The 252,432-nt window shown below is 41.3% G+C and overlaps 1 protein-coding gene and 1 long non-coding RNA gene across 6 annotated transcripts; one reads left to right on the forward strand and one right to left on the reverse strand.

Annotated features, from left to right (window-relative positions):
* Positions 1 to 24,067: 24,067 nt before the first annotated feature.
* LOC133654080 (dedicator of cytokinesis protein 9-like) lies at positions 24,068 to 225,863 on the forward strand. Of its 5 annotated transcripts, none has more exons than XM_062054078.1 (52): positions 24,068 to 24,223; positions 71,397 to 71,513; positions 86,599 to 86,688; positions 87,054 to 87,136; positions 93,245 to 93,314; positions 93,562 to 93,657; positions 98,637 to 98,771; positions 100,708 to 100,882; positions 126,810 to 126,865; positions 142,480 to 142,554; positions 142,630 to 142,770; positions 142,858 to 143,205; positions 143,291 to 143,373; positions 146,609 to 146,731; positions 146,811 to 146,890; positions 146,982 to 147,169; positions 150,188 to 150,253; positions 151,174 to 151,266; positions 151,429 to 151,540; positions 155,682 to 155,800; positions 155,913 to 155,999; positions 156,117 to 156,206; positions 156,393 to 156,508; positions 156,593 to 156,662; positions 157,152 to 157,277; positions 157,395 to 157,466; positions 157,550 to 157,696; positions 157,805 to 157,888; positions 159,081 to 159,192; positions 159,295 to 159,473; positions 169,649 to 169,756; positions 169,821 to 169,920; positions 170,819 to 170,952; positions 175,654 to 175,768; positions 176,509 to 176,575; positions 176,667 to 176,714; positions 176,994 to 177,130; positions 185,745 to 185,860; positions 196,982 to 197,119; positions 198,614 to 198,796; positions 198,857 to 198,970; positions 201,701 to 201,916; positions 206,743 to 206,800; positions 206,913 to 207,019; positions 207,296 to 207,418; positions 210,212 to 210,325; positions 210,553 to 210,699; positions 211,639 to 211,849; positions 218,147 to 218,337; positions 218,412 to 218,512; positions 218,617 to 218,755; positions 224,298 to 225,863. In XM_062054078.1, exons 1-52 carry the CDS (start codon positions 24,068 to 24,070, stop codon positions 224,403 to 224,405), a joined length of 6,264 nt encoding a protein of 2,087 aa, XP_061910062.1. In that variant the 3' UTR covers positions 224,406 to 225,863. The 5 variants fall into 5 exon arrangements, with proteins under 5 accessions (XP_061910062.1, XP_061910067.1, XP_061910065.1 ...); XM_062054083.1 differs by having other exon boundaries at positions 197,057 to 197,119; XM_062054081.1 differs by having other exon boundaries at positions 177,063 to 177,130.
* LOC133654085 (uncharacterized) lies at positions 170,602 to 188,168 on the reverse strand. Its single transcript, XR_009826829.1, has 3 exons — positions 188,042 to 188,168; positions 175,208 to 175,326; positions 170,602 to 170,907 (listed from the first exon to the last, which is right to left on the reverse strand). It is a non-coding gene; the product is annotated as an uncharacterized LOC133654085 (long non-coding RNA).
* Positions 225,864 to 252,432: the final 26,569 nt, after the last annotated feature.

Consider the following 252,432-nt stretch of genomic DNA (forward strand, 5'->3'; position numbering starts at 1 on the left):
TGCGTCGCTATGGAAACAGAAATCAATGCGCGGAAGAAATCTGACCCAGAAATGATTAAAAGGATCAAAATACAGTTAATATTGAACATATTACATACAGAATCTTTCTGAACATGTCTGTTACTACATTGTATATAGACTTGGTGTGTGTATACAAAACGTTAATGGAGGGTTTTGAAGTTGTCTTAGTGGGCTTTGAAGGCTACAACGGTGACTTCCATTAGCCCAGGGGTCGGCAACCCAAAATATCGAAAGAGCCATATTTGATCGAGGATCGAGGGAGGCAGTCCAATTTCCGGGTGGAGGTCGAGGTGCAGCGCTTGAACACACGGATCAAGGCGGGCATACAGGAGTTAACGACGTTCCGGCGTAGGTCCCAAGGAGTGACTGGTTCTTATGCTGTCCTCCTGATTACTGCCAGGTGTGCTGATGACTAACTGCCTGCAGCTGCGGCAAGGCGTGATGGACTCGGCGCGTGCGGGGGCGTGTCCTGGCATGCTGCCAGACAAAGACTGTGATCTTGCTGCAGGAGAAACTTGGGTCCGAATCCGCGCCGCAACAATATTGGACGAAAAATAAAAAATAAAAATCTGTCTGGAGCCACAAAAAATGAAAAGCCTTTTATAAGTGTTATAATGAAGGCAACACATGATGTAAGTGTCTATATTAGCTTTATTTGTGTTATGTTTGCAGGAGGAGTTGACGGCAAAGACCACAAGAGGACAATATTGCTGTATGTTTTATTATATATATATATATGCAAACCCCGTTTCCATATGAGTTGGGAAATTGTGTTAGATGTAAATATAAACGGAATACAGTGATTTGCAAATCCTTTTCAACCCATATTCAATTGAATGCACTACAAGACAAGATATTTGATGTTCAAACTCATAAACCTTATTTTTTTTGCAAATAATAATTAACTTAGAATTTCATGCCTGCAACACGTGCCAAAGTAGTTGGGAAAGGGCATGTTCACCACTGTGTTACATGGCCTTTCCTTTTAACAAAACTCAGTAAACGTTTGGGAAGTGAGGAGACACATTTTTTAAGCTTCTCAGGTGGAATTCTTTCCCATTCTTGCTTGATGTACAGCTTAAGTTGTTCAACAGTCCGGGGGTCTCCATTGTGGTATTTTAGTGTGTATGGTGTAAGACTATGTGTAGGAATTAATTGCTGAGTGTTTACCAGAAGTGTTGACTTGAGAGGAGGAACAAGACATGAAGGCAATCCGTGGGGGCAGGCAGATGGTCAGGGCGAATGGCGAGGCGTAAGACGTCCGTGTCCAAGCGGGGGTCGAGGATCGAAGAGGCAGTCCGGCAAGCAGAGAAAACTATGACTGACGAGACGCACAGCTCGTCGACGTGGGGACGAAGGCAGAGGTACACGACAGAAGATTAAGTTCCGGCGAGGATCCTTGTCTCCACTGGTCTTTATTCAGCTCGCCATCATCAGTCCCAGGTGTGCTGATTGCCAGCGATTGATTGCAGCTGTTCGCTGCCGCCAGTGCAGCGCACAGATGAATATGCTCTGACGCGCGCCCGGACCGTGACAGTAACCCCCTCGTATGGACAGCTTCCAGATGCCCTATGACCTGCAAGAGAAGAACAAAAGACAAGGGAGGGTGGAAGGGTGAACTGGTGGTGGGTTGCCAGCCCACATGTCCCCGAATCCACCGGGCACAAGTCTGGTGGCGGCGGCGAGCAGAATGCCGCTGCGGCCGGCGAGGCGGGCAACCAAGGAACGGCCACTTTTGTGGCCGTCGGGCAGGCAGATGCAAGTGGTGCAACAAGCATCCATACAATGGCCGCAGAGGGCCGCAGAGGGCCCCGCGTGCGAGCGCCTGATGGCCGCCTGTGCGGCCGGCCAGCCGGAGGTCGCGGGGGCGTTGAAACTGGAGACGAGGAGGACAATGTCGTCGGAGCCGGAGACGAGGAGGACAATGTCGTCGGAGCCGGAGACGAGGAGGACGATGTCGTCGGAGCCGTAGATGAGGAGGACGATGTTGTCGGAGCCAGAGATGTGGAGGACGATGTCGTCGGAGCCGGAGACGTGGCAGCTGGCCAAGGAGTTGGTCAAGGTGCTGAAGCATGGGCCAGCCGTGGAGCAGAAGCGGGCGCTGGCCGTGGAGCAGAAACGGGCACTGGCCGAGATGCTGAAGCTGGCGTTGCTGGCCGTGGTGCTGAAGCCGGCGCTGGCCGGGGTTCTGGTAGCCGTGGTGCTGACGCTGGGGCCAGCCTCGGAGCTGGTACTGACTCGGAGGGCCAGCCTCGGAGCTGGTGCTGACGCTGACTTGGGGGCCAGCCTCGGAGCTGGTGCTGACTCGGGGGAAACCTGGGAGCTGGTGCTGGTACTGGGACCAGCCTGGTTGGTGGATGCGGCCAGGCAAACTGAAAGACAGCTGGTAGTGGTTTTGCTGGCCGCAACTGTGCTACCTCACCAGTACAGCCGTTAGTACTATTCCCCCCCTCTGACAGCGAATGCCAGATGCTTCTTGCCAACTGAGGAACAGTCACTGAGGGTGGGAGGCGGACGGTCAGGTGGCGGGTGAATTCTCCCATCCCTACAGCACTGCTAAACAGTCCATGATACTGATGAGGTGGGCTAAAAAAATTGTCCAAGGCGGAGAGCGAAGCAAAATACTTTGTGAGTGGGGCCAAAAGTCACTGGGGGCGGGGCTAAAGTCACAGGGAACGGGGCTAGAGAAAAAACAAACCAAAAAAACAAACAAAAAAAACCCCAAAACTGTGCCCTCTGATCCTTATTTACGTTTGTATATACATATACACATACATACACATACACATATGCATATATACATAAATATATACATATACATACATACATATACACATTTATAAACACACACATACCTATACCCATACATGCACATACATATACATACATACACATACATACACACACACACACACACACACACACACACACACACACACACACACACACACACACACACACACACACACACACACACACACACACACACACACACACACACACACACACACACACACACACACACACAAGCCCGCCCCAGACGACGGTAGGACACCGGGCGTGAAGGGCGGCGCGGCAGGGCGCAAGAGTATCCCAAACCCACACCCGACAAGCTAACCAACACGACAATATACGAATATGAAGCCGGCAAGTTTGTCAGTTGTTCGTCTGATGTTGCCACAAGTTCGTCAGATGTTCATCTGATGTTGCCACAAGTCACAACATCAGCCACCCCCCTGCACCGGACCCAGCAGCCACGGGCGCCCACACCACAAACAAATGGCAGCAAAAACAGCAGCTGCAATACCCCCAGACAGCCAGCACCACTCGATCAAATCAAAGCGATCGAAAAAACTGCAACCGGCAACCACACACCAACAGGGTCACGGAGACCAGCCGGCGCCATCCCACCAGTCAGTCCAAACGCCAACATGCAAACAAGAGACATCAACACCTCCCCCACCAAAAAACCCCAGACCTCCAACCCAAACCCGCATAAACACACCACCGCCCAAACAACCGAGACACAGCATCTAGACCTGACAAGGGGGCCGCGCCGCCACCGCATCAAATCACCAACACAGACCCCACAGCGCAAGGGCCACACGGGCACGGACCGCACCCAACAGGAAGCGAAACCCGCGTGACGCCACACACAAAAAAAAAAATTTAATTTTTAAAAATAATAATAAAAACATTTTTTTTAATAATAATATTAATAATAAATAAATAAATACAAAAATTACAAAATAAATGAATAAAAGCCTCACACCCTCAGCGAGGTCTCTGCCCGAGAATGGCAGGCCACCAGACCGAGTCATATGACTTCATTCACCACCTCTGAGTGTGGGGGCAGGAAAGAGAGAGAGAGCAGGCTGGATGACACCAGCAAGCAGATAGTGTGTTGAGAACGTTGCCATGAATATTGCTTGTTTATAATGTCTTGCCGTTTGTTTGTATTCATATCTAGAAACCATGAGTTAAGTTATCTGGGTTCAGGCATGGTCACTCATCCAATATTTGATTACTAACTTCGTCAGTGTTTCCAAGTAACATCAACACGAGGTAAAATGTTTTGTCATCTCCTTCCAGTTAGCAAAATGCCACCACAAAAAAAAAAAATGAAACAGCAGCAAGATTTACTCTGTTATTTTAAAACTCCAACTCTCCCATGGAGGGGGAAGGAATTGTTGATATCAGACCATTTGACTCAGCGGTCATCGAATCAGACTCCTCCGAATTAAATGGACGAATATTTGACTATTTGAAGACAGCCTTACAGCACTTTGACAAACTCACAGAACAGTGATACTGTTCATTTACTGGAAAAGCACACTACCATGCTAATAGCTGGTTAGCTAGCTAACATGATTGCATGAGACATTAACGTATTTCCCCATTAAGAATCAACATACCATATCTAGGATGTACCGATACCAATCAACATTTTTGACCTCCAATACCAATCTGATTTTGAGTCCTGATCCGATACTTTGACAAGGGATTTTAGAATTTAAAATGTTTATAGCAAGTGCAGTAACTAAAGTGAACACAATAACAATTTTTTTTATAATGCTGATCTTATCCAATTTTGAATTTGCAAGTATTTTTGTAAATCAGATGATTTACATGTTAGTGCACATGATCAATCAATCAATCAATCAATCAAAGTTTATTTATATAGCCCTAAATCACAAGTGTCTCAAAGGGCTGCACAAGCCACAACGACATCCTCGGCTCAGATCCCACATCAGGGCAAGGACAAACTCAACCCAATGGGCTACAATGAAAAACCTTGGAGGGGACCGCAGATTTGGGGACCGACCGCAAATGTCGTCTCCACGAAGGAGAGGGGGGCAGAGCAGAAAAGAGACGGCAGATCAACTGGTCTAAAAGGGTGGTCTATTTAAAGGCTAGAGTATGCAAATTAGTTTTAAGATGGGACTTAAATGCTTCTACTGAGGTAGCATCTCTAACTGTTACCAGGAGGGCATTCCAGATTACTGGAGCCCGAATAGAAAACGCTCTATAGCCTGCAGACTTTTTTTGGGCTCTGGGAATCACTAATAAGCCGGAGTTCTTTGAATGCAGATTTCTGGCCAGAACATATGGTACAATACAATCAGCAAGATAGGATGGAGCTAGACCGTTTAGTATTTTATACATAAGTAGTAAAACCCTAAAGTCGCATCTTAAGTGCACAGGAAGTCAGTGCAGGGGAGCCAGTATAGGCGTAATATGTTTAAACTGTCTTGTACTTGACAGAGACCACAGGACTTAATGACTACAGGCCGGTGTTGCTGACGTCCGCGGTCATGAAGTCCTTTGAGCGCTTGGTCCTGCCCCACCTCAAGGACATCACCGCCCCCCTCCTGGACCCAATGCAGTTCACCTACAGAGCCAGTGGATGATGCAGTGAACCTGGCCCTCCACTTCATCCTGGAGCATCTGGACTCCCCAGGAACCTACGCCAGGATCCTGTTTGTGGACTTCAGCTCTGCCTTCAACACTATCCTCCCTGGACTGCTATGAGACAAGCTTTGCCAGCTCAGCATGCCCGACTCTCTCTGCAGTTGGATCAATGACTTCTTGACAGACTGAAGACAGCACGTGCGGCTGGGGAAGATTGTCTCGGACAGTCGAACCACGAACATTGGTACTCCTTAGGGCTGTGTACTCTCCCCCTGGCTCTTCTCCTTGTATACAAACTGCTGCACCTCCACTCACCAGTCCGTAAAGCTGCTCAAGTTTGCGGACGACACTACCCTAATCGGGCTCATCTCGGATGGCGATGAGTCCGCCTACAGGAGAGAGGTGGACCGGCTGGCGTCTTGGTTCAGCCTCAACAACCTGGAGCTGAATGCCCAGAAAACAGTGGAGATGATCATGGACTTCCCCACCATCCCCCTCACCCTGATTGACTCTCCCACCCCCGTCTGCATTGTGGACTCCTTCGGTTTCTTGGGCACCACCGTCACCCAGGATCTCAAGTGGGAGCCTACCATTAGCTCCCTCATCAAGAAGGCCCAGCAGAGGATGTACTTCCTGCGGCAGCTGAGGAAACTTATGGTGCCGACCGAGATGCTGGTGCAGTTTTACTCAGCCATCATCGAGTCCATCCTCACCTCCTCCATCACTGTGTGGTTCCCCGGCTCCAGAGTCTAGGATAAGCATCGACTGCAGCGCATCGTACGTGCTGCTGAGAAGGTGATTGGCTGCAAGCTCCCATCCCTCCAGGACCTGTTCCCCTCCAGGACCAAGAAGCGTGGGTCGGATCACAGCTGACTCTTCTCACCCTGGTCACAAACTATTCTTCCCTCTCCCCTCAGGCAGGAGACTACGGTCCATCCAGACCCACACCTCCCGCCACCTGTACAGTTTTTTCCCCTCGGCCATAAGGCACATGAATAATAACAAGATCTGATAGCTCAGGCACAGCTCATTTTATTACCTATTCTGTGTTATATGTGTTTTATGTTGAACCATTGCACCAAGAAAAATTCCTAGTTTGTTAACCCGTTCTCAAACAATGGCAATAAAAACTGTTCTGATTCTGATTCTGATTCAAAAGTCTAGCAGCTGCATTTTGTACCAATCTTTTAATGCTAGACATAAGGAGGCCCCTATTACCTAAACAAAACAAAAACTATGGCTCCCATTTCCATTATTTGAGTTTTGTCCTCTAAGCCTTCCTGTATTCCGAGACTTTACTCCATGATTTTGTAAGCAACAACAAAAATGACCAAAACATTTTTTTTTAAATTATTGCACATATGTTAAAAGTTGCAATTTTAGCTTTGTGCTTTTGCAGTCAACATTCAACTTTTTCCTCCTTATATTATGCTTTTTGAGATATTTTCCCCTAATGTTATGTTTTTTTATTTATTTTTAGATTGTATCACAGGGATATAAAAAAATAAGCTGCAGGCTGCAAATGGCCCCCGGACCACACATTGAACACCCCTGACTATTGATAGTCAATAGCTTCCTTATTAAGGTTTTTGGGTCAAACCAAAGCCAGAATGCCAATAAAGAACAAGTGTAAAAACTGAGCCAGCATTTGATCCTTTGTTTGTAGAGGCTGGGATACAAACTGTGTAGAATTTGTAAGCTTAAATAAAACATCAAATAGCATAAGTTAGTACAATATATCATGATTTAACAGCTTTTGTACAGTAGTGGCACTGGCATCACAGTTGAATGAAATATTGCAGCTTAAGAGTGGTGTGCATCCAATGTTACCCCAAAGGCGTTGTAATATGATTCTAACTGTATTTATCCCACTTCCTTGTGGTCTACATAATATGTAGTAGTGCTGCTTTGGCCAAATTTGTGCCTACATTTTGCTTTACAAACCATTTTTACGTCACTTTCTGGCTTTCTCTTGAAAAAAATGCAAATGCAAATTAACTCCTGTGAATTTGTGCTTGTGTGTGTATGTGTGTGAGTGTGTGGAGTGACAATAGATGGGGATAATATCCCTGGGCCACATTTAATAATGCATAGGGAGGTGGTAGTTGTTCACTATTGTTTAACCTTGTCTGTCAGTGGGTGTCAACTACAAAACCCAAAACCAGTGAAGTTGGCACGTTGTGTAATTCGTAAATAAAAACAGAATACAATGATTCGCAAATCCTTTTCAACTTACATTCAATTGAATAGACTACAAAGATTTGCAGATTTGCAAATAATCATGAACTTAGAATTTAATGGCCGCAACACATTGAAAAAAGTTGGCACAGGGGCATTTTTACCACTGTGTTACATGTCCTTTCCATTTAACAACACTCAGTAAACGTTTGGGAACTGAGTAGACCAATTTTTTAAGTGGAATTATTTCCCATTCTTGCTTGACGTACAGCTTAAGTTGTTCAACAGTCCGGGGTCTCCGTTGTGGTATTTTAGGCTTCATGTTGCGCCACACATTTTCAATGGGAGACAGGTCTAGACTACAGGCAGGCCAGTCTAGTACACACACTCTTTTACTATGAAGCCACACTATTGTAACACGTGGCTTGGCATTGTCTTGCTGAAATAAGCAGGGGCATCCATGGCTGGCAGCATTTTTTGCTCCAAAACTTGTATGTACCTTTCAGCATTATTGGTGCCTTCACAGATGTGTAAGTTACCCATGCCTTGGGCACCCCCATACCATCATAGATGCTGGCTTTTGAACTTTGTGCCTATAACAATCTGGATGGTTCTTTTCCTCTGTGTTCCGGAGGACACAACATCCACAGTTTCCAAAAACAATTTGAAATGTGGACTCGTCAGACCACAGAACACTTTTCCACTTTGCATCAGTCAATCTTAGATGAGCTTGGGCCCAGCGAAGCCAGCGACGCTTCTGGGTGTTGTTGATAAATGGCTTTGGCTTTACGTAGTACAGTTTTAACTGGCACTTACAGATGTAGCGACAAACTGTAGTTACTAACAGTGGTTTTCTGAAGTGTTCCTGAACCCATGTGGTGATATCCTTTACAAACTGATGTTGGTTTTTGATGCAGTGCCGCCTGAGGGTTTGAAGGTCACAGGCATTCAATGTTAGTTTTCAGCCTTGCTGCTTACGTGCAGTGATATCTCCAGAGTCTCTGAACCTTTTGATGATATTACGGACTGTATATGGTGAAATCCCTAAATTCTCTTCAATAGCTGGTTGAGAAATGTTGTTCTTAAACATTTTGCTCACGCATTTGTTCACAAAGTGGTGACCCTCACCCCATCCTTGTTTGTGAGTGACTGAACATTTCATGGAAGCTGCTTTTATACCCAATCATGGCACCCACCTGTTCCCAATTAGCCTGTTAACCTGTGGGATGTTCCAAATAAGTGTTTGATGAGTATCCCTCAACTTTTTGAAACATGTTGCAAGCATCAAATTCCAAATGAGCTAATATTTGCAAAAAATAACAAAGCTTTTCAGTTCGAACGTTATCTTGTCTTTGCAGTCTATTCAATTAAATATAGGTTGAAAAGGATTTGCAAATCATTGTATTCTGTTTTTTATTTACAATTTACACAACGTGCCAACTTCACTGGTTTTGGGTTTTGTATAAGCTCCCAATGTTCCATCAATTATGCCAAGAGTAGAAATTCCAAAGTCAGCCTTTCCCATCTCATTACAGTATGTTAGGACTGGAGTGTGCATCGGTGCATTGATTGTGAGCCCAATCCCCCCACATATCCCGGTATGTGCAAGTGTACACCCATGCATACATGCATACATAAACAGTGATTGTGCCCCCTCCAAGCTGTCAACCTAAGGATTTGGTTGGTTTAAGTTCATTTGGAACATGCATGCAGTCCCAACATGATACATCATACAATTTAAATATTTTCATTTTTTCTTCTCTACATGTCAGAAAGAAGCAAAGCACAATTACTGACAGATAACACCACTTCCCATTCTCATGTCGTAACACAATTTACATGAATACAATACAACAGTTCTCTTGGTAAACAGTTGAGTCAGTTATGATTCCCATAATGAGATTTATAATATCTCATTTTCAATAAGGCTCAAGACATTTATAAAAATTCTTCTTCCTTGAGAAAACACTGATGTTACACTTGTAGTGATATCTACACTCTTTATGATACAACCCAAACGGTTTATTATTCAAATTTAGACCATGAGAGACAACAATGCACAAGTAATTTTACTTTTAGTGCTTCGAGTATATTCAAACACAGGTAGGCTATACTCACACTGAAGTGGAGTCATTGATGTGGTAATTCTACTTTTATCAACCCTTTTATGCAGGAGTCATTGTAACCTACTCAAGGATTTTCCCAAAGTGTTTTATACCACTCTTTAAGCATAAAAAAATATGTTTTCTTGAAGGAGTGGGTGAAATGTCCATTAGGGTGGACAACATGTGCACAGAGGTTTAATTGTTAACTCTAACCCATTATTATGAAATACATTTTTAAGAAAAAATATGATATGTGAACGCAACATCTTTTAATGCTCTTTACAATGTATTGAGTCTGTTGACATGTGATTACTGTACATTTATCCTAGACACATGTAGTGTTTCCTAGCCTCATTATGGTCTCAGTGCATCACAATTTTTAAACTACCTTATGTGGAATACAGTATTTAGTATTTTTTTAAATTTTATTAATTTAACAGCGATTTGTGATGAAAATAAAAATTCCTTATCTCCCCCCAATTTCCCGGGAAATTTCGCATATTTCGAAATGCAAATGTTGAAGGTATGCCATCAAGGTATGCCCCCAATGCAGTGGTTCTCAAACTTTTTTTGTCATCCCCCACTTTGGACAAGGGGGAGTTTTCAAGCCCCACCTGCCCCCATCACCCCAACAGAACGCTAATGCCAAGCTTAACATTTTCAAATTTATTGAACATCAAGTAACATCAAGTTGTATACATTCAAACTCAATAACATAAAATAACATCAAGTTCAATAATAAATGAAATAACTGTGCAGCTGTGGTAAAACTTGCATCAAGTTCAATAATAAATAAAATAACTTGCAACAAGTTCAATAATAAATAAAACAAAAGTGTTATAACTTGCAACAAGTTCAATAATAAATCAAAAAAAGTGTCATAACTTGCATCAAGTTAAATAATAAATCAAATAAAAGTGTTATAACTTGCATCGAGTTCAATAATAAATCAAATAAAAGTGTTATAACTTGCATCAAGTTCAATAATAAATCAAATAAAAGTGCCACTTTGCAATCTTTGCAAAAAGAAAAAGGAGGAGTGTGGGAGAGGGTTGTGATCAGCGCACTGTTGGAGTAAAGGTCAGCGCCCCTGTCCATCAGACAGGGGCGTGGCATGTGCTGACTGAGAGACACGGCTGGCAGATGATTAGTTTGCGCAGGTGGTACGTGTTAGACTGATCATCTGTTGTCTTTAACAGTGAGCGGCCGGGTGCAGGAGAGGAGGAAGGATCGAAGAGACTGAAAAGTCAATTATGTATATATATTGAAAACAAAAAAAGAGAACATTATTAAACCCTGTCAACTCTGCGCAACTGTTTCCAGCGTGATTCTGTGGGACTGTGGGTAGAGAAGCTTACATTTGGCGCCCAATCACAAAAAAAAAAAGAAAAAAAAAAGGAACAATGTTGACACCCAGCCCGATAGAGGCATTGGGGCAGCTGTTGGCGGAAGTGTCCACGGCCAATCACTGGCAGATGGAAGCCATGCAGGGACAAATCGCCCAGCAGAGCCAAATCCTGCGAGCCTTGACAGAGAGGACCGGAGCAGGGGCACCCGCGGCAGCAAAACCATCATTGGCGGCCGTAGGGATGCACAGAATGGCGGAGACAGAGGACCCGCAGACTTTTTTGGACATGTTCGAGGCCACTGCGGGAGCATGCGCGTGGCCCGAGGAAGAATGGGCAGTGCGGCTGCTACCGCTGCTGGCGGGAGAAGTTCAGCGGGCGGCACTCAGCCTACCACCAGATTCCCGGGTGAGGTACCGGGACGTGAGACGTGCGGTACTAGACCGGACGGGTCCAGTACCGCACAGGCGCCGGTTCCGGGCAATGCGGCTCGGCCCGGAGGAGCGGCCTTTCGCCCTGGGCCAGCAACTAAGAGATGCGGCGACGAGATGGCTGCAACCCGGGCAAATCCAGGAAGTACTGGAACAAATCATTCTGGAGCAATTTATGGAGGCGATCCCGGCGCGGACCTCGTCGTGGGTCCGTTATCACCGTCCTCAGGACTTGGCAGCAGCGGTGGCGTTAGCGGAGGACCATCTGGCGGTGCACCGCGAAAAAAAAAGGAGGAGAAGACCGCGGAGGCGGTGGAGCGTCCAGTTCTAGCGCCGCGCAGGATGCACGCGCCGCCGGCCGAGGGAACCCAGCAGTGGCCTAGGCTACGGAATAATCAGACTGTTTTTTCTCCTCCTCAGACCCCGGCCGCTACTGACGCTGTATTCCCCCGCAAATGGCTCCTCGAGTGCCTGGGCAGGCGTGCTGGAGGTGCGGGTGGCTCGGACACCTGCAGCGGGAATGTCCGAGCATGGAGGTGGGACAGGGGATCCGGGTCGTCGACCCTGCGGCGCCCTCCCCCGGGCCAGGAGAGACGTACTACCGGTAAGGATACAAGGGAGTACACACCGGGCGATGGTGGATTCTGGCTGAGAGCAGTCCATGATCCACCAGAATCTGGTTCGACCCGGGGCGTTGAGAAAGGTTACACGGGTGCGGGTTAAATGTGTGCATGGGGATATTCACGAGTACCCTATCGTGCCGGTGGAAATTTTTTTCAAGGAGGAAAAACATAGTGTTAAGGTGGCTGTAAGTTCGCGCCTGGCGCACCCCTTAATCTTGGGAACCAATTGGGTGGGATTTAACGGGTTAATAAAGCAGTGCGCAGGGGTGCGTTCGCGACCGGTAGGAAAAGGGGATAGCCGCGCTGTTCTCATCGGCGACGCGAGATTTTCCGACGCTGCCGGGGGGGAGGGGGAAGGGGAGCCGGCGGGGGCTTCGCAGGAGGTTTCCCCGGTTCCCCAATGGCGCCCCATGGATGATTTTCCACTCGAGCAGTCTCGGGATGAAACTCTGCGCGCGACCTGGGACCAAGTGATAACAATTGATGGGCAGCGGGTTCGCCCGGGGATAGCGCGGGATTTCCTTCACTTTGCATTGATTAGGGACAGATTATACAGAGTGAGTCGTGACACTCAGACAGGGGAGGAAATCACCCAATTGTTGGTTCCAAAAAGCCGTTGGGAAATTATTTTCCAGGCGGAACATTTTAACCCGATGGCCGGTCACATGGGGTATGATAAAACACTCAATCGGATAATGGTCCGGTTCTATTGGCCAGGCATTCGGGCAGATGCACGCCGCTGGTGCGCGGCTTACCCGGACTGTCAACTAGTCAACCCCGCGGCCACCCCTAGAGCCCCTTTGCGGCCATTACCACTCATAGAGGTCCCATTTGAACGAATTGGCATGGACCTCGTCGGACCATTTCACCAGAGCACCCAGGGATATCGCTTTGCGCTAGTCCTGGTGGATTACGCAACGCGCTATCCCGAAGCAGTGCCGCTGCGCTCCATCTCTGCAAAGAGTGTCGCGCAGGCACTGTTTCAAGTTATCTCCCGAGTTGGAATCCCGAAAGAGATTCTGACTGACCAGGGCACGTCCTTTATGTCACGCACGTTAAAGGAGCTGTACGGATTATTGGGGATCAAATCCATTCGGACCAGCGTTTACCACCCACAGACTGATGGGCTGGTAGAGCGGTCGAATAGAACCTTGAAATCCATGATCCGGAAGTTCGTACACAAGGACAAACCAAGTTGGCATAAATGGTTGGATCCCCTGTTATTTGCAGTGCGGGAGGTTCCTCAGGCCTCAACAGGATTTTCTCCATTTGAGCTGTTGTTCGGCAGGAAGCCGCGAGGGGTACTGGACCTAGTTAAAGAAAGCTGGGAGGAAGATCCAAGCCCCAGTAAAAACGAAATTCAGTACGTCATGGACCTGAGAGCAAAACTCCACACATTGGGGCACTTGTCACGTGAGAATTTTCTCCAAGCCCAAGAACGTGAGCAGCGCCTGTATAACAGGGGGACACAACTCAGACAATTTTCACCGGGAGAGAAAGTACTTGTATTACTCCCAACATCCAGCTCCAAATTACTCGCCAAGTGGCAAGGACCGTTTGTGGTCACACGACGAGTAGGTGACATGGATTACGAGGTTCGGCGGTCTGACCGGGGCGGGGCGACACAAATATACCACCTCAACCTACTAAAAGGTTGGAGGGAAGCGGAGCCTGTCTCCATGGTGACGGCGATAGCGGAGAGCGAGGAGCTGGGGCCGGAGGTTCCCCCCTCCCCCTGGCCCTTCCCTCTCCGCTGTGATAATCATCTGACGCCGTCACAGAAAGCAGATGTGGCCAATTTGCAGCAACATTTTGCTGAAGTGTTCTCCCCCCTGCCAGGCCGCACGAACCTCACCCAGCATCATATAGAGACCAACCCAGGCGTGACGGTGAGATCTCTGCCCTATAGGCTGCCCGAACACAAGCGCAAAGTAGTTCGGGAGGAATTAAAAGCAATGCTGGAATTGGGGGTAATAGAGGAGTCACACAGTGCATGGTGCAGCCCCATAGTTCTGGTAGGGAAGAAAGATGGGTCTGTGCGGTTCTGGGTGGACTACCGCAAGGTAAATGCTGTGTCACGTTTTGACGCCTACCCGGTGCCCCGGGTCGACGAGCTCCTGGACCGGTTAGGCACTGCTCGTTTTTTCACGACACTGGATTTGACTAAGGGCTACTGGCAGATTCCCTTATCTCCAGAGTCTAAGGAAAAAACGGCATTCTCCACTCCGGAAGGTTTATACCAATTCGTGACCCTTCCGTTCGGCTTGTTCGGTGCGCCTGCCACATTTCAGAGACTCATGGACATATATGCATATGCCGCGTCCCCACGCGCCATATGCTGCCGCCTATCTGGATGATGTCATCATCCAGGGGAACAACTGGGCGGAGCATGTGCAGAGGGTGGGAGCGGTACTCGAGTCCCTGAGGCGGGCGGGGCTCACCGCCAACCCGGCGAAGTGCGCGGTTGGCCGGAGGGAGGTACAGTATCTGGGGTACCACTTGGGGGAAGGTCAGGTGCGGCCTCAGATAGACAAAACCGCAGCAGTTGCGGCCTGCCCGACCCCGAAGACGAAAAAGGAGGTGAGGCAGTTTTTAGGGCTGGTGGGCTACTACCGGAGGTTCATTCCCCGGTTTGCGGACCTGACCAGCCCACTAACTGACCTCACCCGAAAAGGTGCTCCAGATCTGGTCCAGTGGACGGAGCAGTGCCAGCAGGCATTCGAGAAGGTGAGGAAAGCACTTTGCGAGGAGCCGGTACTGCACATGCCTGATTTTTACCTCCCATTTTTTTTGCAGGTGGACGCGTCGGGCAGAGGGCTGGGAGCTGTTTTATCCCAGCAGAAGGAGGGCAACGACCGCCCGTGCTGTACATCAGCAGGAAACTATCGGAACGAGAAAGCCGGTACAGCACGGTGGAGAGGGAGTGCCTCGCCATCCGGTGGGCGGTCGGTGCCCTCCGGTACTACCTGCTGGGATGCCCGTTCAGCCTCTGCTCGGACCACAGGCCTCTCCAGTGGCTCCACCGCATGAAAGATGCCAATGCGCGGATCACCCGTTGGTATCTCGCTTTACAACCCTACCATTTCAGAGTGATCCATAGGCCGGGGGCGCAGATGGCCGTGGCGGACTTCCTCGGGGGGGGAGTAGGCGCGGCCGGACGATGTCCCGGCCTAAGTCTGGCGGTGGAGGTATGTGGGAGAGGGTTGTGATCCGCGCACTGTTGGAGTAAAGGTCAGCGCCCATGTCCATCAGACAGGGGCGTGGCATGTGCTGACTGAGAGACACGGCTGGCAGATGATTAGTTTGCGCAGGTGGTACGTGTTAGACTGATCATCTGTTGTCTTTAACAGTGAGCGGCCGGGTGCAGGAGAGGAGGAAGGATCGAAGAGACTGAAAAGTCAATTATGTATATATATTGAAAACAAAAAAAGAGAACATTATTAAACCCTGTCAACTCTGCGCAACTGTTTCCAGCGTGATTCTGTGGGACTGTGAGTAGAGAACCTTACAAGGAGCTATGCATTTGGCAAGACAGGGCAAGTGAACATGAGTTTTACAGTACTCCAGCATTAGTGGCTGCAATGAGCCTGTTTTGCACCGCACAGCTTTTCAAATGGGGGTTGCAGGCTTGACACTGCCACTCTTAAGTCATGCTCAATGTTCAGCTGAGACCTGTACTTCGTTTTGAGTGAAGCAACAGCTGAAAAGCCTATCTCACACAGAAAAGATGTGGCTAAGGGGAGAACAATGGACACAGCTCTCTGCCCGATGAGTGGATGATTAGCGCGGATGGGTAGGAACCCATCCGCGCGAAAGTTTGTTCCGCTTAGCCCCGCCCCCATTAGTTACTGTTGCTATGTCTGTCAAGCTTTCGCTCCTACCTAGAAATTTAAAGCCTACAGGAAAAATAAGTAATATACATTTATTTATATAGCAGATTTCACAGACAGAATCACAAAGTGATTTACAGTGTGTATAGAAAATTAAAGCATAGTAAAAAAAAAAATCTAAAAATATAATAAAAAAATAAAAAAATTAAAGTGAAATTTCCTCCCGTTCCTCGCGCCCCACCTGTCATGTCTCTATTCCCCACCAGTGGGGCGCGCCCCACACTTTGAGAAACGCTGCCCCAATGCAATGCAGTATATGTTTGAGTTGTTGTTTGGTTAAAACGACACCATCTTGTGGTCAGATTGAGTTATTGCAAGTACCCTGTTTATTATTAGTAATGTATAATTGTCTTAAATGGGAAAAGAAGTCAAACAGTTTATATTATATATATATATATATATATATATATATATATATATATATATATATATATATATATATATATATATATATATATATATATATATATATATATATATATATATATTTATATTTATATATATATATATATATATATATATATATATATATATATATATATATATTTATATATATATATATATATATATATTAGGGCTGTCAAGTGATTGCATTTTTAAATCAGACTATCCATCCATCCATTTTCTACCGCTTATTCCCTTAGGGGTCGCGGGGGGCGCTGGAGCCTATCTCAGCTGCAATCGGGCGGAAGGCGGGGTACACCCTGGACAAGTCGCCACCTCATCACAGGGCCAACACAGATAGACAGACAACATTCACACTCACATTCACACACTAGGGCCAATTTTGTGTTGCCAATCAACCTATCCCCAGGTGCATGTCTTATCACATTCTAATTCTGTGATTAATCATTGGTTATTATTTACTTGCATGAATAAAATGTTCTTAAAAAAATACCCTAATATTTGGATACAAATGCAATTTTGTATTCAGAATGTCATACGGGAACATTTTCTAAATGTTATACTACACTGCAAGTCATTGATTTGCTCAATACTTGGTGACAGTAAGTACAGTAAGAATTATATGCACATTTTTGTTTTTTTTGTATTAAATTGAAATAGTTCCTGCTTAACTTAATAAAAATACACATATTTCTTTAACAGGGGTATGTCCCGATTGACCTAAAACAGAATACATTTAGTGTGCTGCTTTATGATGTAGCAGGTCTCCAACTTTCATCACTTTGAAAAATACAGTGACAAAAAGAGAGGGGAGATATATTTTTTTCACTAATATGACAACAACAGTTCAATTGTGCTTTTTTTAAGGAGGATCTCCTCTCAGTGAGGTTATTGTCTTTATGCTACGTTGTGTAATTTATCATTGAATAAAAGCATCACACACACTCATAGCTCATTAAAGTGGAATAAATGACACGCCACTAATAGATTTAACTTGCCTCATGTCTCTCTTCTCTTACCGAAGGGTGCATACTGAATGTATGATACTTGTGCAACCTCGAGCCAACTGCACTCAGTAACGAAACAAACACACTCACATACAAACGTAAATATTGCGCTCATTGTACCCATAGGCAGCAGAACACTTGTAATTTTACTTTTATACACTAACTTTAGTTATCTGATGCACGGACAAGATGCCTGCTCGGTGCGTGTTGGCGACTGGGGGGAAACTGCCGAGTCAAAACTGCCGTGTGAAGTCACGATTTACCATTTTCCTTTACAGGGCGCACCGGGAACATGAAAAAAAAAAATTGGCTCTGCTGGCCACTTACTTAAAAAAGTGCGGCCCTTGACAGCTCGGAATGCGTACTTTTGTTTGTAAATATGGGACGATTTTTTTTCAAGGGACGTTTGGCAAACCTATTTTAGTAGCATTCATTTTCTAGGTGAGATCAAAATGAAGTACACCTACATCGCAGACACTAATACACACTGTCAAACTAACCATCACAGACACTCCTGTGACCTTCAAGAAAGATGCGGGTGCTGATATGAGTGTGATGTCAGATGTAACTTACCGCAAGCTAAAACACCTGCCCCAGTTAGCAAGCGATGGCATGGACTTTGACAGCCCAGGGGGAAAACTTGATGTCCTAGGACAGTTCACAGCTTTAACAAAATACAAAGGTCAGCGTTCAGTGTCCATTTATTTACACATATACACACACATAAAAGTCTGATCTACAAAATGTGCAGGCAGTATACCCCTTCCCCTTCGAGCTGTCCTGCATGAACTGACATAATTTTTTCCAATCATTTTGGAACTTGCAAGCGTACTTCTTCTTCTTACTCGTCGTCGCCATGTCTCTTCTTCGTTCTTCTGCTTCGTCGCTGTTATGTTTTTGGACATTACTACTTGCCGTAGTTTTGAAGCAATGCATGATGGGAATCCGGATGTTGTGTGTCAGTGTATTAACGTGCCGGCTGGAATAAACACACGCTGAAAAATAGCTCCGTGCCTGCCTACTTTATGGGTTATAGATAAACCTATGGATAACGGACACATGTATAATAGTCTCCTTTTCAGGTGAGAGAGGACGCTAAAGGCAGTGCCTTTAAGGCACGCCCCCAATATTGTTGTCCGGGTGGAAATCGGGAGAAATTCGGGAGAATGGTTGCCCCGGTAGATTTTCGGGAAGGGCACTGAAATTCGGGAGTCTCCCGGGAAAATCGGGAGGGTTGGCAAGTATGGCGATACAGGTTCATCATACATGTGGTCCAAACAAACAGCTGCAGCAACCTCTTAGGCCGAGCTGTCGCAGTGGCTATGGGACTGGTGAAAAGAGTGGATGAAGTCCAAAGCACGTTTGATACAGATGTGGGCCTCTTGAAGATAAAGCCCGTTAAAATATGTCTGCAAGATGATGCTGTACCGTACAGCGTGAGCACTGCCAGGAAAGCATCCGCACCCATGCTCCCCAAAGTTAAAGCTGAACTTGAGAGAATGGTGAAGTGTGGCGTCATTGAGGAAGTAACAGAACCAACGAAGTGGTGCGGCCTGATGGTCCCGGTCCCTAAACGAACAGCTGATGTGAGAATCTGTGTCGATTTAAAGAAACTGAACATGGCAGTTAAAAGGGAGCGGTACGTCCAACACAGGCCAGAGCATACCACCAATGGCCAAAGCCTGTCAACCTCAAAATGACTTCTGTTGTACAGAGATCAAATTGTTATCCCGCACAGTGATCACCGTTTACATGATGGGCACCAGGACATCACTAAGTGTCGTGACAGGGTGCGAATGAGTGTGTGGTTGCCAAGATTAGAGAAGGAGATACAAGAACTGGTAACAAAGTGCCCTGAAAGCGTGCAAATCAGACCGACACAGAGGAAGAAGCCTCCGATGACAACACTGCTGCCTCAAAGGATGTGGCAGAGGGTCGGAACCGACGTCTGTGAGTATGAAAAGAAAAACTACCTGATTGTCATAGACTATTTTTATCGCTTTTTGGAAATAGCACACTTACCCAACATGACCAGTGGGACCACCTGTGCGCGTCTGAAGAACATCTTCGCCAGGTGGGGATGCCCAGATGAGCTACACACAGACAACGGATGTCAATTTGCTAGTAAGGAATTTCAAAACTTTTCTGTTGCTTATGACTTTAAACACACTACCTCCAGCCCTTACTACCCCCAATCCAACGGTGAGGCTGAAAGGGCAGTTCAGACGGCGAAAAGGATTATTCGCCAGGCCGACCCGTTCCTGGCTTTTATGAGCTACAGAGCCACACCGCGACAAGTCACAGGTGCCAGCCCTGCACAGCTCATGTTGGGCCGCCAGATTAAGACAACTGTGCCCACGGTTGACAAAGTCCTCGCCCTAAGGTGGCCTGACTCCACAAAGGTGCATAGAGCTGACGCCAAGGCGAAGGGGAACTACAGATGCACTTACAACAGGCGCCACGGTGTCAGACCACTCCCACCTCTCAGAAGAGGAGAGAGAGTAGTGGTGAAACTCGATGGGGAGTCAAAATGGGGGACAACAGGGACAGTCCAACAACCACACACAACACCAAGGTCTTACCTGATTCAGACGGACCGTGGAACACTGCGGATGAACAGGCGCCACCTGCGCCCAACCTTCCTTCCTATTCAACAGCCAGACGAGACAGAGAGCACACAAGCGAGTGAAAATCCATCACCCCACACTCCCCCGCCCCGCCCCCACCTGTCCAAGAACTCCAAATTAACATATGAAATATCAATATTATATTATAAATAGTTTGTGTATGAAATTTAATGTGTACTCTGTAATACAAGTATGTTATTAGTGGCATGATTGTAAGAGGTTTTCCATAAAATAATTTGGACACGTTGGGAGGGCTGGATAAAAAAGTGTAGCAGACCTTTTATGGCCCGTAGGCCATAGTTTGCGTTTGAGTGCCAAAAACCTGCAAAAATTTGAGTGCATGTACAAACCCCGTTTCCATATGAGTTGGGAAATTGTGTTAGATGTAAATATAAACGGAATACAATGATTTGCAAATCATTTTCAACCCATATTCAGTGGAATATGCTACAAAGACAACATATTTGATGTTCCAAACTTTTTTTTTTTTGCAAATAATCATTAACTTTAGAATTTGATGCCAGCAACATGTGACAAAGAAGTTGGTAAAGGTGGCAATAAATACTGATAAAGTTGAGGAATGCTCATCAAACACTTATTTGGAACATCCCACAGGTGAACAGAATTCTGACAAATCGAATGGAAAATACACTTAATAGCAACCAACCCAGAGAACAAGCAGGGTTTAGGAGTGGTTTTTCTACCATGGACCATATTCATACATTGAATCAGATCAAAGAAAAATGCCAAGAATACAACAAACCACTTTGTATGGCCTTCATAGACTATGAAAAAGCATTTGATTCGTTGGAGACACAGTCGGTTCTAAAAGCTCTGCAAGATCAAGGAATTCATCATAAGTACATTAACTTACTCAAGGACATCTACACAAACTGCACTACCACAGTTACGCTGCACAAACCAAGCGAGAAAATCCACATAAAGAAGGGTGTCCGACAAGGCGATACAATTTCGCCTAAACTGTTTACAGCTTGTTTGGAAGGCATATTTCGCTCTCTGGAGTGGGAGGATAAAGGAGTTGATATCAACGGAGACAAATTTAATCATCTGAGATTTGCAGATGACATTGTTGTCTTGGGAGAGCAAATCAGTGAAGTGGAAGATATGCTTAAAGACCTTGCAAATGCCAGCAAATGTTGTGGATTGAAAATGAATATGAAAAAAACAAAAGTTATGGCAAATTCCATGGTACCTCATGGACCTGTGACTGTTAATGGAAATGAAATTGATGAAGTTAATGAATATATCTATCTGGGGCAGAGATTTAGCCTGAAAGAAAAGAGTCAAGAACAGGAGATAGGGAGGAGAATCAGATTGGGCTGGTGCCAATATGGAAAACTGAGCAACATCATGAGAGGAGAAATACCGTTAAGCCTAAAAAGAAAGGTCTTTAATCAATGCGTGTTACCAACCATGACATATGGAGCTGAAACCTGGGCATTGTCAAATAAAATGGAAAAGAAAATAGCAGCAGCACAACACAACATGGAAAGAAATATGCTCGGAATCACATATAAAGACAGAAAAACAAATGAATGGGTGAGAAAACAAACGCAAGTCCAAGACATTATGAGAACTATCAAATTCAGTAAGTGGAAGTGGGCTGGACATATCAGTAGAACAGATAATAGATGGACTTCCCTAATGACATCATGGAGACCCATGGATGGGAGCAGAAATAGAGGAAGACCAAGAGTGAGATGGCGAGATGAGATAGACAAATATTGGGGAACAGTGCAGTGGCAGGGAGCAGCTAGAGATCGTTCACTATGGCAGAAACATGCTGAGGCTTTCGTCCAGCAGTGGACTGACAATGGCTGATGATGATGATGATGACAGGTGAACAGGCAAATTGGGAAGTTGGGAATTTCATGGAAGTAGATTCCATGAAATGCTCAGTCATTCACAAACAAGGATGGGGCGAGGGTCACCACTTTGTCAACAAATGCGTGAGCAAATTGTTGAACAGTTTAAGAAAAACCTTTCTCAACCAGCTATTGTAAGGACTTTAGGGATTTCACCATCTACGGTCTGTAATATCATCAAAGGGTTCAGAGAATCTGGAGAAATCACTGCACGTAAGCAGCTAAGCCCGTAACCTTCGATCCCTCAGGCTGTACTGCATCAACAAGCGACATCAGTGTGTAAAGGATATCACCACATGGGCTCAGGAACACTTCAGAAACTCACTGTCAGTAACTACAGTTGGTCGCTACATCTCTAAGTGCAAGTTAAAACTCTCCTATGCAAGGCGAAAACCGTTTATCAACAACACCAAGAAACGCCGTCGGCTTTGCTGGGCCTGAGCTCATCTAAGATGGACTGATACAAAGTGGAAAAGTGTCCACATTTTAAATTGTTTTTGGAAACTGTGGACGTCGTGTCCTCCGGACCAAAGAGGAAAAGAACCATCTGGATTGTTATAGGCGCAAAGTGTAAAAGCCAGCATCTGTGATGGTATGGGGGTGTATTAGTGCCCAAGGCATACACATCTGTGAAGGCGCCATTAATGCTGAAAGGTACATACAGGTTTTGGAGCAACATATGTTGCCATCCAAGCAACGTTACCATGGACGCCTCTGCTTATTTCAGCAAGACAATGCCAAGCCACGTGTTACATCAACGTGGCTTCATAGTAAAAGAGTGCAGGTACTAGACTGGCCTGCTTGTAGTCCAGACCTGTCTCCCATTGAAAATGTGTGGCACATTATGAAGCCTAAAATACCACAACGGAGACCCCCGGACTGTTGAACAACTTAAGCTGTACATCAAGCAAGAATGGGAAAGAATTCCACCTGAGAAGTTTAAATAATGTGTCTCCTCAGTTCCCAAACGTTTACTGAGTGTTGTTAAAAGGAAAGGCCATGTAACACAGTGGTGAACATGCCCTTTCCCAACTACTTTGGCACGTGTTGCAGCCATGAAATTCTAAGTTAATTATTATTTGCAAAAAAAAAAAAAGTTTATGAGTTTGAACATCAAATATCTTGTCTTTGTAGTGCATTCAATTGAATATGGGTTGAAAAGGATTTGCAAATCATTGTATTCCGTTTATATTTACATCTAACACAATTTCCCAACTCATATGGAAACGGGGTTTGTATTACGTATAATTGTCTTGAGAAGTTGTAGGTGAGGTATGCAGATTTTCAATGTTTCATTTAAAAGACTTCCAATTTGTTAGAATTGGGTTGGATCAGTAGAGAGGTTGCAATGTTGTTCTCGACCGGTCGGATGCTCAGGGCATTGTGAGCACATGCGTCGTCATGGTAAAGCTGCCACGAGTTGTCCTGCCACAACTCTTGCCTCTTCTCCTGCACTGAACAAAGCCAACACCACATTATATCTTTGTAGATGTGCTGGTTGATACTCTGGGCTTGTGGGAAGAACTCACAGTGGGCAATGTTACTCATTTCCAAAAATGCCATCAATAGTCCTCAAACTTTCCTGGCACAACTATACACAATAAATATGTTTTCTGTTCAATAACTCAACTTATTGTTTTACTCCGAGTGCTTGACATTGATATCAGTCTTTCAAGGGACCAGAAGCCTGACTCACCGAATGGCAATGTATGTCATCTAAAGTGAAATCATTTCTTTTTATGCCATCCATTGCGTGTATATGATATCAGGACGATTATATCATCCCTTGTAGTTCCACAGAGTGTGACATAATGCATGCAAAGTCAGAACGAGGAAGGAGTCAGAGGAAGCATCCCCGTTAGCAGACTTTATCTGTGTATCCTCATCCATCCCTGGCTGAGGGAGGGAAGAAGAAGGAAGTCGACGCCCAACTCAGCTTAGTAGCTGACCATCACCTCTCTCTCTCGGAACTCTTCCCTCAATCTCCTCTGCAGTATGACTCAGTAGGAGCTCGTAGCCTGGCAGCACTCATGCCTGGATTGTGAGCATTGTTCATAGTTCCAAGTGATTCTGATCTTCAGACATTCTGACTGTGACACATTTGGAAAGGATTACTAGGTAGTAGTGCATGGCATCATGGGATGCACCACCAGTGTGGTTCTGTTGAAGGGGCTGCGCTTCATTCTCAATAGGAACTGTGCTTCCATGAAGGCGGAGGTGCAACTGAGGGCACCTGAAGAGGAAGAGGGAACTCAGCTAGAGTGTCAACTTTGGATGCAGACGACAGCTCTGGTAAACTCACTTTCTTCTGTCACTGCTGCATAGGCTATGTTTAAGAGTAACTATAAACCAATGCGACCCAACATGTTACCATCTATATTTGGTTATGCTTCTCTTTTAATCTTGTTTTGGGCACTGCAACACAGTCCCACCGTAAGAAAAGTGCCCTCCCCAAATTTGAGATTTTTAGAATTGTGTTTCCCACATTTACACATTTTGCTAGCAAACATAAAACACCGGGGTCCAAACTTGTGATTTACATAACTGAGGCTCTCCTTAAAGGCCTACTGAAATGAATTTGTTTTATTCAAACGGGGATAGCAGATCCATTCTATGTGTCATACTTGATCATTTTGCGATATTGCCATATTTTTGCTGAAAGGATTTAGTAGAGAACAACGACGATAAAGTTTGCAACTTTTGGTGGCTGATAAAAAAAAGCCTTGCCTATACCGGAAGTAGCGTGACGTCACAGGAGGAGGGGCTCCTCACATTTTCCCATTGTTTACAATGCAGCGAGACAGATTTGGACCGAGAAAGCGACGATTACCCCATTAATTTGAGCGAGGATGAAAGATTTGTGGATGAGGAAAGTGAGAGTGAAGGACTACAGTGCAGTGCAGGACATATCTTTTTTCGCTCTGACCGTAACTTAGGTACAAGGGTTCATTGGATTCCACACTTTCTCCTTTTTCTATTGTGGATCACGGATTTGTATTTTAAACCACCTCGGATACTATATCCTCTTGAAAATGAGAGTCGAGAACGCGAAATGGACATTCACAGTGACTTTTATCTCCACGACAATACATCGGTGAAGCTCTTTAGCTACTGAGCTAACGTGATAGCATCGGGCTCAAATGCAGACAGAAACAAAATAAATAAACCCCTGACTTGAAGGATAGACAGAAGATCAACAATACTATTAAACCATGGACATGTAAATACACGGTTAATAATTTCCAGCTTGGCGAAGCTTAACAATGCTGTTGCTAACGACGCCATTGAAGCTAACTTAGCTACGGGACGGCGGCGGCGGCGGGCGTTGTAGCTTTCGACGACACCCCGGCCGCCATCAGAGTCGGCAAGAAACATATATTTCCCCAAAGTTACATACGTGACATGCACATAGCGACACGCACGTACGGGCAAGCGATCAAATGTTTGGAAGCCAAAGCTGTACTAACGGTAGCACGTCTGCTATCCATCTCAAAGTCCTCCTGGTTGTGTTGCTGTAGTTCGCCGCTAATACACCGATCGCACCTACAGCTTTCTTCTTTGCAGTCTCCATTGTTCATTAAACAAATTGCAATATATTCACCAACACAGATGTCCAGAATACTGTGGAATTTTGGGATGAAAACAGAGCGTTTTGTATTGGATTCAATGGGTCCGAATACTTCCGTATCAACCATTGACGTCATCATATACAGACGTTTTCAATCGGAAGTGTGGCGGGAAATTTAAAATTGCACTTTATAAGTTAACCCGGCCGTATTGGCATGTGTTGCAATGTTAAGATTTCATCATTGATACATAAACTATCAGACTGCGTGGTCGGTAGTAGTGGGTTTCAGTAGGCCTTTAAGCCCTCGCTTTTTTTAGCTGTTACGAATGCTTTTAATAATGTGATTTATGTTACTAAAATGTTGCTAAAACTTGTTTACTTCAGATGCAGTCAGTAGTCATTTGTTCAACTTCTTTAGTTATATTAGTAGTGTTCCTCAAGGTTCCATTTTAGGTCCTCTCTCTTTCATCATTTGGGCTATTCAACTGGTGAATTTGATTAAAAAAACTTGTGAGAGGCTCACATTTTGCAGCAGATTCTTAAAAATACTCAAACTAAATAGACCACAGTCACATTTCTACTATAGAGGAATATACAGAGAAGTCTGGCCCCCGGTTCTTGGCTTTCTGGAAAGGTGGCAATTTAGTTGAATGTTCCTGATTTCATTCATGTGGTAATTAGACCTTAAAGAAACAGCTGAAGAATTATTGTGATTCTATATTATTTATAACATGAAAAAAAATATCCCCGATATTAAATATGCTACTTTCAGGCTCTAAAATGGTAAAGCATCAAGGTGCTAGCGTACCATCTTGCTCCTCGCCCTGCAAACCCTTCCGCTGACCTATACGTTCACATTCAGAGGTCTGATTGGTCACCTTTTTCTAAAGAGGGTCCCTGAGCACAGAAGACCTGGCGTTATGCTTAAAATGCACAAATTATTGTATGGGAAATATTAACAGTGATTAAACATTTGCATGCAAACTGTTGGTTATAGTGTAGCCTTCTGGCGTCCCATGGCCCAAACGGCCAAATAGCATTGAAAATTCACCTGTCTTCGGTCGCGGTTCGTTCAGAGGGTCCACAACCCATCTTCATAAACTTTTTGAGCAACAAGTACTGTAATTTAAAAGTATACAATTAGTTCCAATACCAACATCGGTCAGAATGCTGCAGTCGTCATTGCTCACTACTACACATAAAGGTAAATAGTCAACAACTGCTGTGGTTGCTCTCTCAGGAAACAAAACACTCCCTCCAAGATCCAAGCCACACATTCATGAACACAACTAGATCATGACGCCCTCAGAAAACCGTGGGTAGTACGGTACCGACCATAGATATCTATATAGAGATGCCCTTGTGATTGAATCACAAGGCTGTCGTTGTTTTTCTGGGCTAGAAGGTGGTAGCTGTCAGCAATTGACTACGCTACACATCACAGGACAGCTTTGGTAGTATCTGTCAGACTACAGATCCTGCTATATAGACCAGAGCATTTTCTACCAGACCAGCAAAGTGTGAAGATAACTGTTGTCACACACAATGGCCGAAAGGTTGGCAAATGGAGATGGGTGTTTTTTTCTGCAGTTTCAGCAAAGGACATCACTACTGCTCACAGGGACATCGTGTAATCTTAGGCTGCCACACTGCCGGTCTCACTACACCAAATCAGACAGCGGAAATGGTTTCGAACAGGCGGGCAGCTGGATTGTTGTTGTGGTTTTGGAAAACAGAAACAATACAGAATTACACCCAAGACATGGTGTAATTTATTAACTATAATACATTTCCAGAATGTATTATAGTTGAAATATCATCAACCATACCTGACGCTCTGATTTAATTTAATAGGAATTCCAAGGGATACTGGATGAACCTGTAGGTGAGCACATAGCGATGAACTTGGAGCAGTTCCGGGATCATTAGCATTCTCTCTAGGTCGTCCTCAGACGAGCCTTCCATCGTTGCTTCCAGTCATCCCGATTCTCCATACATTCGGCCAGTTCCTTGGTACTCTGAGCTCCTGCATCCTTCTTGAGTATGTCCACGTATGTTAGTGTGGGACGTCCTCTTGACCGATGCCCATGTGTTGGTTCCCACAGCACCAATTTGCTGGCTGGCAGCTCCTGATGCTTTTGGCAGTGTCCTGCTAGTCTCATTCTCCTTACAGCAATCTTCTCGCTCACCCTTGGTATTCCCTTGTAGAGGATTCTGTTGGTTACGTGCGCACTCTTGTTGATGTTATGCACTGCACGCAGCATCCTGGTGTAGCAACCATCCAGAGACCTCTCCAGGGTTGGCTTCAGGGTCCAGCATTTGCTGCCATAGAGGAAAACGGACTCAACTGTCGCGTAGAAGAAGTTGAGTTTGATTTGGCGGGGGAGGTTGGAGTTCCATACACTGGTCATGCCGTTCAGGGCCCTCTATGAAAGTGCTTTCCTCACTTTTAAATCTTGCTCAGTTGAGTTGACCCATCCGCCCAGGTATTTGTGTGTCCATATTAATGTCAAATCCGATCACGGACAATTACCTACACAATAAAAACATTGCATTAGTTTGATCATAGTGAAACAAGAACCTACAAAAAAGCACCATGTAATGTCGTTCGGTCAAAGCAGTTCAATGAATTTAAACTATTACATCAACATCCAGTAATGTGTAACCAACAATTGTTGAGTGCCTATCACAGGGATGAAAACTCACAAAGAATGAAAAGCAACCAGGGCGCACAGATAATTAGTTCGCATTAATGTTTTTAGGAATGGGATCTGTATTTTGTGTAGCTTATATATTACATTTAGGACAATGGAACAATGCAATTGCAGAAATCAGAAGCTCATGCGAGAACATACACTGAATACAAGATCAATCCAACAAGAACAAAACTTAATGTTGAAAAACATTTAAAGGACATCATTATACAAACACACTTACCATCCATAACATTGATGTTGTGTAATACACAACATTTAGAAACATCCAGGTCCTGCAATACACTGCAAACAAGACAAGCACAAGAGAAGAGTGAAAAACATTGAACTGAGCATCATTTCATTAAACATGTTATAATGACACTTGTGTCATGTGTGATTTAATTTAAACAATTCAAGGCGGCACCTATTCATGTATGATATCTATGGTATCGACGCCCTAGCTGCATAAGGAAGTATTTAGTGTTCATCATTGTTAATCATCATCACTATTAGAAGTTGTCTGCTGCTTTTTGTCCATAGTGCGGCCAGAGGGCCATTTTCAGCTGTCTTTTTTTATAGGGATTTTCTTAACAGAGAGTGAATTTATCATCTATGAGAAACTTTTCTTACCTGTTGGTACCTGATGTTGTGTATTTGGGATCCGCATAAATCCCGGTAATTTAAAATCAAACTGTGGAGGCATCTCGGAGATATTTATAAGACAATCTTGCCTTCTTTCATAGTTCCTCCAAACGAGCCTTTTCGAATTCGCCCCATTTGTGATGTCCCACGAGTGACGTCTGTGAATTATCCATATATGGTAGGAATGGAGCCGTGTAAATAAGACTGCCCATAAAACGGGACAGTTCGTGGCAGCCAATTGTCTCCACGAGTCTATCTTTGCTCAACCTACAATCGGGCTGAGTCCATATGGCGAATATGAACTTTTTTGTCTCCCCTCCAGAACGATCATTTGTAAATTGAGCTCTTTGCACTTCTCGTTGCGAGATTAATTTATCATGATTCTTTTTCCTTGTACTTTGTGAACACTTTGTGTAGTTTGAACAGTCTCTTAAACGGAATCATATTGGTGCTTTTTTGATTTCCTTGCTTAATCCGTTCCATAATTTAATTCCACATACTGATGTGCTAAAGGTCTTTAATGTTGTACGTGCATACAGATGTTTTAAAATAGATTTTCCTCTAAGGTTATATTTCCCCTCTTTTGTTGAGAAGAATTGTTGTACATTTTTGGGTAACAGGTTATAGTTTGCTTTCTACATAATTTTAGCTGTTTGCAAATGCACCAAGTCGTTGAATTTCAATATTTTAGATTCGATAAATAATGTGTTTGTATGTTCTCTATATCCAACATTATGTAATATTCTAATTGCAATTGATCTTTTTTGTAACACCTTTGGGGCGGTATAGCTCGGTTGGTAGAGTGGCCGTGCCATCAACCTGAGGGTTGCAGGTTCGATCCCAGCTTCCGCCATCCTAGTCACTGCTGTTGTGTCCTTGGGCAAGACACTTTACCCACCTGCTCCCAGTGCTACCCACACTGGTTCAAATGTAACTTAGATATTGGGTTTTCACTATGTAAAGCGCTTTGAGTCACTAGAGAAAAGCGCTATATAAATATAATTCACTTCACTTCACTTCACCTTTAATAAATGCAATTTGTAGTTGTTTCCTCAGATTTCTACACAATAACTCAGATATGGTAACACTAGCGAGCAGTAAAGAATATGAAGTGATTTTTGGTCCAGAACATATTTTGCTTTATTCTTTATTGACATGTTTATTGCTACTTTGTGGTATTTTTTTACATGAGGTTTCCAGTTCATTTTATCATCTATTATTACACCCAAAAAAGTATTTTCTTTCACTCTTTCAATATCTACTCCGTCTATATGTATTTGTGTTTGACTTTCCCTTCTACTGTTACCGAATAGCATTATTTTTGTTTTACTGAAACTAAAAGATTGTCTGTTTTTGTCAAACCATCTTTTTAATTTGTTCATTTATTCTGTTATTATTTGTATTAGCTTCTGTGTGTTCTCTCCTGAACAAAACGCAGTCGCATCATCTGCAAATAATACTAACTCTAAATCCTTTGTAACTTTACAAATGTTGTTTATATAAAGATTGAACAATTCTGGTCCCAGTACTGATCCCAGAGGCACGCCACAAGATATATTCAGCTCTGTAGACGTTTGTTCTCCTATCTTAACGTATTGCTTCAGTATTGATAGAGATACTTTCTTTTGTAATTGTGCCTTTCATTTGTTGATAATTGTAATAATCAAAATAATACAAAATACACATTTGTTGATAATTGTAATAATCAAAATAATACAAAATACATTTAAGCAAACAAAAACAATATTTTTTGTATTAGCAAACTCTTTTTGTGAACAATTTAACAATACAGTGCTCTTCCAAAAAGTCAAACAAAGACTGAAAATAAAGTTTTCCCAGAAGAATTAATAATAAATCCAATTAATCCATTCAAGACATTCAAAAATATTAACTACATTACATGTTATACAGAATAATTATAGTTCAAAGTAAAATATATATAAATGAACTTTTAACATTACTTTTACCTTTATTGAAGCCTTTTGTGTTGGCGAAGGGGACCAGGGGATAGAGGTACCTTCACACTTTGCTACAAGTTCTTTCTTGAATTCAGTAGTGTTTCCTACATTTTTTTAATTTTTTAAGTAAATAAGTAAAAATAATAAGATAAGAATTTTAAAAAATACATCAGTAAATAAGTACAAGCAAATATTGAAATAAATCCACAGAAAACTGGTGCAGCAATACACAAAAGCAAAATAAATACCTAGCAATCAACCACAATTCAACCACCTCTCAACCGGGGCCAAACTTGAGATCAGTCTCCTTTACATATCTTAGTAAACCACAGCGTACTTCCCAAAACTTCACAGAACAACCATTCAATGTCAGCCTAATCTTTTCCAGTTTGAGAAAATACAGAACATCTTTATTAATCCACTGGGTATGGCAGGGAGACACGGTTGCCTTCCAATTTAACACAATGAGTCTATTAGCCAATAAAGTAGTGAATGCTACAATATTCCTTTGGGATCAGTCTGCTTAGAGGATTCAGATAAATAATTTCGCCAATTACCAAAGACAAAGTATTAAACATTTCCATCCAATAGCTGCACAGGGATGGACAAAGCCAAAACATATGTATTAAATTAGCTGGAGACTGTTGACACCAATCACATAATACCGATATTCCGTAGCTTACCACCACCAGGTGTGAATGAATGATGGGTTTTTAACATGTAAAGCGACTTTGGGTACTTAGAAAAGCGCTATATAAATCTCAGGTATTATTATTATTATATAGCCAATCGGGCCTTGATATAATAAGTACGATGTATTAGCTTACAGTGGATGAGGCTGTCTTGCACAAATAGAATACTTTTTAACTCTACTTAAAATCCCTGACCAGCTCTCCTCAGATAGTGTCAGTCCTAAGTCACCCTACCAAGAAGATTTAATTGAAATCAGAGACTCAGGGCGTAAAAGATAATTTTGCTTATAAATACGTGTTAGATATCTGTAGATATCTGAAAATGTTGGTGAGGGAGTGTAGAGTTATTACAAAAATTGCTGAAAAGAGGCAAGAGTGTTGTCAATGTATAAATCTTTAATGCTGTTGATCCCCTGACTTGACCATCTTAAAAAGGCACTATCGACAAGAGAGAAAGGAGAAGCAGTGATAGGTGCAAGGCTGGAAATAGTCTGCAAGCCAAAATAGCACTTAAACTGAATCAAGATCCTAAATTAGGTTTTTATGATTGGACTTTTTGTAAAAGTGAATGTTGATGAGTGAATGGGAGAGTGAACCAGAGCCCTAAGAGATACTGGTTTGGTTGAGTTTGCCTCTACAGAAGATGATCAAATGCCTTATATTGGAACCAATTATTTAAGAATTATTTTGTTGGTCGCCAAGTAGTAAAACCTAAAATTTGGTAGTGCTGATCCTCCCGACGATTCAGGTCTGTGCAAGTATTGCTTACGGAACCTGCAAGTCTTTTTATTCCAAATGAAGTCAAAAATCTAATCTAATCTAATTTACGAAATTAAATTGAGGGAGAAAAAGTGGTATACACTGGAACAAAAAGGAAAATTGCAGAAGTACATTCATTTGAACAGAGATGACAAGAGCCACTGTATATAAATGAAGAAGGACCAGCGATCAAAATCTCCCTGAATTCTGCACAATAATCGAACAACGTTGGTTTTATAAAGTTTTGCAAGCTTATGTGTGACCTGGACACCCAAGTATTTTAAACTTTGAGAGGCAATTTCAAAGGAAAAACATGTGCAGAGGATATTTATTAACAGCAGAATTTGTAGGAAATATTTCACTTTTCCGCAAGTTCCGTTTGTAACCTGACAAATGTCTAAAAGCTTGGAGAGTACTTAAGGCAGCCAGGACCGAGGCAGAGAAGTCTGAGACATATAAAAGGAGGTCATCTGCATAGAGAGACCTTCACCTGCACATTGTGTCGACATATGCCCGTAATTAGCGGGTTTGATATAAAGCGCTATTGACAGAGGCTCAATGGCGAGAGCAAAAAGCAATGGGCTCATGGGGTAGCCCTGCCGGACGGAACGGTAAGGGCAAAAATATTCAGATTGAATACTGTTTGTCCTGACCGAGGCCTCAGGAGCCGAATATAGGAGCTTAATCCATTAAATAAAACTGTTACCACAGCCGAATCTCACCAGGATATAACATAGATAATTCCATTCCACTCAGTCAAATGCCTTTTCAGCATCCATAGATATCACTGCCTCTTCAGTGTTAAGAAAAGGCACATCATACAACATATTGAAAAGACGTTGAAGATTAGAAAAGGAGTGTTTATTGCCTGACACGTGACTTCTTCCCGCAAATGAAAACCAGTGGTGGTCAACCAAGCTAAAATCGCTGTTGTACAGCAAGCAGCGCGCAAACTATCCAAGTACAAAAAAGGCTTAAATCTTCCTGCAAACAGCAGATACGAGAAAAAAAATCTAACTATGCAATGGAATAGATGCTTATATCCATCCATCCATCCATCCATTTCTATCACTTAAACTTTATCAGCATTTTTTTTTTTGTCAAATGATATCAAGGATTATACGTCGTATACATTCCCAGACATATCGAACTCTTGTGCTCCAGATGCCATTACAAAACAGATGTAAACTTGGAAAAGCATGGAGGTCTACAATTTCTTTGTGTGTGGCTGGGTAAAGTAAATTGGTATCAAAACTTTCTCGGGTAAATATGCATCGTTTTTGCTCGGGTAAGGTTGCATGTCATGATTTAACTTTGCGTCCACTGAGGTATGTTGAGGTTGCAGGCGCTGTTTACGAGTAGCATGTTTTCCCCGTCTTTATCAAAATATAAAACTATAGATGTCAACATTTATGATTGTTGCCTTTGGTAAAGCTTAACTCTTTTAGGTTTTGCTGACATATGCTTTCTTTGATTTAGACTCGCTGAGTTGGTGCTGGGCAGCACGATGGCACAGGTGTTAGTGCATGTGCCTCACAATACGAAGGTCCTGAGTTGTCCTGGGTTCAATCCCGGGCTCGGGATCTTTCTGTGTGGAGTTTGCATGTTCTCCCCGTGACTGCGTGGGTTCCCTCCGGGTACTCCGGCTTCCTCCCACCGCCAAAAACATGCACCAGGGGATAGGTTGATTGGCAACACTAAATTGGCCCTAGTGTGTGAATGTGAGTGTGAATGTTGTCTGTTTATCTGTGTTGGCCCTGCGATGAGGTGGCGCCTTCCGCCCGAATGCAGCTGATATAGGCTCCAGCGACCCCGAACGGGACAAGCGGTAGAAAATGGATAGATGGATGGATGAGTTGGTGCTTTTCGAAACACTTATAGCAAACATGTGTTTAATAAATACAAATAATATCAAGATAATACTTAAATGGGAAATATCAAACATTAAAAGTATATCAAACAAACCTTTAACGGAGTGATCACTGCAAACTCATGCTTTCTTCGACTCTGCTCCCTTGCACTGGGATGTGAGCTGCATGATTTTCTCGTTGTTTTGTAAAATCTTGCACTCTTCCTCCCTTTTTAATTACCTCTCTGGGAACTCTGAAGAAACGTTTATCCTTTTTGCGATTTGAATGATTCATACAGACAAAAACAACACTGGCATAGGGCATTTTTTCCCTGAAAGAGGCTAAATGGCGCCTTGTATCCATTAAAACAGAGCTAGGTTGACCACCACGCATATTCTTTTGGCGGGACGTGAGTCGAACGTGAAGTCAGTAACATCCCAGCAATATTCCAAATGAACCCAGTTTGATCTGCATTAATAATAGAAGGGAGAATAGAACTTAGACGTAAAGCCAGCAGTTTGGATAATAATTTAAAGTCCACATCTAACAAGCTAATAGGACTATACAAAGTGCAAGACAAAGGGTCCTTGCCTTTTTCAAAAGTAGGAACACTGACGCTTGATTGAGCGTTTGCGGGATGTGGCCAGATTCAAACGATGTCCAAAATTAAGGGGGCTAACTTATGCCAACAATTTTTGAAAAATTACAGAGGATAACCATCTGGTCCCGGGGATTTTCCTTTTTGTAGCGATAGTACAGTAATTGCTCTCTCTAACTCTACCACAGCAAACTGATCAACCGAGGGGATGTCCAAATTGGCAAAAAAAAAAAAAAGCTCAGGAGAACAATAAGAACATGAGTAGACGTCTTGAATACATTATTGATCTTAAAGGCCTACTACCGACCACGCAGTCTGATAGTTTATACATCAATGATGAAATCTTATCATTGCAACACATGCCAATACGGCCGGGTTAACTTATAAAGTGCAATTTTAAATTTCCTGCTAAACTTCCGGTTGAAAACGTCTATGTATGATGACGTATGTGCGTGACGTCAATCGTTGAACCGGAAGTATTGGTACACCATTGAATCCAATACAAAAAGCTCTGTTTTCATCTCAAAATTCCACAGTATTCTGGACATCTGTGTTGGTGAATCTTTTGCAATTTGTTTAATGAACAATGAAGACTGCAAAGAAGAAAGTTGTAGGTGGGATCGGTGTATTAGCGGCGGACTACAGCAACACAACCAGGAGGACTTTGAGATGGATAGCAGACGCGCTAGCCGCCGACCTCACCTTGACTTCCTCCGTCTCCGGGACGCCGACCGCATCTATGATCGTCGCTCCGTCGATCGCTGGAACGCAGGTGAGCACGGGTGTTGATGAGCAGATGAGGGCTGGCTGGCGTAGGTGGATAGCTAATGTTTTTAGCATAGCTCTGTGAGGTCCCGTTGCTAAGTTAGCTTCAATGGCGTCGTTAGCAACAGCATTGTTAAGCTTCGCCAGCCTGGAAAGCATTAACCGTGTATTTACATGTCCATGGTTTAATAGTATTGTTGATTTTCTGTCTATCCTTCCAGTCAGGGGTTTATTTCTTTTGTTTCTATCTGCATTTAAGCCCGATGTGCTATCACGTTAGCTCCGTAGCTAAAGAGCTTCGCCGATGTATTGTCGTGGAGATAAAAGTCACTGTGAATGTCCATTTTGTGTTCTCGACTCTCATTTTCAAGAGGATATAGTATCCGAGGTGGTTTAAAATACAAATCCGTGATCCACAATAGAAAAAGGAGAAACTGTGGAATCCAATGAACCCTTGTACCTAAGTTACGGTCAGAGCGAAAAAAGATACGTCCTGCACTACACTCTAGTACTTCACTCTCACGTTCCTCATCCACGAATCTTTCATCCTCGCTCAAATTATTGGGGTAATTGTCGCTTTCTCGGTCCGGATCGCTCTCGCTGCATTGTAAACAATGGGAAAATGTGAGGAGCCTTTCAACCTGTGACGTCACGCTACTTCCGGTACAGCAAGGCTTTTTTTTATCAGCGACCAAAAGTTGCGAACTTTATCGTCGATGTTCTCTACTAAATCCTTTCAGCAAAAATATGGCAATATTGCGAAGTGATCAAGTATGACACATAGAATGGATCTGCTATCCCCGTTTAAATAAAAAAAAAATCATCTCAGTAGGCCTTTAAGATCATCCGTAACTATAACTGAAATGGATTGAATCTGCAGAATATAATGGGATGCTGTTATCTGGCGTAGTCAATGAGCTAATAAACCAGCTTTGTTCATAAAACTGAGATCGCGTACGGAGCATTTGTTCAGTAGCATGGTCTGTCACAAGGGCATTTATTTCTGTCTGTAGAGAGAGCCTTTTCTTATAAGTGTCTGGGTTTTGAGAGGTAGAGTACAAGTTATCTAACAGAGGCAGGCTCACTTAACTTGCTCGTTAGCTTGCTAGTTAGCTCGGCTTGCTAGCTGCTAACAAAGAACTACGGCTGTTGAAGAAAATAATTGCAGTGTTCGAAAGAACGATAGTAAAGAGGAATTTTCTCGCTGAAAAACCCAGTGATCAAGTGAGCAGTGGAGGTCAGGCCGGTGAGCGAGCAGCACCGGCGACGGGCTACGGCAGAGAAGCTAGCGAGAAATAAGCTAACAACAGAGAATCCTGGCGCAAGCTGCAGAGCAGTGGAGGCGGCGTTGGAGAGACTTGCGAGAGGTCTGCTAGCAACAGAGGGTCCCGGCAAGCGAGTGATGGGTAAAGGCGAAGCCGGTGTGCGACCAGCAGCGGCGGAGACGAAGGGCCGGCTAGCAGCAGAGGGACCCGGCAAGGGAGTGAGCGGTGGAGGTGAAACCGGTGTGCGATCAGCAGCGGCAGAGATGAGGCTAGCCAGAGGGTCCCTGTGAGCAGTAGCGGAGATCCACCAGAACCATCTGCAAAACTGCGGTACGTAGCCAGAATCAACATAGCGCCAAAGAAAGCGCTTGAAAACCAAGAAAATTAAAAGAGCATTGGAGTTTTTAACAGCGGAGGTGTGAATAATTAAACAAAGTCAGGTAACAATCATGCAGCTAGTGGAGGAGGTAAAGTTACTTCGAGTTCAAAACGATGAAAAGGACAGACAAATACATGCGCTAACAGACAGAGTAGAGGAACTAGAGCAATATTTTAGAATAAATGATGTAATCGTGACAGGGCTCAACATCAAGCCCCACATCTATGCTAGGGCGGTGGCCTCCGACGGTTGGGGGGAGCCTGCAGTCCAGGGGAGTGGAACCTAACATCGACAACATTGAAGCCTGCCATCCATTCCGCAGAAAAAAAAGACTGATCCTCACCAGCAATAATTTTGAGATTGAGACTGCATTATTAAAACAGAAAAGGGAACTAAGAGGAACAAATGTGTATATAAATGAACATTTAACAAAAACCAACACAGAAATTGCCAGGGAAGCACGGAACCTAGAAAAACAAGGTAAAATACAACAAACATGGACAGCAAACTGCAAAATATTTATCCAATTAAACGGACCACTGGAAGAAGCTAAAGTAATAGTCATCACGAAAATAGAAGAGCTGGAAAAATATCATTGATAAATACACCATGACACATACAGGCAACATTCAATCAGACATTGATTTGAAAACCTTTGGCGGTTTAGACTATGAAAGTATGGGAGAATAGATATCCAGACTCACATTTCTTTTCACACATCAATAATCGTTTATATTATACAGAGGAACAGTACAAATTACCAACAGTAATACCAGCACAAAACTGTCATTTATTTATATCAACTCCAGAAGCATATATGCAAATTACAAAAATATAAAGCATTTTTTAAAACAAATCAACAAATCCTTCAAAGTGATCACCGTATCAGAGACGTGGATGGATGTTAAGAAAGGAATAGATTTGGAACTGGAAGGATATGAACTAAACTACATAAACAGATTAAACAAGAATGGAGGTGGAGTTGCAGTTTATGTGATGAAGGACTTGCACTATAAAGTGATAAAAAACATGTAATTTTCCATTGATTATATTTTTTAATGTTGAACCATTGAAATATGTCACGAAAAGAGCAAACATTTGTTGATCATGTGTATGTACGAGCACCTCAGTCAAGCATTGAAAGGTTTGACGAATGGATCAAGGCAACCTTCACTGATATCAGTCAAAAAGTAATTTTTATATATGTGGTGACTTCAACAGTGACCTTTTAAACCCTAACAAGCAAAATACTATTGATGATTTCCAGTGTTGGGACTAAGGCGTTACAAAGTAACGCGTTACTGTAACGCCGTTAGTTTCGGCGGTAACTAGTAATCCATACTTGCCAACCCTCCCATTTTTAGCGGGAGACTCCCGGTATTCAGCCTCCCGGCAGAAATTTTCTCCCGACAAACTCCCGGTATTCAGCCGGAGCTGGAGGCCACACCCCCTCCAGCTCAATGCGGACCTGAGTGGGGACAGTCTGTTCTCACGTCCGCTTTCCCACAATATAAACAGCTTGCCTGCCCAATGATGTCATAACATCTACGGCTTTTAGAGAGTAGAGTGCAAAACTGCGCACACAACAAGGAGAAGAAGCAGAACAACGAGGAAGTTACAGACTTGGCAACGCCGTCGACGAGCAAGATGAAGAAATACGCTTGCAAGTTCCAAAACGAATGGAAACAAGAATTTCAGTTCATCCAGGACAGTTCGAAGGGGAAGGGGTATGTAATTATGTTGCTTGTACATTTTGTAAACCAGACTTCTCCATTGAAAACGGTGGCCGAGTCATGAACGGAGGAGAAGTTAAACAGGACAATACTGCCATCTACTGGATAGCCCCCAGAACACTGAAATTCAAGTATTTATTTTATTTATATGTATAATAAAATAAATATATATACATATATATATATATATAGCTAGAATTCACTGAAAGTCAAGTATTTCATACATACATATCATATATATATATATATATATATATATATATATATATATATATATATATATATATATATATATATATATATATATATATATATATATATACACACACATATATATATATATATATATACATATATATATATATATATATATATATATATATATATATATATATATATATATATATATATATATATATATATATATATATATATATATATATATATATATATATATATATCAGTGGCGTGCAGTCACTAGAGGCAGGGGAGGCACGGCCTCACCTGCCATCATGGAAAGAAAAAAAAAGTAAAAAGAAAAAAAATTAATTAAATTGTTATATGTATCCAGTGATTATACTAAAGTTATTTTCCATTTAACTTCACCAGTTTTAGATTATTTTTATTTTTATTTTCACATTTGCCGTTCAAATACTGAGAAGAGACGGTGCGGTGATCAGCAGCCAGTTGAGGCACTTGTGCCTCACCTTGGATTGCGACTCGGCTAACTGCTGGCCTGCTGTGCAGTGACACCGTATTGCTATATGAATTATATTATACCTTTCCATAGTTTAGTTAACTGAGGTATATAATGTACAGTGTATTTTGTCAACAACTGTATGTGTGTAACGTATTTCTTGTGCTGAGCGATCATAAAACTGGAGGCTCGTCTCATAACCCCGCCTCTTGTGCCAAGCATCTCCGCCGCAGAATGCACCTCCCGACGGGAGCGCCGCGGCCACACCAACCAAAGCCCACACCCAAACCCTCCACGTGCAAGACCGAAACCACCCAAAAAAAGTCACTTAACAAGAAGCCAAAAAGCGCAAAAACAACAATGCTCGCGCGGCGCGCCGGAGGAGCCGTGAACAGGGACACAACATTAGGTACACCTGCAGACTGCTGCGCGGATTTCATATTTCATTCATTCACTACTCTTCCAACACGAACACCACTGCTCCCGCACTTATAAGTAAAGGTAAGACCATAATAACGTTTTTTTTTATTAAATGTGCTTTTTTGTGTGCTACAGTTTGTAAGTGTAAAGTTAAAGTACCAATGATTGTCACACACACACTAAACTGTAAAAAAAAAAAAAAGTTGAGAAAACGCACATTTTCAAGGCAACATGATGCAACAAGATTTTTGCGTTTTCTCAACTTTTGACTACTGCTGGCCAGACACTGTTTTGGTAGTTAAACATAGTAAAACCTTATTTCAGAGTCTGCATGACTAACTTAAAAACTATGATTAGTTTTTACAGTGTACCAAAACAGTGTCTGGTTAGCAGTAGTCAAAAGTTGAGAAAACGCAAAAATCTTGTTGCATCATGTTGCCTTGAAAATGTGCGTTTTCTCAAATGTCTTTTTTTTTACAGTGTAGGTGTGGTGAAATTTGTCCTCTGCATTTGACCCATCCCCTTGTTCACCCCCTGGGAGGTGAGGGGAGCAGTGGGCAGCAGCGGCGCCGTGCCTGGGAATAATTTTTGGTGATTTAACCCCCAATTCCAACCCTTGATGCTGAGTGCCAAGCAGGGAAGAATGCTGGTATGAGCTTTTAAACATAACCCGTTAACTGCTGCCAATCAAATGGTGAATAAGATACTCTTTAGGGTTTATATGTTTGTAAATCTGACTGTGATGAAGTCAGTGCCTCACCTGACATGAACCTCACCGCACGCCACTGATATATATGAAATACTTGAGTATATATATATACATATATATATATACATATATATATATATATATATATATATATGTATATATATACATATATATATACATATATATATATATATATATATATATATATATATATGAAATACTTGAGTTGGTGAATTCTAGCTGTAAATATACTCCCCTATTAATCACGCCCTTAACCACGCCCCTGCCCCACCTCAACCGCGCCCCCCACCCCCACCTCCCGGTATCGGAGGTCTCAAGGTTGGCAAGTATGTAGTAATCTAACGCGTTATTTTTTATATTCAGTAACTCAGTCACCGTTACTACATGATGCGTTACTGCGTTATTTTACGTTACTTTTTATGTAGTATAAAGTGTTTTATCGGACCGCTGCAGTGTCATCGTTCTGATTCTTCTTGTGTCACAAGACAAGGACGTGCGCTCTGTGTGTGTCTGGGTGTGAGTGTGAGTGTGGGGAGGGGGGGGGGGGGGGGGGGGGGCGTGTCTGATCATGGCGGAGCCAGAAGTCAAGTTTGTTAACATGGAGATATTTTCACTACTTTTCTTTTGTCGAGCACAAAGAAAATAACATTTTAGTTAAATGTAAATTGTGCTTTGGATCAAAGATCCCATCTACTTCCCAAAACAGCAATTAAAATCTGCTGAAACAAGCTACATAAGCAACATGCTTTGACGAAGCTAGTAAAGAGAGACAGAGACTCCAATGCCACTTTCCCTCCAGCACCACCATTTAAGGATTAACTCTGCCTCTGCTCATCATTCAGCACTGAAGGTACACACTCTGTCAATCATTGTTCCCTCTAATTGTTCATGTGTGTGAGCAAACGCAAAAACTCCCTGAGCATTCAGTGGAGCCCATGTGAGCAACATCAGACGTGCACACTGTGGCTACAATAAAATATATTTTTATTAGTATTTATTTAATATACTAACAGCATTTCATGATTAATATTTATAAATGAAGATTCCTAATAAATGACACTAGAATAAGATCACATTTGATTAGTAAATCATTGTGTAACGACCTGGAATGACACTTTATGTGTGGTGTTGGAGTTGTCCGACTTTTTGTGTGGCTGTAAACGCATTACTGGCTAAGTGCCATATGTGCATGTGTTGGCGCAAGTGAGAAAGAGCGAGCGGCTGCTGTTGATATAAGAAAGTTGGTTTTGGTCTGGTTTGTACTGCAGAAAATGACCACTTTTGCTAGATATAATTTTTTTTACTAATGTTTTGGTGATGTGCTTATGGCCGATTCATGTCCTCAAAGCGTCTTGACAGACGTTACAATATTTGAACAATGATGACGAAAACTGTTTTCTCTGTCGTGTCCGTGTGTCGAAAATTGTTATGCGCTTATTTTTTTATTAGATTTTGTGCGTGGCATAGATTTGCCGTGCGCAGAGGACACTTGAGCAGTGCGCAATTGCACAGGCGCGCACCTTAGAGGGAACATTGCTGTCAATTCTCTTATATACTCTTTCATTCTAGACTTCTAGAGTGTTTGATTATCACATTACTCTAAATGTATAGACTATAAAGTTCACAAATATAAAGAGGGGTCCTAGTGGGCCAGGCCAATCTTTCCTTATCTCTAAACTAAAAATGGGGAAATGTGTAGAGTGTTCTGGGCTTCAGACATGATTTTGTGTCAGAATTCCTTGAGGAAAAAATGCCTGGTTTGGCTTTGTGTATGTAGTGTAAACCTTCCTTGGTTTACAGCTATGTTGTTATTATGCTGTTTGTTACTTATGTATGTTATGTTGCAGCTATTTAAAATAGTTTTGTCAATTTGTTCTGGCGACAAATTGTCTCTTGGAAACATATCTTTGTCTTTGTGTGTTGTATGTAGACCACATTGCTTAGCAGAGTTCAGTGATGCAAATGCATGTCAAGTTGATCAACACATTGCATTATTATCCAGTGTAATAACAGTACTGAAATGAAGGCTAAAAGGGCATTAATGGGAGCTTAAAAAAAAAAAAAGAAGAAAAAAAAGAAGTAACTAAATAGTTACTTTTCACAGTAACGCATTACTTTTTGGTGTAAGTAACTGAGTTAGTAACTGAGTTACTTTTTAAATAAAGTAACTAGTAACTGTAACTAGTTACTGGTTTTCAGTAACCAACCCAACACTGATGATTTCATAGATATGTTGTGTTACGGTGCGGATGTTCTCCCGAAATGTGTTTGTCATTCTTGTTTGGTGTGGATTCACAGTGTGGCGTATATTTCTAACAGTGTTAAAGTTGTTTATACGGCCACCCTCGGTGTAACCTGTATCGCTGTTGATTAAGTATGCGTTGCATTCACGTGTGTGTGCGTACAGAAGCCGCACATATCTTGTGACTGGGCCGGCACGTTGTTAGAATGGATGAAAAGCGGACGTGAAGACAGCTCGTAGAGGACGTTAAAGGCAGTGCCTTTGAGGCACGCCCCCAAGACTGTGGTCCGGGTGGACTACGAGATATAATGACTGATGAACACCTTCGTTCGATAATGAAGGTTGCCTCAGCTCAAAGCCTGAGCCCCGACATTAATGAACTACCATCCAAGAAAAGTTGCCAGCTATCTGGCTTGGGCACATCAGATTAGATCAGTGTGTTGCAAACTGAGCAGTTTAAAGTCCTGAATGGTTGGTTTATTCATTGTTATTTTATTTTCAAATTTATTAGCCTGTGGAAAAACTTAATGTTGATATTTACCTCAAAAGGCTGCAAATAGTAAAGAGGCATTACATTTTTATTTAAATTGTATTTGATATGTGTTGCGTCGGACCAGTTCTTCCTCCCAAGGAATCTAAGTTACTGGTCAATCCCAAGTTCTTTAGATGACATATATGCTGAGTAAGAAGGACCGTCAAGACAGTTTTGGAATATTGTAGTTTTATTCCAAAGCTTTGGGAGGTCAACTGAATCAATACATTCGTATCGGCTGCTCGAGTTGATCTGGCATTCCAAAGGAAAAGACAACTCATTTCACACAAAGAAAGCCCCCCCCCCCCCTCTCAACACTGACAAGAGAGACTAGGGGGTTTTCTTCACATTCCGATAGTTTACGACCCTTAACCAGGCATCTGAAATGTCTAAAGAAATTGGTAGAATACACAGAGGAAAAATACTAGGCGCTACTCTAACATGGCTATCTAAAGAGAAATAACTCTTAATCATATTTGCCTCCTTTCCACAATCCCCCATCAGATCTTCTCCAAAATATCTCTCCTACGAGAGCAGCACTTCTAAAGCACGCCCTACAATAAATTAGATGCTGTTTTGGTTTTCGAGCAAGCTATCGATAAACAATCAAACCATAGTTACATGGGAGAGAGAAGGAGGGAGTCAATGTCGTCATTGTCAGGGAAGGAAACTAACAGTCCCCGAAAGTCACCACTATGCTTGACCCCCTTCAGTGACATAGCAAACCCAGAAACAGGGTGGGGTTGACCTTCGACAGCTTTAACAATGATGCCGGTGCATAGAGACCTAGCACAAGGGGCCCCTTCTGTGGCAGGTTCCTCAGCAGGAGTGCAGAGGGAGAGGTGGTACCAGGTGTCCCCTTTACCAGCTAGTCGAAGGGCGTGGGACCAGTCCACCTGGGCTCCGTCCACTTGCGCTTGATGACTTTGACCCTGACCCTCTCAGCGGGCGGAAGGAAATCTGGAGTTGCGGGCTGTCATCCTCGAATCTGAACAGAGGAACTGGCACACAAATTCTGCATTTTGTGAAAATACCATTTTAGCTTTATGCTGATTCCTCCTTCCAAGGTAGCTGCTGGTCCTGGGAAGGGCTGACCTGTATGCAGTTCATAGAGTGAAAAATTCAAAGGGCGGAAAAACAGTTTTATTTACGGACATTCGAATGATCATTAACGCTAATGGCAACATGTCAATCCAATTCAATTTGGTCTGTGCACAGATTTTAGCCAATTTGTTTTGATACTTTGGTTCATTCTCTCGACCTTACCTTGGGACTGAGGATGGTAAACCGAGCCAAATCTGTGTTCTAGTCCGAGAGCCTTTTCGACCAAGGCTAAGTGAGTATTTTTTTAAATGGGTGCCGTTGTCTGACATAATCTTTTTGGGGAAACCATGTCGGGGTATTTGGTCATTCACAAGCCATTTAATTACTGATTTTGCATCTTCCTTTGAGGTTGGGGTTGCTTCCGGCCAACCACTATAATTGTCAACGCAAGTTAGCAAGTACCTTTTCCCTTGTACCGGATTGATCATATCAATGAAATCAAAAACTTGACGCGCTCAAACTCGACACGATCCACCCTCACCTCCTCCCCCTTCTGTTTCTGAAAAAGGGACTATGTTAGTAGTACTATCACTTTCAGAAACATCCAAGAAAAAGGGCAGCTGATAGTCAAGCACAGCAAGAGCAGAGGCGGAGGACAGGTCATGTTTGAGGTCAATGAAAGCCTTTTCAGCCTCTGTGGACTACTGGAGAGTGGCATTAGGGTAGGGGACCCCTTAGCGATATCGACCCTACATTTTATGCATATTATTCAATATGGTGAAAGCCACAAAATATGCTTATATATATATTGACACAAATATTAGAAAAACACTAACCTTATGGCGGATGCTTTTGCAATAGTTATTTGATATTTTACAACACCTAGTAGCCACAATAATTTATTAAGTCAAACTCCTGTTGTAGAAAGTTGAATGATGCGGACACGTTTGTTACTGAATACTTTCTATCAGACTTCTGTCTTGGCGACTTTGTGTATGTAATAAGCAACTATAGTTATTTGATATGCTTAAATGTGTTGTTTTAGCTCAGCTGTTGTGTAGCTGCTAGCTCCTCGTAGCCTACAGCCGGGGTGTCCAAAGTGCAGCCCATAGCTATGTGTTTAACAGACAACTAAAACAATTGAAAATGTGGTATTTGCGTGTCGGTTCAATCAGCGGCAGCTACGCCCTGTTTCGTCATTGGCCCTAAGTCTTTGGTTTCGTAGGCGGGACAGAGGGCAAGGGAACAATGTGGGACAGCAATTGTGTCCATCTTATACCATGCTAGTTGTTGCAAAGATAAGTCAATATGAGCAGCCACACCTTGAGTTCCAACATAGTATGAGTCGTCTAACTGGTGATCATAACATGTGGCGGGTCGGGTGGCGGTACACACGGACGCAGCTCAGTCAGCCAGGGCTTTCACTGATAGAACAGTTGGAGCAGTCCTTGTCCTTCACTCGTTCCTAGGAGGAGGTGTACCCAGTAGATGTCAGCCATTTCTGGTGCTTCAGGCTGTGGTATGAGCTCATGCTCATGGAGGAGCCTTCGTAGTGGTGTCGCAACTTGGTGGTTGTGCCGTCAGGTAACACCAGGAAGGTTCCTTCTGTGCGATATTGAATGTCAGGGTACAGTTTGTAAAGCAGGTCATTACCAAGCAGGCAAGGTGTGTGCAGGTCGACCACGAAGGGGTGCTTCAATGAGTGTCCAGCAATCTGAACCGGAAGTGGTTTGGTGACAGGTATCATTCTTGTGATCCCAGCGAAGCCTTCGACCTTCAAAAAGGAAGCACACAGTTTCTTTGGAACCACCGCATTCAGAAATGAGTGTGTGGCACCAGTGTCAATCATGAACTGATAACATTGTCCAATGACACTTATGTCCATGGGGGGCCTGTCTGTATTTCCTGCTGGGCTCCTGCTGTGGGAAGCTTCAGAAGACCCCCCCCCCCTGGTCCGCGTCGCCACCCAGGAAGTAGGCGGAAGCGCCAGGCGCTAGGGCGGACCTTGGGGCGTGATATTGTTGCTGTCGTGGCTGCTGTTGGGAGGAGCTCTGCTGTGGGCGCCCTCTGCCACAGCTTTGTGTTCGTCTGGCGGCATAACGGAACCTTTCCTGTTCGGAAATGTTCGGACAGTCTCCAGCCCAGTGACCAGGCTGGTCACAGATGAAACAGTTACCTCCCTGGAATGACTTTAGAGCGTTGCATCCTTTGCCACGCCTGTATGTATGTTATTTATGTACGTCTTTGTTATTTTACTTTTTACATCCTGTTGGGCAAACAACGTCTACACCAGGCAGGATCTCATAGAAGTCGGATCTCCCGGAGAAAGCGCCGTCACGGCCGAGTTTATCCGTGTAAACAACATCCCGGAAGAAATTGCGAGACAACCCGGATCTCCATGGTACATCATACCCCGAACAAAGCGCCGTAGGCGGCGTAGAGAACGTAAACAGAAACGAGGCTGCAGAGCTGGTCTGCTGGAGAGGCTAAGACAACGACCGAACAGACCACCACTGCCGAGTATATTTCTCACAAATGCAAGATCACTTGCAAACAAGATGGACGAACTGAGGCTACAGGTAGCAACGAACACCACCGTGAGGAAGAGCTGCGTGCTAATAGTCACGGAAACCTGGCTCCATTCATCCATCCCGGACCTAGCTATCGAGCTAACAGGCTACACTCTACACCGCCTGGACAGGACAAAAGAGGCTACAGGGAAATCGCGTGGAGGAGGACTATTAATATTCACAAAGGACACATGGGGAACACACACAAGCATTGTGAGTAGCCACTGTTCCCCTAATCTAGAATATCTGACTATTAAATGTCGACCCTTTTACCTGCCGAGGGAATACAATGCTGTGTTGCTAACCGCAGTGTACATAGCGCCAGATGCTAATGCTAGCACGGCGCTAGGTCAGCTGCATGATACAATCAACCAGCAACAAAACATGTATCCGGAGGCTGCTCATATCATCGCAGGAGACTTTAACCATGCTAATCTGAAGGTAGTGCTCCCCAAACTACACCAGCATTTAAAATGTGCCACAAGAGGCAAAAACACACTGGACAAGGTTTACTCCAATATTAAACTGGGCTACAGAGCTAAACCTTTAGCACACATGGGCCAGTCAGACCACACATCCCTGCTACTCATCCCAGCATACACCCCCACCCGGATAAGTGCTCCCACCACAACAAAGACCATCAATACCTGTCCTGAAGGTGCCACTGAAAAGCTGCAAGACTGCTTTGACACCACTGCGTGGGAGGTCTTTGTAGACGAGGACCTGGAGAAATACACATCAGGAGTACTGGGCTACATAAAACACTGCACAGACTCTGTTACTGTGGATAAGCGCGTCCGAGTCTATTCCAACACAAAGCCATGGATGACGAGAGAGGTGCAGAGGCTGCTGAGGGAGAGGGACACCGTGTTCAGATCTGGCGACGGGGAGCTCTACAGCACTGCCAGAGCCAGCCTGAAGCGTGGTATCAGGGAGGCTAAGGAGGACTACAAAACGAAGATTGAGGACTGCTTCCAAAGCAATGACTCCAGGAGGGTATGGCAGAGGGTCCAGCACATGACCAACTACAGGCCCAGCAACCTCCCGGCCGGCAGGGGAGACCCCCGGCTGGCAGAGGAGCTGAACTCCTTCTATGCCCGCTTTGAGGTAACACCATCGGAAGCAGTCACACTTCACTCAGTAGCAACACCTCACCCAACAGCCACACCTCAATCGGCAGACCACAGCAGCCTCACCCTTTCAGTGACGGAGCACGAAGTCAGACGCACACTGAAAGCCGTGAACCCGAGGAAGGCTGCGGGACCGGACGGCGTCTCCGGACGGGTGCTGGGAGACTGCGCTGATCAGCTGGCTGGTGTCCTCACCGACATCTTCAACGCTCCCTGTCCCAGGCCACCGTCCCATCCTGCCTGAAAACCTCCACCATCATCCCGGTCCTCAAAAAGAAAAACACTGTCAGCTGTCTGAACGACTACCGGCCAGTGGCACTCACTTCCATCACAATGAAGTGTTTAGAGAAACTGGTCCGGACCCACATCCTCTCATCCCTACCGCCCGCATTGGACCCCCATCAGTTTGCCTACCGAGCCAACAGGTCTACGGAGGACGCCATCGCTACGGCTCTCCACTCCGCCATGTCCCACATGGAGGGGGGGGGAGCTATGTACGGCTGCTCTTTGTAGACTTCAGCTCTGCATTTAATACCATCTTACCTGACAGACTGGTGACCAAGCTAGCAGACCTCGGAATATCCAACCCCACCTGTCTCTGGATTAAAGACTTCCTGACTGACCGCCATCAGAGGGTGAGGATGGGTACCCACACCTCCACAGCCCTCAGCCTCAGCACCGGCTCACCTCAGGGCTGCGTGCTGAGCCCCCTGCTCTACTCACTTTACACCCACGACTTCACAGCCACCCACCCCGGCAACCACTTCATAAAGTTTGCCGATGACACAACGGTGGTGGGCTGCATCTCTGGGGTCGACGAGACGGCATACCGAGACGAGGTGGAGCAGCTGGCAATGTTGAGCAGGGTGAACAACCTGAAGCTGAACCAGCTCAAGACCCAGGAAGTGATCTTGGACAGCAGGAGGAGAAAAACTACCATACAGCCCCTGTACATCGACGCGGGCTGTGTTGAAAGAGTCTCATCCCTACGCTTCCTGGGAGTTCACCTGGATGAGGACCTGTCCTGGAGGACAAACACCACGGCCATCGTCAAGAGGGCACAGCAGAGGCTCTACTTCTTGAGAGTACTCAGGAATCTCCACCTGAGACAGGATCTGCTGGTGTCCTTCTACCGCTGTTCTGTGGAGAGCATCCTCACATACTGCATCTGCGTATGGTTCTGCAGCTGCACAGCAGCAGAGAGGAAAGCTCTCCAGAGGGTCGTCAACTCGGCCCAAAAAATCATCGGGTGCCCCCTCCCCTCCCTGGAAGAACTGTATAACTCCCGCTGCCTGAAGAAGGCAGCCAACATACTCAAGGACCCGTCCCACCCTGGCAACAGCCACTTCGATCGGCTGCCTTCTGGCAGACGTTTCAGAACCATGCGAACCCGCACAAATAGACTCAGGAACAGTTTCTACCCCCGGGCCATAACTGCACTAAACGCAGCTAAATTGTAAAAAAAAACAAAAAACAAAAACTCCCTCACGTGCAACATGAGGAAGCCACCGGTTATTCACGATCCGGGACTGTGCAATCAGCGATTACATGCCAACTGGACAATATTTATCATATTTATTCACACAATTAATCCACAATAAAAAGCCGGCACAGCATAGGAGGTAGGAAATGCTGACTCCCACCCCCTTAGCACACTGGGATTCAGCATTACTCCTCTCTAGTCACTTTATACTTTTTACTGTCTCGTTTTCTTTTACATTGCCTCTTAGAGTGGTCTTAGGCCACATTGTATATTGCATATTGTGTATATTGTGTTGTTTTTGTATATTGTGTGGTTTCTTCTTTTAAAAAAAAATGCAAAGCACCTCAGGGAAGCAATCTAAATTTCGTTGGACCTGTACCTGTACATGCACAATGACAATAAAGATCATTCATTCATTCATTCATTCATTCATTCATTCATTCATTCATTCATTCATGACGTTTTGGCTGCAAATCGGAGCCTGTCTTGTTTAGAGAAGTTGGGACAGTCACGTTTCCAGTGACCAGAGGTGGGGTAGAGTAGCCAGAAATTGTATTAAAGTAAGAGTACTGTTACTTTAGAGATTTATTACTCAAGTGAAAGTAAGGAGTAGTCACCCAAATATTTACTTGAGTAAAAGTAAAAAGTATGTTGTGAAAAAATTACTCAAGTACTGAGTAACTTTTGAGTAACCTGTTCGTTTAATGATGACGGCAACAAATAATGCACAAAAACATAAAAATAGCAATGAGCAAATTCAGAGCCAGGAATATCTCTTAAGCAACTAAAACAATAATATATATTAAATAATAATACATTAAAATAAAAAAAATTAAGGCAAATTGAGCCACAATAACTTAACAGCACCATAGGCTCAGTAGGCATTCATTGATTGATTGATTGAAACTTGTATTAGTAGATTGCACATTACAGTACATATGCCGTACAATTGACCACTAAATGGTAACACCCCAATAAGTTTTTCAACGTTAATCAATTACTTAATAAATGACCAAGTCGAGGTGATCTACCTCATATATACACACACACACACACACACATATCATATATATACCTGTATATACACATTTATATATACAGTATATAATTTACATTTATTTATTTTGCCGTTTTTGTTCACATGTTAAAGGTGTTTTAATGAATATACATGCATGTTTAACATATAGATTCCTTTCTTTCATGAAGATGTAGTGGATTGTCCGAAGCTTAAGCAGGCAACAAAAGTAGTTTAGTACAACAAATTTATTTACCCATTATCAGAAGTGCAGGTTGAATTGAGTTGGCCGTGCAGACAGACCACATGTACTCCAGAGCAAACAAGACACACACAAGCCAAAATCACTCTCTAGTCCCGGTCTTCTGCCATTTTTTATGTCTCTTGTGCGTCACTGTTTTCTATCTCGTGCGTCACTTTTTTTTATCTAGTGCATCATGATTGTTTTGTTTTGGTTTGTCTGTTCCAAAACAACCTTGTATCTCTTAGTCATATTTGGAAAATCTAAACATTCTGTAGACAGGTTGGCATAACTCCATATTCACCTTTGTCCCACAACTGGTCCATTCAATGGCACAAAATAGAAGAGAATTGAAAATGAGCGGACATTCTTAAAAGACAAGAAATATAGGTCAAAAGGTCAGAAATTGTACGACAAAGACAAGAATATAAGTTGGTGTATTACCTGATTCTGATGACTTGCATTGATTGGAATCAGACAGTAGTGCTGATAACGTCCATGTTTTCAAATGGGGGAGAAAAAAAGTTCCTCTTTTCTGTCTAATACCACGTGAAAGTGGTTGGTTTTTGGCATCTTATTTGTCCAGCTTCCATATTCGTTTTTATAGACTTTACAAGAAATACATTGGTGGCAAACTCCGTAGCTTGCTAGCTTGTTTGCGCTGGCTTTCGGAGACTCTTATTTTGTTAGTGCAGGCGCGATGGAGCGGCACTTTTATTGTGAAGACAGGAACTGTGCAGTCAGTCTTTAGGCTTTTGACGGGAAGTATGGTTGCAATAAAAAAAGTGTCTTTTTTCCTTCACACTTTTGATTGAAACTTTTATTGGTAGATTGCACAGTACAGTACATATTCCGTACAATTGACCACTAAATGGTACCACCTGAATAAGTTTTTCAACTTGTTTAAGTCGGGGTCCACGTGTGACGGTCATGTGACCGCCTGGCTCTGTTTGATTGGTCAAACGTCACCAGTGACTGCATCTGATTGGTGAAACGGAGTCAAACGTCACCAGTGACTGCATCTGATGGGTGAAACGCAGGCATGCATAGATCCTACTTTGAAGGTCAGTCTGACAAACCAAAACAAACAAAGCGTGCATTAAAAGATCGATAAAAATCAGTAGCGAGTAGCGAGCTGAATGTAGATAAATGGAGCGGAGTAAAAGTAGCGTTTCTTCTCTATAAATATACTCAAGTAAAAGTAAAAGTATGTTGCATTAAAACTACTCTTAGAAGTACAATTTATCCCAAAAGTTACTCAAGTAGATGTAACGGAGTAAATGTAGCGCGTTACTACCCACCTCTGGTCCCCCCATCGTCGTCACTTCGTGACATTGCTGGTTTACGAGCAGACGAACATGTGCGGCAACGCACAATCACGGAGTACTTACAAGCAGACACAGTGTGTAGACAGAAAAGGGAGAATGGACGTATTTTGACCTAAAAACTAAAGATAAAGGTGAAGTTATAACCCATCTTCCCTCTAAGGTGCGCGCCTGCGCAATTGCGCACTGCTCACGCGTCCTCTGCGCACAGCAAATCTATGCCGCGCACAAAATCAAATCCCACTCTAAACAAAATAAACAGATCATTTGTTTTGTATGATTTTGCAATGCAACTGTGAGTAACAGGTGACGAAAGGCGGCCACAACAGTTAAAACAATGTTTGTCAACACTGTTAAATTATTGTAACGTCTGTTGAGACACTTTAAGGAGGACAGGAATTCTATCGGTCCCTTTATTTAGCAAAATTGTTTGTCGGCCATAACCACACCAAAAAATGTGTAAAATACTTCTATATAGCAAAACTAGTCATTGTCTACCGTACAAACCAAGCCAAAAGCAACTCTTTGTCATCTGTTATATCAACAGCAGCCGCTTGCTCTCTCTCTCACTTGCACCAACACATACACTATGGCAATTAGCCACTGGTGCGTTAATGGCCACACAAAAAGTTGGACAACTCCAACACCTAAACAAAGTGTAAATTCCAAGTCGTTATACTATGACTCCTCAATCAGATGTGTGCTTATTCCACTGTCATTTATTAAGAATGTACATTTTTGGATATTAATCATGAAATGATGTCTAGTAGATTACAGAATTGCTAATACAAATATTTATTTTACAGACAGAAAGTTAATAAACACTTCATCTCATGCAACATGTGAATGTTTTAGAGGAAATAAATGTGATCTCTGAAAGGGGTTCACAATCTTTCCAAAGCAGGATCCCCACCCAGGCATAAAATACTTTAGTGCATAGCTGATTAAAAAAAAACAATATCTAAGTGGGCCAAATCACATATATTAGAAAATAATCTCTTGAAATTGACTACTGTCACTCGATTATAATAATAAGACATGTAAATTGTTATTTTAGGTTTGAGACAAATGTGCTGCTGGTATGGCCACAGTGTGATGTCTGTATTCCACTGAATGCTCAGGGTGTTTGTGCGTTTGCTCACACACATGAAAAATTAGAGGGAACATTGGTTATAACACTGAAACGCCCTCAGGAAGAGGTGCTTTAAGACATGGCTAGCTAGCTAGCGGCTAAAGTCCATCCGCAGTCGGCAGTGTTCTTAGCTACTTCTAAATCACAAATGCTCACCTCCATGGTGACAAATAAAGTAAGTTTCTTACAAGTATCATCCCTGCAGGATGAGGAATAGCTAAACAGGCTTCACTACACACCATAGCTCACCTGCGTGACAATGTAAACAAACGCAATGGGTGGATCTACACCTGACATCCACTGTAATGATACCAAATACAGGAGCGTATCTAGTCGATACTACTATGATAACATCGATATTTTTTAGCATCATAAAATCTTTTTTCGTTTAAAAAAAAATTTATATTATGTTTATAAACTCAGGAAATACGTTTCTGGACACATGAGGACTTTGGATAAGGACTTTGAATATGACCAACGTATGATCCTGTAACGACTTGGTATCGGATTGCTACCCAAATTTGTGGTATCATCCAAAACTAATGTAAGCATCCAAACAACAGAAGAATAAGTGATTATTACATTTTACAGAAGTGTAGATAGAACATGTTGAAAGAGAAAGAAAGCAGATTAACAGTAAATGAACAAATAGATTAATAACTCATTTTCTACCACTTGTCCTTAATAATTTTGACAAAATAATAGAATATAAATGACACAACATGTTACTGCATACATCAGCAGACTAATTAGGAGCCTTTGTTTGCTTACTTATTACTAAAAGACAAGTTGTCTTGTATGTTCACTATTTTATTTAAGGACAAACTTGCAATAAGAAACGTGTTTAATGTACCCTAAAATAAAGCCAATAATGCAATTTTTTGTGGTCCCCTTTATTTAGAAAAGTATCGAAAAGTATCGAAAAGTATCGAAATACATTTTGGTACCGGCGAGACAACACTAATACAAAGAAATACTTAGTAGTCATTTTGACAGAACACACAATCTCTACCATCTGAATAAAGTAAAACTTAATCAATAAAAAGGACAAGTTCTCTCACTCCAAAATGGCGGTGGCAGGCTTGTATGTTAGCATGCCTCCTAGACCGAATCTGGGCCAACTCCTATTTTAATGCTTTTGTCGACAAAGTCCGCCGCCTCTGTCGGATCATTGAATCTGTGAATTTGGCCGTTGGATAAAGTAAAGTAAAACACTTTTTTTCCCCCCAGATTTTATTGTAATCAGACCATATTTTCGGCATATTAGATGGAATCTTTATCTGGCATGTTTGGACTGTAGTCTGCAGTCTTCTTCAGAAGGGTCACCTGACCACTGACCAGTCGAAACATGTCAGGTAAAAATTCAATCTAATATACCAAAAATATGGTCTGATTACAAGAACAATTTTAAAAGGTACATGAATAAGAAGACATAATGAACCTTTTTGAGTAAAGTAAAAGAAGTTCTACACGACAGTTGAGTCAGAGATATGGTAGAGTTGACAACTAAAGTTAACAAAAGTGCCAATAAAACATAAAAAGGTCAGATTTCCACGAAGCTCCCGCTAAGCACGTCCTGCACAGTCATGGCCACAACAAAAACCTTTAAAAGTGTTTTTTTTTACCTTGTTTATGTGCTGGCTTTTACAACTTTCTTTGGACCCAGGGTGGCATATTGTGCAGTCTTCCCAAGCAAAGTCACCGACTTTTTTCGGCACTCGATTCCTCAGAATGATATGTGAACAAACTTAAATAAAATTCCAGACGAGAACTTTTAGCACCGCTGACATCATCAGGACCCCTGGTATTCCCCTCTCACGTTGTATCGTTTAACATGACCCACATGTTCTTCATTCATGACCTGCCGTTCCAGCAGAGAATGTTTTGATTTCTCCTTCTCCTGGGTGTGTGTAGTGATGGTCGGCTATGAAACATGACGTCAACCCTTCTCTAAAGTGTGTTTTTGGGCAAGACATGCTCAACATCATCGATGTGTGCGCGAGTAACCCTGACAGACCCTTGGGAAGGGTGTGGACAGCTAACACTTCCTAATGGCTTCCAGCTGTGCAAGAATCTTGCTGCATTCTAGATGTTTTCACAGAGCACATGCACAGACTTGTACTCAAAAACTAAAGTGAACCCCACTCATTAACACGAAAAGGTAGCAGTATCAGCTGTTGGATACTCAAAAACTAAAGTGAACCCCACTCATTAACACGGAAGGTAGCAGTATCAGCTGTCACATACTCAAAAACTAAAGTGAACCCCACTCATTAACACGAAAAGGTAGCAGTATCAGCTGTCGGATACTCAAAAACTAAAGTGAACCCAACTCATTAACATGAAAAGGTAGCAGTATCAGCTGTCGGATACTCAAAAACTAAAGTGAACCCCACTCATTAAAACGGAAAGTAGCAGTATCAGCTGTCGGATACTCAAAAACTTAAGTGAACCCCACTCATTAACACGAAAAGGTAGCAGTATCCGCTGTCGGATACTCAAAAACTACAGTGAACCCCACTCATTAACACGGAAGGTAGCAGTATCAGCTGTCAGATACTCAAAAACTAAAGTGAACCCCACTCATTAACATGAAAAGGTAGCAGTATCAGCTGTCGGATACTCAAAAACTAAAGTGAACCCCACTCATTAACACGGAAAGTAGCAGTATCAGCTGTCGGATACTCAAAAACTAAAGTGAACCCCACTCATTACCACGAAAAGGTAGCAGTATCAGCTGTCGGATACTCAAAAACTAAAGTGAACCCCACTCATTAACACGAAAAAGTAGCAGTATCAGCTGTCGGATACTCAAAAACTAAAATGAACCCCACTCATTAACACGAAAAAGTAGCAGTATCAGCTGTCGGATACTCAAAAACTAAAGTGAACCCCACTCATTAACACGAAAAGGTAGCAGTATCAGCTGTCGGCTACTCAAAAACTAAAGTGAACCCCACTCATTAACACGAAAAGGTAGCAGTATCAAATGTCGGATACACAAAAACTAAAGTGAACCCCACTCATTAACACGAAAAAGTAGCAGTATCAGCTGTCGGATACTCAAAAATTAAAGTGAACCCCACTCATTAACACGAAAAAGTAGCAGTATCAGCTGTCGGATACTCAAAAACTAAAGTGAACCCCACTCATTAACACGAAAAGGTAGCAGTATCAGCTGTCGGATACTCAAAAACTAAAGTGAACCCCACTCATTAGCACGGGAAGGTAGCAGTATCAGCTGTCGGATACTCAAAAACTAAAGTGAACCCCACTCATTAACACGGAAAGTAGCAGTATCAGCTGTCGGATACTAAAAACTAAAGTGAACCCCACTCATTAGCACGGGAAGGTAGCAGTATCAGCTGTCGGATACTCAAAAACTAAAGTGAACCCCACTCATTAACACGGAAAGTATCAGTATCAGCTGTCGGATACTCAAAAACTAAAGTGAACCCCACTCATTAACACGAAAAGGTAGCAGTATCAGCTGTCGGATACTCAAAAACTAAAGTGAACCCCACTCATTAACACGAAAAGGTAGCAGTATCAGCTGTCGGCTACTCAAAAACTAAAGTGAACCCCACTCATTAACACGAAAAAGTAGCAGTATCAGCTGTCGGATACTCAAAAACTAAAGTGAACCCCACTCATTAACACGAAAAAGTAGCAGTATCAGCTGTCGGATACTCAAAAACTAAAGTGAACCCCACTCATTAACACGAAAAGGTAGCAGTATCAGCTGTCGGATACTCAAAAACTAAAGTGAACCCCACTCATTAGCACGGGAAGGTAGCAGTATCAGCTGTCGGAGGTTTGATAGGAATAAAAGCGGTCCTGAGATGTGGCTAAATTAAGCCTCTGTGCAGTACAGGCCTTTTGACAATGGGGCTATTATCACACTGAACTGGTAACGCCATCACTGACGCCTCAATAAGACCACAGAGAAACTAACATGACTCTTTCATTGATATGATTACCTAGGGTGGACTCACACTCCACCATTTCCACCGTGCTGGACTCCCTCACTCTCTTGCATGTCCTCACGCTTTGTCTTATCACTTTTGTTCTGTTTTACTACAATTGTCCTGACAATGTAGATTGTTATTTTAAGCCCTTCTGATTTTTCATTTTGTGCAATGTGGCCGCTGTCATGAACTACTTGCAAGAGGAGAGATCGTGTTGATTAGCTGACACATCTTTATCACGCACAAAGAACATGGGTGATACGAAAACTACAACGTCAACCCTTATGACCATGTCGAAGAGGTCTTGAGTAAAATACCGACCCCCCCAATGGCTCTTGGTGCTGTGTCTAGAGCAGGGGTGTCAAACTCATTTTAGCTCAGGAGCCGCATGGAGGAAAATCTGTGCACACGCGGGCCGGACTATTTAAATCATGGCATTAAAAATAAAAAATAAAGACAACTTCAGATTGTTTTCTTTGTCTTACTTTGGCCAAAAATAGAACAAACACATTCTGAAAATATTACAATAAAAATATAGAAAAAAATACCGGCAGCGGTAAAGTTTTGATTGGAGATGTCCGATAATGGCTTTTTTGCCGATATCCGATATTCCGATATTGTCCAACTCTTAATTACCGATTCCGATATCAACCGATACCGATATATACAGTCGTGAAATTAACACATTATTATGCCTAATTTTGTTGTGATGACCCGCTGGATGCATTAAACAATGTAACAAGGTTTTCCAAAATAAATCAACTCAAGTTATGGAAAAAAATGCCAACATGGCACTGCCATATTTATTATTGAAGTCACAAAGAGAGCATGAGGAGGTTGAGGTGGGGGGTGGGGAGTGGGGGTAGAAGGTAGCGGGGGGGGGGGGTATATTGTAGCTTCCCGGAAGAGTTAGTGCTGTGAGGGGTTCTGGGTATTTGTTCTGTTGCGTTTATGTTGTGTTACGGTGCGCATGTTCTCCCGAAATGTGTTTGTCATTCTTGTTTGGTGTGGGCTCACAGTGGGGCGCATATTTGTAACAGTGTTAAAGTTGTTTATACGGCTACCCTCAGTGTGAACTGTATGGCTGTTGACCAAGTATGCATGGCATTCCCTTGTGTGTGTTAAAAGCCGTAGATATTATGTGACTGGGCCGGCATGCAAAGGAAGTGCCTTTAAGGTTTATTGGCGCTCTGTACTTCTCCCTACGTTCGTGTACACAGAGGCGTTTTAAAAAGTCATAAATTTTACCTTTTGAAACCGATACCGATAATTTTGAAACCGATACTGATCATTTCCGATATTACATTTTAAAGCATTTATCGGCCGATAATAGCGGCAGTCCGATATTATCGGACATCCCTAGTTTTGATCCATGAGGGAAAGAAGAAAGTGAATAAATGTTTATAACTGAATACATTTACATATGCATAAAAATTTGTTTTCTTTAGTTTTTTTTTTAAAATGAATTAAGTAACGTTTATGACTACCTTTTTCCAAAACACAATATAGAATGTGAGATACAACAGGATAATGCATACATTTATCATTTGTTTTCAAAAAGTGGGACCCCAAAAATTTACTGGGGGACCCCATTTTTATGACTTGATGGGTTCCCTGGGACCCCATTTTGAAAATTCCTAGCGCCAACACTGATGAAGTATTGGTGGTTGCAAAACAGCAGCAGGCGGCTGTGGTCTGCGGGCCGGTTCTAATACTAATCAAATATCATCCCGGGGGCCATACATAATTAATTCGCGGGCCGGATCTGGCCCGCGGGCCTTGACTTTGACATCCCAGGTCTAGAGCATGCATGTTTTACGAATGGTGAGCTACTCCCACTTGCACACATCTCACACTGTAATGTAATCTCACACACACACACACACACACACACACACACACACACACACACACACACACACACACACACACACACACACACACACACACACACACACACACACACACACACACACACACACACACACACACACACACACACACACACACACACCAGCATCACAGCTGCAAAGGTGGGTGGGGCCAGGAGAGGGTGGGGCGAGGAGAGAGGCTTTTGCAACTGAGCACAGAAGAAAACATTCAGTGGAGCATTCTCAGTCCTTCCGAACAGCGCAAGTCCATTCTCGCACAATGATAACTGGTGGCACCTGATCACAGGTACCATGAGCGCCATACAAGGCCGGGCAGGAAAAGCCCCTAAACGGGAGCTGGTGATAGAGTCACCGCAGCAGTACAAGTGTTTGGCTGAGATTGAGGCCGAAGTGGAGGCTGGGTCACTGGTGGCATTGGTGAGTCTGCGCTGTTCTTCTATTGTCTTTATTGGGTGACTTCTAAAAACTTAACGTGGGGATCAGCAACTCGCGGCTCTTGAGCCGCATGTGGCTCTTTAGTGCTGCCCTAGTGGCTCCCTGGAGCATTTAAAAAAAAGGATTGAACATGGAAAAAGATGGGGAAAATATTTTTTTTGTTTTAGTATGTTTTTTGTTTGAGGACAAACATGACACAAACCTTCCCAATTGTTAGAAAGCCCGCTGTTTAATATGTTTGTGTGTATGCTTCACTGATGAGAGTATTTGGTGAACATCGTTTTGTACTACTAATTTCGGCAGTTCTTGAACTCACCATAGTGTGGACCGTGAAGCAACCGTTTTTTTTTTTACATGTAAAATCTTCCACTCCTTTGTCTAATTTTGTCCACCAAAACTTTTATGCTGTGCGTAAATGCACAAAGGTGCCTTTTGTAGATGTTATTGACTTGTTGGAGTGCTATTCAGGCATATTTGGTCAGTGCATGACTGCAAGCCAATCAATGCTAACATGCTATTTAGGCAAGTTGTATGTACATATTGCATCATCATGTCTAATTTGTAGGTATATTTGAGCTCATTTAATATCCTTTACTTTTATCTTCTTTGTATATAATTTAGATTTGCATGTCTCATGACACATTATCTTTATGTAGTATTGGCTGCATTTCTGATAGTTGTTTGTGTGCCATGTTGTTCCAGACCACAGCAAACGTTACCTAGCTTGCCAAAGATTGTAATAAATCTATTAAAAGAAGACAGCCTGTCGTTTCCTTTAACTTGGACACACACATCTATACCTTTGGTCATTAAAAGAACCCTAACCATTTCCAGGAGTTATCTCACCTTCTAAGTAGTTAAAAAGTTAAGTTAAAAGTTAAAGTTTAACTTTAACTTAACCTTCTCAGTAGCCTCTGATTTACTAATGGTTTCTAATGTTGTAAAAATGTGTAGAATAAATATTACATTTCAACATTTCTGTCAACGAAGATTTGCGTCAGCCTGCGACACATAGTAATTTTGATAGTAGGCTTTTATAGCTGATATAGACACTTATGTCATGTGTTGTCTTCATCATAACACTTATATAAGACTTTAAATTTTTTACGGCTCCAGACAGATTTGTTTTTTGTATTTTTGGTCCAATATAGCTCTTTCAAGATTTTGGGTTGCCAACCATTGACTTAAAAGAATGTGATCTGATGTTGATTGCTATTGATGCCGATGGAAATTGGAAATCGAAACTCCAGGGTACGCCTACACATGGGGTTTTACTGTTGATCCTTTTTTCGTAAATTGTGCTCCATTTGTGCAGTAACCCTTCTTGTGTTAAGGAGTGTTGATGTTTGACATAGTGGCTGCAAGCTTGACATACCTTTACTGTATTGGTACTACACAATAACAATTGATAACTGTATCAACAATAGCCTATTTCAGGGGCCTCAAACTCACAGTCCAGACCATGTATTGTGGCCCCCGCAGATCATCAAAATTGGGTATGGATTTAGCCCAGGCACACTATTTGTTTCATATAATATGACAACAAAGTACAATCACGGTGCAAACACAAAGATGACACCACAACATGTGACAAGTAAATATTTATAAAGCAACTACTACTACAATGAGGAACAACCATGTTAACTCTAAACATCTAACTTAGAGGGGTCATATTATGATGTTATTTTCTATAATTAAAACACTTCCTTGTGGTCTACATATCATGTAATGTTGGTTGTTCTGTCAAAATTTCCCATTGGTTATGTTTCATAAACCACCTTCAAGTCGCTTTCTGACTGTTTTTTCAATCTAAGTCCGCCGTTTTGTGGGCGGTCTTATTTACGTGGTCCACGCCAGCCATGTTGTAGTTTTTAGCGCTTTTATATCGAGTTTACTGACAGATATAAGTTACAACTATACGCTACTTTGTATTAGAAATGGCAACAGCGCAGGACGCATGTGCATGTACGAGCCAGTCTGCCCCTCAACAAGAGGATAGAGGAAAAAAAAGGAACTTATTGACTACAACATTGGGCTACTATGGCGGACTCGCGCAAAGGACTTAGGGCAAATTTCTACTATATATGGAGATGTCCGCTGATGTCACAACAGGGACGAACTTTACAAATTGGGCAAAATCCAAACGGCTCATTTAGCGGAAGTATGAAGATTGTTTTATAAATATTTCCGCCATGCCTCCATGGTTTGATTTAACATTTTGGGATTATGGCAGATCCCAAATACACAAAAACAGGTACGGTTCTGTCTTATTTGTTGAATTTATTAATAATATATGTAAAACCAGTGTTTAAGTTCACTTTGGAATTCAACAGTGAGGTGCACTTCCTCCTTTAGACAGCAGGAGGCAGCATTGCCTAGTTTACAGTAATGTCCATGATAGCAGGGCACAACAAGGAGTTCCTTTCAAGTAGACTTTAAGCTCGTTCAGTGACGATCGCAAACGTTTTCATCTGCTCGAATCTCATGCCAAACAAAGTATCATCGGTATGTATTGTTGAGTAGTATGCTAATATTTGATTGAGTTGTATTATTTGTTGGTTGTGATGTAATTTGGGACGTTTTATGGCCAAAAGTCAGTCATGCTAATTTTCGGAATTCATACAGTGAAGTGAATGTTAGCATAGTAAGCTAGTTTGCTATAAAGCACTTATATTACATATTTTGTGGCATTTCTTTGTCCATTTAAGTTCAATACACAGCATAATGCACGTTTTATCGTAATGGGATTGTGTGTGTGTAATAAGGCTGTGTGTGCATGTCTGTAATGTAAGCATCCTTTCTGCTTGTATGCTTTCAGTTTTACCCTTTTTAGGGTCAATAAACCTGTGGACAAGAAGACGTTTTTCAGAGTGTTTGATCAAGAAAAGGTGTTAGGGTAAAGCCAAGATATTTCTACATATCGAGGGCGGCACAGGTACCAATAGGTAAGAAAAGTGGGTTTTGCATAATAGGTCCCCTTTATGCAAGTTTTTGCACCTTTTTGTAAGTAGTTGCTGAAAGTGCATGTTTAGAGTTAACCTAATTGTTGTTTATTATCCTCCACTAGTAGTATTAGTAGCAGTTATCTAGCTGTGTGTTAGGTTGCTGTGTAATGGCACATGAGTCTGACTGTTCTGACGAGTAATCATATCATGTAATTTTCATCTGTTGAAAAGCTCATTGTGAGTCCCCTTTTTGGCTTCTGTATAACCAATTAAGAGCAATTTCCCTTTAGGCAAGCTGAAGTACTTCGGACTGTCTCTTGGGTGACTCCAGAGCGCCACAGTATTATATATATACATATATATATATATATATATATATATATATATATATATATATATATATATATATATATATATATATATATATATATATATATATATATATATACACATGTTTTTTATATTACATAACCGACCATAGTAAGTCTCATGATGGTTTCTGGTGTTATTGACAAGTACTTGGTTGAAATATGATTCTGAAGGGAGTACTTAATGCGACCCAGCCCCACCCAGACAGATTGAGTTGGAGACCCCTGCCTATTTGGTGTGAGGGAACACTCAGCAGTGTCTTAAAGTATTAAAGTAGGTATGTAATGTAACTTTCAAAATGTGTAATATCATGCCAATAATCTATCTAATCGAATAAAAAACAAAATACCTTTAATTTTATACCTGACACGGTTTCCTAACTTTTATCTCAAGATATTATGCTCTCTGTTGTATCTGCATTATAACGTTAATTTGGCCCGGATAAAAATACATACAACCAGCGATCATGCCTTTTTTAAGGGAATCCGCAGTACACTCTCAAACAAACATGCACACACAGTGACTTATTTTTCACTGCGCGCAGTAGGGTGGAACGGTTCACACAATTCAGGGTTCGGATCTTATCACGGTTTATTGTGACGGTTTTCGGTTTGGTTCAGTGTACATTGTTGTTCTTTTTAACACCACACAATACCATGCATTTACTGTATACCCCAATAATCAACCATTACCATTTTAAAAAAATCCATTATGTCATGCATAGTTACAGATTTGCCAACTTTTGGTATTTGCAATCCAGTAGATCTCCTTCCCTGCACTTTTGTCAAAGCTCGATACTTAGCATCAACTTCAATAATGTTTGGAAAAGTTCTGAGCTGTAGAGATTCAAAGGAAAGACTGCAGCGTTGCACGTGTCTTATGTGAGATTTTAAAAATAATATGCACAGCATTGCACATCTAATATATCATTATATTGATGGATAAATGTGTTATGTGCCACAAAATGCGCGAAACACCCGGTGAATGTGTTTTTATTTGAACAGACGGCCATCCAGTTTTTACCGCTTGTCCCTCTTGGGGTCACGAGGGGGCTGGAGCCTATCCCAGCTGCACTCGGGCAAAAGGCATGGTACAACCTGGAAAAGTCGCCACCTAATCGCAGGGCCTACATAGACAGACAAAAAAACATCCACAGTCACAATCACACACTAGGGATATATTTAAAAAAAAAAACTTTAGTCGGGTAGATGGAATTGTTTTTTAACACCGGCGTGGTGTAAATGTGCACTTAAAAATGCTTTAGAATGGTATATTGCAAAAAAGGGAGAGTTATTGAAAGTGTCCTGAGTCCTGACTGGTGATTGGATGAGTGGGGGGAAGAACGAAGGGAACGTATGCACTTGAAGGGCCCAATTCACCCATGTGCTTGAATAAAAAAAGCTGCACAATTGGACAGGTTCTGGCCAACTTGGCAAATCTGGCGACTTTCCAAATCCTCTTGGCGACTTTCTTTGTAAACAGCTTGAGCGACAAATCCAGCAACTTTTTCCGGTGTTATTGGGGACTCTTTTGTCTTGGAGACTTTGAGGTGAAGGCGCACTGCACTTACTGACCTCAACGATAAGTGGTGGGTGCTGCCGTGACCCCCCCCCCCCCCCCCCCCCCACTCATATATACATATGTATTTATATTTAAATATATATATATACACATATATGTACATATAAACAGTACATGTATATATATACATACATATATGCACATATTTATATATACATATCTGGTGTGAGAATGAGTGTGAATGTTTTTTTTTTTGTCCTGACCAGCTACTCAGGCAAACCATATTGTTGATGTAGATGCCTATATTTGCTGTACAGATTTACTTCACAAAAGAGAAGTGTGGGATACTTCTCTTGTTGCCTTATTTGTATCAGACTTTATTAAATTATTTTTATTAATGTTTGGCGCAGCTGGACCGGAGCAGGAGGGGATAGAAAAAGAAAAAAAAGGAAGACAGAGGGGGAAATTGCGGGGACAAGAGGGGAATAAGACAGAGACAACAACAACAACAAGCACAACAATAACAACCACAACAACAGCACAGCATCAGCAAATATGATATGTACAAATATGATATGAAAAGTGATAGTAAAGAAGCAGTTAGTGAGAGTAAATATTAATAACAGACAGGACAATGAACATTATTACACTACAAATTGATTAATACAAATACCAATACAAACAGCACTATTGATAAAGAATAATAATAACAATTACCTCTATTATCAACAAAACAATTGTTTCAAATGCAACAGTACTTATATGTATCCATCCATCCATTTTCTTCCGCTTGTCCCTTTTGGGGTCGCGGGGGGTCGCTGGAGCCTATCTCAGCTGCATTCGGGCGGAAGGCGGGGTACACCCTGGACAAGTCGCCAACTCATCGCAGGGCCAACACAGATAGACAGACAACATTCACACTCACATTCACACACTAGGGCCAATTTACTGTTGCCAATCAACTTATCCCCAGGTGCATGTCTTTGGAGGTGGGAGGAAGCCGGAGTACCCGGAGGGAACCCACGCAGTCACGGGGAGAACATGCAAACTCCACACAGAAAGATCCCGAGCCCGGGATTGAACCCAGGACTGCTCAGGACCTTCGTATTGTGAGGCAGATGCACTAACCCCTCTACCACCGTGCTGCCCTACTTATATGTATTGATAACTTAAAATACAAAATAAAGCAGATAAATGGAGGGGAAGAAAGTGAACTGTATTAACCTTGTAGATTGTTATAGTAATTATAAGTTAAGCTTTGTCAGTGTGCTGTGTGTTACCCAGTTTCCCTTAGGGGAACAACATTAATATATGATTTATGAAACGTGATTATATGCATGAGTGTATGTATGCATATGTGCTTGTATATGTACAGTACGTGTGTATGTATGTTTATAAAGTAAATGTGTGTGTGGATGTATGTACCGTGAGTGTGTATGTACGTACTGTATTTGTGTATGTATGTGGGAGTGTAGGTACCTATGTATGTGGGTAAGTACCAATGTGTGCGCGTATGTACGTATTAATGACTGTATATACGTATGTGTGTATATATATATACGTCATCATCATGGCGCCGATGAAGGCTGCCTCGGTGCTCTCGTGCGCTCTGTTTTGTTTGTTTTTGTACATAAATTGTGTTTCCGGGTGCTCTTACACCCGTGAAGAGCTACTGAACATCAGATCCATCATCCCTATGGACTTGTTACCAGTCATCTTAGCGTCAGCTGCGGATTTGGTCCATTCTGTGATCAAAAGAGGGAAACCGCATCGAAGAGGAAAGAGAGCGGGCGCACTTGTCCGTCTTCGTGGACGGGGATTACGCACGCCTCTACCAGGCATCTTCCTCTCCAACGTCCGCTCACTTGACAACAAGATGGACGAGCTAGCGTTGCTGATGAGAAGGAACAAGGACTTCTCCTCATCTTGTGTGTTGTGCTTCACGGAGACTTGGCTGAGCGCTTCAACTGGAGAGCTTTCATCTCCTCCGCACGGACCGAGACGCGGCGCTCTCTGGCAAAAAAAGAGGCGGTGGACTCTGCTTCTTTATCAACAATAGCTGGTGTACAGACGTGACTGTGATTTTTAGACACTGTTCTTCTCTGGAATATTTCTTCATCCACTGTAAGCCCTTTTACTCACCGCGTGAGATTGTTTCATTCATTCTCGTGGCTGTTTACATCCCGCCCGGCGCGGACGTGCGTGACGCTCAGCGCGCGCTCGCAGGACAGATCTTACATGTGGAACGGTCTTTTCCTGACTCTCTTGTTATCGTGCTTGGTGACTTTAACAAGGGAAATTTGAGCCAGGAATTACCAAAGTATAGACAGTTTATTAAATGCCCGACCAGAGAGGAGAACACGCTGGATCACTGCTACACTACATTGAGCAAGGCTTTTCATGCAGTCCCGCGCGCTGCTCTTGGACTATCAGATCACGTGATGGTGCACTTAATCCCTTCATACAGACAGAGACTGAAACTGGTTAAACCTGTTATGAGGAACATTAAGTGTTTCCCTGCCGAGTCTGTGGACGAGTTGCATGCTTGTTGGGAAACGACAGACTGGGAGGCAATTGGAGCGGCCACGAACAATCTGGACGAGTATACGGACACTGTGACCTCATACATACAGTTCAATGAGGCGCGCATCATTCCAACGCGCACCAGTGTTTGTTATAACAACGACAAGCCCTGGTTCACACCCAAGCTCCGACAGCTGCGCAAGAAGAAGGAGGCTGCGTGGAGAAGCGGGGACCGAAGTACATACAGAGAAGCGAAGTACCACTTCACCAGGGAAGTGGAAAAAGCTAAATCTGTGTACTCTAACCGTCTACAGGAACAGTTCCGCTCCAATGATTCTGCTGCAGTTTGGAGAGGTCTAAGGGCCCTTACGAACTATAAGCCCAAAACCCCCCAGGCCCTGAATGACCGGACTCTCGCTCAGGGCCTCAACACACATTACTGTCATCATGAACGGCCTTCAGCTCATCAAAGCCATGCTCCCCCCACCATCACCCTCCCCACCAATGCCAGCACTTCATTAAAGGAGTTAAAGGACTCAAAGGACTCCAATGACATCACAGGACTCCAAAAACATCATAAGACTGTAAAGACCCTCTCCACCAAAGAAGAGGATGTACGCCGACAGTTCTTGAAGCTGAATACGCGGAAGGCCCCCGGGCCGGATGGTGTCTCCCCCTCCACTCTCAGACACTGTGCGGACCAGCTGGCTCCTGTCTTCACTGACATTTTTAACACCTCTCTGGAGCTATGCCGCGTGCCGTCCTGCTTTAAGACCTCTACCATTGTCCCTGTCCGCAAGAAAGCACGGATCACAGGACTAAATGACTAAAGGCCGGTCGCGCTGACGTCTGTGGTCATGAAGTCCTTTGAGCGCTTGGTCCTGCCCCACCTCAAGGACATCACCGCCCCCCTCCTGGACCCACTGCAGTTAGCCTACAGAGCCAACAGGTCTGTGGATGATGCAGTGAACCTGGCCCTCCACTTCATCCTGGAGCATCTGGACTCCCCAGGAACCTACGCTAGGATCCTGTTTGTGGACTTCAGCTCTGCCTTCAACACCATCCTCCCTGGACTGCTACGAGACAAGCTCTACCAGCTCAGCGTGCCCGACTCCCTCTGCAGTTGGATTAATGACTTCCTGACAGACCGAAGACAGCACGTACGGCTGGGGAAGATTGTCTCTGACAGTCGAACCACAAACACTGGTACTCCTCAGGGCTGCGTACTCTCCCCCTGGCTCTTCTCCCTGTATGCAAACTGCTGCACCTCCAGTCACCAATCCGTAAAACTGCTCAAGTTTGCGGATGACACCACCCTCATCGGGCTCATCTCGAATGGCAATGAGTCCGCCTACAGGAGAGAGGTGGACCGGCTGACGTCCTGGTGCAGCCTCAACAACCTGGAGCTGAACGCCCAGAAAACAGTGGAGATGATCATGGACTTCAGGAAAGTCACAGCCCCACCATCCCCCCTCACCCTGATTGACTCTCCCACCCCCGTCCCCATTGTGGACTCCTTCCGTTTCTTGGGCACCACCATCACCCAGGACCTCAAGTGGGAGCTGACCATCAGCTCCCTCATCAAGAAGGCCCAGCAGAGGATGTACTTCCTGCGGCAGCTGAGGAAACTTAAGGTGCCGACCGAGATGCTGGTGCAGTTTTACTCAGCCACCATAGAGTCCATCCTGACCTCCTCCATCACAGTGTGATTCCCCGGCGCCACAGTCCAGGATAAGAATAGACTGCAGCGCATCGTACGTGCTGCTGAGAAGGTGATTGGCTGCAAGCTCCCATCCCTCCAGGACTTGTTCTCCTCCAGGACCAGGAGGCGTGTGGGTCGGATCACAGCTGACTCTTCTCACCCTGGACACAAACTATTCTCCCCTCTCCCCTCAGGCAGGAGACTACGCTCCATCCAGACCCACACCTCCCGCCACCTGAACAGTTTTTTCCCCTCGGCCATCAGGCAAATGAACAATAACTCCTAACAGCAGCTCCTTGAATTCCTTGAATTCCTTCTAAGTCTATCTGATAGCTCAGTTACAGCTCTTTTTATTACCAAATATGTGTTATATGTTTTTAGGTCGCACGTTTGCACCAAGAAAAATTCCTAGTTTGTGAACCCGTTCTCAAACAATGGCAATAAAACTATTCTGATTCTGATTCTGATGTATGTATAATTGTGTGTATGTGAGTATGTGTGTGTATTTGTATGTACAATATATTTGTCAGCCAGTGTGGGTGGGAGCCAAAGTACAGCCCCAACCACCCAAAACAGCAGGTGCGGTGCCCAGGGAACAAGAGACCGGTGGTCCCACGCAGCCAGGCCGGCCAGCGACAGGAACCCCTTAGCCAGACCTGTAGTGCCGCCCGGCAGGGCAAGCAGTAGGCCATAGACAGACGCGCCCGACTGGCCACCCTACCTAAGTTGGCCGCCGCAGGACCGCCCAGCATGATGCCACGGGAACCACCCACCCCTCCTACAGGGACCTCAACGATGGAGATGGAACATCCAGCAACTGCCCTGGGGAATCCTACCCCTGAGGGAAAAAAAAAAAAAAAAAGATCAGACACGCTGACACACAAGGTCACTACCCCAGCAGCTGACCAAATTGCAGCACTGCGGAATACTTTGCAGCGCACTAAGCTGCCACGATAGACTCTGGGACTAGACCCAGCAGGCCCCAACCAAGACGGGTATTCGGAAGAGGTGGACGGTGGGACCCAGGTTCCCCAGACACGCAGCACAGCTACAGTAGCCTAAGGTGCCGACCCCCACCGGACAAGCAGGCCCCGAGAGAGACATACACACATGCATACATACACATACACATTTACATACCTACATTCATCCATACATGTTCATACTTACATCCATACATACATACACATTAACATACACACATATACATACAGTATATATAATACATACATAAAGCAACAAATCCACACAGAGGCCAGTGGGGCAGCGATCCAGCCCCAGCACCCACTGTCCGCCGAGAACCAGCCGACCACCCCTAAACGGGTCCGACCCCCGACAAGCACGCACCCAGACTACGGCACGATACTGGGGGCAAAGGACGGCACGGCGAGCCAACCAACACAACAACAAATGAGAACAAAGCCGGAAGTTCGCCAGCCCCGACAACCACCACGTGCATGCGCTGCGACAAGTCACAACATCGGCCACCCACCCGCACCGGACCCAGCGGCCACGGGTGCCCACACTACAAACAAACGGCCGCAGAAACTATGGCTGCAATACCCCAGACAACCAGCAACACTCAATCAAATCAAGGCGACCGAAAAACCGCGACCGACAACCACACGCTAACAGGACCATGAAGACCAGCCAGCGCCAGCTCGCCAGTCAGCCCAAACGCCAACACGCAAACAAGAGACATCAACAAGTCCCCCACTAAAAGACTCCACTCTCCAATCCAAATCCACCACCGCCCAAACAGCCGAGACACAGCACCCACACCAAACAAAAGGGCTGCGCTGCCCCCGCATTAAGTCACCGGCACAGACACCACAGCGCAAGGCTGGATCAGAAGCAAAACCTGTGAATGTGAATGTTGTCTGTCCATCTGTGTTGGCCCGAATGCAGCTAGGATAGGCTCCACCCACCCCCGCTACCCCGAGAGGGACAATCTGTATAAAATGAATGGATGGATATATATATGTATATATATATATACACACACATTTATACATCTTGGGCTCAAAAAGGTTTGTGACCACTGTTCTAAAAGGCTGACTAATAAAATAATTGGTTTGGGAATCAATTTGGCCATAAAAAAAGTACTAGCATGGTCTAGTAATTGCATCACTGTGTTATTGTTGGAATTATTGAAAACTACACCAAGCAGCTTATCCGTTTCCTTTAAATCAACAACAATAACAACACCGTCTGTTCCACAAAATGTCTATGCTACATCTTACTCTATTTCTTATTTTGACTTTAATTTAAGCACTATTCGTATATAATACTGTGACATATACAGGGTATCGCCATTCAACCAAATAGTGTAGGAATGTGACTGATCGGGTCATGTCCAACCCCAAGACTACTAATTACCTCATACAGGTTGTAAAATGTGAGATCATGACATAGTGACTGGTACAAACACACAATTACAAACACCTTGAACACACAATTCTCATGCCTTAGCTTATGTAGCTGCTCGAACAGATGAGCACTTGTGAAAGAACAATGGCATCTTGTACACACATTCTGAATGTGTCTTTCTGCCAGACAACCAGGGCTCTTACATCTTTTACAGTTACAGCTCACTCGTTTGTTTTGCCACATGTTGATTCCATCCCATTGTTTACTTTTCTAGGGTAAGCCCAGGCTCATCGAGCCTCTGGACTACGAGAGCGTGATCACACAGAGGAAAATGCAGATCATCAGTGACGCGCTACGGGACATGCTACAATTCCCTCTGGATGACTTTCAGGTAAAGCATCATTGCAGGTCATTAAACATCATTTGGAAATGACAGGAATGACACAATTACAGATGTTGCTGCGCTTCTCATTGTTAAAATACGATTTACATTAATTTGATTCAAATTAAACTGCATGAAAACATCATGGGATGTAAGGTTAAAAACTCTAATTAATACATGTTTTTTGTCAGTCTTTTAATGGCAAAAAGATCGAGAAAGTAAACACTGGATGCTCAAACAGATGCAGTTAGTTCTCTAAGCAGTCAGCCTTTGACTCAATGGAAAATATAGTGCAACTGCTTATTGTCACCAACCTGTCTTATGTCCAAGTTGAACAACTCATCAAGTCCTGGTCCATCTTCCATGCAACTGTGGAATTTTCCTAATTGTGGGATGAATAAAAGTCTATCCTATCCTATTCTATCCTATTCTGTCGGCCCTTGATTATCGCGACCTCTTGGTTCCAGACCGGACTGTAGTAAACCAATTTCCGCAAAGTAGGATTATGATTAATAAATCAAATATTTTCATAGTTAGAGTATAAAAAACTCTTTACGACCTTCTAAATACCTTTAACAAAATTACAGCCTCTAAATATGATACATTACCCTTATAGTCTCTTTACACACGTTTCACCCAGTAACCTTGAGTCTGTTACATTACAGTAGTCAATGGTAGCCTGAAGAATCCTCCAAAAGTCATTGCTATGGCTGTCACCCGGCAACTACAACACGGCCACAATGTGGAAATAGTATGTCAGATACCGGGTTTCGCTGTTCTGAAACCACGGTTTTGTATTGTTCTGCATTGACAGTCGCAGCTTTGACCACCATGGGGCGGCATTGCTCAGTGGCTATAGTGGCCGTCTTGTAACCAGAGGGTAACTGGTTTGATCCTGGCCTGGAGAGCTAATGTCGACATGTCCCTAACTGTGATGTATAATTTAAAGCACTTTGGGTATCATTCTAGGCATAGGCGCCGATTTACATTTCAGCCATGGGTGCTCGGACGGGCGGTAAATCTGATGCTACTTTTCTGAGAATGTGCGGTTTTTGCTTTGTGGTGAGAAAGAATTTGCCATCAATCCCACGTGGGTGCTCGGCATTGTCGGGCCCCGAAGCACCCACGGGATCGGTGCCTATGATTCAGGTATGGTAAAGCGCCATATAAATACAAACCGTTTACGACAATAGCCATGTTGTTAACATTCTGTGTTGATAGCATTGCGTGTCCGTGTTGTCATTCCGTATTGCTCATGCCCAAGGCTCAACAATTTTATGGTAAGCTGATGTTGTTGAAGATGAAGTGCATCTAGAGTTCATCTCCACTTACTATTGCCCGGAAAGCTGCTGAGAGCAAATAGCATTAAGTGGCGCGCCATCGAGTCTCATAGAGTCCTGGTCCGTCTCGAGTCGAGTCTTTTGACATAGCTCATGCAAAAGGCTCACCGATGTGGAGATGTGTCATTGATGAGGCAGGTGTTAAAGATGAAGTACAAAACCCAAAACCAGTGAAGTCGGCATATTGTGTAAATCGTTAATATTAACAGAATACAATGATTTGCGAATCCTTTTCAACTTATATTCAATTGAATAGACTGCAAAGACAAGATATTTAATGTTCGAACTGAGAAACTTAATTTTTTTTTGCAAATACCGGTATTAATTAACTTAGAATTTAATGGCAGCAACACGTTGCAAAAATGTTGGCACTGGAGCATTTTTACCACTGTGTTACATGACCTTTCCTTTTAACAACACTCAGTAAACGTTTGGCAACTGAGGGAACCAATTTTTGAAGCTTTTCAGGTGGAATTCTTTCCCGTTCTTGCTTGATGTACAGCTTAAGTTGATCAACAGTCCGGGGTCTCTGTTACGCTTCATAATATGCCACACATTTTCAATGGGAGACGGGTCTGGACTACAGGCAGGCCAGTCTAGTACCCGCACTCTTTTACTACGAAGCTATGCTGTTGTAACATGTGTGGCTGCATTTTCTTGCTGGAATAAGCAGGGGCGTCCATGAAGAAGACGTTGCTTGGATGGCAACATATGTTGCTCCAAAACCTGTATGTACCTTTCAGCATTAATGGTGCCTTCACAGATGTGTAAGTTACCCATGTCTTGGGCACTAATACACCCCCATACCATCACAGATGCTGGCTTTTCAACTTTGCGCCTATAACAGTCCGGATGGTTCTTTTCCTCTTTGGTCTGGAGGACACAACGTCCACAGTTTCCAAAAACAATTTGAAATATGGACTCGTCAGACCACAGAACACTTTTACACTTTGTATCGGTCCATCTTAGATGAGCTCGAGCCCAGCGAAGCCGGTGGCGTTTCTGGGTGTTTCGCTTTGCATAGTAGAGTTTTAACTTGCACTTACAGATGTAACGATGAACTGTAGTTACTGACAGTGGTTTTTTTTTAAGTATTCCTGAGCCCATTTGGTGATATCCTTTACTCACTGATGTCGCTTTTTGATGCAGTACCGCCTAAGGGATCGAAGACATTCAACGATGGTTTTCGGCCTTGCCGCTTACGTGCAGTGATTTCTCCAGATTCTCTGAACCTTTTGATGATATTATGGACCGTAGATGGTGAAATCCCTAAATTCCTTTCAATAGCTCGTTGAGAAATGTTGTTCTTAAACTGTTGGACAACTTGCTCATGCATTTGTTCACAAAGTGGTGACCCTCGCCCCATCCTTGTTTGTGAATGACTGAGCATTTCATGGAAGCTGCTTTTATACCCAATCAATCCTCAACTTTCTCAGTCTTTTTTGCCACTTGTGCCAGCTTTTTCGAAACATGTTGCAGGCATAAAATTCCAAATGAGCTAATAATCGCAAAAAATAATGTTTACCAGTTCGAACGTTGAGTATCTTGTCTTTGCAGTCTATTCAATTGAATATAAGTTGAAAAGGATTTGCAAATCATTGTATTCTGTTTTTATTTACAATTTACACAACGTGCCAACTTTACTGGTTTTGGGTTTTGTACATCAAAAAGTTGTTCTTACAAAAGTTGGTCAACTTGATTGTCGATGTGAAGAGTAGCGATTAACCACCTTTTGTTGTTAGTAGCGTTCACCGTTAACAACACCACAACATAATATAATATAAGACAAATACTGCATTGTAATACATAAGTCTAATTTAACACTTGATTAAAAAAAATATAGAATAGATTTGAGGAAAAGCAATTCTGCAATGTTGTGAAGTTGCAACATTTAAAACGCGATGTGGCGATATTATTAAAAAGTGCTTGCTTAAGTGAGCGACGATAAAAGTACAAAACATCATAAAATCCACAAGATGACGATGTGACAGAGTGACTGACAAATCAACTTTTTATTGGAGTCTACAAAATGAATACATACAGTAGATACTTTATTCATCTCTAAGATACATTCACAGTACTGTATTACAGGATGCACTTCACACTTCAGTGTGACCAACGTGGTTCAACTGCTGTTCTTTTCTCTTGAGCTGGAGAGAGCAGGCAAATGTCGCCGCTCCATAGAGCTTAACGGTTAACCCCTGAATCACAGCTCGGAACCACACACACACACAATACTCCCATTTCTACGATAACGATGAAAATACAAGAATCAAGTAAATGTGCAAACAAAGGCTATTTTTTGTTTTATGTCTGCGACAGAGGGACAGTCCGAGGGCATTGAGTAAGCGGGTTCCACTTTAATGCACTCAGCAACAACTTGTTGAAACTGGATCTCACTCGCCTTTGCTGTCACGACTGCTGTTGTTACAGAGTTGGAAAGAGCTCCTCCTGGCAGTGCTGTGCATGTTTGGCATATAAAACAGGAGTGGGTTTGCCCTCACAGCTCCTTTGCAAAGGGAATTTTAGCTTCTCTGAAAATTTTTATAGTCATCATCTTAAAAAAGTAGCAGTTGACAAGCATGAGGCAAGTTGGGACAGGGGTTTGAATATTTTAGTGATAGAGGCTGTTAAAGACAAACAAATCATATAATTTTAGTCTTTTTTTAATCGAAGGCCTGCAAACACGAAAGGGGCAATCTACATCTGTATATGGTCCACCCATGTCTGGGATAGGCTTGAAGCAGTACAGGAAGTCCTCGGTCTTAGTATGAGTTATTCCTATGAAGGAGATGAAAGTCTAGTTTTAGTGTAATTCGGAAGCACTAAGGAACATTTAATCTCATTCATTGTTGTAGCATCAAAGTGCATTAAACTTAAAGCGGCCTTTGCTTTCAAAATAGGAGCATATACCGTATTTTTCGGAGTATAAGTCGCACCAGAGTATAAGTCGCACCTGCCGAAAATGCATAATAAAGAAGGAAAAAAACATATATAAGTCACACTGGAACTATGAAAAAAACTGTGACTTATAGTCTGAAAAATACGGTAGTGGGTTGTCCACTGCAGCGGAACTAGACAGCCATTGGATAAATGCTCAGCTTTGTCCGGCCCAGCGGTCTCTGAGAATCTCTGGAAGTGTATGGAAAGTGGGCTTGGCCGAGGCTGGGAGGCTGGCTTGTACACTGAGCTTCCGCATTATGTTTGGATGATCTATTTAAAGCCAAATCCCTGTTTGATTGACAACAAATTTCAAATTTTATTCTGTGTTTTTTTATTTTATTTTATTCTCACCCTATCTCCCTAAGAGATAGGGTGAGAAGCTTTGCCATCCGTGAGGAGCTCAAAGTAAAGCTGCTGCTCCTCCACATCGAGAGGAGCCGGATGCGGTGGTTCGGGCATCTGGTCAGGATGCCACCCGAACGCCTCCCTAGGGAGGTGTTTATGGCACGTCCGACCGGTAGGAGGCCACGGGGAAGACCCAGGACACGTTGGGAAGACTCTCTCCCGGCTGGCTTGGGAACGCCTCGGGATTCCCCGGGAGGAGCTGGACGAAGTGGCTGGGGAGAGGGAAGTCTTGGCTTCCCTGCTTAGGCTGCTGCCCCCGCGACCCGACCTCGGATAAGCGGAAGAAGATCGATGGATGCATGGATCTTGTATCTGTTATTGGAGACTGTACTCATGTTTATATAGTACCTGAACATTAGCTTCCCCTACTTGAAAGACCAGCAGCTGTCACCAACACAACATGGGTTATAATTGTGACTCTCAGGACCGGGTCTAGGCAGGCAGATATGAGGGGGCAGTCAGAAATGTGAAAGGGGCATCATGTGTACACGCTGCTCCATCGTGCGCCAGACCTTTTTTTGTGCTAATACAGAAGTAACATTGCCTTTTTCCTAGAATTTGGTTGTTAGCTAGAGTATGGGCCTGATTTAATAAGATCCAAATACCACGCACTAAACAGCATGAGCAATCAATTAAATAGTGTGTACTATTAGTGGGCGTGTTTTTCACTAAGACTGTGTGTAGAATTGTAAAGTGCTGCATACCGCCTCATTGAAATGAGGATTTTGCGTGTACTATATGGGCATCACCACTGAGACACTATCATTTACTGCATGTTACTAATGTTATCTTGCTCCTACTTGTGGCGTTTTGCTATGTTTTTAAACAAGCAGGTGACATCTACCACTTTTTATGGGCATTTCAGAAGCAGTCGTGCAGTGCATCTACATTGCCACCTTTTTCATTTATTTTCTTTTTACCACTGAAGGTGCATGGGAGAGAGGCTGCACTTACTCTGCTCAATATGCAAAAATCCATACTTCAATAAGTTGTTTTCATATAAAGAATATGCTAATGATATACTGTATATATTTTATGTAAAAATTGTTTACGTTATTAAAGAAAATACGGAAGCACACCAAAACGCATCAAGTTTATTTGTTTTATTCAGCCCCTTAAGTCCTCCAGCAGCTTTGAAATTATGCTGTAGATAGACAATGTTTATTTTATTTTTTTCCCTGACCATCCAAATATGTTGACACACACACTTAGGACAAAGGATTTCCATCTGTCCATCGTCTGTCTGTGCAGCGCAAGCACTGATCCTGCAGCCGTATGTGGAACTGTCAGTTCGCACTGTTACTAAACAAAACACAAAATAAAGCTCGCAAAACGGTGATGAGTTTTGATGAATCACATTGCGTGTAATAAATAATTATATTTGCATTTTCTCCTCCTAATATTGTTGGCGTTTTGATGAACAACGTATAAATTGTATATTAATTAAGACAAGGAGGCAAAATGGATTGCACACCTTATTCTGCTCACGTAAGAGACACAATCCACTTTGCACAAGTTTAGTAGATCAGCTTTGCGTGTGCTATCATGTTTGCACGTGTTTTAGTGCACTCAAAACGTAAGTAGGATTTTACACACAATAGTCAGTATTTACAGTATTGAAAGATACAGTAGTCTCATGCCTCACAGTCTCTGCATTTACACAAAGAAACTTAAGAGTACTGCCCACACTCTAGACATAGTAAGGTTTTTTTCAAGTAGTGTTTTACTGTACCAACTAACAGATAACTTTTAAATTATATTTATTTAATTGTGTTCTCTGATCAGTGAGCATGTAGTTACTTACAGCTGGAGGAAGTCCACATTGACGCAAACAATGGTAGCCTACATATTCGTTTTCATTACCGTTTAAACAGTAATGGCTTTTTTCGACGAAACAGCTAATTTTGACAGAACACCTGAAGCAGCAAATGCACACACCTTTAAAGGCCTACTGAAATGAATTTTTTGTATTTAAATGGGGATAGCAGATCCATTCTATGTGTCATACTTGATCATTTCGCGATATTGCCATATTTTTGCTGAAAGGATTTAGTATAGAACAACGACGATAAAGTTCGCAACTTTTGGTCTCTGATAAAAAAAATCCTTGCCCCTACCGGAAGTAGCGTGACGTAGTCAGTTGATCGCCTCCTCATATTTTCCTATTGTTTTCAATGCAGCTAGAGCGATTCGGACTGAAAAAGCGACGATTACCCCATTAATTTGAGCGAGGATGAAAGATTCGTGGATGAGGAACGTTAGAGTGAATGACTGGAATGCAGTGCAAGACATATCTTTTTTCGCTCTGACCGTAACTTAGGTACAAGCTGGCTCATTGGATTCCACACTCTCTCCTTTTTCTATTGTGGATCACAGATTTGTATTTTAAACCACCTCGGATACTATATCCTCTTGAAAATGAGAGTCGAGAACGCGAAATGGACATTCACAGTGACTTTTATCGCCACAACAATACATCAACGAAACACTTTAGCTACGGAGCTAACGTGATAGCATCGTGCTTAACTGCATATGGAAACAAAATAAATAAATCCCTGACTGGAAGGATAGACAGAAGATCAACAATACTATTAAACCATAGACAGGTAACTACACGGTTAATGCTTTCCAGGCTGGCGAAGGTTAACGATGCTGTTGCTAACGACGCCATTGAAGCTAACTTAGCTAGGGAGCTAACGTGATAGCATCGGGCTCAAATGCAGATAGAAACAAAAGAAATAAACCCCTGACTGGAAGGATAGACAGAAAATGTACAATACTATTAAACCATGAACATGTAAATACACGGTTAATGCTTTCCAGCTTGACGAAGCTTAAAAATGCTGTTGCTAACGACGCCATTGAAGCTAACTTAGTAACGGGACCTCACAGAGCTATGATAAAAACATTAGCGCTCCACCTACGCCAGCCAGCCCTCATCTGCTCATCAACACCCGTGCTCACCTGCGTTCCAGCGATCGACGGAAGGACGAAGGACTTCACCACGATCATCCGTGCGGTCGGTGGATAGCGTCGGCTAGAGCGTCTGCTATCCGAGTCAAAGTCTTCCTGGTTGTGTTGCTGTAGTCCGTCGCTAATACACCGATCCCACATACAACTTTCTTCTTTGCAGTCTTCATTGTTCATTAAACAAATTGCAAAAAATTCACCAACACAGATGTCCAGAATACTGTGGACTTATGAGATGAAAACAGAGCTATTTTGTATTGGATACAATGGGGTACCGATACTTCTGTTTCACTGGTTACGTCACGCACATACGTCATCATACAAAGACGTTTTCAGCCGGAAGTTTAGCGGGACATTTAAAATTGCACTTTATAAGTTAACCCGGCCGTATTGGCATGTGTTGCATGTTAAGATTTCATCATTGATATATAAACTATCAGACTGCGTGGTCGGTAGTAGTGGGTTTCAGTAGGCCTTTAACTTATGTCCTGAATGATGGCTCGCCTGCTGATGGCATTATATTGCGTCAAAAATAAAATGTGTCATTTTCACTTTCTTCAAGGTGTTCACGTATTACAAAACCCAAAACCGGTGAAGTTGGCAAATAAAAACAGAATACAATGATTTGCAAATCCTTTTCAACCTATATTCAATTAAATACTGTCATGTCTGTTCATGTTTTTGTTTTGGCCATGTGTCTGTTTTTTGGACTCTTTTTAGTTCCTGGTTGCACTTCCTTGTTTGGTTTGGTTTCCATGGTCACCCATTAGTTTTCACCTGTCTTGTCACGCACCTGTTTCACGTTTCGAGTCACACACCTGTTTTCACTGATCATGTCACTGTTATTTAAAGCCTATCTTTTTCTGTTGGTCTTCCTGGCGACATCACCTTCTCCACACTATTTCATCACTCTGCTTCATGTCATGTCACAGTTCTTTGCCAAGTAAGTTTTGTTCATTTATGCCACAGTTAGTGTTTTTGTTTTATTGTTCATAGTTTCTGCCTTTGTGCAAGTTTTGTGTTTATACCCAAGTTTTGTATTTCCGCCTTTGTGCGCGCCTTTTGTTTATTCCTTTTTTTGTAGTTTATTAGTGTTAAAATAAAACATGTATTTAAATTCACGTCTCGCACGCGCCAACTTTCCGTTGCCTTCCGGAAAAATAAAACCCCAGGACCAAGTCTTGACAAATACACTGCAAAGACAAGATACTTAACGTTGGAACTGGTAAACTTTGTTACTTTTTGCAAATATTAGTTCATTTGGAATTTGATGCCTGCAACATGTTTTAAAAAAGCTGGCACAAGTGGCAAAAAAGACTGAGAAAGTTGAGGAATGTTCATCAAACACTTATTTGGAACATCCCACAGGTAAACAGGCTAATTGGGAACAGTTGGGTGCCATGATTGGGTATAAAAGCAACTTCCATTAAATGCTCAGTCATTCACAAACAAGGATGGGGCGAGGGTCACCACTTTGTGAACAAATGCGTGAGCAAATTGTCCAACAGTTTAAGAACAACATTTCTCAAAAGAACCATCCGGATTGTTCAAGGTGCAAAGTTCAAAAGCCAGCATCTGTGATGGTATGGGGGTGTATTAGTGCCCAAGACATGGGTAACTTACACATCTGTGGAGACAGCATTAATGCTGAACGGTACATACAGGTTTTGGAGCAACATATGTTGCCATCCAAGCAACGTTATCATGGACGCCCCTGCTTATTTCAGCAAGACAATGCTAAGCCACATGTTACAACAGCATGGCTTCATAGTAAAAGAGTGCGGGTACTAGACTGGCCTGCCTGTAGTCTAGACCTGTCTCCCATTGAAAATGTGTGGCGCATTATGAAGCCTAAATTACCACAACGGAGACCCTGGACTGTTGAACAACTTAAGCTGTACATCAAACAAGAATGGGAAAGAATTCCACTTGAAAAGTTTCAATAATTGCCCTCCTCAGTTCCCAAACATTTACTGAGTGTTGTTAAAAGGAAAGGCCATGTAACACAGTGGTAAAAATGCCCCTGTGCAAACTTTTTTGCAATGTGTTGCTGCCATTAGATTGTAAGTTAATGATTATTTGCAAAAAAAAAAAAAGTTTCTCAGTTTGAACTTTAAATATCTTGTCTTTGCAGTGTATTTAATTGAATATAAGTTGAAAAGGATTTGCAAATAATTGTATTCTGTTTTTTTTTTTTTTACGAATGACACAACATGCCAACTTCACTGGTCTTGGGTTTTGTACAATATAGAACACGTTAAATCATCACCTTTGTATTATACGCTATTAAAGAACTGTGATTGGATATATTCCAAACTTGTCCCTAACTGACTAAATTAATTGGATTTTGTTTCTGACAACTTTTCATCTCGTTTTTAATTTGTTGACACTGGTTTAGTGAGGGCTGAAGGGAGGGGTGTGTGTGTCTTTGAGCGCGCAGACTCGCGGACCCTGATATAGGTAAAGGACAGAAAAGAAGGAAGATGTCACTATACGAGTGTTGTCCTTTTTTCAGTGGTTTTGTCAAGTTATAATGCATACATTTCGTGGGTACTTTAAAATTTACTTTTTCTACTTTGAGGGAGCAAGACATTTATTTGACTCTTGCCCCTCCAAAGCAAATCTAATACATATTATCTAGATCAGCAGATCTCAAACTTTTTAAAATAAGTACCATCTCAGAAAACACTTGGCTTTCCAGGTACCACCATAATGACCAACATCAAAATACAGTAGGGTAGTAGGCCTAAATATTTATTAAAAACAAGGCAGAGGTTTTATTTAACAATTATATTTAATATATTTGGCCACTGTAACATTGCACACAGTTTGAACAGTAACACTGTTTGAATATCTAATTAGGTGAATAATTGGCATACCCCTAGATGGATCGCACGTACCACTAGTGGTACCACACTTTGAGAATCACTGATATAGACCACAAGAAAGTGTTCTAAATGTAGATTAGGATCATCAAGAACAAGAGTGACACCCTTCTTTAGTTGCAGTGACATACGACTAGGTATTAGTCCACTTGCGTATTTTTCAGCCCTGCACATTTAACTAGATTACTACAGCATTAAAAATGTATGGGAATGAGTCGTAATCATTAAACGTAACACAACAAGTTGTGTAACACAAAGGACCGCAAGTATAGTCCATCACATCATCATTAGTTCATCAAATTAGTTTATAATTCTTCAGTCTTGAATGAGGTCTAGTGATAATATTGATTCTAATATAGCCATTAATAATGTAATTAATTTGACTCGGGGGGCCAATTTTACAGAAAAAAATGTGTCTGAGGGTCGGTATATCTATTTTTTAGGAACACTAATACAAAACCTCACAATAAAGTCTGATTGAAGGCTAAACATTATGACCGACCACTTTAAAAAAACGGAATGGAATTTTAAATTTTTTTACTGAATGAGACACCCAGAATGTACATGAAAACAAAGAATGTGTGATTTACAATATTAACTATGAACGATAAAACACTGAATATTGACACTATATGAACGTCACACCCCCTCTTGATCAACATATCAACAAACACAGCGAAATATGAACTCAAAGGGTAAAAAAATCCCCACCTACGATCTGATATATCCGATATATCACTAAGCTTTAGAACTTTGTTGTAAAAATCTCCTTTCGCGTCTGTCCCTGACACCCGCATTTCAGGCTGTCCGCTCTGGAAACACTCTGTGGAAACGCTCCACACCTACAGTGCTTGGTGCCTCGTCTGAACTGCTGTGACTTAGATTACCATAGTAACTAGTATATCATGCAAAAGCGCAGATTCCAGCCATTAAAATACTTTGTATAGTTCAAGACTTACGGTACCGTAATTTCCGGACTATAAGCCGCTACTTTTTCCCCTCGTTCTGGTCCCTGCGGCTTATACAAGGGTGCGGCTTATATGCGGCCTGTTCTTCTCCGACACCGACGAAGAGGATTTCGGTGGTTTTAGTACGCAGGAGGAAGACGATGACACAATGATTAAAGACTGACTTTTCATATACGGGTAGGCTGGTTATTTTGATAACGTACAGGCGAGCACTTTGTATTACTTTGCAGCGTTGTATTATTTGTACTCTGCACGAATGCTGTTCGCCATGTCAAAGATGTGAAAGTTTGATTGAATGATTGAAAGATTTATTGTTAATAAATGGGACGCTTTGTGTTCCCAAACAGTCATTTCTGTCCCGACAATCCCCTCCGTGGTAGCAGGAACCCCTATATACTACGCTAATTACACATCAAAACCCTGCGGCTTATAGTCGGGTGCGGCTTATATATGGAGCAATCTGTATTTTCCCCTAAATTTAGCTGGTGCGGCTTATAGTCAGGTGCGGCTTATAGTCCGGAAATTACGGTAATTCTAATGGCAGCTATCGTTTTGATCTTAAAGATCTAAAAAAATGATTTGGGAATGTCCGGCGGGCCAGATTGAAAAGCTCCGGGCCTTAATTTGCCCAGGTCTGGTTTAGAATATACCCATACCTCCATTATACAGCTTATCCATTATTACTATGAATTGATTAACGTGGACCCCAACTTAACAAGTTGAAAAACTTATTTGGGTGTTACCATTTAGTGGTCAATTGTACGGAATATGTACTGTACTGTGTAATCTACTAATAAAAGTCTCAATCAATCAATCAATCAATCAATCCTCATTAGGGTTGCGGGTAAACTAGAGCCTATTCAAGCTGATTTTGGGCGAGGGGTTTGGGGGACTGGTCGCCTGCCAGTAGAGCCAATCGCAGACAACTAACCATTCACACTAATACCTACTGACAATTTAGAGTCTTCAATTAACATAACATACATACAGTATTTCTGGAGAAAACCCACGCACGCACGGGAGAATATACAAACTGTGTTGTGATGCCAAAACGTAGATTTAAATTGAGACATTTCTTAGAAACTCAGGCAAGAAAGGAATAATGCAAGAGATAGGTAGAGAGATAGGATAGTCTTTTCTCTGAAGCTCTGGATGAAAGGTTCCTGAATTGCCTCAAGCACCACCTTGGCACAAGCACTGTGATTTTACAGACGAGTGCTATGAAGGTACCCACACAATTTCAGTGAGTATTTGGATAAAAGTGCAGTTATGGAAATAAATGTTGTCTTTTAAAATTACTGCTGTGTTTGCAATAACATATTTAGAAGGGCCAAAGCTGGAAATGGTTTACTGCTAAAATTAAATTAAGCCCCTTAACGTCCACTCTAGACCTTTAAGATTAGTTTACTCATCGTCTGCTTGTCAAATGAGGGTAAAAACTGCTTACCAGTGCATTACTTACATGGGGCAATGGAGAGTGATAACAAATGTAGGTCAATGTAGCGCACTTTCCCACTGTAATTTGTGAGATGGGAGTAGGAAAGCAGAACCAGTCCAGGGCACACTCCAAACCCTAACTGGATCACTTTCCCCCTTGTCTGATAAAGTTGGAGATGTTAAACTTGAATAAGGCTGGGCTTCATACTCTGCCGACACGATTTCTCTTCACTCATCCTTTTAAGTCAACTAGAAGGTCATTCAGGAAGTCAGCTAAGACAGTTACAGTCTGACTGAAATGATGACAGATTAAAAAACGACAGAGCCAATGTTCGTGGTTCACACGAAACCCAAGCACTACTTTGCTTTTCATGTCAAAAGTGCACGTCAAACTTAAAATAGTGTAAATCCGGCATGTAAAACCATACTTATAGTCACTAACTGCCATGATTTCAGCTATATGTTATCATGTTTGTTGCGAATTTGGATGTGCTTTTGGCACAGGGTGAAAGAAATGGGATCCGCTTGCAAACCGAAGGTAAAGGCAAGCAATTAAACATGACACCGCCTTTCCTAAAAAGGCTCCACATTAACCAATCAAAGCATTACTAGCCATTTGGTTGCTGAGGTAGAAAGTGGGAAGTGTAAGTAAACACTGCCACTGTATGGTATTGACAGGCCTTTGATTTGCCTACAGTAGAGCTATTCAACTGGTGGCCAAGCCAAAATGTCCCGGGAATGACACCAGATGGATCAGAGCTGTCCAAAGTGCGGCCCGGGGGCCATTTGCGGCCCGCAGTTAATCGTATACCGGCCCCCCACACATTCTGCAAAAATTGCAAAATTGATAGTATTGCAAAAATTCAAAAAAACATTTTAAAACAGTGGAATGAGGTGAAATCTAACGAGAAAAAGTTGCAATGTTGACACAAAGCTGCCATGCAGGCTGTTTTTTTTCTTTTTGTCTTTGTTTATTTTTATTTTTTTTGCCATTGCTCGAGAAAAAAAAAAAAAAAAAATCTATGTTACAATGAATTATTACTTAAAAAATGTCACTTTAAAATGTTTTATGTGGAAAAAATATTGCATATATTGTGTGGTTGCCATATAAAAACATCAAAGTTTTATTTGACAAAAGAGCATAAAACAAACAAAATAATAGTTCAAACGTAAAATCGACAGATATATCTGAAGTTGATCTTGTAATTTAAGTGTGAAAAGTAAAAAAAAACTAATACAAATGTATCACTTTATGAGTGGGGGACCTTTTGGATCCCAAATATATTTAGCGGGATTTTATTTAACTTTTTACTGTGATTACTCAAAAATATTAAAGAATTCAAATCAATGGTGTCCTGCATTATTGATCTTTTAGAGCTCTAATTACTAGATACTGCAAATTTCAGTTTCACTATAAAAAACAAAGTTGTCTTTGACAGAAAAGGCATAAAACCTGTTTTTTTTTTTTACTTGATATCAACCTGAAGTTGATATAGAGATGTACTGTAAAAAATAAAAATAATAATTTGACTTATTTTTAACATTTTAATGACTGAGACCCTTGACCCTTGATTGGTCCCCGGGAGCCCTAAAGGTTAAAAAAAAAAAATCTATATATTTTGTTATGGTTTGAAAATGAAAAATATCAAAATGGCCCCCGTATGCTTAAATTTTTCCGTGTGTGGCCCTCAGTGGAAAAAGTTTGGACACCCCTGAGATAGATGTTAAAAAAAACCAAAAACATTTTTGCAGCAGATTCCTAAAAACACACGGGCACTGTTATATAGATGATCTTTGACTAGATTTTTAGCAGTAGGTGCTTAACAGCCAAGTGTTCCTATTACATAGTCAAGATTTCTTTTTACCCACAATTTTTACAGAAAAAAAATCCCTACTTGGATTTTAGGTTTTTGAGTGCTTTTAGGCCAACTGTGTTAATACATTATGTCAAAATGTCAAAAATAGCTGTTCACTCACGCATGTGAAGCTGCATTGGAAACAAAGGAAACCAACAAAACCAAGATAAACACTTTTTAAAACGATTTGTTAAAGGTAAACACAAAAAACAACCCTGGATGCCAGGTGTTGAATGGCATATTTTTGTTGTACATAAAGAATCTTACAATACAATTTGTTTGTTTTTCAGATCTGTACTCTTAAGCGCCAAGCCCGGACTCTGTTCCCGACTGTGCCGGAAAATGCAGAACATGAAGCTCATTCGCTGTTTGCCCAAGAGGTAAAACTAACACGCTAACCATGTATCCCATTGGTTGCAGTTTTATAGAATGAAGCAAAGCCAATAGAAGAAAACACCGGCAGAAGAGAGTTTGGTGACAGCATGTTCACAAATGTTTGCCTTGCAATGAACCTTCCACTCTTACTGTAATGCACAGCAGATGATGCTGATTGGTATGCTACACGACATGTTTCAGCACACTTTGCCCACGTGGTTTTGGGTGTGGCTGGAGCACATTCTGCTTTAGTTTGATACAGATTGGAATGATTCCAGCTTTTACATACCTTTTGATTTGCTCCATGTGTGTTGATAATATACAGAATAAAATATGTATTCTTTCTTTTTCCTTTTCCATCTTCCCACAGTGTATCAAATCCTATAAGTCAGACTGGCATGTGGTCAATTACAAATATGAGGAATATTCTGGAGACTTTTGCCAGCTGCCCAAGTGAGTCTTTTGTTTGTTCCAAGATGGATGTTATTGCTCTGTAAAATGGTATGTGAAGAAAAATGTCTTGTAATGTAAATGTTTTATCCAGAAGCCTCAATGCACACATGAAAAAATCTTATTTGTAAGCTGCAATACCGCATTGGTACCTTAGTTTTTTTTATGCCTGACTTTTTGTAGGACCTAGACAGAATTTTTCCCCATGAATTTGTCCTGGTTTTTGTACAAACCCCAAAACCAGTGAAATTGTGTAAATGGTAAATAAAAACAGAATACAATGATTTGAAAATCCTTTTCAACTTATATTTAATTGACTACACTACAAAGACAAGATATTTAATGTTCGAACTGAGAAACTTGATATTTTTTTGCAAATAATCATTAACTTAGAATTTAATGCCAGCAACACATTGCAAAAAAGTTGGCACAGGGGCATTTTTACCACTGTGTTACATGGCCTTTCCTTTTAACAACACTCAGTAAACATTTAGGAACTGAGGAGACATATTTTTGAAGTGGAATTCTTTCCCATTCTTGTTTGATGTACAGCTTAAGTTGTTCAACAGTCCGGCGTTTCCGTTGTGGTATTTAAGGCTTCATATTGCGCCACACATTTTCAATGGGAGACAGGTCTGGACTACAGGCAGGCCAGTCTAGTACCCACACTATTTTACTATGAAGCCACGCTGTTGTAACACGTGGCTTGGCATTGTCTTGCTGCAATAAGCAGGGGTGTCCATGATAATATTGTTTGGATGGCAACGTCATCAATCAATCAATCAATGTTTACTTATATAGCCCTAAATCACGAGTGTCTCAAAGGGCTGCACAAGACACAACGACATCCTCGGCTCAGATCCCAACATACACTATATTGCCAAAAGTATTTGGCCACCCATCCAAATGATGAGAATCTATGTCCTAGTCACTTGGCCGGGTGTATAAAATCAAGCACTTAGGCATGGAGACTGTTTCTACAAACATTTGTGAAAGAATGGGCCGCTCTCAGTGATTTCCAGCGTGGAACTGTCATAGGACGCCACCTGTGCAGCAAATCCAGTCGTGAAATTTCCTCGCTCCTAAATATTCCAAAGTCAACTTTATGATCAGAAAAGTGAAGTTTGGGAACAACAGCAAGTCAGCCACCAAGTGGTAGGCCACGTAAACTGACAGAGAGGAGTCAGCGGATGCTGAAGCGCATAGTGCAAAGACTTTCTGCACAGTCAGTTGCTACAGAGCTCCAAACTTCATGTGACTTTCCAATTAGCCCACGTACAGTACGCAGAGAGCTTCATGGAATGGGTTTCCATGGCCAAGCAGCTGCATCTAAGCCATACATCACCAAGTCCAAAGCAAAGCGTCAGATGCAGTGGTATAAAGCACGTCGCCACTGGACTCTAGAGCAGTGGAGATGCCTTCTCTGGACTGATGAGTCACGCTTTTCCATCGGCAATCTGATGGACGAGTCTGGGTTTGGAGGTTGCCAGGAGAACGCTAGATTTCGGACTGCATTGTGCCGAGTGTGAAATTTGGTGGAGGAGGAATTATGGGTTGGGGTTGGTTTTTCAGGAGTTGGGCTTGGCCCCTTTGTTCCGGTGAAAGGAACTTTGAATGTTTCAGGATACCAAAATATTTTGGACAATTCTATGGGATGGCACTTCAAGTTCATATGTGAGTAAAGGCAGGTGGCCAAATACTTTTGGCAGTATAGTGTATGTTGCTCCAAAACCTGTATGTACCTTTCAGCATTAATGGTGCCTTCACAGATGTGTAAGTTACCCATGCTTTGGGCACTAATACACCCCCATACCATCACACATGCTGGCTTTTGAACTTCGCACCTATAACAATCCGGGTGGTTCTCTTCCTCTTTGGTCCGGAGGACACAACATCCACAGTTTTCAAAAATAATTTGAAATGTGGACTCGTCAGACCACAGAACACTTTTCCCCTTTGCATCAGTCCATCTTAGATGAGCTTGGGCCCAGCGAGGCCGGTGGCGTTTCTGGGTGTTGTTGATGAATCGCTTTCACTTTGCATAGTAAAGTTTTAACTTGCACTTATAGATGTAGCGACGAACTGTAGTTACTGACAGTACTTTCTGAAGTGTTCCTGAGCCCATGTGGTGATATCCTTTACACACTGATGTTGGGTTTTGATGCAGTACCGCCTGAGGTATCGAAGGTCACGGGCATTCAAAGTTGGTTTTCGGCAATTGTCTATCAACTATATGTGTCCGTTCATTTACAGTAAATGCCTCCATTGTTTATTCTGAATGCCCCGGGCAGATTTCGTACAGCATGGCAACATAAGCTAGCTGAATTCTGATAACCTAAAATCAACAGCAGTGAAAGGAGCATAATATGACATGAAGAGAATATAAATACTTTTAGATATTTAGAGAAAGTAAATAAAAAAAATCCTTCATCTTTAATTATGATCATGATTTCTGGTTGTTAGGCCAGCAGAGAAGGCATTGCTGGCCCTGACGACACACCACTGTTCACTAGGCCACCTTCTCAGTGGCCTAGTGGATAGAGTGTCCGCCCTGAGATCGGTAGGTCGTGAGTTCAAACCCCGGCTGCGTCATACCAAAGACTATAAAAATGGGACCCATTACTCAGCATCAAGGGTTGGAGTTGGGGGTTAAATCACCCAAAATGATTCCCGGGCGCTGCCCACTGCTCCCTTTACCTCCCAGGGGGTGATCAAGGGTGATTGGTCAAATGCAGAGAATAATTTCGCCACACCTAGTGTGTGTGTGACAATCATTGGTACTTTAACTTTAACTTTTACATCTCTCTGGAAATATTTAGATATAAGTCTGGGCTCTGGCTGGACTGATGAAGGATGTTTACAGAGTTGTCCTGAAGATTAGTGTTGTCGTTCGCGAACGATTCGTTCGAAAGAACGAATCTTTTGAGTGAACGTACTGAACCGAATCACTTCATGAACTGATTCGTTCCTTTCTCAGTTCAGTTGAGCTCCGCCGCGACCATGCCGGTATGAGTGGAACTGGCGCATTCTGTGACTCACTGAACCCTCGACGTCGGCGAACGACGCAGCCAATGAGAGGGCGGGGGGAGGGACTGAGCGAACGATTCGTTCACCGCGGATTAACGACGTGAATCACTCAGTGAACGTCAACGCTCTCGCTCTCTGCTCTGCTTGCCCCAATGCCGCGAGTGATTCTCCCCCCGTCGCGGGGATATGTTTCATGCCATTGGCATCCGTTCTCCATTCATTCTCCAAGCTAACGGCTAATGTTGACTCAAGCCACATGAAAACAAACACACGTCCCCATTATCTCAACACATAAAGTTAAAGAAAATCCGTGCAGGCTGAGCAGCAGCGACGCGAGGGGGAGGGGCGGAGGGTAACGTGTAGGGCAGGCTGTTTTGAGAAGATTTAAAATAAAAATAATAACTAATGTATGTAAACATACATAGGCTATTATTTACAGTTATTGCAACAAAAATAAATTTCTCCTTGGGGATCAATTCTGATTCATATTATTATTATCCATTCTACTGCAACTGTTGTTGTTGTTGTTTAGTAGCTATCATCATCATTATAATAATGCTGATTTGCAATTAAACTGTACTGCTGCTGCAGAAGTGATTCGGTACACGTACTGAACTGGCCACCGTGTGGCGTTGTCAGTCACTGATTCTAGTGATCCGTACTGTCAAAAGAACTGCAGAAGAGATTCGGTACACGTACTGAACTGCGGCCAAAGTGTGGCGTTGTCAGTCACTGATTCTAGTGATCCGTACTGTCAAAAGAACTGCCGATCCCATGAAAACAAGCCACATGAAAACAAAATGAGAGTAGACTAGTAGAGGAGACAGAAAGAAGGGGCGGGGGGTAAAGTGTAAGCAGGCTGTTTTGAGAAGATTTAAAATAAAAATAATAACTAATGTATGTACACATACTTAGGCTATTATTTACACAGTTATTGTAACAAAAATAAATTTCTCCTTGGGGATCAATTCTGATTCATATTATTATTATTATTATTATTATTATTATCCCTTCTACTGCAACTGTTGTTGTTAGATTAACGCGAGTCCCTACGCAGTGCGCGAATGTCTGCACTGTACTGTCTGTACTATGCACGGGGGGGGGATGATGATTCGGTGAACGAATTTTTTGAACGAATCAATTTAAGGAACTGATTCTAGTGATTCAGTACAGTCAAAAGAACTGCCGATCCCATCACTACTGAAGATTACTTTGAGAGCTCTGAAAAAGCTTTTATTCCAAAATGTGTTTCTGTAAATTGCTGCCCTCATCTTTTCCTAAATCCTCACTCACTTTGTTCCTGCCGTTGAAAAACCTCCCCAGAGCTTCATGCTGCCACCACCATAAGTCCTGCAGGTGCCTTTGGGCAGACTCCAGATGTGGTGCCATGTGCATTTTACTAAGGCCGGGCCATTCCACCAAACAGGCCTTATTGATGGATTGCTGCAGAGATGATTGTCCTTCTGGAAGGTTCTCTTCTGCACAGAGGAATGCTAGATCCCTGTCATGATTAACGGCCTTCTACCCCAATTGTTCAGTTTAGACGGCCAGCCAGCTCTGGTGCTGGTGGTTTGCCGTTGTCTTCTATATACAAATGACGGAGGCCACACTCCTCATTGGGACGTGCAATGCAGCAGAGATTTTTCTGTACCGTTCCCGAGGCTTGTGCTTTGACACATTCCTGTCTCCAGGACAACATACAATTCCATAGACTTCATGGTTGGTTTTTGTTCGGAAATGTACTGTCAACTGTGGCAATTTTATACAGACAGGTTTTCTAAATCAAGTCCAATCAACTGAATTTACCACAGGTGGGCTCCAATAAAGCTGTAGCAACATACGTTAAAACAGAAGGCACCTGAGCTAAAGTTTGATCTTACTGAAAAAATGTGTGAATACTTTTTTTTTTGTCCTGTCCAGCTACTCAGGCAAATCATATTGTTGATATAGATGCCTATATCGGCTGTAGACATTTACTTTACAAAAGAGAAGTGTGGGATACTTCCTTATTTCGTTATGCCTTATTTGTATTTGACTTTATTAATTGGATTTATATTATTTGGTGCAGCCGGGCCGGAGCAGGAGGGGATAGACAGAGAAGAAAAGGACAATAAATTGCGGGGACAAGAGGGGGATTAGACAGAGACAACAGCAAACACAACAATAACAACAACAACAACAGAACAACATCAGCAAATAGGATATGTACAAATATGATGGTAAAAGTGATAGCAAAGAAGCACTTAGTGAAATAAATAATACAGAAACGACAATGAGCATTATTACACTACAAATGGAGCAATACAAATACCAATAGAAATAGCACTAATGATAATGAATAATAGACTTAGACTTCCTTTTTTATTGTCATTAAAATTTGAACTTTGCAGCACAGATAAGAACAAAATTTCGTTACATAAGCTCATGGTAGTGCAGGATAAAAAAAGCAATAAGGTGCTTATATAAATAAATAAATATATATATATAAATAATATATATATATAATATAAATATAAAATAAAGAAATAGATATATAAATATATATAAATAAATAGATTACTGTTCAGATAAATATATTGCACTTTTTCACATGCGTCCACATTTATGGATGTATGTTATATTGTGTTTTTTATTCCAGCGAGTTAATCCATTTTGGGGGGAGTTGAGGGGATAATTTAATTATGATGCATTTAAGAGTCTTACGGCCTGAGGGAAGAAGCTGTAATAACAATAAGGTGTGAATACTTATGATAACATACAAGTGCTTTCTTCTTTATTTTATATTTTTTATACATTTGAAAAGATTTCAAAACGTTTTATTCATGTTGTCATTATGGGGTGTTTTGTGTAGAATGTTAATCAGAGCAATTGATTCATTATATTCTGGAATAAGTCTGTTACATAACATTTGGAAAAAGTAAAAACTTGTGAATCATTACTACTGTAAATAACTTTTGGAGAAAACATTTGCCACACGTTTTTTCAAACACCAAATTATTTTTTCATGTTGAGAAAATGAGTTTTGTTATCATAATTATAAAACTATATATATTAAGGGTTAAAAATGACTTTTTTTTTTTTCAGTAAAGTATTAAGGCCTGAGAAGCTGGTTGCTCACTTGTTTGAAGTGGATGAAGTGCTGGAAAAAGATGAGGTAAGACATTTTAAAACTCTCCTCTTCATTATGCAAGAAGGGACTTGCAGATGTTGCCACATTTTTATACTATTAATGAATTTAGCATCATCTTTCTCCAGTTTTGGTAAAAATGTATCCGATTGTACTGAACAGAACTCTTTTCCTACGGTCATGTCAGTGCAGAGGGGGATACCGTTGTTTTCTTAGTGTTTTAGGACATCGTGGCAAATGCCGTCATGAGTTGTCTCTGCTCTCCCGCCTGCAGGATACAGCTTCGCTCTGCTCTCACAAGGGAGGAGTGTCTAAACATGGCTGGCTGTCTAAAGGCAACATGAACAGTGCAATCAGTGTTACTATGCGGGTGAGTTCCATAACAACATTCTCCAGTCCATCACAATGTTATCCAGCATACGCCCCGTTTGGATAAGGGATAATATTAGGGAGGGAAAGACCTATACATTAGGCCAGTGGTCACTAACCTTTTCGAGCCTAAGATCCCCGGTCTCAACCAAAAACCAAAGCAAGATCTATCCTGTCAACTGTTTTTATTAATATATGTATATATATATATATATATATATATATATATATATATATATATATATATATATATATATATATATATATATATATATATATATATATACTACCGTTCAAAAGTTTGGGGTCACATTGAAATGTCCTTATTTTTGAAGGAAAAGCACTGTACTTTTCAATGAAGATAACTTTAAACTAGTCTTAACTTTAAAGAAATACACTCTATCATTGCTAATGTGGTAAATGACTATTCTAGCTGCAAATATCTGGTTTTTGGTGCAATATCTACATAGGTGTATAGAGGCCCATTTCCAGCAACTATCACTCCAGTGTTCTAATGGTACAATGTGTTTGCTCATTGGCTCAGAAGGCTAATTGATGATTAGAAAACCCTTGTGCAATCATGTTCACACATCTGAAAACAGTTTAGCTCATTACAGAAGCTACAAAACTGACCTTCCTTTGAGCAGATTGAGTTTCTGGAGCGTCACATTTGTGGGGTCATCTAAACGCTCAAAATGGCCAGAAAAAGAGAACTTTCATCTGAAACTCGACAGTCTATTCTTGTTCTTAGAAATGAAGGCTATTCCACAAAATTGTTTGGGTGACCCCAAACTTTTGAACGGTAGTGTGTGTATATATATATATACACACGCACACACACACACACAAGTGCAGGCCAAAAGTTTGGACACCTTCTCATTCACAACACAACTGATGGTCCCAACCTAATCAACCCTGATAAGGCACACCTGTGAAGTGAAAACCATTTCAGGTGACTACCTCTTGAAGCTCATCGAGAGAATGCCAAGAGTGTGCAAAGCAGTAATCGGAGCAAAGGGTGGCTATTTTGAAGAAACTAGAATATAAAACATGTTTTCAGTTATTTCACCTTTTTTTGTTAAGTACATAACTCCACATGTGTTCATTCATAGTTTTGATGCCTTCAGTGACAAACTACAATGTAAATAGTCATGAAAATAAAGAAAACTCATTGAATGATTTGAACATTTTGTATATTTCTCATTGAGCTTTTTGCTGTTTTCCCAGTTTTCGCTGGTGTTTTTTGTAATGTGCCTCGGGCCAATGACAAACGAGTCACGGGCCACAGATGGCCCCTGTAACACACTTTGGGCACCCTAGTTGTACAAGCTAACTGTTTATGGCCACTATATTCTTAATACCACAGTGTATTTGTTCATCCTATGGTCACGTTTGGTACACGAGTCAGCTTACGTTAGCGCCGGAAGTAGTAAAATCAGCTGTTTGCCTGGCAGGTTTGTCCTGTGTGATAAAATAGGATATAAACAGGGAAGTCTTTCTTTAGCTGCTACCTTGTTTTACCATATATTATTGCCTTTTCACATGTCAATTTTTACTTTTGTATGCACTATAAATCAACCCAAAAACCGTATTTTGGAGCGATGTTCACAGACTCTAGTAGCTGTCGCAGGCGAGCAATAATGGTCGCGGTTGAAGGAAGAGTTGTTTGATGTTGGATGTCCGATGTCCGATGCATTGCAACAGTCGAGGATTTTTGTGATAGATAGATAGATATAGATAGATAGGTTTTTATTGTCGTTGCACAAGTACAACAAAACTTTGTTTTCAGCACAAACCCGTTCAAGATTAGACAAACAGTGTACAGGGTTACAGAACAGGAACGCTGATGGGTCGCCACAAGGCGCCCCATAAAAGATGGGGAAAAAGGTAAAACGCTGGGGAAGGATGAGTAAAAAAAGACAATCTAGACTGGGCTCCGAAGGGGGCCCAGTCTGGAGTGGGAAAAAAACCTCCATAGCAAAGCACATATACATATTACAACATACATCTTGAGATATCTAACAACAGAGGGGAGGGAGTGCGGGGTCATGGTAGTGGGCCGCAGCTCTCAGGCGCTGACCATCCTTTCACCACCCCTATGGGATTTGCGCATGTCATGCTATGCGCATTTGCAAGACGAGCGAGTCTAGTGTGCAGCCGCGCTCGGGGTGTGTGTTTTCGAAAGAGACAGAGGTGAGGCGTGCAGGCGTGTTCAAGGGTTAAAATGTGTGCCTGTTTGCGGGTGGGGGTATCACTGATGTAATATTAATAAAAAAAATGTTTTCAAATATCTTCGCGATAGGGTCCCGAAGATTAACTTGTCGATCGCGATCGACAGGTTTGCGACCCCTGCATTAGGCGTTAACAACTACATTTGTCCAAAGACCAGAATTTTTCTCGGCAGACACAGTAAGGTCCAGATCAGAGTTCTCGTGAAATAAAGTTACTATTGTATCTTAAGTAATACAATGGTTCTTCAACATACAAGCACATTGCATTTCCCGACCAAGCTTGTAACTCAGAACATTTGTTTATTAAAACTATTTGTCCTCCCAAATCATCACAATTTTTGTATTTCTAAAATGCCTTTTATTAAGAAAAAAAAACTTTTGGATAATAAATACTATTTGTATTAAGTATTAAAATAAAAAAATAAAATGCCTTAAAGGCATACTGAAACCCATTACTACCGACCACGCAGTCTGACAGTTTATATATCAATGATGAAATCTTAACATTGCAACACATGCCAATATGGCCGGGTTAACTTATAAAGTGCAATTTTAAATTTCCCGCTAAACTTCCGGTTGAAAACGTCTATGTATGATGACGTATGCGCGTGACGTCAATCGTTGAAACGGAAGTATTCAGACCCCATTGAATCCAATACAAAAAGCTCTGTTTTCATCTCAAAATTCCACAGTATTCTGGACATCTGTGTTGGTGAATCTTTTGCAATTTGTTTAATGAACAATGAAGACTGCAAAGAAGAAAGTTGTAGGTGGGATCGGTGTATTAGCAGCGGACTACAGCAACACAACCAGGAGGACTTTGAGATGGATAGCAGACGCGCTAACCGCCGACCTCACCTTGACTCCCTCCGTCTCCGGGCTGCCGACTGCATCTGTGATCGGGTGAAGTCCTTCCTTGTTCCGTCGATCGCTGGTGAGCACGGGTGTTGATGAGCAGATGAGGGCTGGCGTAGGTGGATAGCTAATGTTTTTAGCATACCTCTGTGAGGTCCCGTTGCTAAGTTAGCTTCAATGGCGTCGTTAGCAACAGCATTGTTAAGCTTCGCCAGCCTGGAAAGCAATAACCGTGTAGTTACATGTCCATGGTTTAATAGTATTGTTGATTTTCTGTCTATCCTTCCAGTCAGGGGTTTATTTCTTTTGTTTTTATCTGCATTTAAGCCCGATGTGCTATCACGTTAGCACCGTAGTTAAAGAGCTTCGCTGATGTATTGTCGTGGAGATAAAAGTCACTGTGAATGTCCATTTCGCGTTCTCGACTCTCATTTTCAAGAGGATATAGTATCCGAGGTGGTTTAAAATACAAATCCGTGATCCACAATAGAAAAAGGAGAGTGTGGAATCCAATGAACCCTTGTAGCTAAGTTACGGTCAGAGCGAAAAAAGATACGTCCTGCACTGCACTCTAGTCCTTCACTCTCACGTTCCTCATCCACAAATCTTTCATCCTCGCTCAAATTAATGGGGTAATCGTCGCTTTCTCGGTCCGAATCGCTCTCGCTGCTGGTGTAAACAATGGGGAAATGTGAGGAGCCTTTCAACCTGCGACGTCACGCTACTTCTGGTACAGGCAAGGCTTTTTTTTATCAGCGACCAAAAGTTGCGAACTTTATCGTCGATGTTCTCTACTAAATCCTTTCAGCAAAAATATGGCAATATTGCGAAATGATCAAGTATGACACATAGAATGGATCTGCTATCCCCGTTGAAATAAAAAAAAAAAAATTTCAGTAGGCCTTTAAGCAATAAGTTAGTCGTAGCTTTATCAAGTTATTTCTGTAGATTTTAAGACTTTCTTTACAGGCTGATTGATTTTCTAACAGATGGGTAGAAGGCATCTAATTTTTGTGAGATATGTTTAAGCTGCCGACTTTGGGAATAGTACCATAGAGCTAACTTCTGTAGTGCAATGGATTTAAGAATTTCTTCGATGAGGTAACAAGCTCATCAATTAGATTTTGACATGCAATGTAAATGTTTGTTGAGTTGATAAAAAAGCATAACATCTAGAAGTGACCATTATATCTACTGACCAACTGGTAAGAATTCAAACATTATTAAGTGTTCAATCTTTCAAAACAATCAAGCCCATTGTTGTATTTTTTTTAATCCTGAAACTTTGCCAGAAAGATTTGTCCCAACATTCTGTGGTATATCGTCAGGGGTGTATCTTGGGGAAGATGGGTGCTCAGCTTCAACACTGTTCAATGCACAGTGACGCTACCACAATGAATGAGAAGAAAGTCACTTCAGCTTTCTCAAAAGTAGCGGATTCTGAACAAAAGTTGAACACATTCTATCAATCAATCAATCAATGTTTATTTATATAGCCCTAAATCACAAGTGTCTCAAAGGGCTGCACAAGCCACAACGACATCCTCGGTACAGAGCCCACATACGGGCAAGGAAAAACTCACCCCAGTGGGACGTCGTGAATGACTATGAGAAACCTTGGAGAGGACCGCATATGTGGGTAACCCCCCCCCCCCTCTAGGGGAGACCGAAAGCAATGGATGTCGAGTGTGTCTGACATGATATTGTGAAAGTCCTGTCCACAGTGGATCAGTGCATACTTAGTGAAATGTAAATCCAAAAGTATATATTTGATCACCAATTTTTTTTTTACATTTTAGGGGAACTTGAGCTTCCCTCTGAGCAATCGCCACTGTTTTACGAAGATATTTTGTTGTAGTCATATGAGTAAATTTTTCTAATTTTCATTCTCTAGTCCTTCAAAAGGAGGTACTTCCACCTGGCTCAGCTAGGGGATGGATCTTACAACCTGAACTTCTACAAAGATGAAAATACCTCCAAGGAACCCAAAGGAACTATCTTCCTTGACTCGTGCATGGGAGTTGTACAGGTTGGCAGGAGTCTCTCACAAACGCACGCCCACACAGAAGGCCTTATATGCAGTTTTGAGTGAAGCACATGTAAAATGGCAATTAATGAATGACATGGCGTTTCATATAACATTTTACCGCAAACATATTCCTAGCCCCTTCCTGCTCTTTCACAATAGCAAATTTCCCTAGATATTAAAATCACCCCCAATTACTGGGCTTGAGTCAAGGTCGGAGTTGTGTGAATTAGTGTTGCAAATATGTTTTAATTATGTAAAAACATATATTTTGCACAAAAAAAGTGAACACATTTTTAGTTATGGGGAGGAATGTGCTCCAAATAAAATTCTGCATAGAACCCCCATTTAGCTATGGGCAGCCCCACTCATGCACACCCACACACACACAAACTGTGTAATGAGATTCAACTCCAACTTTAGTGCACACGTGTCAAACTCAAGGCCCGGGGGCCACATCTGGCCCTCCCCATTATTCTTTGTGGCCCCCGATTGCCTGGAAAGAATGTGCATCAACTTTATTTCCTTTTTATTGATTAAAGTATCTACATTTTGACAGAAAAAAAAGCATGAAGGCATGGAAATGCAGCTCTTAGCTCAATATTATTTGATGCAACAAGCTACAGTAGGAAAGGGATTTATATGGCCCCATTCCTGGGTGGATATCGCATGAGAGGAAGGGGGGGGGGGGTGGGTAATCATTTTGCAATGCAGTCTGCTGAAAATGAGGGAAAGCTCCACTCTACATAGCAACTGACGCTGTGGTCAAAGTTTGAATGGCAGCTTAAGTGGATAGTGCACTCCCGCAATTCGTCACGTTTCATGTGTCAGGTAAATCGCGACAAATAGTGCCCTTAGAATCCCATTCCTACTGTATTCCTTGCCTTTGTGTCATTCAAATCCTTTGCTTATGAAAATTCTACACTAGCTGAAATTAAGTTGTCACTTTGACTATTGATTCCAAAGAAGGGTTTCCATTAGTTTGTTGGTAAACAACGATAATAATCCAACAAAATGGAAATTGTGTAATAGTATCATGAAGCGGCCCTCCAAGGGCTTTGGTGTTTGCGATGTTGCTCACGATGAAAATGAGTTTGACGCTCTTGCTTTAGTGAGTAAACAAACCAAGATAATTGTTCTCAATTTTGAATCTCTGAATGTGTCAATCAGAATTAAGAAATATTATCTTTAAAAAGGTGCAATATTTTATAAAGATCTTAGATTAGATGCTGTTGAGTTTGTAAGTGTACTTAATGTGTGTATATAACAGCATGCTAATTCATTTAGTTTGCCAGCTAATCAAGTAACTAATTGGATGAAAATGTTTTACGTTAACTTGAGTCATATTACTTTAAAGTAACAGTACTCTTACTTAGTACAAAGTTTGGCTACCCTACCCACCTCTGACTTTTGGGGAATGTAAATGCTCCTGTTGCACCTCGGTCGCACTAGACTAGGGGTGTCAAACTCGTTTTTATTGAGGGCCACATCGCAATGGTAGTCCTCAGAAGGTCACCAGTAAGAGTGTTAATTATAAATAGAAACGTATGATAGCCTCTCTACACAATTTGCATAGGAAATTGTGATTGATTATTATATTTTTAATTAACAGATTGATAGATAACTTGCTTTAAATCGTAAGTCAATGTGACAATCAGATATTTAAGAATTCATTTTTGATAACCAAAATACTGTTTGGCATATCTTGCATGATCAGATAATATTAGAGTTTAGAAGATATGCAATTGCATGTATTATTTTTTGTTTCAAAATCAACAAAACAAAATAAATGCATTTAGCTCGAAAGTGCTTTATTGATGCACAGTATTTCCAGCCTTGGATGACGTGGCATGCCAGATCTGGGCCTTGAGTTTGACACCTGTGTGTTAGAGATTTGATGTAAGCATGCATTCATAGTGTTTTATCTTTTGTTTTTCAGAGCAGTAAAGTAAGAAGGTTTGCCTTTGAATTGAAGATGCAGGATAAGAGCACATTCCTGTTGGCCGCAGACAGTGAACAAGAGATGGAAGACTGGCTCAGTACCCTCAACAAAATTCTCCACAGCAGCTTTGAACAGACCATGCAGGAGAAACGCTACAGGGACTTACAAGATGGTATGTGTCTGCATATATATCAGGAACTGTATTTATTATTAGAATATTTAATATGAATATCAATTTATCTATCCAATCGTCCATTTTCCAAGATCCTATCCCAGTTAATCACACAGCACATAGAGAAAGAAACCCATCAATAAAACAGATACTACCTTGGAACAAAAGTCAGCTGGTTATATATATATATATATATATATATATATATATATATATATATATATATATATATATATATATATATATATATATATATATATATATATATGTATATATGTATATATATGTATATATGTATATATGTGTATATATATATATATGTGTATATATATATATACAGGTATATATGCCAATGTTGGCTTATAGGGGTTGAAGGATTTATGTAATCATTACTGGATTTTTTGTTGCACAGGCATGCCGATTTCCCACAAGGTACACATTAAGAGTGTTGCAGTTATAGCCTGGAACAGCTATGTTTGGGTCCTAGGTGAACTATGACCTGGTTGGTTGGTTTAAGTTTATTTCGGACATGTATACAGTATCAATAGGGTACGTCACATATTTTCATTTTTCTTTACAACATGTCCGAAAAGAAGTAGTAGTAGGAAGCAAGGCCTAAATAATCCTACCCCTTTTCCACTTCATAGCAATTACTAACATGATCCAGAGGCAGGAGGAAAAAAAGAGAGAAGTGTGATGCTTAAGAGAGGTAGTGTAGCAGTAGTGTAAGGCACGGGAGATGGTTGTAGTTGCTGTAGATGTGTATTTCCGGTCTTGTCATCCTCGTCCGGACAGAAGGGTGACACGGAGACACTTTACTGAACTAAAAGTTGCTTTATTACAAGCGAGCGTCATTATACAGGACTGCAGTTCCTGGAGGAGGTCAGGTCAGAAAAATGAGCCACTCCTAACTTGGAGAATCCAAACAATCAGTTTTTATATTCCTCCTTCCTGTCTCTGTGTGTGTGCGGTGAGCGAATCCTGACCATAAAAGGAGAAATTTGTGTGTAAGTGTCTGAAAAACAACTGCTCTTAGTTATAACTTAAATGTTGGCGTTGAGCTGAACATGTAGTCTCTTCTCAAGGATAGGGCTATCACTTTTGCATCCAAAGTCCCAATTAGGGTCTCTTTCCTACGAGAACTGATCCAATCCACCTGTGATTATCAAAATAAGGGGCCTTATCTTATTATGTGCTCAAACTGAAATACCACTATTTAATTAAACTTGGTGGTTTGCTTTCTCCAAGATGAATATAAACATTCACCAAATGCAAAACATAATATGAGTTACTTAATTCACTTAACTGTAAAAGTTGCAGTGACTGAAACTGCCTTATTTTCGACCAACCAAAAGTAAAGTCTGTCCTCCAAGTTTTGTTGTCTTTTCCACGTATCACGTCTGTGAACACTAGCTTGTTTCTGAGATTTATATTGCAACAATGCTTGTTTAATGTGGAAAAAAGACGTTTAACCCTGAGATGTCAGCATGAGACAGGAGTGCTAAAGCATAAACTGTAGTGGAGGTGCCAAGCGTCTAGTGTACTCCATCAAAAAACTATTTATGAGGGATTTCATGAAGATGAGCGTTGGAGCCCATGTATATGTCGAGGAAGGATGTTTTGGCGGTGACAAAGGACTCGTTAGCAGCATGGAGCTGAAGTTTGAAAACGCCAACAACTGATCATGATGCCACCTTCGATGAACCCCTTTTTGCCACCACCGAAGCTGCTGTGTGCAACCACAGGTTATTGCGACTATCCAGTGACGTGCGGTGAGGTTCATGGCTGGTGAGGCACTGACTTAATCACAGTCAGATTTACAAACATATGAACCCTAAAGAGTATCTTATTCACCATTTGATTGGCAGCAGTTAACGGTTTATGCTTAAAAGCTCATACCAGCATTCTTCCCTGCTTGAGACTCAGCATCAAGGGTTGGAATTGGGGGTTAAATCACCAAAAATTATTCCCGGGCGCGGCACCGCTGCTACCCACTGCTCCCCTCACCTCCCAGGGGGTGATCAAGGGATGGGTCAAATGCAGAGGACACATTTCACCACACCTAGTGTGTGTGTGACAATCATTGGTACTTTAACTTAACTTTAACTTTACACATACAAACTGTAGCACACAAAAAAGCACATTTAATAAAAAAAAACATTATTATGGTCTTACCTTTACTTATAAATTAAGTCCATGCGCCGCTGTTGTGCTGGATTAATGCACACCCGTCGTAGAATGCACCCCCTGACGGGGGTGTTGTATCAACTAAAGCCCACACTTAAACTTTTCACGTGCGAGATTGAATCTATTTAAAAAAGTTATTTAATAAGAAGCCAAAAAGTGCAAAAACAATAATGTTGGTGTTGGAGGAGTTGTGAATGAATGAAATATGAAATCCGTGCTGCAGTCTGCAGGTGTACCTAATGTTGTGGCCCTGCGGTCATTCACAACTCCTCCAACACGAACATTATTGTTTTTGCACTTTTTGGCTTCTTATTAAATAACTTTTTTAAATAGTGTAACCGAGGGTTTATAAATGTCGCATATACTGTATGAAACTACAAAATAATAAACACGGAGGCTCCAGTTTACACGAGGACCACTTTATTGACCTTCTTTCAAAAACTTCCGCTCCACTCCAACGTGTCATCACTTCCGCTCTTAGCGCCTTCAAAATAAGAGCGCAAGGCATATACTGCATAACAGCGTGTAACAGGAATTAACATCACAAAGAGGAAAGCCCATAAAAATAGGTTACAATAGATTCAATCTTGCACGTGGAAAGTTTAAGTGTGGGCTTTAGTTGATATAACTGCACGTCACAGCGACTATCTCTTTGGCACGTTCATTGGGGATGCAAAATAACAGTGGTGGTCAAGTTAACCCTTTGTCTTCAATGAACTGTAAATTCAACAAAAGTGAAACGAGAATTGTTCATGAAAAAATACTGTGAACCTAACCCTAACCCTACTGTCAAGCGCACACACGCCAGTTAAAGATGAAAGAGGTTTACAAGCAAACCACTTTAGCGCTGCATTGCACTTCAGTGCTCCACCACTAGGAGGTGAAGAGCCCTACTTCTGTGAACACAACCATCCACACATGCAGGATGCCGGCTGGGAGGACAGTAGTGACAAAGACTGCTACGAACTAAGAGAGAGAAAATAACTACACTACGATCAGGCCATTGTGACGGTTCGGGTTTCTGGAGAGACTTCCTGCATCAGTTCCAGAGCTGTGCCCAAGCCAGCTATTGGTCAACAAAAACATGGCAGTCCAGTTAAGGCTCAGTTTAAAAGGCAAAAACAGCCAATGAGCACGCCCTAACTGACGTCTCGCTTCCCTTGGCACCGCCTTGTAAAGACACACTCAGGCACTCTTGGCTCATGAAACATCTCGGAACTGCATACACCAAACATACGAAAGTAAAAAGAGTTACATATTAATTACTTTCCCTAGTAATTAATTACATCTATTAAATAATAATTATGTTAGTAATTCAATTACATTTTGGGGGAAATTAACGAGTAACTTTAATTAATTCGTTTTTAAAGACATTTTCCCAACACTGGGTAGGACCCATCCAAAGAAATTGCCCCTCACCCAGCCAATACAACCACTCTGTTCCATGTGTACTGTTGATGCAATTCAATTGAAATGAGTTTTTCCATAACTATACACAGAGTATAGGTACAAGATACTTGTGTGCAGAGAAGTTTTTGGAGTAGGAGATGTCTCTGACTTGCTACCTGACAGTTTCGGTTGACATTTCTGCCTTTGTCAGAGCTGTCGTCACTTCCTAATGTGCCGGCAAACTTTCTAAATAAAGTTTCCCGACTCAGCCATATTTGTTCCCTGCCCTGGAGTCGGCGATGAAAGCTAGCGTCCTTTGTGTGCGAAAGCATGTATGCCCTCTCATCCATGTTGATGGTGCTGGGCCCTCGTCTCCTGATTTCCGGAGCCTCCTTGATCCATCTCTTGTATTTGCTTGTTTCCGATTAAATTACGTTTCCCCTTGTCCCAGTCCATATTGTGATTGTTCTTCCTGCACTGGTTTGTTACGGCTGACTTTTGTTTTCTTATTCTGCTGTTTGTTTTGCTGATCTGTAAACTTAGCAACTGTCTCCTTCTCGCATTCTTTTTTCGGCTGCTAAGTTTGTTTGGTCTCTCCAATTTGTTTTATTGCACAATTTGCATGGAATTTCGTAGATGACATCATATTGTCTGTCCTGTGTTATTGCATTGTTCGGGTGTACAAGTTGTCGTCGTAGTTTTTGGATGGTTTTACTGCTGTTTATTTGAAATGTCTTCATAGTGTGTTGTATAAATTCTGTTATTCCTGTATGGCAGTGTTATTGGGTCCTTATTTTTTGTATCTGTCTTATTTTTGCTTTGCTCTTCTGTTTTTTTTCAACTTGTTTTGTCTAGCTTGATGTTTTACTTATTATATAGCCCATCAAGTATCCTCCTGTCTGTCTTTTTCATCCATTATGATGTCGGCCCGGTTGTAACGTGTTCTGACTACAGAAAGTATGTGTGCGGTGGGATGTTCTGATGTCCAAAGAAGGTACTGGTCTGTATGTGTGGGTTTTCTGTATACTGTAGTTCTAATGTTGCCATCTTCTTTGTGGTGAATGTTCATGTCCAGAAATAATATTGTCCTGTTTGTTCTTCATGTGTGAATTGTATGTTACCAGTGCTGTTCAGGTAATCTGTGAGCTCTTGTGTGTGTTCGGTCTTTGTTATTTCCAGTATGTCATCTACATATCGCTTCCAAAGTGTTGGTTGATATTGCATAGGTGCAATGAAAAAACTGCTCATGATCGCGGATAGTGAATCTCCCAGTGCAAAACCTTCCTTCTGTCTATATATTGCTGTTTTGTACTGGAAATTTGTCAATTTGAAACAAAATGCAGTAAGGTAGAGATGACAGTTCCGCCTTGTTTTAGTCTTTTTGTGACAATATGTGAAGTTACATCTGCCAGAGTTTCTGAGATTATTGAGATGACATCATGTGATATGATTGATTCTTCCTTATTAACAGTTATAATTTTAACTTCTTGTGCCTGTTTTGGGGATTTTTCTGTAGTGGTGTTATGTGTTTTCTAGAAGGGGACTGATGATTGCAACAACAGTATGTGGTTGAGCCTTTGCTGTCTACTATTGGTCGTAATGGTGTGTTTTTTTCTTGTGTATTTTTGCGGTTCCATATATTCGGTTATGGTTATGGTAGTTATGTTATATTTTGAACATGCATAATTTACAATATGGTACATCACATATTTCCAGTTTCTAATTAGAGCAAAATAAGCAGATCTTATTTAATCCTACCCCTTTCCGTTTCACATCAAATTGTATCACATTTATATGTTCACTTATTGTACTCGGCCTGTAAAACTAACACATAGATAAATAAACAAGTAAATAAAAAGGTTGTCATAAAGAAATAGTTAAAGGCCTACTGAAACCCACTACTACCGACCACGCAGTCTGATAGTTTATACATCAATGATGAAATCTTAACATTGCAACACATGCCAATACAGCTGGGTTAAATTATAAAGTGTAATTTTAAATTTCCCGCTAAACATCCGGTTGAAAACGTCTATGTATGATGACGTATGCGCGTGACGTCAATCGTTGAAACGGGAAGTATGCGGACACATTGAATACAATACAAAAAACTCTGTTTTCATCTCAAAATTTCACAGTATTCTGGACATCTGTGTTGGTGAATCTTTTGCAATTTGTTTAATGAACAATGGAGACTGCAAAGAAGAAAGTTGTAGGTGGGATCGGTGTATTAGCAGCGGACTATAGCAACATAACCAGGAGGACAGAGATGGCCGCCGAACTCACCTTAACTTCCTCCGTCTCGCCGACCGCATCTGTGACCGCATCTGTGATTTGGTGAAGTCCTTCGTCGCACCGTCGATCGCTGGAACGCAGGTGAGCACGGGTGTTGATGAGCAGATGAGGGCTGGCTGGCGTAGGTGGATAGATAATGTTTTTAGCATAGCTCTGTGAGGTCCGGTTGCTAAGTTAGTCAATGGCGTCGTTAGCAACAGCATTGTTAACCTTCGCCAGGCTGGAAAGCATTAACCGTGTATTTACATGTCCATGGTTGAATAGTATTGTTGATCTTCTGTCTATCCTTCCAGTCAGGGATTTATTTATTTTGTTTCTATCTGCATTTGAGCCCGATGCTATCACGTTAGCTCCGTAGCTAAAGAGCTTCGCCGATGTATTGTCGTGGAGATAAAAGTCACTGTAATTGTCCATTTCGCGTTCTCGACTCTCATTTTCAAGAGAATATAGTATCCGAGGTGGTTTAAAATACAAATCCGTGATCCACAATAGAAAAAGGAGAGCGTGTGGAATCCAATGAGCCAGCTTGTACCTAAGTTACGGTCAGAGCGAAAAAAGATATGTCTTGCACTGCATTCTAGTCCTTCACTCTAACGTTCCTCATCCACGAATCTTTCATCCTTGCTCAAATTAATGGGGTAATCGTCGCTTTCTCGGTCTGAATCGCTCTAGATGCATTGAAAACAATGGGAAAATGTGAGGAGCCTTTCAACTGTTGACGTCACGCTACTTCCGGTACAGGCAAGGCTTTTTTTTTATCAGCGACCAAAAGTTGCAACTTTATCGTCTATGTTCTCTACTAAATCCTTTCAGCAAACATATGGCAATATCGCGAAATGATCAAGTATGACACATAGAATGGATCTGCTATCCCCGTTTAAATAAAAAAAATTCATTTCAGTAGGCCTTTAAGCTGTGATTCACATTATGATATTAATAAGATTATCTATCCCCGTTTAAATAAAAAAAATTCATTTCAGTAGGCCTTTAAGCTGTGATTCACATTATGATATTAATAAGATTATCTACTTTTTTAATAGGGTTCAAGATGGTAACAGGATTCTTCTTCATTGCACTTTCTAAACACTGAGTTAAAACAGTTTCTTAAACTAGATCATATTAGTACATTGTTTGACTTATTCTATGATTTTAAAGTGTTGTAAGTGCATACAAATGTTTTAAGTAAACTTTTTTCCCCCAAGGTTATAGTTCTCCTTTGTTTAGAAAAATTGTTGTTGATTCTTGGGTAGCATGTTATAGTTTGCTTTTTGCATATTTTTAGCTTTTTGCAAATTCACCAAATCATTGAATTTTAATATTTTTTATTCAATAAAAAAGTGTTGTGTTCTCTCCAACTTTGTGTTATTTTAACTGACTTTTTTTGTAGAACACTTACAGTAGTAAATGAAGCATACTTTAGAAGCTATTTCCTCTCATTTCTATTCACTAACTTAGATATGGCACCACGAGCGAGCAGTAGAGAATATGGTGGGATTTTTGGTCCAGAACATATTTAGCTTTGTTTAATATTGAAGTATTTCCTGCCACCTTATGTTTTATGGTTTTATATTTCCAGTTAATTTGTATCACTTATGACACTTAAACATTTGATAAATTTTACCCTGTCAATGTCTACGTCGTTTATTTGTATTTGTGTTTGACTTTCTCTCCTATTGTTACCAAGTAGCTATATTTTAGTTTTACTGAGATTCAAAGATAATCTGTTTTCCCTGGAAATAATGTTGGCAGTATGAAGTGGTTGTTGTTGTTGCATGTTATTTTACTTAATTCTAGTAATGTTGTCTGTCCTTTATCAGCTGAGAGTATGATTGAAGTGTAAACTGCAAGCAGTTAAGAGACACCTCTTACCCAAAACACTTTATCTCTGCACATAAGAATGTTGTACCTATATTTTAGGAATACATGATGGAATGCAATTGATGTACACAGAACAGAAATGCGAGGTCTGTTAGAATCCACCGCTCCATCTGACTATATACTCTGCAAAGCTAAAGTAAAGTTGCTACCTTTTAGTGTACAGGTCCTGCAGGTGATTGGACCAAGTGATGTACTGTAGTTGTTTTAAGTGAAGCTAATTTACCGGAAGCAACATCCCCAACATAAATTTTATCGTTGCAAAAACCACCAATGGTACTGAAACTATTCTCAGTCATTCTTTTTCTTCCACAACCACATGCACAGCAGGATTACGGCCGTGCGGAGGACATCCTCTTTGAAAAAAATGTAGCGCTTCTGTCCTCGCAATGTATGCCAATATGTATTGAAATATGTCAGGAAAAAAGCAAAAACATATTCATCAGTTGTATATATAGATCACCTAAGTCAAGTATAGAAACATTTGAAGAATGGATCAAGGCAACTTACATGGACAATGGTCAAAGAATAATGTTCTTATGTTGTGACTTTAATATTGACTTATTGAACCCCAACAAGCAAAAGTCTATTGATGACTTCATTGATACAATGTACAGCATCAGTCTATATCCTAAAATCACAAAGCCAAGCAGAATCACAGGACAATGTGCCACGCTTATTGATAATATTTTTACCAATGATTTTGATAACACTACAAGTGGTCTACTTATAAGCGACGTTAGTGATCATCTGCCAGTTTTTACAATATATGATGGAAACTACAAGAAGAACATGGAAGACAAAAGGACATTTCCAAGACTATGCACAGAGAAGAGGATGACTGCCTTCAAAATTGAACTACAAAAGCAAGATTGGGACAATGTGTACAATGAAAAAGAGGTTGATGAAGCATATGAACATTTCTTAAACAAGTTCATAATACTTTATGACAAACATTGTCCATGAATACAACTCAGTAACAAGCAGAGAAAGAATAATCAACCATGGATGACAAAAGGATTAAAAAATGCTTATAAGAAGAAGAATACACTATATAGAACATTTATAGCACAAAGAACTATAGAGGCAGAAATTAAGTACAAAAAGTATAAAAACAAATTAACAGACATACTACGATCATGTAGAAAAGAATATTCCAGTGAATTATTGGACAGGAACAAAAATAATATGAGAGCAACATGGGGCATCCTCGATAGCATTATTAAAAATGGAACTAAGAGGGACTACCCTCGATACTTCTTAGATGAAAATAAAAAAAATGACAACATAAAGGAAGTAGTTGAAAGCTTCAATAATTATTTTGTAAATATTGGACCGAAATTGGAAGAAAGGATTCCAGACCCAGTTCCAATTGAGGACTATAATGATACCATAGAGCGAAATCCCAACTCCATGTTCCTCAGTAAAGTGACACAGGAGGAAATAGTTACAATCGTGAAAAAATGTAAATCTAAGACTTCAACTGATTGTAACGGAATTGATATGGAAACGATAAAAAAGGTTATTGAAGAGATCTCAGGACCATTAATGTATATTAGTAACCTATCATTTCAAACAGGTACATTTCCAAACAAAATGAAAATAGCTAAAGTTGCACCAATTTATAAGACTGGAGACAAACATCAATTTACAAATTATAGACCTGTTTCTCTACTTCCACAATTTTCTAAAATCATTGAAAAACTGTTCAATAACAGATTAGAAAGTTTCATAAATAAAAATAGAATACTCGAAGAGAACCAATATGGATACAGAGCTAATGTTTCAACTTCAATGGCTTTAATTGAAATTACAGAAGAAATGACCAATTCAATAGATAGTAAAAAATGTGCGGCAGCGGTTTTTATGGATCTAACTAAAGCATTTGACACAATTAATCACAATATTTTAATCAAAAAACTAGAACGATATGGCATCAGAGGGTTAGTCTTAAACTGGATAAGAAGTTATCTAACGAACAGGAAACAATACGTGAAGCTAGGCGAACACACGTCTACAACGCTAAATATATCCTGTGGTGTACCTCAGGGATCAATACTAGGACCTAAATGATTCAATCTCTATATAAATTACATTTGTAAAGTTACAAAAGATTTAAAGTTAGTATTATTTGCGGATGATACAACAGCGTTTTGTTCAGGAGAGAACACACAGGAGATAATACAAATAATAACAGAAGAAATTAACAAATTAAAAAGATGGTTTGACAAAAACAGACTATCGTTGAATCTTAGTAAAACTAAAATAATGCTATTTGGTAACAGTAGAAGAGAAAGTCAAACACAAATACAAATAGACGGAATAGAAATTGAAAGAGTAAACGAAACCAAATTTCTAGGTATAATGATTGATGATAAATTGAACTGGAAATCTCACGTAAAAAATATACAACATAAAGTTGCAAGAAACACGTCAATTATGAATAAAGCAAAACATGTTCTAGACCAAAAATCCCTTCATATTCTCTACTGCTCACTAGTGTTACCATATCTGAGCTACTGTGTAGAAATATGGGGAAATAATTACAAAAGTACACTTCATTCATTAACGGTGTTACAAAAAAGATCAGTTAGAATAATACATAATGTTGGATATAGAGAACATACAAACCCTTTATTTATTGAATCAAAAATACTGAAATTCCACGACATAGTGAATTTGCAAACAGCTAAAATTATGCACAAAGCAAACTATAACCTGCTACCCAAGAATATACAACAATTATTCTCAAAAAAAGAGGAGAAATATAATCTTAGAGAAAAACGTAATTCAAAACATTTGTTCGCACGCACAACACTTAAGACCTTCAGTATATCAGTATGTGGAATTAAATTATGGAATGGATTAAGCAAAGCAATCAAACAATGTACTAATATGATCCACTTAAGAAACTCTTCAAACTTAAAGTGTTTACAAAGTACAAAGAAGAAGAACCATGACAAACATTCTCAATTTATTTCATCCATCCATTCATTCATTCTTAAAGTAATCTTAGTTATCTCATCATATGAAATATGACTTACTTCACCAATTATTATTATTAAATTCTTACTATTATTTATTTATTTATTTTTATTGTGATTACTTATGGAGTTTATTGTGAAAAAATTGTGAACAGGAAGTGAACAAAAAGTTGTTCAACTGTTATGTAAAGAAAGGGGGTAGGATTAAATAAGCTCTGCTTCTTCCTACTCCTTTTCGAACATGTTGAAAAGAGAAACTGGAAATTGTGATGCATCATGTTGTAAGCTTGCATGTTCGAAATAAACTCAAACTCAACTCAACTCAACTCAACTTAAGGTTGGCCTGGCACACTTTGTCAAACACTTGACTTATACGCTTCAGCATCTTTGCGCAATCCTTCCCTAAAACAATTATGTCTTCCAGACAGGTTTCCCATTGCAACTCGGCCAGCACTCAGTCTATTAACCTCTGGAATGTGACTGGCACATTGCAGGGCCCAAACAGCATCACGGTCCACTAAAAAAGCCCCTTTCGAGTGCAAAACGTAGCGGCACTGCATGCTCTATGGGTCATTTCTAACTGCCAGATTGTAAAATCCAGTGTACTAAAATGCTCAGCCATGTACACTGCAAAAACTAAAATCTAAGTAAGATTAAATATCTCAAATAATACTAACTTTAAATCTTTTGTAACTTAAGTTGAATCCAATGAAATGCTCTCTTTTTCACGAGTGAGTGGCTTATCCAGGTCATGTTGTTTCCACTCTGGGTGTCGTCACTGACCTCCAAAAAATCCAAAAAGTGGTAGACTGGACCCCGCTATAAAACGTCTCAGAGGTCGCCAGTTCGTCGACTTGGCTTCATACTGTCAGCGATTTGTTGAAGATGTTGCCGCCATGGCTAGGAAGCTTCTTTAGCTAACTAAAAAGCATGTGATCTTTTACTGGACTGATGAGTGCCAGCAGGCATTTGAAAAGCTAAACGAGCGACTCGTCTTGGCGTAGATTCTAGGCCATTGGCGTTGTTAGGCCTATTTTAGGGGGGCTCAAGCCCCCCTAAAATGTTCTTAAGCCCCCCTAAATAATTTGGTGTTAAAAAAAAAAAAAAAAAAAGGCGGTTTTTTTTATTTTTTATAAATACATGCCGACATATTCATTATAAAGTGGCCCGAATACGAGTTTCAATAAATAATCATATAACCTGTCATTATTCACTCAGTTTCCCCTCACTTCATAGTGTAAGGTAGCGAGCCCCTTTAGTGCGTCGGTATCCAATCCATTCCACTTGTTCATATAGAAAATGCCCACATCACTCAAAATCCTGTCCGCATTTTCTCTGCGACCTTGCTTGCGGTCCTGCAGGTGTACGAAGCACATTAGCACACAGCACTGCAGAACAAGAACCTTGTGTCTGCCATTGTAAATAATGTAGTTTTTAAGTTTTGTGTTACTTGTAGAATCTATATAAAGTAATATACATTAGCCTATTGTTAAAATAATGAAAAAAACATCATTAAATATATTTGTTTTATTGTATTGTTACATTAATAGCTGTTGTATTATTATAGGATGGCTTGTTAAACATTTCATAGGATTTTCAGAGGGTGGAAAAACCAAGACATTTAATATAAAATGTAAAATGAATAAATACATAAAAAGAAAAAGAAAAAAAATGGTTAAAAGCCATCGTTCCGGGGAGCATTTAATTTCGTCCCGTGCATTTTTTTTACCGTCCCCGGGACGATGGGACTACATTAATCTCAAGCCCTGGAAGTTACATTTTATTGTTTGCATTATTTGTTTCAGCATTGCACTTTGAAGATGGTCCCTCAGCTCTTTGACAGCTTTGGCTCTTTTTCAGATCAGCAGACTAAGTCTTTCTTATTTACAGTTTGTATAAATGTTTCTCATTTCTATTCAGACTTCCATATATATTTAATTTCCTTAACGTCTTGCCATAATATATATATAAATATTTTATATACAAGCCAAATTATCCCGATCCAGATATTACTTTAATTCAAGTAATTAAGTAATATTTTCAGGGCTTGAATTTACAACCATTTTAGTCACATATGTGCCCAAAATGTAATCTGTTCAACTTCAAAATATTTGGGAACAAACAATTTATGTATTGTGAGCGAAAGTGGTGGCATTAGCCTCTATGTTGTGAATGAATAACATAGAGGCTAATGCCATGACTTTCACTGTGTTTCAGTGTATCTTGAAGGATCATGCAAGTAATTGTTTCTTGTTGATGCTGTAAACAAAATGTCACTGTGCAAACCCATGTTTGTTGTTGTACTGAACACAGATTGAAAGTAAACAGACTGAAATAATAATAATAACAATGACTAATTTCTAAGTCTTTGTTAGCCGTTTGTGAAGTTTTGTGCTCGTGCGCTACGTTCGCTCGCATCCTGCATCTCCTGGGGGCTAAGCCCCCCCTGTCCTTAAAAGCTAGTGACGCCCCTGTTCTAGGCCATCCTGTTGAAAATGATTTAATGTTTCACGATACCGGCGCTAGAGAATGGGGGATTCGAGCTGTGCTTTCTCAAATCCAAGGTGGGAGTTTATAGGACTAGATAGCTTCCTGTAACAGAGAAAAAATATTGTTCTTAGACTTAGACAAACTTTATTGATCCGCAAGGGAAATTGTTCAAATTCTATTAGACCTGAGCTCTTGGCGGTAGTTGAGTTTACTTCTCATTTTCGACAATATTTGCCGGGGAAATCCTTTACGGTCCAAACGGACCATCGCAGACTGCACTGGTTAACTAAGTTGCGGGAGCCTGAAGGCCAGTTAGCGCGGTGGCTTGAGATGCTGGCATATAACTTCCATCTGCTCTATCGGCCAGGCAAGCACCATTAAAATGCGGAAGTGCGGAAGGAGTGGGGGCGACTCCTGACATAGTTCTTGTGTACATGTGGTTTTTAAAAGCGCTTTAAGCATTTTTATCATCAATCAATCAATCAATCAATCAATGTTTATTCATATAGCCCTAAATCACAAGTGTCTCAAAGGGCAAGCCACAACGACATCCTCGGTACAGAGCCCACATACGGGCAAGGAAAACTCACCCCAGTGGGACGTCAATGTGAATGACTAGGAGAAACCTTGGAGAGGACCGCATATGTGGGTAACCCCCCCCCTCTAGGGGAGACCAAAAGCAATGGATGTCGAGTGGGTCTGACATAATATTGTGAAAGTCCAACACATCAGCGAAAGTCCAGTCCATGGTGGGGCCAGCAGGAACCTTTTGCTTGTTTTTGATCCAATGGTATGTTGATGTCAATAGTGTTTTACTTGGGCTTAGTGTCGCTCATAACCACAGGTCGATGTCCCGTCAAAGGACATTGCTTGCAATCAATGCAACCCTTTACCGCCGCTCCATGGGGGTTCACCTACTCCCGGGATGTTTTGTTAGAGCTACGCAGCCTCCACTTGGACCCAGCGATGCATTCCTCCACCATTACAACCAGTGACGTGCAGTCACTAGAGGCAGGTGAGGCGGGGCCTCACCTGCCATCATGGAAAGAAAAAAAATGTAAAAAGAAAAAAAGTTAATTGTATCCAGTGATTATACTATAAAGTTATTTTCCATTTAACTTCACCATATTTTGGATTATTTTTATTCAAAATCGCTGAATTTTCACATTTGCCGTTCAAATACTGAGAAGAGACGGTGCGGTGATCAGCAGCCAGTTGAGGCACGTCACTGCGTTGTGCCTCAAAATGGATTGCGGACTCGGCTAACTGCTGGCTTGCTGTGCAGTGAGACCGTATTGCTATATGAAATATATTATACATTTCCATAGTTTAGTTAGCTGAGGTATATAATGTACAGTGTATTTTGTCAACAACTGTATGTGTGTAACGTATTTCTTGTGCTGAGCGATCATAAAACTGCTGCGAAGACACACTGGCTGAGGCTCGCCTCGCAGTAATCCCGCCTCCTTGTGCCGGTGCACCCCCGCCGTAGAAAACAGGGGGGAGTGGGGGGTTGCATGTTATATCAACTAAAGCCCACACTTAAACTTTCCACGTGCAAGATTGAATCTATTGTAACCTATTTTTATGGGCTTTCCTCTTTGTGATGATAATTCCTGTTACACGCTGTTATACAGTATATGCCTTGCGCTCTTATTTTGAAGGCGCTAAGAGCGGAAGTGATGACACGTTGGAGTGGAGCGGAGGTTTTTGAAAGAAGGTAAATAAAGTGGTCCTCGTGTAAACTGGAGCCTCCGTGTTTATTATTTTGTAGTTTCATACAGTATATGCGACATTTATAAACCCTCGGTTACACTGTTTAAAAAAGTTATTTATTAAGAAGCCAAAAAGTGCAAAAACAATAATGTTCATGTTGGAGGAGTTGTGAATGACCGCAGGGCCACAACATTAGGTACACCTGCAGACTGCAGCACGGATTTCATATTTCATTCATTCACAACTCCTCCAACATGAACATTATTGTTTTTGCACTTTTTGGCTTCTTATTAAATAACTTTTTAAAATAGATTAAATCTTGCACGTGGAAAGTTTAAGTGTGGGCTTTAGTTGATATAGCACTCCCGTCAGGGGGTGCATTCTACGACGGGAGTGCATTAATCCAGCACAACAGCGGGGCATGGACTTCATTTATAAGTAAAGGTAAGACCATAACGTTTTTTTTTAATTAAATATGCTTTTTTGTGTGCTACAGTTTGTATGTGTAAAGTTAAAGTTAAGTTAAAGTACCAATGATTGTCACACACACACTAGGTGTGGTGAAATGTGTCCTCTGGGAGGTGAGGGGAGTTCACCCCCTGGGAGGTGAGGGGAGCAGTGGGCAGCAGCGGCGCCACGCCCGGGAATCATTTTTGGTGATTTAACCCCCAATTCCAACACTTGATGCTGAGTGCCAAGCAGGGAAGAATGCTGGTATGAGCTTTTAAACATAATCCGTTAACTGCTGCCAATCAAATGGTGAATAAGATACTCTTTAGGGTTCATATGTTTGTAAATCTGACTGTGATGAATTCAGTGCCTCACCAGCCATGAACCTCACCGCACGTCACTGATTACAACATACCTCTGGAGTTACTTCTGGGTCACAAGCAGAAGCTATCGCAAAGGAAAATAAGTTCTAGAGGAGGGATACGCAACCGGCTGAGGAGAAGAGGCAAAGCTACCTTTACCTGCCATCATCCTGTCAAATGTCCGATCGCTACGTAATAAGACCGACAAACTTTGCACCATAATCAAGTCCGATCTGGATTATCAACGAGCCAGTATCTTTTGCTTTACAGAGACCTGACTCCCTGAAAATGTGAACTTTCAGCTGGAAGGATTTGACATAACCTGCTTTGACAGAGACATAGTCCAAATACGGAAGTCGATTGGGGGCGGGCTCTGTATGGCTGTCAGAGCATACCAAATACACAGTGAGAGATGTTAATGTCCTTTAGACAATTTTAATCACCCAGAGAATTGTCACACATCACTTGTGATGCTCGGGTTGCATGACGGCGATTAGTGGCGTGTTCCCAATATGCAGAAAGTCGAGGAGGCAATGTGCAGGTAAAAGTATTTAATAGTGATTGGTCCAGCAACACCGATGCATCGGCACATGCGTCGAGCTTATAGAGCGATACCCTGTGTCGGTGCGCGTACCGCTTTTAGAAAGTCATGTGACAGATCATGAGCTGCTTTGGTCATGTGACCGATACGCAAACTATCGCCTCCTCTGCCCTGTGAGCAACGTTCCCTCTAAGGTGCGCGCCTGCGCAATTGCGCACTGCTCAAGCGTCCTCTGCGCACACTGTGCGCCGCACAGCAAATATATGCCGCGCACCAAATCAAACCCATCTGAATTCTAAACAAAATAAACACATTTATTCTGTGTAATTTTGAAATGCAACTTTGAGTGACAGTGACAACAAGCGGCCCTAACGGTGTTCGTCAACAACACGCATACCACTAAGCCACTGGTGCAATTATGGCCACACAAAAAGTCGGACAACTCAAACACCACACAAAGTTACACTATGACTCCTCAGTCATACGCATACTTGCCAACCCTCCCGTTTTTAGCGGGAGAATCCCGGTATTCAGCGCCTCTCCCGACAACCTCCCGGCAGAGATTTTCTCCCGACAAACTCCCGGTATTCAGCCGGAGCTGGAGGCCACGCCCCCTCCAGCTCAATGCGGACCTGAGTGGGGACAGCCGTTCTCACGTCCGCTTTCCCACGATATAAACAGCTTGCCTGCCCAATGACGTCATAACATCTACGGCTTTTAGAGAGTAGAGTGCACAACAAGGAGAGAGAGTTCTTGGTTTCTTATGTGGGTTTATTGTTAGGCAGTTTCATTAACGTCCTCCCAGCGCGTTAGCAACACACAACAACAGCAGTCACGTTTAGTCTACCGTAAAGCAGTTTGTCTGCAGTAAACAGCAATGTTGTGACACTCTGAAACAGGACAATACTGCCATCTACTGGATAGCCTGCAGAACACTGAAATTCAAGTATTTTATTTATATGTATAATAAAATTTAAAAAAAAAATTAAAAAATTAAAAAAATTATATATATATATATATATATATATATATATATATATATATATATATATATATATATATATATATATATATATATAGCTAGAATTCACTGAAAGTCAAGAAAGTCATGAAATACTTGATTTGGTGAATTCTAGCTGTAAATATACTCTCTTCTTAACCACGCCCTTAGCCACGCCCCAACAACGCCCCCCCCCCGACCACGCCACCCCCCCGCCTCCCGATATCGGAGGTCTCAAGGTTGGCAAGTATGGTTGGCAAGTGTGCTTATTTTTATGTCATTTATTATTAATGTTAATTTATTGATATTAATCATGGAAAGCTGTTACTAGAGAAAGTTACAGCAATGACAGCGTGGCAATGTTGGTAGAGTGGCCGTGCCAGCAATCGGAGGGTTGCTGGTTACTGGGGTTCAATCCCCACCTTCTACCATCGTAGTCATGATACATGTTCACATTATTTATTGACTGATTCTAAAAAAAGATAAAAATATATTTTTATTTAAATGAAGATATGAAATAATCCTAAATGAAATACAATGACTTGGTTTATATTATTGTATATACTAGGTCATAAAATCAGTGTCAGTTGAGTCGGTCCATAGGTTGCCTGTAGGGATTTTTAATGTCCAGCAGATGTCAGTATTTAGTGACACAGTATTGACACAGTATCAATACAGTTTTGCAATGTGTTAAATGGTAAATGGTAAATGGGTTATACTTATATAGCGCTTTTCTACCTTCAAGGTACTCAAAGCGCTTTGACACTATTTCCACATTCACCCATTCACACACACATTCACACACTGATGGCGGGAGCTGCCATGCAAGGCCCTAACCACGACCCATCAGGAGCAAGGGTGAAGTGTCTTGCTCAAGGACACAACGGACGTGACGAGGTTGGTAGAAGGTGGGGATTGAACCAGGAACCCTCAGGTTGCTGGCACGGCCACTCTCCCAACTGCGCCACGCCGTCCCCGTGTTGAAACGCTTCATGACGCCTCATCAACCCATCACTAGTATTTAATGTAGCTCAGAAGCAAACAAAGATGAGAGCTGCTGGAAAGGCACCGAAGCATAGGGAAGGCTATGCAAAAACAAAACTAAAACTGACAGGTGCGAAACAAAACGGAATGCTGTAATAGAGCAAAAACTCACGGCTGGAGGAGAGCGTCCACATGAAGAATATTCATTCCAAACAAAGTCCCGACAAAGAATGGTTGCTCACACTCAACTTAAACAGTCTTAATCATCAACAGAAAACAGGTGAGGGAAAAAGTGCTTGAAGGCATGTGTAAAGTAGTTGTAAAAAAACACCAACACAACAGGAAGTGCCACCAAAATAAGAGCGCAGGACAGGAACAAGCACCAAACACAGAAGAACACCAACAAAACCCGACATAAAAGGCACGGACTGGCGTAACCAGCCGTGACATCACTGTCATTTTAGTGTATGTTCCAGGACCTGATTTTGCCCTAGCGGCTGAGCGCATCGCTGAAAATTTCGACAAAGCAGTCACGAAAACTGGAGAGATATTAACAAGTGTGATATATCTACACATCTTCCTAGCCTGGAGTAATATGTCACAACTCCAACAAGGAAACATAACATACTTGATTTGTGCTGTGGAAATATACATGGAGCGTATATTTATAAAGCACGCCCACCTCTGGGTATGGCTGACCCCAATGTCATCCTGCTGCTACCAAAATATAGGTCCCAATTAAAGACCGGGAAAAGGATCACAAAAACCATTAAAATCTTGAACGAGGATGCATCTGAGACTTTAAAGAGCTTTTTTGAGTTGACAGATTGGGATTTGTTTTTTAATGACTGTGGGGGATGATTTTAACAGGCTTGCTGATGTGCTTACTGCATACATTTTATTCTGTGAAGAAACAGTTACTCTCACTAAATTTGTACTATTCATCCACATAACAAAAAGTGGATAACCAAATACATGAAAGCATGGTTTGTCCAAAAGAAAAAAGCTGTTCTAGAAGGTGACACTGTCAGGGTGAGGGTGCTGCAGAGGGAATTTAGGAGTAAAGCTAGTCGTGCTAAAATTAAGTATAAGGACAGTGTGGAGAAAAAATTAACATCAGGAAATATTGAAGAGGCATGGCACGGCCTAAACGTCATGATGGGAAGGGTTTCCAAACCTGCAGGGATTACCTTTTCAGACCCCACCTCCCTTGCACAATAACTAAACTGCTTTTTCTCCCGCTTCAACAACAACAGCACACCAACAAATTGGACCCCTGTAGACCCCGGCTCCCCCCTCCCAGCTCTTACAATTGATGAGCAGCTGGTTACCTCCATTTTACATGGAGTAAACCCACACAATACGAAGGTCTGAGTAGTCTTGGGTTCAATCCCGGGCTCGGATCTTTCTGTGTGGAGTTTGCATGTTCTCCCCGTGACTGCGTGGGTTCCCTCCGGGTACTCCGGCTCCCTCCCACTTCCAAAGACATGCACCTGGGGATAGGTTGATTGGCAACACTAAATTGGCCCTAGTGTGTGAATGTGAGTGTGAATGTTGTCTGTCTATCTGTGTTGGCCCTGTGATGAGGTGGCGACTTGTCCAGGGTGCACCCCGCCTTCCGCCCGATTGTAGCTGGGATCGGGAATAAGCGGTAGAAAATGGATAGATGGATAAACCCACACAAAACCTCTGACCCTGACAGGCTCGGAGGCAGGGTGTTTGAGGATTGTTCAAGCCAGCTGGGTAGGGTGCTAACCAGGCTGTTTCAGCACCTCCTGGATGCCAGGAGGGTCCCCAACCAGTGAAAGGAATCCACCATCATTACAATCCCCCCCAAAACAAGACCCAAGGAGCTGAAGGACTGCAGGCCAGTGGCCCAGACCTCAATCCTCTGCAAGTGTATGGAAAGAGCAGTGTGGCCATTACTGTCAGGTGGCCTGTCAAAGCATATCGATGTGTACACCGCAGAAATACTTTTAAGTGGTTGAAAACTTTTCTGTATTTTAAGTCTTTTTAAGGCCTTAGTCAAGTAACATTTGTGTCCGAAGTATATGCCAGTCATGCTTATAGAGAGTTTATGGACATTGCCCACTTTCTTTTGGTTCTCACTCTACAACCCATTCAAGTACTGTGTGAGAGTCTGAATATTATGTAGGGTAATGTGTGCAAAATAATGTTGAGTACTCCTCTTGAACTATGTGTCCTGGAGTGGTTTTAAGGATCTAATCATCATGCAGAGTGGATGTAGTGTGACAGGCATAGCTTGGGACAGCAAAGTCGGGGTCCTGGGTAAACTCTGACCTGACCCAGAAGCGGGTGGGAGTGAGTGAGGTTAGAGAAGTAATGTGTGTATAGCAGGGGAGAGGAAAGTAGTTGCGGTAAAAGTTGCCAGTGCCTGAAACTGCCTTATTTTCTACCAAACGAAAAATAAAATCTTCATCCTGTAAGTCAAAGTATTGCCATCTCTTCCACAAATCAAGTCTGTGATTTGGCTGAGTTGGTTACTGACTCACTTAGCCAACAAAAGTAGTGAATTTGTCCCAACTACGGTACAGGTCTAAAGATGCTGCCCAGCAAGAAAAGGTAACAAGAGTGAGGGACAGGAAGTGGGCAAATGCAGTACAGCACAGCCTTTGGCGAGAAGTAGTGCCAAGGAGAAACTTTAGCCTTCTGTCATTAAAATATCATACCTGTGAACACTTGGCTTCCCGGTGAAATACTTAAACTGACAAAGACAAGTGAATAAGACAAAAACAGTTTTCCACCATTCTTTACTAGAGATGGTTAACGGGGTTAAAAGCTGGAACCATTATTAGGATCCTCCTGGATTTCGCAATGTTACGATTGCAGCAATTCAGGAATATTCAACCAAATCTCCGCAAATTATGTACTTCCACCTTGCACTTCCAGCTCATTTTGTCCGATCATCATCCTTTTCATCAATAGAATGTGACCCTAGCAGCACTGGAATGTGCTCATCAGATTTCTAATCAATTAAACGTGTCTCTGGAAAAGCCTCCATCACACACCCATGTCCTCACTTGCCAGTTTCCAATGACAAAAGTGTCAATGTTTGATGATAATCTTTCATTGTAAACTTGGAACATAAACATAAGCTTACGATTGACAAAGACTTATTGGTCTTGCAACATCGGCGTAATACATCCTGCAGCCTTCAAAATAAAAGAATGCCAGTAAAATAACACGGTTGCATCACACTCAAATTTGCAAATATTCCAGCAGATGGAACTCGTAGACTTATTATGTGTGATCCTGTAAAATACAAAGAAATGATAAGACAGACAACAGGCAACTGTTCTTTTCTACTTACTCACATTAATGAAAAATGCTCCTTGGTGGTAAAATAGAGATACAACTTCCAACAATGAAATTAATTAAATAAACTAATCAGGCTCTTAGATATATCTACCGTACATTTCTATATTTGACCACACATTACAATGTGTTATAAATGACAAAGAACATTTGAAATATTGATAGGAAATTCACAAAAACTAATCCAAATGTTAAATCTAACTCTAAATGTTGACTCTACTTTTTAAATCTAAATTAGACACTTTTTGTAACAAGAGCATAGTGAGTGTAAAATTATGATTCTATGTCAAGGGTTGCTGATGTTTCCCCCCTCTTTTATTTGTTACTTTTCCATATTCCATCTTCTTTCCATCTATGCTTCCACACAACAAGCGAGTCAGAGGTGTGGGCGGGCCTCTGCGTGCTGAGAAGCGTGGGAATGGTTGGATATTTGCATATTTTCATAGCATTTTACTTTACACTTGGTGAGACAGAGTTAACATTTACTGTAGATCTAGATCATGGGTGTCAAACTCTGGCCCGCGGGCCAAATTTAATTTGATATCAAATTAACACTAGAGCTGGCCCGCCGATTATATACAGCGGCGGTGCCACGGTAAACCGCTAATTCTCATACTTGCCAAACCTCCCGGGAGACTAGCGGGGGTGTATATTGTAGCGTCGCGGAAGAGTTAGTGCTGCAAAGAGTTCTGGGTATTTGTTCTGTTGTGTTTATGTTGTGTCACGGTGCGGATGTTCTCCCAAAATGTGTTCGTCATTCTTGTTTGGTGTGGATTCACAGTGTGGCATATATTTCTAACAATGTTAAAGTTGCTTATACGGCTACTCTCAATGTAAACTGTATCGCTGTTGATGAAGTATGCTTTGCATTTACGTGTGTGTGTGCGTACCGGAGCCGCTCATATCTTGTGACTGGGCGGGCACGTTGTTAGAAGGGATGAAAAGCGGACATGACGTCAGCTCGTAGAGGATGTTAAAAGCAGTGCCTGTAAGGCACGCCCCCAAGACTGTGGAATACGAGATATAATGACTGATGAACACCTTCGTTCGATAATGAGGGATGCCTCAACTCAAAGCCTGAACCCCGACATTAATGAACTAGCATCCAAGAAAAGATGGCAGGTATCTGGCTTGGGCACATCAGATTAGATCAGTGTGTTGCAAACTGAGCAGTTTAAAGTCCTGAATGGTTGTTTTATTCACTATTATATTTTCAAATTTATTAACCTGTGGAAAAAGTTAATGTTGATATTTACCTCAGAAGGCTGCAAATAGAAAAGAGGCATTCCATTTTTATTTAAATTGTATTTGATATGCCATCGATATTTTTTAATTATTATTATTATTATTTGAAACTCGATTTTGCATGTCATTATAAAGTTATATAAGCCTTGCTTGTTCAATATTCAATGCAAAACTTGTTTGGGTCCCTATCAAAAAGGTTATTTTGTTCAACCTTGGCCCGCGGCTTTGTTCAGTTTTAAATTTTGGCCCACTCTGTATTTGAGTTTGACACCCCTGATCTAGATTTTTAAAATTAGCATCTAGCATATAAATCTAATAGGGACTTTTTGCAACTTTCCCAGAGTTAACATTTTCAAACCAAAAACTATAACATGAACACCACCAGCTAGTTTATGTTACCATTAGTTGTTTAACAGAACATATGTTTTTTTAAGGTGGCTATATTTTTCCAAATCACTAACTATTTTGAGTAAAAAGTGCTCGTCGGTTTGAGGTATTCATTTGGCGCCCAGGCTTGTCACTCATCACTGTCTTGCCGCATGTACACATGTCTCTTATATTTAATGATAGCTAACATCCATCCATCCATCCATCCATCCATCCATCCATCCATCCATCCATCTTCTTCCGTTTAACCGAGGTCGGGTCGCGGGGGCAGCAGCCCAAGCAGGGAAGCCCAGATGTTCCTCTCCCCAGCCACTTCGTCCAGCTCCTCCCGGGGGATCCCGAGGCGTTCCCAGGCCAGCCGGGAGACATAGTCTTCCCAACGTGTCCTGGGTCTTCCCGTGGCCTCCTACCGGTCGGACGTGCCCTAAACACCTCCCTCGGGAGGCGTTCGGGTGGCATCCTGACCAGATGCCCGAACCACCTCATCTGGCTTCTCTCGATGTGGAGGAGCAGCGGCTTTACTTTGAGCTCCCCCCAGATGGCAGAGCTTCTCACCTTATCTCTAAGGGAGAGCCCCGCCACCCGGCGGAGGAAACTCATTTCGGCCGCTTGTAACCGTGATCCTGTCCTTTCGGTCATAACCCAAAGCTCATGACCATAGGTGAGGATGGGAACGTAGATCAAACGGTAAATTGAGAGCTTTGCCTTCCGGCTCAGCTCCTTCTTCACCACAATGGATCGATACAGCGTCCGCATTACTGAAGACGCCGCACCGATCCGCCTGTCGATCTCACGATCCACTCTTCCCTCACTCGTGAACAAGACTCCGAGGTACTTGGACTCCTCCACTTGGGGCAAGATCTCCTCCCCAACCCGGAGATGGCACTCCACCCTTTTCTGGGCGAGAACCATGGACTCTGACTTGGAGGTGCTGATTCCCATCCCAGTCGCTTCACACTCTGCTGCGAACCGATCCAGTGAGAGCTGAAGATCCTGGCCAGATGAAGCCATCAGGACCACATCATCTGCAAAAAGCAGAGACCTAATCCTGCAGCCACCAAACCAGATCCCCTCAACGCCTTGACTGCGCCTAGAAATTCTGTCCATAAAAGTTATGAACAGAATCGGTGACAAAGGGCAGCCTTGGCGGAGTCCAACCCTCACTGGAAACGGGTCCGACTTACTGCCGGCAATGCGGACCAAACTCTGGCATTGATCATACAGGGAGCGGACCGCCACAATCAGACAGTCCGACACCCCATACTCTCTGAGCACTCCCCACAGGACTTCCCGAGGGACACGGTCGAATGCCTTCTCCAAGTCCACAAAACACATGTAGACTGGTTGGGCAAACTCCCATGCACCCTCAAGGACCCTGCCGAGAGTATAGAGCTGGTCCACAGTTCCACGACCAGGACAAAAACCACACTGTTCCTCCTGAATCCGAGGTTCGACTATCCGGCGTAGCCTCCTTTCCAGCACACCTGAATAGACCTTACCGTGGGATCCCACTCCTCAGCCTTCCCGATAGCTAACATTACCTATCCAAATTGCTGTCATTAGCAAACAACAAACAAAGCTAATGCGCATACATGTGTTATGCACAGGCTTATTTACGTCATTACATGCTGAAAGCCGTAAGAGGGCGTGATCTAATCTTCAACATATTGGAAAATGAGCGCCCTCGAGACATCCGTGTAAAGGCTGCAAATAGCACTTGTACAGCCCTTACCTCTGGGCCGATACTGAGGGCGACTGTGTTGACCAGTTTGACGCGTGCAAATGATTGAATGTCCAGTACTGTAGTTTTGTGTTTGGATATGACAATCCGTTTATTTTATGCTATCAAAATTAAATCAAATGTAGGCTATAGAACATAATGTATGCTGACCTTGAATGGCACATTGTCACAGCAGCGAGACCTGACCACACACGGCCCGCACGGCACGGTCGAAAACTGTTTGTTCTCAATGCAATTCCCCCCAAGTGCTCACACCTGAATCCAATTAAAAGAGGCTACCATAGCAACGGTCCCATACCTATCAACACTTCCTGGTTCTCAAGAGGAAGTGGGCGGAGCAATCTGCCGAATAAGAAATTCAGCATGAACTGAGGCCAGCAATCAATTAGAGAAAACAAAATAAAAACAATATAAACATCCATCCATTCATTTTCTACTGCTTATTCCCTTCGGGGTCGCGGGGTGCGCTGGAGCCTATCTCAGCTACAATCGGGCAAATAAGGAAATTTGGCTCCAACAGCACCTTTAACGTTTAGATTCACCATTTAATTTCTATCTCAAATGTGATGAAAATGACACTAAATGTGACAAAGTGAGCTAAATTATTTAACATATATTATCTAGAAAAGTGTGATTGAATTTTTACTTGTGATAAGCACTCTTCTGCACTGTCGGCCTGCAGCTTGTTTTTTTAATTGCCATATTCTGAAAATAGAATTAATTCAATAATAATGAGATATATTATTAGATATTACACTAATTTGCTTTATGACCTACAACGTATTCCCCGTTTGCCATCAATTTACAACAATAAATGAAATACATATCAATTCATCACACCTGTATGTTTTCCTGGAAAGACAGAAACTAGTACAGTATATCATCCTGTGGTATTTATACATTACTTGTTGAAGCCAGTGGAGCTCAAATGAATCTCTCCCACAGAAGAGGATCATGGAGACACCGACCTATCCTCCGGAAGTTTTCAAGACAGCTTTCAGGTAGTAATTTTTTCATCTACTAACTTGAGTTTTATGTAGTTTGAGATGTAGACAAAACTCTTTCATGCAACCAAACACCCACGTTTTCATGTTGGTGCTCACCAAGCAAACATCTGGAACTGTGTGTATATGCATGTCCAAAAGCATCCATTCATCCATCCATTTTTGGCCGCTTGTCCCTTACGGGGTTACAGGGGGTGCTGGAGCCTATCCCAGCTGCACACAGGTGGAAGGCGGGGTACACCCTGGACGAGTGGCCACCTCATCGCAGGGCCAACACAGATATACAGACACCATTCACACTCACATTCACACACTAGGGCCAGTTTAGTGTTGCCAATGAACCTATCCCCAGGTGCATGTCTTTGGAGGTGGGAGGAAGTACCCGGAGGGAACCCACGCAGTCAGAGAGAACATGCAAACTCCACACAGAAAGATCCTGAGTCCAGAAAATGGTCACAGGGATGCCCGGCAGTAGGACACAAATACTTAGAGGCATGGTCAGACTCAGGCTTTGGCCTCAACATTTACTGTCAAGGTTTGTCTTAAAGCTTGTAAGTTTTTTTTAATGTCATATTTTAAAAAAAATCTTGGATGAAAGCAGGGCATCATGGTGGAAATAACTTAAAGGCCTACTGAAATGATTTTTTTAAATTTAAACGGGGATAACAGATCCATTCTATGTCATACTTGATCATTTCGCGATATTGCCATATTTTTGCTGAAAGGATTTAGTAGAGAACATAGACGATAAAGTTCGCAACTTATGGTCGCTGATAAAAAAAGCCTTGCCCGTACCGGAAGTAGCGTGACGTCACAGGTTGAAAGGCTCCTCACATTTCCCCATTGTTTACACCAGTAGCGAGAGCGATTCGGACCGAGAAAGCGACGATTACCCCATTAGTTTGAGCCAGGATGAAAGATTTGTGGATGAGGAACGTGAGAGTGAAGGACTAGAGAGCGTGCAGGACACATTTTTTTTCGCTCTGACCGTAACTTAGGTACAAGCCCTCATTGGATTCCACACTTTCTCCTTTTTCTATTGTGGATCACGGATTTGTATTTTAAACCACATCTGATACTATATCCTCTTGAAAATGAGAGTCGAGAACGCGAAACGGACATTTACAGTGGCTTTTATCTCCACAACAATACATCAGCGAAGCACTTTAGCTACGGAGCTAACGTGACAGCATCGGGCTTAACTGCAGATAGATACAAAAGAAATAAACCCCTGACTGGAAGGATAGACAGAAAATCAACAATACTATTAAACCATGGACCTGTAACTACACGGTTAATGCTTTCCAGGCTGGCAAACCTTAACAATGCTGTTGCTAACGACGCCATTGAAGCTAACTTAACAACGGGACCTCACAGAGCTATGCTAAAAACATTAGCTATCCACATACGCCAGCCAGCCCTCATCTGCTCATCAACACCCATGCTCACCTGCGTTCCAGCGATCGACGGAGCGACGAAGGACTTCACCCGATCATCCGTGCGGTCGGCGGCTAGCGTCGGATAGCGCATCTGCTATCCAAGTCAAAGTCCTCCTGGTTTTGTTGCTGCAGCCAACCGCTAATACACCGATCCCACCTACAACTTTCTTCTTTGCAGTCTTCATTGTTCATTAAACAAATTGCAAAAGATTCACCAACACAGATGTCCAGAATACTGTGGAATTTTGCGATGAAAACAGAGCTTTTTGTATTGGATACAATGTGTCCGAATACTTCCGTTTCAACGATTGACGTCACGCGCATACGTCATCATACATAGACGTTTTCAACCGGAAGTTTAGCGGGAAATTTAAAATTGCACTTTATAAGTTAACCCGGCTGTATTGGCATGTGTTGCAATGTTAAGATTTCATCATTGATATATAAACTATCAGACTGCGTGGTCGGTAGTAGTGGGTTTCAGTAGGCCTTTAAATACAGTTTGTCTGAATGGAGTGTTGTAGGTTCTGATATACTGTAACTGGGATAATGTCAGTGTTAGTGTTTAGGGTTAGGCTGACTTCTTGGTTAGGGCATGGGCCATATACAGTATGGCCCACTAGGCCATTTGTGCAAACAAAGGATCTGAAATCAAAGGGCCTGTGTGAGAGCAGCTCCAAGATGAGGTTTACATACAAAACAGAGTGGGGGTTTGTTGTCGAAAGAGTGCGAGCCAATATGACGAAGGCATCTTTGCATGACAAAGTTCTGCAGAGAAGTGATATTTTGTCAGACAGATTGTTTGTTGACATGTTTCGCCATGTTGTCTGCTGCATTTTTCAAATTTTTTGTTTGTTTGCAATTATGTTGAGGAGGTTTTTTCTTTCCATGTTTACACAAACCCTTTGTCCTGGTCCAAAAAGTTTTCCCATTTCTGGTTAAAGACCATCACAAGCAACTTTTTCCAGTGAAATTCATAAATGGATAAATACAAGTAGATTAGATGCGAGCAGTATTCTGCCGTTATTCAGCCGAGTACTGGAACAGTGCTGTAAAGTTGAACTATTATGTCTGCACCTCAATTAGTGATGGACTTTATTCTGTTAAAAAATTAAATCTGCATACTTGCGCTTTCCTAATACATATTTTTTTTCCTGAGGATTTTTTTAATTAGATATCAGCATAATCTAAAATTGTGTTATATTAATCCATTATTAATGAGTTATATGAATTATATATTACACACATTTTGTAGTAGGCTTATTCCATCTTTACCCATCTTTGATGCCAAAAATGTATCAAAGTGGCACCCCATCGTTTTTTTTTCTCAATGCTATTTCTTTACTTTTTATTTAGGAAAAACTGTATTTATTGGACAATTAGCTGCCTGCAATTTGTAGTTTTTTTATGTTTATTTTTAAAAATCATTTAAGCTCAAAAGATAAGGCCCTTTTTTAATGTTGTTATTTTGTTGTACCAAAAATAAAAGGTGACCTTAATACTGATATATTGACAATATAATGACAATATACGACAAACCTCATTATCATCTTTATGCGGCGGAGCCTCTCTTATATTTGTAAGGGTGGTTGTGCTGGTGAAGGAAAAGTGACAAGAGTGCCTTGAAGAGGGTGATAGTAATATCCAATCTGTCATGTCTGTGTTAATCATGTTTTTGTTTTGTTTGGTTTTTGGACTCTTTTTTTAGTTCTTGGTTTCACTTCCTTGTTTTGTTTGGTTTCCATGGTCACCCATTAGTTTTCACCTGTCATGTCACGCACCTGTTTCACGTTTTGAGTCACGCACCTGTTTTCACTGATCATGTCACTATTTAAATCTGTCATTTTCTGTTGGTCTTTCTGGCGACATCACATTCACCTTCTCCGCACATTTATGCTTTGCCCTCTTTATGATCACGCGTCTTCATGTCCTGTTCTATGCCAAGTAAGTTTTTGTTTATTGTTCATAGTTTTTGTGCCCACGTGCATGTCTTTTGTTTCATAGTCAAGTTTGTACTTCCGCTGTGAGCGCCTTTTGTTTATTCCTTTTTATTGTCCTTATATTAAATTATATTAAAGGCATCCATACCGCAACCGTTCATCATAAAATAAGCCTTTATGCTGATGATGTATTACTTTTCTTACAAAATCCACATTCTTCTCTTCAAGATACAATCTCACTTATCAATAAATTCAGTTCTATTTCAGATTACGCAATCAACTGGTCCAAATCTACTGTGTTGCCAATAAATTTTGACTTCCAGAGCACCTCATCGATTCCACTGCATAAAGGGAACATTAAATACCTGGGAATCAATATTTCCTCCACATTGTCAGATCTGAATCGCTTGAATTACTCCCCAATCCAAGCGCGTTGGAAAGCACTGCCAATCTCACTTATGGGAAGGGTTTCTACCGTGAAAATGATGGTCTTGCCTAGGGTTAATTATCTCTTTTCAATGATTCCAACCAAACCTTCTCAAATCTGGTTTAAATCACTAGACTCACACATCAATCAGTTTCTTTGGAAGAGTAAACCAGCACGAATCAGCCTTAAAACTTTACAAAAACCAAAAGAATACGGGGGTCTAGAACTCCCAAACTTTTCATATTACTTCCTTGCAAATAAACTACAATATATACTAAAATGGACCAATCCCACTTTATTAGATAGTTTATGGTTAGAGATTGAACAATCACTTAGCCAGGAGATCCCAATTTCTAATTTGCCCTTTATTAGCCAAATTTTCCGAAAACACAACTGCTTCAAAAGTATTAATATACGCACTACCTTAACAGCTTGGTGGGAGTTTTTGAAAATAACTGGATCCCCGCTCACTCCCTGTCAATTTACGCCTATTTGGAATAATCCTGATTTTCTTTTAAACAAGAAGCCATTGAACTTTCCAACATGGTGTGATAAAGGAGTCAGATGTCTTGGGGATATCATCAATGCAAACAGTTTTATCTCTTTTAAAAGTTTAATAACACAATATGCAATCAATCCTAATAAATTCCTAGAATATATACAAATCAAATCTGTAATTAGCGCAAGATTCAACAAAACAACATGGGAAAGTAATCATACGACCGTTAAATTCTTCAAAACATCTGCCCCCAAAGCTTTATCCAAATTATATGCTCTCTTATCAAAAATAGATAACACAATAAGTATCCCAACTTCCAAATGGCACTCAGACATATCCACAAGCCTTGACCCAGAATTCTGGAAACAAATATGCCTCAATACTTCTCGTTTGATTAAGAATCCGAATTTACGACTGATTCAGCTCAAAATACTTTACAGAATACATTACACCGGTCTAAGAATGTATAAAATGGGTTTAGCCGACTCTAACATTTGTGTACACTGCTCAGATAATAAGGTAGATAACTACTTACACTCAATGTGGTCCTGTGCTCCCGTGAGTAACTTTTGGCTTGGAGTGTGCGAGAACCTATCATTAGCGTTAGAGATTCCTATTCCCATCTCCCCCGCACTCTGCCTGTTGGGTGATCTCTCCGCAACTGACTTTGATATAAACAAAACATACCTCCTTATAAATGCAATAGGCATTGCCAAGAAAACTATTCTCATGAATTGGAAATCAAAAAATAATTTATGTATAAACCTTTACAAAAACATTTTATTAGATTATGTAGTTATGGAAAGAATGTCTGCTGAATCAAAACAACAACTGACAGAATTCAGATCTCTTTGGGCACCGCTAATTGATTTCCTGACCTGATTCCCATGGGGGCCGGGGCTGGGGCTCTGTCCCGGGGGTCTTGCTCCGTGGGTGGGGGGTCGTGGGTGCCGGGGGGGCCGTGTGCCGCGGGGTCGGGTGGGCCTGGGGTGTGTTCCCTGGTGCCGGCCTGGCGGGCCGATCCGTGAGTGGTCTGGGGGCTGGGGGTGGATGGTGGTGCCTGGGCGGGGGTTGGGGTGCGGGTGGAGCTGTTGGGGGTGGCCGCCTTGGGTTGGGTGGGGGGCTGCCCCTCTCGTGGGTGGTTGGGCGGGGGGTTGCGCCCGTGGGGCCGGGGCCTTGCCGCTGTCGGGCGGGGGTCGGCTCGTGCCCCTCTGGCTTCGGGTGTCCGTGGGCTTCCTCCTTCCCCTGGGGCGCGGGGCGGGGTCTGCCCGGGGTCGCCCTACGCTGCGGCTGTGCGGGCCCGCCTGGTGCCGGGTTGGGGGGGCTCCTTTCCTCCCTTGTTGGGGCCCCGGCGGTGCAGCCTGACTGCCCTGCGGGGGTCTCCCTCCTGTGTTTTACTCCGCCCTTATTTATTTATTAATTTTATTTATATATATACTTATATATATATTTTTTAAATTATCTATTTAATCAATTTTATTTATTCTGTTAAATTATATATATGTATATGTGTGTGTGTGTGTGTGTGTGTACGTTTGTATGTATGTATGGTGGAATCTGTGTGTATGTATGTAGGTACATGTGTGTGTGTCGCTGCCCCGGTGTGCATTGCTGATCGCTGCACCAGGCCTGCAGAGATGCCATGGCATGCCGGCTGTGGGTGCGGGGCTGGGCCCTTATGGCTTTTTGCCGGATGGGGTGCCTGGTGGGTGGTGGGCGGGGGGGCATGGACGTGCGGGTATGGCTGCGGGGTTTGGTGGCGCTGGACACTGTTGGCAACCAGGCCTCATGTTTATTTTTATTTTATTTTATTAAAAGGGTTTATTTTATTTTATTTATTATTATTATTATTTTTATTTTTATTTTTATTTTTATTTTTTATATTCTTTGTTTTTGTTTTTGTTTTGTTTTGGTGTATGTATGTGTGTGTATATGTGTGCATATGTATATGTATGTAGGTGTATATATGTGTGTGTGTATGTGTATATGCATGCATGTGTGTATGTGTATGTGTGTATGTATGTGTGTATGTATGTGTAGGTGTGTGTATGGGTGTGGATGTCCGGTGGATCGATTGGCCTGTATGTGGATGAGTTGGGGTAGGTGGGTTGGCGGCCTCTGTGGTAGCTGGGGGTGTGCGTTGTTGTGGTTTACGGGGTAGGTCGCTTTTTTTTTGTTTCAGGTTTCGGCGGCCGCGGGTGTTTGTACTGCGGACGGGCGGTGGTGGTGATGGTTGCTGTGGTACTGCCGGCGGTTGGCGTCGCTGTGTTGGGTTGGAGTGGTTGGGGGACTGTGGCTGGTATCTGTGCGCTTGTGGGGTTGTGGGGGCTGGCTGGCGTTGGCTTGCCGGCTGGTTTGGGGGCTGGCGTGCGGACGGGGTGCATTGGCTTCTTCCCCGGTTGGGGGGCGCCGTCCCCTGGCCGGAACTCGTATGGGTACGTTGCTGTGTGGATGGCCGGGATGCGGTGTTTGCATTGGGCATGGGGCTGTGCAGTTTTTCTGCGTTTGGTTGCTGGTATGGGCTCTGCGGGGTTGGGTTGGGGCGGGCGGGAGCTGGCTTTGTTTGGCGGGGGGTGGGCTCGCGTGACGTCACGCTAAAGTGGTCTGGTGTGGGTCACGGGCCGTGGGGGGGGGGGGGGGGGGGGGGGGGCGGCTTCCTGGCCGTAGTTCCTGGTTGTCGGCCGCATGGACTGGGGGGGATGTCCGGGCCCTCTACTCCTCCTACTTATAGCACACACAGTCACACAAATATAGAACTTTGGGGGATTGTCCTGCGGGGAGGCATGGCGGGGGGTTGAGGATGCCTCCTATGGGGCTCCGGTCCTCCTGTCTTGTCCCCTGCTCGTCCATCCCTCAATCTTAGCTGCATATTAGACACTTAGGATTTGGAGGGCTCGGCTTGGTTGGGACCCACCAAGACCTTGATGTCCCCCAATTTTAATCGCATTATTAGTTCCCACAAGCATACATATCTCACTCACGCTACAGTACACGCATCAATAGGGACTGGAGGTCGGCTGTAATGGCTGACCTCCTAATTTTAACTACACAGTAGACACTCTGGGGGCTTTGTACACATGCATGTGGGGGGGTTGGGGTTCGGCGCACCCCTCATTGCCTTGTCGGCCGGCGCGGATTCCGGGGACTGCGTTCTGGTGGCCTGCCAGGCTTTTATTAATTTATTATTATTGTTATTATTATTTTATGTGTATATATATGTGTGTATGTATGTGTATGTATGTATATATATATATATATATATATATATATATATATATATATATATATATATATATATATATATATATATATATATATATATATATATATATATATATGTGTGTATGTGTGTATGTATGTATGTGTATGTGTATATGTATGTATATATATATATACATGTGTATATATATATATTTATTTATTTATTTGTTTTTTAAAAATAATTTTTATTATTTACTTACTTTATTTTATTTAATTATTTGTATTTGTTATTTTTAATTTAATTTGTATTTCATTTTATTATTATTATTATTATTTTTTAAATTATTCTTATTTTTGTTTAATCTTATTTATTTGTGTGTGGTATCGCGCGGGTCTCGCTTCCTGTTGGGTGGGGTCCGTGCCCGTGTGGCCCGACCTTGCGCTGTGGGGTCTCTGTTGGCGACTTGATGTGGTGGCGGCGCGGCGCCCGTGTCTGGTCTGGATACTGTGTCTCGGTTGTTTGGGCGGTGGTGTGTTTGTGCGGGTTTGGGTCGGGGTGGTGGGGTCTTTTGGTGGGGGGGGTGTTGGTGTCTCTTGTTTGCGTGTTGGCGTTTGGGCTTGCTGGCGGGCTGGCGCTGGCTGGTATCTGTGATCCTGTTGGCGTGTGGTTGCCGGTAGCGTTTTTTTTTTGATCGCTTTGATTTGATTGGGTGGTGCTGGCTGTCTGGGGGTGTTGTGGCTGCTGTTTCTGCTGCCGTTTGTTTGTGGTGTGGGCGCCCGTGGCTGCTGGGTCTGGTGCAGGGGGGTGGCTGATGTTGTGACTGGTGGCAGCGCGCGCGCGTGGTGGTTGTCGGGGCTGACAAACTGTGTATGTGTATGTGTGTGTGTGTATGTATGTATGTATGTATGTATGTATGTATGTATGTATATATATGTGTATGTGTATGCATGTGTATGTGTGTGTATGTGTACATGTGTATGTTTATGTGTATGTATATATATATGTATGTATATTCACTGTTCAAACACACATATACACATACTGTACATGTACATTCGCTGTACACACATATACAGTACACATACTGTACATATACATTCACTGTACAAGCACACATACACATACTGTACATATACAAGTACATATGCACACATACACTCATGCACATAATCTCGTTTCATCAAACATATATTAACGTTGTTGCCCTAGGGTAAACTGGGTATAACACATGGCACACTGACAAAGCTTAACCTATTGTTACTATAACAATCTACAAGGTTAATGTAGGTTGCTTTTCTTTCTTCCCCTCCATTTTTCTGCATTCTTTCGTAGCTCAAGTTATCATTACGTATATGTATTGTTGCATTTGAACAATTGTATTGTTGATAATAAAGGTAAAGTACTGGTATTGTTTATTATCAATAGCACTATTTCTATTGGTATTCATATTGCTCCATTTTTAGTGTAATAATGCTCATTGTCATTTCTGTATTTTTTTTAAAATTTTCGCTAACTGCTTATTTGCTATTACTTTTACCATCATATTTGTACATGTCGTATTTGCTGATGTTGCTCTGTTGTTGTTGTTGTTGTTGTTGTTGTGTTTGCTGTTGTTGTTTTTGTCTCTCTGTCTAATCCCCCTCTTGTCCCCACAATTCCCCCCTCTGTCTTCCTTTTTCTCTCTTTCTATCCCCTCCTGCTCCGGCCCGGCTGCACCAAATGATAATATAAATACATTTAATAAAGTCAAAATACAAGTAAGGCAACAAGAGAAGTATCCTACACTTCTCTTTTGTAAAGTAAATCTGAACAGCCGATGTGGGCATCTACATCTGCTATATGATTTGCCCGAGAAGCTGGGCAGGACATTATAAATAAAAAAAAATGTCCTCACCTCCAAGCCACGTCCGGTCCACATCATTTGCACCACGGGAGAACAAATCACGCCATAGACCAAGTCATGACACAATCTCGAACAAAACAAACAAAAAAACCTCACATGGAATAGCTTACACATAACCAACAAACAAAGATGATACAACATAATCTTAAAGAGATAGATGTCAGGTATGGGGACAAATAGTACTCCCACAAGTGTTGGCAAATTCTAGTTTGAAGCTTTTTGAAACTGTTTTAAAGGACAAAAAAAGCACATTTTATATACTTTTTGCATGTTTAAAAAAAATATATATATATATTGTTTAGGGCTGGGAAATGTATCTTTTAAACTTGATAAGGTTTCATTGACTCAATGGACTTCCATCAATACTGGCAAATGCAAGTTAATGAGACATCCACTATTTCAGTTAAAAACTGTCACTATATTTTAATACATCAAACTAATAAGATGTTTTTGTTTTTGTCTGAATGAGGAAACAAATGCTCGGGCTCTCTTACCAATGTTTATGAATATTAGCACAAGTCTCTTGTTTATAATAGCTGGGTTGCATATGACGTCACATCTGTTTTTCTTCTTTGCGGCTTAATTCACACGATGGTCAAGCAGTTTGAGCGTAGCCTTAAAACAAGTGAGAGAGAGTGTAGAGTTTGATCAGAAAATGCCGTATTGCTGTTCTATTCTTGGGTGTTCCAGTCTTTCAAATAGAGCGATAGGAAAGAGCTTTCATATCATGTCCCGAAAGAAGTGGCTCATTAAGGTAATAAAGTCAGGAAAAAACGAAAGTGCGTCAAAGTAAATGGCTTCTAAAAATATCTGTCACATTGTGTTGGTGACGAACCCCAAGATGCAGAGAAGGCAGGCTTGGTACAGGAAAACATGATTTAATGTCCAAAACAAATGTATAACACAAACCAGGAAATAGCCAAACTGAAAACAGGAACCAGCAAACAGAAAAACTGGAAACAGTTAACGCCTAACTGGATATAGCTAAGGAAAACAAGAAACTAGGAGACAGCAAACTACAAATAGCTATCAGGAACAGCTTACCGCTACAACGACAAGTAGTAGCCAGGACAGGTAGTAGACATTGACATCGACAAGTATTACTGACATAGGTAGTGATGACAATGACATCGACAAGTATCAGCTCGAACGACAATACTCCAGCCCTGACTGGAGTGCAAAGCAGGTTCAAATAGCAGCTGGCTGATTGACACCAGGTGTGGCCAGGTGCCAATCAGCCACAGCTGAGGGGACACAGCACTCAGAGAGACAAACAGGAAACTGAACCAAAATAGAGTGTTGACAGCAAATAAAACAAACACAGAGGAAAAACAGTTTGGACAAGCCTGACAATATCACTTTCATCATCTTGTGGAATACAATCGGACCGCTTGTGTCTGCAGCGATCACTTTGTAAAATGTTTGTTTTAACATTTGATTTGATAAACTTTCTGTGATGTAATCAACTTTATTCTGTACTATACTAGTAGTGTTTAAGAGCAGAACTAAACGCAAGGAAAGGACAAGAGATCACATTAGTTTGTTAATATACTTTTGTGGTTGCTATGCCTGAATATAACTACGAAGACCTTGTGCAAATAAACTAACGTCATGTTAAGTCCTAGTAATAAATATTGTAATTGTTGGTCCAATCCACTCTATTTTCATTGTCCGTTTTCTTAACAGAAACTAAAAGCCAAGTGCTTTATTCGACACGGTTGACCATATTATAGCGTCTTGGATGATATTGGATATAGCATCAAGAAAATATCCTTAATAGTATTAATAATCTAGATAAACAGCATATACATATACTTAATCTTGATATCGATATCGATAACAAATATTGCTGAACGACAGAGACATCTATAGCTAATTAATGAGACAAAATATGAACTTCACACCATAAAATCAACTGCAGATATAAACTGTAGATGAGACTAACATTTGTAGCAGGAAATAAACTTCAAACAAACTTATAATTTTTCTCATTAGCATCACAATCACAGCAGCACGGCACTGGTTATGTCAATCAAATGTAGATCCAACTTTGTCTTTCACCGATTAATGCTTAATTTGTGGACCACTCAGATGTACACACATTATGTGCCTCCAATCTTTTCTTCTCTAAACCCCCTAAGTGTAAAATGAAGTGAAGTTGTGGCGAGCAGTAACGTCTTGGTGATGTTAAATGGTTGAAATCATTAAAACAATATTTTTCTTAAGAGTGTATAAATTCACTCCATCCCATTTTAAGTATTATTTCATGATCACATTTATATTTGCCTCTAAACCTTTCAAAATACGCCCAAATCTGCACTGATTTAGGTAATTTAACAACAGCCTAATGGGACCCTACAATATCGCTTGAAACCCAGAAGTGCCTTTAGGCTTTTCTGTCTTGCCACTGGTGAGGGCGGTCGCATCTCTCTCCGCTCCCTCCTTCCCTCCCTGCTTGCTCTCTTTGTTTTTGTCTTGTTTGAACTATTTTGAAGCCTCTTTTCTTGAGCTGTCCTCAAATCTAAACATCAAAATGAATTTGATCAACTGGACTCTCGACGCAATTGACACAGTCTTTTCGACAAGGAAAAGAGGCTCGGGGGAGCCTGGCTGCCCTGATGGAACCATTGCTGCGGGGTACGTGAGAGATTCCTGGAATACTTGGAGAATCATGTGCCTCTCAGTCCTTTCCATCGAGGACGTGGAAGACATCTACCTATTTGGAGCTGTGATCGCAGGGCATTTGCTGATTGGGCTGGGCATTGCTCTGGTGTATCGTCAAATTCGGAAGACGATGGCAGCCACTCAAGGGGCCAACAGGCTGTTCAACGCAATGGAAGGAATGGGTCGTGCTGTGGGATCACAGACTGGAGCGATTGCTGATTTGAATCGCAAGGTAGATTCGATCTTGATGATGTTACAGAAAGAATAAATTGGAATTGTCAGAGCCAGCATATAGAGCAGGAATGTCATTGTTTTGACTGCTCGAAGAAAAAACAACATCTTAATCTACGATTTGACTCCCTCGAATGGCCTTGAGGAACAGGCTGTTTGAAAACACTCCCCCGAGGACTCCTCAAAGATGGACGCTTTTGACCTTTCCCTTTTCTTCAAAAGCACCTGGGTCGGACTCTTGAACTCTTGAACTCTTGGGGCCGGCCTCGGCCCATAAAGACAATCCAACATCTCACCCAAGTTAATTGGGCATACATGCACGCACACACCCCTCCCCAAATCAACGTCTTCACCACTGCTTTATTCCTCCGGGGTTGTGGGGGCTGAGCAGCGCTTAACAGCAGCTGCTGGCCTCCAAGGTCCTGTTGGATGACTTTGTTGCGAGTTTGTTGTGATTAAATGTACCTTGTTTATGTGTGCCATGCTATGTGAGGTTTTTTTCCTCGGACTCAGTCTGGACCATTCCTGAGGGTCCAGCCTCAGACTGATATTTTTTTTTTACTTCCACCCTCCCCCCAATGTCACCTTTTTCCCACCTTTTTGAGGAGCGCCTAAGTGAGGCTGATCCGTTGGCGGTCCCGTCTTGTCTCCCTGTAACGTATGTCTGCTCTTAGCGGGATTGTGCCGAAAATGTAATTTCAGTTCTTATGTGTCTTGTACATGTAAGAATGGACAATAAAGCTGATTGATTGATTGATTGATTGAGGTCACATGATTGCAACCCACCTATTGGGTCAGAACAACAAAACAATTTGTATTCATCCAGTTGTTTTATTTGATGAACGTATACTTTTTCAACCACTACACAACATGTGAACCAGTCATATGTCAACACCCTTTGCTATTTTAGCAAGCACCGTGGCTAAGTGAAGTGAAGTGAATTATATTTATATAGCACTTTCCTCTAGTGACTCAAAGCGCTTTACATAGTGAAACCCAATATATAAGTTACATTCAAACCAGTGTGGGTGGCACTGGGAACAGGTGGGTAAAGTGTCTTGCCCAAGGACACAACGTCAGTGACTAGGATGGCGGAAGCGGGAATCGAACCTGGAACCCTGAAGTTGCTGGCGCGGCCACTCTACCAACCGAGCTATGCCGCCCCTTTTATCAGGCTAATGCCTGATAAAAGAACAAAAGGCTACTTACCAGTTAACACTGATAACCAAATTGTCTGTTCTGAGGATTAAGGTGGCCCTAAGTCTTATTTGTGTGTGAGGGCAAAGAAAATAATACATTTTCATGACTTCCATTCTCATTTTTTCAGTATAACCAGTTATGCGCATGTTCGATATAAAAGTAGTTTCAATTGAATTTGACCAAAGAATATTCAACAAAATAGTTAAGCCTAACACAAACATTGAAGGCAAGAAGGTTTCATGTGCAAAGGTGACAGATACAATGGTACAGATTGTAGGGTCCCATTAAGCTGCTGTTAAATGACCTAAATCAGTGCAGATTTGGGCGTATTTTGAAAGGTTTGGATACAACAGATACAGCGCTCACTGTGATAAGAACCAGACAATACATCCAAAATGTGACAACAAGTGTCTTTATCAGACAACAGACAAAGCTTTGGCAATGTTGTATCGGATCACTACATAACATAAGACACCTATAAGCCTATATAGGCTACAAAGTGCAGCCACATTGTCGCAACGAATGCAAACAGCTCAATTTACAAATGATCGCTCTGGAGGGACGGTCCAAAAAAGTTCATATTCGCCCTGTGATTGAGCGGCCAAACGATGGAGCTGGACATTTGATTGCCGTTTGGAAAGATGGACTCGGTTACATGAATGGCCACAGAAATATGGACTCAGCCTGGTTATAGATTTAGCTAAGCTGGACTCGCAGAGACATTGGCTTTTATGAAGCTGTCCTGTTTTGTGGGCGGTCTTATTTACGTGGCTCCATTTCTACCATACGTACAGTAGATATTCCGCTGACGGCACCAGTGGGACGTCACAAATGGGGAAAATCCCAAACAGCTCCTTTGGAGGAAGTATGAAAGAAGGCAATAATTTTTTTATAAATTTCTCCGCAATGCCTCCATTGTTTGATTTAAAAATGTCGGGACTTCTGCAGATCCCAAATACACAACAGCAGGTACCAATAGGTAAGAAAAGTAGATTTTGCATAATAGATCGCTAAAATGCTAGGGGGACTCAACTGTGGCTAAACAGATTTCTGGTGGGGATAAAGAGCCCCCTAGGCCTGGTGTAGCATTGTCCCTGTGCAGGGTGCCATTAACAGGCATGTGATTTTTCCATCTATAGCCTGAAATCAGTCTTTTTATCTCTGTAAAAATTTTTAAAAAAAAATATTGTTTAGACTACAAGCATTAGGTCAGCCAACTTGTTGGTCCCCCACATCTGGCTGGGGACCTGCGGCCCCCAGACCCGTGGCTTATTTTCAGTCTTTTTCATTAAGTTCAAATCACATGCTTGCATTAAGTCTGCCGTGCAGGCCGCTGAGTATAAAAATTAAATATTAATTTAGTACAATATCTTCTTAACATAACACCCATGAAAATGTTTGTGCTACCTTTTTACTATTTATTTAATATTACATACATTAATTATTGTTTGCTTGACCTGGTTTGTTCACCATGTATGCAACCTCTTGTGATTTTTCTTCTTTTTAATTTGGTGAGCAAGCAGCCATTATTTTTTATAGGTGCATACCGCCACCTAACATGGACTATATGACCTACGTTGTATCAGCTAAGAGAAATAGAGAGACAAGGGAAACACACCCCTAAGTTATGTTACATAATAATTTTAAATATTAATGTATCTATTATTATAAGTGTAAGTATTATCCCATTATTTCATTACAAACCATATTAGGACTTAAACATATGATTGAGCAACACTTGTATAAGTTAAACCTTTCTCCTGAAACCAAATATAATACCTAATCAGCTTTACATGTTGCAATTATAATTTATATTAAAAATAAAGCTCTTGGTCCTTTTATAACAACCATGCATATTCATGCAATTTGAGGCCAACCACCACTATTTTAAAGCAGTGGATTTCAAAGCCTAATTTTTATATTGTTTTTAATCCCTAGTAAACCATAATCAGTTTCTTATTTATTGTCAGAGTGCATTAGACATTGAATATCCAATGTTTACAAATGAAAAAGAAACATGGCCTATAGGTCTTATATGCAATCAATGATTATCACTATTTCATGCTAGATTTGGTTACCGTCTTTTGACAATTTCTTTCTTTCTAGACGGCCAGAGATATGGAGTTTACAATAAAGAGTGAAGCCCGGCTGAAGCTGTTCACATTGGACCCTGACACACAGGTGATGCTTAACGACCTGGTCCCTTAATGATTTATGGATATCAATGACTTTCTGACACAGCGCCTGTATCCACAGAAAGCGGATTCCACTAGCACCGAACCGGACGTGCATCAGTTTGAGGAGAAATTCGGGAAGAGAATCTTGGTCAGCTGTCATGACTTGTCGTTCAATCTGCAGTGCTGCATTGCAGAAAATCAGGAGGAACTAACAACTAACGTATGTTCCATTCCAAAAGCCGTAAAACAATATTATAGAAAATAAGAAAGTATTTTATTTGCCCCTGTTTTCTTTCTTTCATGAAAGGTGGAACCTTTCTATCTGGTGCTATCCCTCTTTGATGTTCAGAACAGCAGGAAAATCTCTGCTGATTTCCATGTAGATCTCAACCACCCTTTGGTCCGACAAATTTCATCCTGCTCAACTGGTGACCACACCATGCACATTGATGCTTGTAAGGGCGAGGGTCCCTTGGGTCAGCAATGGCTAGCCTGTGGGTTTCCGGAGATGGCTCTCCAATACCCTAAACAGGGAGTGTTTTCAGTCACGTGCCCGCATCCAGAGATCTTCTTGGTGGCAAGGATTGAGAAGGTCCTCCAAGGAGGGATCACTCACTGTACTGAGCCCTACATGAAGAGCTCAGATTCAACCAAGGTGCCCACATCACAGTAACACCATGCTTTTGACACCTTCTATATGTACTTGTTACCTTCGAAAAACATATGTATTTTCTGTTCAGATGGCTCAAAAAGTGAAGAAGAATGCAAAGTTGGCCTGCAGAAGACTCGGCCAGTACAGGATGCCATTTGCCTGGTCTGCAAGGTGAATTTATCTCTTTTCTATAACATAATTCTGGGCACTTCTAGTTATTTTGAAAAAAATCAACAGAGCGCTTGAGTTGCAAGCATACAGTACCTCATAATTAATGTGTCAATTCTGGGAGACCAACATTTAGACAAACTCTGACGAAGTATGCAGCTTGTTTGGGAAGGATGACCTACAATGTAAATAGTAAACCAGGGCTATTCAACTGGTGGCTTGCGTTCAATTCAAAACTTGGGGGACCAACATTTTTGCAGCATTTTTTTTAAAAACACTAAAGTGCTTCTGTTGTATTGAGAAACTTGGACTAGTGTAAACACATTGGAAGATTCATGCATTTGACATTTTAAGTTCCCAAAAGCCAGCATCCACTACATCAGACACTTGTATTCTGCATTACAGGACTATTAAAAAACCCTAAAACAAAACAAAAAAACAACCTGTAACTGGTAAAAGAAAAATACCAAAAACAAATGTCCACTGCAGAGGACGCTGCTTCTCAAAATACTGCTAATCCGGCCCACCGGTCCTTTTACCTGACTCTCGCCAGATCCTTGTAGTTCGCTGAGCCCCACACAAGGATCTGGGCTCGAAGGCATTGCAAACTCCTTTCAGATAGCAAAAAATAATGACCCAATCAGGATCGCCGGGCGGGATTTCATAGATGTGACGTCGCGCCGAAGCGACTGTTTGATTCAAACAACAATGGCGGCACGCAGCGCTTGCTGCGTCGTGTGCTGACATTGATTCTGCTATTGCACCTGTTTTGTCGAATCTATCCAATATTAATTCTTTAAAAGATGAACAGAGAACGGTTTTGAAGGCATTTATTGGTGGCAAGGATGTTTTGGTTCTTCTTCTGACCGGGTTTGGATTTCCCAGCGTCCTCTCATCAGCGTCATGGGTTGATTTTGATGTGAGTGTTTGAATCACATACAATGATTTTTTTTACAAGGCCCCGCCTTCTGAAATACATCTCCTATTGAGAGTCTTATCCGCCTTATCTTTGTCCGTTTACTTATGGAAGGCCAAGAGTTCTCGACAAACGAGGGTCTCATGGCTCTGGCTTCCCCTTGGCACAATCGTTAGTTATGACCAGTGTTGGGACTAACGCGTTACAAAGTAACGCGTTAGTTAGGGGAGGGGTGTGGGACTCCCAGACCGTAGTTGAGGGGCGCAGGGGAGACGTTCCTCCAGGGCCTATGTACTTTGGGGCTAACAACCTTCACTTTACCTGGAAGTGGGTCTTTACAGCTGAGGGTGAATGACGAGGACGGCGGTTTGTTGCAACTTTGTGACTTTATTGCACGCAGCCATCCACCAAGCTAGAGCACCTGCACGCACTCACTGTCGCCGCTCCCTCACTTCTCTCGCCCACTCACTCACTGACGTCACTCACCTCACATGCTGTCATATCTTAAAGGGCCACACACACACACACACATACGCTACTCTCATAACAACTAACAAGACATCATGGTGAAGCCAGAAGTCGAGTTTTTTTAACACGGAGACATTCTCAATAATTTTCTTTTGTCGAGCACAAAGAAAAGAACATTTTAGTTAAATGTAAGTTGTGTCTTGGATCAAAGATCCTATCTACTTAAAGTTAAAGTTAAAGTGCCATTATGTTGCAGCTATTTAAAATAGTTTTGTCAATTTGTTCTGGCCTGAAATAGATTGGCCCTTTGAAACATATATTTGTCTTTGTGTGTTGTATGTAGACCACATTGCTTTCTGAGTTCAGTGATGCAAATGCATGTCAAGTTGATCAACAGATGGTATTATTCTCCAGTGCAATAACAGTACTGAAATGAAGTCTAAAAGGGCATTAATGGGAGCCTTAAAAAAAAGGAAAAAAAAAAGAAGTAACTAAATAGTTACTTTTCACAGTAACGCATTACTTTTTGGTGTAAGTAACTGAGTTAGTAACTGAGTTACTTTTGAAATAAAGTAACTAGTAACTGTAACTAGTTACTGGTTTTCAGAACTAACCCAACACTGGTCATGACTCCTGCTATCACTCGGGACTTGCAATGTATTTGTTTACCGAGTAGATGACTAACTTTGTGTCTCTCATTAAATGTGTACTGTGTAGGGTCGACTGAAAGTTCCACTAAAAATTCTGACTACATGCACTCTTACAACCCTGCTAATTGTATATGGTAAATGGTAAATGGGTCGTACTTGTATAGCGCTTTTCTACCTTTTTTTTAAGGAACTCAAAGCGCTTTGACACTATTTTCCACATTCACCCATTCACACACACACATTCACACACTGATGGCGGGAGCTGCCATGCATGGCGCTAACCAGTCCCATCAGGAGCAAGGGTGAAGTGTCTTGCTCAAGGACACAACGGACGTGACTTGGATGGTAGAAGGTGGGGATTGAACCAGTAACCCTCAGATTGCTGGCACGGCCACTCTCCCAACTTCGCCACGCCGTCCCCCATATAGTATATACTCTCAGGCCAAACACTCACTTCTGCAGAACAAAAATAGACTCTCTGACTTAGAACCAAATAGAACATGCAAACTGAGAGTGAAGTGAATTATATTTATATAGCGCTTTTCTCTAGTGACTCAAAGTGCTTTACATAGTTAAACCCGTTATCTAAGTTATATTTTTAAACCAGTGTGGGTGGCACTGGGAAAGGTGTGTGAAGTGTCTTGCCCAAGGACACAACAGCTGTGACTAGAATGGCAGAAGCGGGGATCGAACCAAAGGTTGCTGGCATGTCCGCTCTACCAACCGAGCTAAGCTGCCTTTGAGGCAAGGCGCATAAAGAGTAATCAGCTAATATCTGGTCTTGTCCAATACCGGCCCATTTTCGTTCAGGCTGTCAAGTGTTGCTCAAAATTCAGACATGATTACTGAACATGGGTGTCAGACTGCCACACGAGAGGGTAATCACTTAGCGAAACTCTTTTATAGGTTCTTCAAGGCCTGTTTTGATGCTGGATTGCTAATAAAGTTTTTTTCGCTCAACAAGCTCGGACATGAGCGGACTAGGAGGAAAAGATAGGCCAAAACACAACATGTACATTGTAGAATCCTTCCATATCCAGTGTAAAAACTATGATTCAAATAAATCATTAAAAGCACAAAGCATTCCTGCCCATGATGAGGGCACATAATATCAACGTGTGACCATGACTGTATACTTTTTCTTGAGACCAGTGATATCAAACTCAAATGAGATATTCAATGTAAATGTATTTTGTGTTCACAGGCCTGTTTTTAGTGATGCATCTGGAACATTGGACACAAGTGCTCGTTTCTCAGCTCTTTACAGACAAGATAGCAGCAAACTGTCAGATGAGGACATGTTCAAACTGCTAGCTGACTTCAGAAAGTAAAACATTGTTTGTGTTTTCTATCACTGCAAGATGTCCCCATGACATGTTTGACATCCATTTCTGTTCTCCCAACAGACCAGAGAAAATGACAAAACTCCCAGTGCTGTTAGGGAACTTGGATGTAACAATTGATTGCGTGAACCCAGATATGACCAGTAAACCCACCAAATATTTTCCCCAAAATCCAGTAATGCAGTAAGTAAAGCATTTTTTCCATTGAATGTGTCTCTCCCCTCCTTATTCCAGATTGTGTCACTTCCTCCTACATTCCGGTGAGGAACTTTGATGGTAATGAGCCTGGCAGTGCCATTCTCGAGGTGGAAGAGTTTGTACCCTGCATCGCCAAATGCTCCCAACCCTTTACCATCTACAAAAACCATCTTTATGTCTACCCAAAGCACCTCAAATACGATGGGCAGAAATCTTTCCATAAGGTACATTTTTATAAAAGGTATTTGCAACATTTGAGTATTTGTAAAGATCTTGATTATATTAATCCTATGCTCATTTGAGTCTGCCAGTTAGCCAAAAGGTAATAGCCTGTTAACAACTTGTAATTAAATTAACCCTTGTAATGGAACCCGCTTCGGTCAACACTGTTTATGTCGACAACCTGTCTGAGTCGACCCACTCACTTAGCCCTGGTCAGCTGTGTCCTTTTTAAAAGTGGCCGCTTAAGGCGACGTCAACATTAATGTTGGACTACTTTTGTCAACATACAATTTGAGACCCAAAAGGGTCCTTTCTACAAAAAAAAACATCATTAGTGTTTTTTCAAAAGCAGATTTGTGGTCAAAATCAATGATAGGAAAAAGGGTGAGCAGGGCATCAGGAAATTAACCGCCACTCATTTCTAAATAAATATGCAAAACCAACTTTTCGTATCTATTAAAACCTGTTTTTGTGTATTTGGGATCTGCTCAAGTGCCCAAAATTTGAAATCAAACCATGGAGACACTGTGGCGATATCTATAAAACAGCCTTGCCTTCCTTCATCTTTCCTCCAAAAGAGCCATTTGGGATTAGATTTAGACTTCCTCTTTATCGTCATTCAAATTTGAACTTTACAGCACAGATAAGAACGAAATTTCGTTACATAAGCTCATGGTAGTGCAGGATAAAAAAGCAATAAGGTGCATATATAAATAAATACATATATAAATAATATATAAATATATACTGTATATAAAATAAATAAATATATATACACTACCGTTCAAAAGTTTGGGGTCACATTGAAATGTCCTTATTTTTGAAGGAAAAGCACTGTACTTTTCAATGAAGATAACTTTAAACTAGTCTTAACTTTAAAGAAATACACTCTATACATTGCTAATGTGGTAAATGACTATTCTAGCTGCAAATGTCTGGTTTTTGGTGCAATATCTACATAGGTGTATAGAGGCCCATTTCCAGCAACTATCACTCCAGTGTTCTAATGGTACAATGTGTTTGCTCATTGGCTCAGAAGGCTAATTGATGATTAGAAAACCCTTGTGCAATCATGTTTACACATCTGAAAACAGTTTAGCTCGTTACAGAAGCTACAAAACTGACCTTCCTTTGAGCAGATTGAGTTTCTGGAGCATCACATTTGTGGGGTCAATTAAACGCTCAAAATGGCCAGAAAAAGAGAACTTTCATCTGAAACTCGACAGTCTATTCTTGTCCTTAGAAATGAAGGCTTTTCCACAAAATTGTTTGGGTGACCCCAAACTTTTGAACGGTAGTGTAAATATATATAAATAAATAAATAGCCCCATTAGAGACGTTCTCCACAATTGTGATTCCAGCCGATATCTCCATTTATGGTAAACATGTACCCTAAGTGGTTTGCGCGAGTCCGCTATTGTAGTCCACGCCGCATTCAACAAGCTCCTTCTTTTTCTCTTTCCTCTTGTTGAGGAGCAGACTAGCTCGTACATGCACATGCATCCTCCGTTGTTGCCATTTCTATTACAAAGAAGTGTATAGTTTGAACTTACATCTGTCAGTAGACTCGCTATGGAAATGCTACAAACTACAACATGGATGACGAGGAGAAGAGGCTGTTGAAGTGGAGGCACGTAAATAAGACCACCCACAATACGGATCATCCTGAAGAGACAGTCCGGCTTGAAAACGGACTGGAAACCTAATATATGCAACATTTTGACCAAATAACCACCATTACATGATATGTAGACCACAATGAAGTGTTTTAAATGTAGAACAAAAATCATAATACGACCCCTTTAAGCCTAACACAAGGATCAAAGTTCTTTCCTATTTTGCGGTTGATCTTTCTTTAATTTTCGTCTCTGTCGTGAATAAAATGCACCCATTTACAGTTATTTTTGTACAAATGGAGTAAAACCATGTCAACAAACTAGGATATGTAAAATATTTCTTTATTATCATCCATTCTCTATCTCTTCCCAAGTAAATGTGTAAGCATTGTCTTTTTCAAGTTACATCAACAACCGCTTATGTTCAGCCAAACCGAGGGATGTTGACCTAAACGGGTTCCACCGTAATATTATCCACTAAGAAGGCCTATTTTATAAGAAGTCAACCTGTTTTTTTTTCTCAATCTGACCATTTACGGTTGTTTTGTTTAAGGCTGCAGCTGCCTTCTTTTATCCCCAATAATTTCCTTTTACTGGTTAATTTGTTTCCATTTCGATTTATTTGATATGTCAGCGGGATTTTACTGTGTTACAGACTGAGGAGGAATATATCATACACAATACATTTTACATATAAAGGTGCTTTTCTTGGCACTCAAGGACAACATAGAAAAAAACTCCAATAAAATCACTGGATAAAAAACCCCAAACATACACTACCGTTCAAAAGTTTGGGGTCACATTGAAATGTCCTTATTTTTGAAGGAAAAGCACTGTACTTTTCAATGAAGATAACTTTAAACTAGTCTTAACTTTAAAGAAATACACTGTATACATTGCTAATGTGGTAAATGACTATTCTAGCTGCAAATGTCTGGTTTTCGGTGCAATATCTACATAGGTGTATAGAGGCCCATTTCCAGCAACTATCACTCCAGTGTTCTAATGGTACAATGTGTTTGCTCATTGGCTCAGAAGGCTAATTGATGATTAGAAAACCCTTGTGCAATCATGTTCACACATCTGAAAACAGTTTAGCTCATTACAGAAGCTACAAAACTGACCTTCCTTTGAGCAGATTGAGTTTCTGGAGCATCACGTTTGTGGGGTCAATTAAACGCTCAAAATGGCCAGAAAAAGAGAACTTTAATCTGAAACTGGACAGTCTATTCTTCTTCTTAGAAATGAAGGCTATTCCACAAAATTGTTTGGGTGACCCCCAAACTTTTGAACGGTAGTGTAGCTCAAGTTTGCAGTTACACTTTTTTTACATTTAAGTTTACACTTTCTTTTCGTAGAAGTCATTCTTCAGCATTTATATTTAATGTCTCATGTCCTCCTCAGGCAAGGAACATTGCAGTTTGCATTGAATTTAAGGACTCTGATAAAGAGGAATCCCAGCCACTCAGGGTAGGTTTATACATTTTTGGGGGGTGTTTTTGAAAACGTGCCGTGCAGGTGACGAAATTGTCAAAACAATCCTTATTTTGAAATTATAATTTCCATGCCAGACAAGTCCAAAAAAGCCTGTCAATAAGGGTTAAACTAGGCACTCAGTGTAACGGGGAAAACATGACAGGCAATGCAAAGGCGATTAAATGGTGCTGTTTTCTAATATTGTTTTGCACCATATAATGGTTGGCAGGAAAATTAATATCAAAGTATTTGAATAAATAACTGAAAATTATATAAATAAAATGAATCTAAAATATAAATTGAAAATGAAATACTAGAATAAAAGAAGCAGTTTTATATATTGTTGTATATATTTATATTTTTGTATGTTTACATTTTGAATGGAACTGTTTTACCTGGTGTCTGTACTGTAGCTTATTTTGTATGTACATTGTATTTTGACAAATTGGTGTGCTTATTTGTGTAGTTATGTGAATTTAACTTTTTATTTTCATACGTGCATTGATCACTGTATAATCGTTTTACTGTTGTCTTGTCTAGGAGATAATTATGAAATCCGTCCAGGGACAACAGAAAACCTTTTGGCTGATCCTGTTGCATTTTGCAGCAATTCATTAATTAATTAATGTGCCTGTCAAATAAACCAATACATAAAATAAATGAATGAATATAAACTATCAGGAATATAAATTAACAGAAACATTGTATCATGAACAAATAAATGCAGGATATAGACTAATTCATTAAAAGTACTTGTATAACGATGGATGAATGAAATAATGTGACTCTCAGCCTTCCTTGTTTAAAAGCATCCCCCCCTACTTCACCTTGTCCTGGTGGTCTTTTGATTATTTCTTCAAATTCATTCAGTATTAAACTACATTGAACTTTGTGCTTTCTCCTTTTTACATCAGTGCATCTATGGTCATCCCGGAGGTTCCCTATTCACCCAGAAGGCATATGCAGCTGTCTTGCACCACCAACAGAACCCCGAGTTCTACGATGAGGTGACTTTTTCCCTTTCACCACAAATTGTATCAGTTTAATAAACAGTATTCCAGTGGAAGCGCTCCTCTGTAGACTCTTTTTCATCCTAATCGTCATGAACATTATGTGCAAGCACGACGGGAACCAACCCTGAAGAATCTCTCTTTTGCAACCTCCTGTAGATAAAGATTGAGTTGCCACCTCAACTGCATCAAAGGCACCATCTTCTTTTCACCTTCTATCATGTTAGCTGTGACAGCAATGGCAAGAAGAAAGATGTGGTGGAGACTCCAGGTAGACTGTTCCCAATTGACATGCGTAGTGAATTGATGCAAATATATTCATGATGATGATGATGGTCCTCATCATCATTGGCCATGGCAAGACAATCTTTTGAAAGTTTGAAATGGCAGACCAGCACAGCAGGGGATTTCAAACCGCTCATGCAATTATTCACTCAGTCACATTTTGGCCTATTTAAGTCCCACTCAATTACATCAACGAAGCACAGTTGTGTGGCTCACCAACAACATGGCTGACCTAATGCTTGTAGTCTAAACAATGAATAAACATTACTGTCAAAAAAAACGGTGCAGTAGGAGTTACATTCTAAACCTCCAAGTACAGTATACAGTACTATACTCGGTAGTGTTAATTATGGGACTATTTCTCAAGGTTAATCTGCGTCTTTATTACCAAAAGCTTTTTTTTTTTTTTACACTGAATTTATGTAACGGATATTTTTTGCGTTTGAATTTTGGGAACTGATTTTTTCTTTTTCTTTTTACATCAAATTATGCTGACAATTTAATTTAATGCAAATTTCTGAGCAAATTGTGTGTTTAAAAATATGTTGGTTAAAATACAGTGTTTTAAAATTAGGTTTTATAAAATTTCAGTGCACCAATATTCTTTCATGACAGACTTTCTGCAAATTAAGCCTGAAGCAATCAATTGTGTCTTAGAACCAGCCAATGAGGTGTCAGTTTCCAGTAAAAATGCTTAAGACGTAAAAAAAAAACCCACATAAAAAAACAATCACATTTTACAGTTTTTTACTAAAACAAAGACAAAATGTGGGATTTACAATATTAACTAGGAACAATAAAACAATGAATATTACTTCCCAGACGACCTCCTCGGTCAACAACAAAAATGAAATAATGGGTTCACGTTTCAACATTCAAACGATTTTTCGAATAAAATGTACACTAACCAAAATTTCAAGAGTAAATTTACCTGCTAAATAAAGTTCTCCTACCCGGCCATACAGTATTTGACTGTGTCCCAGGTGTGCGGAAGCAATGTATACCCCCTCATCCCTGGCAATGGTGTTGGCAACTCGCTTCCTAATTTCCATAGCCTCCTTCATCCATCTCTTGTATTTATTTGTTTCTAACGAAATTACTTCTCCCTGTGTTTCATGAGTCAGTGCATCATGGTAACTTGCACCATTCTTATGTCCTTTGTGTCAGCCGCGTCTTCTGTGGTTTAAAGTTGTGTTGCGGCTTCATCATTGTGTTGTGTCGTTTGTTGTTGTGGCTTTTGCAATCGTGCTGTAGCTGAAAGTTATGATATTGTAATGACTGGGAGTTGAAAAGGGGGGACACAGTTGGAAATACACACAGATGCTTTCTTAACAAGCGGTAACAAACTCAGGGAGTCAAAACACACGTTTAAACACTAAACACACATGCACCCAAACTCTCCACTGGTCTGCCACTCTACCACACACAACAGCACCAACTTTTAAAAGGCACACATACCAACATCATGGATATTACACTATTGTCTTGTGGCCTTTGTTCTGACCTTTCTCGACCACCGTAGATAGCCGCCATTATTGTTCTGATGACGCCATAGACGGGAAAATAGGCTTAAAATCTGTATTATTCATACTTGCCAACCCACCCGGTTTTACCGGGAGACTCCCGGAATTCAGCGCCTCTCCCGATAACCTCCCGGAAGAAATTTTGTCCCGATAAACTCCTGGAATTCAGCCGGAGCTGGAGGCCACGCCCCCTCCAGCTCCATGCGGACCTGAGTGGGGACAGCAGCAACAGTCTGTTTTCACGTCCGCTTTCCCACGATCATCAGGAGACTTAAATCTCCTGATGATTAAGGGAACCCCTCATGAAACAGGCCCGTAGAGATGAAGTAGTCTTGTGATTTTTTTTTTCCCACACATACATATATTACGCTCTACCACGGTATTGAGCACTATTTTTTTGGATAATCTAATTAAGACACACATATATATATATATATATATATATATATATATATATATATATATATATATTAAATATTTATGAAATACTCGAGTTGGTGAATTCTAGCTGTAAATATACTCCTCCCCTCTTAACCACGCCCCCAAGCACGCGGCCCACCCCCCACCCCCAACCTCTCGAAATCGAAGGTCTCAAGGTTGGCAAGTATGGTATTATTACACGTAGGAATGGGAACTGAAAAGATTTTTCCGGTTCCGATTTTACTTTTGATTCCGCTTGACAATTCGTTTCCGTAACGGTTCTCTTAGCGATTCTTAATATAAAGGTGGATTAGCCTCAATTTTGTTTAGACCATGACCTTAGAAAGCCTACAGTGAGGTCACAATAGGCAGCATAGAAAAAAAAGGGTATTTTTTGGAAATAAATGTAATAAATAAATATTCTTCTGTACAATTTAACAAAATAAATCACGTTGAAATGACAAAAGAATGTAACATTTAGTAACATGTGATATTAATTTATTACACGCAAACTGAGATATGTCAAGCCTTTATTGGTTGTAATTTTGATGATTGTGGCTTATGAAAACCTTGAATTGAAAGACTCAGAAAATGTGGGGTTTCAAAAAGTGTAAGCCAAGATCATCAAAATGATAAAGGTTTGACATACCTCACTTTGCATGTAATAAGTTAATATCACATATTTGTTTCACATTTGAAGTGAATTGCTGACATAAATGGACTTGTACACGATAGTACAATTTTTTGAGTTTCACCTGTATATGAGGGAAAATCTGATGGAAGGAAAACACACAACTTTTCTCAAAAAATTAGGAGTGTGTACTATAGCAAATAGACCACAAACTTAGTCGCTGCTTAGCGGCAGACGTGAACTGGAGCGGAAACTGCGAGCCTCGGAGCCAGTCACGATCTGTTTCTCGTCATGCTCATCAAAATGAGAAGGCATTCATTTCAATTGAACAAATAATAGGACTAACATGAGTTAATAGATGTTGTATTCAGATGACGTGCTAGTGTTACTGCTGCCTGGGATGAGATCGGAGCGGTTCAAAAACAGGACTTTCATTTATAATTATTGCATGCTGTGTCTTTAAATGTTTCAGCATATTGCTCGTATGTCCTCCTGTTGATGAACTACAAGTAGCTCTATTGCAATCTTTTCTTGTAAAATACTAGTGTTTATTTCGACCAGGCTGTTAAGACTAGGACAAGGAGTTGACCCCAGATTGCGAGACGGGAGGTAAGATGGAATCAAAATAGAAAAAGTCTTTAATTAAGTCCAAAATGCAAACAAAAGGAGAAATGCACACCATATAAAGTTGTACATAAACTGGAACCTCAGCGCTTGGCGAGGGGAAAGGCCAGTACCCACTGAGTGAAGGAAAAGTCCACAAAAAGATATCCAAAAAACCAAGTTAGGCGTAAAATAAGAAGGCGAAAAAACGTACCCGAGAAGAAGAAGACAGGGAACAATAACCAGCAAGGCACAGCTGTCTGTGCCAAGCTTAAGTAGTCCGTGGACTGATTATCTGCAAGTGTACCCCGAAGGTCCGCCCCTCGCCTAGGAAGAATGAACTGAGGAAGCACAACAGGAGAAATGCAGGCACAAACCAATAGGGAAGACGGAGAACAAGAAAGCACAACATGGGCATCGCCATTTTGAGATCTGACGTCACCAGGCAGTACGCACGTTGTGTATTGACGTCATCCCCACCCGAAAGAATCGATAAGAGAATCACTTGAGAAAATGGCAAGCGATTCCAAGCAATTGATACACTGGGAACCGGTTCTGAATAAGAAACGTTTTTCGATTCTCATTCCTAATTACACGTGCTAAAATTCATATAAAGTCTGCTGTTCTTAAATCCAATGTTTTCCTCTTTCTAGTATAAATCAAATTGATTGATTCCCTTTTAAAACGATCTTGGATCGAAACGTTAAGGCAATACATGCAATTTAGGAATATAAATCGATCTATCAATATATTGAGCAATCGTTACACCCCTAGTAGTTTGTATTTGAAATGTATCTTTTGAAACACCAGTCCTGACCTTTCTGACACACCTTGTATTTCCAATGTGTAAAAGTGCCAATAGTGTTGAAGCAGTTACCCTTTTTGATGCGCACTCTAATGGTGTCATTCATACTATAGTATGGTAAAACATGGCTGCTCTGCTCCCGCAGTGGGCTCAGCATGGTTGCCTCTACTAAGAGACGGTAGAGTCGTCATGAATGAACAGCATGTACCAGTTGCTGCACATTTGCCAGCAGGCTACCTTAACTGCCAGGATGCCGTCACCAAGGTAAACATAAACTACAATACAATTCACCTCATATTTGTGATGCCATTTTGTTTAGGATCACCCGCTGTTACATAAAGGAATTCCTCAAAAAACAAAGATTTTGTCATTGCAGCATTCTGGCTCTGAAATAAAGTGGGTTGACGGAGGGAAGTTTCTGTTCAAAGTCACAACACATCTTGTTTCCACAGTTTATACTCAGGTATCATGTACATATTAATATAAATCATGTAAATAACTCATAAAAACCATCATCTCTGTATAAATTGTAATACAATTGTGAATTCTGATTCTTATGTATAATTCCTGATTCCTTTAGGATCAGCACTTGCACAACTTTTTCCACCATTGTCAAATCACCGAAGTGTCAGAACAAGCATCAGAGGGCGATCTGGTCAAATTCTTAAAGGTATTATCTCTTATAACAGGCTTGAACAACCAGTGCATATTCAGGATTACACTATTACACTGGATTGCACTTGTAATAGAATATGCTTTAGAGAAGAAAAACTATTATCATTCAAACATGTTTGGATTCTATTTTTGGACACAGCAGGTGTTAAATATGGTCTACTTACACTATGATCCCTCTTAGAGTCTCCACGCTGTGGAGGGTCACATCATGGTGAACTTCCTGCCCACTATCCTCAACCAGCTGTTCCGCATCCTCACCAGTGCCTCACATGAAGATGTGGCCGTCAATGTGACGAGGCAAGGCCACACCCACAAGCAGCATGTTCTACACTACTTTTGTTTCTTATTTAACAATATCAGTGCCTCGTTCTCTCTCTGTAGGGTAATGGTACATGTCGTAGCGCAGTGCCACGAAGAGGGGCTCGGGCATTACCTGAGGTCTTACATCAAGGTAGCATCTTGTGGTTACAGAGTCAATATACATTTGGGGAAATAATTATTGGGCCCCCTAAATTCGTAGGTTTACCCATTTACAAGGACATAAACAGTCCAGTATTCTAACAAAAATACACACAAGTGAACATTAAACATAACATTTTAAAAGAATGTGTATTTGATTGATTAAAATAAGTATTTGATCCCCAAGCAAAGCGTGACTGAGTGCTTGAAGAAAGCTCTAGCATGCAGACGTTTCTTGTGGTTGGTCAACATCTCAAAGGATTTTGACCTGTTCAGCATTTTGTCGCTTAAGTTAATGCCAAGTGAAAAATAGCAAGTAACTGACCAAAATAAGAGTCTGTTGGGAATGCAGTCCATGCCAGTCTTGATATGTAGGGTAAACTTACAGAATCGCAGGCGGTCAAATCGTGATTTCCCTGACTATATAAAACAATTTAGTTTTTTACTCATGGATTCCCTTAACCTCATTTTCTTCGCACAGTTTGTTTTTAAACCAGTGTCTTGTACCGTCACCAATGAAAAAACAGTTCATGAAGAGCTGGCTAAAGCCATGACAGCTATTCTGAAGCCTTCCACCGATTTCCTAACCAGCAACAAGCTGCTGAAGGTAAAATGCATTTGCAATCTCTTTGAAAAGTCTACTTTAAAAACTGCTGCAATTGTTTTTAGGGTTGTTCTTTGGTCCCAGAGATGTACCTTGTGACCAACTAACTTTGTTTTTCAGCACTCTTGGTACTTCTTTGAAGCACTCGTCAAAGCGATGGCTCAATATCTCATTAAGAGTGGTAAAGTCAAGGCAGGTCTTTATTATTCCACTTTGCTCTATAACTACAGTAACCCCCACCCCACGTTTTAACTTCCCCCCGTGTTCTTGTTTAGCTCTCAAGAAATCAACATTTTTCCTGCTCCTTCTACCATGCTGTCGAGACCTTGGTCAATATACTGATGCCTCACATCACCCAGAAATACAAGGACAACCTGGATGTGGCACGCAACGCTAACCACAGCCTGGCAGTCTTCATTAAGGTTTGGGATCCTCCCAGCATCTGCAGTGAAAAATCTCCTGATATACAGTCCCAGTAACAGTATATCATTTATTTTTAAATACTTTGTCGTATTTCTGTTCTCAATCAGCGCTGCTTCACTTTCATGGACCGAGGGTTTGTCTTCAAGCAGATCAATAACTACCTGAACTTCTTCATACCTGGTGACCCCAAGGTTTTTATTTTCTGCTTTTTCTGACTTGAATTTGGTTAGATTCCCTAAAATCAGATCCCCTGTTGATTTTGTAACAGTCCAGAATGTATATGGTAGGCACCCCGCAGGTAATGAAAGTACTCCTAATTTCAATGCACCCATCACACAAACACTTTCTTCCATTCAAATCTCTCCACTGTCATGGGCAAGACCAAAGAGCTGCTAAGGAACCTTAGGGATGAGATTGTAGAACTGTTCAAGATTGGAATAGTCAACAAAACCATCAGAAAGAAGCTTTTTGAAAAAGAGACCATTATAGGTGCAGTATTTGAGATGGATACATGTTTGATAAGAATCCAACATCAGCATCCCTACTGTCAAACATCCTTCCTGACATGTATTTGTCAGAGTTTGTTGGTGACAAACCCCAAGATGCAGAGAAGGCGGCAGGCATTGTGCGAGAAAACATGATTTAATTAAACTCTATAACCAAAAAAAAACAAAAGGGTACAAACAAATGGCGCGCACAAGGCGGAGAACAAACTTGGCTATGAACAGAAACTAGCACAAAAGCTAAACTATGGACAAGAAACAAAAACACTTACTGTGACACGAATAAACAAAACTCACGTGGCAAGAAACGAGCAGGATGAACTAAGACAGGAGCAGAGTGGACAGAAGTAGACAGAGCTACAACGACAAGTATAAATGACAATAATCCAGCAGTGACTGGAGGGCAGGGCAGGTATAAATAGCAGCTGGCTGATAGGCACCAGGTGTGGCCCGGTGCCAATCAGCCACAGCTGAGGGGACAGCACTCAGAGAGACAAACAGGAAACCGAACCAAAATAAGAGTGCTGACAGGAAATAAAACAAACAGAGAAAAAACTAAAACTTGACCAAACTGTCAGGGACAACCCTGACAGTATTCAACCCTGCTGAAAAACGTCATGAAACATCTGACCTCTGAAAATGGTTTTATACACCATGTTTTGATTTGTGATCAAATTCAGTACTTAATTCCCTAAAACAAAAATAAATTAATTTATAATCTTTCATTCATTATATTTTCCTATTTTGGTTTTCTCTGTTTCAATAACCCTACCATACAAGTTATGTACTCTATAATGGGGTAGACTTACAAAATCAGCAGAAGATCAAATACTTATTTTTCCAACTGTATTTGTAAGCTTTCTATTTTTTTTTCTTCCAGACTTTATACGAATTTAAGTTTGAGTTCCTGAGAATTGTGTGCAGCCATGAGCATTACATCCCTCTTAATCTTCCCATGCTCTTTGGAAAAGGCCGGATACAGAGGTTCCAAGGTCAGTTGGGTTAGGGTTACCCCTAATTTAACCTAAGGGTACACTGCACTGTACTCTCGAGATCCCAATCCCCTTGAATCAGTATTCCATTTTTGTACATAGATCTTAAGCTGGACTACTCACTCACTGATGACTTCTGTCGAAACCACTTCCTAGTGGGTCTGCTGCTGAGGGAAGTGGGTGGCGCATTACAGGAGAGTCGAGAGATTTGTCAGATTGCCACACAGGTGCTGAAGGGACTGATGGTGAAACACACCTTTGATGACCGCTATGCTGCCAAAGTGAGTTGTCCATCTGTTTTAGTCCACATGTGCATTGATAATTTTAAAAACATAAGATAAATTATATTTCCACCCACATAACGTTTTAAACCATTGGAGAGGATGCAAAAAAAAAAAAAAAAAAAAAGCCTCTGCTCTCGTTACCAGAGTTTTGAGTAAAATTGGAGCTTTTGTGACCACTCAGGGTGATCCCTAACCTGACTCTCGCCGGATTCTTGTAGTTCGCTGAGCTCCACACAAGGATCTAGAATCGTGGGCAATGCAAACTCCTTCAACATAGCAAAAAATAATGAACCAATCAGGATCGCCAGGCGGATTTCTTAGATGTGACGTAGCGCCGAAGCGACTGTTTGATTCAAACAACAATGACGGCACGCAGCGAGGAGTCATGTGCTGACATTGATTCTGCTATTGCAACTAAGCATATTCGACACGGTCTCTCCCGAACGTTCAACGATTTCAAACCAAGTTCTGTTAGACGTTCGTCTATGCGTTTCTCATTGGTGACTTTGTGAAATATTTTTTTGCTGTTCCCAATGAAGCCTTTTATTCGCATATTTTCTTTGCACAGACGACATTGATCGTCTACTGACATTGCTGCGTTGTTTCAGTAAAAGTTCTCTAACTTTTTGCTCTGTCGTTATCCAATATGTTGGCTGTTTTGTTTTGGATTTCTCATCAGCGTCACGGGTTGATTTCGATGTGAGTGGTGAAGTAGCACGTCATTCAAGATAACGGACAAGTGGTTTATCCAATCACATACAATGATTTTTTTTACAAGGCCCCGCCTTCTGAAATACATCTCCTATTGAGAAGTCCCAGATCTTTGTGTGGAGCTCAGCCAACTACAAGGTTCTGGCGAGAGTCAGGTTAGGTGATCCCAGGTACAGGGCAGCTTGCTAACATATTTGATTTTAACTCCGCCCGGCTGGAGGCACTGGGTTCGCTATAATAAGCAAAGTAAAAGTGCTCAAGCTGGGGGCTTACTAGCTAAAAGGCTAGCTCAAAGGGGTTACCCAGCAACCTGAAGCTGTAAAGGTTTGGACATATTTTCGCCATTTCTGATCACAAAAGGTGATCTCCAAGACAGGCTAACACAGCTGTGACCGGCACAAGGTATGACATTTGTTGAAATAAACAAGACAGAAGTGTCGCTAGCTGTCAAAGCTAACAACGGCAAGAGCTTTCAGTTGGCAATCCATTTCTCCACCTGTTACCATCAACATGGCACTTTTAAACATTCGCTCCCTTTTAAGCAGAACTTTTTTTCATGAGTGATATGATTTTAGACAAAATGTTAGACTATCTTCTTTTAACTGAGACATGGCTTGGTACTGAAGCACCTGTTCTCACAGAGGCTTCCCCACCATATTTTATTTTCTACTAGAGGGGGCAGAAGAGGAGGGTGTACTGCATCAATTTTAAATAACTCACTGACCTCAAATGGAGTGTCTTTTAACAACAACTACACATCATTTGAGCACCATGCCTTTGTTTTTAGCAGCCCCCCCCCATTCTGTGTTTAACTGTTTATAGACCCCACCGACACTCAAGCTCTTTTATCAGTGAATTTTCTGAACTTGTATCATTTACCCACACCTCCTATTGCAAGATTTTAATAAATGGTCATTTTAATTTACATGTTGATGACTCCTCAGATTTTTTATCCACTCAGATTTCTTATCCAGAGAGTTTTTAAACGTTTTAAATTGTTTTGATTTTAAGGCAGCATGTCACACAGCCGACTCACAACAGGGGACACACCCTGGACCTGGTCATAAACCATGGCCTATCTATTGGCGTGTCCTCTGTGTCTGACCACTATTGTGTGTTTTTTTATATCACCAGTCTTAACCAGCAGGGGCCCCTGGTGAGAACTGTGAGGAAACACTACCTAACTTCTGAAGTGGCTGCAAATTTTATTGAGATTTTACAGATCACTCCTGCTGAAATTTTACCTGCATCATGAGACGCCATCGTTGATCGTTTTAACAGTTTTTTAAAATCAACTTTGGACTCAGTAGCTCCCCCTTTGACAAAAACAATCAAAACGAAACCTCCACCTCCGTGGAGAAACGATGAACAATTACGCTAGTAAAAAATAAATCGCAAGAGTGCAGAGAGGAGATGGAGGGAATCCAAATGAACAATACATTATCAGATTTTACGTAAACAACTCAAGACCTACAATAACACAGTCAAACAGGCCAGAATTCAACAATACTCACAACTCATCACAGACCATAAAAGCAATCCCCGGCTCCTCTTCTTCACTTTTTCTAAGCTTTTAAAACAACTTCAGGCAGCATTTGCGAGGACTTTGCGGACCACTTCAAAACTAAGATAAAAGACATCAGATCTGGTCTCCAAACATAAGTTCTAAACCTACCCAGTGGTCTAGTGGTTAGAGTGTCCGCCCTGAGATCGGTAGGTTGTGAGTTCAAACCCCGGCCGAATCATAATCAAAGACTATACAAATGGGACCTATTACCTCCCTGCTTGAAACTCAGCATCAAGGGTTGGAATTGGGGGTTAAATCACCAAAATGATTCCCGGGTGCGGCCACCGCTGCTGCTCACTGCTCCCCTCTCCTCCCAGGGGGTGAACAAGGGGATGGGTCAAATGCAGAGGACACATTTCACCACACCTAGTGTGTGTGTGACAATCATTGGTACTTTAACTTTAACTAATATTGTCATGATCCGTGGTCCGGATCATGTTTTGTTTAGTTATGTTCTGTTAGTTTTGGACTTCTTTAGTTCCCGTTTAGGCTTCCTTGTTTGCTTTTGTCACCATGGCGACTTAGTGGGTTCACCTGTCTCTGATTAGTGCTCACCTGCTTCCCGAGCACTAATTAGAGGCATTATTTAAGTTGCCTTTGCCAGGCAGTCGGCCTGGCTTCACTGATTATGTCACACGGTTTGGTCACGCCTGTACCAAGTAAGTTTCTTGTTCCTTGCCCTAGCTTCTGTTCAGTCTTAGCTTCACGTGTTCTAGGCACGCCTTTCTTTTTGTTGTGTTGTTTGTGTTTTTGGTAGTTGAGTGATTTATGTTAATAAATCCCATCCTACCTTTACGCCTTCGTCCGGAGCCGTCTTTTTGCATTGAAAGAACAAACCGCAGCAAGCTGCAGCCCTCACGTGACAGAGTGAAGCCAGCAGTCAGTTCTTTCGCATTTTGACAGCCAGGAGATGGAGACGCGCCGCCGAAGACGCAAGCCAGCCAGAAAGGCTTCGTTTCGCCGCCAAGACGCGTCGTTCCCCCAAACTCCTCCTCCGGAACACAGCACGCCTCATGCAGCCCAGTCTTCCTCGCCACCATTGTTTGGTAATCCCATATCTCATTTTGCCAAACAATTTTTAGATTGGGCTGCAAGCCAAATGAACTACATCCATTTTGAATGACGTCACCCAGCCCACTTCCGAGGACGTCAGTGAAACGGCGTGCGGCGATGACATCATTCCGCCGGCGTCTTCAAGGGAAGACACTGATCAGGAGTTTCTTTTTTTTCCATCTGTCTCCCTTGGTCAGCCACCTCCTAAAGACTTTTTTCCTAAAATAAAGTACCATCAGGACACTTTTTCTAAAAATAAATTCTGTCAACTTCAATCACCTCCGCCCCCAGTGACTTTGACTCTGCCCCTAAGGACTCTAGCCCCGCCCACGTCAAGGACTTTTTCCCGCTGTCCTCCCACACAATCTCAGGTGGGGGGTGAAAAAAGATTTTCTGGACAATTTAAAGGGGAGGATTCTGCCCCCCTCCTGACCTCCCGCCACCCGCCCTTAAAGACTGTTCCAGACCGCAAGGAGCGCGTCTGGTATCCACCCCTTGAGGGGAGGGCTGGGGCCGGGAGCTGTGCTGGTGGGGCTGCTCAGCTGCGCCCAGCCAAGCAACAACCTCCATCCCGGCCGCCACCACCAGTCTTTCGGCCTGCCAAGCCGCAACCTCCAGCCCGTCCTCCACCACCAGTCCGTCGGCATGCCAAGCCGCAGCCCCCAGCTAGACCGCCTCTGCCATGCTCATGGCTAACCTCAGCCCCGGTGGGCTTGCAGACGCCACCATCATCTCCGGTGGGCTTGCAAACGCCACCATCTCCAGCTCCTGTACATGCTCCACGCCAGACACCGGTACCTGCTCCACGCCAGACACCGGTACCTGCTCCACGCCAGACACCGGTACCTGCTCCTCGCCAGACACCGGTACCTGCACCACGCCAAGCTTCGCCGCCTGTACCTGCTACCACGCCTGACTCGCCGCCTGTACCTGCTACCACGCCTGACTCGCCACCTGTACCTGCTACCACGCCTGACTCGCCGCCGGTACCTGCTACCACGCCTGACTCGCCGCCTGTACCTGCTACCACGCCTGTCTCGCCGCGTGTACCTTCTACCACACCTGTCTCGCCGCCTGTACCTGCACCACGCCAGACACCGGTACCTGCTCCGTGCCAGACACCGGTACCTGCTCCTCGCCAGACACCGGTACCTGCTCCTCGCCAGACACCGGTACCTGCTCCTCGCCAAACACCGGTACCTGCACCACGCCAAGCTTCGCCGGCGGTACCTGCACCACGCCAAGCTTCGCCGCCGGTACCTGCTACCACGCCTGACTTGCCGCCGGTACCTGCTACCACGCCTGACTTGCCGCCGGCACCTGCTACCACGCCTGACTCGCCGCCGGCACCTGCTACCACGCCTGACTCGCCGCCGGCACCTGCTACCACGCCTGACTCGCCGCCGGCACCTGCTACCACGCCTGACTGACCGCCTGTACCTGCTACCACGCCTGACTCACCGCCTGTACCTGCTACCACGCCTGTCTCGCCGCCTGTACCTGCTACCACGCCTGTCTCGCCGCCTGTACCTGCTACCACGCCTGACTCGCCGCCTGTACCTTCTACCACGCCTGACTCGTCCGCTGCGGCGTCCAAGCCTGCCATGACGGCGCCGACGCGCCCACCTCCCCGTCGACCACGGATGTGGCCGCTCCCTGGTCGTCCGCCTCGCCGAGTGCGCCCACCTCCCCGTTGGCCACGGATGTGGCCATTCCCTGGTCGCCCGCCTCGCCTGCTGCAGCGGCGTTCCACTCGCCGCCGCCACTTGACTTGTCCTCGGTGGATTCGGGGACACACCACCACGTCCCCCTCCCGCCCTCCCATGACTCTTGATTCTGCCTTGTTTTTGTTTTGGTGTTTTAGACATCTGGAATCTGTCTTTTAAGGGGGGGCTCTCTCATGATCCGTGGTCCGGATCATGTTTTGTTTAGTTATGTTCTGTTAGTTTTGGACTTCTTTAGTTCCCGTTTAGGCTTCCTTGTTTGCTTTTGTCACCATGGCGACTTAGTGGGTTCACCTGTCTCTGATTAGTGCTCACCTGCTTCCCGAGCACTAATTAGAGGCATTATTTAAGTTGCCTTTGCCAGGCAGTCGGCCTGGCTTCACTGATTATGTCACACGGTTTGGTCACGCCTGTACCAAGTAAGTTTCTTGTTCCATGCCCTAGCTTCTGTTTAGTCTTAGTTTCATGTGTTCTAGGCACGCCTTTCTTTTTGTTGTGTTGTTTGTGTTTTTGGTAGTTGAGTGATTTATGTTAATAAATTCCATCCTACCTTTACGCCTTCGTCCGGAACCGTCTTTTTGCATTGAAAGAACAAACCGCAGCAAGCTGCAGCCCTCACGTGACAAATATGCTGACACAGCCTGAGGAAACACTGGAGAGTTTTGTCCTGGTTGATGCAAGGACACTTGGTAGAGATTTCTCCCAAGTAAACCCAACAACCTGCCTTTTAGAACCAATTCCCACATCACTTTTTAAATAATTTTATGGATTCTTTGAGGAACAGCTTTTAACTTTTATGAACTGCTCTCTTCCCACAGGGGTCTTCCCTGCCGCTTTTAAAGCAGCGGTGGTAAGGCCCCTTCTGAAGAAGAGCAGTTTGGCCCCGAACGTTTTAATAACTACCAACCTGTATCCAACTTACAGTTTTTAAGTAACATTTTAGAAAACCATTTTTTTTTACCAAGTCAATGACTTTTTAAATATAAATAACATTTTAGACAGACATCAGTCTGGTTTCAGAATGAACCACAGTACAGAGACAGCATTTTAAGATTTTAAATGACATCAGGTGGAATTTAGATAATAAAAAACTAACAGTGTTGGTTCTGCTGGATCTAAGCGCTGCTTTTGACACAGTAGACCATCACATTTTATTAAAGAGACTTTGACAGGCCTCTCTAGTACTGTTTTAACTGGTTCCGCTCTTATCTCACAGACAGATGTTTTTATGTAGTATGGATGCATGTTCCTCGGGAACCCATGAGATAAGATGTGGGGTTCCTCAAGGCTCAGTTTTAGGTCCCATTCTTTCTAATGTTTATATGCTGCCTCTTGGGGACGTCATTAGGAGACACGGCATCAGCTTCTACAGTTACGCTGACGATACACAGTTGTACATTGCCGTGTCTCCTGATTACACAAGACCAATAGATACCCTTTTTAACTGTAATGTAGACATCAAGTCATGGATGGCAGTGAATTTCCTACAGCTCAACCAGGAAAAAACAGAAGTTTTAGTTATAGGCCCTGAAGATCAAAGGGAGAAACTTTTACCAAAATTACAAGATTTTCAGTCTATAAAAAATCTTGGCGTGATTTTTGACACCGAGCTGACTTTTATCCCACATATTAAAAATGCTATAAGTTTTCATCATCTTAAGAACATAGCCAGAGTCCGCCTGTTTCTCTCTCAGGCCAACACAGAGGTGCTAATGCAAGCTTTTATTTCCTGTCGTGTAGACTATTGTAATGCCCTGCTCTCTGGCCTTCCCAAAAATATCAGAAGTCTACAATTACAATTGGCAGCACGGTGGCACAGGGGGTAGTGCATGTGCCTCAGAATACGAAGGTCCTGAGTAGTCCTGAGTTCAATCCCGAGTTTGCATGTTGTTGCATGTTCTCCCCGTGGCTTAGTGGGTTCCCTCCGGGTACTCCGGCTTCCTCCCACCTCCAAAGACATGCACCTGGGGATAGGTTGATTGGCAACACTAAATTGGCCCTAGTGTGTGAATGTGAGTGTGAATGTTGTCTGTCTATCTGTGTTGGCCCTGTGATGAAGTGGCGACTTGTTCAGGGTGTACCCCCGCCTTCCGCCCGAATGCAGCTGAGATAGGCTCCAGCACACCCCGCTACTCCGAAAGGGACAAGCGGTAGAAAATGGATGGATGGATGGATGGTCTACAATTATTACAAAACTCAGCTGCACGCGTGCTGACATGGACCAGAGTGCGGAAGCACATTACACCAATTGTAAAGTGGCTGCATTGGCTCCCCTTCCGCTTCAGGGTCGATTTTAAAGTTCTATTATTTGTTTTTGAATGTCTTAATGGCCTTGCGCCTTCTTATCTATCTGATCTGCTTTTACCGGATCAACCCTCGAGGATCCAGAGGTCCTCTGGTACTGTCCTTTTAGCTTTACCGTATACCAGAACAAAGACCCACGGTGAGGCGGCATTTAGCCACTATGGCCCCCACCTGTGGAACAGCTTACCAGAGAGCCTCAAGACTGCAGAGAGCGTTGAACTTTTAAAACAAAGCTAAAGACACACCTTATTAATCAGACTTTTCACTAATCATCTGTTTTTTATTATTTTATTGTGTTATTTACATTTAAATTTTCACATTTGTTGTTGTATGTTTTGTGTATATACAGTACATACATACATACATGTATATACATGCATACATACATACGCGTATGGACTGTATTTTTCGGAGTATAAGTTGCTCCGGAGTATAAGTCGCACCGGACGAAAATGCATAATAAAGAAGGAAAAAAACATATAAGTCGCACTGGAGTATAAATCGCATTTTTTGGGGAAATTTTATTTGATAAAACCCAACACGAAGAATAGACATTTGAAAGGCAATTTAAAATAAATAAAGAATAGTGAACAACAGGCTGAATAAGTATACGTTATATGATGCATAAATAACCAACTGAGAACGGGCGTGGTATGTTAACGTAACATTATGGTAAGAGTCATTCAAATAACTATAACATATAGAACATGCTATATGTTTACCAAACAATCTGTCACTCCTAATCGCTAAATCCGATGAAATCTTATACGTCTAGTCTCTTACGTGAATGAGCTAAATAATATTATTTGATATTTTACGGTAATGTGTTAATTTCACACATAAGTCGCTCCTGAGTATAAGTCGCACCCCCGGCCAAACTATGAAAAAAACTGCAACTTATAGTCCGAAAAATAAGGTATATATATGTATATAGTATTAAACGTGATAAAATATATGTACCTGTACAACGTTAATTTTAGTTATTCTCCAGTGTGGATGCCTCAAAGGTGGCATTTTACCTCAAATCCTCAGTGCCATGCCATGTTTAGTTTTTGCCTTATTTCCAATAATGTTGTATGTGTGTGTTTGTACGTGTGTGAATGCCTGTGTGTTTTCTTCTCTTCTTCTATTATTGTTGTCTGTTTGTTTTGTACAGCACTTTATGCTTGACACTTGCCTGTGCATGAAAAGTGCTATATAAATAAAGTTTGATTTGATTTGGTGGAGATACCGCAGCCCAGGTGGCACACAGAAAAGCGTGGATGTCTTTAGGTCTATTTTAGGTAGAATTGGCCCTCTAAAAAGGTTCCCACATCCCCCTATAGTTAAATAATTTTTTTTGTCGAAGAACTTCATTAAGGCATGCACTTATTAACACAAATCAATGCAATTGAGTCCAATGTCCATCCATTAATCCACTTTCCAAAGGGGGCCAGCTAGCCAGTGTGGCTGCGCCACATGTACTTTAGTAAACCTCACTCCATGACAACTTCAAGAGTGTGCTGGCTGCAGAGTTAGCCAGCCTTGGTGTCAGCACAATATACATTTACACGGACATTTGTCTCTTAGGCCTCAAGGGGTGAGCTGCAGCCTAGTCAAATGTGTCGAAATTAAGTCAGTCATAATTAGGTCTGTCAAAGTTAACGCCTTAACACATACAATTAATCACAAAATTAATCATGTATAACTGCAGATAAATCGTGTAATATATTTTGACCACACATCCTTCTTTACATAAACTGCAGATGGTTACTTGAAAGGCGGCATGGGCAGCTATACAGTAAGTGATCAGGTCATTGCATACGTCAGTGCAAAGATGAGTGAGGAGACTTAGACTGGTGGCAAATTTCACTTCAAAATACATCTTGATGGAACATTAACTAAAACCATTACAAGTTTTGAGCATAAAAAAAATGTGCATTCAGGTGAAATATTTTATAATAAAATGCATTTTTGTCAAATTATGGTCTTTTTTTTAAAGTGAATTTAAATTATGACAGCAAGTATTTGGACTGTGATTAATCACGATTAATCAAAAAATTCAAAAGTGTCATAAATCTGATTTTTTATTTATTTTATTTGACAGCATTAGTAGTGACAAAAGTTGTTACGGTACGGTTCTCTTTGATCAAGTATTTTAGCATTTTTAACATTAGCCTCATTTTATGTGCAAAATATGAAACCATGGTGACAAATGTCAAACACCTTCAACGTCCACCTCTGACGTTGGAGAGACACTAAACATAATGCTGGACATGAGCTTGAGAGTAGCTGAGGATACACTTCCACAGCAACAGCCTGAAGTTGTGATATTATAAGCATAATAAATGTTAAAATGGCTCTAAAATGAGCTTTAATTGCAAAATATAAATTTTTGGATATGAGTTAATGTAGTTGACACACTGACATTTTGGCAATGTCTAATCCTGGAATAGTCAAAAGACTGTCACATGACAACCACTCCTAAATACTTCCTATTAGTCACTCCACAACTTAAGTTCAAGTTGAACACTGACCTGTATCAGACCCATTTTAGGACATTTAAAGTGTTAGACACCAGTTTTTTAGTTCAGTTTTTGTCGTCCACAGTCAAAATGCTGTAGGCTAAATTTGGGAAGGTCCTGACTCCTCACCCAGGTCAGAGCTTTTCAAAAGCACAATTTTTCAGGAAAAAAAAACCTAAGCCAAAAAGGACAAAAACGCTTGTTTGAAAATATCAATGTGTGTCGGCATAGCCATAACTTATATTCAAATAGTTCCCAATATTTGTTGTCATTGATTTCTAAATGACATTTATCATCACCTCATTCCAGAGCCATCAAGCCAGACTTGCCACCCTCTACCTGCCTCTGTTTGGCCTGCTGCAGGAGAATGTACACAGGCTTGAAAGCCAAGTGTTTGTACCTCCAGACCACCACAAGGTAAACTTGAAACCTGAATTGTGGTTGAAGCTATTTTCTTATATTACTATGTTCTGTTTGGCAGAACCCAATGGAGGACTCACTCGTGGCGACCCCTCAGAAGCCCAGTACATACATAGACAGCGCTCTTCACAAAGATGTGTTCGGGGTTATCTCTGGAACCAGTGAGTTGATTTACTATCATGTGACCAAATAAATGCATACAATGTTTTCTTGATGAACTATACAGAGAAGCTTGATTGTACCGTCTTGGGTAAAGTGGCTGACTAGAGTGTGGCACTTGGCACTTTTTGCACCATATACTGTATCTGAAGCTTTCAAAACTTAGAAATATTACTATAAGTGTTTTTGCCATGAGAAGGGTACAAACAGGTGCCAGGAAGTTCATAAATTGTCCCTTTGTTGTATATGACAGTGTGCTTGGGTTGATAGTGTGGCCTTGTCGAAGTATCCTTGACTGCAATCCAAATTAAGCTCTTTTTCTGACAATTACTTGTATTATATGCACTCTCAGATAAAAGAACTAGCTCTACTATAGTGTTGTTTAATGAGCTTCATGGTATACTTGCACTTTGAAACTAGTGTATGTATCTTAAAGCAGTGGCCCGGTACCGGTCTGTGGGCCGCAAAAGAAAAAAAAGAAAAAATAAATAAATAAAAAAATAAAAAAATAAAAATAAATAAATAATTGTTTTATTTTTTATTAAATCAACATAAAAAACACAATATATACATTATATCAATATAGATCAATACAGTCTGCAGGGATACACTCCGTAAGCACACATGATTGTATTTCTTTATGAAAAAGAAGAAAAAAAAAAAATATATATATATACCATACACCAACCCCCCCCAGTCCGTGGGACACATTTTCAAGCGTTGACTGGTCCGCAGCTACAAAAAGGTTGGGGACCACTGTCTTAAAGAACAGAAAACTGTCTATCTGGTTTAAACAATTAACCTAAATCAGTTCATGTATTATGTTCCCAAAGTAGTCATGTAATCAATAATGAAATCAAAGGACTGTTCTCACGTGCTTACATTTCTACGTCACTGCAGCCTCTCCTTACAGCTCAACGCCCAATCTTGGCTTGGTTCAACATGCAGGCTCCAGAGGCTCTCTGGTCTCCACCGACTCTGGAAACAGCCTGCTGGTGGACAAGAGCAGTAACAGGACAAATTCTCTGGAGAAGGTAAACAAACACCAGAGTGCCTGTTGCCGTTCCAAACACCTTTAAGAATGATTTAGGTATTTTCATTGTATTTCTTTGGACTTTGGTCTATCATACACCTTGCACACAAAGCCCCTGCACCTTTTACTCTCCAATGTCCAAAGACCACAAAAACAAATGTTTTTTTTCCAAATATTTTTATTGAATTTTGCAGACAATACAGCATGATGGATCATGGCAACAGCAAGTTGGAGTATCTGCACATTTTTCAATATGTAACATAATAAACCCCATCCCTTACAATACCCACCCACTTAATTCCCAAGTTAATTGTCGCCTAGTGCCCACAACAAATATAGACACACATGAATATATGCAAACTTAGCTTCAATCTAACAAACTATATTGAGGTAAATAAAGAGTAAATAAGGTAAAATAAATAATACATAAGATATACAATAAAATATAACGTAAAAGTAAATAAACACAAGGAATGAGGGTGGGGGGGGGGGGGGTGGGGGTCTTCAGCGGTCAGTTCTGTCCAAGTTGTGTTACTCGAATCGCTTGGGGTGATGTCAAGCTTGTCCCTAATAATGTCCAGGAGGGGGCCCCAAGTTTTATGGAAAGATGCCACAGATCCTTTCTGCGAGAACCGAAGCTTCTCTAATTGCAGACACCGCAAGACATCTGTATCCAACTGTTATGGCTCGGCGGAGACGCAAGCTTCCATTTAAAAAGAATTGTACGCCTAGCCAGCAGAGTCGCTAACGCAATGACATGACGAGCGGTTGCAGGTAAACCGTCCACCTGCGGAACGCCAAAAAGGGCAGTCAGCGGGCTGGGTGTTATTGTTCTATCAAGGGCCTGCCCGACAGTGTCAAAAATAGCCGACCAAAAACTTGAGAGTTTTGGGCACGTCCAGAACATATGCAAATGGTCAGCTGGGGATTGTGTACAGCGGTTACAAGCGTCTCTATGGTTGGGGTATATTTTAGCCAGTCTAGCATTAGTGAAATGTGCTTTATGTAGTATCTTACATTGTATTAGGCCATGCCTAGCGCAAATAGATGATGAATGCACCAGCCTCAAAGCTTCTCTCCACCGCCCGTCAGGTATAGGTGCCCCAAGGTCATGGTCCCAGGATTCTCTGGCAGGTGAAGTGTTAAGTGGATTCAGAAAGCCGATTTCATTATATATTACAGATATCAAACGTCGTTTGTCAGAGTCAAAGGAGAGAAACCGATCAATTTCTGCTTCTGGGGGGCGGTTGGGAAAATTAGGTAATTGTTTTTTAATAAAATGCCTTATTTGAAGGTATCAAAAGAAATGTGTATTAGGTATATTGTATCTTGTTGACAGAGAAGCGAACGAAGAGAACACTCCATCGTGGTACAGGTCGTTGAGGATTTTAAGGCCGTTAGTCGACCAGGTGCGAAACGCAGAATCAGAGCAGGCAGGGATAAAGGCGGGATTGTTCAAAATCGGAGCACCGCTGGAAGCTTTGTGCAGGCCATGATGTTTCTTAAATTGAGTCCAAATTTTAATAGTATTTTTAACAACTGGGTTTAGGGAGGTCCCCAATGAACATAAGGGTAGCTGTGAGCAAATCACCGCGTGCAGGGAACCATTAGACGATGCTACCTCTATGTGAGCCCAAGGTGGACAGGCGACTGGGGAGTCGCAGCGGACCCAGTACAGAAGTTTATTAATATTGCAGGCCCAAAAATAATTTCTAAAGTTTGGAAGTGCTAGACCACCCTCCGTCTTAGGGAGCTGTAAAATGGCTTGTTTTGCCAAATGAAAGCAAGAAGTTGTTGATCAAGGCCAACAAAAAATTATTTGTTGAGACATATAGGGATGTGTTGAAAGAGATATAAAAATTTCAGAAGTAAAATCATTTTTATGAGGTTAATGCGGCCAACCAGGGATAGGGGGAGGGCAGCCCACCTGGACAAGTCCAATTTACATTTGTCTAACAGTGCTTGAAAGTTTTTACGAAACAGCTCTGTGGGAGAATTCGAGACAAACATGCCCAGATATTTAAAACCGTCCTCCGAGATCCTAAAGGGGAATTGTGAGCGCGGGAGTGACCTTGCCAAATTATTCACAAAAAATAGTTTGCTTTTCTGAATATTCAGTTTGTACCCTGACAAACGACCGAACTGATCTAGAATCGATAGTATATGGGGAAGCGAGGACGATGGGTCCGAAACGAACAACAGAACATCATCTGCATATAGGGAGAGCTTATGAACCCGACCGAAACGAGTGATACCCTTAAACTCCTCCGAATTCTTAAGCCAAATAGCAAGCGGTTCAATGGCTATATTAAACAGCAAGGGTGAAAGCGGACATCCCTGCCGGGTCCCACGCTGGAGAGGGAAGTAAGCTGAACGGATGCCGTTAGTATGTACGGAGGCAAGCGGAGTCTCGTACACGTGAAGACGTGTAGAGAGAACTTTCGCCAGAATCTTGCAGTCCACGTTCAAAAGTGAGATTGGTCTGTAGTTACCACAAGAGGTAGCATCCCTGTCTTTCTTAAGAAGTAATTAAATGGAAGCCTCTGACAGAGTCCCTGGTAAGCGGCCGGCGTTGAAGGAATCATTGAACATTCTTGCTAAAATGGGGGATAACAGTAATGAGTAAGCCTTGTAAAATTCAACTGTGAAGCCATCAGGGCCGGGCGACTTTCCATTTAGCATAGATCGAATTGCCTCCTGTATCTCTGACGAGGAAATGGGTCTACCCAGCTCCCTGGCAATGTTTACATCAATGCAAGGATATGTTAATGAATCGAGGGGGTTGGGGCAAATCGCGGAGATAGGAGTATATTCAGAAGTGTATAATTTAGTGTAAAATTCAGAAAAACACTTATTAATATAAACTGGATCAGAAGTATAACTACCATCAGGTAGTCTAATTTTGGGAATCGACCGCGATGCGCAAGCAGCCCTGGCCCGTTGAGCTAAAAGTCGGCCGGCCTTGTCTCCATGTTCATAGAAGCATTGTTTGGATTGTCGCAGTTGTCTTTCTACTATGTGCGTCATAAGCAGGTCATGTTCCGATAGTAGCAGAATAAGTTTTTTATACAGGGATGGAGATGGACAAACAGCGTATACGTTGTCGAGGTCGAGGAGTTCTTTAGCAATTTCCGTCAGCCTAGCCCTCTGTCCTCCTCATCCTGGAAATATAAGCGATCACCTGTCCCCGGACAGTAGCCTTAAGTGCTTCCCACAAGATGCTATTTTCAATGTCAGGGGTGTCATTAAACTCAATACAGGTACGAATTTCTGTTTCAACAAAATCTTTGAACTTAATGTCCGAGAGCAAGTGAGAGCTGAACCTCCACATTGTGCGGCCGGTCACACCTTGCGGAAATTTAATGTCGACTGAGATTGGCACGTGGTCAGAGACGGCTATCGGGTGGTAGTCGCATGCGTTAATACAATGCAAGAGATTGTTATCTATTAGAAAGAAATCAATACGGGAAAACGAATGGTGAACGTGCGAGAAGAATGAAAATGCCTTTCCATGCGGGTTCCTGAATCTCCAGGGATCTGAAAGTCCTACTTGGTTTGCATAAGATGACACAGCCTCTGCTGCTTTGGATAGTGTATTTCGAGTATGGGAGGATCGATCAAGAATCGCATCCTGGACTAAGTTAAAATCCCCGCCTACGATTATGCGGTGGCTATCGACGTTGGGGATCCTAGCAAAAAGTCTTGTGAAAAAAGTGTCATCATCCCAGTTAGGTGCATACACAGAGACTAAAATTACGGGTGTGTTCTGTAGCGTGCCCGAAACCACAACATAGCGACCTTCATTATCTTCTATAACGTCTGCTGGCTCAAACATAACACGCTTATGGATAATTATGGCCGAACCTCTAGCCCTAGCAGAAAATTTGGAATGGAATAAGTGGCTCATCCAAGACCTCTTAATACGGAGAATTTCTGATGTCTTCAGGTGTGTTTCTTGCAGAAACATAATGTCCCCTTTGAGATGCTGCAGCCGAGTTAAGACTTTACCAATTTTGACAGCGTTGTTCATGCCCTTGGTGTTCCAAGAGATGATACGCACTCCGCCACTCGTCATCCTACCAGCATCCGCCATCTATTAGACCCCAACAGTAAATCTGTGTGACACGCCTTAGACCCCACGGGGAGGGACGGGAGGGAGAGAGGGAAGACATAGCAGCAAAAAAATAAAAATAACAAAATAGTACCACAAAAAATTTTTTTAGGAGGATTCCCACAGTCAATGTGTCACATTTCACCTTGCATTCTGTGAACCGAGTCTTGCCTCGAAAGCATGCAACCAATCGTTTCACAATGGACTACTCCCTTCTTGCTGGACATCTTTCAAAAGCCCCGAAGATGCAGGTGGATGGAGATCCTGGGGATAACATACCATTACAAGTATTCACTCCCATTCTGGTTTAAACACCAGCAACTTTTTTTTTTTCTGTTTGGAGTGTCCCCTTTAAAGTGTGAGCTATAAATGACACATATTTTATTAATTGATTTTTTTCTGAAGTTTTGAATGTTTTCCTGAAGAACTGCTGAAGCAAATATGCACATTTTTGCTTCGCCTTCTGCAACAAATTATGAAAAGTTGTTGGTTTTTCTAAGAATTTGTACTTTGTTTTGAGTCTAAGTGAACTTTCTCTCTTTCTTGCAACATTCTGTGGCATGACATTACATAATTTTGTATGTGCATCAGAAGCAGTGTGCTTCATCTCTGAGCAGTGCCATGCTGCGTTGTGACAAACTGGACCAGGACGATGCAAAAAACCTGCTCTTGTGCTTTCTGCATATCCTCAAGAGCATGTCAGAAGGTAGGCTATGTGAGTTTCTTTGTTGTAATAATGTATTATTTACTAGGAATTACAAATTACTCTACAACCGCGTGTGAGGGCTGTGTGATGCTGATGATAAGCCATAATAGCTTATAAAAATTGCACAGATAAAAAAAAAATCATAACCTGGATTCCATGAAAGTACTAGGCCTTTAGATAACTAGATGATGAGCAACAGTTTTAGGGGAAAACATAAAACTGTCTCCATGTTAACAGCATTTAAGATGTATCAGGAATAGAGAAATACTTTTCTCGAGAGGGTAATATTTGGAATCTGTTTGCACTTTCTCGGGAGTCATCAAACGTACTGGCATGTCATATTCATGAGTGTAATGTAGAGCTGAATGGTGTTAAAGGGGAACTGCACTTTTTGGGGAATTTTGCCTATCGTTCAAAATCATAATGCAAGACGTGATGACGGATGGATTTTTTTTTAATGCATTCTAAATATTAAATAAATGTTTTGGGGTTTTTGGCATGCAAAGACTGTCAGATTTCTACACAATTTTAAAACCAAAAATGCCTAAATGTATCGACAATTACATCACACATTAAAACAAATGTTTTTACACATACAATGGACATATATTTGGATATGATTTGCTCAGGCCGGTAAAAGTAATTGCTCACTGCAACAAATTCCATTTTGTTGTTGATGCGGTCATCATTTTGATAATAGGGACACCTGTAAAAAAACACTTTCGTTTTCTCATTCTCAGAAGCCCTTTTTTCATATTGGAACAAAGCGGCGCCATATATGCTAATGGAATTTTTTACATTATTGGAGTAAGTATACACAAGAGACAGCATACAATCCTGCTTAAGTGGTTGTGAAGACACACATTTCATCATTGATTTTACTGGGTCCTTCCTGCAGGTTCTGCCTTCATCAATTTAGGTACATGGGGAAGCGCATCATCACCAGGTGGAGTAAATGTTGCTTTAAATATCAGCTGACACTACTACAATATATAATTTTATAACCAGACACTTATTTATTTTGAGTCCTATAATATCTTTGCTTGTCATTACTGCTGCTGACAAACTGTGATATGGTTAATGCTGTGGCCCCATAACCACTCCCGCATGGGTAAGAGTCACTTCTCTTTGCATGCTCCTCCTTTTTACGAACATATCAATGTAGCAACACTTTTTGCTTTATGGTAATTAACTTCTCACATTCATTGATTTTTTTGGTCCACAGGGGTCATGAAGGGACAGGGCCTCTGAATACAGACAGGAAATCCTTGACTTTGCCTGTGTCTCGTAATAGGACGGGCATTCTGCACTCCCGCTTACAGCAGCTTGGGACTTTGGAGAACGCTCACATGCTCAACAACAGTAAGCTTATCTTGGATCTTTCAATTGTTCAAATAAAATACACAAACCAGATAAAATGTAACACTTCTATACTAAATACTGATATAGGTGCAGTGGTACCTTGGATATGAGTAATTGTTGTTGTGACACAGCTCGTACCTTGAAAAACAGATTGCGAAACAATGGCACCTTTTAATAAATTGTATTTAAAATGTGCTTTCTGGCCCCCAAATTCCAAAATTTTAACATTTTACATATTAAATATTGCATAAAAACAAAATAGAATGTACTACTAACAACAACAGTAGTTTTATGAAGGCACAATAATGTAAAGCTTTTACGGTGTAGAGCAGACTTCTACGGTACTGGAACTGCTTCTCTGTCACACATTTACTGCACACAACCTGCAACTTCTCCATATTTCTATGGTGTAGATATCCCCGTGCAGATATTTTTTAACGTTTTTGGCTGGCGTTATTTACTCCTGCTACAGTATTGTAAGTTAATACATTTTATTTGAATAGCACTTCTCACAGACAGAGCTCACAAAGGGCGTCACATGGTTAAAATATAAATACAATCAAATATCAGCATATAGCATGATGAAACATAACAAATACAATAATGAAGATATAAAATAATTAATAATGGAATATTACAATACAAAGTTTCTATGTTCTCCCCGTGACTGCGTGGGTTTTCTTTAGGTACTTAGTTTTCCTCCCACCTCCAAAGACATGCATCTGGGGATAGGTTGATTGGCAACACTAAATTGGCCCTAGTGTGTGAGTGTGAGTGTTGTCTGTCTATCTGGGTGTACCCCACCTTCCCGAGAGGGACAAGCAGTAGAAAATGGATGTTTAAGAAACATTAGCTCAGCTTATTCATTTAGAAAATACTTACTCAGCACAGTATTTAGTGTTTAATTTTGTACGAGGTACAGCAAGGCGGTCGGCAGGAAGCAGTGACCTATTATGACAAAAAATCTACCAAGTAAATATGGGGCCCTGTAAGTGATAGGTAATACTTTGTATTGTATCCTAAAATGAACTGGAAGCTGACAAACATTGTTACACTCGAAGTCCAAGTCTGCTACACACTCAGTCATAATTTTGATGATTTATTTCTTTAATTTATGGTAATAATTTTTATTATGATCAGTTAGCCGAGAGACAACTAGGATCCCTACAAACTCGTAAGATGAGAAACTTGTATCTTGAGGTACCACTGTATTTCATTTCCCACATTAGACAATACCATATTTTGGTTCAGAATGAGAGAATAAACTATTCTTAACCCATAAGAACCCACTGTGACAAACTATTCAACACTTTAAATCAAACCTGTTCAATTGGGATTTGAAAAAAATGGTAAACTTTCAGGTCGGCCATTTTTGCGGGATGTATTAACCGACCACCGACTACCAGTGCCTTCATTGCCGTTGCAGACTGCTGTGGCTCAAGCGTGAATATCTTCACTATTGTCAGCTGCAATACCGGAGAATATTTTTTGAAGCATAAAATTTAAGGGAAATTTAAGGGAAAGAAGGTTGAATATGGTAGTTTCCCAAAGGAAACAGGAGAGTTGACAGCTATGCTAAACTTCCTGCTTTGTACTTGACTTGAACTCATTAAAGGCCTACTGAAATGACATTTTTTTATTCAAACGGGGATAGCAGATCCATTTTATGTGTCATACTTGATAATTTCGCGATATTGCCATATTTTTGCTGAAAGGATTTAGTAGAGAACATCGACGATAAAGTTCGCAACTTTTGGTCACTGATAAAAAAAGCCTTGCCTGTACCGGAAGTAGCGTGACGTCGCAGGTTGAAAGGCTCCTCACATTTCCCCATTGTTTACACCAGCAGCGAGAGCGATTCGGACCGGGAAAGTGACGATTACCCCATTAATTTGAGCGAGGATGAAAGATTCGTGGATGAGGTACGTTAGAGTGAAGGACTAGAGTGCAGTGCAGGACGCATCTTTTTTCGCTCTGACCGTAACTTAGGTACAAGCTGGCCCATTGGATTCCACACTTTCTCCTTTTTCTATTGTGGATCATGGATTTGTATTTTAAACCACCTCGGATACTATATCCTCTTGAAAATGAGAGTCGAGAACGCGAAATGGACATTCACAGTGACTTTTATCTCCACGACAATACATCAGCGAAGCACTTTAGCTACGGAGCTAACGTGATAGCATCGTGCTTAAATGCAGATAGAAACAAAAGAAATAAGCCCCTGACTGGAAGGATAGACAGAAAATCAACAATACTATTAAACCATGGACCTGTAACTACACGGTTAATGCTTTCCAGCCTGGCGAAGCTTAACAATGCTGTTGCTAACGACGCCATTGAAGCTAACATAGTTACGGGACCTCACAGAGCTATGCTAAAAACATTATCTCTCCACCTACGCCAGCCAGCCCTCATCTGCTCATCAACACAATCGTGCTCACCTGCGTTCCAGCGATCGACGGAGTGATGAAGGACTTCACCCGATAATCGATGCGGTCGGCGGCTAGCGTCGGATAGCGCGTCTGCTATACAAGTCAAAGTCCTCCTGGTTGTGTTGCTGCAGCCAGCCGCTAATACACCGATCCCACCTACAACTTTCTTCTTTGCAGTCTTCACTGTTCATTAAGCAAATTGGAAAAGATTCACCAACAAAGATTTACAGAATACTGTGGAATTTTGCAATGAAAACAGAGGTTTTTGTATTGGATACAATGGTGTCGGAATACTTTCGAATACTTTCAACGATTGACGTCACGCGCATACGTCATCATACATAGACGTTTTCAACCGGAAGTTTCGCGGGAAATTTAAAATTGCACTTTATAAATTAACCCGGCCGTATTGGCATGTGTTGCAATGTTAAGATTTCATCATTGATATATAAACTCTCAGACTGCGTGGTCGGTAGTAGTGGGTTTCAGTAGGCCTTTAAGGCTATGTCTACTCTAAGCCGGATAATCCCTTAAACAAATAATTATTTAGCCTAAGCCTCGTTTCGGCCACACTAAACCACCGTTTAAGGTTCCCCTCCCTGGATACTTTTTTACACAGGTAAGTGCGCTGTCTATTTCTTGAATCTCCGGCTCTTAGCTTTGTATGGACTCATTGATCGTTTACAAACCGAGTTCAGAGAGGAAGTGACAGAAAGACCGCGCCCCACACAGGAAGTGACGTCAGAAAGAGCGCCACAGCCAGCTTCATAATAAAGCGGTTTCGTAACTCGGAGCTAACTACTGGAAATATGGAGGCAAGTCATCCAGACATGCCCGTGTTTCTCCTTCCGTCTGTACAGACCCTTGTGGAAATCGCACATGAATACCTTAGGAGAAGAAAACGCAAGATTGCAGCTATTTCGGATACAACACATCTCAGACCGCAAGAGAACTTTCAAATGTCCAGGTCAGCTGTAAATCTGTTTGCCGAAAAAATATGTCCATTTGTCGAAGGAGAGACAACGAGAATGCGGGTTCACGTGGATGTGATAAAAAATGGTAGCGTGTGCTTTGTATTACCTGGCCGTCGAGGGAAGACGCCTGGCAAAGCAGACTGTATCAGTTATTGTCAGCCATGTATGTCGCGGATTCAACGTCTAGGTCCAGAGTATATAAAGTCACCAAAAAGGAATGGACAATGAAGGTGAAGGCAAAAGAGTGAGGAGTGTCCTGACCAGATATCTAGATTCCTATATTGATTGATGTTAAATGTTCTTTATCACATTCTTTACTTTCACATGCCCATTAAAGATTTGATTAATTTATGATGGCTCAGGTGTGATTCACTACAATAGGGCCCCAAAGCACACTGGATTCCAGTTATTTGAAATACCACAACACTGGATATTGTTCAGATAAGTTACATTTAAGAACTTGCACACAAAGCAACACTGGAAATGACTATGACGTGCGCATTTTCCGGCGGACGGGGGGGGGGTTTAAACGACCATTGTGTGTATGTGGACAAGGATAAGGTTAGGTGGGAGAAGGGAACATAGTGTAGAAGTGAACATCTTGCAGTGGTTATCATCTGACATACAATTGACAGCCATCTGACTCTGAGGATATGGCTGTGTGTCAGACAAAAGCATGTGAAGGAGCTACAGTAGCTTATTTCAATAGCTTATTATTTTGCCATTACAGTCGTCCCTTGCCACATCGCGTTTCGAATGTCGTGGCTTTACCACATTGCAGATTTAAAAACAAATCAAAATTAACTATTGGTAAATTACGTTTTATATATGTATTATATGTATTACAGTGTAATATTTACTTTATTTTCGATTAGTATTACGTTGCGGCGATCAACAAATGTCTTACACCAGGACGTCCTTTCCGGGTTTGATTGAAATCTTTGTAAACAACACAGCACTAATCCTGCCGCTGCTGGTATCTTCACCGCGACAATCTCAAACTGTTCACTTTTTGACAATAGTCACGCAATCGGTGTGAGAGTTTCTCAAATTACGCCTTTCACAAGCACTCACACCACAACTCTCACTCCTTACGCATTTCTAGAAATTATAATGATAAATAAATGATAAATGGGTTATACTTGTATAGCGCTTTCCTACCTTTAAGGTACTCAAAGCGCTTTGACACTATTTCCACATTCACCCATTCACACACACATTCACACACTGAAGGCGGGAGCTGCCATGCAAGGCCTTAACCACGACCCATCAGGAGTAAGGGTGAAGTGTCTTGCTCAAGGAAACAACGGACGTGACTAGGATGGTAGAAGGTGGGGATTGAACCAGGAACCCTAAGGTTGCAGACCACTCTCCCAACTGCGCCACGCCGTCCCCAAATTCAGCCAAGCACACGCCCTAGCTACAGTAGGAAGGGAATTTATACGGCCCGATTAATTGCGGTTTACCTGACATATGAAAGGAGATGAATTGGAGGGTGCACTGCCCACTTTAGCTGCCAGATGGCAGTAGAGTGTTAAATATCGGTAACAGTGGTTTGTGACCATTTCAACTTTGACCGCAGCATCAGTTGTTATTTAGAGTGGTGCTTTTCATCATTTTCAGCAGACTGCATTGCAAAATGATTAACCCTCCTAGGAATGTGGCCATGTGAATCCCTTCCCTCGGATTGGCTGAAATGCAAGCCTTTTTTTTGTACAAATCAGATCCTCCATGCGGTGGAATTGTCAGGAACATTATGAGAAGTGGGAATGTTGTACAGGGGCACCAAGCCTGAAAGTTTGAAGATGTTTCTCATCTGACAACAATGAAAAATAATGTCATTATAAACTTGCTTGTATCATATTAAAGGCCTACTGAAATGATTTTTTTTTATTTAAACGGGGATAGCAGATCTATTCTATGTGTCATACTTGATCATTTCGCGATATTGCCATATTTTTGCTGAAAGGATTTAGTAGAGAACATTGGCGATAAAGTTCGCAACTTTTGGTCGCTGATAAAAAAAGCCTTGCCTGTACCGGAAGTAGCGTGACGTCACAAGTTGAAAGGCTCCTCACATTTCCCCATTGTTTACACCAGCAGCGAGAGCGATTCGGACCGAGAAAGCGACGATTTCCCCATTAATTTGAGCCAGGATGAAAGATTCGTGGATGAGGAATGTGAGAGTGAAGGACTAGAGTGCAGTGCAGGACGCATCTTTTTTCGCTCTGACCGTAACTTAGGTACAAGGGCTCATTGGATTCCACACTCTCTCCTTTTTCTATTGTGGATCACGGATTTGTATTTTAAACCTCCTCGGATACTATATCCTCTTGAAAATGAGAGTCGAGAACGCGGAATGGACATTCACAGTGACTTTTATCTCCACGACAATACATCGGCGAAGCACTTTAGCTACGGAGCTAACGTGATAGCATCGGGCTTAACTGCAGATAGAAACAAAAGAAATAAACCCCTGACTGGAAGGATAGACAGAAAATCAACAATACTATTAAATCATGGACCTGTAACTACACGGTTAATGCTTTCCAGCCTGACGAAGCTTAACAATGCTGTTGCTAACGACGCCATTGAAGCTAACTTAGCAACGGGACCTCACAGAGCTATGCTAAAAACATTAGTTATCCACCTACGCCAGCCAGCCCTCATCTGCTCATCAACACCCATGCTCACCTGCATTCCAGCGATCGACGGAGCGACGAAGGACTTCACCCGATCATCAATGCGGTCGGCGGCTAGCGTCGGATAGCGCGTCTGCTATTCAAGTCAAAGTCTTCCTGGTTGTGTTGCTGCAGCCAGCCGCTAATACACCAATCCCACCTACAACTTTCTTCTTTGCAGTCTTCATTGTTCATTAAACAAATTGCAAAAGATTCACCAACACAGATGTCCAGAATACTGTGGAATTTTGCGATGAAAACAGAGCCGTTTGTATTGTGATACAATGTGTCCGAATACTTCCGTTTCAACGATTGACGTCACGCGCGTCATCATACATAGACGTTTTCAACCGGAAGTTTCGCGGGAAATTTAAAATTGCACTTTATAAGTTAACCCGGCCGTATTGGCATGTGTTGCAATGTTAAGATTTCATCATTGATATTTAAACTATCAGACTGCGTGGTCGGTAGTAGTGGGTTTCAGTAGGCCTTTAAGACTGTCTAACAACCTACACTCCTATCAAAAATGAAAAATGGTTTGTTCTACGCATAAATAATGATCTCAGCATCGGTAGTGGACAAATTGGGACACATCTTTACGATATTACGGAGATGAAAGAAGGCTGTTTTAGTAACAATGTTAATGTGTGACTGAAACAAGAGAGTTGGGTCGAAGATAATAAAGATTCTTTACCGAGTCACACTGGAGTTATTTTGTTGTCAAATATTAAGGTGGTATTATTAAATAAATGTCGGGGTCTAGCAGGACCAATAATCAACATTTCTGTTTTCTTAGTGTGAAGATGCAAAAAATGTTGGACATCCATTGTTTGACTTCATTTAGACACGCCTCCAGGTCACTACAATCTCGCGTGCTGATCAGCTTTAGTAGCATGTAGAGTTGATTGTCATCAGCATAACAGTGAAAGCCAACACCGTATTTGCGTATGATGTCATCTAGCTGTATTATGTAGATATTGAAAAGTGCAGGGCCAAGAACTGATCCCTGTGAAACTCCTCACGTTACCTTAACATACTCCGAGGTCACGTTGTTATGGGAGAAGCACTGCATCCTGTCCGTCAGACAGGACTTAAACCAAGAAAAGGCTAAGTCTGACATACCAATACGTGTTTTCATACATTCTAATAGAATGTTATAATTGACGGTATCGATAGCAGCGCTGAGATCAAGTCGCAGCAACATGAATGACTCATTAGCATCCATAGTTAGCAACAAATCATTAGTCACTTTTGTAAGGGCAGTCTCAGTAGAATGAAACCAGACTGAAAGGGTTCACAGAGATTGTTAGACGCCAAGTGTTCATTTAGCTGCTGTGCAACAATTTTTTCACAGATTTTTGAGATAAAGAGGAGGTGGTACACAGGCCCGTAGTTTACCAGGAGGTAAGATTCAAGGATAGGTCTTTTGAGCAGAGGATTAATAACCGCTGTTTTGAATGCTAGGACACGTGTACGGTCTCCAATTACACCAAAAAATAAATGCTACATTTGTTGGCAATTGTTTTTATGACAGAAAAAGTGACAAAGGATTGTAGAAATCTCTAAAAAAAAGAAAAGGGTATATATATATTAAATGCGCATACTGTATATAAAAACCACGTATATAAAATACGCAAATAGAACAAAACGATAAGAAAAATATATATGTTAATACTATACTTAACAGATTTGTTTTAAATGTATATTCTAATTTTTTTGCCTTTTTATAGATATATTGATCATAGCAAACCATGCGATGTGATATCGACCGCACCCCTAACCACATCCCCACCGCCACAGGTATTTTGGCAATTTAGGGGGAACCCTGCCATTAACAAAATAAAACTGACTTACATTACGATCATGCTTTGTCAGAGATGTTTTGTTATGTTATGTGATATTTGCACAGAAAGAAATGCAAGTGCATCAGTTTAGGAACATGGAGGCGGGCGGGGTGAGGATTTTTCTGGCTCGCTAAAATATTGTGTACATTCTCTTAGCTGATTAGCAGGCTCAATATTATATTTTATTAATAAATAGAAAAGGTTAAAATATTGTATTGCATCAATATGAAGTCCCCTGTGTAGAGTACACTTATTAATGGTGAAAAATGACACCTATCTGCGATTCATTTTGAGTTAACTATGAACAGAATGTTTTAATCTAAGACAGCCATAATATACACCCACACCCACACACACTTTTTTCTCTCAATGTAGCCCCCGAGTCCAAATATTTGCCCAGGTGTTTGTTATACTGTGGTATATCCACTATCATTTCCCTTGAAGCAGAAATGTATATGGGTTTTTATGGGGGAAGGAGATGCCGCATGAACAATAGGCTCTTAAATCAGAGGGGATGATGTTCCATACCATGTAAAAACTAATTTGTGTCCCCAGTTAAACATGCAATTATTGGTCACTATATTATATACAACCATTTATCTTTGAGCAGCATCAGGCCATTATGTGTGATCAAATATATGACTTTGATAAATTACAGTAATGTTGTGTTTTTGCTCTAGTGTACACTCACACAGAAGCCGATATGAGCAACCAATGCTTGCTGGAGGCCAACATGTCTACTGAGGTCTGTCTGACTGTGCTGGACACACTCACCATTTTCATTATGGGATTCAAGGTATATACACCTTTTTTGTTTTGTTTTTTTAATATCTAAGTATTAGACAAAATTATACAAAAAAACATGTTATGGAAGATGTGAATACCAATACAGTATAAAATACAAATAAAAACTAACAGAAATAATAAATATAAACTTATATTTATGGGTATAGAGCTGTGTTGACAATCACATTATCTATAGCTAGTGTATACAACTCCTCATAAAATAGTATGTGTTTTTTCACATATCATGTTAGGGGTGGAAGAATACCGTTCACATACTGTCCCAATTCCCGCTACTTGGGAATAATCGATACTGGTACTCAACAGTAATTTTCAGTGCTTTTTTCTGTTTTAATATTGTTTTTGATAACAAAACCTCATTTTTTTATTGCAAAATTTAAAACAGTTCCGATTATAACTGCTGGCCAGTTGTTCTATAATGGAACCTTGCTTTATGAACGTGATTGGTTCCTGAACAGGATACGTAAATAGAAAACTTGTCCATACTAAACAATGTAAATATGAATAATGGTCTCCAGCCTTGACTTAGTGAAGGCTTGTTCACTTTGAACACATTATAAAGTGTGATACAATATTGTAAATCAAATAGACCACAAGGGGGTGATGGATCAATTATTTAAAACAACTCTCCTGTAGGCACTGAAGTCCCTTTGGTGCCCTCACAAACAATCAGAAATCACTAAATCCTTAACTATAACAACCACAGTTTTCAAATAAACACTTAATATAGTAAAACCAACTTTACATTGTCATCTGCGAACGAGTAGCTGAGCAGAGAAAAAGGAGCAGACCAAAGCGGAGCAGGGAGGAAAGGGGAGTGTGTGTGTGCTCTTAGTAAAGACACCGCTGAACGAGAAGTTGTGTTGTCTCCTCTGCTTTGATTCAAGTTGGCATCTTTTTTCAGAAAATACTGGTGTCATTGCTATTTAAAACTTGCTGTGGTACAAAGCCAGCTTCACCCGCCGCTTCAAATCGCGCAAGCACAAAACGGCTGCCAGCGGGACACACAATGAATGAATGAAGCGTTCGTACACAGAAGCATATTCAGCTCGATCTAATAGCTTGTAAATCAAAACTTTCGCTAAAAGGGACTTCGTAAAGCGAGGTTCATTTGTGTCTTGTTTTATCACATTTCTGATCCTTATTTTCTAGAATGGCATTAAGTTGCAAGTTCAAAATGTTAGATGGCAGTAGTGTATATTTTATAGTGTGTTGGCTAGTCAGTTCAGTCTTTGCTATATCTAGTCTTTTGTTGCGCCCTAAAAAGTTTAGTTATTTCGCACCAGCTGTTTGATTGTAACGTGCATCTTAGTTGTAGTTTTCATCAACACATTTGGAGGTGTTAAAATCGCCATGACCTAATCGCTAATGCCAATCGGAAGCATATAAATAGCAATGTATATTAGTATCAATTTAGGTTCTACGTTTCCAAAAATGCGCTAACTAGCGTTTATTTTGAGTCATTTTCTTTGTTGTCATTAAAAATTGTAACATTACCTGGATGTACTTGGTACCTATCCCTAAACAATCTCAGTTGGGCTAAGTACGGTAAAGGAACAAAATAAAAAACAAAAATGCTTAGCTTTCGTTTGCTTAACGGCCTAAATATTTTTTTAAATGAAACTGAACTGCACAGAGCTATCATCTTATTTTCCGATAAATATAATTCTCAAATGAAATATACAAATACAAATAAATACAGGAAATGTCAAGTCCACCTCTTTGTTCCGCCAAAAGACGCAAGGATAACTCCATTTATTTTAGTTGGTTGGTCCCTTAATAGGTTGTAAACATTTAAAAAAAGAGACAAGTTATTACAGAGTATTCAACATTTTAAATCAATCCCGTAAGCATTTTAAATGGAATAAAGAAGTATCTAACATCATAAAGTGTCTCCATTTTAAACTTTTAAGCATTTAGTCCTTTTAAATCAAATGAAGAAAACACCTTTTAGTAAAGTTTCACCGTTTTACAGAATTGTACTCTTTTTATTCTATACTTTTAATTGACCAAACTCAAACATTTTATATCTAAAGGCAAACTCACTTAACACAAAATCCATAAAGTAAATGATGCAGTGAAGTCATTCACAAACTACAAAGCAGTTAAACAAACTTGACCATATTAAGCAACATTTAAAATACCATGAAAGGAAAGAAAACATTTCACCAACCATTGGTGTCTTTGGAGGAGACTTGGAACTTCTTTCCTTGAAAGTGTCTTTGTTTGAATGACAGAGCCTCTTCCAGTCCTCCCCAGGTGCTATACATCAGTGATGATGACTGTTTGCTGTTCCTGGTGCACTCTGGGAAAAGTAGTATACACAACCAGGACCTGGAATTTAGCTCAACAGTAAATGTGAAATAATAAAAGTTTTCTTTTTAGTAAAGTGCAACAGACACGTGCAAGAGTGAGAGTTTGAAGACTCAGAATTATTTTTTTATTTTTAGTAAAGAACCTTATTGGTTGAAGTGCAGCATTAATACTTTCAGCTTTGTAGCCTCGTTACCTGCCCAAAGGCTAACTGTTCTTAAACAGGAGACTTTCACGACAAAAGAGGCATAAGCTCTGACTAGTTTAAATTCTATGCTGGTGTGTTACCACGGTGAAGTGTGGTGCCTTACAGGAGTTTTCTCGGGCCTCTGAATAAGTGTTGTGTTAGTGTAAATAAAAGTCGAGTGAGCACACAGTGGATGTATTTGCGTCCTTGGACATAACATTATTCTCCTTTGCCTCCCTCCCTTGCTCTGGCCGGCGAGCCGCCAATACCCTGGTCCCGCTGGCATGATTCTTTTGAGACTTTTATTGCCGCAGTCGGGCTAACTCACACTAGCAATGCTAGTCTACGCGGCACGCTAATTCACTGCTTGGGCAGCAAGGGACAGCACATTTTTCAAATGTAGGACCTGTGCAGACATGCAGACTTTTGCTGCCCCTCAGAGCGTTATCGTACAAGAATCATCTTCCGCCAGCGCAGACAACACACCAGCGAGTCGGTACACAACTACGTCACTGATCTCTGCTGCCTAGCAAATCTCTGTAAGTTCTGCCGGTTGTGAGAGGAAATTATTTGCGATCAGCTGGCTAAGCTCACGGCACTCCCAAACTATTTATCACCAAATATTGTCATGGCTTTTTAAATGGCTCGAGTCTGCTACACAGTTAGCATTGGAGCTACCTGGCTCTGATCCCCCCGGCGCCTTTTGCACTGCTAGCTCAGACAGTGGCCCCAGGCGCTCAGATACCAGACCCCACTTCCTTCAAATGGAACCATTTCTCTCAAGTGTGCCACTCTGCACTGTAAAAAAAAAATTCTGTAAAAAAACGGTCATCTACTGGCAGCTACGGCTGCCAAACGAAAACCATAACATTAAAGTAAAACATTGTAAACCAAATAATGATCAAAAACATTATATTTACAGAAATTTTCATGAAACGTTTTGCGGAAAAATAACGTAATTTTACAGATTTTTACTAAATTATTAAGATCAACCACCTTTAATAAAGTGACGATGCAAACAGTTCTGCAGAAAAATACCTTTATTCTACAGCATGGTTGTCAAACTCTGGCCCGCTGGCCAAATTTGGCCCGCCGTGTAATTTCACTTGGCCCTTGAGGCGATATCAAATTAACACTAAAGCTGGCCCGCCGATCCTCCCGGGAGTCTTCCAAAAGCCAGCCAGCCAGCCAGCCAGCCAGCCAGCCAGCCAGCCAGCCAGCCAGCCAGCCAGCCAGCCAGCCCAACGAATGCTGGCCCAGTCACATAACATGTGCGGCTTCTTCACACACACACACATTAGAATGCAACGCATACTTCATCAACAGCGATACAGGTTACACTGAGGGTAGCCAAAAAGATTATGGACAATGCTCCCTCTAAGGTGCGCGCCTGCGCAATTGCGCACTGTCAAGTGTCCTTTTATGCCACGCACCAAATCAAATCAAAACAAAATAAACACATAATTTCTTCTGTATGATTTTGCAATGCAACTGTGTGAGTGACAGTGACAACGAGCGGCCCTAACAGTTAAAACAATGTTCGTTCAATCAATGAATCAATCAATGTTTATTTATATAGCCCTAAATCACAAAAGTCTCAAAGGGCTGCACAAGCCACAACGACATCCTCGGCACAGAGCCCACACAAGGGACGTCGATGTGAATGACTATGAGAAACCTTGGAGGGGACCGCATATGTGGGTAACCCCCCCTCTAAGTACAGTCCCTAGTGGATCCACATAACAGTGAGAGTCCAGTCCGTAGTGGGGCCAGCAGGAGACCATCTGGAGCGGAGAAAGGTCAGTAGCGCAGAGACGTCCCCAACTGATGCACAGGCGAACGGTCCACCCCGGGTCCCAACTCTGGACAGCCAGCATCTCATCTATGGTCACCGGAACCGGAATAACCCGGCGAGGGGGCTAAGGAGAAAAGAAAACAGCAGATCAACTGGTCTAAAAAAGGGGGGTCTATTTAAAGGCTAGAGTATACAAATTAGTTTTAAGATGGGACAAAAAATGCTTTTACTGAGGTAGCATCTCTAACTTTTACCGGGAGGGCATTCCATAGTACTGGAGCCCGAACAGAAAACGCTCTATAGCCCGCAGACTTTTTTTGGGCTCTGGGAATCACTAATAAGCCGGACTTCTTTGAACGCAGATTTCTTGCCGGGACATATGGTACAATACAGTCAGCAAGATAGGCTGGAGCTAGACCGTGTAGTATTTTATACGTAAGTAGTAAAACCTTAAAGTCACATCTTAAGTGCACAGGAAGCCAGTGCAGGTGAGCCAGTATAGGCGTAATATGATCAAACTTTCTTGTTCTTGTCAAAAGTCTAGCAGCCGCATTTTGTACCAACTGTAATCTTTTAATGCTAGACATAGGGAGGCCTGAAAATAATACGTTACAGTAATCGAGACGAGACGTAACGAACGCATGAATAATGATCTCAGCGTCGCGAGTGGACAAAATGGAACAAATTTTAGCGATATTACGGAGATGAAAGAAGGCCGTTTTAGTAACACTCTTAATGTGTGACTCAAACGAGAGAGTTGGGTCGAAAATAATACCCAGATTCTTTACCGAGTCGGCTTGTGTAATTGTTTGGTTGTCAAATGTTAAAGTGGTATTATTAAATAGATGTCGGTGTTGAGCAGGACCAATAATCATCATTTCCGTTTTCTTAGCGTTGAGTTGCAAAAAGTTAGCGGACATCCATTGTTTAATTTCTTTAAGACACGCCTCCAGCTGACTACAATCCGGCGTGTTGGTCAGCTTTAGGGGCATGTAGAGTTGGGTGTCATCAGCATAACAGTGAAAGCTAACACCGTATTTGCGTATGATGTCACCTTGCGGCAGCATGTAAATACTAAAGAGTGCAGGGCCAAGAACGGAACCCTGGGGGACTCCGCACGTTACCTTGACATAGTCCGAGGTCACATTGTTATGGGAGATGCACTGCATCCTGTCAGTAAGATAAGAGTTAAACCATGACAAGGCTAAGTCTGACATACCAATACGTGTTTTGATACGCTCTAATAAAATATTTTGATCGACGGTATCGAAAGCAGCGCTAAGATCAAGAAGCAGCAACATAGATGACGCATCAGAATCCATCGTTAGCAATAGATCATTTGTCATTTTTGCGAGGGCTGTCTCCTTAGAGTGATCTGCCCTGAAACCGGATTGAAAAGGTTCACAGAGATTGTTAGACGCTAAGTGTTCATTTAGCTGCAGTGCAACGATTTTTTCGAGGATTTTCGAGATAAACGGAAGGTGGGACACCGGCCGGTAGTTTACCATGAGGTCAGGATCGAGGTTAGGTCTTTTGAGTATAGGATTAATAACCGCTTTTTTGAATGCTAAGGGAACAGTGCCAGAGGAAAGTGATAAGTTTATAATATTTAGCACTGATGGACCTAATAATACAAAAAGCTCCTTGATAAGTTTCCCAGGAAATGGGTCAAGTAAACATGTTGTTTGTTTTGTCCCATTTACACATCTTAACAATTCCTCTAATGTTATTTCATCAAAGAGAGAGAAACTATTTTGGAGGGCGGTATCCGTCGTATATACAGTCGTATCTGTGTTAATAGAACCCAGTTGTAGCTGGGATGCATTGTCTTTAATCTCCTTTCTAATGACTTCAATTTTCTTATTAAAGAAATTCATAAAGTCATCTGCCGAGTGGGTGGAGGTACTGGGAGGAGTCCCTTGTTGGGTTAGCGATGCTACTGTACTGAACAAAAATTTAGGATCATTTTTGTTGAGGTGGATGAGATTTGAGTAATATTTAGCTTTAGCTAAGGTAAGCATGCGTTTATAAGTTATTAAACTATCACTCCATGCTTGATGGAAAACCTCAAGTTTAGTCGCGCGCCATTTACGTTCCAGCTTTCTACATGATAATTTATGGGCTTTAGTTTCTTCTGTAAACCATGGGGTACGCCTTTTAGGGGCCCTTTTTAGCTTTAGCGGTGCTACACTATCAATGGTGTCGCGCAGGGCGTCGTTAAAGTTGTTAGTGAGGTTATCAATAGAGCCGACATAATTTGGGAATGGTGCCATTACCGAAGGGAGTAGGCCAGCAAGAGTCGTCATTGTGGCAGCATTAATGTTGCGGCTGCTATAGTAGTTATTACTATTATTAGTTTGTTGACAATGAGTCAGAACTTCGAATTTTATAAGGTAATGATCGGACATTACTTTAGTACACGGGAGTATCGTAACTTTGGAGGTGGTGACACCCCTGAAAAGCACTAGATCTATCGTATTACCGTTGCGATGCGTGGGTTCATTTATTATTTGTGTAAGACCACAGCTATCAAATATAGTCTGAAGCGCCACGCACGGAGGGTCCGATGTGGTATTCATATGAATATTAAAGTCCCCCATTATGATTATATTGTCGGCGTGCGTCACTAGATCAGCAACAAACTCTGAGAATTCACTGATAAAGTCCGAGTAGGGCCCAGGGGGGCGGTAGATAACAGCCAGGTGAAGAGGCAGCGGTGTGACAAACCTCATAGTGAGCACCTCAAACGAGTTATATTTATTATTTAGGTTAGGTGTAAGATTATAGTTTTCATTGTATATTACTGCGGCACCCCCTCCCCTTTTAAGAGGACGGGCAACATGTGCATTCGTATAGTTAGGAGGAGATGCCTCACCCAGCGCAAAAAAATCGTCTGGTTTGAGCCAGGTCTCGGCGAGACCAACGACGTCAAGTTTGTTGTCTCTAATGACCTCATTAACTAATAACGTTTTGGAAGATAATGATCTTATGTTTTAAAAGCCCATATTATGGTAGTGGGCTGTTTTGAGGATTGTTTGTTGAAATTATCCGAAGTAGCAATATTAATAATGTTGCGTTTATTATGCGTAGTGCACTTTAAATAGTTTCGACCATATCTAGGAATTGATACGACGGGAATTTTCAGATTGTTTGCTTGGTGCTGCGATAAACTGAACGCATCATAGTTAGCCACCTCAGTAGAATGCATGTCTACCTCTGACACAGTGACAACAGAAAAAAAATTATGTGAGTTGTGTTTTATTCTAAGAGAATTGCTATGTGTGCAGGGATTATCCAGCCTGGCGCCGGCTAGTTCTAGTTTAAATGACTTCTTACCCGGACACTCCACGCTTCTTTGAGGATTAGCCTTTCGCTTTGTTGTTAGCCCCGCTCGGCATCCCCGCTTCTGCTTCCGCTCACACCGCTTACGTCTTCTCCATTGACGGTCCCCGCTAGTACTTGAAAGGCCGCTCGATGTAGCCCGCGAAGTATTCCCATGCTAGCGAGGAGGTCCACCGTACATGCATCTTTCAGTCTATAACGACCCAATCTATCCACACCCAGAATTGTCTGTCGGTCGTATGTGATCACACGCTTTGAGCCAGCCATGAAATTGACAGAATTGACGGGTATTTTTGCCAAATCGCTCTACACTCCCAAGAGCGCCTGCAAGCCGCTGCCATCAGGGCGCCGCCATCTTGTCGATCCAACAACAATAATGGCTAGTTATGTTTAATATGGTCTCGTACTATATTATACAGGTGTATTAAATTATACGTAGCACGTTGACGGTTCAATTATTGTAATGACTGTCGAGACGCTTCGAGGACAGGGATTATATCGATCACTTTATTGAGCAAAACTGTTTACATTCGGGCCATAACCACACCAAAAACATGAGTAAAAAAAAATGATATCTCGAAAAACTAGTCATTTTCTGCCATACAAACCAAGCCAAAACCAACTCTGTCATCTGTCATATCAACAGCAGCCGCTCGCTCTCTTTCACCTGCACCAGCACTCATAGCAATTAGCCACTGGTGCGTTTATGGCCACACTATGACTCCTCAATCAGGTGTTTGCTTATTCTACTGTCATGTATTATTAATGTTCGTTTATGGATATTAATCGTGAAATGCTGTTACTAGAGAAAGTTACAGGAATGTACACTTTATCCCATGCTTACATTTCATTGTGCAACATGAGGATGTTTAAGGGGGAACTAAATGTGATCTCTGAAAGGGGTACAAATTATTTCCAAAGCAGGACCCCCACTCAGACATACTGTACAATACTAATACATAGCTTATGAAAAACACGATTTTCACTACAAGTGGGCCAAATCACTAATATTAGAAAATAATTTCATGAAAATGACTCCTGTCATATGAGTGTCATAATAAAATAATTAAATTGGTTTGAGACAGGTGTGCTGCTGGTATTGCCACGTGTGATGTTGCTCCACTGAATGCTCAGGGAGTTTTTGTTTGCTCACACACAAACAATTAGAGGGAACATTGGCTATGGACACACTAAACTTGGCATGGTGGATGTTGCCACCTTCTCTGTGCGCTATGGCTCCTTTGCCCTCCCAGCATTCATCTTTCAAGTGTCTCGACACGGTGCTAAGCTGCTCGGCTTTGACCTCTTCTGCACTTATGGCTTCTCCATTACAGACAGCACAGGCTTTAACTTACTGACTGTGTGTACATCCTGGCTGCACCGCTGGCCATGACTCTTTACCGTGCTGGGCCACATCAATGCTCTCAACCACCAGCCGCTCATCGACTCGGTTGTGTCCCCTGTCATTTAACCTCTGGTCAATCACTGCAGAGGCAAACTGAGCAGTCATCCACAACAAATACCCCCTTCCCACGTCAGAGTAGCTGTCTGCTAAGTTCCACGGCTCTTCAGTCTTCTTCAAGTTGGACCTCCGCTAAGGCCAATTGCAGGTTACCTTACACCCAAACAGCTGCAACCTCACAGCTTATGTGACCCATATGGGCAGGCGTCTTCCAATACACACGCATGCCCGTTGGCCTCAGCTATGGCCCGAGCTGTTGTCAAAAAATCATTAACCACCATCTTTGCAGCATTCCAGGGGTGGTGGTGTACTTAGATGACATTGTGGTGCACGGTCCGTCACCTGCTGTGCATGATGAATGCCTCTCCCAGATACTCCAGGTTTGTGCACACCACAAACTTACCTTCAACGATGAAAAGTGTGTCTTCGCTGTACCCGCCATCGAGTTTGTGGGGTTCTGACTGACAGCTGCCAGTCTGAGCCACCTTCACTCAAATGTTGATGCTGTCCTACGTGTCCCCAAGCCCTCCTCCCCCTCACAACTGTTATCATCCTTGGGCATGACCGCCTTCTACCCGCGCTTCTATCCACATTATTCTAAAACCACCGCACCGCTCCGTGATCTCCTCAAACAGGAGGCACCCTAGAACTGGACGCTTGCATGCTCAGCTTTTGTCCACCAGCTAAAGTCACTGTTCACCTCTTGCTCCATGCTTGCCCACTTGGATCTACAATGCCCCACGTTTGTGACCTGTGATGCCTCCAACACTGCAGTCGGTGCAATCCTGTCTTAACTGCAGCAGGGGACTGAGCGCCCAGTGGCATTTGTGTCAAAGTGCTCATTCTGACAGAACATAAGTATTCAGTGTGGGTGAGGGAGGCACTGGCATATGTATGGGCCTGTGAGAGGTGGCACATGTACCTCTACGGGCGACACTTCACGCTGCGGACGGACCACTAGGCCCTTACAGCCCTCCTGATGATGACCGACTCAGGCTACAAGCTGCTGTGCATCTATAGGTGTATAACTTCACTACACAGTTTATACCGGGCAGGGACAATTTAGTGGCGGACTTGCTCTCCAGTGCCACACCCAGCACCGCGCCAAACGCCACTCATTACTACCCCTCTTAGCCAGAGCTGGTCTTCATGCTGCACGCACCCTCCAAGTGGCAGCACACTGCTTCGTGTTTATCCGAGAGGGCTGGCCAGCCAAAGTTCAGAGGACCTAAAAGCTTTCCATCGTGTCAAGGGCGACCTTTCTTGTTGGAACGATGTCTGCGTGGCACGAGGGCTGTACACTGTGGTGCCCTGCGCCTTGAGGGCCTGTGTCTTGGCCATGTTGCATGAGGGACATTTGGGAATCGTCAATGTCAAGCAACGCTGTAGGGGTCTGATCAAGTGGTGAGGCATCGACAGAGACCTCGAGGCTCTGATAAAGGACTGTGCAGCGTGCCTCACCAGTGGCAAGACTGGCTCACCTCCGTCTGCACTTTTACAGCCTCTACTCTGCCCGTCAGCACCGTGCTCCCACATCCAGTTTGACATTTGCAAAGAGGTCCACGGCCACCCACAGGACCAACGCTTCCTCCTCATTGTCTATGACTTCCATTCTTAGTGGCCTGAGGTGCAGCACACCAGCTCCAGTCACCACCAATTATGTCACAGAATTCCTCGGTGAATGGTATCAGAGCACAGCTCGGGGATGGCCTTCCATTCTCCTTGGCACTGCAGAGCACTCTGTTGCATTACAGGGCGACAATGCATGCTACAACAGGCAGTTCTCCAGGCCTCTCCAAGTGTTGTCTTGATGTAAATAAAAGTTTTGTGAGCACACATTGTCTGTCCGTGCTTCCTTGCATGATTGCGAGCCATGACTCCCACCAGCCAACTGGTCTGCACTGTATTTGTTTACACACTTCTGAACTGATTGTTCTTTACTGAAAAGTCTGATGACAAATACATGTACGCGAACACTCTCACATCTTGTATGCCTCTCTGTTTTCTCTCTCAGAGCCAGTTGAACTCAGATCTCGGCCACAACCCGTTGATGAAGAAAGTATTTCAGGTGCATCTGTGTTTCCTGCAGATCCCTCACTCTGAGGCTGCCCTCAAGCAGGTCTTCAACTCACTTAGAACATATATCTACAAGGTACTTTATAGTTTAAATATTTGACCTAACGACCAACTTTTCCACTAAATCAGTGATCTTAACATTGATTTTAATCATATTCAATATTTATATCTAACCTAATCAGAGGTAGCTAACATGGAAGCGGTCGGACGAATAAAAAAAACAAAAAAACTTGAGACTTCCTGCGGGCCGGATTTTGGATGCTGGTGGGCCGCATTCGGCCCGCGGGCCTTGGTTTAGGGGCCTCTGATCTAAACTTTACCGCTGCCGGCTATTTTTTTTTTCTATGCTTTTATTGTCATATTATCAGAATATGTTTGTTATATTTTTGGCCAAAGTAAGGCAAAGAAAACCATTTGAAGTTGTCTTTATTTTTTTGTTTCAATGCCATGATTTTAACAGTGCAGCCCGTGTGTGCGCAGACTTTCCCTCCGTGCGGCCCCTGAGGTCTAATGAGTTGGACACCCCTGATGGACAGTATTACAGTATACAGTCATGGTCAAAAGTTTACATACACACATAAAGAACATAATGTCATGGCTGTCTTGAGTTTCCAATAATTTTTGCAACTCTTATTGTTTTGTGATAGCGTGATTGGAGCACATACTTGTTGGTCACAAAAAACATTCATGAAGTTTAGTTATTTTATGAATGTATTATTATTATCACAGAACTATCCTCCAGAAGGTGTTATCTTTGTCCATGTGATGTCAGATGAAACAAAAATTGAGCTGTTTGGCTACAATACCCAGCAATATGTTTGGAAGAGAAAAGGTGTGGCCTTTAATCCCAGGAACATGGTGGTGTTAGTATTATGCTCTGGGTCTGTTTTGCTGCCAATGGAACTGGTGCTTTACAGAGAGTAAATGGGACAATGAAAAAGGAGGATTACCTCCAAATTCTTCAGGACAACCTAAAATCATCAGCCCGGAGGTTGGGTCTTGGGCGCAGTTGGGTGTTCCAACAGGACAATGACCCCAAACACACGTCAAAAGTCAATCAATCAATCAAAGTTTACTTACAAAGCCCTAAATCACGAGTGTCTCAAAGGGCTGCACAAGCCACAACGACTACCTCGGCTCAGATCCCACATCAGGGCAAGAAAAAACTCAACCCAATGGGATGACAATGAGAAACCTTTTACATACAATTATGTTGTGCTAAAATAAACTAAATTAATAATGAATATGTTTTAAGTAAACTGTTAAGATTAAAGTGCACAAAAAAATACAGCTTCACCACTTTAGTCATATTTTTTCTTTAGAAACTTCTCTTTGACTATGGCTCCAGGCTTCTTCTGTTTGTTTGGAATTGTAATGTATTCCACAAGTGGTGGAATAGTGTATTACAACTGACCACCTAATTCTTCTTTCAAAGTTATTTTAAGTTACTTTTTTAAATAGATAGCAAACAAACATAAATTAAATTTCTATTTCATCTTGTATCTGTAAAAGGCTTTTTTGTTTACAAGTTCCTGATTGATGTAATTTTTTTCACCAATCTATTCTCTAGTTCCCCTGCACGTTCTTTGATGGCCGGGCTGACATGTGTGCCTCCTTTTGCTATGAAATCCTAAAGTGTTGCAACTCCAAGATGAGCTCCCTCCGCAGCGATGCAGCTCATCTTCTTTACTTCCTCATGAAGAGTAACTTTGACTACACTGGACGTAAATCGTTTGTCAGGACCCACCTGCAGGTACCTGTTCCTGTTCCAACATGATTCATGCTTTGTGCTGTAATTCTATTATCTGCTCAGGTGGTAATTGCTGTCAGCCAGCTGATTGCTGATGTTATTGGCATCTGTGGCACACGTTTCCAGCAGTCTCTGTCAATCATTAACAACTGTGCAAACAGTGATAAAAGCATCAAGGTAAGCTTGTGATTTCGGACACTTCAGTGAATCAGCTTAATATGTATGACTTCCCACAACACATTTCAAACAGCTGATAAGGCGACTGATACATCACTCTACGTCTTAAAGTATATTGTGAGGACATTATAAAATGTTTTGCTGATCTTTAACAATGTGTTGACCTACACTTATATATTCCAATACTAATGTGTTCACATATACTTACATATTGCAATACCGTTAAATGTATTGCAAAAACATTTATCCTCCTGACTTCAAAACTATTGAAAACGAGTCCAAAATCAGCTACCTTCACAACAGCTGATGCAACTTACAAACCCCGTTTCCATATGAGTTGGTAAATTGTGTTAGATGTAAATATAAACGGAATACAATGATTTGCAAATCCTTTTTAACCCATATTCAGTTGAATATGCTACAAAGACAACATATTTGATGTTCAAACTGATAAACATTTTATGTTTTTGCAAATAATCATTAACTTTAGAATTTGATGCCAGCAACACGTGACAAAGAAGTTGGGAAAGGTGGCAATAAATACTGATAAAGTTGAGGAATGCTCATCAAACACTTATTTGGAACATCCCACAGGTGAACAGGCACATTGGGAACAGGTGGGTGCCATGATTGGGTATGAAAGTAGATTCCATGAAATGCTCAGTCATTCACAAACAAGGATGGGGCGAGGGTCACCACTTTGTCAACAAATGCGTGAGCAAATTGTTGAACAGTTTAAGAAAAACCTTTCTCAACCAGCTATTGCAAGGAATTTTGGGATTTCACCATCTACGGTCCGTAATATCATCAAAGGGTTCAGAGAATCTGGAGAAATCACTGCACGTAAGCAGCTAAGCCCGTGACCTTCGATCCCTCAGGCTGTACTGCATCAACAAGCGACATCAGTGTGTAAAGGATATCACCACATGGGCTCAGGAACACTTCAGAAACCCACTGTCAGTAACTGCAGTTGATCGGTACATCTGTAAGTGCAAGTTAAAACTCTCCTATGTAAGGCGAAAACCGTTTATCAACAACACCCAGAAACGCCGTCGGCTTCGCTGGGCCTGATTTCATCTAAGATGGACTGATACAAAGTGGAAAAGTGTTCTGTGGTCTGACGAGTCCACATTTCAAATTGTTTTTGGAAACTGTGGACGTCGTGTCCTCCGGACCAAAGAGGAAAAGAACCATCCGGATTGTTATAGGCGCAAAGTTGAAAAGCCAGCATCTGTGATGGCATGGGGGTGTATTAGTGCCCAAGACACGGGTAACTTATACATCTGTGAAGGCGCCATTAATACTGTAAGGTACATACAGGTTTTGGAGCAACATATGTTGCCATCCAAGCAACGTTACCATGGACGCCCCTGCTTATTTCAGCAAGACAATGCCAAGCCACGTGTTACATCAACGTGGCTTCATAGTAAAAGAGTGCGGGTACTAGACTGGCCTGCCTGTAGTCCAGACCTGTCTCCCATTGAAAATGTGTGGCACATTATGAAGCCTAAAATACCACAACGGAGACCCCCGGACTGTTGAACAACTTAAGCTGTACATCAAGCAAGAATGAGAAAGAATTCCACCTGAGAAGCTTAAAAAATGTGTCTCCTCAGTTCCCAAACGTTTACTGAGTGTTGTTAAAAGGAAAGGCCGTGTAACACAGTGGTGAACCTGCCCTTTCCCAACTACTTTGGCACGTATTGCAGCCATAAAATTCTAAGTTAATTATTATTTGCAAAAAAAATAAAGTTTATGAGTTTCAACATCAAATATCTTGTCTTTGTAGTGCATTCAACTGAATATGGGTTGAAAATGATTTGCAAATCATTGTATTCCGTTTATATTTACATCTAACACAATTTCCCAACTCATATGGAAACGGGGTTTGTATTTGACACCCTAATAAATTGTTAGGATTTATATCAAATGTTGTTTATATTACTTACTACTACTGATTTACACTTATTTTGGTGTTCAGTTCACTTATAAGGGAACATTGTGTGGGCAGATGCTAGTTTAGGTTATTTGATTTTGGTTTACTTGGCTGTAGTTAGGGATGTCCGATAATGGCTTTTTGCCGATATCCGATATTCTGATATTGACCAAACCCTTAATTACCGATACCGATATAAACCGATACAGATATATACAGTCGTGGAATTAACACATTATTATTATGCCTAATTTGGACAACCAGGTATGGTGAAGATAAGGTCCTTTTTAAAAAAATAAATTTAATAAAATAAGATAAATAAATTAAAAACATTTTCTTGAATAAAAAAGAAAGTAAAACAATATAAAAACAGTTACATAGAAACTAGTAATTAATGAAAATGAGTAAAATTAACTGTTAAAGGTTAGTACTATTAGTGGACCAGCAGCACGCACAATCATGTGTGCTTACGGACTGTATCCCTTGCAGACTGTATTGATATATATTGATAATATATAATGTAGGAACCAGAATACTAATAACAGAAAGAAACAACCCTTTTGTGTGAATGAGGGTGAATGGGGGAGGGAGATTTTTTGAGTTGGTGCACTAATTGTAAGTGTATCTTGTGTTTTTTATGTTGATTTAATAAAAAACAAAAAAACAATAAAACAAAAACGATACCGATAATAAAAAAAACGATAATTTCCGATATTACATTTTAAAGCATTTAATGGCCAATATTTTCAGACATCTCTAGCTGTAGTTCTTTAATGCCCTGCTTTTCTTCGTAGCATACTGCTTTCCCATCAGACGTGAAGGACCTGACTAAGCGCATCAGAACAGTGCTGATGGCCACTGAGCAAATGAAGGAGCATGAGAATGACCCAGAGATGTTAGTGGACCTCCAGTATAGTTTGGCCAAGTCATACACGACCACGCCAGAGCTCCGCAAGACCTGGCTAGACAGCATGGCGCGGATCCACAACAAAAATGGCGACCTTTCAGAGGTGTGTTTGATTATTTTTGATAAAAAGAGGGAAAATAACTTCTAACACAGACCTTTTTGAACAGCGTTGCCAACTGTCTCTTGAAAACAGAACCATCCCGTATTAAGAAACAAGTAGGCTTCCTGTATTGAGTTGAAAAGGGACGCACTTTGTCTGGTATCACGGTGAGAATCAAAAATAGTCAGCTACAGCCAACGGATGCCGGTGTTCTGTCAAATTTGGCTGCTTCTTTGAAAAAAACTACCAGTAGCTTTCTCACGCTGTGATTGTCTACATCAGGGGTGTCCAAACTTTTTCCACTGAGGGCCGCACACTGAAAAATTAAAGCAAGCGGGGGCCATTTTGATATTTTTTATTTTAAAAACCAATACAATATATGTATAAAAAAATATACATTAAGGCCTCCACTCAGGCTTGATCCCGGGGACCCCAAAGGGTTTTGGTCCAAAAAATATTCAAAATGTGTCATTATTCAGTATTATTATCTCTAGATCAACATTAGGTCTATCTGTCAATATAACGTTTTTAAAGATTTAAGTCGTATGCTTTTTTTGTCAAAGAAAACCCTGTTTTTTTATGGAAAAAACACAAAATATGCAATATTTTCACCCAATAAAATTTTAAGAGGAATATTTCAGATTATATAATAATTGGAGCCTTAAAAGGTCAATAACTCATAACACCATTGGTTTTAATTCATTATTATTTTTTGAGCAATGACACTTAAAAACAAATAACACAAAGATGGCAAACACAAAATATGCAACATTTTCCCAAAAAAATATCTCAAAGTGCAATATTTAATGTGAGGTAATTGGAGCCTTGGATAGGTCAATAATTCATAATAACATTGATTTTGATTCATTGTTATTTTTTAAAGAAAGAAACAGCCTGCATGGCAGCTTTGTGTTATTAGAGTAAACATTGCAACATTTTGTTGTTACATTTCACCTGTTTGGTCTTTCATACCACTTTTTATGTTTTTAATTTTTTTAATCGTATTTTAAAATGGGCCGTGGGGCAATTAAAAAATTACCTGCGGGCCGCAAATGGCCCCCGGGCCGCACTTTGGACATCCCTGGTCTACATGCTTACTGTTTGTCAGTGTTCGTAATAGTGGCGTTATATAATAGCGGCGTTGGTAAATTATGCAACAAACAGCACCGCACTAAAATGAACTTGATATCAAATAGGAAGAGGCACCATCACACTGTGACACAGCAGACCACAACATACGCACATGTACACAATGGGAATATTGAACAAATCAATGATTGAAGTGCCAAACTTGCCATCGAAAAAATACCCCATTTGTTGACAAGAAGATATGACATCCCTCGAAGCACATTCAATCTCTTTATTAAGCAGAGGTAACACAATCAAAGATTCAAAAGTGCTCTGCTAACTAAAAAACACAGCTACCTTGAAACCCCCAATGACGTGACGACAATCATATGTACCAAAAGAACACTTCAGTTTGCATTAATTAAAGCAAGCTATAAAAGACTGAACAACTACACATAACTTCAACTACTTCAACTTTAACAACCCACCCACATCAGATCCTGACGACAATACAATATGAAGTATGAACGATAAACCGTTGAATATTTACAGTATGTGAAAGTTTGACTTCTACCTTGTTAACTTCCCTGACGACCTCCCTAAAGTTTTGTAATCAATCAGAAATATCAAGCAGCTAAAATGCGCCAAACATGGGGAAGTGTGGAGAGTGTTTTGCATATCATCCATCATGCTCTATAATGGATTTATATAGTGCTTGAACATGTTTAATAACGTCCACAAAGTTCAATGAGCAGGAGGTGTGTTATGTGCTACCGTGTGCTGACTTTGTTTGTTGGTTATAGTTAATTTGCACCACGGGTGGGAAAAAATGTTTGTATTTGCTCCTATAAAATTGATTTGTATTCGCTCATATACAATTGATTTGTATTTGCTCATATAAAACTGATGCCATGCTGTAGTCTCTTCTAAATGAAACTCATGGTCATTGCCCATCAATTCAGTCTTCTCCCTCATGAAGGTGTCAAGAGTAGTTCTGTTCAATTCACAGCTGGGGACTAAATTTAGGCAAAAACAAACCTGTAACTGAAGACTTCGGCGGACCGCACTTGGACACCCCTGATCTACATGCTCACTGATCAGAAGATACAATGAAAGAAACTCAATTTTAAATCACTACCTACTTGTACGCGAGGCACATGAGGTAGCTGCTTTTTGTTTGAGCGTTCGATCAGTTAATGTGAACTTTCTCATGCTTTAATTGTCTATTTGCTTGCTGGTCAGAAGATACAATAAAATAAACATCATTTAAAATCACTACCTTTTTGTACGCAAGGCAGCTACTTTTTGTTCCAGGCAAATATTTGAAATATTTGTGTTTGTGCACATGCTCAGTAGCGTTGGGAAGCCGACAGGACGAGGAGCAGACTTTGACAGAACATCGGAATGTGTGATTGCTCACCTATCCAATGAATTACCATTTGACTTTTCTGTCATCTGTATTTATGCTATTTACCCGTGTGTGTGTAAATCGGCCTTTACCTGGTGGCAGCTAGTTAGCTAAGCACTTAGCTTCTGGTTTTTGGACTCCAAATGGGGCTTTTTAAAGCAGTGGGATTTTGTCTTAAAATTAGGCAATGGGGTTGGCTTTAGATTTGTCATTATATCAGCTCTGCTCTCTTGTTGCCATTACAATAATGATGTCCTGTTTGTCTAAGTTGTTTAATGAACATACACACAGTGTATCCAGCTTTATGAAAGTAAAGCTGGATATCATAGAGCTGGACACTGAATTTGTACTGCTTTAAAGGCCTACTGAAACCCACTACTACCGACCACGCAGTCTGATAGTTTATATGTCAATGATGAAATCTTAACATTGCAACACATGCCAATACGGCCGGTTAAATTTCCCGCGACACTTCCGCTGAAAAACATCTATGTATGATGAAGTATGCGCGTGACGTAGACGGTCGAACAGTAAAATGGCTTCCCCATTGAAGTCAATACGAAGTAGCTCTGTTTTCATCTCATTATTCGACAGTATTCTGGACATCCGTGTTGGTGAATCTGTTGCAATTATGTTCATTGCATTATGGAGAAAGAAGCTGAGCAAGCAAAGAAGAAAGTTCTCGGTGCAAAGCGGACGTATTTTGCGAAGGAAGTCAGCAGCAACACAACACAGCCGGTGTTTCATTGTTTACATTCCCGAAAGATGCAGTCAAGATCGAAGAACTCGGATAACAGAGACTCTAACCAGGAGGACTTTTGACTTAAATACACAGACGCCTGTAGAGAACTGGGACAACACACCAGGATTACTTTGATTTGGATGACAAAGACGCAGACGTGCTAACGTGAGTATGCAGCCTTAGCTTCCAAACATTTGATCGCTTGCCCGTACGTGCACGTCACGTACGTAACTTTGTTTAAATATATAAGCTTTATGAACCTTGGGTTAGGTGAACGGTCTTTTGGGCTGAGTGATTGTGTGTGTTGATCAGGTGTTTGAATTGTATTGGCGTGTTCTATGGAGCTAGGAGCTAGCATAGGAGCTAGGAGCTAGCATAACAAACACCTAGGTGTTTTTATGCAGGATTAATTTGTGGCATATTAAATATAAGCCTGGTTGTGTTGTGGCTAATAGAGTATATATATGTCTTGTGTTTATTTACTGTTGTAGTCATTCCCAGCTGAATATCAGGTACCGTGAGTAGCAGCTGCGCTTCCAAACATTTGATCGCTTGCCCGTACGTGCGCGTCACGTACGTTACTTTGTTTAAATATATAAGCTTTATGAACCTTGGGTAAGGTGAACAGTCTTTTGGGCTGAGTGATTGTGTGTGTTGTGCAGGAGTTTGAATTGGATTGGCGGCTTATATGGAGCTAGGAGCTAGGAGCTAGCATAGGAGCTAGGAGCTAGCATAATAAACACCTAGGTGTTTTTATGCAGGATTAATTTGTGGCATATTAAATATAAGCCTGGTTGTGTTGTGGCTAATAGAGTATATATATGTCTTGTGTTTATTTACTGTTGTAGTCATTCCCAGCTGAATATCAGGTCACCCCCGGCTCTCACAGCATCTTCCCTATCTGAATAGCTTCAACTCCCCACTAGTCCTTCACTTGCACTTTACTCATCCACAAAACTTTCATCCTCGCTGAAATTAATGGGGAAATAGTCGCTTTCTCAGTCCGAATCGCTCTCACTTCATGCGGCCATCATTGTAAACAATAGGGAACTTTGCGTATATGTTCAATTGACTACGTCACGCTACTTCCGGTAGGGGCAAGCCTTTTTTTGTCAGATACCAAAAGTTGCGATCTTTATCGTCGTTGTTCTATACTAAATCCTTTCAGCAAAAATATGATCAAGTATGACACATAGAATAGATCTGCTATCCCCGTTTAAATAAAAAAAAATTCATTTCAGTAGGCCTTTAAGTTAGCAGGACAGAGGTCCGTTAAAAAAAAGAAGTTTTTTTTAAATTATGTTAAGCAAGAAATATTTATATCCAAGAAATATATTCATCTTATTCAATTCATTTCGTTTAATCCATTTTTTTTTGTGACAAAAAACAATTATTAACAATTATTATGGGTAATTTGTATTAACAATTACAATATTTAACCTTTTGTCTAATAGTATAACATTTGTTTCGCACAAATAAAAAAGGGGCAACAAAGAAAAACCGGGTCAGACTCTACCAAAGAGACGTCCCTTATTTATTTCTCAGGGAATTGGCAACCGAAGTAAGGCAGTATGTTTGAATGGTAACTTGTTTTGTCTGTTTCATTTTCAGGCAGCCATGTGCTACGTGCATGTTGCTGCTCTAGTAGCTGAGTACTTGTCGAGGAAAGGTGAGTTCACTGTTCCTGTATATGTTAGGATTTTTTTTTTATGACTTTACAATGCGCTAGATTACATACTGTAAATACAGATAGGAAATCATTTTCTCTCTTGGTTTGGAAGGAATGTTTCGGCATGGCTGCTCAGCATTTCGCGTCATCACTCCAAACATCGACGAAGAAGCAGCCATGATGGAGGATGTAGGGATGCAAGATGTTCACTTCAATGAGGTATGTCCTGAAAATACCCTAATAAAAACTCTGCAAAGTTTTTTTTCTTCATTATCACCTAAATACTTTGTTTCATGGGCCTTATCTCTTTTCATGCAGACATTTTTAATTGTTCTGTGAAATTATGATGGGAAACTACAAGTAGACTTTGACACAGGGTGTTAGATCTAGACTTTGACACAATGTTTGGTCCATGTGCTATGACATAAAGTGACAGTGTCAGTGCACTACACTTCTCCAGACAATTTAATGACTGAAACAACTCTACTTGTGCAGGAGGTCCTGATCGAGCTGTTGGAGGAGTGTGCTGATGGCCTTTGGAAAGCAGAGCGCTACGAGCTCATTACTGATGTCTACAGACTCATCATACCCATTTATGAACAACGCAGAGACTTTGAGGTACTGAGCAGAATTTCTTTACCAAAAAGTATCAGGTGGTACCCTTACAACCACAGGTAATGCTTTTGTACCTTGACTCTGAATCAGATCAGGTATTTTAAGCCCAATAACTAAATCCTATGGGTTACATTACAAATACATACAGTCACAGTCCCAAATAAACAATACAAGCTCTTCTCCTGTAGACACACTACCTGGGGAGGTAAATATAAGGGTCCTATGCAGTGTGCATTGGATGGCAGTGGAGAACAGGTGCCTAGGACCTGGTTTCAAACTGCCCAATCAGATTTTTATCTACAAAATCTGAATATTGGGACATGGAATGTTGCCTCTTTGGTGGGACAGAAGCGTGCACTTGTATGAGAGGTTGGCAAGTTCCAACAAGACATAGTCAGACTCACCTCAAACCAAAGTGGACCAAACTCCTCGAGAGGAGCTGGTCATGGTTTTACTCTGGAATTGCTGCAGAAGAAAGCGGCATGCTGGTTGGGTTTATTAATAGCTTAATTCCTACATTTTGTGAGTCATCCCCAGTGATTGAGAGGGTCCCTTCCCTGACATTTGGACCTGGTACTGTCATTTGTGCATCTGTACCAAACGGCAGCTCAAAATAGCTAGTGGTCATCAAGAAGGGTGTTGGAGCATCTGTGCTGGGGACTCTGTGGTTCCACTGGGGGATTTTAGTACATTTCTTTGGCAATGACAGTCACATCAGGCAGTAACCTTTAACATTAACCAAGGTGGTTCACAGCTGAGTGTAAGGCTTTAGGGATGAGACACAATACCCAGAAAGGGAAACAATGTGAATACAAGCAGCCAAAATATTTTTCTCCACAGGGTGGCACTTTTAGAGATATGAGGCCCTTTTCCACAGTTCCTGGAACCTCTGGTTCCAGGATCTAAAGGTTCCTGTAGAAGTGTGTGGTTTGTGTTTCCCCCGCATTTCACAGTTCAGGGTGCTTTATACAAATCAGGCTAATGGCGTATAAAGGAGTGGTTTACTATATTTCTACACTGATACCATGTAAACAAACAAACAATATTAGGTCAGTTCTTTTATTTAAAAGTAAGTTGATGAAATACAAAGCAATCATTTACAAAATGATATGATTTATAAAATAAAGTGTACGGAATTGAAAAAGTCAGGCTTTGGTCCGCAATGCCCAATAGTCAGAAAGTATAGAGGTTAATTTGAGTCTTATTTTTTTTTACATCAAATTATGCTGACAATTTCATTAAAAAAAAATGTCAGTGTTTTAAAATTCAGTGTATAAAAATTCTGGATAAAAAAATTAAATGTAAAAAAAAAATTGTAAACAAATTAAATTAAATTCCACATATATCTAATGAAGTCATAGTAGTGAGCAGGTGAGGTCGCCGCTTCGAGTCCGGCTTCACACTCCTCCGTAATTACGTTTAAAAGAGTCTGTCCACTTCTCTTAGCTTTGCGTAACAAAATTAAATTGTAAAAATAATTAACAACATTAAACTGCATAGATACAGTTTAAAGACTACGGCTAAGTAAAAACACTGCAAAATAGTTCCACTGATCAGTGTTCTTTAGCACAAAGATGTCGCACAAAAGTTTCTGCATTTCAAAAGCTCCTTTCGTTCTTCTTTCTCTCCGTTGTCAAGTTTGTTGTAATAGAAGTACACAAGAAAAAATAAAATAAACAAGACGCTGCGTGTATTCCAATGGCGGTCATGTGCTTGAAAGAGAAGTTTAAGGAACGCCCCTGACTGTGTTCAACCAATCAGCGTTTGATAGCACAGCCTGCCCCTGAAAAGGTACCTGGTTGCCTGGAAAAATCCCACATAGCGAGGAGGAACTCCGAAAGGTTCCGAATAAAACAATATCTACCAGGGTAGTTTTTGGTGGAAATAAAGGGGGGGGGGGGGGATTAGTTCCTGAAAAAGTTCCTGCTGTGGAAAAGGGCCTAAGGAATCTCACAGCAGGGTCACTGCTCCTCCACATCGAGAGGAGACAGTTGAGGTGGCTCAGGCAGATAGTTTGGATGCCTCCCAGACCCCACTATGGTGAGGTTTTCCAGGCATGCCATCCCAGGATGAGGCTGCAACAAGAAAGAAAAACTGCTCCCTTGTCATTTTTGAAGGCATATGAGCAAGCCACATTATACACCATATTGACTAATCCCCCCAAAAAACTACACAAACACAGCAACAAGTTGCAGCAGTGTACCTGTTGTCCTAATCATTTCAAAGGGGTGATTTCTAGAAAGCAAGGTTGCCATTGATCATTGATGACATCCAGTCCAAGTTTAGCTAGCATTAGTGTTTCACCTTTGTCAGCAAAATCCCTAGCCCTCAAGGTGGAATGTTACATGGAGCCCCAGACCACGGGTAATTGACAGTTTTCTTCTATTTTGTCCCTTCAAATCACTCTTTGGCCATACCCATGAAGGTGAAAATGGAAAACTGTTTCTGTGACAGTTGTCTTTTACACAAGAATTGAGATTAGTTATTTTCTGAAGGAACAGGACTAATTTTTGAGCTTCATAGCACATAACCCAGTCTGTGGGGTCAGCTGAGGTAGGGGATCGAATACTTGTTTGTCTCAATCTAATACAAATAGATTTGTAACTATTATGAAAAAAGTATTCTGAAATCATTTTAACATTCAGTCTCTCTCTCTTTCAATAAACCTACCATTACAATTCTGAACTGTGTTTGTATCAATGTTTCTGTAATGGGGCAAACATACCTTTATACTTCTTTTCTCCAATATAAGATGACAGTAAACAAAATATTAATGTTTGTGTTTTTGTGTGGCAGAAACTGACACACCTGTATGACACCCTCCACCGTGCCTACACTAAAGTTTTGGAAGTGATGCATACTGGCAAACGTCTGCTGGGTACATACTTTAGAGTGGCTTTTTTTGGACAGGTAATGGTCATTACACAGCATTATTTAATTACTATTTTGGCTAAGATTTTTTTGATCAACATTTTCCTCTCTGATGTATTTCAAGACTGCGGTATGCAGTTGTAGGCATGTTGTCTTCTGTCATTGCATGATCATTCTGCTAGCTCAGACTTTAACGGTTGGAAATGGACTTGGAAATAGAAATTTCTAATAACAGCGTTTTCTGACCAACTTATGCTTACCTGTAGGGCTTCTTTGAGGATGAAGATGGCAAAGAATACATCTACAAGGAGCCAAAATTCACACCTCTGTCTGAGGTTTCCCAGAGGCTCTTGAAACTCTACTCCAACAAGTTTGGTCAAGAGTATGTCAAGATCATCCATGACTCAGGAAAAGTGAGAACACGTTTTCTGTTGAGCCTTACTCACAAATGATTAGAAGTAAAACGTTTAGAAAAGTTATGGTAGGTTTGTAGAGCAAAGTCCAGTCAAAAATTCTACAACCTGGGGTTACTTGCAGTACATTGACAATGGTCATGATGCTGTTTACTTGGACTAAAGATTGACAAATGTCAATGTGACAAATTTGAGTGTAGAATTACAAGGTTCATGAATTGTGTCACTTAAATATCGTATGGACAAATGGCTTTGTCCTTATAAACACTAATACTATTAAATGGGAACTGCACTCTTCTTGGAATGTTGCATGTATATTAAAAATCTCGATGTGAGACAAGAGCACACATATGTTTTTCTTTTTTTTATACATTTTTAAATTGTAATATACATAACATACATTTTAAATTGTAGTATATGTAGATAACGGGAGTCATATCACCTGCATATAAAGCCCTCTAAAAAACATTTAAAAAAACACCAATAATGCTCCATTTACATGTCGTGTCTTGCATATTAACCAAGTGTTAGCAACATTGTTATTATAAGAGCTAACGCCGATAAACTACTTTTAGTAAGTGTTGTTAAAAGGAAAGGCCATGTAACACAGTGGTAAAAATGCCCCTGTGCCAACTTTTTTGCAATGTGTTGCTGCCATTAAATTCTAAGTTAATGATTATTTGCAAAAAAAAAAATACGTTTCTCAGTTCGAACATTAAATATCTTGTCTTTGCAGTCTATTCAATTCAATATAAGTTGAAAAGGTTTTGAAAATCATTGTATTCTGTTTTTATTTATGAATGACACAACGTGGCAACTTCACTGGTTTTGGGCTTTGTAGCAAAGGAAGCACAACTCAATATTTTCATGTTCATTTCTTGAAGATGTAATAGCAGATGTCCTAATACTTTTGTCAGTAAAGGACTTTTTCATACACAGGTGAACCCAAAGGACCTGGACTCTAAGTATGCCTACATCCAGGTGACGCATGTCGTACCATACCTCGATGACAAGGAGTTGGGAGAGAGGAAAACCGACTTCGAGAAAAGTCACAACATCCGTCGTTTTGTGTTTGAGACACCCTTCACAGAGTCAGGCAAAAAGCAGGGTTTTGTGGAGGAGCAGTGTAAACGACGGACCATTCTCACCAGTAGGTTGAACATTAATTGAACAGTCATAACAGATCAAAGTTATGTGTGTTTGTGTCGGAGAAATCAATTCTGAGGATTTTCACCTGAGAAAACACAGCCAGTAAAGTAAATCAGACAATCTGAGTAGTTTCCTCCTCTAGTGTCAATCCAAAGTTCTACCATCAGTTCTGGTCCTGGTAATGGTTTGTTTTGGACATGTTTAACAAATAACGTTATGCATCACATGTTTCCGCATGTAATCACACCCAAAATGGAGACTATCACTATGGAGATTGTCACAACATTACACATTCGGTTTGATCATTTTCCTGTTACCCTAAAGTCAGATTTTCTTGATGTTTTTTTATAAGGGCTTGTAACAACATAGTATGTAATAATGGTGCATTATGTAGTCATGTAATATATTTTCACCTTATGTAATAACCCTGCATTTTGTAATAATTTCGACATCTTGTAATTAAATTCTTAAATGCATTTTTGTATTAAACTTCAATACAACATGTTGCATATTGCAAAAGTTACTACAAAATGCAGGTGTTGCACTTTTTTTTGAATAGGATGTAACGATTTGGTGCATTATGTAATGAACCACCAAATCGGATGTCTCAATTATTTAAAAAAACATCAGAGCAACACAAAATATTTCATCTTCATTACAATTCCATTTAAGAATTAAATATAATGTTTCATTGGTCAAACTTCAATCAAATGTAAGTTTATTGATTATAATGGAGAATGTGATTGCAAGTTAGAGACACTTTATTTATTAAAGGGGAACTGCACTTTTTTGGGGGAATTTTGCCTATCGTTCACAATCATTATGAGAGACAAGAAGACAAAAGTTTTTTTGTTTTTTTTTCACTTACTAACATACACAAATCGGCTCGTTCTCAGTGGCTAGCAATGCAGCTATTGGGAGCAATCAATTCCACCTCTAAATTACTTAAAAAATGCATTCAAAAACCGTCAACAATATTTCATCTACATTCCGTAACCCGTATAATAACTAAGCTATATCAACATTGTTATTGTAAGAGCGAACACTGAGGAACTCTTTTTGTAGCGTAGTAACACATTAGCTGTAAAAGCTAATTACGACAAGAGATACGCACAAAACGCATTTGAGTTTGTAATGGACATCACACTGTGATATGACACCAATTTGTACTGACTGAAAAAACATGAACAATCATATTATAGTACCTGTAAAATATTAGCCCACATTTAATGTTTTGTTTGTACACAGCTTAGCTAGCCAGACAGCGTATGTACTTTAGTACTTTTGGCGTGCTGCGTGTATCATGATCGATATTAAAGTGACTCATTCAATGGACAGTTGTTTGTCCTGTTGATTTTGGGTAAGCAATCCATTTATGTTGAAATAGCTTATCTCCAAGTTCTATATTTATAGCGTCAAAATCGCTTTCATCTCCCTCTTTCGGCATCCGTCTGCTCCAACGTCTCACTCTTCCTTGGTGCTCACTTCTATAAGCAGCAGTATATTTAGCTTCAAAAGTATAAGGTTGTAAAGCCTCATTTGTCCAAAAATAGTCGTCTTTATTGTCTGTTACCAAGTCTGCCATGATAAGAAAACACTCGTGATTGATTCCGGAAGTAGGAACACACATGTTGCCAGAAGTCAGACGTGCATTGCTATGGAAACAGAAATCACTGCGCGCAAAAAAATCAGACCCACAAATGACACAATAGAGTAAATTCTGAACATATTGTTACTACATTTTATATAGACTTGCAGCGTGTATACACAACGTTGATGGAGGGTTTTGAAGTTGTATTAGAGGGCTTTGAAGGCTACAACAGTGACTCCCATTAGCCACATCTTTAAAGCGTTTTTTTTATCATCTTTAAAATCCTCGAAATAAAAGACGTGTGTTCTTGTCTCTCATAATGATTGTGAACGATAGGCAAAATTTCCAAAAAGGTGAAGTTCCCCTTTAAGACCTGCGTGGATTCCCTGCTAAAATGTGGTGTACACTCAAATTCAGAAAAAAGTGTACCCAAAAAAAAAAAAAAATCTTAAAGTGTGCACTAAAGTGCATTAAACCAAGCACGTTTCTTTGTTACGTTGCAGCCAGTGTGGAATACATCACAGATGTTAGCTTGGCTGGGACCACCCAGGCCGCGCCCCCTGATAAATATGCAAATCATATTGAAATCAGAGCCTAACTTAAATAAATAATAAATAAATGGGTTATACTTGTATAGCGCTTTTCTACCTTCAAGGTACTCAAAGCGCTTTGACAGTATTTCCACATTCACCCATTCACACACACATTCACACACTGATGGCGGGAGCTGCCATGCAAGGCGCTAACCAGCAGCCATCAGGAGCAAGGGTGAAGTGTCTTGCCCAAGGACACAACGGACGTGACTAGGATGGTAGAAGGTGGGGATTGAACCCCAGTAACCAGCAACCCTCCGATTGCTGGCCCGGCCACTCTACCAACTTCGCCAATATGATTATGACAATGCATAACTACATATGATACTAAAAATACAAAAACTAATACAAATATGAAAACCATATTTAAGAATATTTTCACATCAATGTCCAATTGCATGTTATTTTTAAATTAAAATCTAAATATTTGAGGCGTTATGAAATATGAATTTGTATAGTTATCCATCTATCCATTTTCTACTGCTTGTCCCTCTCGGGTTTGCAGGGGTGGCTGGAGCCTATCCCAGCTGCATTAGTTGTTATCGCCCCTAGAGGGGGGGGGGGGGGGGTATATGCGGTCCTCTCCAAGGTTTCTCATAGTCATTCACATCGACGTCCCATTGGGGTTGTGAGTTTTTCCTTGCCCTTATGTGGGCTCTGTACAGAGGATGTCGTTGTGGCTTGTGCAGCCCTTTGAGACACTTGTGATTTAGGGCTATGTAAATAAACATTGATTGATTGATTGATTCCATCCATCCATTCATCCATCCATCCATCTTCTTCCGCTTATCCGAGGTCGGGTCGCGGGGCAGCAGCCTAAGCAGGGAAGCCCAGACTTCCCTCTCTCCAGCTACTTCGTCCAGCTCCTCCCGGGGGATCCCGAGGCGTTCTCAGGCCAGCCGGGAGAGATAGTCTTCCCAACTTGTCCTGGGTCTTCCCCGTGGCGTCCTACCGGTCGGACGTGCCCGAAACACCTCCCTAGGGAGGTGGTTCGGGCATCTGACCAGATGCCCGAACCACCTCATCTGACTCCCCTCGATGTGGAGGAGCAGCGGTTTTACTTTGAGCTCCTCCCGGATGACAGAGCTTCTCACCCTATCTCTAAGGGAGAGCCCCGCCACCCGGCGGAGGAAACTCATTTCGGCCGCTTGTACCCGTGATCTTGTCCTTTCGGTCATAACCCAAAGCTCATGACCATAGGTGAGGATGGGAACGTAGATCGACCGGTAAATCGAGAGCTTTGCCTTCCGGCTCAGCTCCTTCTTCACCACAACGGATCGATACAGCGTCCGCATTACTGAAGACGCCGCACCGATCCGCCTGTCGATCTCACGATCCACTCTTCCTTCACTCGTGAACAAGACTCCGAGGTACTTGAACTCCTCCACTTGGGGCAAGATCTCCTCCCCAACCCGGAGATGGCACTCCACCCTTTTCCGGGCGAGAAATTGATTGATTGATTGATATTATTAATTATATGTTTGCACACATGCAGTACATAAACTACAACTGTAGCAATAGTGCTGACGGGCCAAACAACAACAGCAAACTGTCTGGTAAATGTTTATCAATGCACGGCAAAGTCAATTTCAACCTGCAGTTTAGTAGTTGTAAATTTGAGCCCTGGCAGAATTTATGTACGGTATGTATTGTATGTATTGGACATACAACATAATGAAGGTTATGAACACATTTCAGATTTAGAGAATTTCTTTTTGAATTTTATGTCGATTGATTTGCGACTAATGACTTAAGAAATGCTAACATATATTCTGATGGTTTATTACAAAGTGCACCAAATATTTACATTATATATTTTTTTTTAAAGTGCAGCACCTGCATTTTGTTCTAACTTTTGTAATGTGTAGCAAGTTATTACAACATGTGGTGTTGTTAACCAAAGAGGTAAAAATATATTATATTATTGCACGATGCGTTGTTACAGAACTGTTTAAACTTGCTCAAAGTTAAACTTTTAAAACCAAACAATGTAACAAGAACACCACCTGCTATCTTACGTTAGCAGTGGTAGTTTAAAAGAACAAAAGTATCTAAATTGATAATATCCCAGAGGGTATAGCGAGACCAGCGGACTCACCGTGGCTTGTCGGAACAAGGAGGAGACGATACAGGCGGAATGAGAGGGAGAAAGCAGAAGCGAGTCGCCAGATCTGGTACTATATGCTAAGGCTAAACCTCTGTCTGTATCTCTCCAGTGCTAGATCCTGGACGTATACGTGTGCATATGGACAATAAAAGGCTGTACTATTCTATATCATGTTACCAACTCTACTGCACTGCTGCTTCGACCCCTTGTAAACAATAGGCTAAAAGCTGTAAGCTACGCTACGAGCTACATTTTACTCACTCATCCATTGCCAAACACAGTCAGCACTGATCCAATTAAAAGTAGTTTTCAGGAAAATCTTTATTTTGTCGGAGGAAGGTCAAGCTGTTCTTTTACATTAGAAGGCTAAGCTAGCTACACATATACATATACATGTATATATACATATATACATGTATATATATATACACACATATATATGCTCTCATCAGTCACACATTACTAACCTACTGTTATTGCTTGGCGTTTCATTGTCTCCTCCATGCCATAAATAGTCGTCAACGAGCCCGTCATTAAAAGTAGTTTTTCCGAAATCCATTGTTGGGAAGCAGGTCTCTTCTACGTGGCAAGTGGTTTGCACCCACCCGCAGCGACTTCCTCACTGTGGAAGGCACATTGCCACAAATCATAAAAGTTAAAATTAAGGCACATTTTAGGCTTAAAGTTTGTGTAGTAACGTGTGCTGGTTAAAGCAAACAAACAGAGCATTTTCCTTCACTTGGTTTTATTTAAGCAGTGGACTACAACCACTCCTATATAAATTAAAAATGTCAGACTCTGGAAAAGCTCTTTGAGTAAAGCTTCACCATACGGGGCGGCATGGCGTAGTGGGTAGAGCGGCCGTGCCAGAACCCTGAGGGTTGCAGGTTCGCTCCCCGCTTCTTGACATCCAAATCGCTGTCGTTGTGTCCTTGGGCAGGACACTTCACCCTTACCCCCGGTGCCGCTCACACTGGTGAATGAATGATAGGTGGTGGTCGGAGGGGCCGTAGGCGCAAACTGGCAGCCTCGCTTCCGTCAGTCTACCCCAGAGCAGCTGTGGCTACAAATGTAGCTTACCACCACTAGGTGAGAATAAATGATGGGTTCTCACTTCTTTGTGAGCGCTTTGAGTATCCAACAATAGAAATGCACAATATAAAATCTAATCCATTATTATTATTATTATTATTATGTATGGAGGTATCCACTGATGTCACAGGTAGGGATGTGCACCCAATCCGGTATTTTTTTGGCACTGGCCGAATTACCTACTGGGCACGGATCCACATAAAATCCAACGGTACCGTGTTACAGTACTTGGTTTGCACCACTTTTTTTTATATACTCACGGACTGACTGCCGGTAACTCCCTAGTTCAAATGCTAACATGAAAACAAGGAACATTAACGTCGTTCCCAATTAAAAAAACGGCATACCTCAATCTAAACTTGTATAAAGACATTACTGTTTGAACAACTAAGCTTTTCAATTGTGCACATTGAACCAACAACCTGTGCTGTCATGGCACAGAATTATTGATCAGAGGAATACAAGACAGAGGTGGTTCAAGGTCCCTTGAAAAGAGTAAGACAACCAAAAAGTAGAAGGCCCACCAGAAATAATAAACAATAATATATTTTAGTAGCAAATCACTTTTAAGAGTTATAAAGTACAAACAAATATTGAAAACATAAGGTTAGCTTCTAAAACAGATACAATACTAAAACACTTTCAGTGAAGCATTGGAAATACAAAACATGCAAAATAGTGGCTTTTTTAACAGTGTGTCTATTAATTTTAGTTATTTAAAAAAAAAGGTAAAGATTCGCGCCAATATCAATCCCATAATAATATTACCCTTGGTATTGTTGGTATTCAGATCCATCTGCGCAGCCCAAATGAGTACTTGAGTCAAAATTTTTAAAAAAGTCATAGCTGAGAGTCTAAAAATGGTATTTTCCCCAAAAACACATTGACTTTCCATGTTGTTCTGTCACCACTTAGCCACCCACTGCTTCCCTTATGTCAAGAAGCGCATTGCAGTCATGTACCAACATCATAGCGACCTGAGCCCCATAGAGGTCGCCATAGATGAGATGAGCGCCAAGGTAGCTGAGCTGCGACTGTTGTGCTCGGCCACCGACGTGGATATGATCCGCCTGCAGCTCAAACTGCAAGGCAGTATCTGTGTTCAGGTACACGTCATGCCCCAACACGTCTTTGAAGTATCTAACTGTATAATGTGAATATCAATAAATGTATCCCCCAGGTCAATGCAGGTCCTCTTGCCTATGCCAGAGCCTTCTTGGATGACACCTGCGCCAAAAAATATCCGGACAACAAGGTCAAACAGCTCAAAGAAGTTTTCAGGTTCGGGCAGAAGAACACCATCTGCATATATGAGTCACTGTATTTCAGTGTTAATTCACAGCAGCTTCCATTGGGCTCTTAATGTTTGACTCATCATTTTTCAGGCATTTTGTGGAGGCCTGTGGCCAAGCACTGGGTGTAAACGAACGGCTGATCAAAGAGGATCAGCAGGAGTATCAGGATGAAATGAAGGCCAACTACAGGGACCTGACCCGGGAGCTGTCAGACATCATGCATGAGCAGGTAAACCACAACGTCAGGAGTATTGTAGTCAGTATTTTAATCAGAAACTAAAACTGACGCTCGCCGATGTTCTTTTTTGTCCAACAGATTTGAGCAGTGTTAGGAAAATTGCCTTTAAAAAGTAATTGATTACACTTATTTGTTACTTTTCCTAAAAGGTAATTTAATTACTAACACAATGTTTCCTTTATCTTTGATTTGATCAAAACGTTAGTTACGTAAAAGTAATTATGTGTCGCATGATTATATATATATATATATATATATATATATATATATATATATATATATATATATATATATATATTATATATATTTTTTAAATATATATATATATATATATATATATATATATATATATATATATATATATATATATATATATATATATATATATATATATATATATATATATATATATATATATATATATACTACAGTTCAAAAGTTTGGGGTCACCCAAACAATTTTGTGGAATAGCCTTCATTTCTAAGAACAAGAATAGACTGTCGAGTTTCAGATGAATGTTCTCTTTTTCTGGCCATTTTGAGCGTTTAATTGACCCCACAAATGTGATGCTCCAGAAACTCAATCTGCTCAAAGGAAGGTCAGTTTTGTAGCTTCTGTAACAAGCTAAACTGTTTTCAGATGTGTGAACATGATTGCACAAGGGTTTTCTAATCATCAATTAGCCTTCTGAGCCAATGAGCAAACACATTGTACCATTAGAACACTGGAGTGATAGTTGCTGGAAATGGGCCTCTATACACCTATGTAGATATTGCACCAAAAACCAGACATTTGCAGCTAGAATAGTCATTTACCACATTAGCAATGTATAGAGTGTATTTCTTTAAAGTTAAGACTAGTTTAAAGTTATCTTCATTGAAAAGTACAGTGCTTTTCCTTCAAAAATAAGGACATTTCAATGTGACCCCAAACTTTTGAACGGTAGTGTATATATATATATAATCATGCTTCATATATGCCTAATTTCTATGGTTAATCCATTCCATAATTTAATTTCACATACTGATATGCTAAAAAGGGACAAGCGGTAGAAAATGGATGGATGGATGCATATGCTAAAGGTTTTAAGTGTTACATGTGCATACAAATGTTAAATTGGATTTTTCTCAAAGGTTATATTTCTCCTCTTTTGTTGAGAAGAATTGTTGTACATTCTTGGGTAGGACTCGGTTATAGTACATTGCTTTGTACATCATTTTAGCTGTTTGGCTCGAATACGTAAAATACAATCAGCTACTTATCACAGGTCACAGACACAACTTTCTTCTTTCATTCATTGTGCTAGTGTCACAGTGCATTAAACAGTGTTGAAGCTGAGTGGGTGGTATGAGTGGTACGCGGGCTTCATCTAATGGTACACCAAAAAATCACTTGATTAAAGTACATTATTATTATTATTATTATCCATCCATCCATCCATTTTCTACCGCTTGTCCCTTTCGGAGTCGTGGTGGGTGTTGGAGCCTATCTCAGCTGCATTCGGGCAGTAGGCGGCGTACACCCTGGACAAGTCACCACCTCATATTATTATTATTATTATTATTATTATTATTATTATTATTATTATCCCATATTCAAACACAGTGTTAGTGTTGAAACTGTGTGTAATGTTACAATGGCCAAAAATATGAAATATATTTGTTAAATAACAAATGCCTTGTTTTTAATGAGTACTTAGGTCTACCACACTACTGTATTTCATGTTAGTCATTATGGTGGTACTTGAAGAGCCAAGTGTTTTCTGAGGTGGTACCTGGTGAAATAAAATTTGAGAACCTCTGACTTATGGAATATAAAATTAATGTAAAGAAAAAAAAAAAAGTAAGGAATCTCAAAATTTATATGACAAATACATTAAAAACTGTTATAAGAATACATAAGAGGGATTATCATAAACAACCGGACCAGCATATCTCTAATATTCAAGGAAGCTGGAACATACTAAATACAATAAATAGAAATGGAACAGGAAAAAGCTCAAAACAGAAATCATCTTTGATAAAATTGAATAATAACCAATTAATAATTAAGTAGTTTGTAAATGCAGGGCCCCAGTTTAGCAAATAAAATGACGGCCTAGAGAAAAGGAGAGACTAACGGAGGAGATGATTAGATGAAATCCTAATGCCATTTTCATCAGAAGTGTACAGTACATGAAAGTGAAATTATACACACAGGGTTTGCGTGTATCAAAATACGTACAAACGTGATAGAACGAGCATATCTGGGGCCGTACTTATCAAGCTTCTTAGAGTGCCATTTTATACTTAAGTCCTGAAAATTTGCGAAATTTAGTCCTACTCTCAAACTTAAGAATACAAGCTTTTTATCAACGTTCTTAAGTCTAAGAATCACTCCTACTCTCCACGATATTTAAGAGACCTTCAGAGGTGTCTTAAGTGGTTAGGAGTTGCCAGCAGGGGATGGCACTGAGGCGAGAGACGTGCGCGAACGTTCATCTTTGTTTGATGACGAGCAGCTGATCAAACGGTATCGTTTAGACAGAGCAGGTATTATTTTTGTCACAGATTTAATAATTTTCGATTCCTTGTTGATTTCTGCATGTGGCTGCAGTGGACTAGTATATATAGAGCCACCCACACCAGTTTCAAATTAGTTGCCTAATTAATGAATTGGAAAGAAAATGTTATGAGAGTAGCGTATGTGTGTGGCACACACATACGCTAGGTTACAGCATGTGAGGTGAGTGACGTCAGTGAGTGTGTGGGCGAGAGAAGAGAGGGAGCGGTATTGTGAGTGCGAGCGGGGACTAGTTTGTTTTGTGTTGGATTGGCTGTGTGCAAGCAATCAATAAAGCAAGATTTGCAACTAATCGCCGGACTCATAATTCACTCTAAAGTCGTCCGCTGTGGAGACCCACTGCCGGGTAAAGTGAAGGGTGTTGCCCCGAGCATACATCCTGGAGAAGTGTCTCCCCTGCCTCTTTGTTACGGCCTGGGAGCAGGAAGCAGGAAAGGTGCAACAAAAAGGAAACATTTATTTTTGATTCATTGCCAATATTGTTTGTTTGTTTTGTATTATTTTGTAGTTTATTGTCAAAATATACACTCCCATTGTCCACAATAGAAAACAATAAAAGTTTGAAGAAAACAAGGCAGAAACTTGCAAGTGGAAAGCAGAAAATAACAACATTACTTGATAAAAAGGGGACAGAAATCACTGATCAAGACATGATTTTGATGAGGATTGAAGAATTTTATGAAGAACTCTATCAAAGCAGTCAGTCAGTAGACCTTCAATTATCCATAGACTCAGAAGAAATTCCAGACATCACATATTGGGAGGTGCAGCATGCAGTCAAAAACATGAAACGAGGGAAAGCACCAGGTCCAGATAATATTTTAATTGACACAATTAAAGAGGGGGAGGATGTCATTGCTAAGGAGCTGGCGAAGCTATACACAGCTTGCTTACATCAGGGGAAAGTGCCAGAGAAGTGGAAAGAAGCTAACATGATCATCATTTTCAAGAAAGGGGACAAGAGGGACCTCAAGAACTACAGACCTATTAGCCTTCTTTCAAACATATACAAGTTGTTTACAAGAATTCTGACAAATCGAATGGAAAATACACTTAATAGCAACCAACCCAGAGAACAAGCAGGGTTTAGGAGTGGTTTTTCTACCATGGACCATATTCATACATTGAATCAGATCAAAGAAAAATGCCAAGAATACAACAAACCACTTTGTATGGCCTTCATAGACTATGAAAAAGCATTTGATTCGGTGGAGACACAGTCGGTTCTAAAAGCTCTGCAAGATCAAGGAATTCATCATAAGTACATTAACTTACTCAAGGACATCTACACAAACTGCACTACCACAGTTACGCTGCACAAACCAAGCGAGAAAATCCACATAAAGAAGGGTGTCCGACAAGGCGATACAATTTCGCCTAAACTGTTTACAGCTTGTTTGGAAGGCATATTTCGCTCTCTGGAGTGGGAGGATAAAGGAGTTGATATCAACGGAGACAAATTTAATCATCTGAGATTTGCAGATGACATTGTTGTCTTGGGAGAGCAAATCAGTGAAGTGGAAGATATGCTTAAAGACCTTGCAAATGCCAGCAAATGTTGTGGATTGAAAATGAATATGAAAAAAACAAAAGTTATGGCAAATTCCATGGTACCTCATGGACCTGTGACTGTTAATGGAAATGAAATTGATGAAGTTAATGAATATATCTATCTGGGGCAGAGATTTAGCCTGAAAGAAAAGAGTCAAGAACAGGAGATAGGGAGGAGAATCAGATTGGGCTGGTGCCAATATGGAAAACTGAGCAACATCATGAGAGGAGAAATACCGTTAAGCCTAAAAAGAAAGGTCTTTAATCAATGCGTGTTACCAACCATGACATATGGAGCTGAAACCTGGGCATTGTCAAATAAAATGGAAAAGAAAATAGCAGCAGCACAACACAACATGGAAAGAAATATGCTCGGAATCACATACAAAGACAGAAAAACAAATGAATGGGTGAGAAAACAAACGCAAGTCCAAGACATTATGAGAACTATCAAATTCAGTAAGTGGAAGTGGGCTGGACATATCAGTAGAACAGATAATAGATGGACTTCCCTAATGACATCATGGAGACCCATGGATGGGAGCAGAAATAGAGGAAGACCAAGAGTGAGATGGCGAGATGAGATAGACAAATATTGGGGAACAGTGCAGTGGCAGGGAGCAGCTAGAGATCGTTCACTATGGCAGAAACATGCTGAGGCTTTCGTCCAGCAGTGGACTGACAATGGCTGATGATGATGATGATGATTGTCCACTTAAATATTTCCAAGATATTTCTTTATTCTTAGACAACGGATTCCCTTCCGTGATTGGTCATTTCTATGGACACAGAAATGACGTCACCTAAAATTCCGTTTACGGCACATAGTAATGTCGTAATTCAGCTCTGAGTGTGACACTTAAGATTCAGTCCTACACTTCGCTGAAAGTGTGAGTAAGACGCTTGATAACTAACTTTTAAGTGCAGCTTTCAGCGAATAATTTATTTACTCTTAAGTCAACTCTTAGCAGACTTCTTAGGAGTAATTCTAAGAAGCTTGATAAGTACGGCCCCTGATCTACTAAGCTCGTGCGTAGATGATTAAATGAGTAAAATAGCAAGCGCCATATACATTTAGTGAGTCTGTCTTCATGAATGCGTGGAATATATGATAGTTATCAGAACAGACAAAATATAATCACAATTAATTTAATGCATTCGCAATGTGATTTATTTAGCACTCTATGAACGTTTTTGCAAACTGGCAGTTACCCACAAATGTCTGTAAAGAATCACAAAATGTGCACACAAACCTAACAAGCGAGGCTTCTAGGTCTCATGCTGCCCCTCGTTCTTACCTGTCTGTATGGACGCTGAAGACACTGAGGTTGTGGCTTACTAGCTGCTTTGCCTGGCTAAATGTTAAATGTTCAAATCAAGCGGGAAAATAAAACCCTTGTGTTTGTTTTCTGTTTTCCAGATCAACCCAGTGAATGATGGCACCAGGAGTTCTGATGTAGACATTTTCGCAAACAAACTCCACCGTTCCTCATTTTTGCAAATCACTGACACTTCTTTCAAGTCCTAACATGAGGAAATGGTGGATGAAGCCAGTACCCACACTTCATTTTTTTTTCTGCTCCTTTGCCACATACTGTACTGTAGCTGGAAATGTGTGCTCCTCTTGCTGTTATTAACATACCTCAGTTTTAAGGTCATGGTGGGGTTCACTTTGGGTACAGTAAGAGAACAAAATGAAATACATAAAACTGTTTAGTATTACAAATATATATATTTTACTTTAAAAACTGCAAACAACTGGCAGATACATTTCCAATAAATACAAGTATCCTAGCTAAAGTTAACAATTACCTTGACACTATAGGTCATTTATTTAGAACTTAAGTCAACAGTGTGGGAAATGAGTATGTCTCAGTATTGAACTGAATGTTGCATACCAAAAGAAATCCAATTCTAAATACATGTATTGTTACACCCTTACTAGTCATGTATTTAAGGTGTTTTAGCAGAGTAGAAACTTGCATACATACATGCATCTGTATGTTGTTTATTTACATGTGTACCCTTTTTTAACATGACATAATTACTGTATTTTAAAGCAGTGAAGATGAACTCTCACAATTCCAAAACATTATATTGTGTACAGACGTCCTACAATGTGTTTTATTGTTAGACACAGGTCCGTGATTGGATGGATGTGCTGTAGTCATTGACAGCTAAGTGTCTCTATTGTTGTCTTTTATTCTGGATGTATGTGTGCGTTAACATTTGTAAGTAGCTTTTATAAAAAGTTATGTGACAAATAGCTTTTCGAAGTTTTCAATAATGTGATTTTCCCCCAAAATATAATTCAATATATTTTTTTACTCTATTTTTATATACAGTATTACCACATATTTAGATACACTGCCACACCTGCACCCGCTTTAAACACTAATTGGAGGCCTTGAGCTTGGACTAAGCATGTTGAGGTAAAACAATCGTATTTCTATAGCAAGATGTCAATTTAAAGCAGAGTGAAAATGTCGCATACATGCACTGTTTTAACATGTAGAAATGGTTCCAACTGGGATGTTGCAGAAAGTTATTTCACAATTGATTGTTAAAACAAACAAATCAAGTTTGCAGTGACCACTTTGTCAATGTCTACATGAACTTAAAATAAACTGTAAACACATTTTTATCAATGCATTTACTTTTCTTATCCTCCATATACCTACTGGTACATGTGAGCATTTAAACAAAATAAATTAGGAAATGTCCAAAGGGAATTGATTTGTGTGTTGATGATGTTGTATAGTGTGTATGTTGCAATTAATAGCATCAAGAAAATATTGCTAAATAGCAAGGGAGGGCTCTGTATGCTCTGCGTATTCCCACGTGTAGGAATGGATGCTGGTGGGATCTATGAAGGGTGTCCATCAGTTATATGTGGTTAAAGTCGCCTGCAACCACATACAATGTCTCCATGTGCTTAGTTTGCAGCGCACTTATAGTGTCATGTAGTAGCTTGTATATTAAGACAAAGAGGTAAATAAAGAGACCCATGCCCACCAAGTTGAACATATTTGTAAGAATTTTCCCCCAGTAATCTCAGTCTGACATAATGTGGCAGTAAATAGTATGCTGCACAGATGTCCAAAGTGTGAGCCTTGGCTGCATTTGTAGCCCCACTCCCCAGCCTGAAAAGAGAAAAAGTTGAAATATTGTATTTTTACAACAAAATATCACACTAACAAAAATAACTATTGAAATATCTAACAGCTTAGCGCAGTGCTTGTCAATTATTTTCTGTCCTGACCCCCTGGGTAGCAGAATTATTTTCACAATACCCCTTAATAAAATGATAATTGAGAACTTGATTATACTAACACAGATAAACTCTTTTTATCTGTGTTACCTGCTTGGTCCAGATCTGCATTTACATGCAAACCAATTTACATCTGAAGTTTATGAAGTCAATTTGTAACATTTAACAAGACTGCTCAGTCTGCATAATTCCCAATACACAAAAAAGTGCAAATGAGTCACTGGGTTGGGAATTTTTGTAAACCCAACACAGAAACATGAAAAAAGTTTTAAAATTGAAAATCCTAAATTAAACTAGCTATATGAGCTTATTCCTTTCAAAAAGAGCAATGCTTCTTTTGTTTTTGTGCAAAGATTTGCAACAATGTTGCATGTATAGCATTTTATCAGAACTAAGGGAGGGAAGTACAAAAGCCAAAACCAGCGAAGTTGACACTTTTTGTAATTCCTAAACAAAAACAGAATACAATGATTTGCAAATACTTTTCAATTTATATTTAATTGAATAGACTGCCAATACAAGGGGCATTTTTTTTTACCACTGTGTTACATGGCCTTTCCTTTTAACAACACTCAATAAACGTTTGGGAACTGAGGAGACCAATTTTTGAAGCTTTTCAGGTGGAATTCTTTCCCATTCTTGCTTGATGTACAGCTTAAGTAGTTCAACAGTTCTCCGTTGGGGTATTTTAGGCTTCATATTGCGCCATACATTTTAAATGGGAGACAAGTCTGGACTACAGGCAGGCCAGTCTAGTACCCGCACTCTTTTACTACGAAGCCACGCTGTTGTAACACGTGCAGAATGTGGCTTGGCATTTTCTTGCTGAAATAAGCAGGGGCGTCCATGAAGAAGACGTTGCTTGGATGGCAACATATGTTGCTCCAAAACCTGTATGTACCTTTCACTATTAGTGGTGCCTTCACAGATGTGTAAATTACCCATGCCTTGGGCACTAATACACCCCATACCATTACAGATGCTTGCTTTTGAACTTTGCGCCTGTAACAGTCCGGATGGTTCTTTTTCTCTTTTGGTCCTGAGGACACAACGTCCAAAAACTATTTGAAATGTGGACTCGTCAGATCACAGAATACTTTTCGACTTTGCATCAGTCCTTCTTAGATGAGGCTAGCGAAGCCGGTGGCGTTTCTGGGTGTTGTTGATAAATGGCTTTCATTTTGCATAGTAGAGTTTTAACTTGCACTTACAGATGTAGCAAAAAACTGTAGTTACTGACAGTGGTTTTCAGAAGTGTTCCTGAGTCCATGTGGTGCTATCCTTTACACACTTATCTCGCTTTCTGATGCAGTATCTGACCTGAGGGGTCGAAGGTCATGGGCATTCAATGTTGGTTTCTGGCCTTACCGCTTACGTGCAGTGATTTCTCCAGATTCTCTGAACCTTTTGGTGATTTTAAGGACCGTAGATGGTGAAATCCCCAAATTCCTTGAAGTAGCTCATTGAGAAATGTTGTTCTTAAACTGTTCGAGAATTCGCTCACGCATTTGTTCACAAAGTGGTGACCCTCGCCCCATCCTTGTTTGTGAATGACTGAGCATTTCATGGAAGCTGCTTTTATACCCAATCATGGCACCCACCTGTTCCCAATTAGCCTGTTCACCTGTGGGATGTTCCAAATAAGTGTTTGATGAGCATTCCTCAACTTTCTCAGTCTTTTTTGCCACTTGTGCCAGCATTTTGTAAACATGTTGCTGGCATTAAATTCCAAATCAGCTGATATTTGCAAAAAATTAAGTTTACTAGTTCGAATGTTATGTATCTTGTCTTTGCAGTCTATTCAACTCATTATAGGTTGAAAATGATTTGCAAATCATTGTATTCTGTTTTTTTTTGTGATTTACACAACGTGCCAACCTCACTGGTTTTGGGTTTTGTATATATTTCCATGAACTAAATAGTCTATCCAGGTACAATTTAAAAAGGCCTTTAACCCTGACACATTTTAAACTGTCCGGGCCATTTAAACCCAAACAACATAGCCCATCATAACATAATTTTACAACATACACATGTCCACAACAGCAGGACAGCTTCAGGACCACGGAGAGCAACTATGTCATTTTGACATGGTCTATTGTGGTGTTAAACTGCTCGTAGACTGTGCATTTCGTTTACTCATGCATTGTTGTAATACGGGGCATTTTGGTTGGCAAAAAGCCAGCCAGGCTCACAGTAACAGCAGTCTAATTTGGGGGAATAGCACATCCACCTGTGGGGAAGTTTTTATCCCAACTTTCGATTGTTGTTATTAAATGTGAAATAGACCTTTGGATCTGTGTGGGCCCATTTCAAGGTGTATCTTTTAAGGTTGGCTGTTTTAAAGTAAAATTGGCTCGATCAGTTTTAAAACACTCCAGGGGAGCGTTTTCATCATCCACGGTCTGCGTGTCACCTGTAGCGCGGGGAGACCTGCCGCTTCCGTTTCCAGTGTCCAGCGCGGGGGAGGAGGAGGGCTGCTGGTCAAGCACCAGGTCTGGCTCTATCCTAAACCAGCTCACAATTTCTGAGTCACTAACATCCCCGCTATACTGCAGAGAGAGAAAGAAGATATTTAAACTGTTTATAGGCGGCTTGGATACTACAATAACAACTAGTTTCCATCTAAATCACACATTGTGTATAGCGGAGTGATTGTCAGAATTGCTACCTGTGAATCTGGGGCCGTACTTATCAAGCTTCTTAGAGTGCCATTTTACACTTAAGTCCTGAGAATTTGCGAAATGTAGTCCTACTCTCAAACTTAAGAATAAAAGCTTTTTATCAACGTTCTTAAGTCTAAGAATCACTCCTACTCTCCACGATATTTAAGAGACCTTCAGAGGTGTCTTAAGTGGTTAGGAGTTGCCAGCAGGGGATGGCACTGAGGCGAGAGAGACGTGCGAGAACGTTCAGGGAACGGAACAATGTTTTTTTTTTTTTTGATGACGAGCAGCTGATCAAACGGTATCGTTTAGACAGAGCGGATATTATTTTTGTCACAGATTTAATACTTTTCGATTCCTTGTTGATTTCTGCATGTGTCTGCAGTGGGCTAGTATATATAGAGCCACCCACACCAGTTTCAAATTAGTTGCCTAATTAATGAATTGGAAAGAAAATGTTATGAGAGTAGCGTATGTGTGTGGCCGTGAGGTGAGTGACGTCAGTGAGTGTGTGGGCGATAGAAGAGCGGGAGCGGTAGCGTGAGTGCCGGCGGAGACTAGTTTGTTTTGTATTATTTTGTAGTTTATTGTCAAAATATATACTACCATTGTCCACTTAAATATTTCCAAGATTTTTCTTTATTCTTAGACAACGGATTCCCTTCCGTGATTGGTCATTTCTATGGACACAGAAATTACGTCACCTAAAATTCCATTTACGGCACATAGTAATGTCGTAATTCAGCTCTGAGTGTGACACTTAAGATTCAGTCCTACACTTCGCTGAAAGTGTGAGTAAGACGCTTGATAACTAACTTTTAAGTGCAGCTTTCAGCGAAGAATTTATTTACTCTTAAGTCAACTCTTAGCAGACTTCTTAGGAGTAATTCTAAGAAGCTTGATAAGTACGGCCCCTGGTTCCCAGATTGGGCTAGCGGTATTGGCGGGCCTGTATCTCTGTCAACAACGTCGGGTTTATATCCAGGAAGACCAACAAAATGTGTCCAGTTTTTATAATTTGGCTTTTTCTTGCTCTCTTTTTTCCCTGTCTTTGCGCTTTGCCGCTCCACTTTTATGTTTATATGACATGTTGACAAGTGACTGATGATGAAAAAAAACAGTTTGCATTGACTTAGCTCCTCCGTGCCCAAACCGTGGGACAGACCCTCCTCTCCCAGCCAACAGCTGTGGGACGAGGCATAGCTCCGCCAGGTCTCCGGGTGTCGCCCTCCCAGCCCCTCTTGTAGCCTCGTCCATGGAAACTCAACTTCCAAGTACAATTAGTTATCTACTGATTGCTCTAAAACTAACTGACAAATATGTACACATACATACAATTACACATACAGTATATACACATATACATCAACATATATACACATATACAGTATACATATACAAATATGCTTACTTGCTAAGGCGGTCCATGGAAACTCTGTTTTCTGGATGTTGATCACCAGACCTAGTGAGCGGTAGACTGATGACATGGTGTCTAGTGCATGCTGCATGGCAACAGGAGTGTGGGCGAGGAGTGCGCAGTCGTCTGCATATTGCAGCTCCTGGATGTTGGTGCCTGACATCTTCGTCTTTGCCTGTAGGCGCCGGATGTTGAATAGGCTCCCATCCAGGCGATGGACTGGCGGAATAGGAGTGTGGCTGCTGCCAGGAAAAGATTGAAGATCGCTGGGGCCAGTACACACCCCTGCTTCACCCCTAATTTCACTGGGAAAGAGCGGGACTGTTCACTGCCTACAAGTACACAGGCCTGCATACCATCATGAAACTGTTTTAGGATGCTGAGAAACTTGGGGGGGACACCAAACTTCTTGAGGATGCTCCAGAGCAAATCACAGTCAACTGTGTCAAAGGCCTTGGTGAGGTCAATAAAGGTAATGTAGAGGTCCTTGTTTTGTTCCCTGCATTTCTCCTGGATTTGACGGGCAGCGAAGATCATGTCTAGTGTACTTCGGTTCTTTCTGAAGCCACACTGTGTCTCTGGGAGGATGCCCTCTGTTAAAAATGAAAGGCGAGAAAGCATAATTTTCGCAAGTACCTTGCCGGCCACTGAGAGAAGGGAGATGCCACGACTGTTTCCACAAGATGATTTATCTCCTTTCTTCTTGTAGATGGTGACCATGTTGCTGTCTTTCCATTCTTGAGGCAGGGCCTCCCTGTGCCAGATGGCTAGTATGAAGTGAAACAGCTTACGCTTCAGTAGATAGCCTCCCTTCTTCAGTATCTCAGCCGGAATTCCGTCAGGAACAGGGCTCTTGTTGTTTTTGAGGCTCCTGATTGCAGTAAGGACCTCACTGAACATGGGGGGATCATCAAGGAAGGGAGAAGGCGGGAGATCTGGGAGTGCATTGAGCACTGATGGATCAGAGGGGTTTATTTTATTGAGCAGTGAGTCGAAGTGCTCAGCCCAACACTCAAGGATTTGTTGTTTATCCTTGAATAACACGTGTCCGTCTGCGGATCTTACTGGAGCGGTGCTTCGCTTTTGTGGGCCATAGATGGATTTTGCAGCAGCGTAGAATGCGTAGGTATGATTAGCATCTGCATATCCCTGGATCTCCTGGGCTTTTTGAGCCACCACTCATTTTCCATGAACCGCAGTTGTTTCTGTGTCTCAGCTCTGGTTGTTTTATAATGGTAGAGGAGTGATGAAGAGTGAGGGTTGGAGAGCAGGGCAGCGTGGGCTTTGCGCTTGGCGTCCAGCAGCTCCTGTATTTCTACCGAGCTGTTGTCGAACCAGTCTTGATGGTGCTTCTGAGTAAAGCCGATGGTTTCAGAGGCAGCTTGATGTAATGTTGACCTCAGTTTTGCCCACTCACTGACCATGTCACAGGTGGTACCGTAATCCTCCAAGGTGGAAAGCCCCGTAGCTAGCTTGCTGCGGTAGTGAGATGTACACTCTGGAGAATCCAGGGCCCTGCAGTTCAGTCGCTTTCTTGGCTGCTGTTTCTTGTGCGAGGGTCGGATTTTCATCCTCAGCTTGGATCTGATCAGCCGGTGGTCAGTCCAGCATTCAGCCCCACGTAAGGCCCTGGTTATGCAGACGTCTTGTCGATCTTGTTGCCATGTAATTATATAGTCCAGCAGGTGCCAATGTTTGGACCGTGGGTGCATCCAAGATGTTATGTATTTCTTTTTTAACTGAAAAATTGTGTTAGTGATGAGAAGTTGGTGCTCAGAGCACAGAGAGAGGAGTCGAATGCCGTTGTTTATTTTCCCAGATCCATGAGGCCCGATTATTTTAGTACAGAGCTGGGCATCTGTGCCAACTCGGGCATTGAAGTCACCCATGAGGACAAGCTTATCGGACTTAGGGACTCTGGATAGGGCAGCCGCAAGAGACTCGTAGAAGGCATCTTTGATGTTACTATCAGCATCCAGGGTAGGGGCATACGCACTGAGTAGCGTAGCAAACCGGCCTTTCACCAGGGGGATACGCCAGGTCATGAGCCGCTCACTGATGCCTTGGGGGGACTCTGGGATGTTATTGAGTAATTTGCTTTTTACAGCAAAGCCAACTCCATGGAGCCTACGTTCGCCTTCCGGGAGACCCTTCCAGAAGAAGGTGTAGCCTTCACCGACTTCTGTCAGGGAGTCTTCACCCGACAACCGAGTTTCGCTGAGTGCTGCGATGTCGACATTGTATCTCTTGAGCTCATGTGCAATGAGCGCCGTCCGTCTATGAGGTCTCTCCGTCCCATCCTGCGTGTCAAGGAGGGTGCGGACATTCCAGGTAGCCAGGTGTATAGTCATATGCTTTCCTTTGTTTTCGACCGCAGTAGGGGATGCCTTGGTGGCTGCGGTTTGCCACCCAGGTGTGAGGAACAGACAATTTTTGGGTCACCTTTTCCAGACCCTTCCCCAATTTGGGGTGAGCAGTGCGGACCCTAAATAGGGCTGCTCAGTCACATGGGCAGCTGCCGAAGGAAGATCATGTTCCTGATCCCAATCTTCACAACGACCATCACACCCATGCCGCCTCTGTGCAGGATTCAAGCTAGGAGCTCCCAGTCACATCCTTGACCTGCCCCCGTCGCTTTATCCTGTCGCCAGAGGACTTTTCGGAAGAAGCTGAAGCCTGCGCAAAGAGTGTATTTGTGTGAGGGATGGTGCGCGCAGTTCCTTCCCCCACAATCTTGGCCACACCAACCATATTCCAGTGGCACGAGAAAAACTCGAGACGACCTTCAGGTGAGTGCAGTTGCAGGGGACTGCCAGAGATCCGGTCTGCTGGAAACCTGCCCATGTGTGTGTCCCTGGAGCACAGATTTTTCATTTGGGGTTTACTCCCGTAGCCATACTGCCTCCCGGTTTTACCCACTTGGCTGTGGGGTGCCTTCAGCACATTGCTTTTCTGTCAGGGTGTTCTCCCTTAGCCTTTGCCTAAATAAGCTGACCCACAAGGCAATGGGGCTATTTACCCATAGTTGGGGCAGGGTTGACGGGCGTCAGGGCGTGTTCCACACAAAGGTGGGCCTATACGCCACGTGTCTGGGGCCCACTGCTGCTCCGAGATCCCCTTCAGTTTAGTTCGGGGTCTGCAAAGACCCTTATCCGTGTGTGGCCACGAGGAGGCACTGAAGGAGTCTTGGTGGTGGAGAGGCTTTGTACCAGCAGGAGGAGACTTACACACTCGGCTCCTCTTTTCACCCCCCGAAGGGGGCTAGCTGGCGGCGGTAGCTGTAAGCAGAGAGTAGCAAGCAGAAAGCAACATGCACTATCTACAGACATCTCTCTACTTCTACTGCACTAGATGCGTCACACACACCCTGTGTAGATACACACACACACTATATACAAATATACAAACATATATATACACATACATATATACACATGCATACAAATACTGTATATATATATATGCTTGTATATATATATATATATATATATATATATATATATATATATATATATATATATATATATATATATATATACACATTACATATATACATACATACGTATATATACATATATACATACATAAATACATACATATATATACAAAACCCAAAACCAGTGTGTCATGTCTGTTCATGTTTTTGTTTTGGCCATGTGTTTGTTTTTTGGACTCTTTTTAGTTCCTGGTTGCACTTCCTTGTTTGGTTTGGTTTCCATGGTCACCCATTAGTTTTCACCTGTCTTGTCACGCACCTGTTTCACGTTTCGAGTCACGCACCTGTTTTCACTGATCACGTCACTATTTAAATCTGTCTGTTTCTGTTGTTCGTCCTGGCGTCCTCACACAATCACACTCCTGCCACTCTGATGATCCATGCTGCTCTTTTTCATGTTTTTTCTCATGCCAAGTAAGTTTTGTTTATTAAGACCACAGTTAGTGTTTTTGTTTCTTTGTTCATAGTTTTTTTGCCCACGTGCATGTCTTTTGTTTCTTAGTCAAGTTTGTATTTCCGCCTTTGTGCGAGCCATTTGTTTGCTTCCTTTTTTTTAAGTTTATTAGTGTTAAAAATAAATCATGTATTCAAACTCACGTCTGGCTCGCGCCAATTTTCCATTGCCTTCTGGAGAAACACAACCCGAGAACCTAGTCCTGACACAGTGAAGTTGGCATGTTGTGTAAATCGTAAATAAAAACAGAATCCAATGATTTGCAAATCCTTTTCAACTTATATTCAATTGAATGGACTGCAAAGACAAGATACTAAACGTTCGAACTGAGAAACTTTATTTTTTGTAAATATTGTCTCATTTGGAATTTGATGCATGCAACATGTTTCAAAAAAGCTGGCACAAGTGGGCAAACAAGACTGAGAAAGTTGAGGAATGCTCATCAAACACTTATTTGGAACATCCCACAGGTGAACAGGCTAATTGGGAACAGGTGGGTGCCATGATTGGGTAAAAAAGCAGTTTCCATGAAAAGCTTGGTCATTCACAAACAAGGACTTGAGCAAATTGTCGAACAGTTTAAGAACCACATTTCTCAATGACCTATTGCAAATAATTTTGGGATTTCACCATCTACAGTGCGTAATATCATCAAAAGGTTCAGAGAATCAGGAGAAATCACTGCACGTAAGCGTAATAAACATTGAATGCCCGTGACCTTCGATCCCTCAAAAAGCGACATCAGTGTGTAAAGGATATCACCATATGGGCTCAGGAACACTTCAGAAAACCACAGTCAGTAACTACAGTTTGACGCTACATCTATAAGTGCAAGTTAAAACTCTACTATGCAAAACCAAAGCCATTCCTCAACAACACCCAGAAACGCCGCCGGCATCACTGGGCCCGAGCTCATCTAAGATGGACTGATGCAAAGTTGAAAAATGTTCTGGTGTCTGACGAGTCCAAATTTAAATTTTTTTGGGAAACTGTGGACGTCGTGTCCTCCGGACCAAAGAGGAAAAGAACCATTCGGACTGTTATAGGCGCAAAGTTCAAAAGCCAGCATCTGTGATGGTATGGGGGTGTATTAGTGCCCAAGACATGGGTAACTTACACATCTGTGAGGGCACCATTAATGCTGAAAGGTACATGCAGGTTTTGGAGCAACATATGTTGCCATCCAAGCAACGGTATAATAGAAGCCCCTGTTTATTTCAGCAAGACAATGCCAAACCACGTGTTACAACAGCGTGGTTTGGGTCCTAGACTGGCCTGCCTGTAGTCCAGACCTGTCTCCCATTGAAAATGTGTGGCGCATTATGAAGCGTAAAATACAACAACGGAGACCCCGGACTGTTGAACAACTTAACCCTTGTGTGGTGTTCATATTGTTGTCACTCAGCCAGTGTTTGTGGGTCTGATGGACCCGTTGCATTTTGTGGCTTTTAATGCCTCACAATCAAACACTTTTATGTTAAAATACTGACTTATCCCAAAAAATATCTGTAATGAAGTGCTTCGAGAGGCTGGTAAAGGAATACATTGTCTCCAGACTTCCCCCCACATTCGACCCATACCAGTGTGCTTATCGCCCTAACCGCTCCACAGAGGACGCCATCTTCTTTGCACTCCACCTGAGCTTAGCACATCTGGAAGGAAAGGACACACACGTGCGGATGTTGTGTCTGGACTTCAACTCAGCATTCAACACCATCATCCCGCAGCACTTGGTGAGCAAACTGGCCACCCTTGGATTCAGTACCCCCCTATGCAACTGGCTGCTTGACTTCCTCACAGACAGACCACAGTCTGTGAGAGTGGGTGTAGTAGAATTTCTGACCTTTGACCTATATTGCATGTCTAATAAGAATGTCCGCTCATTTTCAATTCTCTTCCATTTTGTGCCATTGACTGGACCAGTGGGACAAAGGTGAATATGGAGTTGTGCCAACCTGTCTACAGAATGTTTAGAATTTCCAAATATGACTAATAATAATAATAATGGATTAGATGTATATAGCGCTTTTCTAGACACTCAAAGCGCTTCACAGAGAAGTGAGAACCCATCATTCATATTTACAACTCATTCATTCATCATTCATTCTCCGGTGTGAGCGGCACCGGGGGCAAGGGTGAAGTGTCCTGCCCAAGGACACAACGGCAGCGATTTTGGATGGTAAGAGGCGGGGAGCGAACCTGCAACCCTCAGGTTTCTGGCACGGTTGCTCTACCCACTACGCCATACCGCCCCCTAAGAGCCGCTCCCGCTCTCTCTGTCAGGCAGACAGTGTGTTGCACGCGTGCATCACAAGGTAAGCGTTTTGCTTAACACGCGAAGTCCCAGAGAAGGGTCAATTGACATTTTTACCTAGAAAACACACAAGAGGGTCATTTGACCCCTAGTCCCCCCTGTGGACACTCCTTTTGTTATGAAAATGTGGCTGTTAGTGGCACACGGCAGGGGGCCACTTGAGCCTGTGTGGGGGAGGGGACCTTACAGCTCAAGCTTTAGTTCTGAGGTAGGTTGTGTGTGTTTTTGCAAGGATCAACAGAATGAAGGGATCAACACTCTGACATTTATTGTTAAAAAAAATACAAAACAAAACATATTTACAAAGAATGAAAAAGCAACTGTTTTCCCAGTTTTGGTGTGGAGGGTTGTTGCAGAAGCAATTGTTATTTTTGTGTGCCAAAAATAGTTTAAAAAAAAAAATTTACAAAGAAAAAAGCATATTTACAAAGAATGAAAAACCATGTCCATGTAAACGTGACTGACATACATTTGAGCAGTCACTCACAATCCTGGCACTGCCATTGCTCCTTTCGGCATTTCCCACATGTATAATTTTTCTGTCTACCTAGACAAACTGCCCCTAACAGCCTCATTACCATAACAAAATGAGTGATTAGTGTATTCGGGAAAAGCGTCGGGCCAAATGACCCCTCTCTGGGTCTTCTAGGTAGACAGAAAAATGCTGGGACTTCTAGTGTTAAAGTGTAAACATTTTCTGCCTGGAGAGAGCCGGATCGATAAGACTAATTGCTGAATCTATTTTTGATAAAAGATAGGTTTAGTCAGGTTCTCCAAAAACAACCTGGAATGGGGTAAATTATGGTTGGATTGAGTTGTTTTATATGTGATCATTTGTCTGTGTGTTTGTTGAAAACTTGTGATCTCTTGTTTTTAACAAAAGGGGATTGTTATTAGAATTTTGGTGGTTTGGAGTGTTTTTGAAGCATAGACGATGTGAGACGAAAAATTTCTTTTAACCTCTTCATCCTCTGTCGTTGTTGGCAGAGGAAGCTTTTTTCTGCAAGTACATTAGGTTAGCCGGAGTTGGACACAGCGAAATTTAAGGCAAGGTTGGCTAACTGGTGTGACATTTGGCCCACACAAATTTATGACGTCTATGAAGGTCCTACGTATCTGTCTATGTGGAAACTGCAGCCGGGTAAAAAGCCTGATATAAGGTGATCGTTCAGTGACTCCGGTAAAGGAGATCAACTGAGCCAAGTTGTCACGAATTTGGAAATTTGCTGCAGTATAGATGGATAGAGTTAAGGGCTCTGTATGGTAGAGCCTTGGTGAAACTATATGGACTGACCAGACACGATGTACTGTAGGATTGGTGGGTGATTCCTGGTAATTCTACAGCGCCTTAGGCCGATTATCCGTGTTGGTCAGGAAGGATAACGCAGGTGCTGCTCCAATGAAACGGGTTAATCGCCGTTTTATGAGCAATGATGGAACCTGAATTTTGTGATACGAGACGGCCGATTCCACAAACGCACGCGTGCATTAGTTGTTTATATTTGTCCGGACAATGGGGTGGTATTGTAATTTAACAATGTGTGTGTATAATGATGAATGCTGAAATGTGTGTGTATTGAGTGAGTCAGTTTATGTTGGTACATTTAGATATATGCGTAATTTAATAACTTTTGTGTAGCACCTGGTTTCTTATCTGGTTTAATTCCCCCCTTCCTTTTCTCCCCCCCCCCCCTCTCGCAACCTCCCTTCACGCTTTTTCTCACAGCCCCGCTATCTGTAAAAGTTGGGAAATTGTCTAAAATGTGTGTGCGTGTGAGAAAGTAGACAAAGTTTATGTACAGAAAACATATGAGTGGATGATCTATCCATTTAATTATCTTATTCCGCTCTCGGAGGTTGGATCGCGGGGGCAGCAGCCTAAGCAGGGAAGTCCAGAATACCCTCCTTAAACTTGACTATTTGTCCATCTAAGAGTGAATGATAAAGGTTGTTCTTATTATTAAGGTTCTGATATGATACAGCTGTGCTTCTGGATGAGAAAAATAGTTGTCTATTGCATTTACTTTTAACTGTGCTGGTAAATTCTCTGTGTGAGTGACTGTGTGACGCATATAAAGAAAAAAAAAAAGGAGTCTCAGCTGGAAGACATTTTAAGATAAGGGATGTGTGCGTGTGACGAGGCTGTGTGAGTGACAGCTGCGTGAGGCGTGGGCCGAAGAGGTGTGACAATGTTAGGATAGCATTGAGCTAGGATAGCATTGAGCTAGGTTAGCATTGAGTTAGCACAGCATTGGATTAGTTTAGCATTGAGCTAGGTTTAAAGAATACAAAAATAAAAAAATAAAAAAATATATATAAATATATAAAGTGGACAGCTGTACTCAAATCTGAAGAGAAGGCTGACAGGTTGGTTTTGATAATAGGAAAAATAAAATATACTGTATATGAATAAATAAACATTTAAATATCAATACATACATTTGGACTGGGACATTGAAGCATTGTTAAATTCATTAGTCATTAAAGGCCTACTGAAATGATTTTTATTTATTTAAACGGGGATAGCAGATCTATTCTATGTGTCATACTTGATCATTTCGCGATATTGCCATATTTTTGCTGAAAGGATTTAGTATAGAACAACGACGATAAAGATTGCAACTTTTGGTATCTGATAAAAAAAAGGCTTGCCCCTACCGGAAGTAGCGTGACGTAGCCAGTTGAACATATACGCAAAGTTCCCTATTGTTTACAATGATGGCCGCATGAAGTGAGAGAGATTCGGACCGAGAAAGCGACAATTTCCCCATTAATTTGAGCGAGGATGAAAGATTTGTGGATGAGTAAAGTGCAAGTGAAGGACTAGTGGGGAGTTGGAGCTATTCAGATAGGGAAGATGCTGTGAGAGCCGGGGGTGACCTGATATTCAGCTGGGAATGACTACAACAGTAAATAAACACAAGACATATATATACTCTATTAGCCACAACACAACCAGGCTTATATTTAATATGCCACAAATTAATCCTGCATAAGAACACCTGCGTGTTTGTTACGCTAGCTCCTAGCTCCTCTGCTAGCTCCTAGCTCCATAGAACACGCCAATACAATTCAAACACCTGATCAACACACACAATCACTCAGCCCAAAAGACCGTTCACCTAACCCAAGGTTCATAAAGCTTATATATTTTTAAAAAGTTACGTACGTGACGCGCACATACGGTCAAGCTATCAAATGTTTAGCAGCCAAGGCTGCATACTCACGGTACCTGATATTCAGCTGGGAATGACTACAACAGTAAATAAACACAAGACATATATATACTCTATTAGCCACAACACAACCAGGCTTATATTTAATATGCCACAAATTAATCCTGCATAAAAACACCTGCGTGTTTGTTATGCTAGCTCCTAGCTCCTATGCTAGCTCCTAGCTCCATAGAACACGCCAATACAATTCAAACACCTGATCAACACACACAATCACTCAGCCCAAAAGACCGTTCACCTAACCCAAGGTTCATAAAGCTTATATATTTTAAAAAAGTTACGTACATACGCAAAAAAAAGTTGCGCACATACGGTCAAGCGATCAAATGTTTAGAAGCCAAAGCTGCATACTCACAGTAGCACGTCTGCGTCTTTGTCATCCAAATCAAAGTAATCCTGGTAAGAGTCTGTGTTGTCCCAGTTCTCTACAGGCGTCTGTGTATCGAAGTCAAAAGTCCTCCTGGTTAGAGTCTCTGTTATCCGAGTTCTTCCATCTTGACTGCATCTTTCGGGAATGTAAACAAAGAAGCGCCGGCTGTGTACTGTTGTTGCTGACTACGTTCGAAAAATACGTCCATTTCGCACCGACAACTTTCTTCTTTGCTTGCTCAGCTTCCTTCTCCATAATGCAATGAACATGATTGCAACAGATTCACGAACACAGATGTCCAGAATACTGTGGAATTATGAAATGAAAACAGAGCTTTTTCGTATTGGCTTCAATGTGGAAGGCATACCCGTGTTCGCCGGTCTACGTCACGCGCATACGTCATCCTCAGAGGCGTTTCGAACCGGAAGTTTAGCGGCAAATTTAAAATGTCACTTTATAAGTTAACCCGGCCGTATTGGCATGTGTTATAATGTTAAGATTTCATCATTGATATATAAACTATCAGACTGCGTGGTCGGTAGTAGTGGGTTTCAGTAGGCCTTTAATTATGTGTGTAATATATTGTATTGAACAGCCTTGTTGCTTATCTGATCCATCCAGTTCCTGTGTGGAAGTTGAGACAAACACACACACACGCACGCACATCATAGATTAGGACACATTGTAACTTTGAATTAATAGTTATACAACAAATAAATTAATAATATTGCATTTAAATTTGATACAGATACATTGATTATACATTGACATTTAAATTTTTTTTTAGGAATAAACACACAATAAAATAAAAGTTAAATTTATATTCTAATACATCTAAGGGCATCTGTGCAAACTGTGAAACATAGAGTCTGAAGAAGTACAGATAAGCGTCGCCAACACTCAGCGCCATTGTCAAAACAAAACGTAGAGAAGCGTTAAACAAATTCTAATCAGAAGGAAGACAGACCAAAATATGAGAACTTAAGTAAACAGACAGCAAGTAAACCAGAAATAATAATGTAAATAAATAACAAAGAAAGCAAATTTCTATGTGACATTGGTGCATGTAGAATTACATGTAGAGAATAAAACTAAATGGAAATAACTGTCTGCAAGATGAGCATGACGTCATGAATTGTGCTCGGGTTAGTAATAGATAGATAGATAGACAGATAACACGTTATTGATTCCTTCAGGAGAGTTCCCTCAGGAAGAAGAAGTAAAAAGTAAACAGTAACTAATAAGGGTATAAATGGAAACAAAATAGAAAAATATTACAAGGAGAATAAAAATAGAACAGTAAAATAAGAGAAACTAGGCATTAACGACCATGATATAAAAAAGTATTGCACTGTTATTGTTTTGCATTCCCTGTCATCCTAGCCCCCCCAAAGAGGAGTTGTACAGTCTAATGATGTATGAGACAAAGGATTTTTTATAGGCTAAACCAGTAGTTCTCAAAGGAGGGTATGGTGTTTCCGCCCGGACAAAAAAGGGGGGTACTTGAAGGTATGCCAAGGGGTACCTGAGATTTTAAATATTTTAAAATAGCGGCAATTCAAAATCCTTTATAAATATAATTATAGAAGAATAATTCTTCAACAAAATAAATATTTAGAATTAAGTTCACGAGCCCAGACGGATCTCTATTACAATATCCAAAGAAGGTTGATGATTGATTATATGTATAGAAATCTTTATTATAATTTAATCACTTGTTTAATTTTTAAAACGTTTTAGTTATTCTTATTTTTTTTGTTTGTCCAAATAAGTCAAGTAAGACCACAACAAATGAGCAATATGGTGCACTGTTATACAATGTAATAAATCAGAAAATGATGACATTATGCTGTATTTTATTTCTTTATTTTACTGGAAAAAAAAAGGTTGAAAACCACTGCCCTAAATCATATCTAAAGCTAAAATTATTTTATAAGACTGATTATTTTGGATTATTGTGTTTGTATTGTGAGAGTAGGAGAGAGAGTGAGAGAGAGAGGAAGAGAGAGCAGGTGAAAAAACAGATTGAGGGTGAAGAGGATGGTTTGAGAAGATATGGGAAAAGGATGTTTATAACCTTACGTTATGTGAATGGTTTCTAGGAGAACAGAAAATAGAAACATTGTGTGAAGTGTAAGGAAGAGATGGATACAGGATGTTGTTTGTAAAGGAAAACGAAAGTGAAGAAAAGATGAGAAAGTGACAAATGAAGGTATTCGTAAATGGTATGCTGTTGATTGTGGTTAGCTGCAAGTTTGTTTATTTGTTTGTTTGTTTAGTTGTTTGAGTGAAATGGGAAGAAATCAATAGGAATAATTACATGCAAAATGGAATAAAACTATGAGTGCGATAGATAATGAATGAATAAATGAAATAGGTTTATTTTGGTCATATAATCAACCATCAACCAATTTGTGTGAGCAGTTTAACAGTAAATTAGACATTTTAACAATCATACACATTTACACACAGAAAAGAAAAGAAAAAAAAATGACCGAAAAAAGAATAGGCGGAAGCCAAAGCTTATATTGGCCTATGATATACAATTACTGAACATTAAATTACCTGGAACATCAACGTTAAAAGATGAAAGTAATTGTTACTATATTTTATAATGTTCAAAAAACTTTACTTTTCAAGGGTCTCCAAAACCATAACAAAAAACTACATGTGTTCAGCTCATCACTGAGGATGGTACATCATTTAACTCCTAAAACTGAAATACATTTGTGTTTTTATTTTATTTTACTTGACCTATTTAAAAAATCAATATCCCCCGTAAATTATAGTTTTCTCCTCATAATGTAAACAAGCTAAGAATACAAACTGGAAGGCTGTTGTTCTTTACTCGGAAACATAATTGCCAATGTTTTAAAATTAAATTATCTGAACATTTAACACATTATGACTTATAAAAAATAGATTGGTATGATCATAACAATAATGCTTTGTGTAATGTTGAAATGAGCCTTTTAAGTTTAAGTATTGGGTCTATATTTCTTCTATAAACATTTCCCCAAACTTCAAAACAATATTACATATGGAAAAATAAATAAATAATATAACATGTGCAGACATTTCTTATTCAGCATGTGTTTAACTTTATACCGAATAGCAATGGATTTGGATATTTTTCTTTAATATGTTCAATATGTGGCTTCCAACATATTTATGATCAATTATTATTCTCAAGAAGTTAGTTCATATACTCTGTCAAGTTACTCTTTCTGGTAAAGATTTAGTCTTATTAATTTCTACATATTGAGATCTATTACTTAAAATAACTACTTAACCACTGTTGTGAAACACTTTCTAATTTATGGGAGTATTGGGATAGGATTGAGGAAGATGTCTGCTGTGGTGGTGGTTAGTTTGGAAATCAATTTAATAAAAGTAAGTTCAAGTCAGGTAACTTTAAAGTGCAGTCTGACATTTTAGTTTGGAGTAATTTATATTTTTATTTAGACATTGCAGTACACCATACTTCTGGATGTTGAGCTAGAAGAGGATAATGGCATGACAAAATAAAGTTAGAGTTAAAGTTGGGGTGCCAGTGATTGTCACACACACACTGGGTGTGGTGGAATTTGTCCTCTGCATTTGGCCCATCACCGTGATCGCCCCTGGGAGGTGGGGGGAGCAGTGGGCAGCAGCGGTGCCGCGCCCGGGAATCATTTTTGGTGATTTGGCTCCAAAATTTGTTATAGTCTTTGGTATGACTCGGCCGGGGTTTTGAACTTGCGACCTGCCGATCTCAGGGCGGACACTCTAACCACTAGGCCACTGAGATGAAAGAGGCAAACCAAATCTCAACAGCTTTCAGTTAGCTACAGATTTTGAGAGTATAATGCGAATAACTATAACTTTACAACTGTTTGCTGTGAATAGTGTTGAATAATAATTACAAATAACAGCCTACATTAATAAATAGAATAAGAGCCGATATGTAAAGTGTTAAAAAGAGGAGAAGTGTGATTAGGGCTGGCGCTTAGAGCATGGCCTTGTGTGTTTGTTGTGACTAGGTTGGATAACCAGTCGGAGACAGGCAAGGCAAGGCGGGGCAGCTTTGTTTGTGTGGCGTTTTTCATGCAACAAAGTGAAATGAAAGAAAATAAAAGCAAAATTAAAATGCAGACAATAAAAATAAACACAGTGCGGACGTTAAAAGTTAAAAGATTAAAATATTTAGCTGAAAGATAAGGAGAAACGTGAATAAAAACATTCTTTTGTTTTGGAGAATATCACGCACAGCGGGAGGTCAGAGTGCAAGCATGACAGCTTGCTCGCGGCTACTGATAGACAAATGATAGTTTAAATTAACTTATAGATAATCTTTAAGTGAATTAAAAGGGTTTGAGTTTGAGTTTGAGTTTGAGTTTATTTCGAACATGCAAGCATACAACATGATACATCACAATTTCCAGTTTCTTTTCAACATGTTTGAAAAGGAGTAGGAAGAAGCAGAGCTTATTTAATCCTACCCCTTTTCTTTACATAACAGTTGCAAAACTTTTTGTTCACTTCCTGTTCACAATTTTTTCACAATAAACTCCATAAGTAATCACAATAAAAATAAATAAATACATAATAGTAAGAATTTAATAATAATAATTGGTGAAGTAAGTCATATTTCATATGATGAGATAAATAAGATTACTTTAAGAATGAATGAATGGATGGATGAAATAAATTGAGAATGTTTGTCATGGTTCTTCTTCTTTGTACTTTGTAAACACTTTAAGTTTGAAGAGTTTCTTGAAGTGTATCATATTAGTACATTGTTTGATTGCTTTGCTTAATCCATTCCATAATTTAATTCCACATACTGATATACTGAAGGTCTTAAGTGTTGTACGTGCAAACAAATGTTTGAAATTACGTTTTTCTCTAAGATTATATTTGTCCTCTTTTTTTGAGAAGAATTGTTGTATATTATTGGGTAGCAGGTTATAGTTTGCTTTGTGCATAATTTTAGCTGTTTGCAAATTCACTATGTCGTGGAATTTCAGTATTTTTGATTCAATAAATAAAGGGTTTGTATGTTCTCTATATCCAACATGATGTATTATTCTAACTGATCTTTTTTGTAACACCGTTAATGAATGAAGTGTACTTTTGTAATTATTTCCCCATATTTCTACACAGTAGCTCAGATATGGTAACACTAGTGAGCAGTAGAGAATATGAAGGGATTTTTGGTCTAGAACATGTTTTGCTTTATTCATTATTGACGTGTTTCTTGCAACTTTATGTTGTATATTTTTTACGTGAGATTTCCAGTTTAATTTATCATCAATCATTATACCTAGAAATTTGGTTTTGTTTACTCTTTCAATTTCTATTCCGTCTATTTGTATTTGTGTTTGACTTTCTCTTCTACTGTTACCAAATAGCATTATTTTAGTTTTACTAAGATTCAACGATAGTCTGTTTTTGTCAAACCATCTTTTTAATTTGTTAATTTCTTCTGTTATTATTTGTATTATCTCCTGTGTGTTCTCTCCTGAACAAAACGCTGTTGTATCATCCGCAAATAATACTAACTTTAAATCTTTTGTAACTTTACAAATGTCATTTATATAGAGATTGAATAATGTAGGTCCTAGTATTGATCCCTGAGGTACACCAAAGGATATATTTAGCGTTGTAGACGTGTGTTCGCCTAGCTTCACGTATTGTTTCCTGTTCGTTAGATAACTTCTTATCCAGTTTAGGAAGGTCTATTTCGTTCACATGTCTGACATTGTCAGTTCCTCCAACACAACTGAAAATAAACTTTGTTTTATCAAAACTGACTTTTACATGTCATATCGTTCTAGTTTTTTGATTAAAATATTGTGATTAATTGTGTCAAATGCTTTAGTTAGATCCATAAAAACCGCTGCCGCACATTTTTTTTACTATCTATTGCATTGGTAATTTCTTCTGTAATTTCAATTAAAGCCATTGAAGTTGAAACATTAGCTCTATATCCATATTGGTTCTCTTTGAGTATTCTATTTTTATTTATGAAACTTTCTAATCTGTTATTGAACAGTTTTTCAATGATTTTAGAAAATTGTGGAAGTAGAGAAACAGGTCTATAATTTGTAAATTGATGTTTGTCTCCAGTCTTATAAATTGGTGCAACTTTAGCTATTTTCATTTTGTTTGGAAATGTACCTGTTTGAAATGATAGGTTACTAATATACATTAATGGTCCTGAGATCTCTTCAATAACCTTTTTTATCGTTTCCATATCAATTCTGTTACAATCAGTTGAAGTCTTAGATTTACATTTTTTCACGATTGTAACTATTTCCTCCTGTGTCACATTACTGAGGAACATGGAGTTGGGATTTCGCTCTATGGTATCATTATAGTCCTCAATTGGAACTGGGTCTGGAATCCTTTCTTCCAATTTTGGTCCAATATTTACAAAATAATTATTGAAGCTTTCAACTACTTCCTTTATGTTGTCATTTTTTTATTTTCATCTAAGAAGTATCGAGGGTAGTCCCTCTTAGTTCCATTTTTAATAATGCTATTGAGGATGCCCCATGTTGCTCTCATATTATTTTTGTTCCTGTCCAATAATTCACTGTAATATTACTTAAATACACATGAAGTAGTACGTATAATCTTTGAATTAAGGTTATTGATTAGCAATTCATGGGATAGTTAAGACTGTAATTTTAAAACGTGATATGCAAAATTTAACTAACTGAGAGGATATGAAAACGATGGGTGTACATGTTTTGAGTTCCAAATTCTGGAGGAAAAAAACTCAACGAAACGTAAAACCATACAGACGGACTTGGGTGGTAGCCACGGTTGTGCTAGGTCAAGCGAGGGTGGAAAGGATATGCAGCAGGGGGACTGCCAATCTGAACAAGACAAGCTCCAAAGTTGTAGCCAGAACATGCTCACAAAAAATACAGGTGTGACAGCAGGACGAACAGCAGGATACAAACAGACCCCTGCTGGACATAAGTGTCAACGGACAATGTTCAACACAATCTTTTAAGCATTCCTTTGTGGTCAACCTGCACACACCTTGTAATGACCTGCTTACGAACTGTGCCCTGACAATTCAATACCGCACAGAAGGAACTTCCTGATGTTGCCTGACAGCACGACATCAGCTGACAACTACTGGGGACGCCTCCCAGGAACGAGTGGAGGACGGGGACTGCTCCAACTGTCCTAGCACTGGCTGACGGAGGTGCGTCCGTGTGTCCTGCCACCCAAACCGCCAAAGTGTATGATCACCAATTAGACGACTCATAATAGGAGCCTTTTGACTCTTATATATGGTGGGACTCAAGGCATGGCCGCTCATGTGAACTATCCTTACAACAATTAGAATGGTGTAAGATGGACAACTAATGACCCACATTGTTCCTTCTGTCCTGCCTACGAAACCAAACATTTAGGTCAAATGATAAAACAGGGCGTAGCTGCCGCTGATTGAACCGATACGCAAATACCACATTTTCAATTATTTCGGTTGTCTGTTAAAAACATAGCTATTGGTTGCAATTTGGACACTCCTACTGTAGGCTACAAGGAGCTAGCAGCTACACAACAGCTGAGCTAAAATACAATTTAAGCATATAAAAAAAAAAAATGTAGTTGCTTATTACATACACAAAGTCGCTTAGAGACAGAAGTCTGTAGAAAGTATTCAGTAACAAACGTGTCCGCATTATTAAACTTTCTACCACAGGAAACATACTGAACAAATCCAGCAGTTACTGTCAGACTCTAATCCGGATTACCTTGTCTATCAGAGACATGGTTAAAACCCACAACACCTTTCGTTCTAATTAATGTCCCGGGGGACAAGATTACAGAAAAGACAGATCGAGTGACAAAGGGGGGAAGAATTATGATTTATGAAAGGGAAAACATTAAAAGTATATCAATTTGAGTATGTTGAAATTAAAATCACATTTTTCTCAGAAATGTATTTCAAGGTAATTGTAGTATACCGACCGACCACAGCTAAAGACATTTTTCTTGATTCATTTTCAGACATCCTCAAACAGCATATTATGACAGAAGTAACGTCATGGGGGACGATAATCTGGACTGGTTAAATAAGACGCGTAGAAAGAAACTTAAGGATATTATAAACGGCTTCTACATGATACAAATGATAAGCAGCCCTACTAGAATTACAATTGGATGACAAAAATGAAAGAGAACATCTGTAAATACACGAATACAAAACCAGAAAGAAGAGTGTAAAATAAAAATACCATTGGATTAATAAAACAATTTGGATTCTAATAAAGACATGAGGACTCAGCTCTCATAAGAGCAATTAAAACAGGTCTAAATACAGATCGTATGATTTTAAAAGTATGGAGGAACAAAGTTACAATGTTTATGCGGAAGTCTAAGGCTGACTTTCACTTAGAATTAATCAATCAATCAATCAATCAATGTTTATTTATATAGCCCTAAATCACAAGTGTCTCAAAGGGCTGTACAAGCCACAACGACATCCTCGGTACAGAGCCCACATACGGGCAAGGAAAAACTCACCCCAGTGGGACGTCGGTGAATGACTATGAGAAACCTTGGAGAGGACCGCATATGTGGGTAACCCCCCCCCTCTAGGGGAGACCGAAAGCAACGGATGTCGAGTGGGTCTGACATAACATTGTGAAAGTCCAGTCCACAGTGGATCCAACACATCAGCGGGAGTCCAGTCCACAGCGGGGCCAACAGGAAACCATCCCGAGCGGAGACGGGTCAGCAGCGCAGAGATGTCCCCAACCGATGCACAGGCTAGTGGTCCACCCGGGGTCCCGACTCTGGACAGCCAGCACTTCATCCATGGCCACCGGACCTATGCAACTCCCCCTCGCAAGGGACAGGGGAGAAGAGGAGAGAAGAAAAGAAACGGCAGATCAACTGGTCTAAAAAAGGGGGGGTCTATTTAAAGGCTAGATTATACAAATGAGTTTTAAGATGGGACTTAAATGCTTCTACTGAGGTAGCATCTCTAACTGTTACCGGGAGGGCATTCCAGAGTACTGGAGCCCGAATAGAAAACGCTCTATAGCCCGCAGACTTTTTTTTGGCTCTGGGGATCACTAATAAGCCGGAGTTCTTTGAACGCAGATTTCTTGTCGGGACATATGGTACAATACAATCGGCGAGATAGGCTGGAGCTAAACCGTGTAATATTTTATATGTAAGTAGTAAAACCTTAAAGTCGCATCTTAAGTGCACAGGAAGCCAGTGCAGGTGAGCCAGTATAGGCGTAATATGATCAAACTTTCTTGTTTTTGTCAGAAGCCTTGCAGCCGCATTTTGTACCAACTGTAATCTTTTAATGCTAGACATAGGGAGGCCCGAAAATAAAACGTTACAGTAATCGAGACGAGACGTAACGAACGCATGAATAATGATCTCAGCGTCGCTAGTGGACAAGATGGAACGAATTTTAGCGATATTACGGAGATGAAAGAAGGCCGTTTTAGTAACACTCTTAATGTGTGACTCAAACGAGAGAGTTGGGTCGAAGATAATACCCAGATTCTTTACCGAGTCTCCTTGTTTAATTGTTTGGTTGTCAAATGTTAAGGTGGTATTATTAAATAGATGTTGGTGTCTAGCAGGACCGATAATCAGCATTTCCGTTTTCTTAGCGTTGAGTTGCAAAAAGTTAGCGGACATCCATTGTTTAATTTCATTAAGACACGCCTCCAGCTGACTACAGTCCGGCGTGTTGGTCAACTTTAGGGGCATGTAGAGTTGGGTGTCATCAGCATAACAGTGAAAGCTAACACCGTACTTGCGTATGATGTCACCCAGCGGCAGCATGTAAATACTAAAGAGTGCAGGGCCAAGAACCGAACCCTGGGGAACTCCGCACGTTACCTTGACATAGTCCGAGGTCACATTGTTATGGGAGACGCACTGCATCCTGTCAGTAAGATAAGAGTTAAACCAAGACAAGGCTAAGTCTGACATACCAATACGTGTTTTGATACGCTCTAATAAAATATTATGATCGACGGTATCGAAAGCGGCGCTAAGATCAAGAAGCAGCAACATAGGTGACGCATCAGAATCCATCGTTAGCAATAGATCATTAGTCATTTTTGCGAGGGCTGTCTCCGTAGAGTGATTTGCCCTGAAACCGGATTGAAAAGGTTCACAGAGATTGTTAGTCACTAAGTGTTCATTTAGCTGCTGTGCAACAATTTTTTCGAGAATTTTGGAAATAAACGGAAGGTGGGAGACCGGTCGGTAGTTTACCATGAGGTCAGGATCGAGGTTAGGTCTTTTGAGCAGAGGATGAATAACCGCTTTTTTGAATGCTAGGGGAACAGTGCCGGAGGAAAGTGATAAGTTTATAATATTTAACACTGATGGACCTAATAATACAAACAGTTCCTTGATAAGTTTCCCAGGAAGTGGGTCAAGTAAACATGTTGTTTGTTTTATCCCACATACACGCTGTAATAATTCCTCTAATGTTATTTCATCAAAAATAGAGAGACTATTTTGGAGGGCAGTGTCCGTCGTATATACAGTCGTATTTGTGTTAATAGAACCCAGTTGTAGCTGGGATGCGTTGTCTTTAATCTCCTTTCTAATGAGTTCAATTTTCTTATTAAAGAAATTCATAAAATCATCTGCCGAGTGGGTGGAGCTACTGGGAGGAGTCCCTTGTTGGGTTAGCGATGCTACTGTACTAAACAGAAATTTAGGATCGTTTTTGTTGAGGCGGATGAGATTTGAGTAGTATTTAGCTTTAGCTAAGGTAAGCATGCGTTTATAAGTTATTAAACTATCACTCCATGCTTGATGGAAAACCTCAAGTTTAGTCGCGCGCCATTTGCGTTCCAGCTTTCTACATGATAATTTATGAGCTCTAATTTCTTCTGTAAACCATGGGGTGCGCCTTTTAGGGGCCCTTTTTTGCTTTAGCGGTGCTATACTATCAATAATTTCGCGCAAGGCATCGTCAAAGTTGTTAGTGAGGTTATCAAAAGAGCCGACATAATTTGGGAATGGTGCCATTACCGAAGGCAGTAGGTCAGCAAGAGTCATCGTTGTGGCAGCATTAATGTTGCGGCCGCTATAGCAGTTATTATTATTATTAGCTTGTTGACAAAGAGTCAAAACTTCAAATTTTATAAGGTAATGATCGGACATTACTTTAGTATATGGAAGTATCATAACTTTGGAGGTGGTGACACCCCTGACAAGCACTAGATCTATTGTATTACCGTTGCGATGCGTGGGTTCATGTATTATTTGTGTAAGACCACAGCTATCAATTATGGTTTGGAGCGCCACGCACTGAGGGTCCGATGGGGTATTCATATGGAAATTAAAGTCCCCCATTATGATTATATTGTCGGCGTGCGTCACTAGATCAGCAACGAACTCTGAGAATTCACTGATAAAGTCCGAATAGGGCCCAGGGGGGCGGTAAATAACAGCTAGGTCGAGAGGTAGCGGTGTGACAGACCTCATAGTAAGCACCTCAAACGATTTATATTTATTATTTAGGTTAGGGGTAAGGTTGAAATTTTCATTGTATATTAGTGCGACACCCCCTCCCCTTTTAAGAGGGCGGGCAACATGCGCATTCGTATAGTTAGGAGGGGATGCTTCATTGAGCGCAAAAAATTCGTCCGGTTTGAGCCAGGTTTCGCTAAGACCAATGACGTTAAGATTGTTGTCTCTAATGACCTCATTAACCAATAACGCCTTGGGAGACAATGATCTTATGTTTAAAAAGCCCATATTATAGGTATTGGGCTGTTTTGACGAGTTTTTGTTAAGATTATCCGTAGTGGCAATATTAACAATGTTGCGTTTATTATGCGTAGTGCACTTTAAATAGTTTCGACCATATCTAGGAATTGATATGACGGGAATTTTCCGATTGTTTGCTTGGTGCTGCAATAGACTGGACATATCATAATTTGCCACCTCAGTAGAATGCATGTCCACCTCTGACACAGACACAACAGAAAAAACATTATGTGAATTGTGTATTATTCTAAGAGAATTGCTATGCGTACATGGATTATCCAGCCTGGCGCTGGCTAGTTCTAGCTTAACTGACTCCTCACCCGGACTAACAGACATTGTAATTGCCTGTGACCAGGCTTGCTCTAGTGTAGTCAGTCAAGTGAGACTTAAATAGTAGTCTATGTTTCTAGACAGGATGATGGCGCCTTCCTGGTTAGGGTGAAGGCCGTCTCTCATCAGCAAGCCTGGTTTGCCCCAGAAAGAGGGCCAGTTATCAATAAACATTAGTCCCTGCTCCCTACAGTAGCTGGCCAACCACTTGTTAAGCGAGACTAATCTGCTA

The sequence above is a fragment of the Entelurus aequoreus genome, linkage group LG07, assembly GCF_033978785.1.
Source record: "Entelurus aequoreus isolate RoL-2023_Sb linkage group LG07, RoL_Eaeq_v1.1, whole genome shotgun sequence".
Lineage (NCBI taxonomy): Eukaryota > Metazoa > Chordata > Actinopteri > Syngnathiformes > Syngnathidae > Entelurus > Entelurus aequoreus.

Excerpts from the sequence above, each read along its gene's own strand:
- LOC133654080 (XM_062054078.1), top strand. The coding sequence starts at position 24,068 with ATGGGATGCACCACCAGTGTGGTTCTGTTGAAGGGGCTGCGCTTCATT. Across the intron at positions 157,278-157,394 it reads CCAGCAACAAGCTGCTGAAG|CACTCTTGGTACTTCTTTGA; the intron begins GTAAAATGCATT and ends TTTGTTTTTCAG. Across the intron at positions 201,917-206,742 it reads AAAATGGCGACCTTTCAGAG|GCAGCCATGTGCTACGTGCA; the intron begins GTGTGTTTGATT and ends TTTCATTTTCAG.